This window comes from Chelmon rostratus, chromosome 1, assembly GCF_017976325.1.
Source record: "Chelmon rostratus isolate fCheRos1 chromosome 1, fCheRos1.pri, whole genome shotgun sequence".
In the NCBI taxonomy this organism is placed as follows: Eukaryota; Metazoa; Chordata; class Actinopteri; order Chaetodontiformes; family Chaetodontidae; genus Chelmon; species Chelmon rostratus.
Window position 1 is genome coordinate 29,239,930 of NC_055658.1, and position 282,264 is coordinate 29,522,193.

The 282,264-nt window shown below is 42.1% G+C and overlaps 18 protein-coding genes across 28 annotated transcripts; 10 read left to right on the top strand and 8 right to left on the bottom strand.

Moving 5' to 3' along the window:
- The first annotated feature begins 5,240 nt into the window (after nucleotides 1-5,240).
- rlbp1a (retinaldehyde binding protein 1a) lies at nucleotides 5,241-10,596 on the top strand. Its single transcript, XM_041942184.1, has 8 exons — nucleotides 5,241-5,261; nucleotides 6,779-6,822; nucleotides 7,273-7,401; nucleotides 7,484-7,688; nucleotides 8,852-9,030; nucleotides 9,754-9,912; nucleotides 9,996-10,106; nucleotides 10,215-10,596. The coding sequence occupies exons 2-8, from the start codon at nucleotides 6,814-6,816 to the stop codon at nucleotides 10,359-10,361; spliced, it is 939 nt and encodes a 312-aa protein (XP_041798118.1). The 5' UTR covers nucleotides 5,241-5,261; nucleotides 6,779-6,813; the 3' UTR covers nucleotides 10,362-10,596.
- Nucleotides 10,597-15,330: 4,734 nt separating this feature from the next.
- On the bottom strand, nucleotides 15,331-29,180 carry LOC121608437 (monoacylglycerol lipase ABHD2). Its single transcript, XM_041939709.1, has 12 exons — nucleotides 29,072-29,180; nucleotides 27,742-27,809; nucleotides 27,232-27,272; nucleotides 26,755-26,967; nucleotides 23,367-23,542; nucleotides 22,722-22,889; nucleotides 21,931-22,114; nucleotides 20,744-20,836; nucleotides 19,378-19,479; nucleotides 19,096-19,165; nucleotides 18,911-18,995; nucleotides 15,331-16,234 (listed from the first exon to the last, which is right to left on the bottom strand). Exons 4-12 carry the CDS (start codon nucleotides 26,958-26,960, stop codon nucleotides 16,026-16,028), a joined length of 1,293 nt encoding a protein of 430 aa, XP_041795643.1. The 5' UTR covers nucleotides 26,961-26,967; nucleotides 27,232-27,272; nucleotides 27,742-27,809; nucleotides 29,072-29,180; the 3' UTR covers nucleotides 15,331-16,025.
- Nucleotides 29,181-31,618: 2,438 nt separating this feature from the next.
- LOC121606203 (EGF-like repeat and discoidin I-like domain-containing protein 3) lies at nucleotides 31,619-41,617 on the top strand. 2 transcript variants are annotated; one of them, XM_041936407.1, is made up of 10 exons: nucleotides 31,619-31,805; nucleotides 34,492-34,617; nucleotides 34,703-34,834; nucleotides 38,007-38,120; nucleotides 38,504-38,685; nucleotides 38,776-38,931; nucleotides 39,072-39,216; nucleotides 39,892-40,076; nucleotides 40,169-40,324; nucleotides 40,812-41,617. In XM_041936407.1, exons 1-10 carry the CDS (start codon nucleotides 31,730-31,732, stop codon nucleotides 40,953-40,955), a joined length of 1,416 nt encoding a protein of 471 aa, XP_041792341.1. In that variant the 5' UTR covers nucleotides 31,619-31,729; the 3' UTR covers nucleotides 40,956-41,617. The 2 variants fall into 2 exon arrangements, with proteins under 2 accessions (XP_041792341.1, XP_041792335.1); XM_041936401.1 differs by having other exon boundaries at nucleotides 39,874-40,076; nucleotides 40,812-41,616.
- Nucleotides 41,618-44,596: 2,979 nt separating this feature from the next.
- LOC121608567 (hyaluronan and proteoglycan link protein 3-like) lies at nucleotides 44,597-46,701 on the top strand. The gene is made up of 5 exons (XM_041939900.1): nucleotides 44,597-44,711; nucleotides 44,849-45,071; nucleotides 45,162-45,307; nucleotides 45,853-46,158; nucleotides 46,412-46,701. The coding sequence occupies exons 1-5, from the start codon at nucleotides 44,597-44,599 to the stop codon at nucleotides 46,699-46,701; spliced, it is 1,080 nt and encodes a 359-aa protein (XP_041795834.1).
- A 6,825-nt stretch (nucleotides 46,702-53,526) lies between these two features.
- On the top strand, nucleotides 53,527-56,118 carry mibp2 (muscle-specific beta 1 integrin binding protein 2). Its single transcript, XM_041933383.1, has 8 exons — nucleotides 53,527-53,790; nucleotides 54,390-54,480; nucleotides 54,712-54,760; nucleotides 54,987-55,176; nucleotides 55,277-55,348; nucleotides 55,440-55,546; nucleotides 55,664-55,758; nucleotides 55,846-56,118. The coding sequence occupies exons 1-7, from the start codon at nucleotides 53,765-53,767 to the stop codon at nucleotides 55,747-55,749; spliced, it is 621 nt and encodes a 206-aa protein (XP_041789317.1). The 5' UTR covers nucleotides 53,527-53,764; the 3' UTR covers nucleotides 55,750-55,758; nucleotides 55,846-56,118.
- Nucleotides 56,119-63,874: 7,756 nt separating this feature from the next.
- Nucleotides 63,875-68,862, bottom strand: bloc1s6 (biogenesis of lysosomal organelles complex-1, subunit 6, pallidin). Its single transcript, XM_041961678.1, has 6 exons — nucleotides 68,726-68,862; nucleotides 68,387-68,487; nucleotides 66,335-66,494; nucleotides 65,724-65,811; nucleotides 65,531-65,617; nucleotides 63,875-65,378 (listed from the first exon to the last, which is right to left on the bottom strand). The coding sequence occupies exons 2-6, from the start codon at nucleotides 68,448-68,450 to the stop codon at nucleotides 65,259-65,261; spliced, it is 519 nt and encodes a 172-aa protein (XP_041817612.1). The 5' UTR covers nucleotides 68,451-68,487; nucleotides 68,726-68,862; the 3' UTR covers nucleotides 63,875-65,258.
- Nucleotides 68,863-68,865: 3 nt separating this feature from the next.
- slc30a4 (solute carrier family 30 member 4) lies at nucleotides 68,866-76,692 on the top strand. The gene is made up of 8 exons (XM_041961560.1): nucleotides 68,866-69,005; nucleotides 69,339-69,870; nucleotides 71,247-71,393; nucleotides 73,040-73,193; nucleotides 73,413-73,623; nucleotides 73,807-73,912; nucleotides 74,005-74,139; nucleotides 75,502-76,692. The coding sequence occupies exons 2-8, from the start codon at nucleotides 69,474-69,476 to the stop codon at nucleotides 75,654-75,656; spliced, it is 1,305 nt and encodes a 434-aa protein (XP_041817494.1). The 5' UTR covers nucleotides 68,866-69,005; nucleotides 69,339-69,473; the 3' UTR covers nucleotides 75,657-76,692.
- Nucleotides 76,693-80,310: 3,618 nt separating this feature from the next.
- Nucleotides 80,311-81,765, bottom strand: c1h15orf48 (chromosome 1 C15orf48 homolog). Its single transcript, XM_041941483.1, has 5 exons — nucleotides 81,656-81,765; nucleotides 81,494-81,552; nucleotides 81,283-81,371; nucleotides 81,105-81,165; nucleotides 80,311-80,807 (listed from the first exon to the last, which is right to left on the bottom strand). The coding sequence occupies exons 2-5, from the start codon at nucleotides 81,530-81,532 to the stop codon at nucleotides 80,739-80,741; spliced, it is 258 nt and encodes an 85-aa protein (XP_041797417.1). The 5' UTR covers nucleotides 81,533-81,552; nucleotides 81,656-81,765; the 3' UTR covers nucleotides 80,311-80,738.
- Nucleotides 81,766-81,996: 231 nt separating this feature from the next.
- Nucleotides 81,997-88,019, bottom strand: spata5l1 (spermatogenesis associated 5-like 1). Its single transcript, XM_041937844.1, has 11 exons — nucleotides 87,902-88,019; nucleotides 87,064-87,682; nucleotides 86,778-86,963; nucleotides 85,451-85,735; nucleotides 85,179-85,364; nucleotides 83,823-83,981; nucleotides 83,483-83,692; nucleotides 83,149-83,376; nucleotides 82,931-83,065; nucleotides 82,673-82,798; nucleotides 81,997-82,199 (listed from the first exon to the last, which is right to left on the bottom strand). Exons 2-11 carry the CDS (start codon nucleotides 87,652-87,654, stop codon nucleotides 82,062-82,064), a joined length of 2,244 nt encoding a protein of 747 aa, XP_041793778.1. The 5' UTR covers nucleotides 87,655-87,682; nucleotides 87,902-88,019; the 3' UTR covers nucleotides 81,997-82,061.
- Nucleotides 88,020-88,916: 897 nt separating this feature from the next.
- LOC121623230 (NAD(P) transhydrogenase, mitochondrial-like) lies at nucleotides 88,917-103,001 on the top strand. Of its 4 annotated transcripts, none has more exons than XM_041960639.1 (22): nucleotides 88,917-89,048; nucleotides 89,743-89,908; nucleotides 90,673-90,902; nucleotides 91,001-91,200; nucleotides 91,291-91,378; nucleotides 91,460-91,548; nucleotides 91,642-91,829; nucleotides 92,473-92,606; nucleotides 92,753-92,944; nucleotides 93,480-93,630; nucleotides 94,500-94,661; nucleotides 94,747-94,857; nucleotides 94,957-95,102; nucleotides 95,665-95,860; nucleotides 96,592-96,825; nucleotides 97,403-97,563; nucleotides 97,786-97,965; nucleotides 98,053-98,212; nucleotides 100,369-100,450; nucleotides 101,129-101,247; nucleotides 102,284-102,399; nucleotides 102,517-103,001. In XM_041960639.1, the coding sequence occupies exons 2-22, from the start codon at nucleotides 89,779-89,781 to the stop codon at nucleotides 102,661-102,663; spliced, it is 3,216 nt and encodes a 1,071-aa protein (XP_041816573.1). In that variant the 5' UTR covers nucleotides 88,917-89,048; nucleotides 89,743-89,778; the 3' UTR covers nucleotides 102,664-103,001. The 4 variants fall into 4 exon arrangements, with proteins under 4 accessions (XP_041816573.1, XP_041816418.1, XP_041816643.1 ...); XM_041960484.1 differs by lacking the exon at nucleotides 88,917-89,048 and adding an exon at nucleotides 89,393-89,650; XM_041960709.1 differs by lacking the exon at nucleotides 88,917-89,048 and adding an exon at nucleotides 89,393-89,611.
- An 872-nt stretch (nucleotides 103,002-103,873) lies between these two features.
- On the bottom strand, nucleotides 103,874-107,397 carry dtwd1 (DTW domain containing 1). 3 transcript variants are annotated; one of them, XM_041960978.1, is made up of 6 exons: nucleotides 107,142-107,397; nucleotides 106,758-106,830; nucleotides 105,847-106,162; nucleotides 105,515-105,652; nucleotides 104,444-104,732; nucleotides 103,874-104,291 (listed from the first exon to the last, which is right to left on the bottom strand). In XM_041960978.1, exons 3-6 carry the CDS (start codon nucleotides 106,102-106,104, stop codon nucleotides 104,068-104,070), a joined length of 909 nt encoding a protein of 302 aa, XP_041816912.1. In that variant the 5' UTR covers nucleotides 106,105-106,162; nucleotides 106,758-106,830; nucleotides 107,142-107,397; the 3' UTR covers nucleotides 103,874-104,067. The 3 variants fall into 3 exon arrangements, with proteins under 3 accessions (XP_041816912.1, XP_041816838.1, XP_041816756.1); XM_041960904.1 differs by lacking the exon at nucleotides 106,758-106,830; XM_041960822.1 differs by having other exon boundaries at nucleotides 106,758-107,397.
- A 9,757-nt stretch (nucleotides 107,398-117,154) lies between these two features.
- fgf7 (fibroblast growth factor 7) lies at nucleotides 117,155-124,071 on the bottom strand. Its single transcript, XM_041938862.1, has 4 exons — nucleotides 123,883-124,071; nucleotides 122,809-123,468; nucleotides 119,087-119,193; nucleotides 117,155-118,924 (listed from the first exon to the last, which is right to left on the bottom strand). Exons 2-4 carry the CDS (start codon nucleotides 123,092-123,094, stop codon nucleotides 118,709-118,711), a joined length of 609 nt encoding a protein of 202 aa, XP_041794796.1. The 5' UTR covers nucleotides 123,095-123,468; nucleotides 123,883-124,071; the 3' UTR covers nucleotides 117,155-118,708.
- Nucleotides 124,072-150,853: 26,782 nt separating this feature from the next.
- Nucleotides 150,854-157,640, top strand: cops2 (COP9 signalosome subunit 2). Its single transcript, XM_041934036.1, has 13 exons — nucleotides 150,854-150,990; nucleotides 151,478-151,591; nucleotides 151,697-151,774; nucleotides 151,869-151,994; nucleotides 152,096-152,185; nucleotides 152,284-152,361; nucleotides 152,540-152,714; nucleotides 152,842-153,020; nucleotides 153,288-153,340; nucleotides 154,063-154,160; nucleotides 154,260-154,342; nucleotides 155,236-155,294; nucleotides 157,092-157,640. The coding sequence occupies exons 1-13, from the start codon at nucleotides 150,937-150,939 to the stop codon at nucleotides 157,234-157,236; spliced, it is 1,332 nt and encodes a 443-aa protein (XP_041789970.1). The 5' UTR covers nucleotides 150,854-150,936; the 3' UTR covers nucleotides 157,237-157,640.
- A 208-nt stretch (nucleotides 157,641-157,848) lies between these two features.
- secisbp2l (SECIS binding protein 2-like) lies at nucleotides 157,849-174,957 on the top strand. The gene is made up of 18 exons (XM_041938696.1): nucleotides 157,849-158,077; nucleotides 162,348-162,550; nucleotides 163,644-163,971; nucleotides 164,097-164,235; nucleotides 164,892-165,115; nucleotides 165,918-165,942; nucleotides 166,123-166,238; nucleotides 166,698-166,808; nucleotides 166,940-167,050; nucleotides 167,499-167,666; nucleotides 167,860-168,001; nucleotides 168,394-168,569; nucleotides 168,737-168,869; nucleotides 168,982-169,144; nucleotides 170,189-170,409; nucleotides 170,985-171,139; nucleotides 171,251-171,470; nucleotides 172,166-174,957. The coding sequence occupies exons 1-18, from the start codon at nucleotides 158,057-158,059 to the stop codon at nucleotides 172,780-172,782; spliced, it is 3,273 nt and encodes a 1,090-aa protein (XP_041794630.1). The 5' UTR covers nucleotides 157,849-158,056; the 3' UTR covers nucleotides 172,783-174,957.
- A 1,659-nt stretch (nucleotides 174,958-176,616) lies between these two features.
- Nucleotides 176,617-186,407, top strand: LOC121610424 (SHC-transforming protein 1-like). The gene is made up of 13 exons (XM_041942525.1): nucleotides 176,617-176,668; nucleotides 176,764-177,320; nucleotides 178,868-178,938; nucleotides 181,202-181,262; nucleotides 181,358-181,477; nucleotides 181,597-181,650; nucleotides 183,463-183,514; nucleotides 183,617-183,743; nucleotides 183,896-184,088; nucleotides 184,799-184,871; nucleotides 185,511-185,616; nucleotides 185,707-185,854; nucleotides 185,951-186,407. The coding sequence occupies exons 1-13, from the start codon at nucleotides 176,617-176,619 to the stop codon at nucleotides 186,077-186,079; spliced, it is 1,743 nt and encodes a 580-aa protein (XP_041798459.1). The 3' UTR covers nucleotides 186,080-186,407.
- A 15,006-nt stretch (nucleotides 186,408-201,413) lies between these two features.
- fbn1 (fibrillin 1) lies at nucleotides 201,414-262,026 on the top strand. Its single transcript, XM_041943406.1, has 67 exons — nucleotides 201,414-201,437; nucleotides 201,612-201,711; nucleotides 201,936-202,224; nucleotides 203,972-204,054; nucleotides 205,697-205,795; nucleotides 206,700-206,795; nucleotides 207,460-207,555; nucleotides 214,575-214,772; nucleotides 215,724-215,849; nucleotides 217,275-217,400; nucleotides 218,633-218,785; nucleotides 218,896-219,165; nucleotides 219,932-220,084; nucleotides 220,166-220,285; nucleotides 220,378-220,503; nucleotides 221,420-221,542; nucleotides 222,525-222,647; nucleotides 223,456-223,608; nucleotides 224,119-224,172; nucleotides 224,300-224,425; nucleotides 224,522-224,647; nucleotides 224,745-224,864; nucleotides 225,371-225,508; nucleotides 225,610-225,660; nucleotides 225,758-225,883; nucleotides 226,054-226,281; nucleotides 226,372-226,497; nucleotides 227,710-227,838; nucleotides 228,927-229,052; nucleotides 230,551-230,676; nucleotides 230,787-230,909; nucleotides 231,437-231,562; nucleotides 232,166-232,291; nucleotides 237,274-237,396; nucleotides 238,048-238,170; nucleotides 238,275-238,400; nucleotides 240,075-240,197; nucleotides 240,483-240,605; nucleotides 240,733-240,900; nucleotides 242,367-242,435; nucleotides 242,524-242,649; nucleotides 243,855-243,977; nucleotides 244,090-244,248; nucleotides 244,335-244,406; nucleotides 244,497-244,622; nucleotides 244,788-244,910; nucleotides 246,299-246,424; nucleotides 246,535-246,651; nucleotides 246,746-246,871; nucleotides 246,965-247,084; nucleotides 247,820-247,945; nucleotides 251,670-251,822; nucleotides 251,932-251,994; nucleotides 252,081-252,200; nucleotides 252,353-252,472; nucleotides 252,558-252,680; nucleotides 253,227-253,358; nucleotides 254,892-255,017; nucleotides 255,969-256,175; nucleotides 256,874-256,999; nucleotides 257,235-257,357; nucleotides 258,001-258,117; nucleotides 259,473-259,601; nucleotides 259,701-259,820; nucleotides 260,485-260,716; nucleotides 260,795-260,978; nucleotides 261,487-262,026. Exons 3-67 carry the CDS (start codon nucleotides 202,034-202,036, stop codon nucleotides 261,868-261,870), a joined length of 8,745 nt encoding a protein of 2,914 aa, XP_041799340.1. The 5' UTR covers nucleotides 201,414-201,437; nucleotides 201,612-201,711; nucleotides 201,936-202,033; the 3' UTR covers nucleotides 261,871-262,026.
- A 1,415-nt stretch (nucleotides 262,027-263,441) lies between these two features.
- dut (deoxyuridine triphosphatase) lies at nucleotides 263,442-266,439 on the bottom strand. 3 transcript variants are annotated; one of them, XM_041943419.1, is made up of 7 exons: nucleotides 266,294-266,439; nucleotides 265,402-265,558; nucleotides 265,053-265,144; nucleotides 264,860-264,904; nucleotides 264,702-264,776; nucleotides 264,000-264,070; nucleotides 263,442-263,579 (listed from the first exon to the last, which is right to left on the bottom strand). In XM_041943419.1, the coding sequence occupies exons 1-7, from the start codon at nucleotides 266,409-266,411 to the stop codon at nucleotides 263,523-263,525; spliced, it is 615 nt and encodes a 204-aa protein (XP_041799353.1). In that variant the 5' UTR covers nucleotides 266,412-266,439; the 3' UTR covers nucleotides 263,442-263,522. The 3 variants fall into 3 exon arrangements, with proteins under 3 accessions (XP_041799353.1, XP_041799370.1, XP_041799362.1); XM_041943436.1 differs by having other exon boundaries at nucleotides 266,100-266,428; XM_041943428.1 differs by lacking the exon at nucleotides 266,294-266,439 and having other exon boundaries at nucleotides 265,402-266,093.
- Nucleotides 266,440-269,086: 2,647 nt separating this feature from the next.
- slc12a1 (solute carrier family 12 member 1) lies at nucleotides 269,087-279,365 on the bottom strand. Of its 3 annotated transcripts, none has more exons than XM_041938278.1 (26): nucleotides 279,108-279,365; nucleotides 277,816-277,956; nucleotides 277,385-277,460; nucleotides 276,554-276,649; nucleotides 276,082-276,221; nucleotides 275,870-275,980; nucleotides 275,673-275,784; nucleotides 275,438-275,565; nucleotides 275,216-275,300; nucleotides 274,937-275,094; nucleotides 274,742-274,849; nucleotides 274,515-274,638; nucleotides 274,261-274,362; nucleotides 273,785-273,940; nucleotides 273,599-273,698; nucleotides 273,322-273,433; nucleotides 272,833-272,973; nucleotides 272,103-272,209; nucleotides 271,902-271,984; nucleotides 271,189-271,314; nucleotides 270,399-270,527; nucleotides 270,066-270,177; nucleotides 269,793-269,879; nucleotides 269,509-269,641; nucleotides 269,319-269,386; nucleotides 269,087-269,222 (listed from the first exon to the last, which is right to left on the bottom strand). In XM_041938278.1, the coding sequence occupies exons 1-26, from the start codon at nucleotides 279,363-279,365 to the stop codon at nucleotides 269,087-269,089; spliced, it is 3,129 nt and encodes a 1,042-aa protein (XP_041794212.1). The 3 variants fall into 3 exon arrangements, with proteins under 3 accessions (XP_041794212.1, XP_041794221.1, XP_041794202.1); XM_041938287.1 differs by having other exon boundaries at nucleotides 270,399-270,503; nucleotides 271,168-271,314; XM_041938268.1 differs by having other exon boundaries at nucleotides 279,102-279,365.
- Nucleotides 279,366-282,264: the final 2,899 nt, after the last annotated feature.

Consider the following 282,264-nt stretch of genomic DNA (forward strand, 5'->3'; position numbering starts at 1 on the left):
AAATATCAGCACAGAGAGAAGTGCAAGCGGAAGAGTTTAATTCTGCAAGCAGGACACTACAGTACAGCTCACTAGGTGCATTAAAGCAGTTTTAAACTACCAGAATGTAGCGCACAGTTAAAAAGGTCCAGTGTATCTGCGCCTTGAGCCGGATGCAAAGTACAGTTTTAACTGTCTGTTTAGTCACAATTCCTGTTTATCATGTGACGGTCACATTGTTTCCTCATCAGGACGAGCAGCAGGAAGCTGGAAGCTGCGGGTTGACTCTCATGAAAAAAACTTGTATTCAGTGCAGATGTGCACATTATTGATATTTTTGCATGAAAGGTCGTCTAATCAATACTAATGAAAGCAGCGTAATGAAGGAATGCAGCTGCTTTCACTTCAGTGTTGTTGATGTGCTTTTTGTCTGAATAACCACTGGAAAAACTGTAACGTCTAAAAAGTCATTTGTTTGTAAAATTACAAAAAGTGTGTCATTTTTGCAAGTACACCCTCATGCATTATTTTGTGCCTCATGAATATTCATGTTATGAGAGAGGCGACGTTTCATCTGGTTACAGAGCCTGTATATGAACGTTAGGTTGATTTATAGAATATTAATAACACAACACACGTTTTAATGCATTATTGAAACAAGGCTTCAACTTACTCAAAATATTCTTTCAGGTACAATTTTCAGATATTTAAAGTATGTTAAAAAATGTCTTGTATAATAAACACACTGTATGTAACAGGCCTCTAAAACATATTAGCCTACATAATTATTTTGACTTTTAAATTATTTAGTTCAAGAATGATGTCGCAAACCTAAGTTTAGTCAAGTATCTGTTATATAGTTAATACATGAAGTATAGTATCAGCATGTCAGACAAAGCACACTTTAGATCAAGGATGTCAAAGTCAAATACACAGAGGGCCAAAGAAACAGATTTGCTACAAGCCGAGGGCCAGACTGGTCCAATGTTTATTCAAACATATTTTAATAATTGCACATAGCGTATTAAACTAAGATCTGACACAATGTATATTATTTAATGATTAAATGAACAATCCAATATTTTCCTATGGCTCTGTCAGTAATTAAAACACTTTCAACAGGCAAACAGCAAAACAATAAATGTCCTTCAAAAACAATAGTAAAATGAGAAAATAGAAATAAAAAATCAAATCAGTTGTATTCCTTCTCATGGCTCTTATCTGCATTTTTCCCTGAGTTCAACTGAAAAATAAATCTAAATAAATTAAATAAATTAAAATACAAAAATCTATAGGACACAGACAAAACAATACTTTCCTTTTTGGCGAGTGGGTAACTGAAAGCTAACATCTGTTCTGGCTGCTGATGAATAATGAAGCCGTTGCATTGTGGGGAATGTAGTATTGGTGCGTGCAAAACACCAGCGGGCGGCTGCGGCCAGTTCTAGTACTAATCAAATATCATCCGGGGGGCCACATATAAATCATTTGCGGGCCGCATCCGGCCCGCGGGCCTTGACTTTGACATATGTGCTTTAGATAAATTAATCATGAATGGAAATATACTATATAAACTAAATGTACGTTTTTCTGTACTTTTCTTTTGTGCAGTGTAAAATCATAGGGGAAAAATGTGGTGTGACCCCTTTGTTGTGTGTACAGGTGCTAGTAAGATAAAATAAAATGATCCTTTATTAATCCCACAGCGGGGAAATCTGCTGTTTTACACTCAAAGGGTTGTAATTACAGCAGCAGAGGGGATGGTGTAACAGTAAGAAGCATCAGTAAGAAAAGAAGCAAGATGTGATAAAGACGTAAAACAAACAATGGTTGAATTCACATTATTGCACACAGGAAATATTGATGTTGCACAGTTTGTAGTGTAGTAGTGTGCACTGATATTGCACATGTGTGCCTCTCCAGGGTCTTCATCAGGTGTGATGTCAGTGCCACCGGCCAATGGCTGCTGAGGTCCTTGGGCTGCACTACTGAGGACCAGATTTTAGTTCCTCTTCCTCTAATTCTAATCCACTCAAATTTTAAATTAAATTACCGTGTTGACTCGAACTGAATGTTTCCTTATTCTCCAGTTTGTCTGCTCTGATGTGGTTTTATGGAGGATTAGGCTCATGATTACGGGTACCACTAGGTGGCAGTGTTGATCCTCTGATTGACAGAGTAAAGTAAGGAACTGAGTCAGGAGAGATTTACAGAGGCAGGAGTAGAGGACTGCAATATTAGTTTTTGGAACATACTTCAGCAACGCGTGTTTAAGATCATTTATCAGACATAAAATAAGATCATTCTTTATCCCACAGCAGGGAAACTTGCAGTGTTGCATCAGTAAAGATGGTGTGAGAAAGAAGTAAGGTGTGATACATACGTAAACAATATAATGAGTCAAAATTTTAAAAAAGCAATGACATTTTTGAACTATTGGTTGCACAATTTCAGGAGGTATTTTAATTCAAAAAGCCCTGTGGCCACCTCGCTTCATTTGCCGTTTTCACAGAGGACATTTTGACACGTCAAAGTAGAAAAGTCACAGGTGTAATCAATGACGATGATGAGGGCCAAACTGCAGACTGGGACTTTTGTTGAAGAGAATGGACCTGTGATAACATTATTAGTAACACCTGTGCAGCGGTGCAATGTAACAAAGCACATAAGTACTTAAGTTCTGAATTTAGGTACAAATTCAAGGTATTTGTACTTCATGCAAGCATTTTCATTACATGCAGCTTTATATTACACATCTCAGAGGCAAATGTACTTTTCCCTTGCTGTCCAATGAAAACCATGTATCTCAAAATTTAGTGATGATCTGAATGATTAACTGTTCATTTACTTCCTAAGCTAAATGAACTACCTCATGCATGAAAACAGGGCTGTTTTTCTGAGCTCATGCATGGTCGACTTTTTAGAGATGCGTGGTTCTCACAGGACCACAACGCTACAAACATGTGACGGTCTTATAGAATTTGATGCATCGAACAGTATATAAAGTAGCCACCACTGCCTATTTGCTGGCCTGCAGGGTGACATAACTGGCATGAATTCCTTTACATCAAAGAACTCGACCGTATAGAATAAAACACTTGTATAGCCACGTCTGATGTGATACATGGCGGCATTGTTAACCCCTGTTTGTCTTTGCGAGGGAATAGGAGGTTATTCATGAGGATCCACTAATGAGAGGTGCTGATGGAGGAACAAAGGCAGAGTACAGTAAGTCTGCCAGCTCTGGATGACAGAGGCCTCAGTGTGTGGAGGAGGCAGACCCAGCGGCGCATCGAGCTTTAATGTGGGATGGAGGGACGCTTCCTCTGTTCACCCACAGCTCATTAACCTCCTCTACGAGCTCAGCGATGGCGCTCAACTGTACCCTCCAATCTCTGACATGATGCAGCCTTTTCATGATGGGATGGCATGCTTTATTCTTGGGGTGCACAATGTCGAGAGAGAAAAGCCACAGTTGATCATTTAAAACTTTTCAGTTCTTTGATCAATGCACAATTTAGTTCAGTTGTTTTTTTCATTATGGTATAAAGAAATCTCTTTAAAAAAGACCTGAAAAATGTTAAAGGAAATTTTGGAAATCCACTTGGATGAGAAGAATGCTATCACTCTTATACTGGTTCATTTAATATAAAGATAGACCTATGTGGTGGTCAGCTTAGCTCAGCACAGAGCATAGCATAAACCATTGTTATTTACACTTTTCTGTTTCTTGTTGTTGGTAATTACAGGTGAATTGCTTCAACTTTGAACAGAGCCAGGCTAGCTTTTCCCCCCGTTTCCAGTCTTTATGCTAAGCTACTCTATCTGTTGCTGTAGCTTCACATTTAACAGACAGATATGAGGGTGGTATTGATCTTCTCATCCAACTTTTGGCAGCAAAGTGAATATATGTATTTGCCAGGGTGTCCAACTATTCTTTAAATTTCCCCTCTTCACCAGTCAGTGGAGTGGAAGACACATGGATGAGTGGCAGCACCTTAACGAATAAAACAGCACGTCCTGTTGTCTTTGATTCAATACTTTTAGATAAACTTTGAAAGCAACAATAAGAACATTTTAAAAACAAGTTTCTTAATATAAGTAAGATGTAATAATAATCAACAAGAATTATCAAGTTAGAGAAGACTGTAAAATGTGCAAAAATGTCTCAATGAAAAAAAAACTACAGTACAAAGTGTAATAGAGAAATCTGGAGGTGAAGCCAGAGTTTGAAGAAATTAAATGCAGAAAGTAAAGCTACACAGTACAGAAAATGTGAATAAACCAGCCAGTTTAGCATATTTACCTTGTTCACCATCTTAGCTTAGCGTGCTAGCATGCTAACAATTGCTGATTTGCACTCAACACAAAGTACAGCTGAGGCTGATGGGAGCGTGATTAGATTTGGCTAATCTAGGCTAAATGGCTAACGATGACGCTAAATGAAAAATCAGGGGTTCACTAAAGTTGTCAAAAATATTAACTGCCAGGAGTTACAAAGATGGAGGCAATGAAAATGGAAAAAGATACCTGACAATCTATCAACTCCTAAAAAATAAAAGCAAATGCGATTTGATTTCAGTTAATGTAATTAGTGGCTCATGCTTGAGGAGAGGCACGGTGTCTGATGTTGTGCAATCATTCATAAGTAATCCATAATCTGGGTCCCAAAATAAGTGGTCCCCTCTGTTGTGGATTTCAAAGAATGTGTAATGTGAAGCTGGAAGTGGGAGTCCTTCACAGGTGGTCTCAAGCTCAAATCCCACCTTTCAGGTCACATGTGATGGGTTAACGTCCAGGTTTAATGGAGCACGCTGGAGACGAGAGGGATGTGTGAATGAAAGAAAAATCACATCAAAACTTCCATTACATGTCCTCTTATTCTTACGTTTTTCTTTGAGGTGTGGTTTTATTTGCTCATTTTTCAAAATAAGAACAGAACAACAATATCAGAACAACACTGGACTAGTTTCCTGAAATGTTGTGTTTTCTAAAAATGTCGTTGTCATTTTCTAAAATGTTAGATTTCCCATGAATGTGTTTCAGCCGGTGTTGTTGAGTTCTGCCCCTCTGGACCACCGTAGAAAACCGAGTGACCGACACACCTCTCCCCCGTCACCCTCACAGTTTGCATTGTGTAGATTAGACACCGGCTGTAATCCACTGTGTCATTTTAATCCTGCTTTGAGTGACGTTTTCGGTCGCTCCTCCCCTCCTGGTCCTCTCTCCTCCTGTCGTCTCCCCCGCCACTCCGTCCACTCCTCTCATCCTGTCTGCTCAAGGTAAGTCAGCTCGGCTCTTTGGCTGAAACAAACCCCGAACACATCAAGAAATAAAGACGAATGATGTAAGGATATTGGCATTTTTTTAGTATGTTGATTAAAAGTGATCAATAACTGAACTGATGCTGAATTACAGATAATAACTGTTTATCTAATGTGTCATTAAGTGTGTAATTTCAGTGTTGTGGATGCACTCAGTGTTTCATTCATTGCACTGTTTGATGCTCTGCTGCTGCCTACTGACAGTAGCTTTCATATGTAATCTCTCAACCTCAGTGGTGGATTAACACACTCACACATTTGTGCTGGAGAGGAGCTGAAGGGCATCTCTGTCATGACTCTTGGTTAAAGGACTTCAAATCAACATCTGAATTTGTCTTAATACCAAACTAAATTAACATTAATTGGCAAAATAGGTTTGAAATAATATGTTTTTTTTAATGTTTTGATTATTTTGAGGAATGATTTGAATGGAATTGCTTGAGTAGCGATGCTGTGTCCTTTCACTGTGTAACAAACGTCCATTTTTAGACGGCAGTCAGTTTGGGTTTGTGCCTCTCGTGTGTTACCTGAAGTCACAGAAGTAAGCGTCTGATTTTATAAAAAATAAATAAATAAAAAGCAAGTGAGCTTTGAAAAACACTTTCTGCTGCACTGAAGGCATGTCCAACATGCTCGAAGCCTTTTCTAACCACCTGGATGTAAAAATAATCTTTGTCTTTAAGTTAAAAAAGTTTTAACTCTGATTGTGCCTCTGTTTGTTAAACAGCTGGTAGAAGGAAATGACACACAGTGCATGTACGTTTATTTGATTTAGAATTGCATTAAATGATATGTTGGTATATATGGATGCTATGGATATTTTTTAGAGTATAAAAAATATTGTTTCATGCTTTAAAAAAAAGAGGAAGGAAATATGTCAAGTCTCATAACTTGAATTTACAAACAGAGTTGCAGCAAACAGTATATATATATTTTTTCATCCAGATCTTTAAAGAGTGTTTCAGGATTCTGGAAAGTCCTTCAGAATAGCCGGAAGTGTTGTTAAACCATCTGCTGGCTTTTTCAAATATCGCCAGGCTTTTATCTTATGAGAAATCAGATGCAGATTAGACGGTAATTGAGTTTGATGGGAGAGCAGATACCTGCTGTTTTCTTATATTGTGTCAGCCTCTTACGTAAGAGGATGTGTGCTCCACTGATGAGTGAAGAAACTCTTCATCTTCAACACTTCAGAAGAAACACGATGCTTTTTTAACAAGGCAACTTTATTTATAAAGCACATTTCATACACAGAGGCAATTCAAGGTGTTCTACATAACAAGTAACAGGAAACCAGCTGCTGCATTTATGTGGAAGCGTTCTGTAACATATCATCAACTGGTTCAATGCATTTCTGATCCCATCAGCGAACTGAATGTCTGGACGACCCTGAAAGAAAGCCGTCACGCTTTAACATCTCACACAACATCTGATGTGCTCATGCCCTGTTTGTGCCAATTCTTCTCTCTCCACAGTGCTTTAAGCGAGGCTGCTGTGAGACGCTGCGACCATGGCTGCTGTAAGTTTTAATCCTGTGTGTCACCTTGTCTCTGCTGAAGCCACCCCGCCGGCGTCCGGCCTCGCCTCACTGGTGGGAACCCGGGTTGAAAGCATCAGCCCGTGGAGGGTTGACCGTGCCAGTAGATGCTGGCTCTGGGATGGACCCTTAAGCTGTTTTTAAGACGTGGCTTTAGAAGTCCTTTCTGTAATCATGTGAGGCAGATTAACCGTTCACTCATGTTTGGGGTCTGCTTTGGCTCAGATGGGTTGTGGGTTCTCAACTAAAGGCGACCACAATGAAGTATTCAAGCAGTAAAGCATGTTTAATAGCAGCACTCTCTGTTTTGGTCATTGGTTTGTTGGTGTGTGGCTGAGAAAACAGAGGAAGGTCTGATGATGGATCATAACCTGCATGAGCTGACGTGATGCTTTCCTTCTGAAGAGCTTTAACACGTTCATCTTCGTGCAGACTGGATCTTACCGTATGGTGTCGGACGAGGAGCAGGCCATGAGGGCAAAGCTGGAGCATCTGACAGTGAAGGATCACGGGCCGGTGTTCGGGCCCTGCCACAAGCTCCCCGGTCACACTGTGCAGAAGGTAGAAGGACATAACTGTTGTGCGGCTCGTTGTCGTCCCTGATTCATTTCTTCCAGTGACGCCGTTTCTCTTTTCCCTCCAGGCGAAGGATGAGCTGAACGAGACGGACGAGAGGCGGGCGTCGTCGCTGAAGGACCTGCGGGCCGTGATGAAGGAGAGGGCGGGGGAGGGAGACGACCTGGCCAAACTGGTGCTGGAGCGCTTCGGGGACAAACCGGACTCTCTGATGCTGCGTTTCCTCAGGGCGCGCAAGTTTGACGTCGTCAGATCCCACGAGCTCATGAAGGGTTGGTAGCAAAGACACAATCTGTCGCTCCACACAACTTCTGGTTCAAGATGAGATCCCACAAGTGATTTTTTTTTTTTTTTTTTTTGGCCTCCATGCTTTGATTCAGCTTCTGCAGACATTTTCAAATAGTTGCAGTAATTGAGGGTGAGACCTCATTTGTGCTCCTGGTTTGCATGAATCCAGCTCATTGCTGGGACAGGGAGGCATGTGTTCATTAATTGGGGACTTTCAAATGCTTCTGAGTTCCTCCCCCCCTGACAAAGCCCTCCTTTGTGTCCAAATGGGACAGCGAGTTTGCTTTACTCGTGCAGCCACAGTGTTCTCCTGGGAACTGACTGTGTTGGTTTGGGACAGGGGGAGATTAAAGCGCAGAGTGGCTGATGACTTTTCTTATTGTGTTTGTGTGTGTGTGTGTGTGTGTGTGTGTGTTCAGGAGCTGCCATGCTATTCTAAAACATGTAATTGTGTTATTTAAAGGCTATTTACTTCATCACAAAGTGTTTAACAATTATCACAACTGGAAAACAGTTTCAACCAAATAACCCACATTTAGCAACCATCACCCCAAATCTGAATTTTAATACTTAATACTTTAATAACTTAATATTAGATGAAAATTATATCTCCAACCGTAACCACAGCCTCCAACCAAATCTCCACCTCAAACATAATCCAGAATTGCTCGATTTAACAACATGTGCTTAAGGTGCTTGGTCAGGGCCAGCAAACGGTCCTCACAAAGACAAAAGAAAACAATCACACACACACACACACACACAGACACTTTTATGAATATAGAGGCAGAACTTAGTGTGAGCGGGGAATGTGATGTGAACTTGAACTTGTTTTGTGGGGTTAATTGCTGCCTGCAAGTAAAATACAGACACATGCACATGCAAAAGGCCTCACACACACACACGCACACACACGCACACTCTGGGTTAATTGGTGCTTCAGTATAACGAGGTTTAGAGCACTGATGTAGATACACTGAGACAGTGGCATCATTGTGTTTTTCACATCAACAACCTGCCCTGAACTCTCACACTCTGCACAAAGAGTCTGTGAACCATCAGCGCCAGACCGGACAACGCAGCTGATCTTTCACTTTTGATGTGTGTGTGTGTGTGTGTGTGTGTGTGTGTTCTGGGGGTCCTCTAGGTTATGTGCGTTTCAGGAAGGAGTATCCTGAACTGTTTGAGAACCTGACCCCCGAGGCAGTCCGCAGCACCATCGAGGCGGGTTACCCTGTGGTTCTGCCCAGCAGGGACAAGTACGGCCGTGTAGTCCTGCTCTTCAACATCGAGAACTGGGACCTGGAGGAGATCACCTTCGATGAGGTAGCCGAAAAGCAGCCTCACAGAGCACAGCTGCACGCCTTTGATGTCAATGCAGTACATGTTAACGAGCAAAGTATTCCTTAAAGATGTTGGAAGAAGTACTAGGATGCTGAACTGAAGTAAAAGTAGCAGAACCGCAGTGTAAAAAAAACTGCTCTGTTACAAGTAAAAGTCCTTCATTTAAAATCCTATTTGAGTAAAACTGCTTACGTGTTCCCAAACTAAACATGTTTAGTGTATTAAAAGTACAAGTACACACGACGCAAACTCTTTGCAGTGTTAAGTTATGGAGCTGTCAAGGTCCCGAAAGTTGATATATTTTTTAGTCTTATATGCACACAAAATAATTTTAAGCTTTTATTATGTGCAACATGATAAAAACAGCCATTTCTTCATCTTCAGGGGCTCTTCTGCAACTTTAGCATTCTTATCAGTGCATGAGGAGCACATGTACACCCCAGCAGAGCTTCACACAGCTCCAACCTGAGCAGGTCTAATCAGAAGCATAACAGAAAACACCTGTGAGGGTGTGTGGGGCTTCATATCGAACAAGATGAGCCCATGTTTTGTATGTAAAATCACAGAAACGAGCTGTCAAATAGATGCAGTGGAGCAGAAGTAGAATAAATTGGATGTATATCAGTAAAGTATTTTTAGATTAAAAGAAAGTGCACTGCTTGAGTAAATGTACTGTAATCTCTGCTGGAAATGTGTTTGTGTCAGATCTTGAGAGCGTACTGTGTGATCCTGGAGAAGCTGCTGGAGAGTGAAGAAACACAGATTAATGGCTTTGTCCTGATCGAGAATTTCAAGGGCTTCACCATGCAGCACGCCTCGGGAATTAAGCCGGCCGAGCTCAAAAAGATGGTGGACATGCTGCAGGTGAGAACAGACTCAGGGGGGGGCGGGCTGGGAATTTCTGAGCTGTTTTTTTTTCTAATCTTTTGTGGTACTTTTTGGCGCAGGACTCTTTCCCCGCCCGCTTCAAGGCGGTGCACGTCACCCACCAGCCCTGGTACTTCACCACCACATACAACGTGGTCAAACCCTTCATGAAGAGCAAGCTGCTGGAGAGGGTCAGACGCTTGCTGCCCTTTAACCTGCATCCAACACTCAGCTTGTTTCTCCCTCTTTTATCCGCTTTGCACCTCCTCTGAACACCGTTCTAATGTTTTTTTCCTCAGGTCTTCGTCCACGGTGACGAGCTGGACAACTACATCAAAGAATTTGATGCGGACATCCTGCCCGCAGACTTTGACGGGAAAGCGCCCGTCGCCGACTGCCAGGCCATCGCCACCAAGCTTTTTGGCTCTGAAGACACCGCTCTCTGAGAGGACAAGCCTCCCATTTCAAGCCCAGGAGTCGTAGTGTCCTTCACCCTAGATGCTTCTTTTGTGATCAGATCAGATTTGTGGTCTATTTTGAAGCTAGGTCGACATTTGTATTATTATTATTATTATTCAGGCAGTTCCTATGAGCAAAAAAGAAGTATCTAGAGTTAGGAGCAGGGGATGGCTTACAAACACACGCTGACACGTGTGGGAAGGAAAAAGGATGTTTAGATATTACAGAGAGAAGAATCGATGGTTTATGTTTGTTCTTTTGCGTTCCTTGTTACTTTATGAGCAGGGGGGGTTGGGGGGTTGGTGATGTGATGATGTAGCTCACATCCAGAGGGAGTCAGACTGAGTTTGGAGTTTTGTCGCCTTCAAAATGAAATTACGCATCAGCCTTGTGCCTCAAATCCTGTCGGATGAGCGAGTACAGAAGTGTTTCACAGTACCGGTGGGTGATTTTTAGAAGGATATGAAGAGGGGAAACTGATCGTGGATGAGCCTGCGTTTGATTGTTGTTTTAGGAGTGTGAGCCTCCTGATGCGGTGCCGTGGAAACAGCTCTGTGTCTCAGCAGCCTTGTTTGAGTCGTGACACTCAGATGTCTGACGTACCGCAAAGATCCATTCTGCAATTTGCACTGGATTGAGACATTTTCAATTAAATAGATGTTTTTTTGTGCGTGTGTGTGAAGTTTTATATGAAATTGTCGTTTTTATCATTCGTCCTCTTGTTGTTTCACCTGATATAAAAGCAAGATTTGACAGTTAAACCAGGATCACTTCATGAAATCAGGTTTATTTTTTCGCTAATTCTGTTTCAAGAGGGAGGTTTAAATGGGGACACTGTGTTACATACAAACAAAAGATACCCTCCATACCAGAAATCAAAGTAAAAGTCCTGCATTAAATATCAACAAGCACAAAAGTGTTCAAAATACACTTAAAGTATCAAAAGTAAAAGTACTCATTATGAAGAATGGCCCATTTCAGGATAATGCATGCTATTCACACAGATTATAATCTGGGTAGATTAATTAATGTCTAATTTTAATGTTGCAGATGGTAAAGTGTCAATCCTGCTGTACATCTTTATCCATGATAATGTTAATCTGTAAAATAACATAACTAAATTTGTGAAATAAATAGTATCATAAAATTGAAATACTCATGTAAAGTACAAATCCCTCAAAATCCTACTTAAAATACGCTACTTGAGTAAATATACCTAGTTACTTTTGACCACTGGTCCAGGCTACCATGGTGTTGGTCAGGATAGTTTTCAGGCTTCGTGTCACCTCAGGTTTAACTGGTGTTACAGTCAATCAGACAGACTGAAACTTTGTTTTCTCCAGATTTCCTCTTTACCTCTGCACTGTGAATGTGAGCCAGTGTGCAGTTCATGTCAAATATTCCACATTAAGATAGAAAAACAGGTTAAACCCATGGGTGCGAGCTCAAAGTGAGTCATTTGTTCCTCTTTAAATGTCACAAATTAAATTCAAGAAACAGATCATTTCATTGAAATACAAGCAGGGCAGAATGGCAAAGTGAAGATATTTAAACTTTATTGCTACAATGTCGCCACATGGGGGCGCCACTGTGTCAAATTAAAAAAAGGTCCCAGTCCTGCAAATCTCATCCTTCAATTTTATTGTGAATTTTTTTAACCATGTTAGTTAAAAACCTTAATATTAAATTAGAGCCTTTTTTTCTACATTTCTTTTTTTTTTTAATGCCACTGATGAGTAAAGAGAAAAGGACAGTTTTTCATTTGAGAAAATAATTTATTTTGGAACACAATAACCAGATTTCCTCACATAATTAGATCACACACACCACTGGTTTTCTTCAACAAACACACCCAGTGTTCAGTATCAGAGTACATCATGTTGTGTGACTATGTGCGCCTCTTCTGCTCGTGGCCACATCCCTTCACCTTAACCGTCTTCCTGCATCACAACGTTTGTGAACACAAAATTAAAGCTGTATAATGATTCCTGTGGGTCAACGTGCTGCTCGCTCTCATCCGATCGTTTGGGCTGCTGAGACTTCAAATGAAAAACCCTTTTAGAAGAACATAACGCTGAGCCATGTTCATCCCAATCCAAGATGTATTTCTGGAATCACTGACATTTTAATTCACCGGAGAGGTTTCTATTTAAATTCTTCAGCGTCCGAGCAGTTAAAGAGGAGGCCACGATGTCGAAAAAACGAGTTGCTTGAAGCACTGGGGTTAGGATAAATACAGCGGAGCACATCCTCATATTAACACAGTAAAACAACATGTCAGATCCAACACTCCATGAGAAAATTATCTTCATGTATATGACACGTTTTGGTCTAATACACTTTGACACTACTTCCTGTCACGTTAGCATTAAGATGACAAGAGAATCCCTCCTGGTTGGTTATTGCCTTTATTTATTTTTCATAGCTGTTCCCTCATATATTTGAATATACACTATATTTATATATTTCTTTTTCAATGTTAAAGTGAAGAAGTTTTGGTTTGTCAATCAGAGATGGTGATGTGACACAGTATATACACATACTGTACTCATCCACACTCACGCTCTGATGCATTTGCACAAGCAAATAACACCAAAAGTCATATTAACAATACAAAATACAAAAAAAAAACAAAAAAAAACAAATCGACTAGAAATAAATACATCCAAAATAATACATCCAAACCTGCATTTTTGTGCAAAATTGGGGGGAGGCAAAAAATTTAAAACAACACAAATGGCTCTTGCTGCAGAACCTGGGTTTGTGCTGGTGTCGTTGATGTTCGTCTGATTTTTCTACGAGCCGGAATAAATGCAAACCACCCTGATGTTGTTGAAATGAGAGCTGTGGACAGAGTGAACCATGAACCGTGTCATAATCTCTCTGCGGGTGAATGACTGGCAGTAGTTTGGTCTCCCTGACAACAGATGGCAACAGTGATTTGTTGTTTGAACGATGATGGATAAAAAGTCTTCAGAGGCAAAGACGGAAGCTGGTGGCTCGAATAGACAAAAACGCTTTACGAGTAGGGATAAACCAACCCAAACGCTTTAGGAAGTGGATCATGAATGGGCCAGGATGCCTCTGATCCACATTAAATACAGTTTCACCTTACAGTACATAAAAACGCTTGCAATGACTTCCTCACAGATTTTAAAACGTGGGGAAAAAAGGGCACCGGTATCTGATCTGCACCTGGCATTGAGTGAGCTGAGAGGGATAAAGCTGGATCGGTGAATCCCTATTTTTAATTCTAGCCGAGCCAGCAAGGGTGAGACTAATACCTGGATTTCACAGTATTTGCACAGAATAATCTGCACTGAAGGAGGTTACATGTAAGCCAATTACATTAAAAAAAAAAGCCAAAGAAGAAAAACTGATTTGATTAGATCTGATCTGTGAGATCAGAATCAAAATTACAGCACTACGTAAAAATAAATAACAATCTTAAAACAAAACACTATTTCCAGGGTCAAGAATGAAGTTTTATGCAGATTCAGTGGCATCTTTGAGTGTAAACAAAAACTGAATCGTATTCAGTCTGAACATCAGAGTTTTTTGGTTCTTCTAATTTCATACTTCCAATACGTTGTGCAGTTTTATGATTGAAAAAAAGCAAATTATTACATGAATTGTCCTGATATGCCAAACGTCCTGCAACGTAAATAAACGCTTCTCCTTGCAAATGCATCAAATCCACGACTGACAGCACACACCTAACCTTAAAAGAAGTGCTGCTGTCAATCACTGCACCTCCCTTCATCATTTCAAACCACCCATCTCTCTCATCACAGTGTTCAGTAGCAGGTTTCAGACCACACATTACTTGGCTGGACTGGAAGAAGCTTTTCCAGAAGGTTCGTGACAAGTTTTCAATCAGATTCAGGTTCTGAAAAGTCCACAGGTCCCATTATTGCAGTGTGATTTCATCAGGACACGTTTGAGATGGATTCAGGAGGGAGTTCACCCTGCTGTGTTGCAACGGCCTTAACACTAAGCCCAGTGAAGAAAATAAGAAAAAGCTTTTCAATGCAGTCTATGAACAAAAAATATTCCCTTGCATTAAAATCTGTCTCTTCTTTCCTGCATGCAGTGTTCTCCATCTAATTACACAACAGATTAATCACCAGTATTTTACAAACAGTCCACTGAAATAAACATTTGGTTTAGAGTTGGTATCCTCTGCCCTCCTACTCATCACACCTCACAGCTCAGATTATAAAGAGGAAATCTGCTTCACACTTCTGAATTCTCCCTTTAAAACAGCACCGCGGTGGCCGATCAGTCCGCTGCGTTTTCAAAATGCGACACCGCAGAATCATCGTGAGATGTTTGCACCGAGTGAGGCGTTTATGGGGGGGTTGCGCGCTCAACCAATGAGAGGCTAGCTGGTGGCAGGTCTGTGCAGTAAGAGAAGGATATCAGAGTCTCGGCTGGACCTGCAGCTGATCAAAGGCAGACGGGAGAGTAAGAGGGCTCAAAGACACGACAGAAGACGACAAGGGGAACACTTGAGTCATCTAACTTTTCGTTATCATCCTTGCTCCCTCCAGTTTTTTCTCTAAGTCACAAGGAAAGCTAAACCATTAATAACCTCCATGCCTGCGCTTTGACTAATGAGGCAAAAAAAAAAGGGGGAAATAAAAAGATTGTGTCATACAAGGTGTAAAGTGCATTGAATCAAAGTGATAGAATGCAGCTGTGGGAATGTGCATGGATCCCCTCTGGGGTTGATCCCCGGCCATGTCTGGCAAGCACTGACCACTCTGATTTCAAGTGCAAAACATTTGTGCCAGGAGGATGTTATGAGCTGGAAATGTGTAGAATCCCACCGCAATACTCAATTTTTCTACTGTACATTTTCTACAAACGACAGAGCAACAGGTCACCCGAATAACAGACGCTGTGAGGGCCCAAAAAAAAAAAAAAAAAAAAAAAAAAACATGAACAGAGAATCTGGATCACGCCTAACCAAACACAAAGATCACATGCTCCGTCACGGGTCTTTAACTCTCGGTCGACACAAGTGCACACAGACACCCACACTACATCTGTGAGTTACATACATACATACTACAAAGACGCTGTGTTGGTTAAGACAGCAGACTAGGCTATATGGCCTTGGCGGTGATAAGCAGTGAGCTTCTTACAGGTGCCAGAAATCGACACCGACTGCAGCACAGTCCTTGTTTACAGTAATAGGAGGCTTTTTGTGTGCTCTTGTTTGTCACTGGACTACTCTAAAGTGGTGCTCGCACTTTCCTCTGAATGCCAGCGGGACATCGCTCCTCATATTTGGTCAACGCCACCATTGGCCAAGGATCGTTGTTGTGTGAGCGCAGAGAAACAAAAATGTTCCTGCTCTGAATTCAAAGTCCTCGCAACGGAAAAGAGCACAAAGGCAGTTAGTCCTTGTTGTCCCTTCACATCTGTAAGGTGATGGCGATTACGAAGGGGAGCTGTGGAGAAGGCGTGGAGACGTGTGTGAGTGGGGATTGTGGGTCGGGAGGGGTGAATAGCACCGGAGGAGAAGGCAGAGAAGAGAGAGAAGTTTAAGGTTTAGTTCAGGTGTCTCCTCAGTGCTGGGACAGAGGGGTTGGAGAGGGGGAGAAGGGGAGAGGAGGAGCGAGACGGGTACAGAGGTCACAGGTTTAGGCTTTTTCCTCTGTGCAGGAGCTCTCACTCAGGTGTGCACTTTGGCACGGCGGTTTCTGCTTCTCCCACTGGCACATGGCGTTGGCGTAACCCACAATCACTTTGTCCATCCAGGTGAGGGGTTGGGGGAAGAGCACCGCGCCCTCGAAGAAGCCCAGGTGGCCTCCGTGTAGCGTCAGGGAAAAGATCACATTCGTCATCTTTGCTGAAGGATGACACAACACACAGCAATTAGGCGTCTGCACGGTGTGTACACACTATCTGAGAGCCAACTGGACACAAGCACAAATATGGGCTTGCCAGGGACCATTTTATGCCTGGTATAGATAGCGAGGGTGCGTTTGCATGGTCAAACAGATAACAGTGTGACTCAACTTCCTGGAAGGATGTTTGACAGCTGAAAGTGTGAGCCAATCAATAAGCTGCTGAAGATCAGTTAATCTTTAAAGCACTACCTCTCTCTTGAATTACAAAATCAGTAAATGTTTTCCTAAAAGTAGACTCTGGATGGTTAATTAAGTTCTTCCAACGTGTATCCTGGGGGTGATTTTGGAAATAAGTGGATATAAATATATATGACAGGTTTTCCTTGACTGACAGGCCTCTCAGGGCGTTCACACTCAGCCTCTTGCTTGCTTGGCTAATACACTTTTGGCCAAAAGTATAGTAGTTTTTTTTCTAGGCTTGCTGCGGAAGAACTTGACTGGTCTGCATAGAGCCCTTACCCCATCAAACTATTTTAGGATGAACTGGAACTTATCGGCTAACATCTGCGTCGGAACTCACGAATTGAGGGTGAATGGGAGCAAATCCCTGTGGCAGATAAATACACCCACACACTTCTAGTGGGTCATCAGTATTGATTGAGGTGGATTACTTTTGTATGAGTGTATACATATTTTTAGGAACATCCTGCAAAGTAGACTTTTAAATGCTGATTTCAGAATGCAAAGTTCAATAATCACATATGGGTGTAATGCTCAGGCGTCCACATACATTTGGCCATGACGGGATTGAGTGCTACACCTACAGATCAGACTTGAAAAGGTTTCTTAAATGACCTGGGGACGGCTGTGGACTGATGCTACGTCTGTGTTTTTCCACAGTCTATAAATACGGCATTAGCTAGCGAATCTACTCATAATGAAATGAATGAACCCTGAACATCTTCTCCACACGGCAGACAAACCAATAATCTCTTTCTGATCAGCAGAGCGCTGCAGCTGCGGACAACCAGGAAGAGTGGTCTCTTGAAAAGGATTGGCCTGGATCTCTTGTTTCTCCTGCTTTTATCTGGGTTAGTGGGTGAGCCTGATGCGGTCGACTAGTGATTAAGATCCTGCAGGGCTTTCACCACTGTGCACTATTCATGACGGCTGCTGAGCTGCACTGGGACAACTGAGTGCTCGCCGAGAGCCGCCGTCTCAGCGGGTGCTGAGTGACAGCTGGGAACAGAGCGGTCTTGAAAACTTGTACTAAAAAAAGACGTTGCATCACATGGACACAACACATACTGCGGCATGACTGTAATAAATTATTTCCCTGAGGTGAATATAAACCAGATGTAACACTTTTACCATCATATAACTGACGTAATAATTAGCTGTAAACTCTTCTTATCAAACCAACACAGCGAGTATTTCTGTTCAGTCCTCTCATGGGGTTAGAGAGGCAGGCTGTACCAAATATCTTTTTTTTTTTTTTTTTTTTAAAGAAGCTTCTGTCATCATATTTCATGACATCATCGCCCTAAAATCAATAAAATTTGAATAAAGTGATTCATCAGATTAAATGAGGTACTCTCCTATTAAATCAAGTGACTATAACTTGCCAGTTCAGCTTCAATACTTATAAATAACTTGAATTTTTGGACTTTTTATTGGCAATTGGATCGATCACACAAGTCAGAAATAAAAATTCTACACAGCCACCACTGGAATTTAATTCTATAAATAATTAAATACTAAAATATTATAGCCAAATCTTTATCTGCAACTGTGTATAAAGGAACAGACATGAGGGGGGAGCTGATTTAGAATTCAAACAACGCTATGAATGAAGCTTTGCAGCTGTTCAGTACAGCCTTGGTTTTGTGTCTGAGTCAGTTTATCACATTTGAGGCCAAGGGGCAGCTGATCCTCTTTTCAGTTAGTGTTTCTCTCTGGAGACACATATAGGATAGAGTCACACATACTTCCAGTCCTGACTCATCCACCCCCACACTCATATGAGGGAGTTTTCTTTTCCAAAAAAAGTCAGTCTGTGTCAGTCAGTGTGTTTTAAAATAGCACAGGCCGAGGAGAAGGGAGGCCTGATAAGCACTATGTCATATGGTTCAAACACCCTGGATCCATTTCTGGATAAAATCTTTGATGATGGGAACCTGAGAAAGATTTAAACTCACTTTTAACCGATAGAGGGACACTGAGGTATGTGTGTGTGAGTGAATGTTACAGTTGCTGTAACACACCAAAGACATTACTCATAGACCAGACCTCTGTGCCACACCCGGTCCTGTTCAGGGTACAGAGCCAACTCATCAGAAGGCCTTTTGCGATTGCAGACATACTCCTGAGAGCAAATGCTGGGGTGTTAACTGCAGCCATTAGTCAGACAGACCAGGCCTGTTGTATTAAAAACCATTGACTCGTTAGAGGATCAACTTCAAACATGTCCCCATGATCTGTCTGCAGGTGCATCTACTAACTGACAAACCCGAGGACAGAGTCGCACAGCACAGACCAACGTATTTAGTTCGTATTTGGAATTTGTCTGCAGAATTAAATAATCAGTATTGAGAAGTGTGTGTAGAATCATATGAAATATACTAAATCTGGGCTTTGGTACTGTTGCTGCTGTCATAACACATGCTGTTAGTTACCTGCTAGTGTGCGAGGGATGGTGAGCAGCGAGTCATGAACCAGAGGATCATCTGCAGAGTTCACTAGCAGCAGGGGCACCTTTACCTAGAAAACAAAAATCCACATATCAAACAAATACACCAACAGACCAAAAAGAGCAACATAATATGAGATGACGTGAGGTGTATGTAAAAGCAGATCTTACATTGTGAATATAATGTACACAACTCTCCTTCTCATAGTACTCTTTGAGAGAGCTGTGGCCATGGAATTTTCTGTTGAAACCCCAAAAAACAGGAAGTGTTATTGAATAATTCCACTTGACAAATGCATCACAGACATTTCATACTCTCACCGCTGACAAATGGATGAATGCTATTGCAAGTGCAAGGGACAAATACAGATAAGGAAATTCAAAAACACAGATCTACAATCTACTACATCAAAACAGCACTGAAAGCTGTGACTTATTTGTTCCTCCACACACCTCATGATGTTGTCGTCGATCTGCATGAGGGACGTCGCTGTGTACAGCCGACTGAGATCTGCATCCAACATTTTAACTGAGCTTCCTCCGAACAGACTGTGCCTGTAACATGTTAAAAATGCACACAGCAGGCACAGACAAAAAGATTATTATTATTAAACATGTTGAAATCAATAACTGCTCATTGTGCGGTTAATTACGACCGTGATTCCAAAAAAGTTGGGAAGCTGTGTAAAATAAAAACAGATCACATCATTAGCAAACAAACTCCATTTGCCAACAACGGCTTTATGAAGTGTTCCTGAGACTATGTAGTAATAATCTTTAACCAATCATGTGTTCACAAAGTGTTGAACCTCGCTCCATCCTCGCTTGTGATCGACTGAGCCTTTCCAGGATGCTCCTTTCATACCCAATCATGATACTATCACCTGTTACCAAGCAGTCTGTTTACATGTGGAATGATCCAAACAGGTGTTTTTGGAGCGTTCCACATCTTTCCCAGTCTTTAGTTGCTCCTGTCCCGACTTGTTTGAAACGTGTTGCTGCATCAGATTCAGAAGCTTTTGAGGCAAAACAGTTAGTACTGTTTTCAATTGAGAACATGGCAAAAAGGAATAGCAAATGCTCACATTATATTTATTTAAAGATGCAACTTTTTTGGAAACGAGTTTGTAGTCAACCACTAGTGCAAAGCAGCAAGGGACTGTATATAAACCACTGGGGTGGGAAGTACTGTGCGTTTAACTTTTTTTGAAAAAAGCAAGATCCTCCACAGTGTTATCGATCTTTCATCTGAAGCCTCCCCTTGGCTTAGAAAAAAAACTGCAATATCCTCCAATCAATATCTCCAAATAACATAACAATATTGTATAATAATACACAAAAATATGCTATTCCATTCACCATTAATAACTAAAAGAGGAAAAGCAAAAATAATTGAAGATGGTGTACCCTGTGTAAATTTAACCCTGACATTTAACCTCAATATGTTAAAAAAAAGTAGTTTTATTACTTTTACTAATGATAATACTGCGAGCAGAATAAAAGCTATTGTCTAATCCGACTTGACCTGCACAAATCTTTGATGCAGCTTTGATCTGCATCTACAGTCCAACACCACACCAAAACGACTGTGATCAAGATGCACTGAAAACCTGCATGCTGGACCCACAGGATGAGCCACAGCTTTATGTGGAAGTTTCAGGAGCCTTTGGAGAATTGACAAACCTTGTTGTCTGTCATACTGATGTAAAGTTAGAGTACTGCACAGGCAAACACCAGAAAACATGTGAACAGACCTTTACAGTGATGAAAAATGACGGGGAAACAGTTTGTGCTGCATGTTCAGGACTAACAGTGATACCTGTGTGAGAGGATGATTTTCTTCATGTTGTCGGCCATGAGAAAGTTATAGAAGCGCCTGAACTGATCCCACTGCAGGAATGTTTCCTGGGCCCTGAGAGAAAGAGACAAATGCACAGGAAGTTAGCTTTGTGCAGCCTGTCTGCATTCCAAACAACACACCAAATGTCCTGTGTAATCCACTAGACAAAGAGTCACGCTGGTGCAGAGAGTAGCAATGGTGTCAGGCATTAGCATGCAGCTCACTGACGGAGACAGGCTCAACCAACACAACTAAAGATACACAACAAATAAACTAATTATTTCTTATTTTCTTCTTGGCCTTACAATACAATTTGAGGTCAAATACAACTATACAAATAACCAAAAGTAGGATTTGTTAATCACACATGATTTGTTGAAAAGAGGAATCCCCAGCTCTCAGAGGAGCGCTGACAGGCGGGTCAGCTTAGGCTTGGGCTGTGATTTGAAAGGAGAATCCATTAGAGGGGAAAAAAAAAACTCCAAATCCAATTTCAGTCTCTACAACACACCCTTCCCCACTGCCCACATCCAAACTTTAACAGACTCAGCCTGTCATGTCTGCCAAGAGACGCTGGCTGCATTTAAAACACAGAGGGAGTCTCTCAGTCCAACATGAACGCAGCTCCCACCCACATGGACTACTGGTTTAAAAACACCGTCCTAGTGTGCTTGTTTGTCCAGCGTGTTTCACAAAATGTGACTGTGCACACAAAGTGAGTTATTCTGGACATGCGGTCAAACAGCCAATTCAGTTCATTGCATTGTATCGGCAAAGGGATTTGGGCGACGATGCATAATATATGAATACACAGCCTGAACACACACAAACCATCCACGCTACAAAGTTGGCGCAAACTGTGGAAAAAAAAGACCGTATGAAACCAGACTCTGAGGCTGATGAAGCTTTCCTAATTCTTCAAATTTTAACTTTGGCAAAAAATTGATCAATTAAGATTTAAATAGTGAACAGAATAGCTGAACGATCAAACAACTGACAAGAGATGCTGAGACTAAACGTGCAATTATGCAAGCAGTAATCATTTTATGGCATTATGCTGAGCTTCACTGATATTTAGAGATGTGTGTGCATCGATTGTCGGTGCTGTAAAGGAGCTTTGATGAAACAATGCATTTCAATTAAGAGATGAGAGGACAGCAACACACCTGAGAGCGCTGTACCCCTGACAGACGCTGACACAACACAGCACTCGCTCCTGGTTCATCCTGTTCTCGCCCAGGAACTTGCATACAATGTTTCCGCCCAGACTGAAGCCCACCACGATCAGCTGGGTCTGGGGATACGCCCGCTTTATGTAGCCGACCATTGACGCAAACTCCCATGTGCAACCTGAAACAGTACAGTTGACAAGCAACACATGACGCTCCTGTAGGACAGGGCATTCTTCTCTGCTCAGCACTGCCAGCTGAAGGTGCTTTTAGCTCTGAGTATTAAGTTCATGTCTCTATCAGACCTTTTAAATAAGCTCAGGTTTGAAACAGTATCTCTAATTCTGGGAGTTTTAGTAGCTCTTAAAGCCCTTCAGCCTTTACCTTGAAATGATGTGCTGAGATTTGTCTAAATGGCGAAAATTTATGACTATATTCCAGTGCCTGTAACTCAACCAGATTACATCAAGATGAAGTCACGGTGTCAGCAAAGGATATCATTTTTTTAAAAATCACTCTGAACTAACATCTCAGCTGTGCTCGCTGCTATGAAAATCGCTTCTGGCCAGAGACTCTTAAGCCTCAGCTGCAGCAGACAATTGGATAAGAGCAGCAGAGCCAAAAAATTATGATGCAGTATTACTGATCATCACACCAAATCAAATCCTTTGTTCCCCTTTGTAAGAACTGGGTTATGATTCCTAGATATAATATAAAGAAGTGATTCTGAGGGGGCAGGTTCATCTCTCAGCGGTGAAGTAAAACTGAAGTCAGCTCCTTGGTCTCACCGTAGGTGAACATGCGTGGAGAGGTAAGCTCGATGTTGGGTAGAGCTCCGAGGTGGTTCAGCACTGCACAGCGGTAACCGTCCTTCTGGGCGTAATCCACAAAGGTTCGGATGTAATGCTTCTCGCTATGGTTACCGATACCAGGGCATATCACCATGGTGATGTCATCTGGTGAAACAGGCAGACAGATCAGAGAGACATTTGCCAGTCAGAAATATGTAAGCACAAATGAGTATGTCACTCACATTAGTATATTAAAAAGGAGTGAGGCAAAGCACTGCCAAGGATTAGGCTGTTTGTCTGTCAAATACAGTTTAAGGAAAACAGAATGGAAATAGTAACGCTACTTTTTAGGGAATCAAATGTCATGTGAGCCTTAAGCTTTCTGAGAGGATCACGAGATCAAAGCTGAGGTGGTAGGGTCAGGGTTCAGCTGAGGCATTCAAAGAAAGGAACCCATCTTTAACACGGTCCTCACACGACTGCATTACAAGCATCACTGAGTGAGTCGTTTGCATCATCACAGTTGAACTGGAGGACCTGACTCGGGAAGTCTCGGGAATAACAAAGTGCTACCAAATAGCACCAACCAACAAAAACAAAATGTTGGTAAAGAAAAAAGCAGATCTTGATCAAATGCATCACCTCCTGTTTGATGGTCCCCCATTGGCTCGAAGAGGTCAAAGGTCGAAGTGGCCCCGTCCTGCATGGGTAAGTACTTCCTCACTCCACTGGGGTGGGGTGAGCTCACCCGACCAAGTTTACCATACAGTGCTGTCTGGAGGTGACCGCTCTTACCCCACAGTAAGGGAGGAATGTACCTGGAAAACAGAAAATTGGACACTGCTATTAAATTTGATACCGAAATATGAGCTTATTCTGCTAATGCACTCAATAAGAGCACAAGGTTAGTGCCCAGACATAAAATTAACGCAATGTTATCCTGAGCGGACACTTTGCACTGGTGGCAGATGCAGACATGAACATTCGGGCACGTGGCACGCTTGCATACAAAGTCACATTTCCATTGTAGCTTTTGTGAGACTGCTCCACCCTCCTAACTGACATCAATGTTTAATGTCAGTCTGTTGCTTTGTTTTGATAAGTTATGCTGTGAATGTGCACTTGAATTCCAGTGACACCTCAGTAGGAGTTTGCTGTAGGAGTCAAATCTCTTACATAATATTCCTTTGAAATATTGTGCCTTGTGTTGTGCATTATTATGAATCACCGTCTTATTTCCATGCTGAGACAAAAGAACAACTTGACAGGAAAACCCTTTTAGGTGCTGTTTTTCCCCCCATCATTTAATCGAAACGAACACCACTTCAATACAATATCATAATCACGGCTCATAATAAGAGCTATAGGGACAACTATTTGTCTGCTTTTCACGTAATGCCGCAGGTAATGTTTAGTTCATGTGACATTTTGCAGCTATTTAAGGGGAATTTAGGAAAAATGTAGTTCATAGGTTCAGTTACAGACAAATCAAATTCCACTGAAAAACACAAGCTTTTCACAGTACAAGTCCAACCTAATCACAGTGTTTGGAAATGACACACACGCAAACATCTGATTGCCTTTTTCTCACTTTCCTTCAATTATGTAACATCCTATCTGAATTTTTTCTTGTTACACTCGCTGACAAAGAAGTGAAGAGTGGGACATCTTGGGAGGCGATGAGACGAAATAAACAAGATCAGCATCGCTCAACTGAACTCAAGCGCAGCTGCAACGTGGACACTCGTGCATACAGTACATGAAACGCAGAGAAAGCAAAGGGATCAATTACATCAACAGTTGCACAAGCCCTTCAACCTCGTGTTGCCTCACCTCTTACAGCGGCTCCAACTATTACTGCACCTACAAAGTACACTCTTACATAAGAGGACTGTCAATCAAAAAGCAGACTTCCTTCTGGTGATAATGTAATCACCTCCAGCATGCACTGTAAGTTGAAGCTTATCCACACTTTTCTCGAAGGTACTCTGCAGGCTTAATCTTTGTCTATGGGAAGAGGATAACCTCATTGTTGGAATGAGGATGGAGGAGAGGCACACTGCTAGGTTCATTAAGTTCATCAATGGGAGGAAACAGACAGCTAAGAACACAAACAGCTTTTATCTTGTTTGGCAGTTTTCCCTCTAATCAATACAGTTTGAAAAACACCTATTAATAGCCCCAATTAATATTCTTTTGACTATTAAATTACAGGTAACTGAGGACTTTTGCTGCTCGATCGAAGATAAGAATTTTGTGTACGTCAGCTGATAACTGAAAACAGGCTTTTTCACTGAAGTTTGTAAATGTTACTAACATAAACTATCCTCAAAATAAAAATGTTACTTGTTGTCCAGTCTTAGTTCTGATCTCTTGTTGAATCTGGGTGACTATGGGTTGAAGCCTTTTGGAGTGGTAAATGTCACCTTCTCATACTGTGCATGCGTGCGTGCTGTTGTCTTTCATAGCTGTTAGGTAATGGAAAGGGGAAACAGATGCTTCTGTGTAGTTTGACGAAGCAAAGATCAAAAGTCCAGATCAAAGTCCAGAAGTAAAGAATCAGGCTTTTGATACGAGCAAGCTGGGAAAACACCAAACACTACCATTTGAAAAAATGACTAAAGCCTAAAAGGCTTGTCCTGACCATTAGCTCAAAGAACTATTAAAAAAAATAAAACAGGGCAACCTGGCGGCTCCTACACCTAAAAGGTACAAGCATCATGTAAGACTTGATTCCATCAAGCGGTCTTTGCTCTCATGTAGGTTTCCTTTCTCGTTTATCTTTTAACTGTACTTGACTCTATTCAACTAAATTTCTGCCTATACTTTGTCTGGTATTGGTCTGTTTAGTGTTGCCGCGGGCTTGATATTTGTACTTGTAACAAATCAGCTGAAGCATATCTGTGACTATTTTTTGTCAAATCAAACTGATAAAGGCAAAATAAGTTCCGTTAGATAAAGAAAAAGCTAACACCGAGATAAGCTAACACCAAGATTCCCATCAAGAAAAAGTCATCCGTTCTGCACTGTCCTCTACGTGAGCCAAAAACCCTGGTGTGCATGTCCCCAAACACAGCCAAACAAAAAATGCTGTTGACTCCGTTAACCTCACAACATCCCTCCTATGCTTTCCGCTGTGTAATTGATCTCTGTTATGCAACACTGCAGGATGTCATTATGAGCTACAAATGTGACTTCTCCACAACACAGAGACACCACGCAGATGATGCCGACACCAGCGTCAACAACGCTGACGGGTTCCAGGACTTCAGTTATCTCAGCTCAGCTATACACTGGGACATACATGTTCTGTAAGCAAAGTATGGCAGCTCAGGAGGGAATGATAACAAACCAGACACAGATGTAAACATCAGTGCGGCCTTGAGATTCACTGACACTGCAGTTGAAAGGCAAAGGGCTCAGTAACAACCACTTATATAAGAAGACACCCATGATGAAGGCTTGAAGGGACCACCCTACAGAGCTGAAAGTTACTCTGGAGTATTACAACACCAGCAGAAAACAGGACATAGACAGCAGTGCTCATTCAGGAACAAACAACTAAGTTTACTTTGTGTAAAGGCAGGTCCAACAACCTACAGGATATTAGAGTCCAGCTGCTACCTTACACTGGCCTGTACGAACAACTGCTAGTTTGCATCAGTTATTATAAAACCAGGTGGAAGATTCAAATTATAGTAGACATCAGAGTTGCCCTGAGGGGGAGATGTGCATCATCATATATGCAAATGTTCATGCCCTGTGATGAATAAGTCTATATTTGTATAGTGAGAGTGATAAACCTAGGCTACCTTTGGGATAACTTCAAAAATACAGCCTGGTGTTTAATTCACGCCAGAGCTGACGTTAAAGCCAGACATCTCGGGTACAGACATGCGGCACACTCAGGAACATTGATGACAGATGGGACCACCGCCAGCCAAACTGCTACCTTCACTGCAGCCCCAGATGGCCGACTAGCATTTCCATGGTAATGCCTTGAGTGGCAGACACAGAGCCGAGAACTCACTCTTTGGTCAGCTGAGGACAGGACTTGAGGAGGAAGCGGTTCAGGGGCGTGTCCTGGTAGGTGAGGTCCGGGGGTGCAGTGGGGCTCTTGAGGTTCAGGCAGCGGACGATGATGTAGAGCACCGTGGCCACCGCCGCCAGCTTCATGCCGTCGAACATGGCTGGCAGCTCTGGAGAGATGGTGTTCACGTCTGACTCGTGGTTCATGGTTATTCTGGAAAACAAAACGGTGGATTTCTTTCAATATTTCACTTGTAAAACACAAACGAACCTAAATTTCAAATGTCAGTAACACATGTATTTACACGGCCAATTAAGAACTGCATTTTAAACAAACCTGTACTCCCTTTCATAATCTAAATATTTGATCATAAAAAGCACCCATAACTTTTACAAAATAATAGTTATTCCCTTGCTTTAATGCTTAAGATAAAGCACGAAAATGGAAAAGAGAAATATCTGACGATGTCTGACCAACCTAATTGTCCTCCGGGTGCCCAAGGCGCTGTAGCAACAGATCTGTGGGAATACAGAGTGAGAAGATAAAGCACAGTCAGTTATTTAATACACTTACCTTAATTACATTACAGCTTACAAAGTACCAATATAAAGCTTCGCTACATGGAAAATAGAGGTGCTGACATTACTTAAAATAAATCATTACATTCAGCAGATTCTGCACTGAATAACATCACTTCTTCTGCAATGAATCGATACTATTACACCATAACACATCTACCTTTAGGTTATATACAGTATGTTTAAAGCATTAAAGAGGTGATTTGAGCTGTGAAATTGCAGAATAAAAGAACAGGAACTGTGAAGAGTACAGAAAAGGCCACAGCATCGCATTACCACAAATAAGGGAAGCTGTGGTACAGGATTTCACAAAAACAGATGGATGTTTTACATCGTAGCCACATAACAGATGATGATACGTCAGGAATTAAATGCAAAGCTTAAAAAAAAAAACTTGGCTTTTACTTACATTTAATGTTCTGATAAGGACTTGCTTCAAAAGTCTGAAAATGTGAAGTCACAGTGATGTGGTCAAACCTGAAGACAAACACGGAAAACACACTGACCCACTGATCTGATAGTAATTGAGCAGCATTCTTCTCCATTTTTTTTCTTTACTTGTGTTCAAAGTCTCATCTAAATGCCTCAGCTCCACAGCGGCATCCTTATCATGCCTGTTCAGTGTCTTCTTATTATCAAACTGACTCTAGATTCAGATATACCACTAAGCATGGTGATTTAATTAAGTTATGAAACGATAAAACAATAAATGGGTGTTGATATTGGATTGTCATTTATCATGTAATAACATGATTCAACACATTCAGTACAGTGAACGTATTGCTACTTATCACCAGTGTTGCTGACCTCAAATCAGCTAAGATATATCAGGTGTGTTTCTGCTCCTCTAAAGCCATAAAGTGTATGCTGTTTTAATTCTGACAGTCCAGCTAATAATAGTAATAACATGCATCAGTAAAGCTTTTACTGACACTTGGTCATGTTTGCTCTACTCGTTTAGGAGTGGTGTGTTACCACCACTTTCTTTTAGAAGTAACGGACTCATACAAACATCACCTGTAAACCAACATCAGCCCCAAACAAACATGGTGCCAGAATTGAGCCCAGCTGCGTAGAATTAGCTCCATTAAATAACCCGCCCCCACATCCACAGTTTAATACCAGTCTCCCCCACCGCAAACACATCCAGTGAGTATATCTGACAGTTGTGTCGAGCTCATGCCGAGAGAAAGTGTGTTTCTTGTAAGTCAGACTGTGTCCGGCGACAAACGATCCAATTTGGCGTCGGAGCAGCTGCTAACATTAGCTCCTCTGTCTTGTTCCCGACTCACAAGCCACCAGGAGCACATTTACCGAGGTTTGCTAGCTGTCGTTGGCTAGCTTACCCTGCGTGAAACGGGTCCAAACAGGCACACTTCGGGACGAAAGCGAACGCTGGACGTCAGCCTGTGTTGACGAGTGTGTTAGCGTTATGTCTGCGGAAGAGCGGGCCAACAATCCCCGCCGCATCTTCTGTCGCCCCGGAGGTCCAGTGGATGAAAACCATGTCGCCTTTTTGGATGAGCTTGCTGCCCACCCTGAATATTTCTGCGCAGTAACTTCACATTGAGCATGTTTTCTTGCTAACGTTAGTTTAATAGAGGCTATCTCAGGAGGCAGAGCATCAGAAACTCTATAACGGTCGAATTTCTGCCGTTAATTATGGATCTAATGAGGTAGCATCATTTGAGTACCGACACAAACCACGGGCACAGCACCAGCATCTTTAGCTTACTTACCTCGGCTGGGGGGGGGGCGGTGAACCTCCTTGCTGCTTAAAAGCGACAGGCCTTATTTATGTTCGTGGCATTTCGTTCGTTTGTTGTGTTCCGCTAAATCATGCTGGCTGATGTGTGAGACGCCCTTTAATTCACGGAGCCGAAGCTAGCCACACTAGCTGCAGTACCAACAGCGGCAGCCTCTCCGACATCTCCAATTCCACTACCCAGAAGAATCTGGAATTTGCATCGCATAGCGGCTCTCTCATTGGTTAAAAATGCGATGACGTAACATCTGAACAGCAGGTCAGTCAGTTTCCACGCCCCTTATCTGTCAAACGTCATCTTATGTTTTTTTTTTAATAATGCATATCTTTTGTTATTATAATGTGCATTTTTTATCATTATATACATTTTATTAAATCATTTGCTTATGTTTAAAACTTGGTAGCAAGGGTAGTTTCGATCTACTTTTTGTATGATCGCGTTGTGGAGAAAAATGTTGCAGTACATTGTCAAAAGTCGCACTTTTTTGTTTTTGTTTTTTTTTGACAAAAACGTTGCAGCCAAATCCATTTTGAGATTTGTATAGCATTTTCTCTTTGAATGCATTAGTATTTGAATGTGACATGCAGCCAACGAGCTCCCTCCTGAACGTGACAGGAACGTGAGCTGACACCTGTTACATAACATTTCGCCTATATACTGGGAGCAGATGTTATCATCTACTGGCTGACAGATTATTTTCCACATTCTGTGTGTTCTTTATTTATTCAACAGAGAATAGAATGATGTCTGTGTTACTCTTCCTGATCAAACTTTAACACATAGCCTACATATACAAGGTATGCAAAGTGTAAACAAGGTTTGCAAGCGCTGGATACTTACTATATGTACACTATATTGCTGTTTGGTTTGGTTTGGTTTGGTATTTAATTAATCACAGTCACAGTCAGTGACAAAGGAGTCTTATAATAAACGTGGCCCGCAGTGGAGTGTTAGTGGGACAAAGGGATACGGTCCCTGTTGCAATTACAGGAAACATTACAGGAAACATCCACCTGATGGCGACAGAGTTCAGCTGATTCTTTTCTGAAGCTCTTAACCCCGGTGATGTAAAATGTGTGTAACAGTAAAATAAACTTTAATCATGCCTAAACTCCTTGTGAAAACGGAATAATATTGCAGTTTCTTCAATTAGCTAGCTATTCTTTTGACGATTTTATGATTACAAATTGGCTAGTAAGAGCCTGTGTTTTAATATGTTTCAAATAATTTTTGACCAATTGTAATATTCTTCACCCATAAGGATAAAATAACAAATTTAATTTATACAGCACTTTTCAAAGCAAAATTACAAAGTGCTGAACGTGGTTGCACTGGGATTAAAACATTTCAGGAAAGTAAAGGGGCAAATAAAATCAATTAAAACGATACTAAACAACAATAATAATAAAACAGACACGCCATGTTGGAAATAAAACCATGAGCTACAATTAATAACATCCTGGAGTTTTTTATTTTCGTTTTTAGATAAGTTTTGAGAAGTGATTTAAAAGATGTAGCTAGCTGATTCTGCAAGCCTTACAATCACTGGTGGGACAGTTATGGTCTTTCAAATTATTTCTTTTTTTTTTTGCCAAAAAATTCAAAGTTGGTGAATGAGTTCCTAAAATGTTTGGTGTTATTATTGCTCCTGCAGTCCACTCGATCAAAGGGAATACTGGCCTCAGAGCTGGAGCTGGTTGAGCTGCACTTTGCCTGCTGTGTCCCTAAATACTTGGCAGTGGCTAAATGCAGGGTTTTCCCACGGGGATTAATTCAAAGTACCAAATTGTGAAATCACTCCAATTTTCACGCTTCTCTTCCAAATTTGATGTTGGGTGAGGAACACTCTGTTCCTCCAGACCTCACCAATAGAGCTGACAAAATTTTCATTAATGTGTGTTAAAGTGTCATTCTGAGCAACAGATATTTTCATTTTCACCTGGGGCGGCTGCTGAGAATAGCCCGCCAATAATCCGTGGGGCTAATTCAAAGCCCCGCCTACCCTGTCAGCCTGGCGGTAGTGGTGCCTTAAAATACTCATCGTAAAACAGGTTGCAACAGGCGCAAAACGATCAGGATTGCCAACAAATTAGACAGATTTTAGATCATCAGGCATCAGAGATGTTGAAATGGCAGAAGTGAGTAAATTCGGCCTGTAGCTGGTGTTTGAATATGTTAGTGTTATAGGAAAATATGTACAAGTAAAAATAAATATCAAATAAAATAGTTAAGCGCAAAAAGATGTAGAAATGTATTGACTAGACTGAATTTGAGGCTGCTGTTTCAAGTTGTAAGAATGAGCAAAGACACCTCTAAATGAATAATAAAATAAAAATTGCAGAAATTTGAAACAATAGTCATGAATTAACGTGCTGCTAAACGTTCCTTCTGTCTGTGTTTACTGACATGGCTCCGAGCTCTCCGCCCCTCTCACGTCACATGTGGTTAACTCGGGTATTATCGAAAAATCCCGGCTCCCTCCTTTAACGCTCCGTCGTTGCTTTTCACGCTTCAGTTGGAATCCCCATATTTCCGACAGCACCTTAAGGCAGCATTAGTTAGACGTTTAGCGGTGTCGCGTCGCTGCGAACAAACAACCCGGCGGAACAAACAAAGCGAGAGAAAACAAACATGAAACGTCGCGGAGATGTCACGACAGCGACTGTGGCAACATTTCTTCTCCTGCTCTGCCTCTTTTCAGTCCGAGGTAAGTCATTTTAAACCTCCGACACGTATCAAACCTGATTGCCCGCATTCAAACACAACTCTGATAAACTCCAGCTGTTTGTGTTTGAGTAATATCTCATTGGGTCTACCTCTAACACCAGACCCCATTCACTTGTCCCCCATACGATCCACAAGGAGACTTTGGAACTGAACTTTGCCACCTAGTCTTATTTTCCCTTTCCTGACTCATGGAGAGCCAGTTTTGTTTTCCCTGCCGCTCGGTGATGCGGGTTTAATGAATGACAAAGGGGAAGATGCGCAACAGGTTGCTCATGTTGGTCTTTCCTCAGGAATCTGCTGCTGGACTTGCTATTTGTCATGTCTCAGGTTTTCATCTGTTTTAACATAATAATCGCAATAAGCTCATTTGGCCGACTTTATCACGACCCGTCACTAAATGTTGCATTAAATAGTGTAACTTGTCCTTAAAAGAGTGTGTCATTTGTAAGTACTTTATCCCAGTTTATTATTGTCTGGTAGAATGGGTGATTAAATGCGAGACTGCTCTGTTATTATATGTGAGACTTTGTTTTCACCATTAAGTGAGACTCAGTGGTTATATCATAAGAGGCGGGTTTGTAAAGGAGTTATTACCTGCACTAGTGAGCAGCTCTTGTTTGTCTTTTTCTTGCATGCACCACCCACAATGCGTAATAATTTGTGAAATGTAATGATAACACATCTCGGGGGGGTCACATTAAGAGGTGGTGCAGATGGAGAGGAAAATAACACCATATGTGCCCTTGTCTGGAGCCAACATGAACCAGCTGGCCACCTCTAGTCCAACCTGGGAGCGTGCTGCCCACCAGCTGCACGCAAAAGTCAAATTTGGAGACGCCAGAGGGCGTTGACTGTCTCTCGGTGTTTGTGTACATTCAGCGGCCTGCTGCTTCGCTCTTTGCCCACCTGTCGGTCAGGTGTGCTGCGTGTCCCGAGCCACTGGCGACTTGCTGCACTGTCATGTTGTGTAACTGCTCATTCCTGAAAGAGCTGCATGCATCTGGCTAATCCTGCAAGCTCTTAATCTTGTTGGCTGTGTTGGCTGCATAAAATTGTGGTGTTTGTTTAAAATTTGTTTACACCTGCAGAACAGGTAATACGCACATTTATTTCCATATTAAACTCCATTGCAGCCAGATTGATTTGGCCTCATCAAACATCTTAATTCCCATTCTTTGCTGTGGAAATTGTTCCCACTGGTCAATGACTTAGTCGAAATGCTGGTGCTTAGGTTTGCTCTCATGCTGAAACATGTCACTGCATTAGCAAAGCCAGTCTGCCCAGTTCTCAGAGGTCTGACAACAAATGTCAGATGTGTTCTGGCACAAAAAACTTTGAGTACGTTGACAAAAACTGCAAAATTATCATGTTTGCATACCCAGTGTCACATTTCTGCGCCTTATTACTGTGGTGGCCCCCTTTCCAAAAAGAGAAAGTTTGCATTATTCACAAAATTCCTGCAGCTTTTTACCTCACAGATGCCAAAGAAAGTCACAGCAAAGTCCAGCAGTTCCACCGGGGGATGTCTCAAGCTTGAATGTTGACTCTGACGTGGCGTCTGATGAGTCAACGGGCTGGTTTCAAAAAAAAAAAAAAACACCTCAAAGATTATGAGGTTGTGGTTTTGTCATTTTGACAGCTCTACTGTGGCTCATAAACCGGTGCCCTGCCGCTCCCACACGAGATCTCTGCCGTTATTTTCCCGATCCAGCCATGATCCATGACTCAGCACTCTGGGCCTCACGGCCGACGCTGCAGCACCGCTGTTGTTACAAACGCTCAGAGCAGACGCCACAGCAACGACGAGGAAACACTGCAGATCCGTCCACCCTTGGATGCTTTACGCCGTTATAACTGTCACACATCCCTCTTCTTGTGACTAAGAGTGCTACTCAGCCACAGAGAGCCCTGCTAATGTCATCAGGGTTATTAAAGCCTGTTTTTCAGACAGTTGGAAAAATATGACCACTTACTTATTAAATGCCAGTGAACTGAATTATGGGGGATGTAGGATCCTCTGTTTGGAGCGTTGACCCTCAGTATACTCAGTGGTGGAAAGTACATCTAATCAAACATTACACTTTTGCATTTTGGGGTACGTTTTACGTTACTTTATACTTCTATTACACTACAGTTCAAATGCAAATATTGCAATCTGCTCTCCACTACGTTTATTTGATAACTTTAGTTACCAGTTACTTTCCACATTCAGATTAATAGCGCAAAATATAGTGAACAATCTCTGGGAGACACCTTTTAAATGTTTCTCAGGAATGATTTTGCGATGAATTGTCATCACTCGCTCTTCGTTTTGCCCCAGTCTGCCCTGTTTTCTTCTAATTAACATACTGAATTCATTCGTTTCCCAGAATGAGTGGGAACTCGTCCTCTTCAGCTGAGCTTGATAGCTTAACGAGATCAGGATGCCAAGAGTTTCTCCCATTCAAGAACAAACGTTTAAAAACAACAACATGTGTTGAAGCTGCTATTACTGTAGCTACTGGCAATGGAGAAATCTATGTCTCTGGTATCCATGGTAACAGGTTACATACACCACCGTTGTACAAACCACCAACAAATTGTGTCAAGTGTGCATTGCATTGGCAGTAGGATGCACTTTTGTACCCAGCACTCCTTTTTTTTTTTTCTCAATCTCATTCACTCAGGCGACTACTGCGAGGTGAACCTTTGCCACAATGGAGGAACATGTGTGACCGGGGTCGGGGACGAGCCGTTCATCTGCATCTGCGCGGACGGCTTCGGTGGAGACACCTGCAACCTGACAGAGACAGGTACGGCCAAGAGGAAGCTTTTTGGAGGAGAAGCACAGTCAGATCACTCCTTCAACTTACCCACTTCCCTTCACCCGTCTCTCAGGGCCCTGCAGTCCGAACCCCTGCAGGAACGACGGGTCGTGCGAGATCATCACTCCGACCAGACGAGGAGACGTCTTTAACGAGTACATCTGCAAGTGCCAGCCGGGCTTCGAGGGGGCGCACTGCCAGATCAGTAGGTTACTTCTGGATGTGATTAATAAGTTTAAGCTGTTTTGCCCTGTAACATCCACCTGAAACAACTTCAAACTCTACTCTCAGTTGCACACCTTTATACCAAGTTGGTAAAAGTGTTGACACAAGGATTTACTGTTCAGGGAAGATTTTATAGCTTAGATAAAAAGTAGAGCATCTCGATAAAAAAGATTTTAGTCAGTAGGCAGCATCAGGCTACTCTTTCAGCAGATTTCCCTCTAAGTGTGAACACACGAGGATTTTCCATCCTGTCACAGCATCAGCGGCGAGAGAGAGCCGTGCAGTCAGCTCAGCACTTTCCTGAAAGGATCTCATTCAGTGGCCTCTGCGCTCGTTCCGTTTGGCTAATTAGCGAAAGGCCACTCCAAGTCTCTTAGCATGCAGACGCCTTCCACGCCGGTGCAACACTGCAGCTGTTTGTGCCCGAGCTCGACCAAATCAGATGAAGGATTTGATATGAGTGAATTCCGTCGTATCCTCTTAAAGTAATGCTCGATTTCTTGTTGAAGTTTTATGAGTGGAAAACCTGGAGTTTAAGAGTGTGTCTGAAATATGACTGACACCCATGATTTGGCACTAAAACAGCTTTAAGCTTTGAGTGTCCAACTGCTGATAGAAAAACTCATTCTGAAAAAGCTCTATTCCAGAATATGACTGGAGTTTGAAAATATAACTCTCAGGACTTATTACTGAAGAGACATTTTTTGTGAATGAACAGCTCAGCCCAAAGCCCACAGCCTGACCACCAATTGTAGTGTTTGCGCGGTCTGGTCGTCCACTCCCAAACATTTTCTAATTTTGACTCAGTCAGACGTCAGAGGCTGGACCGGTGTGGAGGTGCTGGAATGAGGTAACGGCACAGACATAAATTCATAGTTGAAGCCAATGATATGACTGTGGTTCTGTGAATAGTATGTCAGAGGTTAACAGGGCGCAGTTAGTTTGTAAGAAATGAACAATAGTTGCATTTAATCTGCAAGTAACACTAGAATGGAAAAAATGAGTAAGTTAGAATGACACTTCCACCATATTTCTTTAATCCACATGGAATGAATGTCAAAACAGCCTTTAAAGCTATTTCACCGTGCTTCTCTCAGTAGGATCGCCTGTTTCCCTGAGTTATTATATTAGCCGCTCTGTGCCAGCGCTGTCACAGACAAACAGGCATTCGTTTCTAAGATGTGAGCAATCCTCTTAGTGCTAACGGGAACAAGAATTAAACAGACCCATGTGGCATTACGTCAACCTGTCATCTGCTTTAGTTCTGAAGCCGTGGGAGAGTTATTTAGAGGCGACGGAGAAAATGAGGCTGGACAAACACGAAATGTCGTTTGTTTTTTGTTTTTTTCAGTGGAATCGCTTCAGTGCAGTCGACATCAGTTTTGTCGCAGGATGCATTACTTTGCATATAAAAGCCATATCATACGAATGCATCGTATGCACAGATAGTGTGTTCTGAAGGGATACGAACCTACGCTTTATCTAAAATTAATCATGTAATTCTGAATTGGACTTTTCCACTTGTTCTATTTCTACCTTTAATTTCCACCAGCACAATAAAGACTTATTTTCTTATTTTTCTGAAGGTGGGCTCCAAATATATTTAATGATTAAATTAACTCTGATACATATTTATATTAAAATATTGTATTATTTTGCTGGCAGCTAAACATAGAGCTATACGTAGGAGGAGTGTAAATGGTTGTAGAAAATAAATTAATGCAAATGAAGCACGTTAGAACTGTAGTTGGTACAATCCAAATACAGTTGAGGCATAAACAGATGCAGCTTGTAGCTTTGCATTAATGGATAGAATAAGGATGAAAACAAAGACAATTCATAACATAAGATGGAAAATGAAGCCACTGACTAATAATAAAAAGTTGAAAACAGAGTACATAGAATGCATGAAATCAAGTAAGTTTCAGGGCTTTATCAGGAAAGTCATTGCTAGTTAAAGGCTGAAGTGAAGAGGTAAGTTTTAAGCTTTCTTTTTAAAAGGTTCAGCGAGCTGGTGTCTATATGCAGAATGTTCCAGAGCTCTGGGCTGCATCTACATGCAGGGAGTGCAGCTGCACTCGGGCCTGATCTGGCTGCAGTGAGGACTGTCTCAGTGTTTATGTTAGGTCGGGGTGAAGGAAACATCATAAACGCACATTAAGATCCAGTCAAAACCAACAATTCCCTGACAGAACTAGTGTTTTTGAACACATGATAATGTATATATGCAAAGACTATCATTACCAAGAGATCTTAATGCAGGTTTTCCAGTAACAGCACTGCTGACTTTTTGTCTCATCAGCTCGTTACCTGCGCTGACAGTGAGGTCTGTTGTGCTGTCTGGTTGTTATATTGTCTGGTCTGATGTCTGAATAGTGTTTGAATCGTCATTACTCAAACTGTTTGGTTTAGTATCCCTCTGTGAAAACATTTAGGTCACTTTTAAGATGAATGAAGAGAGTAAAATGTGCATCTTATCCCATTGCTCTAAATAAGCCCCCCTCGACATGCTGTGTAAGCTCGCCACCTTGTGGACATTAGGAAGCATTACATGGGCAGCGTTCAAAGGGGATACAGGAAGTGGCCGCAGACTTTGTTGCCATGGTTACGGTTGAGGAAAGCAATGCTTCTCTCTGATCTTTGCCAGAAGGAGCAAAGGCTTGAAAAGCTCACATATGACACTGATTGACTTATCCTCATGTGCTCCATTCTGATTATCCAGTCGCCTCAATACACAGAGTTGGTTTATGGGCCATCTGATGGTGAGACAACATAAATATAACCTCCTAAAATCTTAACATTTGTCCAGTCATGGTGCAAAATCCAATTATCAATCGTGACCTTTCACCCCTAACCTGCTGTGCCCTTTAAACTGGTTGCCAAGAGTGTCCCGCCTCCTCAGTGTTGCCCTCAAGGTCATTTCTGTCATCGTGTTCGATTTAAGTGAACCTGCTTGTCACCAACTGTGTGTTGGAGACACAGTGAGGCTATTGTGTGGCCCTCCACCTGCCTTCGTCCTCCTCTGTTAGTTTGTGGGCAGGTGTGCACCACCTCTCCAGCAATCCTCCTTTTTCGCGATTGTTGTGCTTCACAGAATATTTCCTGACTGAAGTTCGCTAATAAATAATACAGTGAGTTGTTGTCTGTTTCAGATGTGAACGACTGCGCCAACCAGCCCTGCAACAATGGCGGGATATGCCGGGATCTCGATGGAGACTACACCTGCCAGTGTCCCTCGCCGTATGTGGGGAAGCAGTGCCAGCTACGTACGTTCACCGACCACCACGACATTTCATTTCACACGCGGTTCTCAGATATGAACGGCCTTGTGTCGCTTTCTTTCCTCAAAAACCTTTAAAATGTAAACGACACTAAAGACTGTTTCCTAAACTGACAGAATACAGTGTGTCGATGAAATGCAATGACTTTTCTAAAGAGTCATATAGTGGCCTGAACAAGTGTTTTACTGGTGCTTTAATCAAGTGTAAGTACTATATAGTGGAAATTAAATGGAATTAAACTCTTTTCAGTGGACACTCACCAAAAAAACTGCGATTTAAACGATGGCGAGATGAAAAAAAATACATTTAGCACAGAAGTAGATGTACTTGCTCCCACCCTCCATCATATTTTAATGGTTGTGTCCCAGGTTGCATTTCCCTGCTGGGGATGGAGGGAGGAGCGATCGTGGAGTCCCAGATCTCGGCTTCCTCTGTGCACTACGGCATCCTGGGGCTTCAGCGTTGGGGCCCCGAGTTGGCTCGACTCAACAACCAAGGCATCGTCAATGCCTGGACGTCCGCCGCCCACGACAGGAACCCCTGGATCGAGGTGAGACAAGTAAACGAATGAAAGAATAAAATCATGAGGCTGAGCCGCGAGAGCCGTGAGGTTGACCGACGTTTGACTTGTTAACAACAGATCAACATGCAGAAGAAGATGCGTCTGACGGGCATCATCACTCAGGGCGCCAGTCGCATGGGCACGGCGGAGTACATCAAGGCCTTCAAGGTGGCGAGCAGCTTTGATGGAAACTCTTACACCACTTACAGAGTGGATGGCCAACGGAGGGACAAGGTTAGAGGACTCCCCTTGTATTAAATGCAGGTTTCCTGCACACAGTCAGCAGCTTTTACGTAACCTTAAACATCAGATTCCACAGAAAGCGTCTCTGCCTTCAGCCCACTCGCCTCATTTCGCATGTGTGTGTGCTGCAGGTTTTCGTGGGCAACGCAGATAACGACAGCACAAAGACCAACATGTTCGACCCTCCCATCGTGGCCCAGTACATCCGCATCATCCCTGTGGTTTGCCGCAGGGCCTGCACGCTGCGCATGGAGCTGGTGGGCTGTGAGCTCAATGGTAAACATGCACGGCACATGGAAACCTGGCAGATAAGAATAGTGGCCAGAAAAACAAATCTTATAGCCTCTGTGAACTTTATAGCAGGAAGAAGTGCAGAAAGTCTCTTTTGTTTTTGTTTTTCACTCCGTCTCCTGTTTTACTGTGTTTGGTTTCTTCTTGCTGTGGTTACACTGACAAGCGTAATGACAGCCAGAGAGTTTCATGGCTTCCGTCTAGCTGTGGTTAGATAGAAAACTTATATTATAAACAGTGTTCTGTGGGTAAGCCTCACTATGCGACAATAAAGCAGCAGTTCCAGGCAGAGACAGAGACACACACACACAGTGTTTCTCTTCACCTCCATCCTTTTGTCCTTTGTCTTGTTTGACCTAACAGGTGAAACATGGTGAATGTACACACACTGCACTTGTAGCTCTATGCTCTTTGTTGCATGCATTCTTGCACTCTGTGCGCCTCTTTCTTCTCTTTCCTCTCGGTCGTTGGAGGGTGTAAAAACATTTTAATCTTCTGAATCTCACAAATTTTCTTCAAATGGATGATGGGTGAAGTTAATTGATCTTTTCTATGGGTGTGTTCCTTCATTCCCCCCACTCTTCCTCTCTCTGTCGCTTTGGCTTCCCTCCCTCCGTCCTCCCGTCTGCTTCTGGTTCACAGTTTATTCAAACGCGGCAGGTTGCTCAGAGCCTCTGGGAATGAAGTCTCGCCTCGTCTCGGACGGGCAGCTCTCGGCCTCCAGCTCTTTCCGCACGTGGGGCATCGACACCTTCACGTGGCACCCCCAGTTTGCCCGGCTGGATAAGCAGGGGAAGACGAATGCCTGGTCGCCTGCCCACAGCAACCGCTCGGAGTGGATCCAGGTGAGCGGAGCGGCAAAATGTCCTTACTGGTGAAATGACCTTTGAGGCCAGCCGGGTGTTCTGGAGCACAGTTTTCTTTGTTCCTCCACAAGGTCGATCTGGAGAAGACAAAGCGCCTCACAGGCATCATCACTCAGGGGGCCAAGGACTTCGGAGTGGTGCAGTTTGTGTCGGTGTTTAAAGTCGCGTACAGTAACGATGGGGAGTCATGGAGCACTGTGAAGGAGGAGAACACCAGCAATGATAAGGTCAGACGTGCGTGAATCCTGTAGAGTGTTGGTTATACTTTTTTAAGTCCGAAAAGTCACACATAATATCCACTTCCCTTCCTGTTTCTCTCTTTCCCTTCATGATGAGCAACAGTATATCTTTGGCTCTTGGTGGAGGAGTGGAAGGCCTGTTCTGCTCATCAGAGCCTCTTTCTCTGAGATGATCCAATAAAAGTGTAAAACGAGCTTTGATGTTTTTACTGGGAGAAAATGACACAGCCCGGGGCTGTTGTCTGAGTGCTCTGAACGTCTGGGTGGGGCTGAGCTGGGTTGTTAGAAGGCTCAGTTTGATTGACAGTCCCACGTGACAGTCGAGAGATTTGGTGGATGTATTCTCCAAGTGTTACTGTACATTACAGCATCATGAAATTGTTCATTATCACCTTTTTATTGAACAAACTTGAATATCTTCTGCTCAATAACTCGTGATTTTACTTTAACCGTTATCCTTAATGCTGGTTTGCAGCTTTTCCAAGGCAACATCGACAACAACACCCACAAGAAGAACCTGTTCGAGCCTCCGTTCTACGCCCGCTACGTCCGAGTCGTCCCCTGGGAGTGGCACGAGCGCATCACTCTACGCATGGAGCTGCTGGGCTGCGATGACTAGAAACCCACCGGCCCATTGCTCCATCTCCGCAGACCACAGCAGAGGAGTGGATCTCAGACGGGATCGTGTGTTCTGTGCTCCGTTGGTTTCTCTGGATAAAGACCCTGTTGGCTGCTGGGACTGTAACACTCGTAGCACTTTCTGACTAGAGACTTTTTTATGTTTGTGTTAATAGAATTGTTTGACATTGCTCACAAACTATGAAATATCCATGATTTGACTTTTAATAGCTTTGGATCTAAACAGAATTTGCATAGAGTTGCTGCATAATTTTCTCCTTCTCAGAACTCAAATTGATTTCCGGGTGAGGACTCTTGATGATAATTCACCTCTTGCAGCTATACTTGTTAGATTGGCAGTTTTCTGTCTTTCATTTGCAGTCAAGCACCAGTTAAAAACCCTGCAAATTTTTTACAGTCTGCAGAGGAAAGACAGCAAACATCCTCACAATCGCGCCCTCACTATGCACATCATCGTCCAGCTGTTCGCTCGATAGCATGATGGCGCAGGGCCTGTGCAATATAGACAATATTTCAATCCTGGAAGAGATAATATGTCCAAAAGTAGAATATGAACCTTAAAAACTGCTGCACACAGCTCCTGCAATCAGACGATGGAACGACAAACTGAAGGGCTTTTTGCAAGTTTTTCATGTTTTTTTTTTTAATTTTAGCAGGTTTATCCGCTTCAGTCTTACACATAATTTGTAATTTAATCCTTTTTACAACAAATGTGAAATATGTAGAAAGATGTGTAGAAAATAAACATTGTTTTACATTCTTTTTTTTATCCATCGTTGGTCTTGAACTGAGATCATTTATTAAATGTTAAGAGAAATCTTTGTGTGCGTTTCTTTTCGACCAAGAGACACAAAACACGTCTTTGTCGTGCTTTCGTTTGAGCTGCTATGAATGAATGTTGGCAGTTATGTGACAGTTTATTCCCCACTGATTCAGATCAGATTGGGTGATGGTGGCTGGTTCCTGCATGAACAGACGGGGCAGTGAGTCCACATGCAGGGCACACAAAGGGAGAGGAACAATACCTATAAATATATATACTCAATATAATCCAAAAAGCAAACTTCCTTTTGTAACATATCACTGTCAAAGGATTGCATGAAAGGAAGGTGCAGCACAAAGATGTTGTGAGTCTTCTCCATGTCGGACTACCGGACTTTGGCCTGCTGTTTACAAGAGTAATTACACCCTGTTAGCCACTCATCTCCCTGCTAAGCTCGCAGTCCTGGTATGTTTGGCCCCTGGCGACAGCTTTCATCTCTATGAAATGAGTGTGGTGGAGGACGGAGCATCTCTAACCCATCTGTCCTCACCGCGTATGTCTATGTCTACCGGACTGTATGTGGATGTGTATGTTTTCCACAACATAGCAGGGTTTCCTATAAAAGATCACAGTGCTTCCAGGAAAACACAGCTGGAGTCGACGTGGGGACCCGCTGCTGCAAACATCTGCTTTCAGAGAGCAGAGGAGGGATGCAGAGCAGTTTTCTCCCAAGATATTCACCCGTGAACAGCTGAGTCTGCTCGAGATGGTCCCAGTGAATCAAATAATACTAAAAAAATACAATAAAAATGTGATTCTGATACTGTTTAACTGTTTTTCAGTGTAAAATAATCACGTTTGCTGAAATCATAAAAATATTTCATTTCATGTTATCAGTCCGTAGTTTGGTGTCTGGTGAGAAAGAAACTCACCAGTTTAGTCAAATTTGCTTTTTAAATATTGAAATTGTTTGAAATTTGCAATTTTGGAGAATTGTGAAAATTAAAACTGAACGAAAATACACGTTTGCAAAACCAGACTGTTAAAGATAAAACAAGCAAATATTGTTCTAGCTTATTTTGTAACGACTAAAACTAGAGATATACAATGCTGATGACTGAAAGTGGGGACTTGTCCACATCTGGCTTCACTGTCCCCCCTCCACTCACTGCTGCCAGAGACACACACAGGTGAGTTTCCAGCTCAACAGTCTGAGCTGTTGTTGCAGTAGCAGAGCAGCATTTCAGCCCAGAGACGGTCGACAGAGACTGGAGGCGACTGAACTGTTGCTTTTTCTTCTTTGACCAGAAAATCACTGTTGTCAGGCAGAACTTCTGACTTTTTTCTAAAAGCCCGTTGGCTTCAGCGCATCTTTTTCTTCTGCTGCTCAGCATCAAAGCTTTCGGTTCGTGGAGATTTGAGCCAGGTAAGCGGAATAACAAGGTGTTTCTGGGTAAGTGAGGGAAATAAATATGAGCAAATGTCTGTTAACGCGAATCGTCTCATCAGACAAATGAACTTCTGAATTTCGTGTCATTTTTTTTTTCTCGTGCGTGTCGACTTTTTTTTAAAAGCTGTTTTACCTGTCCAGGTGTGTTATGTTTTTAATGATGGATACCAGGACGAATCATTATGTATTCAATTGGAATAGTTGTGGCGAACCTGCAATGTAAAAAAATAATAATAATGCTCAGAACTATGATGCGAATCGTCAACATTTACATCCTTTAAATCATTTGAAATGACAGTTTTGGTGCGACGCTGGAGAAACGATATTTTCACAGATTTGTAAAGCGCGTGTCTTTAAAGTTGCTGAAGTGGCACCTTTGCTTTTTTTAAAGAGAATAAATAATTTATGAACATGGTGTCGTGCTTCCCCCTAGTGGCGCTGTCCTGCCATTACATGAGGTTGCGCGTTAACTGAAAACTCGTGAAAATACTAATTAAACGCAGGACTATTTCTCAGAAATAGAGGGATTTGTCCAGTTGTGTGACCAAAATCAATTTGTGCTGAATGTGGGAAAGACAGAGGAGATGATATTTGACCCAAAGTCCGTCGGGGACCACAGGCCAGTCGTCATTAAGAACTAACACATCAGTCAGGTGGGTTCATACAGGTATCTGGGGGTCCACATTGACAACACACTCAGCTGGAAGGTACATGTTGGAAGCCTCTGCTCCAAACTCCAACAGTGTCTCTACTTTCTACGCAGACTAAGGGTCTATGGAGTGGAGCAGAGGATCATGTTGCTCTTCTACCGGGCTGCACTGGAAAGTATCATCAGATACGGCATTATAGGGGTCAGGAATCATCCTCCCCTCCAGTTGCTTTATGAGCAGTCCGTCACCAGACAGAAAATTGTGTCTGACCCGACTCACATTTTACACCATGAGTTCCAGCTCCAGGAAAACTCAGGGTCCCCAGAACCAGGCCGAACCGCTACAAAAACTCATTCCTGCCAACATCCATCAGACTGCTAAACAACCAACAGTACCTCTTAGTGCAATAAGATACATGGTGCAATAATTTCCTATCCGTGCAATATAATCTCTTTACATCTCTCTTGTATATAGGTGTGTATATGTATGTATGTATGTACATATGTGTGTATATATGTATATATACGTGTGTGTATTTATATATTTTTAATATACTTTTGTTTTTATATATGTATATATATATTTACTTCTGTGAAGTATGTCGCTGCTGTTTGGTTCTCTCTTTTCTGTTTACACCTGTAAACTGCAGTTGGACGGAGTCCAGGAAAAGTTTCCCCACGGGGAAAATAAAAGTTTACCTTATCTTATCTTATCACAGAGGCCATTCAGGATCAGGGTTTGTCATCGGAGACAGGATGATGATGATTTGCTGCCTCGCTCAGCTGGTTCTCTCAGGCTGGGCTCTGACTGCCCCCACAAGTCCAGACAGCTTCTTCTACCATAACTTCCTCAGTGGAAATGTCAGCAAAGAAAGTAAAATAAAATATTTGTTCCTTAGATCCAAACCAGGTGTATTTTATCAGGCTTTAGCAATTATTTTGAACACATTTAATAAAAATTTGTCCATATATTTTTAAGCTCTGTTCTCAGATGTTCTGTCTGTATGTCAGTTCATTTCAGAGGTGTGAAGCTCCACGTGGACTCTGCTCAGCCATCAGTGTCTGCAGTCAGAGGGGGTAACACCACAGTCCCCTGCAGGTTTTGGTACAAGCCTGAGCTGAGTTCACCAAGGGACGTCCGGGTCAAGTGGTCCTGGCTGCCTGCTGCTGGGGGACAAGAGACAGACGTGCTGGTGGCTATTGGCTCCGACAGCCGAAGTTTTGGGGAGTTCAGGTTGTCGAAAGGACAAATAATGAATTCATGATTCATCATTTTTGTCATTAGCGGCTGCATGACCTTGTGTGTCTGCTGCTGGTTGGTCAGGGGTCGTGTGCAGCTCAGACAGGACTTCCCAGGAGATGCTGCACTGGTGATGACCGAAGTCCAGCTGAATGATGCAGGCCACTACCGCTGCGAGGTGGTGGACGGACTGGAGGACAAGAGCTCTTCAGTTTATCTGGACCTACAAGGTACGATATGTCCACCTGTGCTGATACCGTGACTTCCATTCTCAGAGGCATTGTGAGCATTACACAGATGAATTTTAGAAATAACCAGATGTTTTAAAATGAATGGATTTAAGATGAAAACATACAAATTAAAAAGGATTGCATCTTTGAGTCTTCTTTAAAATTTATTTTTATGGTCGTTCCTGGAATTAATTAATTAATTAAATCTTATTAAAAGTATGCCTTTTGGTTGTACAAGTATTCATTGTGGTTGTAGTAGTAGTTGCAGGTCAATCTAATGAATTGTAATAGGCCTTGTATCAATATTTATTTATCTATTAGACCTGTCTTACTGCTGCCATTACTGCGAGTATCATCAGTATTGCTACTACTAGTGTTTTTATTCCTTGCAGTACTTCTTCATTCTGTTACTGTTGACAATGGTAGCAGTAAGAAAAGCTGTACTGAATGTACTGTATGAGAAATACTGCAGAGTTAAACTCTGAAGCTCACATACTTTGTGTAGAAGTACATCTTGAGGCTGTCTGATTGATTCCTCCACCCAGGTGTGGTATTTCCTTACCAGCACCCTCACGGTCAGTACCACCTGAACTTCCGGGGAGCCCAGCAGGCCTGCGAGGAGCAGGACGCCACGCTGGCCTCCTTCACACAGCTCTTCCAGTCCTGGAAGGAGGGTCTGAACTGGTGCAATGCAGGCTGGCTGGCTGACGGGACAGTCCAGTACCCCATCACCCGGCCCAGAGTGCCCTGCGGGGGGCACGGCCTCGCCCCGGGCATCCGGAGCTACGGAAGACGCCACCTGCGCCTCCATCGCTACGATGTCTTCTGCTTCTCCTCCCCTTCACTCGGAGGTGAGGTGGCCTTTTTGGAAGTGGAGGGTGGTGTGAGTCCAGCAGGAAGCAGGATGTTATAGCAGGAAAAGCACAGGTGTTACTAATGACATTAACGATGGCTCCATTCAAGTGTCCCAGTAAGGCCTCATTAATGTCATTATTTACACCTGTGCCTTTCCTAACTAGTAAAATGAGTGTCTGTTGTCTCATGTTGGCAGTCTGATTACATGAAAAAGCTTCAGAATCTGATCGAACTCTGTTTCCTTCAAAGGGAAGGTCTACTATCTTCAGCCGTCTCACAAAATGAACCTGACTGAGGCTCAGCAGGCCTGTCAGGAGGACGGGGCGGAGATCGCCAAAGTCGGGCAGCTCTACGCCGCCTGGAAATTCACGGGGCTGGACCGCTGCGACGCCGGCTGGCTGGCCGATGGAAGCGTTCGGTATCCCATCGCCAAGCCCCGGAGACACTGCGGTGCCTCTGAGCCGGGGGTGCGCAGCTTCGGCTTCCCACCTCCCCAGCACAAGCATGGAGTCTACTGCTACAAGTCAGATGAGGAATGAAAGTCAATGTGCCTCTTCAACGAAAAGCTCACAATGATTTCTTGAAAATGTGAAAATTTATCTCAGTATATACATTTTAGTGTATTTTCAGCTGTTGTTGGTATATTTTATTGTTTATTGTTTTAGTATATTTTTATTGTCTTACTATATTTTATTTCTGGTATATTTTCTTTTTTATTGCATTTACGCATATTTTTACTGCATGTTAGTTAATTTTATTCCCTTGTTTTTACTTTTATTATCTTTCTTATTATCTACACGGGGGTTGCAATGCAGATTTCATTGACATGGTCAATGATAAAAGGATTCTTGATTCTTCTTAAATTCTACTTTATACTAATAGATTTTTTTTCTTATGAGGTATAATTTTACACCTTCATGCCTCTAAATATTATTCAGAAAACATGGAGACAAAAATCACTGTTTGCATAACCTGTTTAGAGAAAATGCTCATGGGTCACAAGTAGAAATAGCTTTATTTTTTCAATTTTTTTTTTTTTCGGGGTCTTTTCCATATCCACTATGGGATAGAGTGATAGTGAAGCTACAGATTGGGGGAAAATGGGGTCTTTTGCACAAAACCAGGATAAGGGATTAAGCCGGGATATGTTGGCTATCCTGGATCAACTTATCCTTGATCTGGTTGCACAAAAGCGGGATAGGGGAAAGCGGGATATGTTTTGTTATAAGTTACCATGGAGATTTATTCTGTAGGGCTAGCCTGCTCCAGACCAGGCTAAATTCCAGGATCTATTTAATCTCATCCCTTATCTCAGTCAGCAGTTACCACAAATGAAAACCAATATTTATTCCACTTCCCACTACACATTCAACGAGACCCACTGTCATTATTTAAACATTTGTGATCATTAATTGCAATCATATATTTTATATATATATATAAATACACATCATACAGTAACAAGATGACATGACGTTCCTTTATTGAATAGGATAAATCAAAGCAAGTAATCCATCAGTTCCTTTCAAAAGTGAAGTCACACAGTGCTCTACAAGATAGAAAGCACAGAATAAAGGCATATTATTTGTCACAAGAATAAATACACATTCTCAAAGGTCTGTATATAAAACACCCTGCATGTCTGCACACTGGAATAAATGCAGGACAAATCCATACTTAACAAATGAACAGACAAATGTCAGGCCTGTACACACAGTACACAGCACAATAGGCCAAATGAACAGCTATCTGCTATTGCAGGCCATATTCAACTTAAATGTACAGAATGCACTTTAACTGGAATAATTTAAAACATATTGGTCTCTGATCAGCTGACCACTGTCAACATTCGAGAAGATGGCTGGATTGTCCCTGTCCACGTCTGATGGCACTCTGGGGGCCCTCTCCGTCCTCAGGCAGGCCACATTATGGAGGACAGCACAAGCCACAGTAATATCGCATGCTCTGTCTGGACCGACCCTCAGATGGTGCAGACATTGGAAGCGGGCCTTCAGGAGGCCAAAGGTCATCTCCATCCGAGCCCTTGTCCTGGCATGGGCATTGTTATATGCCTGCTGTGCTCCCTGAGGGTCTGCGTAAGGTGTGAGGCAAAAAGGCTCACAGGCATACCCTCAGTCCCCCAGCAGCACATCAGAGAATTCACCTGTGAATGCAAAATGTCATCAATAGAGGGACATTCTTGACACAACCTTGATGTCAAAAGTGGCCATTAAAAGAGGTAATGTGGCTCACCTTGTGACAGGCGCCGACAGACTGCAGAGGACTGAAAGTTTCGGGAATCATGGACTGAGCCAGGCCACTTTGCCACAACATTGCTGATCGGGTAGTCAGCGTTGCAGACCATCTAAAATTATACGATGTAGACTATTAAACCAATCAATGCACATCACAAGCAATGTACAGTGTTCATGAATGTCATAAAGTCATGTTCACCTGAACATTAATGCTGTGAAAGGATTTCCTGTTCACAAAATCTCCCTAATGGGCACCTGAGGGGGATTTTATTTTGATATGGGTGCAGTCAAGTGCACCAATGACATTGGGGAAACCTGCAACACAAAGCAATGAGTATCCTACTATGACTGTTAACACTTGTCCTGTAATTTGTAATTTTACTTACCTGCAATGCTATAGAAATCCTTTTTGATGTCACAGAGCCTTCTGTGACCAGGGAAGGAGATGAAGACACCTGAAAGTGATTCAATAGCCAGGTACACACTACGCACCGTACGGCAAATTGTGGCCTTGTTCAGGTTTTCAGCATCCCCTACCGAGTACAGGAAACCTCCACTTGCAAAAAAAAACGCAAGGCCACACACACCATTTGCTCAACACTCATGGCTCCGTGCTGTGTGGTGTTGGATCCTGGGACCCAGCAGTCTGCACAGATAGTGGATGCCATCTGCAAAAAAAACTATATCTTTCATAGAGGTGGTCATCAGGGAAGGCGGGCCCTATTTGAGGAGCTGTGTGCTGCAACTTATCCAGGATTGGTTTCACCTGGCTTGATGAATCCATGTCTACTCATCCTGGCTTGGCGTTAGTGCAACCAATTAAGCCTGAACTCTGTTGTTTTGGATTGGTCCAGCCAGGCTCAATAACTTACCTGGATGTCTGAATCCTACTTTTGTGCAACAGGCCCCTGGTAAGAATTTTTGTTTGGAACTTGTTTGTTGTTGTTCTCTTCTTCTTCTTCTTCTTCTTCTTCTTCTTGTACTTTGTCAATGACAAGACATCTTACAGAACAATTTCCGCCACCTATTGGACATGAAGGAAAACAAACGAAATTGTTTCTTTTGGGTCAGTAATTAGGTGACTTTTTAACAAATACTAAAACTTTAGTTTGTTCGAAAACTCTCAAACAAAAACTTACAATAGCCAGATGACATGATTATTTCTATTCAAGGTTAATTAACTTGACAGTTTAGACAAACAACAAGATCTTTGTTGTTTTGATCTACCCACTGTAAAGTCAGTAATATGTCCAATATATCAGCTGTTTATACTGATAGATGATCTCTTGCGGAGTGAAATAAAACAAAAAACATGCTGCATTTAAGGCTATGTTGTCAGATTTCAGTGTTTCACTACTCTTACCGTTATTGTAGGCTGTTTCCTTCACCCCAGGCAGTTCTGAGAAGTCCTTGTTGTCACACCCGGGACTTCGGGGTAATCTAATCACTTCCTGGGATGCATACATTTGAGCTGTTTCCTAGTATTGTCCGATATAATTCCAGACACATGATGTTTTTTTGTTAATGCGTGTAACAAAAAAAGATCCATTTGTTCATGCATCTATCCCTTCTGGAGTTACTCAATGAAGGAAACAGCTTCAGAAAGTCTGTAGTTTATCCTCAAATCTAAACACAGCTCTCTTTAAGTCTTTCTTGACATCATCCTCTTCTCCTTCACTATTGAAAATGATCTGCCTTTATCTGTTCAGAACCATTATATGTCATTGCAATCAGGCACACGTCTTTTCTGCAGAATGCAGTGCCTTTAAAAGGAGAATATTGCAAGTTCACAATGTATGGGAATATCCTTAAAGTTTTTTTTATGAGATTCAAAGCTCAAGACAGAAAGGAGCACAAAACAAAACAGTGTGAGTGTGCATGTGTTTGTCAGAGAGATCTGACTGAGAGAAAACTCCTGAAATGTAGGTTTGAACACAGCCAGCAGGTGGCAGTCAGATGTTTGGTTTCTTTCAAGCAGAAGAAAACGTGCAGAAGCTACCTATCAACTCTCTCAGTCTTCCACAGTCTTTATGGAAATCAGAAGCTATCCATGCCTGGATTTAACATGATCCACCAGCTCCGTCACATGGCCAGAGTTCACTGTAAACAAAATCCAGTCACGCAGAGAATGTGGCATTTATGGACATACAATGAGATCAAATGTGAAGAATGTAGGATGACACAAATGTGACTACTGAAAATCTGAGGTGAAATGTAACGGCCGCACACGATGGGAGGTGGGAGGGAAAAAAGCAGAGAAGAACACAGTGTACAGTCACTGAAGTATGTTCACTGACCCTGCAGTGCCTCTCAGGTTTATGAGGCATTCATATGTGGGACAGTGTAATATTTGCTGTGCAGCTGATTCAGCACTTCAGCTCTTGTCAGGAAAAGTCTTCACTTACAAAACCAATCTCAGCTCACAGGGTTTCAGTGTAGTGAATCTCAGTTCATAAGGGCTATTTAGACACGCAAATTACACAGCATGGCCATGTCGGCAGACTAAACAGCTGTAGTAAGAGTAAGCAATTGTCATGTGAAAGGTTAACGCAAGATTGAGTTGTTATGGAAGTACACAAGGATTTCAATGGAATCCACAATGACTGAAATTCGTCGAAAGGAAGCAGATTCATGCTCTGACCTCCACACCCATGACTGACAGTGCATGACACAATAATTTTGAGCGTGGATACACTAAGAAGGACATTGATTAAAACCCTTTTTTATATACTTTAATGCACTTTTCACTCAACTACACATGCTTGATAACTATAGTTACTCGTTACTTTTCAGATTTACATTTTACATTAAAACATGTGATCAGGTTACATAATAAAATAAACTGTTGTAGTTTAAAACACCCAACAGTCTATGAAGTTATCAAAATTTGCTCAACTTCATGCAGCTCCTTACTGTTTTACTGCTGTATCAGAAATGATAATACAATATTATGATTAAATAATAATACAACACTGACAGAAGCCATCCTCTATAAAGAGTCCTCTTATTTTTGATACTTCCAAGGACATACTTTCACTTAAGTACATTTTGAATACATAAATTGCATATGTACTCATGTTTTTTTTACATTGTGGTATTGCTACTTTCTCGTAAGTAAAGGCTCTGAGTATATATCTAATCAACAAAAATATATCACCCATTTTACTTGATAAGAAGTGATTAAACAGCTACTGAGCACCACAACATTAAAACTGTCCTGTGATATTCTAGAGATTTTATTAGCTGTTGGCACCATCACACATTATTAATCTACTAATCAAACTTAAAGGACACGGCTAATCAGATGCAAACTATTGGTTGCCAAGTAACTGAAATACTTTATTAAGATACAGGGTGTTATTAAGTGACACTGAATATCACGATCAAATGAAAAGAAATAAATCAACACACAATCACAACTTCACTAAACTCAGTAATGGCATGAAAATCATGTTTAGGCCTACATGTTACGCTTTCAGTACCAAGAATCTTACATCTCATTTTAAATGTGTTTATATCACATTGTAGTCAAATGAGAAGACAAGTAACTGGCTGGTATCAGACTATAATCACAGTATCACTGGAAGTGGAGAAGCTGCTTTTCTTAGCTTCATGCCCTCGAAACACTGCACCAGATTCACCATATGAGCATAAGAGCTTTTCTTCAATATATTGTTGTAGACTGAAAAATCAAGGAAATCTCAGTCTCAGGCTCCACATTGGCAGAAGGAAACTGAGTCAAACTATGAATAGAAATATTACAAGCCGAACTGAATTCCACACTTGGCGACTTCCTCTTCATATTTGAGGTTCTCGAGGGTGTGAGCCCCAACTTAAGCAATATTTTGGTGTAACCTCAGGAAACTGTGTCATGGAGTCGGTTGAGACGTTTTTAAACAAAACAGAGAGGTCAGCAGCAGGCTGGTGAAGTAAACACCGCAGCAATGTGGAAGGATATATTGTCCTTTGTTTATTGTGCGTCTCTGATTCAGAGTCTAATATGACCTGTGCTCTGTGGCAGCACTGGCAGCCTTAACTTCCATATTGTGTGTATTTTGGTGTGTATTGTGGTTCAATAAGTGACTCAGCGATGGCGTTGTTGAACTGGGCCAACGCAGGAAGTTGATAAGGGGAAAAAATCTGACAGGTCATCTGCACAATGCCCACAATGCAAAGATGTCCTATAGCTGTCTGTTAAGGTCCCGGCAGTAAAGGAGGCCTCGTCGTCTTATAGATTGCGTTAGTTAAATGCCATCAATAATGACCTGCAATTATCTAGTCTGTTTTTGTTTTCGAGTCTATTCTAGTCTTTTCTAATCTAGTCTGTGTCATCAGTTCATTTTTCAAAGATCCAGTGGTGTCACCAACACAATTAAAAAATACCAGAAGTACTAAATAAGGGACCCAAAGTAGAAGTAAAGATCTTTTGCAACAGAATGTTTTTAAGTATAAAACATTGAGAGTGGTCCCTTTCTCAGCCTTAAATGATTTACACGTTCATGTAAGCAGTGTTTTAATATGTTTGATCAAAGTTTAGGTGTACTATAACTACTAAATGCTATGACATTTAAATTATAGAAATATATCATTTCTTATAAACTTGTGGATGTTTTGCATTGCGAAATGGAAATACTTGATGACCAGTGCTTCAGAATGATAGCTTGTGATTAAAAGGTTATATTTTGGCAAGAAGGCCGATCTGTGAAATGTGAAAAATACATTATATTATTGGATTGTTAATACAGAGGCATTCACTCGTTCTTAATTTATATGGAGTTCATTTTATATACTGTTGGATAGTTGAAACTATAACAATGCATGTTTTTGCAAAGGATCTGTATCTGTAAGATAAATGTTGAGTAAAAACTACAACATTTGCCTCTAAAAGACAGTGGAACTACAAAATAACATCTGTGTTAGGTAAGAATGCTTTCTAAATTAAAATTAGTCTACATCATGGGTTAAGGTTAAAAGGCGGGGTGAGCGGAGGGAGGAAGTGGGATGGCAGCTGCGGTAACACTCGCTCGTGATTGGTTGTTGTGGGTTTTCCATGCGGCTCGAGGTGTTTAAATAGCCAATCACGTCGCTCTCTCCAGTATGTGTAGATGCTACAGTGAGCTAGCGGCCCTCTCTCGGTGGAAGACCGTGTCCGAGTGACAGCTCGTCTCTGCTGCTCTTACCTTACTCACTTAACTCAAGTGCCATGGAGGAATCAAGTAGTTGACGTTTCCTGCTGCAACCTTCTCTTTTTAAGCTTTCTTCTCGTCCGATCACTGATCCTGAACCGGTTTATTGACGTTTTGAACTCTCGGCGACTTTTTTTTACGAGCTTTGACCATCCGAAAACATGAAGTACATCATCGGCATCGGCGGGTGAGTTCCTACGGATGAATGGCTGGGAGCTAAGCTAAGCTAGCTTGCTAGCGGAGCCGCTAGGCCCTAAAAGCCCGGCACACGTGGGGAGGGCGGTCATGACATCCGCTAAATTGTTGCTTCCTTTTTTGTTGTGCTGCTGTCGAAGCTGCTCACTAACCAGATGTGTCGGTGTTCATGCGCATGTAAACGCTCCTCTCTGGTAATCGATAAACGGAGCGAAGCTAACGGTTCCAAACATGTTGTTATACAGATAAATAAGCCCGCCATATGCCCAGTCGACCCACCCTTTTTCATGTAGACATTAACACCTAAAATCAATTAAATGTCAAAGTTTTGTGTAAATATTTGATCTGACTTTGGTTGCTTATGGTTTAGAACTTTAAATCAGTGACAGTCAGATGTCATGGACAATGCCATATATTTAATTTACCAATATGGAAAACATGAAATGTTAAATGTGTGACCTCACGATCAAACGGATGGTCCAGACACAGTATTTGAAGTGAGGGTCCAGTCATTAATCATTCAGCCTTACAACTCTCTGCCTGTGTTGCATCATCCACCATTCATTGCATTTATTGCTTTGTTCCCCACAGCGTAACCAACGGAGGGAAAACCACCCTCACCAACAGACTGATCAAGAACCTGCCCAACTGTTGTGTGGTTCATCAGGATGACTTCTTCAAGGTGAGCCACATGCACACATATGTCCTCTTTTTTTTCTTTTTTTTTTTTTTGAATTTTGGATGTAGTTAACCAAAGGGCTTGCTCTGGGTGACACAAGTCAGTGGCGTGTTAACGCTTTTGCTGCCTGTGTTACTTGATGCAGTTTGAGCTAGTGTGTAAAAACGCTGTCAGAGCCTTCCATGTGGCACTAGTGGAATGTACCTGGGTACATCTTATCAATGTATGTTTCAGCCCCAAGATCAGATTGAAGTTGGTGAAGATGGCTTTAAGCAGTACGATGGTAAGCCTGGGTTTTTAATGAAAGGGTTTGTGTGTGTGTGAATGTGTGTTTGCGTGTTGTGTGTGTGTGTGCTCCTGCTGTAACCTTGTTAAATTTGTAATCTGCATGCAACATTGACAAACATGAGTACTGAAATTTTCTAACTTGCTCTTTGCAATTTTCTATACGCTTCTCTCTTTTTTTTTTTTTTCTTTTTTTTTTTCCCCTTCCATGCTTTGCCCTCCAGTCATCACTGCTCTGGACTTGGACGCCATGATGAGTACGATCTATGCATGGTTGGACAACCCGGTGAAGTTTGAGAAGTCTCATGGCGTTAATAACACCCTGGACACTGAGATCGTCCCAAAGTCTGACCACAAGGAGGAAGAGGAGACTCACATCCTCATTGTGGAGGGCTTCCTGCTCTATACCTACAGGTAAGAACATGTGCTCATTGCACTTCTGTTAGTGCCATTTCTCGCTGTCAGTGAAATGGGACCTCTGTGCCTCGAGGTTAATTTGCCTCTATCTCTGCAGACCTTTGATCGACGTGCTGAACCAACGTTACTTTATTTCCATCCCATACGAAGAATGCAAAAAGAGGAGGTGGTAAGTGTTCAGACACTGTTCTTAAGTGGCGATTACAGTCTAGTCTGCTGTCTTATCACCATAAGTAACTGTGTTGCGTGTCTCTCTGCAGCTCTAGGAACTACACGGTGCCAGACCCCCCCGGCCTGTTCGATGGCCACGTCTGGCCCATGTACCTGAAACACAAGAACATCATGGAGGTATCAGGTGTTGATGTCTGTAAGTCCATTTGCCTGTTTTTTGCTTTTTTTATTGCCACTTATGTAACTGCATTTTTTTTTCATATTTAAAGCTGGAAGTTTCTCCTATTGATTAAATGTATGTATGTGTTTACAGTGCAGCTAGATGGAACCAAGTCAAAAGAACAGCTGTTCAACTTTGTCTACGGCGACATCCTGAACAACATCCAGAAGTCTCTTTAATAGACAAAGGTACACACACACACGTCACGTCTGACTGTCCTCTTACAAATCGTGCATATTGAAATGTGAGTTTCTGATAATTTTCCTCTCTTGCAGGTCATACGATCGGCTAAACGGAGCATATACTCAGCCTGCAAGCAGAAGACCGCCTTGCCTTAAGTTTCTACCTGGCAGCTCATTTAGCTGACTGCTATGATTTTTATGAAAATGTAAATGATAAACTGACGGCATCAAATGCTGGCATTCATTTTTTTTTTTATCAACCATATTTATTGCTTTGTTACAGCCTACACTCCAAAGAGAGTTGATGGATATGTTCAGAGGATGGTTAGACTAAGTTGCATATGTCAATAAATGACCTCCTGCCAATTCTGTACTCTTGTGATTATTTTAAGGAGACACAGCTCCTCTCTCCAGCAGTTACACTGAAGGGAGTACAAAGTGGAAGCCTACAAATTGTTGCTTGTGTGAAGTCCATGTGGGCAAATGCCAGTTTTCAATATAGTGCCCTTTTCAACACTTACAGCCCTGGGCAGCTGCTAAGTCGGGCACAGTGTGCAGACGGCATTCACTATCTTGCTCCCAGGCAACAGTTGGTGTGAGTGATAAGTGGAATCACGAGTCAGAACCTCGTGACTTCAGGTCTAGAGCGCAACCCTTATCTAAATTCAGATGCACATGGGCAATTTCCCTGCAAGTGTTTCCTTCTGAATAAACTTAGAACTACACAACTACAAAGGTCACTTTACTTGGTTTTACAGAGCAATAGCTGTGTAATAATGGAGATCAGGTCAATAAGTGGAAGTAAATCCATGGTTTCCATACATAAGGTCCTTTTTTTTTATGTTGGAAAATGTATCATGATGTTGAATCAAGGTGTTCAAACACATACAGCACATAATGTATGTGAGCATTTTAAGTAATCCACAAATGCATTATATTCATAACCTTGCATGCAGAAGTTTGGGTACCTGGTTGCTGTAAATGACGCCAAGCTATCCAGACTTCCTGTGCAGGAAAGTAGCGTCACTGGATGCAAGCAGACCATCATTTCGAGCATGTGTGCAAAAAATGTAAACAGCGCAACATTACTCCCACAACGATCTTTCCTTTTGAATGAATGACTTCAGGGCAGTGGTTTAAGCCCATACACACAAAACATACAACGTTTAAAAGAGATGCTTCACCCCATTTGCAATGAATAAGCTCAACCGTTTGGTCAGACTCTCCATAAAGCTGCGGTCACTTTCAGGGTTGCAAACACTGCCTAACGTGTCACCACTGCAGGCACACATGTTTGTATTTATTTGTAAAGTCCTGTGTTTTATGTGTATACACAGACGGTATGTGGTTAGTGTAATTCATTGAGGCGGGCTGTGTCATCTGTGTGTAAGCTTAAGACACATTTTCATCTTTGCAGAAGTAGAGAAAGTTTCTAACTGAAATAAATCCACCAGTTAGTGCAGTTCTGTAACACTGTAGTAATGCGTCAGGCCCGTGCATTAATATTGTGCATGTGCGCCGGTACATTTCTTTTCCTGAAGTGGAAAAATACAGCTTATGAAATCTAAATTCAACGTCCACAGAAGTCTGGAACTGAGTCATGGGCGTGTCAGGCCCCTGTGAGGGAGTGAAATCGGTTTCACTCTGTCCTTTCTTCACTCTACTGTGAAAGCACACGTTATGTAATGTTGCTACAGTACAGACATGTATGGAAGTGGGTCAGAGCCATATGTAAGTATGAAAAAAACCTCTTGGCCCACATATGAGAAGTCATTTTTTTCCCCCTTCCCTTCCCTTTCCCCTGTACTTCTACGTGTGTATAGTCCAGCGCAGTTCCAGCTTAAAAGATCAGTTTCAATGTAACGTGTTCATGTCAGTACAAAAATCCAAGTGTACCGTTTCTTCAACTTTGAAAACAAACTACATCATGTTCTTAGATCTAATGCCTGAAATCTTTTTCCATCCAACAGTCACTGTTTCCTCCACTGCTGGATGTGCTGTCTTGGAATAAAACAACCCTCGAATGTTGATGTTACGCTGCATGCGGGTCAAATGGAGGTCTAACTGTAAAAGCATGTGTCGTATTGTTCGCGGGGCACAAAGCGGCTCTCATGGCTTTCTCCACACAGACTGTATGACTGACACACGAGCGACTCTGCAGCAGCAGCTCGGACTTGCAGGCAGACGGTGGACATCTGTCTTAAAAAGCATGTTTTTCAGTGCAGTTTGAGTCATTTAGTTTATATTTCAGGTTTTAGTATGCATGTTACTTCTCAGTATTTACTCCACTCATGTCCTGTAACATACATACAAACAACATACCTGCTGTACTGTATGTGTAAATGTTCACAGCTCTTCCAGTGTGGTCTGTGTTTATTGTGACAAGCTTCATGCAACATATATTCACTTATCAGCTCTAAAACTCAAGTTAAATAAAATGCATTTTGTGCCATAAGCTGCCGAATTTTCTTTGCTTGCTGTCGTTCAAGCTTCAGTTAGATGTAGCTCCAGTTCATGGGTTGAGTTTTAATAGTTCAGACCACCGGTACTTTCAAATGTATTGAGGGGGAGAGAGGAAGCGAGAGAGAGAGATAGCGAGTAGGAGATCCTATTACAATGCTATCCATCTTGGGAATTTCCTGCAGCCGACTTTAGTATTGAGCAGGACAAACACCGAAATGCTTCAGCCTCTGTTCATAATGCAATTCTTTAACTCGGACCGAACTTTTCAAGGCAGAAAAGTTTCACTTTGTGTTCATTTTCTGCAACGTCGAAGCAGAGACATCAGTTTTGGCTCTCAGAACCAGGAATCCCGTGTGCTGACGTCCTCGCACGGCTCAGCATTTTAACAGTGACTCATAATATGCTTAACTTTGATGCCAAATATCATTTTGAGATGGTGCGACTTTCCTCAAAGGGTATCTAACTCATTTTAAAATGGGTGTTACTTCACTGCATGCGCAAGCTGGTCAGTCTAGTTATGTAACCTTGACTGCTGCTGGCACGGCCGCCCTTTAAAGCAAAAAGCCAGACAGTCTCAGGTCTGCACTAAAGCATGGCTGCATACGCTTTACTGACCTCTACCTCCGCACTACTTAACCTCAGTGTGGCTTTCATTCTCATGCACGGCGATGTGATAGGCCAGTCATGCACAGCTTGACATCATTAAGATAAACACAAAAAGCTTAAACAGCATTCTTTCGGTAAAGTAGGTCCTAGCCTGCAGAAACTAGGCTACTATGAACTCACTGTCCTCAGATACAATATTTCATGGATGGATAGCATTGTGGTGATAGAGGACATGGTCTTCTGACACCCGGACTGCCTCTGGACCACAACAAACCCTGCAGTTTTCTAAACCGCACCAACCACCACACACGGGGCTATAAGGGTTGCAGCACTGGCTCTTACTGGATCCTGTTTGTGTATGTGAGCGAGTGTGTGTCTGCCTGCCTCGCTGTCTGTCAGTGTGTCTGAGCTGCGGCCGTCTACGGCTCTGTTTCCTAACACACCTCTCCGCAGCGCATCCAAAAAGCAGGGGAAGCAACAGTCTGCTGTGGTCGACTCAAATAGAGCATATAAACAACACCATAAATCCTCCCTTCAGACCTCTAACTCCATACAGTTAAGGTTTGGATTATCACATCTCCACCTCTCACAGGTCAGACAGGACTCAGCCACGCAACCGCTAACCGTCCTGGCAGTAGTGGCGACTGTGACTCTGTGGCTGCTTGTCTGAAAACAATTTCTTTGTCTCGCTCACAGCTCTGCAATGCGTCCTTTGACATACTCGCCCCTGTTTTCATGTGTTACCCAACCAAAGAAAACAACAAGGACAGGGCACATTCATTTAATCAAATCATCCTTTCCCTCCACCACAACTACGCTGCTCTTCAAAGCCTCTTTTCAGCCTCCGAGTTGTTTCTATATTTACTCCTTTTTACTACAGTCTAAGAGGAGCCCATGAAACCAGCCATTTGTGCCATAAAACCGTTTGTGACGACTGGGGCTGTTGTAAGGACTTGTTTTGATCCACTAAAGCCGACATGGCAGTGAGCTGAGCTGGGCTAATGCCACACCTGTGGGGCCGACGTGAAGACAGCTCTTCACCTTCTGCGGTTCACCCGCTCTGTCTGTGTTTACGCTGAGTGGAGCTGGCCTCGGGAGAAATTACACCGCAGGTTCAGACACAACAAGACACTCTGTAATCCATAGATGGCATTAGACATTTAAATTGTACGCATTTCACTGCTGTTGCTGCAACACGTAGGTGGTGGAGGAAGTATTTAGAGTTAAATCTTTCACTTCAGTAAAAGTAGCAAGACCACAAGTTAAAAATGTTGGGTTACAAGCTCGAGTGCAGCCAGAGTTTGCACTGAAATAAAGATGCACAAGCATTATAAGGTCGGAGCACTGAGGTGTTTTGAAGAATGGCCCCTTTCAAAGTGTTTACAAGGGCCATATGTCATGATTGGTTCATTACCACTGATGCATTAACATATAAAAAGCAATGTAGAACTCCAGAGGCCCCTGACAGCACAAAGTCAACTGGTCTGTACTGATTTCACTGAAAAATGTGTTTGGGAATATGACGCAATAAAGGATAGTCTTGTGATAAGGGTTTAAAGGTGGGTCCTGCTTTACCTGTTGCATTTGTCAAATAAATCACCAAAAGCACAGTGAACAAACTTGAGTCTTGAGGCCCTTCTTGATGGTGGCCCCTGCATCAAAATCTAATTTCAAAACCTTTATTATTTCAGTTTGTGCTGCTTTAAGGGAGAATTTTGAGTATTTCCATGTTCTGCTACTTCTTTCTTCTACACTTCTGCATTTCAGAGTGAAATACTGCACTTTTTACTCCACTACAATTGTTTGACAACTGGTGTATAGTAAGACACAAAACAACATGATAATCTCATAAAGTGCAATATATCATTAATGAGTCGACCGTTGGGGAACCTTACAGTAAAGCAGTGTCTAGCTGGGGCCCCTCAACATATTTCAGATGCCTCGAGATGTTTGTGGTTTCACTAAAGAGACGTTAAATAACAAATACCTGTTTGAGGCTCAAGGAAGCATATCACAGACAAACGTCCTAAAAAAAACTTGTCTAGCAGAGCTTTATCGTCTTTCCTCTCTGACTGATCATCTCATGAACCCTCTGATTTATCACCCATCAGAGGGGGGCTGACCCCTGGGAACCACTGCAGTAAAAATACCTAACAGTATATAAAGTACTTGCTCCACCATGACCGGCTACATCACTAAACCTGTACACTGATCAGCATGAATAACTGAATAATGCAATAGATGATAACCAATCAGTCAAAGGGGCCATTTCTCTGCAGAACAAGTACTTTTACTGACGGAAAATTCTGAATACGGCACTTTTACTTGCAATGGACTATGTTTACATTGTTACACTGATGTATTTACATTGGTGTATCTTTTACTTACAGTAAGTAAATGATCTGTAGAAATCGTTTTGGACAGAGGGCCGTGCTCATAGAATACACTGTGCACAATACACAGAGAGCTGGAGGAACAGGGAGTCAAATTAATGATGTGGAGTAATAATAAAAACACTGTGAACGCTCTAAAAATAACTCAAAACTGCCCTTGGGTTAATACATTTAGTTCCTTCCCATCAACGTACACGATTTAAACAAATCTAAAATTAAAAAATCTTGTTTTGGAAAGATGCGGTGGTTACATAGTAACCGCTGTTATGCTTAAATATCTACTCTTTACCATCTGTTGAGTCACAGAAACCTAATTGCTAATGTTCTCCGTGCCCACTTATCCAGACATGCGTATGTAGAGTTATATAAGACCTGGTTGAGAAGGGAAAGTAACCTCATTCACTGTCACTTTGGTCAAAAACACCACAAAGAGAGATGTTTTCCAGAACCTTCAGTCCAGCTCTTCACATGGTACGCAGTGTGCATGAATACTGCCACACCAACCAAACGGTAAAACCTAAGGGAAATAATAACATAATGCAGCCATCCTCAGTGTGGGCCCGAGGACCATATCCTGTTATGGTGGGTCTGGGAGAGGCCTGGTGTTGCCAGTCTGGAGCAGACCACAGCCTCCCACTCCTCACCCGTCTGAATCACTGTTTACTAAGACAGGAAGGCCGTCCGCTATACAGCATCATCATCTGCTGCTGCTGCTCCATGTCTGTGACTCGCTTGTGGCTTTGGCAAAGGGGGGTTTGTGTTTTCCCCGACGGCCAAGTTTCTAAAAGCAGACACAAGCTAAAACCAAAGTCTTGCAGGATAGGGCCCAGCCTCGGAAACCGCTGCTTCTCTGAGCTGTCTACCTCTGAGGCCTCTAACACCCCCTCCTCCTGGAAAAACACAGCCCTATTCAATCAACCAATTAGCTAATTAAGAGCAGATCCTGTGAGAGAGCCAGTTGGTAAAATACGATCATGCCTGAGGGAAAAGAAAATTTGTGATTTTAATGAAGAAAAAGAATAATAATAATAAACAGAGAACCTTGAGATGTGATTGAAAGTTCAGGAAAAAGCGAGAAAGTGAAGATTTTTTAGTCAAATATTAGAATGATTCATGATTATGTGAACACTGTTATTTAAAGAATATTATTTTGTATTTTCTCCTCTAATGGTTAGAGATCAACGGGCCTCTAAAAGTCTTTCTTTCTCTGAACTTTATTTGCTGCCACCCTTCATTCATACATTGAAATCACCAAAATACAGCAATAAAACAGGATGCTTGTTCCTGGTAAGTAAAATACATAAAAAGGACCATATTCATAACTGATTGAATAATAATATTAGCTACAGATCTCTTTTTGTTTTTAGGAGTATCTTTGCCTCCAATGAGCCCCTGCTGAAGTTGTGTATATGACAGGCTTGAGCAGAACTTCTTTCCTTTTTTACGCATCACACTGACCCAGTTTCAGAAAAATGAAAAAATAACAACACTTAGTGTTTAAAAAGGCATCATATATGGAGCCACCGTATATAGACCTACTCAGAAAAAATGTCAAACAAAACCCAAAGTCAAGGTACTGAAAACTATATTCAAAATGTGGCTTCCACTGCATTGCCTCACTTTCATCAGTGTGGGATCAGGTTGCCCCTCTCCATGAGTCTGGACCCCCTCCATGGCCACACTGTGGTGCAGTTTCCGCTCTAAGACGGACGAGGCGGGGGTGGGCCAAGCCATGTTGGTTTTGACTGAGTTTCCTGCTGTAGTAGTAAGTATAAAATTAGAGTTTTATGTGAATTGTCCGGGGCTGGAACAGACACATGCTTGTGTTGGGATGGAGAGGAATGTAACCTACTTTTCTGTCAACAAACTCCTGTTTGTATGGTGGGTACATGACAATGGTGTATAAAATGTGTGTGAAAAGAGACAATGTTTGGTGAAAACAACTGCCTAGTGTTTACCAAGACAGTGACAATTTAAGGTTTATGGGGGAAAGAGCTGAATCGGGAAACAAGGAGGGTAAGAATCAAGAATCAACCCAAGATCAGCCCTGATGCTTCATTCTACCTGCTGGTTAATTGCAATTAACTACATTCACCTGGCATCCGAGGTGATCAGGTAATCCGCCCACGATTAGGTGGATGTCATTAAAAACAAGCAGAGAACGGGCATTGTGAAGCACTAGTTTACATCTGAAGTGTTGAATTGTGTGCAATGCTTGGAAGACATAGAGTCTGCAGGTTTTTATTAAAACACAGATTACATGTGGTGAACTCACTAATGAGATATTCCTTTCTGATTGCAGGTGGTGCAAATCAGTTATGCCAGCTGGTGCAGAAATGCTGAAGCAAAAAAAACAAACACCTGCAGAAGTCTGGCCTTCCATGCAGCACAGAGCTCTGGTGAGATGACTTCTGGTCTCTGCTGACACCTGGTGGACTGGGACGCTTACTGCACCTCATACAGTTACTTATTGTGCATGTGGTCCTGAAAAGAGTGAGTTCAGCCCACATGCATCGACATGCATTAAAATTCATATGTGTGCACCCGTGACCAACAGCACCACAGCGAGTACCAAAACTCACACATACTGGGGTGCACAGCTTAGAAGATGCTTTGGTAGAGCCATAAAAATTAAATACATAAATCACATCACCCCAAACCAGTTTGTGCTGCTTTTATTATTAATTGTACAAACAGAGTTCCAGGCGTAAGTAGTGCATAGAAGCCTTCTGAAAGGTCTGTTTAAACACATTTACAGATGCTGTGTGTGATCTGGGCAAAGTTTGGTACATATTATTGTCCGTTCTCATATTATCCGAACCCCGGAAATGCAGTCAAAGTTAAATTTAGCGCAGACCTCTGTTTGATTTTAAACGACATTCCTTTTTCAGAACATTCAACACTAACAAGTCACAAAGCCCAGCAACAACGTATATTTACACCTTATCTTAAACACAAGACTGCACACACACTGATTCTCCTCCTGGTCATTGTCTCATGGCTGCAGAAGTGTCTCTGAGTAATTCGCTGCTCTCTGTGGGAAGTGCTCGAGTTTGTGTGTCATCAGAGCTTGATAGTGGGAAGTACCAGCATTTGATGATTTAGTCCTTGTCTTTGGTTTGTGGTCATCTTGGCAATGTCAGACATAAGGGATCATACCAGGGTTTTTGCAAGTTTTGGCCAAAGAATCACGAACACTATTTACTGATGTGAACCATTTTCCAAAGCATTTTTGAATGGATTTTTCTCACATTGCAGACAGACAGTTTTTCCATTTCCTCTCAATAACGACTGTCTCACACTTTCAAATGTTAAAATTCTTGCTCGCTTCCTACTGTAGTGCAGGTATAAAGATGGGTGCCGTCATTCAAGTTAAGAAAAAACATATAAGACATTTACAGTGTTTTCTAGAATACTGTTGGAAACAAAGACAAACTAAGAATTTATTTAAAGCCAGTTGCACATGTGAATGCAGAAGTGCCTCAAAACTGTTTCAATAGCTAGAAACCTGGACTCAAGCGCCACAGTTCTGTCCTTTAAAAACCTGCTGAGACATGAAACCTGCTTGATGCAGGCAATAAAGCTGTAAAGAAAAAATACTTTTATTGCCTGAACTGTGATATTGTGCAATAACTCAAAGCAAATCTGTCACATCAATGAGCACCGTCAACTGCATCACCATGCAACGATCATTTAAAATGGACAATAATAAAAGTAGATGTTAATATTCAGCCTGGTGGATTGATCATGATACCTGGACAGCAGGGAAAGGCATTTAAAGAGCTGATAATACTGGGGCGTTGGGGCCCTTGTGGTCTAGGATATGAAAAACCTAACTGCATCTCATCTTCCCAGTCTGCTCTCTCTTTGATTCTCTACAGTATTTTGTCATATAAAGGCAAAAACACCCCCAAAAAACTGAAATACTTTGGAAAATGTTCAGCGGTAATTTAACATATAGCTGATATGTTATAAATAGGCTAAAACATGCAAAACCACCTGTATTTTCCAGTAACACAGCAGACGTACTTGGGGATGGGGATCCTACGTTCTTTTAGCAGGTTTGGCAATAAGCTGCCTCTCTCGCTCGAGCTCCTTCTCACGTTGCTGCTCCTTCTCCAGCGCCTCCTTCTGCTTCTGCTGCTGCAGCTTCAAAGCTCTTTTCTGGGAGGAAACAACAGTCAACATTTACCCGATGTATGCAGCGTTTCATCTGCATCCATCCACCAATATTTGCTCCTTATCTTTGAGCGTGGCGCCAGCTACAATAATATTAGCAAAACACCCATGTTAAATCTGACTGAGATTAGAGATACCTTTAGTTTAGTTGTCTTTTCGTGGAGCAGAATCATCTCTTTCCTTATGTTCACCAGTTTATTGTGGTAAACCTTCGCCTCTGTAAACTAAAGACAACAAACTGGATGAGAAGTCTTTCCTGCCGGCCGGTGTAGAGAGAACAAACAAGAGCAACATGAGTACAAATGAGATGATACTTTAGACCAAACACACCAGTGAATTGAGGTCCAGTAAGGTATTACATTCTCTGAACTTGGTGACTTCTTGGTCCAGAGTGTCTAACAGTATCAGCTGATTTTGCCTGGTTGAGACAAAAGAGAAACAAATGTCATCAAGTGCACGTTCCCACCAAAACATGACTCGTGTTTAAAGGACATCTATGAAATATTCAAGTCAACAGAGAGAAAAAATGTATATGTATGTTACTCATTCAGACAATGGCAGGATGTTTAAAAGTGTCCCACAGAGGAAAGACAGCTGAGGTTGTTTTACATGGCTGAGTGCACTCAGCACTACCAGCATTAAAGCCACCGGTCAACCCATCCATCCGGTTCTGCTTGATGCATGCTTACCCCACACCACCACTTTGCTTCCTGCATACTGGTGTCTGTGTCTGTCAGCATGTCTGCGGGGGAATCACGTTACTGACTGCTGTGCAGGCAAAGACGGCTTGTTTCTAAAGATGCTTTGCATACCTTTTGATTTTCTTTTTAGCTTTTTAAGGACTGGTTCATCGCTGCTTCCTTTCCAATCATCCTCAACATTTAAAAGACAAATCAAAAGACAATTCACAATCATGAATCAATGAGCAGGGAAATACTCACGTGAGCTCTTGGAGGGCTCGTTTAGAGTTCTGTAGGTCTGGCAGGTAGTGAGAGAGTAAACCCTCCGTGAGTTTGTCCACTGCTTTCCTATCCACAAACACATTCTCTACAGGGGCTGAGCTCTCCACACGCACTGATTCCTGCTGTGCCAACTGGAGATCTGTCACATATTCAAGAAAACATGCATGAAGCATTTAGTGCTGTATCACCAAAGTACCTTCAATAAATTAACCAATGATTGGCCTTTTCTGTCGGGAATTTTACCTTCACAAACTTATCTCTCATACAGGCTCCCTTTCACCTCGTCTAGTCTGACACTGGAGACGTAAGACTGCATTGTTCTAACCATTCACATATCTTTGGCTCTGTACAAGGATACGACCTTTTTGGGACAAAGTTACGCAGACTGTTGATGAGATCTTTGGTTGTAAGATTCCTAAAGACCCACGGATAGTGTATTTAGGCTTGATCCCGGAAGGTATTATTCATACGAAGGATGTCTACTTGTTTAAAATTCTGATATTGGCGAGCAAGAAGACGATCACCAGGAACTGGCTGAAAAGCGACCCCCCTACACTAACAAACTGGTTGGAATTAGTAGAGGAGATTCTTTCTATGGAAAAGCTGACTCACTACTTAAGAAACAAAGCAAAGTCTTATCATCAGCGCTGGGAAAAATGGATTGACTTCCAAAAAAGGATGATGGATTATTCATCATAAGACACGTAATAATTTGGATTTATATCAAAATGAGAGTGCCCCCCATTCTTTTTGTCGTTTGACCATGTTTTGTTGTGTTTTGTTGTGCTTGTATTCTGAAAATACAAATAAAAAGTAGAAAAAAAGACTGCATTGTTCTGTTGCTGAAAGCTACCGAAGACATTGTGCAGTCCATCCCATATTTTATTTAATTTGTATTTTATTTTAATCGTGCAATAATAGAAATTGTGACCTGTAATGTGATTCTTGCAGAATGTTGAACTGCCTGATTCAGTGACTTGGAAAATCTTATATCTCATCTAAACTTACATCTCATTTTTTGCTGCTCTCTGGTCTGACCTGCTGCTGTCACTGCTTGATGCTTCAGGAATTCAGAACCAGAAATGATGGAGAAAAGACTCCTTCTACAGTGCAGCAACCTCATGAAATCATCTTTAATGTCTCCTAAAAATCTGAACATTTATATCTCTCTATTATTTCCTGGCTGTTCTCACTAAACCTCCGCTACCTGTCTATGACTGCTTTGACTGAGCCTGTGACTTGTTCATTGTCTGTTCTGTCTCAGTATAAATGTTAACAAGGCACTCTGCTCACTTGACTCATAAAAGGTGAGTTTACTCACCATGAGTACTACTCAGCCAGAGCAAACAGGTGTGTTTGTGACATATAAACATGTTTATATGTCAGGGGGGAGGGTCTAATGCCACTTTCACGTCATGTGGTAGAGATGGTGGGGATGAGACAGAGTCCCACGTTCATGTCATGAGACGACTCAAGCCGGCTGAATGGTTGCAGAGTTGGATGTGTTAGCGGTAAAGAAAAACTGTGCCATAACGATTGAAAACAACACTTGGGTCATGTGAGGGATCCATGTTTGAAAACACTCCTAAGTCATAATCATGGCTTGGATGAATGCTATTTACAAGTCAGGAACTGGTAATTACAATACCTCTGTGACATATGACATGAACACAGCATAAACAAAGATGTTTTTGACTTGTATCATGGGTAGGGACAGTAGGGACTGAAGGTCAGGATATCTAAGACTCTCTGCTGCTTTTATTTTAACTTTTCAGTCAACCTACTCAGCACAGACAGCTACATAGATCTGTAAAGCAAAGTGCATGATTAATCTTTATAACTCTAAACAGTGTTTTGATGTTCATGGTCCTTTCCTTGGACCCCCACAGGTTAGAAGGTCGCTCACAAGTGAATGAGGATGCATGAGCTGCACTGTGACAAGCACAAACTGGGGTTGGATTCATTAATCTACACTGAAAGTGGTCAGACAGGTGTGGACAACAGAGACAGGTGAAGCATCAGCACACATACCTTCACTGTGTGGAAGTTCGCTCTGAGATGAAGGTCCTTCATCTTCCATCCCCTCTACCTCCATATGCAGCGACTCTGTTCACCCAGGCCGCTATTATAACCTACAGAGACAGACAGCAAGCAATCAGACAGATGGATGTCGCATTTGATGGAAATAATCAGTTGAACATCTGAGTCATAACGTTAGCTTATCACAACGTCGAGCATTTAAACGCGAGGAAGTATCTAGCTAGCATACTGGGCTGCTTCTTCATGTGTAAGTTACATCGTGACACATTAGCAACAAGACAGTCAGCGACTCGCAGTCTGAACATTTCACCTCAGTCGACACCGTCTTACCTGTTTGACTGCGTATTTACCGGTAGTTGTAAATGTGGAGAGTTATGTTGTCCAACGAAGAAGTATGATAGCGGAACAACGGCAAGATTTTGGATTTGTTGCTGCGTCTGGAAAAAACGTCATGTGACTCTGCGTCATCACGTGACTGCGCAGGAAACCAAACTTGCTGGTGTTACCTCCGAGTGCGGAGGTAGCGCTCCGACTCTGATGTTTACGACACCATGACAGTCATTAATTTAAAAGGCAACTAAGTTTGTTCAACCGAAAACCACATGTAAAGGTAAGTCTGCCTCATTTTTCTTAAACAAGCTACCACACGACAAGAGTTGTTCGTCTGTCGTGAACTGACATGAAAAGATAGCTAACCTTTACTAGCTAGCTTGTTACTGTTTAGCCAAGGCTGTTATTTAGGGGGACTACTGAACTAAAGTTTATCTGCTCATCTGGGAATGTGTGTGACTTCAAGGACGCATATGTAACATATCAAGTCCCTAGCTTGATAATGAGACGAAAAGGTCTGTTGAGATCGCGTTGTTGAAACTGCTGAGCTGGACGGACGTGAAACGATGCTCTCAGTGTTCTGCTATCACTTTCCTTTGTCGCTCTCCCCCAGGCACTAAAATGGAGAAGAAATGCAAGTTTTCAACCCCGCCCGACACAAATATGTGAATGATTATCCCAGAAGACAGTAACGTTAACGTATAGACATAACATACCTGGATATACATTGCCCTCGTAAATATTGAAGATGTCAGGTGGGAACTTCTTGAACAAGGTACGGTCCGCATTCAGGAGGGAGCGGAGCGACTGGGACCTGAGCGACACGGCGCCCTTTGACTTCTCCGACGACCTGGTGGAGGATGAGGCCCCCAAATTTAACAAACTGAAGGTGGTGGTCTCCGGAGAGATGTCAGACTATTCTGCCGGCGCTCCTTCCAACGGAGTGGCCGTGAACACGCTGGTGGTGGCGGACGATGATGACTCCCTGCTCGAATCCTCTTCCAGCCTGGGCAGCCCGGGCTTAAACATGGACCCCTGTGACAACTGCACCAAGAAGAGGGAGAATATCAAACACAGGAGGGTGATGAAGAGGCTCATTATTGCTGCTTTGCTGTATTTCCTTTTCATGACGGGTGAAATTATAGGTAAGCATGTGCAGCATGGAACCTCACACTACATATTTTTATTCAATACAGTATTTTATCACTGCTGCTCAGTGAGTTTCCATCACAAAACCTGTCACGGAGAGGTGGAAGATGGCAGTATTTTACCACGATCAACAGGGGGGTGCATCGATTGTTCATTTCATTTAGTAATATAAGTTGAAAACATTAACTGTCGTGCTTCCTGTACAGGGTTGGTTTATCCAAATAACAATAGAATATTTTCTCACATGCTCCCAGTGGTCCGTACACAGTGGCTGCAGATCAGTGTGAAACAAAGACTACCTCCTCTAACACCATAAAACATTAACCTTCGGGAAAATGGAGCGGAGGTGCAATTACACACAGGAAATGCTGTATCTTTGTCGAGAGCGGCTGTTGTTTCACATGTGCTTTTTCAGTGCATTGAGCGCCACCAATCACAATCTGTTTCCCTACATAGTATTGTGGTGGAGGGAGATATCGTAATGCAGGCCCGTACAACACATTCACGCACTGTTGCCTCAGAAAAGATCATAACTGAATTATCACCGATGTGACTCAGACAAGATTAAAAATAAAGAATCGGCTGTTCTGTATAGGATTGAATTCTGTACAGTGCTGGTGTCCACATTATCAAAGCCACCATCTATATCCCCCAGCTCTACATCCAGATCAAAGTAGCTGCAGTTTCTGTCAGTCTGAATGGAAAGCAGCTGGAAGCCCCCTGATTGATTATACATGTCCAACCAGTATTTCAACCACTGGTGTAGGAAATCAGAAAGCCTGTCTGGCTGACTTCCTTGTGCTGAATTATTGCCTAGATTATTGATTTATTGTTGTAAAGTACCAAAGTGTTGTTGTTGTTTTACTGATCTTTAGATTATGCTGTACAAATTAATATGTGAAAAAGAAAACCACTGCACAAAAATAGAAATGTCAATGTTATTTACTGATCACATTTTCTGTTTCAGTTCCTTCACATAGGATAGTGGGCCTTTGTTTTCTGCATGAGTCTGTGTTTTCTAATGAAAAAGTGGTGACAGGAACATAGCTTCATTCATTACGTTTTAGCTTAGTCTGTGACGGTTGCAGGCTCTTAGGGGCCCATTAGATCATATACTATTTTATGCCACTGTGTTAAAAATGTAATTATTATTTGCTAAGTGAATTATACTGTATCTGTGGCTCCAAAGAACAACCACAGCTGACATCATATCTACACATCTAACCATGTACTTTGCTGTTGATGTGTATCTGCATGAAGCCCCACCCATCTAAACTGGTGTTTTGGATCTCAACATCTGTGCATGCACAAATAGCTTAGATAGTTCTCAGTAAATGTAATTTTAATAGTTTGAATTGTCTTTTACTTTCAGGTGGTTATGTGTCAAACAGCTTAGCCATCATGACTGATGCTATGCACATACTAGCAGACGTGCTGGGCATTTTGTTTTCACTGCTGGCCCTGTGGCTCTCCACCAAGCCACCCACCAAGAGATTCACCTTCGGACTGCATCGCCTCGGTAAGCCTCTGATTTCAGATGCCTTCGCACTTCTTTCCACTACCCCTTTCTCTCCACTCCGTCTGTCTTGTGTGAGGCAGCTGGGCAGAGTGCATGTGGTTTTTTGATGCAGATGAATCATTTTCAAAGAAGAAAGTGTGTGTTCAGCAGTTCAAGCCAGGTCAGATTCCAGTTAGGATGCTTTAGATTCAGTTACAAGTAGAGATGCAGATTATTGAAATTTCTGCCAATAACTGTTAGATTTACACCCCCACACTCATTCCAGTTGTACTGCAACAGCAATGTGTGTCTTGATCCCACCAGTGGAATTTACCCTTTGCTGTGTAACTGTGGTGTTTGTTGCAGATGTATTTGGTTAGTACCTGACTGTCCTGATACCTAACTGAACAACAGATGTTGCCAAATGACTGCAGTTACTCATGGAGATATCCACCAGTTACTTCAACTCAAATGTATTTTTTTTTTAAAGGAACATTTATTTTATTTAGCTTAGCCTTTTTCTACAGCAGTTGGATCCTTCAAAGCTTCCCTGTTAAAAGCTGGCTGTCACACAATTGCCTGAATCAAAACTAACCCAGTTTCATGTAATTAGCCCTTATTTACACAGAATAGAGCTGAGCAGTAAGAATGAAGAAAGAAAAGTTAAAGAACTGGAGCAGACAGAGTCATTAACAGAACAGAATAATAGACATTACACGAGGTATTGGCTCAGTTAAGAAGTCATATCCAGGTACTGAGGACGTGTATTGGGAAGAGTCCTGAGTTTACAGAGAGGTACACGTGTTTTTATTTTTAGATGACATCGCTGATTATTCCATGAGGCCGCAGCAGTTAACAGTTAAAGCAGTCTTTGCTGTGTCAGAACTGGCTGCGATTCATGAATCATCAACCCTTTACTGCAGGGGCTCGAGCATGTGTCAGGGTAAAGATAAGGTATAAGATGGCAACTGTCCAACAAGGGTTTGTAAACAAGTAAATGCCTGCAACCAGCTTTCTCATATAAAATGCATTGATGAGTGTAGTAATTATCACCGCTTGCCGCGTGAAAAGAATCAAAGGGCCTTGTGTGGAGGCAACATCCAGGAAAGGAAATGATAGCGAAACTTTATGATCCTGTCTCTACACGTCAGAGCAAAACTGGTTCTGTCTCTGTAGGAAAAAGCTTTGTTGAGTGTTGTAGTTTCCAAAACAGTTACAAAGGGCCTCTTTCAGTGTATGAAAGTGGAATAATTTCTCGCAGGATTATTTCTCACAGTGTGTTCACTTGATCCCTGCAGGAACTGTAATACAAAACATATTGGATCACAAACCGCACGTAGCATAGAGACTGAGGTGTACCTCCATGTTGCGTAAGGCTAAGCAAGTAATTGAGCAAATTTTGAAGTGTGACTCCTTAAAGCATGGATGTAATGATTAAATTTTAACAGACTTAGTAATTTTGTTATATTCATAGTACTGTGTAGTATTCACAGTTGGAATTTTTGGGCGGTTTTTACCCCATACTGTCTAGCTAAGCTCCCCAAGTATGTAGGCACATTCTTCCTGTCTTAACCTATTTGTTGAAATCAGAGTTTCCCTCCCAGCTTCCATTTTTGTTGTTATGAATATGCTTTGTATATACAACTGATTGTGATTTCCTGGCCTAGAGGTGGTATCTGCAGTCGTCAGTGTGGCGCTCATCTACATTCTGACCGCCGTTCTGCTCTACGAGGCGGTTCAGAGGACAATACACCAAGACTTTGACATAGATGGGGATGTCATGCTCATCACTGCAGCTGTGGGGGTGGCTGTCAACCTCATGTAAGCGAAAGCTCAAAGTTTCGTCTAAAATGCACTTCACAGCTTTGAGTTGCTGGTCCTCTCTGTGTGTAATGTTTGAACGCAGTTAGTTGCTGAATAAATGAATAAAAACTCACTGACTTCCGTCTACAAGTCAGTTAAACAATGATAGGAATTGGACGAAATATATCTAAATTGAACTGAAACAAATCCCCTGTCTTTGCTTTCCTGTGTCTTTAGAATGGGTTTCTTGTTAAACCAAGGTGGACACCTCCACTCTCACGGCCACGGTCACTCCCACGGCCCCGCAGCTGCCTCGAGCTCACAGTCTGCTGGATCCGGTCAGCGGCAGCACGGCAGCCTGGCTGTAAGAGCTGCCTTCATCCACGCTTTGGGAGACCTCCTCCAGAGTGTCGGAGTGCTCATTGCTGCCTACATTGTCCGCTTCAAGGTACCCTGCCTTTTTAAAGAATTGTTTACTTTTAATTGTCACATCCTAGAACCATTGTTTAGGAAATGTTAACTCTCTTAGAGTATTTGATTATTTGAGCGTGCAATAGGCGCTCGACAAATGCACTTAGTAACTAATTAAGCTTCAAGAAAGTTGACCTGATGTAACTTTCTGACTTCAAAGCCGGAGTTTAAGTTGGCAGACCCCATCTGCACCTACATCTTCTCCGTTCTGGTTCTCTTCACCACATTCCGCATCATACGTGACACAGTCGCCATTGTGCTGGAGGGTAAGTGTTTGGTCTTGGTCCCTGAGTCTTGTTGCAGAGTGTTACGAGTGGTGTAGCTGCATTATGGTGTTGTGTTCATCCTGCTGTGTCAGGTGTTCCCAGGCATCTGGACACTCTGCGAATCAAAGAGGACCTTCTGAAGCTGGAGGATGTCCAATCGGTCGACGAGCTGAATGTCTGGGCGCTGACGGCTGACAAGACTGCAGCACTAGTGCATCTCCAGCTCAGTGAGTAGCTAAATGCATACATACATGTGTCAGTACACCCAATAATACATATTTTAGATACAGAATTTGATGCAGAGCTGTAATTTGAAAAAATATTCAAATAAGTCAAGTCAACAGTTGTCATTTGGATGTGGTTACAGCTTGACGTGTTGTTGGATATGTTGGCTCGTTGTGTCTGGATTTTGGCGAGAGTGTCCAGGAACATCTATCTTCAAAATTTCCATAGATTCTCAGAAGAATACTTGTCAGTGTTCTGGCGTAGCTGCTTTTGGCTTGACCACTTTGATTTAGATATTTTCCAGTGTTGACTTGGCAGTGTGTTAAATGTCAGTGACATGTCAGGGCAGAAATGCTTGTCGAAGGTCTTAATTCCCCCCGTGGCGAGGTCTGCTCTGGAATTTGCTTGTATTTGGGTTTAATCTTTGTTTTAATGATGCTGCCACTTTCGGGCTTCACGGAAGGGATGATGTTGGATGGATCATATAATGAGACTTGTTTCTGCCAAATGAAGCACTTTGCAGTGTGGCTCAAGATGTCATTGTTAATATCATCAGAGCACAGAATATTTTTTTGCCTTTCATCTCTAAGACAGTTGAGAGCCAGTTCTTCCCTTGGCTCTCACCCTTCTTCTTTGCACCATCCACGTTCATTTAAAAACAAACACTGATATAGTCATGTGGGATTAGCCTTGTGAAGCAAAACACAAGACCATGACCTCTTACCTCATGTCTAAATCTGAGTCCTAATTCCTTTCTACATATTTAAATCTAAGCAGGCAGAATATGTTGTCTGCTCGCACCGAAAAGGTGTCACAAAACAGATACTCAAAGTAAAAAACATTTAAAATAAAAATATTAAAAGTGTATGATTTTGTTGAGATGTGTGTGACTGTGCTGCTGATGGACGCTATTCTCTGCAAGGTAATTCACAAAGTTTTTGAATTAAGGCAAACATCCCAGCATTTTGATGCCTTATGAGGTTTGATTGGCAGAGACTGCAGTTTGACTGACATGTATCTGTGCTGGGATCATGTCATGTCAAATGGTTATGTATGTTGATTACTTTGTTTTCTACCACCTGGAAAAATCAGTATATACTGTACAGAGTAGTATGTAGAAGGGAGTAGACCTTCATAACAGGAAAGCACACGGGTAACTAATGACATTAAATATAACTCAGTCCATTACATTTGTGAATTATTCCAGTCAGTAAGATGAAACCTGAATGGAATTCATTCTTTACTAATTTCATTATTTATACCTGTTTTTCCTTCGATGGCTTGTCAAAAAGTTTGGGGAAGGGTCTATTGGGATATTCTGTAAGTGGTTTCGTTTCCATTCACATGCATGTCTGTGTTCACAGCGCCCTCTAGTGCTAACAACTGGGAGGACGTCCAGGCGAAGGCCCGCCACCTGCTGCTTCACACCTACGGTCTCACCAGGTGCACAGTGCAGGTGCAGACTCACAGGCAGAGGCCTGTGCACAGTTGTGCACACTGCCAACAGCCCAGCGCCTAAAGAGAGACTCACGCTCAGTGCATTTCATGGAGCCAGACAGCAGAGGATACAGGGCCTGGATGTCCGCCTCAGTGCCAGAGCAGGAGCAGCCGTATATGTTTTGCATGGAAAGAGACTGGTGCCAAAGGCCAGTCAGTGGAACAACAGCAGATGCACATTTCTAATGAAAGGATCACTACAGCCTCCAGGGACCTTGTGCTCTTAAAAACTTGCTCCTAATTCACCATTCAAGCCTATTGCAACAGTTAACTTTTTTTTGTATTTTGGCTGTTTGATTTATCACGACTGATGTTTTGTCATCAGATGTAAAATTCACTTTTTGTTAACTAGATGTGAGGACTGTATACTAAGATTTTTTTTATTTTACTGAGGATGTCAGCAAATGAAAACGTACCTCATGTCATTTGATAAAAACTGTCGTCACAGTGCGTATAAGCTGTATTCCTTACCACTGGCATAAGTAAGGCAAAAAACCTTTATCATCATGTCCCTTTAGACATTACATCTCATCAAATGCACTTAATGATTAATATTCTTCAGCCAAAGTCTGTTGTGAGGCAGATTTTTAAAAAGACAGCAACCTTAGATATTGTTAAAGCAGTTTATATTGGCTGTAGTGACCAACACTTAAAGTACCTACACTTTTAACACTTGACGTTTTGTTCTAGCATTTCACGTAATTAATTGTGGCGAGCAGGCTACTGACAATCAAAGTGTGATTGACTTTGAGGATAAATGCCGACTTCAGTATGATTTCAGCCTTACACTCTATACTGAGCTAATTTCGTATGAACTGGCAGTATGATAATGCAGACGGGTTTGAGAAATCTACAGTATTTCACAGTTGCTGTGATTTTTCAGGTACAGAGGGATGAGTTGAAATTTGCCAATAATAGTGTTAATAGTGTTTTCTCTTCAAGTGTTGAGAGCTTGTGGGGGTGTTTATGGTAAACCTGTTCACATCTCTGATATTAATCATGAGGAAAAATCAGGAACTGGATCACTGTTTTTGTTTATAATAAAGTATTTAATCCTTTGTGTCTCTCAGTATCTCATTTTTCTGGACAGCTTCACGTGTCTCCACTGTTTCTCACTGTTGTAGATATTTGACAGATCTTAGTCCACATATGTGTTAATCATTTGTGAGTTTAAAAAAAACAATAAGTACAAACAACTTACTATGGTGTGCTGGTTGCCGTCACTTTTAAACACTAGGTGGCACACTTCTACAGTAGCTGAGAAATTATTTTCATGGCAGGATCCTTTTGGTAAGACAACATGCATATATAGAGTTTGTGTTACACTTCCTTATTTACCACCTTTAACCCCTTAAATGATGGTGCACACATTGGCTGAACAAGAATACATGTAAAACACATTTCTTTCCAAAAAAAAAAAGTTTTTGGGGTTGAATAAAGCATTTGGGAGACAAATGTTTTATGCAGTATGAATACTGAAGTACATAAATATAAGGCTATAAATATATCGCAATTGTCCTTTAACATGTCAGAGCTGATGAGTCTGATTAGTGTTAAATTGGTAAAAATACTAAAGACTAAGAATAATTCTGTAATGGAGCCTCCTGCATGTATTCACCTCATAATTGAAACATTAACTACTTGTGGTTACACACACAAAACAAGGCTAATATTCAGAATATAGACATATCAAGGGTTTATCATCGACAACATAAGTGAGTTGGGAGTGTCTCAGTTTCCAGGCAACAGCTGCGTGAACAAAAAGCCACTGAACCGAAGGCAGGCAACTCCTCTGTTTGTATTACAGCAGAGCCAGAACTTTACAGCACCTACATGACGCTGCTGTACTTTCAAGCCCCATAAACTACAGTAATGATCCATCTGAGTCGTCAGAGTCCGAAACACTACCTTAACTACGTTAAAGACTTATTTTCTGACAGTCACAGAAGTCACAGGTCAAGACTTCACTTTCTCAACGTGTTTTTGTAATTATAGTTATAGTAGTGAACTGTAGCACTGATAACACATGGGGAATTCCATCTATCACCTTACATGCTTTGTGTGAGCAATAACTTGCTGGTCACATGGTCTGTGGTGTCATGATGTCTGTGACCCAGTCACGTACACAATTCCAACTACACACACACACACACACTTCCTCTTCTGCCATTGTTTCCCTAAATAACCATTCAGCTACACACAGCTCGATTACGTGAAATCAAGTTCTGACTGTGTGCACCTCTCTGCACTTACAGAATATTTGATTACATGATACAAGAGCACTGAAAATGCCCTCCAGCCACCAACAGTCAGTGCTCATCAATAGTACCTCCTGGTTACATTTTCTAAAGCTATGAAATGTGACTGTGAAGCATTTACATGGCATCTAAAATAAGAGAAAAACATACTGGAGGGAATCCTAACAGTCAAGTAAGGTTATGTTGACGCATCTGTGCTGATATACAGAATGCGTCCATGTTCTGTACAACCCAGCATGCATGTAAGTGAAACCAAATAGGAAAATGTTTCCTGATAAAAGAGCAGCTCAGTGAGGAAATGATCTCTCTCTCCCTTCACAGCCCTCGGTTACTGTCTAATAATTCATGACAAGTCCTTTCAGCCAGCAGTCCAGTAGGCTGTGCATGCAGACAGTGCCATGTTCAGACGCTGTAGGGAGGGCTTTCTGATGTTTTCGCTCTCCTGAGATATGAGATGGATGTTAAAAGGATTGTCTCTGATTATAAAACACAATGGGAGCGCTGAATGCCCACGCAGCCATAAACTAAGCAGATGAGTGCATTTGCCCATTGCTCCGACTGCAGTAATTACTTTACTGCTGTCCTAGCTGGCAACATCTCACCGTCTTCTTGTCTGCAAACAACATTCAAACAAATACTGACTGTGTCTTTTAAATAAAATGTGGAGGTTAAAGAACGAAAGGGAAAACAAGAGCTGGCAAAACAATCTCACCTTGCCAGAGGACCACAATGGAAAGAGGCCTTTTACTACTGCTGTGCAGAGCTATTCTGCAGTGTTAATCATCAAATAATGTAAAACAGTCAAACAATCTAAAGGCCATGTAGACGGTCAAATTTGATAAAATGGCTAATGTACACAAATATACAAATTTTCACCACAACTTCCGCTGATGAAGATCATGTGGGATCTTAAGGTGAGATTTAATCAACTAATTCAAAACATTTTTCACAACAGACATTTTTTGTGACACGTCACGTCACAGCAGGAAAAGCACCACTAGACATAAGAACATTAATAATGGCTGCATTCCCTTGCGGTATGCCTTTTCCAGGGAACTTTGCACGTTGGCTTACTGGTAAGTCTATTTAGGAGGTCATCCTTACTGTTATTAGTTACACCTGTGCTCCTGGTAAAATAAAAAAAGTAACAAAAAAAAAAGAGTCCTTTTCGTGGTGTTTTTAGGAGACATAAACACGTAGTGAAAGAACAGGCTGGCATTTATCTTTCTTATTGTTAACAAATCACAGGAAAATACCAAAATCAATAATTAGTCAGTTTCTTAACACAATCCATGATTTCCCCAGACTTTCTATGGCACACAGCCAAAAACTCATTTGTTTTCTAGTTTAAACATAAATCTGTAATGGAATAGTTCAATACATTTGAAGGTTTACGGGCTTTCTTTGCCGAGTAAAATGAGAACATCAACTCCTCCGCCGTGTCTGTCAACTTGACTCAGCTGGAATCGAGAGATCACGCGAGATCACGCGAGCCGAATGGAACAAAATTATCTGGCGCATTAGTTTAACGTCTACATGCTAAGTAGCTATGACGCTAGAGCAGGCAATCGGTTAGCTTAGCTTATCATAGCATAAAAAATGGAAATTGGATCCGTCCAAAGGTAACAAGTTTATGTTGTGTTAGCATCATATTTATTTTCTATTTTCTTATATTCCAAAATTGCTCTAAGAACATATAAAGTTCCACTTTTAAAGCTCAATTTTCTGAAACAGCTGGGAGCTGTAGTTTTTTTGCAAATACTATTGTGATTATTATAATCATAGAGCACAATGATGTGGCTCATTTATCAATTTAATAGTTTTTTTTTAAATAGTTTTAATTAAGTTTAATACTTCTGGGACTATAGACCTTTTTCACAGAAGACATTTGACATGTCACAACAGGAAAAGCACAGGTGTAAATAATAAAATCAAAGATGGCCGAATTCCATGTAGCTGCTTCAGTTTCAAGGTCCTGGAGTTATGAGATTTGGCTTGCTGTCAGACTTGAACACAATAGACCCATCGTTAGTGTTTGGTAAATTAGTAACACCTGTGCTTATAAGTCAAAACGTCTGCTGTGAATAAGACCAATAGGGGTCTATGGTACAGAGCAATAAGCTATATCAGGCTTTGGCTGACGACACATGTTAGTAGGACCAATTCATTCTTCATTTGATCCTTTTTTATTATGTTTTATGATGTTTTTTCATTAAAAGAGGTCACATCGGCACATCTTCTAGCCAAGTTCAGCTTTTTAGCACTGCATGGTTAGGTCTGACAGTTTTTGGGAGACAGATGATGTTATGAGGAGATATTACTGTTAGCCCTGTAACACAGACCAGACCAAGAATACCAGTGTGAACACATGAAAACCCAGAATCGTACTTGAACTCAAGAGAACAAAAGAAACATGCATGTTCATAATAATTTATTGACTGTACAGTACATTACTTACACTTTTGGTCTTTCACATTTGCACACTGTCATACCTTCACATCTACTGTGGGAGCATCTGGGTGGCTGTTACTACCAACCTCTCTGTCACATGAAATACCACAACCTGTTTAATGCGAATACACCTCTCTAGCTGTAATCACAGAAACCCAGAATTAGTCTTTTTTCACTTTTTTCCTGGCAGCACGAGTATCTGTTACCATAGTTAGTATGATGGACGTCCTTGAGCCGGGCCAGTACAGAGCAGGGTGTAACCCCACCAGTGGAGCAGAAGCATTTCCGCACACTGAGTGTCAAAGCATCCTAGTTTGTGCAGAAAGGATTCTGTTAGACTGATGGGGGGGCCGGCAGGTGTGGATCTTTCTAGCAGATGCCCGCCTTTTTTTTTTTTACTTGGTGAGGCTCTTCACCAACTCCAGCTCCTCCACTGGTTTCCACTGCTGATTGATGGTGATGAACTGCAGAGAAATGCCAGAAATACAAATAAGGCTTCTCCTAACCTATTTCAAGTTTTACACCAACTTATAGCGACGGGTAACATGAATAGCTGCACGGTGGCGTGTACGGACATAAACATCATTACTCTGATGTCACAAGAACAGGCTGGTGCTAATTTGATAAGGTTTCTTCTCCAGTGACTCAGCAGATTGCAGCTGCAGCTGAAGATTCTGCTTGTATTTCAGTGCCAGTAGGAATAAAAATGCTTGTTAACTACCGTCCAAACATTATAGAATATGTAATGTTAGGAATATTACCTTTTGGGGTTTTGTCGGGTCCACTCTCTCCCATGGTTCTGGGTTTTTGGTCTTGTTCAAACTAAAAACAGCAGTAAACAGAATTAAAATAATAATATTAAACATTTCTTACATGCCAGCTGCTGATAGAGGTCAGATTAAAGTATGAAAACAGAAAAGTGCAATTTAAAGGACTCACATAACATCAGGTTTAGTAAATAGAAAGTAGAGAGCAGCAGAGGTGGCTCCCGTTGCAGCAAAAGCCATGAACCCTATCAGAGGGATCAGCTGGAACACACATTTAAAATGTTTTTAAGTGTGCATCGAAATATTTAAATGCATAGAACATCCTACAAATCAAATATCCACAATACATCACTTTTAACATAGTAAAAATGTGACCAGCTCACCTCCTTTCTCTTCCTCAACATCTGGAAAAATCCAACCATTTTTCAAAATTCTCAAATCCCTAAAGAGATAATGATCATATTTCCACTTAATAATTAGGCTGAGTCAATTCGGTGAATTAAAGTCAACAGGTCATACAGGTAGCTGCGTGCGACGGGTCTCACCTGTTATTGCTGTGAAGTCCTTGAAGTCTCTTAGCGAAGCATCCTGTGAGCGCGGCTGATGTAGGCTGGATGGGAGGTTGTACGAGGTGAGAGGCACGTAGACAGACAGAGCTTCCTGCGCTGAAATGCACCAGTGGTTTCCAATTCGTCAACACGTCCACATTGCTGCTGATCAATACATTTTCTGAGCGTGCAATGCCCTCTTGTGGTCACATTTGAACACTGAAAGTCAAAGACTGGTGGATGTTTTGAAGTACAAACCTCAAACACTAAGTAGCTGCAAGTCAGCAAGAGTAAATTAAGAAAGAATATCAGACACCAAGGGTCGGGTTTTACTCATTTTATTTAAAACCATTTTTTTCAGTAATACATTTCATCAATGCAGAGGACATGGCCATATGTGGCGTCATCTGGGAGGTGTTTGATATGTGTGGATCTGCTGGGCAGTGAGAGAGGGGCTCATTTTACTGAGGGACCGGAGAAAGTGTGTGTGTTTGATGACAGAAGCTTCCATGTTCTCCTCCTGTAGCACCAACAGAGCAGCCTGGAAGACAGAAATATTTTTCAGGTATTCCTACGGTATCTCTTTGTCTTTGTCAGCATTTAACACCAGGATTACCACAGCTCCAGACTAACGTTTCAGAACTCAGTGAACATTTTGGGTGCCCCAGCACAAAGTTTAGAAGCGCCACGTAAACTGACATGCAATGCAACTCATTCATTTATATTACTGACAAATGCTTTGGTAATAAATAGACAATCTGCAGAAGTAAGAAAGTCGTAATTTTTCTGGATTTTTTAAAGTGTGTTTGTGTGTGTGTGTGTGTGTATTTATAAATTTTTCTTAAATGGCAGCCATATTTTTAAGTTGCACTGGTGCTCGGAGTTAAAAAAATTCGGCACACTGTCTCCAAAAATGGTCACAAAGTGCAATTAAATGGTCACAGTCTGGAGCCCTAATTACATTTTGTATTGTATAGCCAGGGGAAAAAAATATTCATGTGTCCTTCACGTCACCTCTTTACACAGATTTTCCAAGTCAGCTCCGGAGTACAGCTCGGTCTTTGCAGCCAGCTCCTCCAGACACACGTCAGCATCCACGGGCATCGACTCTGTGCACACCTTCAGGATGCAAAGACGAGCCTGGAAACACATGAGGTTAGTTAATTGAAGATACACTGATGCAGAAAGGTCATCATATTTTAAAACATTACTAAAAACCTTCTTACACTACAACATTTTACTTTTTCCATGCCCTTGAGACAAATGACTCACCTGTTGGTCAGGTGGTGGGACGTAGATGATGTGGTCCAGCCTGCCAGGTCTGAGGAGGGCACTGTCTAAGCAGTCAGGTCTGTTTGTGGCGGCTATGACCATCACATCTTTGTTGCATACTTCCTGGCAGTCCAGCTGTCAAGGAGCAAAACCGTGTCGACTAAATCCCCTCATACTGATGAAATGTAGTATTAACAGAGATAAACATAATGTCTCACCTGTTCCTGTGAGGGAGTCTCCTCCACTCCCTCAGCCTGGAGGATCTTGTCCGTCCCTCTCCTCTCCAGCGTCTTCAGGCCGATCCCATCCATCTCATTCAGGAGCACAGACAGGAGGCGTGTCTGTGCGCTGTTAGCTGTCTCACCGCTTGACCGCGAGCCAATCAGAGAGTCAATCTCATCGAGGAACAGGATACAGGGAGCACAGGCCCGGGCCTGGCGAAACAGCTACGTGCAGACAGGTGGGTGCAGGTGTTTATGGAGGAAACAGAAAGGAGGAAACAAACATGGCAGCCATTCACAGGTGTTATTACAGACTGTGAAAAGAAAGTACCTGTGCTAGAGCCTTCTCCGAGTCTCCGACATAGGGAGAGTAGAGGTCAGCACCACTGACAGAAAGGAAGGCACAGTGAGATGAGGTGGCTGCAGCCTTGACAAGCGTCGTCTTTGCACATCCTGGAGGTCCGTAGAGCAGCACGCCGCGGGGCCGACACAAACCCAGACGAACAAACGCCTCGGGGTATCTCATCGGCCACTCGATACTCTTCCATGTTCGGACACAGGGGAGGGCAGATGGAGGAAGAATAAAATCCAATCACTTTTCTTTATCAGTAAGCAACCATAGATCACAACTCTTTGTATTTTATGTAGTTCAAGCACTGAAAGGCATTTACCTGTCTCAGTTTGAGCTTGACCTCCTCCAGGCCTCCTATCTGCTCCCAAGACGTTGGAGAGAGCTCCGTCCTGCCCAGGCTGCTCCGCAAGCAGGAGGGACGCACCAACTTCAGGGCCTCCTCGAAGTGCTTCATACCCACCGCCTGCTCTCCTGAACCCTGCAGGTGACAATAATGAGGCAACACAAGAAAAAAACATCTGCAAATATACATCTTCAGCACCCTGAAGGGATTAAAGCTTTTTTTTTTCACTTGGCTGCAATTTCAGTTCAGTTCAATTTAGTTTATCATTATAATCCTCTTAGTATCAATGCCTTCCAGGGAGTTTTGTGTACATATATTTAAAACAAACCATCAATAAAATGTATCTGAGGCAATTCAAGAGCCAATGTTCACAAGGGCACATTTTATTATGTCTGCACAATTAAATGCACCGATAACATGCTGGAATCTGACGTGCAAGTCAATTTTTTGCAAGTCCACTTATGCACTGTGGTGTGAATGCATGTGCATCTTTGTTTTTGCTTAAGTCAACTTTACATAACACATACAGCACACCCACTGACTGTATAATAAATAGTAGATGTAGCTTTTGTGATATCACACACTGGTTTATGGACTGCTGTTTTGAAGCCTCAAGTTTGGCATTAAGGTCGTCGTCAAGTGACCACATTTAGAAGGAGGGTGGAGCTGGGAGGATACGAACCTGAGAACACGCCGTGGTAGCAACTTGTCAATCACAAGACAGCCTCACCCTAAGGCACACAATGCTTTATCATCCCTTTTAACCTAAATAGGACTATAATTTCCAAAATGAACATCATGCTGTACTGGCCAGGACTTGAAGCGTGTTTGAGACTATGAACACATTAGGAAAATATCTAATGAGCTGATGACTCAAGTGAGAACAATGGTAATTTTCACTTAAGTTTTCATACAGTCGAACTTCTTTCTTTAACCAGTGCAGTCGCCCCCTGCTGGCCATGAAAAAGAACGCAGTCCCTTCTGCTTTAGCTTCACTTTTCAAACCCTGAAGCTCCATCCACTTATTATACTGTCTGTGAGCACAGCAGACTTCCCAAACAGTTGATTTAACTATGCCACAACTCAGACACTATTTTTAATACATGTTGTGTGCCAATGCCAATAACCATTATAACACTCATCTCTGGCTGTAACGCTGAGCAATAACAAGTCGTTCCAGACACATTTTAGACTGGCAACTGCAGTCCAGTCTGGATATATCTTGATAGAAGGTACTACATGTCAATCCGAGGGGAGCTAAAATGTTTCCCCAGAAGTATTAAAATATTAGTGTTGTTTTTACATGACATGTTGCTTGATTGCTGTATTTACCTTCGAGTTCTCCTGTATAGCATGCATGGCAGCCTCCCTGCACAGGGCACTGAGGTCTGCTCCTACATAACCTATAGTTGTCTGTGCAAGCTGCGCCATGTCCACACTGGGGCAAACAGGCATCCTCGCACACAGAACAGACAGGATGTCCTTTCTCTGCTGCAAAGTGGGCGCTCCAATGATAACCTGAAGGAAAGACAGAAACTTAAGAGTCTCAAACATTTCTATATTTCCTTTATTATTGTGTATTTAGTATATTTCATCATCCATACCTCTCGGTCAAATCTTCCAGGCCGGCGCAGTGCTGGGTCTAAGCTGTCCGGCCGGTTGGTGGCTCCGACGATGAGGAAGCGATCAGACTGATTCATCCCGTCCATCAGTGTGAGAAGCTGAGCAACCAGCCGGTTCTCCGGTGCTGACGAGCCAGCTCTCCTCGGACACAGAGAGTCCAGCTCATCCAAGAACAGCACACACGGACCCTCTTCAGCTGCAGATCGAGCCCCCTCAAACACAGCACGCAACTTCTCTTCACTCTCACCCGGCCGTGATCCCACCACCTGAAATAATCAGACAAAATTACCATATATCCGTCTCGATCTGTCACCCAACATGTACGTAAACTGGGTTCTGGCACATCTCCTTGTAACCTGTAATGCAAATAAATACACAAAGTCACATTATGATGTGAAAGAATGCTAGAATGGAGTATTTTCATTGGAGCGACACTCTTCATTTTAGAATATTTGAAAATGTGAGTAAAGAAAAATTTTGTTCCTGACAGCCAGAAATCATCAAACCTTTTTGTAGTTTGTTTTGGTAATTTGTTAAGATTTTCTGTATTGCCAGCATCTGATTAACTATTGTGCACTAGTGTTAAATCACACAAGGCTCAACTAAAAGCGTTTTAATATCTGCTTTTTAGTCAGGCAGTGCTGCAGATAACAAAGGAAGGCTTTACATCCAGGCTGTTGCATCAATGTCATGAAGTGCCTTCACTGGTTAAGTAATAATCAAATTAGCCCAAAGTATCAGTTTATTTTATCTTTCAACAGCTTCTAAACAGTTTTCAGCCAATTTCCAACATAATAAATATGAATTTTGCTAAATATAATTACACATGCTGTGAAAATGTTTAAGATTCAAGATTCAAGAGTCTTTATTGTCATTGCACATGTCAATGAAATTTTCATTGCAACCCCCATGTTAGATGGTAAGAAAGATAAGACTAGAAAGAGTGAATAAAATTAAGATAACTACAATAAAATAAAATAAACCAACATGCAATAAAAAAAATATTCGTGAAGCAATTAAAAATATAACAGAATGAAAATATACTTAGGCAATAAAATATACTAAACAATAAACAATAAAATATGGAAGTGAAATGTGCAAACAGAATAAAATATACAAGCAGAATAAAATATAAAATATACACAGTGAAATGTACCGACAGAATAAAATATGCCAATGAAACTGAAATGTGCTGATATACTAAAATGTATATAATTATAGTATATGTGTGTACTATAATTATATACATTTTAGTATAACATAATAGTGCAGAGTGAAGACAAAGATGCCATTAATACAAGTTTGTACCTCTGGCCCTCTGACCACCACCAGGCTGGCTCCCACCTCCCCCACCACTCTGCGGACCAGCAGGGTCTTGCCCACACCTGGAGGCCCCACCAGGAGCACACCTCTGGGACACGACACACCGAGAGAGCTCAGGGTGCCGGGATAGAGCAGGGGCAGCTGCAGCATCTCTCTCAGTGAGGCGCTCACCTAAAACACAGTTTCAAAAAAACAAATGTAGGGGTCACATAGTGGGAAAACACACTGCAGATGAGTACCAATAATGTCAGTAAGGTGAAGGCATGCTGACCTCCTCCAGACCCCCCAGTGGGACCATGTGCTGGTCCTGCAGCTGACTCCTGTAGTGCTTGACAGTCTGGATGCCAGCGATCTCCACAGCAGTTTTTGAGGTGATGAGTCCAGCACCAGCAGAATCCAGATTGATGCTTTCAATAACAACATATCTAATCTCTGTATCAAAATCCTCCAGGTTTATCACATACTTCTTGTGGACATATAAACCCTTCAGCATGTCTTTCACAAGCTCATGAACAAGGCGAGGGGGTGTGTGTTTCTTAAACTCAACACTCTGGACCACCACAGTTATCTTTACGCCTTTCAGTTTTGGGCAGGGTACCGGTGTGAGCCGGCCAGGGTCCAGGTTGAGATGTGTGGGTGGGTGGGAGATCAGACCGGGAGAGGAACATTTCAGGTCCACCTGCATAAAGCCCTCGGCCAGGTCAGGCCGGGGCCAGGCGGTGCACAGGCAGCTTCCCCCGGGAACAGACACCAGCAGAGGGGAGCCCAGACTCAGACCCAGCGCTGACATCAAGCCTGGACCCAGCCTGCATCTCTGAGACCCCCGGTCAGATATATCCACTGACAGCAGCTTCAGAGACATCGCGGTCCATCAGCAGCTAGCAGCCAAACTGGCGTAAGGTAAAGAAGAGCAAGCAGATAACGTTACTTCTTAATGTGCAGTAAAGTTTTGTCACACCAACAGACACACATGGAGTGAAGCTAGGGCCATTACTTTAGCTGCAGTGTAACCTTTAGCTAGGCTACATGCTACATGAAGCTGTGAGCTAGAACTTCATTCATAGCTGCGATTAATACTTTTTAACAAAAGCTGTCACGCAGTTACATACCAGGTGAAAAGGTGACACTCGTGAAAAGTGGCTGAAATACGACCAGGATAACCGGTGCTGATAGCGCGAACAGAGCGGCTAATGTTTACAAAAAGCATGTGGCGTCAGGACAAGATGGCCAACCAAAACATTTTCCTGCGTGAGACGAGGCGACAGAACCTGGCTTACGCTGCGCAAATGCAGCTTTTAAATAACTTTTGGTATCATCGTGAAAGACAAAGGATGTGGACCGTTACACATACTTTTTTGAACAACAGTCATGCTTTGGCAGTTTGCATAAATGCCCCTTAGTACTTTAATATACATTTATATAATTTGCTTGTTTTGTTTTTTTTATTTGATTTTATTTATATTTGTTTTTTTTTCTTAATTCCTAATTGCTCAGTTTCGGGTATCTTAGAATGTCCCTTTTGTTGAAAATATCTCCCCTTTGTAATTCATATATATGAATAAGAAAATATTATTCTATATATACTATTATTTACAATAAAATGAACAGATTGTACATATTTCATACAAAATATCACAACATATAATATGTATGATATATTTCATATAAATAATATTTTATATAAAGTATTACGAATTAAAATGATCACGTTTAAACTGACGTGTTTAAGGATGTACAGGAGAGAAAGCAAGGTCATGGTCGTCCAACAATTTGTCGTCCACCTTCCTCTGACGCTCTGGCGTCACCTTGTGTACAGAAAAGAAAACGGTACAATTTTAACATTTTAAACAAACACATGGCTGCTCAATATTTCCAAGTTATGTGTCTAGTGCTACTTTAACATAATGCATGTTTTAGAGCTGCATAGGAAGCGAGAGGGACTATCGCGAGACCGTCCATCTCTGTGTACTTTTTAACAAATTACGGACTATCTCTGCCCCGCAGCCTTTAATTCGCAGGTAGTCTGGGCGAGTTGTTTAAGCAGCGGCTGCATGCTGTTTATCTGCTTCATGGGTGGTCATGAGTGAGGTCACATGGCCTGCTATTTATACATAAATAGTGCAGCAGTGATATCGAAACTGCGGAAGGTCGCCTCCCTGTTCCTGCGTGCAGACGAGGGAGTTTTGGGTAGGACGTCTCACAGGTGACCCTGCTGCTGAGGGGAAGTTGAACCCGCTCTTTCTGGAAACCTGAAAGGCAAGTCTGAGAGTAATTAGCCAATCAGCAAATCCTTCAACTTCTGAATGAATTAGAACAAGGTGGAGGATGAAGGACACTGATTGACCCTGTGATTCAGTGAATGAATGAATGCGTGGAGAGAAAAAAAAAAGACCATGAAACAGCTGGTCTGACTCACCAAGGAGAGTCAGCCTTATTTATTTTTTGGTAATGAAATTGTGTTTTCTTAGAGACCAGTGCTTGTAAACACCACTTTTCTCTCTCTCTCTCTCTCTCTCTTTTTTTTTTTTTTACAGTTTGGTTGTGTTAGAATAAGGTGTGAGTCTGTGTCTCGAGTCCTGAGCTGTCCCCCTCTAGCACCAAACATTTTGTCTGAACACAGACTCCTCTGCCCGGCTGTCTCTGCTCCTGCTCACAACAACAACCAGGCCAGACTTGGCACAGTTTCCCCCTTGTGCCGTCATAATTCCAGATCTCGCGAACGGGAGTGTAATCAACCCTGGGCCCTGTGTGTGTGTCGTGTCCTGCAGAGCTGAAATGTCACTCTGCTGCGTGTAGGCCTTGCAGCACAGGCAACCTGAGTGTGTGACTAGGGGGGCTAAGGACCTACAGTATTTGGGGTGGGATTATAATGTGCTTTGTTATTTGACAGCGGATGTAGAAGAAGTGTTAACTTATCACCTACCTGTACTTGTTTGTTTTCATATTAAAGAGCTCGAGGTAGTCTCGGGGCGGACGCTCAGTGGCCATGTCGACCCTCCTGCGCTGCATCTCCAGCTCTTCTGTCACTTTGTTCCAGCGAGGGGTCCGTCAGAAGATACCTGGAAGGAGGCATTTCAGGACTTTCCCTGTGTTATGGGACCAAAAGGCCTCCGGAGGTAGGAACTGTGCACTTCTGCTCGATCTTGCAATGTGTTTTTCCCAGAGGACGGCCAGGGTCTGCTCGCTTTCTTCGGTTTGGATTTCCTCTGTGTCTTGACTTGAGGAATGAGAGCACAACAGTTCACTCAAGGACACAGTCCTCCTGGCCAGAAGAGTGGAAAACTCCACGGCCGATGAACTGTTTGCAGCAGGTTTCTAGAGATGTTCCCAAAATAGGGAAAGCTGCTGTGGCCCAGGCGGTGGCTACGCTCACTGAGCTGTAGGAGCTGCTAACATGTGAGCGCGTTCGAGAGGTCAGTTAAAGGTGACATATAAAAGTTTAACTGCTGTTTGGCAGATTCTGTTCGCGAACAGTTGTTTATGGGGTCAGTGCTTTTCAGAGGGCACTCTTCATCGAGTGTTTTGTGAAAGTTTTTCTAGTTGCAGAGTGCTTTTAAGTTTGAATTGTGAGCGAGTCTGTGTGGAAGTGCAGGCCTCTCTGTGTCTGCTGGCTCAGAGCCAATCACCTGCTAATAATGTCTCCATGGCGGCGAGGTCACCATGCCCTGTATGGAGAGAAATGTGTAACCTGACACTAGTCCCAGCCACACAATCCTGGCCGTACACGCATGCTCTCCTGTGTTATTTCACAAAAAAGTTTAAAAACATCAAGTCATGTTATTTTTTTGATGAAAAGTCCTAATGTTAATCTGAGAACTTATTTATTTTCCTGTTCATGCATGCCATGGCTCTTCAACTAACAGCTGGTTTGTGTGCTCAGGTGTGCTCTACAAGGACCTGGTGGTTGGCGTTCCGAAGGAGACTGTGCAGAATGAGCGTCGAGTGGCCATGTCTCCTGCGGGGGTGGAGGCGTTGGTCAAGCTGGGCTTCCAGGTGCAGGTGGAGAGTGGAGCTGGAGAGGAATCCAAGTTCTCTGACCAGCAGTACAAAGATGCTGGAGCCACCATCACTGACGTCAAGGGAGCCTTTGGCTCAGACTTGGTCCTCAAGGTTGGTTCACATCTGCTGTTCGGTCTGCCGATTAAACACTTGTGTACAGTTTACTTGAGTCTTGATATTCCTGAGTTTCTCCATCCTTTCTGCCGTAGGTCAGAGCCCCCAGTTTGAGCGAGGCAGACCTCCTGAAGTCCAAGTCCACCTTGGTGAGCTTCATCTATCCAGCACAGAACCCAGAGCTGATGAAGAAGCTGTCAGAGAGGCAGAGCACCGTGCTGGCCATGGATCAGGTGCCCAGGGTCACCATCGCACAGGGCTACGATGCACTCAGCTCCATGGCTAACATCGCCGGGTAAAGAAAAATAAGCATTTACACGCAGATGTTTGAACCTCTTCAGGAATGTCTCGTTACAGTAAATGTGACTTGAGGGTTTGGTTGTAGGTACAAGGCTGTGGTTCTGGCTGCCAACCACTTTGGCAGGTTCTTTACTGGTCAGATCACAGCAGCAGGAAAAGTACCCCCAGCTAAGGTAACTGTCAGCATGCAAGCTTTGTGTCTTGGCTGTCAGTCTCCCTCTTGTACAATAATGCATGTTTTCTGTCATGCACAGGTTCTGGTTATTGGAGGTGGAGTGGCTGGTTTGGCAGCAGCAGGGGCAGCCAAGTCGATGGGAGCCATAGTCAGAGGATTTGACACCAGGTACAAAATTTTTTTGGGAAAAAAAAGACATGAGTAACGATGGCTGTGATGATCGTGATTCTGACCATAAGCTGACTGTTTCTTGACTGTCAGGCCAGCAGCCCTGGAGCAGTTCAAGTCTTTTGGGGCAGAGCCTTTAGAAGTAGACCTGAAGGAGTCTGGCGAGGGGGTCGGAGGTTATGCCAAAGAGATGTCTAAGGAGTTCATTGAGGCTGAGATGGCCCTTTTCGCCAAGCAGTGTAAAGAGGTCGACATTGTCATCAGCACTGCCCTGATTCCAGGTCAGTCACACTGGTACTTTCTTCTACCCATCTTTCATCTTTTGGTGTTTAAAGCTGAATTAATTGATATTTTTTTTGCACATTAACAGTGTTTCCTAACTGGACGATATGAACGAGCATTAGATTTATTCAGTTTTTCCCAAAGGACATGTCCTAACCCTTGCTCGCTGCATGTTAGGAAGCAGTGTAACAATGAACCAAATGACAAACATGAAAGGTGATGAGACCACTGAGAATTGCCACCTACCAGAGCTTTTTAGCCTCTGTTAGCTTATTATTTTTGGCTGAGCGGCCTGGATATTTACTTTATAGTCGAGACTCAGCTACTCTCATCAATCCCAACTAGCAGCTGATTCCTGGTGAACGTACAAAGTTGATCATGGAGCAGCGAAATATCCAGATTTTGTTTCTCAGGAGTCGGTGGAGAGTAAAACAAAGCTGAAAGAAGAGAAAATGCTGGACTTTACAATATCAGGTGGCCAAACACATGACTTTAAGTACATGCTGATGTAGTTTTTATGGCTGATTTGATTTTTTTTCTCCCCCCTTGTGGCCATGAATTGATTAATGCAGCTTTAATGCTTGACTGCATGACATCACGAACATTTGATGTATCTCACCTGTCCCTCTGTTTCCCATTCAGGGAAGCGTGCTCCCATTCTGATCAAGAGGGAGTTTGTGGAGTCGATGAAGGACGGCTCAGTGGTGGTGGATCTGGCTGCAGAGGCAGGGGGCAACATCGAGACCACCAAGCCTGGAGATCTGCACGTTCACAAGGTGAGGTTTCTGCTTAGCCGTCAGTTTTTGATTAAAGAAGAAAGCAACATAAATCCTTTGAAATCCCGTCTTAATGTTTTGGGATTTTTTTTTTTTTTTTTTTTACAATGTAAAATCTCCTCCTGATGTACTTTTTCAATCACTAGGGAGTAACACACATTGGCTACACAGACCTGCCCAGCCGCATGGCCACCCAGGCCAGCACTCTGTATTCAAACAACGTACTGAAGCTGCTGAAGGCCATTAGCCCAGACAAGGAATACTTCCACTATCAGCCGACAAACGAATTTGACTATGGAACAATTGACCATGTCATCCGTGGGACTCTTGTTATGAAGGTGGGTTTTTATTTGTAACATCTACTGGCAGCCTCCATCACCGCTGGCATCCCTCTCTCCCTCTCGGCATGAGCTGTCAGATCCTGTCATGCTAGGATACTGCGCCAAATGAGTACTAAAAACCTGATCCCAGCTGGGAATAGCTCATGTTGTATTCCAGCAAGAATGTTATGAACGTTTCAAAATATACTTTTCCAGGAATTTTGGCTCTGACACATTGTTTATGGCAGAAAAAGCATGGAACCTCGACAGGACATATCAGTTTACCCCTTGTTAAACTAAGCATTATTCAGGCCCCTTAAAAGAGAATTTATCTTTCAAAACCACCGGTAACTGGTTCGTGATTGCTGCTCAGTATAATCTCCTATGTGGTCCGAGAGTTTGTGTGTTTTTTTTTTTTTGAGCGCTCCCACTATCCAGGCGAGGTCTCCCACAATGCAAGAGTCCGAAGTCTTGATGTGTGTTTCTCACGCAAAACTCTGTGGACGTCCTCTGTGTTCTCAAACCGGTCCTCTGTGTTTTCTGATGTGTCCAGGAAGGCGAGAACATGTTCCCGGCCCCCCTCCCCAAAACGGCGCCCCCAGCCCCGGCAAAACAGAAAACAGTCGCAGAGTTGGAGGCTGAGAAAGCGGCTGTAATCTCTCCCTTTAAACGCACCATGACCTCTGCTGGCATCTACACTTCAGGTCAGACACGAGTATGCAGAGCCAACTGTTCAGACTACTAGACGTTTTGGCACAATTTCATGTGCTATGAGGTTATTTTACCAGGAATTTGTAAGATGTTTCCTTCCCAATTCTTTGCGAAAGACCCTTCATCACTGAAGGGAAAACAAAACTTATGACACATTCAATTATACAATTAACCCAACGGAAATTCAGAACATAATTCTTTAATTTTGTTTGGGCTAAATTGCTCAGACATTAAAAAGCTGTCATCTTTTTCTATAATCGACAACCATCTTCAAACAATTTGATGGTTGAAACCTCAAGTGTGAAGATTTGCTGCTTTTCTTGGTCTCACATCATATAAACAGAGTATCTGTGGGTTTGAAAGCATCCCACTGAGCTGAAAATGTCACCTTGGGGAAATTATGATGGAGATTTTTCACTTTTTTCTGGTGTTTTATTGACCAAGCGATCACTAGATTAATCAAGAAAACCACTGGTAGGTTAATGAGGAATAAAAATAAGTGTTTGTTGCAGCAAGTAAAATCTTATTTGGAAAGATTTAGAAATTACTCTCACAAAGAGCACTGAGATCACTGAGTCTTAATGAGACTTTTGAATGTAGACACTTCATTATAATCCACAGCGGGGAAGATATTTTGCAGTACAGTATGAGTTCAGTTCTTTGAAGTTTCAGAGAAACTATGAATCATCACACCCGTGTGATGTGTGTGTTTTTCCTGTTCAGTTATTCCGTTGCTTCAATGATTAAAAAGGGACCGGGAAAGAAAAAAACAACTGGAACTGCACATTAGTTCCACTACGCTAATGTGGAAGGAACAGACATACAAACACAACAACAAGGCTGCTCTGCTGTCTCTCTGTAGGTGTGTCCACCTGTCTGGCTCTGGGCATCATCTCCCCCAACGCAGCCTTCACTCAGATGGTCACCACCTTCGGCTTGGCCGGGATCGTGGGATACCACACCGTGTGGGGCGTGACCCCCGCTCTGCACTCACCCCTCATGTCCGTCACCAACGCCATCTCAGGTCAGGAGTCAGTAAACTGTAATATGGTTTAGTAAGTTAAGTTTAGAAATCTTTCATCTGATGTTCTCTCTGTCCCCTCTGTCAGGTCTGACAGCGGTTGGAGGTCTGGTGCTGATGGGTGGAGGTCTCACACCCTCCACCCTGCCCGAGAGCCTGGCTCTTGCTGCTGCCTTTGTTTCCTCCATCAACATTGCCGGTCTGATGTTCCACGCTCAAAAACCAAGAGAGAACAAGATTCGTTGCTCGCCCAATCAAATCAAGAACCTCTGATTTAATTTTTTCTGTGTGGTTTCAGGCGGTTTCCTGATCACTCAGAGGATGTTGGACATGTTCAAGCGTCCCACTGACCCTCCTGAGTACAACTACCTGTATGCGCTGCCTGGGGCTGCCTTTGTTGGGGGGTATGGAGCCTCAGTGGCTGCAGGATACAACATTGAGCAGGTGACAGGATGCAGATCTCATTACATTTATTCTCCTAAAAACATATTTAAGAAGGTTGTATTAGGGATTTTATCAGTGAATTAAACTGTATGTGATTCTAATGATGACTGTGATTATATTCAGTCTTTGTTTTGTTTCGTTAGTTTTATTAGTGAGTAGTAGGCTGACATTGTCGTTCAGACTATAAAATGTCAGAATACTGAATGTTCCTCAATTTTCCCAATTTCTCTCCTGCTGTCCTTCCATTTAAAGTCCAAGGTGACGCCTTTAACTTGTTTTGTACAACTGATCGAACACCCAGACGTTCAATCTACTAACATGACTAACAGAAAATGCCTCAAATGATTGACTATCTCTCAGCTGCAGATTAATGTTCTCAATAAATCGATTAATCATCTCAGCTGTAATGAATGTTTTCATTCAGTGTTTATTCATAGCTTTTAATGAGTTTTCTTATTTTGTTTATTCCGTATCGATGATCTAAGCAGGACTCGTTGAGTGACTTGACTCGACCGTGATCGAGCGATACACAAACAAGCCTGATTTGTGTTTTTCGTCTCAGATGATGTACTTGGGCTCAGGCTTGTGTTGCGTCGGGGCGCTGGCAGGCCTCTCTGCTCAGGGCACCAGTCGCTTGGGGAACGCCCTGGGCATGATGGGAGTGGCAGGGGGCCTCGCCGCCACCCTCGGTGCCCTCAAACCCTCACCGGAGCTGCTGTCTCAGATGTCTCTGGCCATGGCCACTGGGGGAACCCTGGGTAGGTAACCACCTGCTTTTGATGATGATGTGATTGCAGATGAGACAGACTTTTCAAACAGTTGATAAACAGGACTCTTGTGCTGCAAAATGCCCACTCTGGCACCCATTAGCCTCCATCACAGCACTGCTTACTTTAGTTTCAGAGCAGATTCTGTTGTTTTCTACTTTGTGAAGCCTCTGGGAAGCATGTTGTGCTGTATCATGGCAAGGAGACTCACCACCAACGAGGCATCTCTGGTTTTTCCGTCTCCACTTAAAAAAAGAAACAAAATTAATAAAGGTCTGCCATGACTCATTTTGAAGTCCAACAGTTTGTTTAGAAAAGTACAAGACCACCATGAGCGAGTTACATGTTGTGAACTTTGCATGCGACTCCTCCGGCCTTTGAAGAGTGTGAAGTTTTCGCTAATTCATAACAGAACATCAATCATCCTGTCCAGATACAGAGATGAGTGGTTTCGTCATCATGTGCGAACGTCGGACATTTTAATAGCAATCTAAGAAAGCAGGATGATAAATTATGTTACAATCAACATTAACTTAGGCCTCATTATACTGGCTTTGAAGATCAGGCCTGTTTGTTAAGAGTAAAGCCAAATATAGCCAGTGTGCATGAGAAGTCTGGTGCTTTGCTCAGCCAGACAGAGTGTAGTAACTCACAGAGATTTACTGAAAACTGTCTTTTTTTCCCTCCTCTCTTTTGGGCTGATCTGCATTTCTCGGCTGCAGGTCTCACCATTGCCAAGCGTATTGAAATCTCAGACTTGCCGCAGCTCGTGGCGGCCTTCCACAGCCTTGTGGGGCTGGCAGCTGTTCTCACCTGCATTGCCGAGTTCATGATTGAGTACCCCCACCTGGACACTCACCCTGCCGCCGGTGTGCTCAAGACCGTGGCGTATCTTGGCACCTACATCGGAGGGGTCACTTTCAGTGGCTCACTGGTGGCCTACGGCAAGCTTCAAGGTAACGGATTTGACTTCCAAGAAATATTCGTAGCATCTACAGTATATGAGTACATATACTGTAGTATATGAGTACAGACACTGTAGATATTGTGCATGTGACAAGATTTAAAGTCTGTCCTGTGCATGTCTGATCTTCATTTGACACAGACACACTAATATCTTTATAAACACACTGAGCTCTGCGTCCTCTGGCACTGATCGTCTCTTTCATCTTGTTAAAGCCAAAAATCCTCTGGTAAATCCAGGCCTGGACTTGGGGGGTTTGTGTGCATGTGTCAGCAGTCACTGATACACATTGTAGTGCAACCGATCAAGAGGAACACATGAGAAGCTTTCTGGTAATTTGTAATAGGCCGGGCAGGGCAGTGGCTGCATGGCTGTGGTTGGTGGAGGGCTGCTGCCTGATTTGTGGATGGGAAAGGCTCTCAGACAGCTGATTAGAGGCCTGCACAGTCCACAGAAACTCGACACTGCATGTTTTATCTTGTCAAATTGTTTCCATTTAGCCTTGCAAGAGAGCAGAAATCATTTCTGGCATCCCTGAAAATGTTTGTTGACAATGTTTTTGGTTGTAGGCGTCCTTAACTCTGCCCCCCTGCTGTTGCCGGGACGACACGCATTGAACGCTGGTCTGATGGCAGCATCAGTGGGAGGCATGGTGCCCTTCATGCTCAGTTCCAGCTACAGTACCGGCATGGGGTGTCTAGTAGGAGTGTCTGGCCTCTCCACTATTATGGTGAGTATCAGCGATTTGGAAAGTAGAAGAAAGTGAAATTTGATGTTCTCATGAAAATACTTTGGAAACATCATTATTGGAGATGGTACACACTTTTAAACTCTTGCAGATTAGGCTGAACTCTGAATATTGTTGCATCTCAGTTTGGAAACAAGTTCGTTTTAATTGACTTAAGTGGTTCAAATGTTTTACTAACTCCCAACTTCTCCAACCTCCCCATAGGGTGTAACTCTGACAGCTGCCATCGGGGGCGCTGACATGCCCGTGGTCATCACCGTATTGAACAGCTACTCTGGATGGGCGCTCTGTGCTGAGGGCTTCCTGCTAGACAACAATCTCATGACGATTGTCGGAGCTCTGATCGGCTCTTCTGGTGCCATCCTCTCCTACATCATGTGTGTGGTGAGTAGACACACACACACACACACACTCATCCAGCCACGTGCGCTCACCACAAGTGCCCGAGTTATTGTCCTCTTCTCTTTCAAGGCCATGAACCGCTCCCTGCCCAATGTGATCCTGGGTGGGTACGGCACCACCTCCACCGCGGGCGGTAAGCCCATGGAGATTGTTGGCACTCACACTGAGGTCAACGTGGACCAGACCATTGACATAATCAAAGAAGCCAACAACATCATCATCACACCAGGTACACACTGTGCCACAGCTGCCTGTGAAGGCACAAAATTTAATACAGCTTTTTCCCAAATATGCAACTGTCCTCCCCAAGACCTGCAAACAGACTCTAACAGACCTGCCAACCTCCCGTTTTCCCAGAGATTCTCACATATTTTACCTTTCTCTCCTGCTGTCCTTCCATTTAAATATTTTCCAGTAAATGTCCTGCATTTTTAACCTTTCTTAACAGAAAATAAAAGGTTGGCTGTAACACTTTCAGGAGACATGACGCCCGAGTCCAAGGGTAATAATGCAGGTGGCAGTATGTAGAACATTAGCTGTAGCAAGTTTGTATAAGTATCTCACCAAATGGGAGGAGGCTTATCTGCACTTAATGAAGACAGGGAAAGTCATGATTTTTGTAAGATATGGCAGATAGATTTTAGTGCAAGATAAGATATACTTTATTAACCCAGCTGAGGAAATTTGGGTATTACAAGCAGCAGGTAATGGTAATTGGAAAAAATAGCAACAGAAATAGAGAAATACAAAATAAAAGCTGACTATATATTATACAAAGGACTATGTCAGAGAAAAAGAAAAATACATTTCACAGACTATACAAAAATTGCACATGGTGGATAAAGTGACTTACAGCATTAATGATATTGCACAGAAATATGTATATGTCACAATAGAATACTATTATGTATTGCTATGTACTCAATGAGAGTGGAAAAAGAGCAGCTGCAGTATATTGGTGTATCCAAGCTGTTTCCTAGTCTTTATTTTAAGGTTCATTGTGTGTACTCTGTAAATGTAAGGGGTATATAGACAGTGGCTAGTCACCAGATTTTGGTGGCAAACCACGCATGTGTATATGCAGTAACTAAAGCTTCTCTCCTTTTGGTGAGACAGGTGTAGAAAGACGTTTGGGTTGACATCAGAGACTAAGGTGGAGCAGAACTTTTAATCTCACTGGACAGCGTGGATCCTCCTCTGCACTCCAGCTGCAGCTTTTCATAAAGTCTGGATCAATAACATCAACTATCTCTCCCATCTGATTAACATCACCTAACAAAAAGGCTGAGCCTGACTACTCTGCCAAAATGTGGAACAGAAATGTTTTCGCAGCAGCTCTGGAACAACAAGCTGTTGCAAAGCGAAACGGTCAGGATCTTGGACTGATTGACATCGTAGTAATTAATTAAACTCAGAATATTGAAGCAGGGTTACCACAAGAGGGAGCAGTTTGTCCACAAATGATCCCACAGCCACCTGGCCTCATGTGACTCCCATGCAGTATATACAATGTGAGTGTGTCAGTACATGTTTGTTAGGAAAGAGTACATGACGACGGGTTTAATTTGAGTGTGAGATGGTGGCAACGTCTTGATTAATTAAATGGGAGAAGCCAAACTTCTCATCGAGTGGCCTGAGCAAGAGGAACCACTCTTGGATACTTGGATTGCAGTTGTTTTCCAGTGGCTCCAAACCAACGCAAGGACAGCTGTGTGGTCCAACATGCTGGTTTGATTAGAGAAACAGTGAAAAGTCATAAGAGCTATTGAGTCCAGACTCAAGACGTCTCCGTGCGCTGTCAACAACAAAGCATGGCAGTGAGGAAACAGAAGGCTCCAGTTGTCTGGGGAAGATGCGGGTTACGGGCGACTGGCTTCAAAAAACTCGATTAGGGGTAATGCTGAACTCTACAAGGTACCTGACCACCAGGGTTAAATAGGGGTTACGCAGACTGAGGGAAAGGAGTTCTTTGCACGCAGGGGTCCCAAATGCACACAACACACGCAAAAGTTTTCCTCAGAAAAATGTCTCAGAGACCAGCGAACCACTCTGATTTAGCGCAGAGAGACTTGTGGTAGACGAGGACACAGAGAGGACAAAAGAAAGAATGAAGGGTAGAGGGGGAACTGGTTTTATTGTTGTAGAATCCCTGCTGGACTGCTGTGCTTGCTTTGAAAAACGAACACTAACTGTCAAATACGGATTTATTCCAATTGGGCAATTAAAAAAAACAAACCTTAAATTCAAAATAGGAAATGCTATCAGATAATAGACCCGAGCAAAATTCCTAGTTACTAATAAAATAAAGCAGATTATATCCTAAAATGGCTTCTTTTTTTTTTGTTTAAGCTATTGCATGATTATTGTCTGTATGTGTTTGTTTAGGTTGGGGTCTATGTGCAGCGAAAGCCCAGTACCCAATTGCAGACATGGTGAAGATGCTGAGGGAACAAGGAAAGACTGTCAGGTGAACGTCTACACTCCTGCTCTTCATCTCCTTTTATAAACAAGATTACTGCTGCTTCTCTGTTTGCTCTGGCAATCATTTGCAAATGAGCTCTGTTTACCGACAACTGTTTAACGAAGTGTTTCTGAGCCCATGTAGCAGCATCCTTTATACAATCATGTGTTCACAAAGTGTTGAACCTCGCTCCATCCTCACTTGTGAAGCACTGAGCCTTTCCACCTGTTATCAGTGAACCTGTCTACCTGAGGGATGTTTCAAACAGGTGTTTTTGGAGCTTTCCACAACTTTCCCAGTCTGTTGCTCCTGTCACAACTGGTTTGAAACGTGTCGCTGCATCAAATTCAGAATAAGCAAATATGTCAAATTATCACATCCTGTTATATATAAGTTTTCCAGTGTCCCAACATTTTTAGAACTGGGGTTATACTCCCCTACATTTGTGACGACTATAGTTACGAGCTACTTTTCAGATTTAGATTTTACATACAAAACAATGTGATCAGTTTTATAAATATGATTGCATTTTACAACAAATCTCAACTTATTTAAAAAGATACAGGCGTATTTGGACCTGTGGCACCACAGGAGCAGGGCATCATTGATCAGGGAGCAGAGATTTCTCAGTGCAAATCAATCGAGTGTTGATGAGCAGCAAGGTTTTACATGCATCTCCAACAGGTTTGGCATCCACCCGGTGGCTGGTCGTATGCCTGGCCAGCTGAATGTCCTCTTGGCCGAGGCGGGTGTTCCCTATGATGTGGTCCTGGAGATGGATGAGATCAATGACGACTTCCCAGGTAAACTCTTTTTAAACACATCTGTGTGGGTAATACTGGATTAATTATGTGTAATAATCGCATCCCCCTTTCAGCTAGACCTGGAGCGGCCTTGTGCCATCTTGGTGTTTAGACCTGCCATGTTATCAGGTGGTGGTGAATTTACTCACCTACTGTTCTTAAGTACAAATTTGAGATACTTTTACTTGAGTATTTCCATTATACTTTATACTTCAATAATTATGCTTTTTACTCCACTACAATTGTCTGACAGCTTTTGTTACAAGTTACTTACTCGTATTTTTTCACGTCCAGTGAAAACCTTGTATCTCCATATGTGGTGATTTTGAATGGGAATGTTTGTGATAAACTGATGGATTCAGTGTTCCTTTATGGGTTGACAAAATTATCCTACTTAAGCTAAATAAACTATTTAAAAGGCCTGTTGGATAAAGCTGATAACAGCCTGCTTTTCTTAGCTCATGAAAAATTTACTTTTAAGAGATACTTGGTTCTCACAGGACAGCGACACTAGAAATGTGTGATGAGTTTATAGACTGTGATGCATTGCTTTCAATTAAACTACCCATCAGTATATAAAGTAGTTAGGATGAGTTTAACCTGAAACACCTACAGCATTAAAATACAACATTTAAATTAGTGTGTAATATTGTGTATATAGTAATCAAATCACATCAGACATACATGGTAAAACACTGACAGGGACCATTTTAAGGCACAGTGAGTACTTTTTTGATACTTGAAGTAAATTTTGCTGATAATACTAACATACTTTTACTTGTAGTGGAGTATTTTTATAGTGTGGAATTTGTACTTTTACTTCAGTAATAAGTGAATACTTCTATTACTGTTATCAGGGTTAACATTCCTGTTTTTGTAGCAACCAGGCATTCAGTTTCAGACACATGGTTGTGTTTATGACAGAGGGAGATAAGTGTGGTGCCGGGGAACCCAATAACATTGGCGGGGACAATTGCAGAGTACTTAGCAGTTTTTGTGATCATCTGTCTCGTGTATAAATGTCTGTGGTCCACAGAGACAGACTTGACACTGGTCATCGGAGCCAACGACACAGTGAATTCTGCAGCACAAGAAGATCCCAACTCGATAATTGCTGGCATGCCTGTCTTGGAGGTGTGGAAGTCCAAACAGGTTGGTCAACCTTTCCGAAATGATCTTTGATGTGTCGATGCACCAACAATATCACTGTATTTTAGCTACGTGACGCAAAAAAGGGCGTTCCATACATTCATTTAAACTTCACTCCAGGTGATCGTGATGAAGCGTACCTTGGGCGTGGGCTACGCTGCAGTAGATAACCCCATTTTCTACAAGCCCAACACGTCAATGCTGCTGGGAGATGCCAAGAAGACATGTGACAGCCTGCAAGGCAAGATCAGAGAGACCTACTACTAGTGACCCCTCATTAGCTTACCATCATGTACAGAGGCAGGTTGACAGATCATGTATTTCCAACTGGCTTTCAGTATATATATTTTGGAGAACTGATATATTGGGTCTGCAATAAATGTGTTCTATTACAAAGATGCCCAAGATTCATAAGATGATTAATTCAAACACAAACATGTACTGATTTGTAAATAAAAAGTATTTAAACATATTTGGAGTCCATTTCTTTGCAAATGATATTTTAAAGTAACAGTCTGAAACATTTTCATTTAAATAAAATGTTAAGTCACAACCACCAAACAAGGTAACACAATGGTGATTAAGCCTATTGCCCACTAATGAAACTACTGCAATAATTATATATATTATGTCTGAGGCAACATTCCTGGAAAAAAAATGCTGTATCAAGTTAGACTATTCCTACTGCTGCAGCTTCATATTAAAAGCATTTAACAGGTGATAAATGAGTTGACTGTTGTAATGAAGTTGTCACAGGAAATGCAATGTGCTTGTCAGCGAGCTTTGCACTTGTCGTTAATCAAAAACGCATCTACCCAACAGCTGTCATTTTTGGCATTTTTTGACAGTGGATCAGTTTGAAATATTGCAGGGAGTAATGGAGGAAGAAGGAGAAGCCACAGTGAGCTGTTAGATGAAGAGCTGCAGGCTGCACACCTCCAACTTCTCAGTGAGGTTAAACTCCTTTCACTGTGACCTGCTGTTCTCATGCAGTGTGCAGCATAAAATCAGATCATGGAACAATGGAAAAAGGCCAATTATTGCCTGACATCTTCATTAAAATGACAATGGTTTGTTTTGCTGCCCCTGGAATTCTGTGATTTGTATTAAACCGCATTTGCTGTTACAAACTAACCTCAGCGTAATGAAATCAACCAGGACTGAAATCTTAAGGATAACAACTTAAAGATTTAAATAACAGGCAGATCACTCTAACTTGACTGGATTCGAGTGGGAGGAGCAAGAACAAAATGTCCTAAAGGACTAATTTTAAGTCTGAGTCAGACCAAAATTAAATTCACAAAATACAAGCATGCTAGTTATTTTCTAATTAAATCAATCATTTTCCACATTTTGAATTTCCCATCCGATTTTTAAATACCACAAGCAACTGTTTTTGTGTGTTTGTCATTTTGTTTGTTGAATTTTTAGACTGCTGTTTCCCAGTCTTAGAGTTATATTTCTTGTATTTACTCATATCAAACACACCTCATTCATGTTTCGCAATTGTAAACCATTTGTGTTTTATTGCATATCCTTATACAAATAGATGTCATGGGATCCCTTACAAAATAAAATCACTCAGCCATCAAATAAAGCTGGACACAGCAAAGCTTGCATGAATCTACTCTTCAGCTACAGTTCTCTTGGTGCTGATTTCAGTTTTTCCTCTCAGCATTTTCTAGTCTTAGCTCTGTTGACAACCGAGTGCAGGTATGAGTAGAAGAAGAGAAGGTTATCATATTCTCCATTGTACTCTTGAGCAAGGCAATGCTCGTGGAAGTCCTTGAGGAAATAATAAATTGCCTCGATAGTAGCTAGGTAGGTGTCTGGTTTGCCCTTCTGATGTCGCCAGAAACATGTTTTCCTCAGCTTTAGCTCTACCCGGAGCAAATCTAGAGGAGAACACATATGTCAGAATGCACACGTGAACACAGAGTGAGATCATACTGAACAGCATTGTGTGTGTGAAGTAAATTTGTCCCTGATAATCACTAGCAGTCAGAGCTCTTTAAAAAGCTGCGCAAATGCAATCTTTCATGATTACCTTGCAGTCTCTCGTCTGTGCTGATCTTGTTGGTCTGGTTCCATGTGCTGTCAATGAAGACCACTCTCTCTAGGGGATGCTCCCTTGACTCCAAGTCCTTTGCTTCATCTGCGGTCCCTGACCCCGGGTTCTCTGCATTGTGTGCGGCGGCTTCAATTTCCTCACTTTTCAGCCTCTTTATGCAGGGTTCATCAAAGGTGTAATGTGACTTGCTGTCACTTTGGTCATGCAAACACTGCATCATGTCTTGAACTGAGACAGCACCTGGCCCAGGGAACACCAACACCACCTGGAGAGCATAGAGACATGACACGCATTCAGAGTGGAACACCATCGTACAAACCATGACTAGAGAGTAAAAAAATGTGTGTTTCTAAGATATGTTGGTCTGACAATGTGGTAATCTATGTGCTTTAAGTGCTGAAAGAAAGGAATGCTGTTTGATAGGAGAAAACTGAAGTTGAAAAACTGAAACATGTGCTCTTTCAATCGAGTAAATACATTAGAACGCAAGAAGAAAAACTTCGTTTGAAGCTGTCAAATACAATAAACATACATGGCTTGTGCACTAAAGCCACTCTGATTCTGTAAATCAAGTCAAATTACAGTATCTAATTGCATCTAATGTAAGTGGAGCTATGCAATAAAGTAAACTTATCAAGCATGGAATATGAAACTGCAGCAACTGACTTCATCTAAATCTATTACAGATTCTAATTTATTTTCATTATAAAGCTGTATACAGCATAGATCAAAATCCAAATTCAGGACTGAATAGTGCACAAACACAGGCATTTACTTCAATAACAGTGAATTTAGTGGATAGGAACAGTATCAAAATACAACTGAAAAGCAGCTACTTGTATTAAAAATATACCTTGTACTGTACTGACAATGGAGTTTTCCTAATAGGTAAAAGAAAAATAAGCAGCAGGCATATGAAAACAATAAAGAAAGCAGAAACAGATTAGTTGATTGATTGGTTGACAAAAACAAATAATCTGCAACTACTTTGATAAGCAATTAAACTTTAAAAGAGTTAAATAAACTCAAAATGAAAAAACAACTAACCTTTTCCTTTTTATAGTCAGGTATGCATGGGTAAGTGTATATGGTGACGTCACTGGGGGCAAGGATCTTGGCATGGATTGCAGTGCTCTTTCCATCTGTCTCATTGGGATGCTTGATGATGTCTATCTTCAAGGGGAGCTGAGTACAGCATGCAATGTGTAGAGCCAAGTCCAGTCACATTTCAACCACAGCATGTGCAAAATTTCATAGAGCTTACATGAAAGACATGACATAACATTTTCCACCACATTAGGATACCACCATTGCAGCAACTCCATAACTGAAGGCCTCTCTTAGAAGAACAATCAAGTGAGCCCTAGCATCTTACTGACCTTGATTAAGGGGATTTCTTGCGGAGTGACACCCACTAATGAGCAGCATGTGTAGCAGAAGAACATCCTTGATCCTCCACATTTAGTGCATTTCAACCTGCCCCTCTGCTGCGCTTCCTCCAGCGCTGCATGTGATGCCAATTTTAGACCTTGGAGAGGCTGCTTGGCGAGCTCATGAGTGTCTGATGAATCACGAGAGACTGTTGTTTTGTCACGGCAACTAGGATGGGGACGCTGGTCTTGATCCAGGCTACTCATGCTTGTTCTTTAAATGTTGACAGACCGGTGCTGGAGTACGTGGGCCTCACATTCATGGCTGAACAACAATGACAAAACAAATGGTGCACAGAGTATATTAGCAGACAGACATAATACAACATTTACATAAGCGAGTGCAATAATGTGGAAAAGCCATTAAACAAGCTAAAGGTTGTTATTACAAAAGGTCATACGGGAGCCTTTTTCACACAAATGAGTTGAACTGAGTTGGGAGAAACTGGGTATATTAATATACCATTAATATTGTGATGAAACTGGATAATTTCTCAGTATTTTCTTTTGTATGTATGCATACACACACACACACACACACACACATATATGACTATTCTTTTTTCAGCAGTTTTACTTTACTATTATGATTATGATTAACACTATTATAATTATATTAAGCCATACCTCTATAGCTGTACATCAAATGTGAAAATGGGCAACAATGATCATTCTGCTTAAATGCACAATAATTAATAATGAACATTTCTGACATTCAACCATTCTTAGTTTAAAAATGAAAACAGCATCATCCACGCTCGAGATACTGTCACATTAGGTCAAATTATCCTGATACTTGAATTTGATGCAATCGATCAGTTTAACAAAGAGCAGTGCTGAGAAAACAGGAAACGACTTACAGGAGGGAGGGACCAGTGTCATGACAGAGCATGAAGTGAGATTCAGTTCAGTCCGTCCGCTACAGTTTGGCCACTTGATTAAGTTGCACATCAGTTGCATACAGAGTATAAGCTAATGTTATCGCGCTTGGGTGAGAAAGCTAGCGAATGAATGTAAAGGGATGTAAACACAAGTAGCGTTAACTAGTGCACACAACTCCGTGAAAAGCATTTCAGAGTTCAAGAGCACATGTAGTTTACATCGGATCTGCATGTGTGTCTCCCGCTCCCCTTTAGCTCAATGAGATCTGACGGTACCTTCAGAATATATACTGTACATTTGCCCCGACTTTGATACTGTAACGTTGTTAACGTTAGCTAGCGCTACAATGTAGTCAACATTACCTGATTCATGCTACTGAAGCTGGCTTCTGTTAGCAAGCTTGGCATGCGTTAAACATCTGTAGCTTCAGCTGCTAACGTTAGCACACACATATCAGAGTAGCTCGTTAGGTTAGCAAAATCATAGGAGAACGGACGTCGGTTCAGTTCAGATGACTTGCAAGCAATACGCTGTCCTCTGGCGAGGCACAAAGCACAAAAACGTGTCTGCCGGTATGTAACTTAGCTAGTTAAATGACGTTACAACGGCGTGACCGTCTTCCTCTACGCCGGAAATGCCGCTCAGAATAAAGGAAATAGTTGTTTTGCCAGCTACCCGTTGCTAAGCAACATATTCCGAATGTGTGCTGTTGAGTACCGACCTTACCTGCCGGTGGTGGACAGTAACGCCGCACAGAAGGTACTAACACAAGAGAGCAAGCGAGGGGCACATCGAAGGCAGTCAGCGACCACTCGTTTGTAAAAAGTGCTAAACATCAGTTACTGTTAGTGTTAATGTGAACGGCGGACTTAGCTATTTTATTTAACCGCGACGTTCAGGCTAACTAATGTGCTAGTTACTTGTGGCTAATTACCGCTAACCGTCAGGGCAGTTTTTACTCAGTCAATCGCACTAGTTAATGGTGGTGCTGTTCAGCAGCTGGCTGGGTTAACGTTTGCTTGTTTCCATAAATACAAGTATGTGTTTCATGTTAATACGAAAAACATTCATATTTCATCAACGTTATCCTTTTTTGGAGAGAATCTCGGTGAGTAGAACCCCAGGTTTGGCCACATGAAAATGCTGTCATCTATAGCTACTTTATAACTACCTTATATATTAGAATAAATCAACATTGGCTGCTTTTTGTCCTGATACATTTTTATTGATTGGAATATTCATCATTTTAAAAATTAGATCAAACTAGAAATACACTTAGAATTGCTTTTATTTCTAATCAAATTAGAAATAATAAAATGTAATGCTGCATGAACTCAGCTTATACAATTTTCTAAGGACTGCAGCCTTCTGAGCTTGGTATTTTATTTCAAATATCTAAAATAGCCTATTAATACATCACAAAACCCTTGAAACATATACTTTTTTTGTGGACGATCCAAAGAGCTTTCACCCTGGATTTTTTCTATTTTTACAGCTCATTGAGTAATTACACTTCTTTTAAATCTACTCCCCTACCCACAGAAAATGTCTGCCTGTGAGCAATTTATATTATTGTTTAATCTAACCCTGCTTTTGATCAACCACAGTACATAAAAACTCATAAAAAAGTACATAAAACAGTCCCTAACCCTCTGACGCTCTCCCCCCAAGCTACAACTGTCCCAGTTTTATGTGAATTGAGAATAGCGGACATCCCAATCCTTTTGGCCAATCATTTTAATGTCTGTACTTGGTACCTTTTATAGTCTAATTTCTTGTTCTGTTGACACAACTCTGAATGAATGTTTTTCACTGAACCTGGATCCAGATGTTTGAATTGTCCTCCCCATCTCAGATTTTTTCAGATATTGAAATAATGTGAATGAAAATAAATATGACATCAAATAAAATTCGGTTCAGTTTAATTACTATGATTTTTGTTTACACTCTATTACAATGGAAATGTCATTCTGATCTATGAAGCTGGTGCACTTTAAAACCATTTTGCATTAGCAAAATTCAAATTTCACATGATATTTCCCCAATATGGGGAAGATATAGGGGAAACAAGTCTAAAATATTCATAAGCATTTGTCTTGTTCAAAGCCAGATGTGCTTGGTGTGATGTCAAACAGATTGTTTTATATCAGATCTCAAAGATACCTGAGATTTCACACTTCTTTGAAACACCTCATGCAGACTTGCATGGCAAACAGATGTGTACTGAATTGGACTTTCCGATGTCTGTGATATTAGATTCCAACAATCGATCTGCCAAATGTGTACTGTGTGTCATGTTGCTTCCAGAATCTCGGCAGCAGTGAAACATAGTTTATCAATATTAGCCATATTAATCACAGCAGCCTTACCTGTCATCCCTGTAGGCTGTCAGGATCTAGGAGCCTGTCTTTGTCTTCTCTCTACAATATGGGGCAGTGCTTAAAGACATCATCTGGAGATTCTTCCTCCACAGGAAGGTGATTCTGCTCTCTTTATCTCTCTCTCTATCTTTACTCAATGTTTAAATATGCAGCTTTAGTTTCCATAGACATGATTTCATGATTTTGTTTTGCACTGTTTTTTTGATCTTTGTGCTCTGTATTGCCTTTGGCATTAAATTGTCATCTAGACACAACAAAGTCATGGTTGAGCTGCATCCACCTGCATCAAATGGGATTGGACCGACTGTTCCTGACATGTTTTATCATTAAAATTCATTCATTGTCAGTCATTGTTTGGTCTAACACAGAAGAATGGAAAAACAAACTGTCTGACTGCATTTCAGGAATGTTTTTCTTACTGTTGCGAGCTGTCCAGATGAAATTAAAAGAAAATTGTAAATGATAAATTATGTTCCTCTGTATTCTATCTTGTTGTCAGTTCTAAATACAGTCTGACAAATGGAGATCAAATGTTTGAAATATGGACTTTCAGGTATATCCAGACTTGTTGGCTCTTCCTGAATCAAAATGACTGGATAACATCTTCAAGAGACACATTTCAGACCTGGTGAACTTCTGGCTGTCAGGTAACCACACACTGATAACACATACCTGCAATTATGCTCAGACTGACAGACTTTCCATATTTGGAAACATGCAAATGTCAAGGTCACTGTGACCTCACAAAACACATTTTTGGCCATAACTCAAGAATTCATATCCTACTTATGGCAACATTTCACACATCTGTCTAATATTCTATTCTATTCTAATTTTCTGCAAAAACACTTGTTATTATTCAACACCATAACTCAGGAACAGAAGGAGAGGTTGTTACCACATTTCACATTTGGTCGGATACTGAATTGGTCACACTAATTTTGGGTGTCAACCTTGAAACTGTGCTGATTGTATTGATCTTGATTGTATTGTTGGGTAGAAGATGTGTGTGATTTGTAGCTTCTTTGCAGCAGCATCCATGTTTTAAGATAATCCTTTATTAATCCCACAGCAGGGAAAGTGGCAGTTTTGTAGCAGCAAAGGGGATAGTACAATCCAATCCAATCCAATCCATCTTTATTTATAAAGCACAGTTTAAATAAACTCAAGGTTTCCAAAGTGCTGTACATAAAAAAAATAAATAATAATAAGTAAAAAAAAAAAAAAAGGAAGAAGCAACAATAGCAAGAAGCATCAGTAAAAAGCAAGCTATGATGGATAAGTAAACAATATAATAAGTGAAACAGACATTGGTTGAATTTACGTTACGTATGCACATAGTGCACATAGAAATTATTGATTTTACACAATTTAATTTGCACTGATATTGCACATGAGTGAACTGGTCAGTTTCAGTGAGTGTGGTCTACTAGAGGCAGTGCTGATTGTAAAGTTTTCTCCATCAGGGATGATAGCATTGTCCTTTCTTGCACTACCACTCAGCCAAGGGGGCATCCCAGGGCAGAGCTGCCCTTCTTAGCCAGTCTGTTAATCTCTTCCTGTCAGCAGAAGATGCTGCCCCCAAGCAGTTGACTCCATAGAAGATGACTGGTGCCACTATGTAGTCAAAAAGGTTTATCAGGACTGCCCTCTACTCTCCTAAAAACCTGCATCTTCTCAGCAGATACAGATTGGAAGCACTGTCTTCTGTCATGGCTACAAATTTGTGTTGTAACAGAATTAGCCTTATTGGCCAAGCATGTGAACGCATACAAGACTCTGTTTTTTTTTTCTCAATGAATTTATGCCCTAATTAACATACAGCAGTAGTTCACTACAAACTTGTTGGTTTTGCTGATACTGAGCTTAAGGTGATTGTTGTTGCACCATGTGATGAAGCTCTCTATCAGTCCTCTGTACTCCTCTGTAAAAATAGTCTTTGCGTGAAGACAGCATTTTTCTCATTGGAAATTATTCACTAGAATCATACAAGTCAATAAACTCATAACTTCCATTTCTTCAAAAATATACACAACGCATTTAATTGAATTCCTTTAAGCCTTTACTACATATATATTATGTGAGTCTGTACAGATGTGGAGCAGAAAGAACTTAAGTTGGCTTACTACAGCAGCTGGAGGTGAGTATGAGATGAGCAGCTCATGGCGAGAGATATACTCAAAATGTGTTTTTGCAGACTGTGTCAAAATAAGCCCCTAAAATCCTCGGGAGGAGAGTAAAGTGGCAATCTCAAGTACTTCAGTTGTTTGATTTGGTGACACCTGTAGTTACTGGTGGCAACAGGAAATGGCGTTTAATGTTACCGGTTAAAAAAATTCTGGCGGCAGCAAAACAATCCCTTGTCTTTTAATATAGAAGGCTAATAATTGGCCTCTTTCCGTCATTCTGTGAGCAACTGTGATCTGATTTTATGTTGCACGTGGCACGAGTCTGTGAACAGCAGGGCACAGCCAAAGGAGTTTGTTACCGTGCTGAGGTGTTGGAGGTGTGCACCTAAAGGTTCCCTTCGTCGTTTCATTAGTCCCTGCAACATGAAACTGATCCACTGTCATTAAATGCTGAAAGTGACTGTAATCTTGTTTTGTAGACGTTTGAGAAAAGCATTGCATTTCCTTCAACTACTTCATAATAAAAGTTAATTTGTGTTTTGCCAGTTAAATACTTATAATGTGAAGCTGCAGCAGTAGGAAATGTTCAGTTTGTATTTGTGTAATTTCCTAATAAAACCTTTTTTTTCAAGAATGCTGCAAATAAATAAATATTTCAGTACTTTCATCATTGGACAAAAGGCTTAATCACCATTGCGTTACCTCATTCGGCAATAAAGTGAATTAACAGACATAATTTTAAATAAAAATCTTTGAGATTATAACTTTAAGCCAAGTCAAAATCCTTTTAAGTATCCATAATATGATTGCAAAAGGAAATTGAAAATCCAGCATGCCCATGGCAAAGTCTAAGGAAATGATGCTGTGGCCCTCTGTTGCAAGCTATCCTTCATTTTTTTTTTTTTTGTTTAATTTGATACTTCTTTAAATGTTACAAAAGAGAAGGAAACCACATTGCGTTTAAACACTGAAAGGGTCAGTCGGCAGAAATCACACAAAAAAATTCTCACTTTTCGCTTGTGGTATCGAGCCATGGAAATACTTTTGGTTTTATTTGCAAAGATTTTGAGACATCCTATACAACGGGGGTAATGGATTATTCTTTGTGCTGATCAAAACACTGAAAAATTGAATTTGAAAAACTCAATACCAGCATGTCTTTCCAACAACAATGTCCCTGTTTTTCTGGATGATCCGCAGACCCTGCTCTCGGTATTTTCACTGGGACTATTTATTCGGTAGAATGGCGTTCCAATCCAGTAACCATAATGTATCAGCAGGGTTCAAATATTTTCTCAACCAATGCCAGCACTCCTCTTTTAATACAAAAGTTGCTGACATTTCAAGTTTTCAAAGCAGGCGGTGTATTTGCAAGGAATTATGTGCACTCCCAGGCCCCTTGAAATAACCCCCAAACAGTACGCATTTGTTTATTTTCTCCGCATCCAAAAGACAGAGGGAACTTTAACCTTTGAAATCACAAAAGCTCTGTTGTGGAGTTGGCAATACTGTATATTTGTTGGACAGATAAGCAACTCAAGTAGCCAACATTAGCCAAACAAACTGACATTGATGCAGTATATTGTATGAAACATAGTAAATGTTAGCATTTGCCAGCATTTTACACCCAAACAAAGTTACTCTCATTTTGCAGTCATTTTCAGAAACTAAAGCCTGTTTATCTCATGCATCTTCCCAAGTTGGTGGACTGTGTGTCATGTGACGTCTTGCATATTCCAATTCAGATAATCTATACTGTAATATGTCAAAGGTTGTCAGTTGACAGAATTCTGTTGCTGTAATTGCAGTCATATTGTGTATATTTGTCCCAACAACTGAATAAATTTAATCTGAGACAGAGCTTTGTGTTGACAAACAAAATTGGAAAATAGCAAATAGCAAAATTAGCATCATAACCCATATTCAAAACCAGCACAACACCTCTCTGATACAAGTGTGACCTTACAAGAAGTATTTTTGGATGGTCACATGATTTTTGGTGTGGTGAAGTGAGGCATCGAAACATCTTGCTGCAATAGGTCGATAGTGTGTCGAGCAGTCTTCCTCTAGCACGACATCTCTACCTCTAACGCACGCAGCCTGTCCTTTTCACACTGGAACAAATACGCTTTTGCAATCCCTCTAAAGGGCTATAAACATGGAGGACTGATTTAAAGGCAGACAGATTAATGACAGATCAGAGTTGTGGTACTTTATCAAGTGCAGGGACGTGTGTGACTCATTTGCTTTGGACCTGCGGAGTTTAAAGATGTGACCCTCGAGATACACTTGCTAAACTGAGTGAGAGTAATGCACCATTTCTGCAAGACGCTGAAGACACTGACAGCTTCAGACAGAAAGCTATTGTCAAATTCAAACGAAAAAAGGTTTCGCATCTTTGACTCAATGGAGCACTTCAATTCTGCGGATGTAAAGACATAAACAGAATAGGTGGATATGAACATAATTCAGTGTCTTTAAAACCAACTACCAAACCAACTATCCTTACTTTCCAAATTGTGTGTCAGAAAGTGGAATACACAAATTTTAAAAGCATGTTCACCCTCAATATCTGCCTGGCTCCTACCAGCCAGATCATTTAAAAACTGTGTTGTCAGGAGTGGAGTTTAGGTGGGGAGGCCAAACACTTGGTGGCAATGTAGTATACGATGCAGAGCTGGCTGGTATCGGTTCTCCTCATCTTAGGCGATGATAGAATAGTTAGCCATTATTCAATTTCCATGACCAAAAATATTCTAGCATTAGCTACGCTGATGACTGTCATTATTCTCTATTGAAAAGAGTGGGTCAGACAGAGTTTTTGTACTCTCAGTAACTACTACTAAACAAAATACAGAGTGTTGGCTATTTTGTCATGGCTGGGGAGGGGCCACAGGATTCATAATAGCTGACCTTACAATTTCAAGGAGACACATACGAGCTTGTTTGACTCATGTATGTCAGTATGGTCTTGACTACTTTGAGAGATGTCTATCCAGCATTTCATGTCTGTGTGAATCTGTTTCTTTGTAAGACCTAAGTCTTTGTTGACAATAAACCGATTGTCCCGTGAGCCACCACATGGGTCGACACTTTGTTTCAACTCCAAATATGGCCATACATGTGGAGTTTACTCTGATGTTTGGGGAACATTTATAGAAATGCTGTTGGCTAGAAATCAGTCGCTTGTGTCCATAGCGAATGGTGAAACACAAAGAAGTCATTACTAGTTTGAAAACTTTGAGAGCTGCAACACCACTTTATTGGGATTGTATTGCTATGACTTGGGTCCAATCTGTCAGCTACTGACTTTTACATCCTGCAGCAGGTAATAAACTAACCAAACCAAACCATGTTTAAAATTACGGTCCACATATCGACATTGGCTTACTAATCAGATAGAATTTCAACCGTTACACAATATTATTTACTGCTGTAGTGCTGTAGTTGGACATTTGAGGTTGTTTTGTTTTATTTGTTGGTGATCCACAATAGTTTCCATGTACCATAGTTAAAATGGCCTTTGAAAGCCAGAGGTGCCGGTTGTCTTTTTCACTTCAATTTTATGGTGGTGTTTGAATAACTAAGTGGTCTTTCAAGTCTTCTTTTAATCATAACTTATTACCACTGCGTGCATATAATTTAATGTCAGGGAAAGTGCATTATTGTGGTGAGCTGCTCGAGGTCCCGACTCTCTTTCACAATGCTCTGGTGTTCTGGGGGTTCCGTACTAAGGTCTGCAAACAAAGAATTCCCCATGTTGCATAACCACAGATTTCCTCTGGGGAAATGAAGGTTTATGGCCCTGAAATGTATCAGTTTAGCTGCATATTCCCCCTCCCCCTCAAGGCCTCCCCATTCTCCCGCTGCCCCAAGACCACCTCCTCACATCTCACGAGACTCCCCGGCCTCTCTCCCTGTCTATCTTCACTTGCCTTACTTTCTCATCCTCCCCCTTTGTGTTCGTCTCACTCCATCCTTCCCTGCAGTGCTCTTCACAGCCAGCGTCAGACTTCCTTCAGCCTCCCTGTAGACGTTGCCCTTGTCTGCACATGCTGTTCGTAATATGGGACACATGTGGTTTTCTGTTTTCATGCTTTCACACAAATGCAAATATGATACTGCTGTCCTAAAGCAGTAAATAGTAAATCATTGTCAGAGTCATTATCCATCCCAGGAGGTCCAACAAACTGCACAGTAGCACTTTAGCTAAGGAAAAGAAATGAAGAAGAACATATACCTAAACCTAAACACTACTATTAACTGATATTGTAATTTGTAAAATTGTACTTAAAAACCACAACACACCACTGTAACTATTGATGTGCTATCACCTAATAGAGCATTTTGAATTCCATTATTATTAACCTATACATTTGACCTTAAGTCATGACTACATCTGGTAAGCAGTGACAGATATGTAATTATTAATAATACAAAGTAAAAACTACTTTGACATTTGCCATTTAAGTTTACTTACATACATTTAGTGACGACATCACACGGCAATATCTTCATGATAAAGACACTCTGTCATTGCTGGGAAGAGGATAGCCGGCTTCATAATATTGCTATTTGATAACTCTAATGAACAGCAGATGAAGAAAAGTGCATGGGAATCCCACATTTTGTAAAAAGAAAAAAAGTATTAAAAAAGTATGGCAGTGATTTAAGATTTCAGGAGCATTTTATTAAACAAAATCTCTCTCTTGGAACACCTTGTAAGTATTATTTATGGGTCTGGCGTGCCTGTGTTGTGCCTTTTCTCTTGGAAGTCTGTAGCTTTACGTCTGTGACAGTTCTCTCTCATTCTCGCTGGCTTCAGCCTCCCCTCGTCCTGCTGGGAATACACAGCCTTGAGTCTGAAATGTGTTTACATTTTGAGCATGTTACAAATTATCTGCTAAGACTAACTTTGCGTGACTTGGCAGAAGCCTTCACCTTGCTCAGATGTTGTTTGGGTCAAACGTATTTCAGGGGTTGGCTCTCTCAATTTGACTGTCTTTATCTGACAGGGGTTCTCCAAGCCAGATGTGAACCCAGGCAAAAGGTAAAGCTGTGCTCTGTGTGTGTGTGTGTGTGTGTGTGTGTTTGAGTGGGTGGGTGTGTGCGTGTGTGCCTGCATGTGTGTGTTTATAAGTATATTTGTATGAACGAATGGTGAAGGCACCTTGCCAATATGTCTGCAGTATTTTTCTGCACTGACAAGATTCCACTTATACTCCATACAATATAAACTCATAGGGAATTAATGTGACATTTGACCATGTCGATGTATTTTTATCTTTCATCATAAATTAATAGATTTATCCTCGAGTTGTATTACCACAGCTCAACCTCCCTTATCAGACTAAGTGATCTTATTCATGTATATCATGTGTCAAGGGTTTTCCAAGGACTCTAAAGTTTTCCCAAATGTTTCTTTGCCATGTGTATTCAATCTTCTTAAAGACAACATCAACAGATTTGATTATCTTGTCATTAAATCAACTAAGTTGGGAAATGGACTGCTTAATATCTCGAGAGGACTGCAGTCATATCTGAATTTGAAACACTTACGTTGCTTAATGTGTTTCTCTGCAGGCTTTTGCAAATTATAGCGTTAGAGGCTCAATAGCCCTAATTTTATCAAATGATATTCAAAGATTAAGTTAGACTAATCCTTGACCAGTCATTTTCTAATTAGATCAAAATCACAGCCAATAATAGATCATACATTTTGTGCTTATTTATCATAATACAGTTTAATCATGTACAAAAAATGAGGCCAAATCACTTGAGATTGCAGATACTTTAAAAAATGTGATTGAATAACAAGGTCATCTGTCAGCATGCTTATTGTAAAACACTTGTTGATTGCTCAAACGGATTTATTGAGGGTGTGCTAAAGTGTGTCAGCAGAATACAATTCTCTGTTCATCCGACTCCAGAGCTGCTTGGCTTCATAGTTTCATATGCAGCAGAATAAGTTACATGAAGCAACATTTTCACATTAACATTGAATCAAAACACCACCTATAATGTTAAAGGCTTGCTAGTGTTGCCAAATCCACTACGGATCAACACTGCTCACAGACATGGGTTGTGCATTACCGGGTCTCTGGTGTGAAATAATGGCTCGCTGACGTGCAGAGTGGCATTTGATGAAAGGCAGAACATCTAGCAAGTCAACAAGAACCAGATATTTTTCTCAAAAACAAACCAAAGCAGCAAGAAGAAGTGAATACTGGAAAAATGACAGCAAAGATGTGTGTAAGCTAGTTTGTGTGAGTTTGTTTGTTTTTTTTTATACCCTCTACTGGTCAAAAAGCACACTAACGCCACTTTTAACACTGTACGTCAACAGTTGCACTGTAGAACAATGCACATTGTAAGAAGTGACACTTTAGCATACATCTATCGCCAGTATTCGGATATTGTAGTGATATCATGCAAAGAGAGTCATCCTTTGAGACTGAAATGTGTGTTTGATAAGTTGTGGTGAAAATAAATGGACCCCCTGTTACTTTTTTGGTTTATTCATACGTAGTAAAAATGTGGATGTCCTAACACAAACTACAAATAAATTTCCTTATAAATAAATATGCTATCTTTTTGTGTACAGACTGTTCAGGCCTATAGAGATTCCATAACATACGCATTCTTTATGTCGTTCACTTTGTATTTAATCTGGATATCTTTTCAGCAGCAGCAGAATACTTTAGCATTTCAAAATCACACCTCGATAGTGAAGAGGGAATCAGTGAGCAGTTACAGAGCATTTGACCAGAGTTTTTGATGGGGGAGGACAGATCAAAGCAGATCATTCACAAACAGATCGTCCTACATACTCTTATTTTGCTGAACACGCTATTGTAATTCATTGTGTCTCTGTTTTGTGTGCTCCGAGCACTTGTACCATTAAAAAAAAGACAAGTCCAGCTTGCTTCAGCGCTTCTTGGTCAAGCCAAATCTCTATTCTGGACCTCTGTGTTGATCATGCAGGTCTCCTCATCTGGCCGGGCGCACATCATCTTTGGAAAAGAATACAGTCCCGACTGTTCGTAATACATTTTACTGTTTTGTAAGAAAACACTGAACTGTTTTATAAGGAAATATAATATTTAACTCAAAATAACAATAACATTGAGTAGACTTTAGTGGTTTTACAGTTTGTGTACCAGTTGAAGTTATTTCAAATATTTCAGCATTTTCTTGTCTCAACATTTGAGTTTTGTTTGTGATAGTTCAATGTGCCCCTCTGATGTCTGTTGCTTTATCTTATGTAAATTACAACATACTATGGAACATAACATAACAAATCTACAAATGGAGGAGAGTGGAGCGTGACGTCGGTAATGAGTTTATATGTGTCTGTTAACATATATAATATGTGATAGAAATCATACAGGATTGGTGACTCGTTAGTCCTCTGCTTTTTCAGTCCACCCTCCTCTCGTCCTCCCTGCACTTCATAGGGATGAAGTGAGATGCTATATGCTCCCTCCTGGTCTTCTTCCCTCGCATTGGCTTTCCCTTCTGAGACAGGGCTATGAACATTTCTTTGCCATTTTTAGTCCACTTTGCAGAGGAGTAAGCGTTGAAGTAGTTTTCTAGGAAGACCTCCTTGAAGTTGCAGTTTTCATTGTAGATCCTCTGTAAATTATATGACACACATTACTGCATTAATACAATGCATTCTGCTGTTGCCAGCATTTGTTATCAATTCTTGGTCTTGATAATGGATGTTTTGCAGTAATTGTTCAAAATGTGCTCGATTGCGGATTAGCCGAAAATAGTACATGAGAAAAATATTACCTTGCCTTGCAGCTGTCCAGCCTTGTTCATAGAGATATAATACTGACTCTTCACACCTTTGATAGCCAATATGCCGCCCTCAGACACTGTCCTGATCTCCAGGATACCTGCCAGACATTCACACGGTTAGAACAATGAGACATATTACAGGACAGATAAGATGCTATTGACATTCAGTCTTCACTCCAGCTCCACACTGCTCTCAACATTCATCTTCATTAACAAACGGGATGGAAGTTCCTGTGGTTAATCAGTCTGTGGTCTCTCTGGCTTTATTCAAGCCTTGTTAACTGGCCTGGGTGGCCATTACACAAACCACAACCTATGCCATAGCACATATGGGAGACATATTAGGCCTCTCTCTCCTGGGATTGAGAAAACTACCTCCTCGCATGTGCTTTGCACGCTACATTTTAGGCCTGCCCTTCAGATATGTGGGAGGGTAAAAACACTTATGCGTAACTATTTTGGTTTGTGATCTTTTTATTATTTAATTGTGCATCTTAAGAACAAATAGTAGGTACTATATTTCTAGGAAATATACCTGCACCAATTTCCCAAAAAACAGATCTTATATTAACAGCTTTAGTAGTGATTGTGTTTCACCTCCCAGACTCAGATCACTGATTATTAGTCCAGCAGTCATACAGATACTGGGCTCAATAAAAAATGTTAAATGTTGTTGAATCACAGAGAACGCTATCATGTATGTACTGTTTTCTTTCTTCTTTGAGATTGAAGGTGTGATGTTGCTATGACAGATGTTATGTACAAATGTTAACTCAGAAGTCCACAACCTGTAACAGTAACACTAAGTCGCAAGGTCTGGATAGATTTTTAGGTAAAATAAAAACCTTGTTCATTTTAACATATTACAGAAATGCTCTCATTTGATAGGCAGAGAAAAACGGAAGAACTCTATTAAGGCTCTTCAGACAGACATTGAGCATGCTGCATTTTAGCGTTTGATCACAAACAGATGGCAGTCTCCCAATCTTGGAATGTTGTTTATGCTCTGCTCTTGAACTTGATATTTGACTTAATATTGTTGACCTTTGACTGTGTCCTCATATTTATACCCGCTAATCTATTCCCCTGTTTGATTATTTTTAATCACATGACTTACTAAAGGTCTCACAGTTCAAATTAACACTGGTAGAGCTACATGTTAAGTTGTATCACCCTAATACATTCAGAGTCAAGCTAACCAACCATTTCCTAATAAACCATGTTAGTGGCAACTGCAGATACAGCTGCATGTTCATATGTCTGGTTTTCAGCCTCATTGTATAACTTCGATAAGTGTGCTTTAATGGTTGTTAAGAAGTATAGCATCTTTTAGCATGCTCTTAGAGCATGGAAGTACTATTCTCATAATATTACATGTAACAGCTACAGTTGTTTGGTCTACTGCGGAAAGATGAAACACATTTTCGCACACACATGCACACGCACATATTGTTAACATCTTGACTCTGATGCGGACAGCCTCTTAGGCTTTCCTCAGCTTGAACCCATTTGTTATCACTTACTTGTCGAACCCAAGGCAAAGTAACATCACTTGTGGGTAATCCCTAATCCTGCCTTTTCTGAACCGAGTTTGAATCTAGTGTTGACATTCGGCGGATGTTGCGGACAGCACAGGAAGAGTGCATTATTGTACAGTGGAATTTGCGATTAAAATTGCCTGCTTCATTATAAATACCTTGATAACATGTAATGTCTTGCATTTAATTGTAATACCTGTTATCCACTTTGTCTTCAAATGCAAATTTTATCCTTATCTGCACTGAAACTACAAAATATACCATATATGTATCAGATGATCTGTATTTCAATTTAGCATTAACCAAGTGAATTAGTAGTGGGAATAGGATACAATCGGTCTCAAATTATTTCCATTTGGCTGCACCTGACACAAAGTCTACTATGCCACAACATGAGTGATTTAGTCGAGAACATACTACTACCCACTTACACAGTTTGCCTTTGAATTCCAGTTGTCATGCTGAGGTTTATAATTTGTGACTGCCGATGTGGAAGTTGTTTATCTGCTCCTCTCTGTGGTTTAACTTCACTTTTTATTGATATTATTATCACATTTTGGTTAAACTCAAATTAAGCTATGTCATGGTCTTTCACTTAGACACAAACATGCTAGTAATTACTATTTACTATTTTGTCAGAAGTAAATCCATCTGTTATCTTATATGTAACATGGATTTGTTTGCTTTTGCCGATTTGTTTACGCATTCAGAACAAAATGTTACTAGAAACTATTGCAGTATCCCTGACCAGAACGCACACATTATTTTTAGGAACATTTCTGCAGCACAGATGCTTTTGACTATGATGTCCCAATATCAGTTTTAGACATTTTTAGTTCTCCATATATTGCACATGCGAAAGGTTAAAAATATCAAATTGGCCTTTGAAGTATATTAAAGTTTGAAAAAACTTGTGTGGCACAACAGATGAGTTCACTGGAAGTCAGCCCATATTTTTGTTGCAGAGGCACATGGAATGTGGAAGCCAAAAATAATGCAGCTCCAAGTGCCTCATTTTGGTTTCTTCTTTTCTGCTTTCTCTTGCTGTAAAAAAAACCTTTATGCAATCGGCTTCTCGTACTTCTTGTTTTCTTGTTAACTGCAGCCAAAAAGTATGACTCACTGATTTATTACATATATATCTGCACCACGCTTGTCTCTTCAAAGGCTTATTGGTTAAATTTCTGTGTGCTTTTAGCGTGCGATTGTCAGCCACATATGGGTCTATCGCTTTTTCTATCTTTCATTGCCAATTGTTACACAAGCATCTTTTCCATCCACTTTGAGGCATTTCCCCGTCAAGCCAACATTCCAGACACGACCACACTGTCAGATAGAAGGAAATGATAACTACGTAAAACATCCTCACCATGACAGAGCTTTCCAGTGGTATCTAAAAACACGAACTTTGAAAAATGTGGGCTCTAAAGCAACATGTTAAACAATTTACAGTGTTAAATTGCAATAACCATGGCTGGCAGATAAAATTGGCCATTCAGTACTTAACTGGCATGCATTGTTTGATTTCAGTTGTTTGGAACAGTAAAATTTTGGCCTCATCTCATGGCTGTCTCTGTGTGAGATGTATGTTGCTAACCATAGTTACATCAGAAAGGGAATATCATTAATTTTACCATTTCTAATATTCATACAAGACATCATTCTGACACTGCAAGTTTGTGGGAGAGCAAATCAGGCTGAACAAATGTGAGTCTGTGCTGGTGTGAGTCCCAGGTGACAGGGGCCTGCCATACATCAGGCTCCAAGACCCTCCAGTTTACTTCATTATGGCCTAGATGGTGTTATGGTTTAACAAGCTAAAGCCCCCACCTGCTTCGTTTTACCTCTGTCTCTTTGGCTGCTCTAACAGAAACACATGACCCATTAACACTGTGAGTACACTGTGGAGCGCTCTGTACAATAACACCTCCCACGTGCTTCTGTCGCCTCAACAGGCCGACAGTTCTTCAGTGACTCAGTGGAAAGATTTCACAACTAAACTCTGCCTGGCAGAGTTATAATGTTTCAAATTGTAGGACTGTGTTCACACTTAAATTCAAGTTAATTCCCGCTTGGAAAATATATTCTGGCACATTAGTGTCTTTTTTAATTACTAATAAATGCAGAGGAACTCATAGTGAACCATTGGTATCGGACTAAAAGAGTCATCCTTACTGTGGCAGTTGGTGGGATCTTGAGTCCCGTTGATGTTGCCATTGTCATCAATTGTTAGGAACCATTGCGTGCGGCTGAACAGCTGTCGGATACGCACATCTCCTCCCTCCATGTAGTCGTAGTTCCTGGTGTGTCGCTCGTGTCTGGAGCAGTTCATGATGGCGGCAAGTTGCTCTGGAGTGCAGTCACTGTAGACCACACACACACTGCCGAACAAGAAGATTGCATGCAGGTACAGTCCCGAGAACAGATTTTGAAGGTTCCATGTCAGCATCCATTTGGGCATTATAATACGATGCAGTGGGGATCAATGAACAACATCCTGAAATGTCAGATAGAGATCTGTGCGCTATCCCTCAGCCCAGTGACCCCCTGACCCCTGATTTGTCACCCTTGTGTTGTGACCTCTGGGTCCCTGTTACTGCAGCAGGGATTCCTAGTGGGATGTCGATACAGGGCAGTTGTGGAGATTTTGAGAAGCTGGTTGGAGTTGGCTGAAGCTGAAGCGTGGTGTGAAGAAGAAGACAGGTGATAGTATTATGGGATGATGTCTCTCTTTAGTCCTCAGTAGCCGTGTGCGTTGACTGCTCCATCCTCTTATGACCATAGTCCGACAAAGGACGTCATAATCCAGTTCAGGAAATGCTATTTAGGATGTCACTATAAAAAAAAAAGTAGACCAGTTGAACTCCAGCATAGGCAGTTGCAAAAAAAAGTTATACACAAGAAAACTTAGAAGTTGAAAGATTTTTGTTGAAGCAACCTCCAAAAATAGTTAAATGATTACTGGGATTCACCCAGTTCGATAGTAGATTTCCCATACATTTTCAAACAACTTTGCAAATATCTATTCTACATTTCCTAGCAGTAAATCAAACTTTCTGTGGTGTACTTCGACAGGCATATGTCTACGTGTCATGGTCCAGAAACAGTGAAATATTACATGAGTGCTATTGGATTGCTTCACAAACCTATGGTCTGTATTTTCCTCTGTTCCAGCATACATACAATATGTACTTTCAAACACACTATGTTGCTTTTCTTAAAAAAAAAATCCATAGTTTAATGACTTACATGTGCTCTTAGTGATGACAGGAGTTGTCAGAGGTGTGTTCCCATTCAGCAACAGTTTTGATTTGAAGACTCTTTAGTTCTAAAGCTGTAGTCTCAGTTGTAAACCAAGCCCAGTAATGCACTAAAGCTAAGCACGAGCTGGGAGCTTCTGTCAATTCCCATGGATGTCTCCCTGATTCTGGCAAGCTGACTCTGTGCATCTTCCACTGTCGCGTTGCACTCTGCTTAGATAAATGCCTCCTGCTGACCTCACTTGAGAGCAATTAGATCCCAACCAGTCAGCTGTCCCTGGCCGAGATGCAGTGGAGAAACACCCTCTGCCTGCCTCTCACTGTCACTCACCCACCGGACATCAGAGGGAGCTATAAACTCTTAGAATAGCAGGCTTTCCTTGGTATGCGCTCCCAAATACTTTAAGAACATTTGCATGCGCATTCACCCTTGCAGAGCTTGCTACAACCTCTTTGCCTTTTCCAGGAAACATCTTGCACTTAAATAGATTGTATAGTAGTTGTGCTGTGCTTGTTACAAATCTCATAGTGACTCACATTCACTGAAGCAATGTTTAAGAAAATGATTTCTTCCCTATCATTTTGAATGTCACAATTAATTAGTGGTTTTACCTAGCTGCACTGAATCATTGCTATGGATTTGCGGTCTCAAGTAAAAAACAGAAAACTTCAAAGAAGCCCTTTAGTTCTCATTCTAATTGGGTGTAATAGTGGGAAGCAATAAGTTATGGCTGGCAGGTATCCATCCGAGGGGAGAAAAACAGAAGACATAACTGCTCAGAAGTAGTCATCTCCATGTCAGGGGTCATGCACTCTTTCACTTTTCGTGTTTGTATTTAAAGTCACAATTTATTGCCTTACATACCTGGCCTTTCCTTGGACTCACTACTTCAAAAGTTTATATGGGCCCTAATGACGCGCTCCCCTGGGGAGGTCAGGGCTGCAGGCCTGAGAGAGAGGGACTTCTGGCTGCCACAGGTCTCCTTCTCATGTCCAAACTGGGGGTCGTAAAGACCTGATCTATTAGGTGTCACTCTGGCCTGTTCATCTGTCCCTTCTATCACCTCAAAGATAGTTCACACTTTGGTCACTTGACACATAGGCCAAGCAAACTTAACATATCCGCATTTCAGCCAGCCGCCATATTAAAATATCAGAGAACTAGATATTAAAATGAAAGCAAACTCTTAGTTTTTCATAAATGAATGTTTCAATATGAGTATAAATATAATTCTATGACATACTATGTACGTACTTTATAGGCAAATAAGTTGTTTGAATCTTGAATAAAAATCCATGAATTGCCACCTTCTCACGGTGGAGGGGTTTGCCTGACCTTAGGGGTTGTGTTGTCAGGGGCAGGTAGCACCTGGTAGGGTCTCCTGAGGCAAATTGCTGCCAGGAGAGGGGCCAGACAAGGGGATTCCAAGACCTTGCCTGCAATCTGGAAACTGGGGTCCCCTCCTCTAGACAGGCAGAGTCTCCACGTAAGATCAGCATCTGTGTTTGGTTATAGTGCCATGCCATTTGTGCTACAGGCACAGGTGGGACCCTTGGTGGACTGAACCTCAGATTATCACCACCTTGGTGGAGGAGGAGCTGAGCAAGTGCAGGGCAATGAGCAATACCAACTAGATGTGGTTGATCTGACCTTAAGGCACATGGCCAACTGAGGAACCAAACTCCTAGACAGGGGCAATACTAGTCCTTTTCAGAGTTGCCTAAGGCCAGAGGTATGGGGGGATTTGGCAATACAAACAATCCCCTGGCTATGTGCTAAACAGCAGCTTGGAGTATCTGGCCTTCTTGGAATCACCTGGGTGGTGACCTGGAGAGGGCACAGAAAGACACATGTGCCCTGGAGAAGGCATAGCCCCAGGGGTTAGAGAAGCCCTCTGCATCTCTCTGCTGGAGGTCAGTGAGGTAGTTAACAGGCACCAAAGTAACAAAGTCCCATGTTGACTTCTGGCCCAAGCGAAGGAGTTAACATGTCTTCACATCTCCTTTACAACTAAGATTGAATGTAAGACTGGCAGGTGGATTTGAGCAGCGAAGCCATCAAATAGTCTGTATATAGTCTGACCCTCTCCCAACATGTGGCCATGAACGCAATCTGAAACAATAAGATCTCAGGTACAAGCGGTCACCATGTGTGATCTAGTGCCCAGAACTGAGATATCCAAAGGGACGTCAGACTAGCTGTATCACAACTTTCCTGCCCAAATTGAAAAGTAAATCATGTGAAAATGTAAAGGTATACATTTTAGGTAGCTGAAAGGTCCAACCGAATGCAGCTGGAACACTTCTTGGATAGTTGATTGCAGCAATTAAATGTACCTCTGTGCAGAGATTTTACAACAGGCCAAGCTGACAGGTTAAGGGCAGCATCTTTGACCTCACATCATTAGGAAAGGGGAGACGGGGAAGTTGTAGACTTGGCAGACCTCAAATTGTTTTGTGCTCTCACTTCATGTGACCTTTGCTTTGACTTACAGCATATCAGATCAGTTATTATCATCTGAATAGATCCATTAGCTTTGTTTCAGGCACTGGTTTTCCCAAGCATTCATTGCTAAAGTAGCCCCCTGTTTTTACTTGTCAAATTTCTTTTACTTTTGTGTTCTGTCCAACGCATTAGCGTTTTTAGCCTCAGAGCCGGGGGACTGTAGCATGATCTCCCTGAGGACTTATTTACTTACTCTCATCAATATCAGAACACAAACACATCTGGAGACACTGTTCTTTTAGTTTTCTTTTGTTTCTGACTTGTTTTATTATGTGTTACTGTTTCTTCTTTCCTTCCTGTATTATATGAATAATAATGGTTGTTATTATTATTAAAAGTACTTATATTCGTGTTGGTACACTTAGTGTAATAGAAGTGAAATTACTTGTACTTTAATCCTGTCTGTGTGTGCGTGCAGCTGCGTGCGTGCATACAGGTAGACTATGTGTGTGTGCAGGTAGTTTGGTTTTATAGCCTGAATGGCTGCCTGCTGCCGTTCAAGGATCAAAGGCCCAGACCTGTCTGGAGTTTACAGTAGCATAGGAAGTTCAGTGGCCGTGAGGCAGGCACACTAAACATGCGTGAGTGAGCCTCTTTAAATCTCAATGACTGTATGCTCTCACTTCCATCAGTCCGTCTTGCTACTTTGTTTATCCCCCTCTTTTTCTCTTTTTCTGTCTGAGTTATTTGCTGTTTTGACGAGTGAAGGTCAGCATTTAAAATCTTACAACTCCTTTTAATTGATTCCCATTGTTGACTGTTATGTTGAATGATGTCGAGGCCAGTAGAGAGTCTGTGATGGTTGTGATGATTGCAGCGTAACACGCAAACATGCAAGCTACTCATGAACTCAAATCCCGTTCCAACTTCAAATTCAGACTAACGCCGAGCTCCGGTCTGGGAGCCTTGCTATGTGTCTGTCTGCTTCATCCAGCATGAACTCACAGTGACATTATCAGCAGTCAGTCTCATTGCTGCTTTTTGTTAAGTTTGACTGTTTATTCGGCTTGTGTCTAACTTTTTCTACACCAATGTACCATTTTACTAGTTATCATAGGGATAAAGAAAAAGTTATTGCTTTAGCTGTTTTGTATTGTTAAGCTTTTATGAGTGTTTAAAGTTAAAGTTACACACACCAGAAATCTGGGGATTTATTTCTTTTTATCTTCTTTTTACCTTTTGTCCTGCAAAACACACGTCACTTCATTGTCTGAAGGCTCACTGATCAGCAGTTTTTCCAATCCCTCCTAAGCAGGACAGGAATATTGCTGCGTGATTTATTACCCTATTGTATCTGAAGAACCTCTTGGAGTGTTAGCACATGAGGCCAGAGCCACAATTTATGATAGTTTCCACTATTACCGTGGGGGCATCTGCCTACACACAGTGTTTGCTCTCAACACTCTAAAAGCATTCCTGGAGAGAGAATAGCATATGTCCGTGTGTATGCTCTTTACCCTGTCTTGTAGTGATATGACTGCATTTATGCTGGGAGAATGGATTATGCCTAAGGTCAGTCTATTCTTAGCACTGTTTTAGACTGTTTGGGTCTAGCTTTTGCTTTCTAAATTCCATGATAATTGGGGATCTCTAGGGATAGAGCCTCACAACATTAGCTCCAACTATAAATAACTAGGTTGCAGACACACACGTACACACACTGTACACTTGTACACATGCACACACCATGGCACAGTGGGTTTTTATGTAAAATGCAGTGAACTGCTTGTAAGCCAGTTAAGTTCAAAAAGTGAAATACTTTTGCTTAGCAGAACAGATCAAAACCAAAACACTTAATTCTTATGGATTATTGTTCTTTTTCAGCCAATATCATGTCTCTCCCAAGCCAGTACCACCTTACGTCAATCATATAGCCTAGCCATCAATTTGATTGATATGAATTAGATGGAAAGTAATATTGTCATGTTTAGAAAAAATTAATCTCACAAAATCAAAAGACATGATCTTAAAGCTTCCTGTGTTTTTAGTTAAGTTTCATTTTTTATCTCCAATTGTGTTATATAAGTCAAATGTGTCAAAAAATTGAATTTTTTATCAGTTAAATAGCAACAAAGTGTTGAGGCCATACTCACCATTTAAGGTAGTGGACAAGGAGGAATAATGAAGCTTTTGTCTGTGACAGCAGCCTTTGCAGTACTCTGTTAACAAAGCACGTGCATGCACAGTGTCTTACACATGCACACACTGTCACGCCGCTCGGCTCTTTGAAGCGTCTCTTCCTGGTTCCTGCTGACACACTGAGTGTTAGTGCAGTAAACGATCAGAGCTCAGCTTGTCACTGCTGCCTCTGCCTGGTCTGAGGTGTGAGATGGAGGTTCCTAATGTTCCTTGGAGTAGACTGAATGCAATATACTCAACGTTTAACATCAAACCTGATGTTAACACCATGCTGAAATCATTGTTCGGTTTAGAAATGTAAGGCCTCTATCTACAGCCCATGTAGGATGTATTAGAGCGACACAAGTATTAAGTATTGATGACGTGATAGAAGTGAGAATGAAAACTTGATTTCAGAAGTTTTACTGTGTAACATGCGCTGACTTTTTCTTCATGATGTTGCAGGCAGTTGCAGAGCATTAGGGTCGGTGTAATCGGCCTTGTTAGAGAATGTGAACCAGCGCTGTGCTTCGCTGTGGGGAATACTTTGATCCCATCTAATGCAGGAACAGCTGTTATGGATCACAGTCTTAACTGCTCAGCATATCTGTTCATGTATCAGAAAAAAACAGAGCCTTGATTATAAAGACAGACTGTGGCTTTAAAGGAGAAAGAGGTTCTAAAATAAGCACTTTGAGTTTCTGAGTCAAAACAGAGGACATTTTACATAGAAACCTCAAATTCAGTTCGTATTTATAAGTGGAAGCATAAATACATGAAAAAAGACACCATCTGTTTCTGGGGTACAAATGAGTCATTTTGTGCAGCCTTTAAATTGTCAGTAGCTGTTGACCAGTTTTTATTGTATTTTTCGAGAACAAGAACCTTGTTTTTTCCCCTCATGTAATATCATATTCTCTTGTTACATATGGGATTCCATTCCTGCTATTCATCTGCTTGTGAATTTCTCCATTGTGATATCAATAAAGTCTGATCTAATCTAATCCCTCGGTTTGTGTTTGGCTAGCACTTTGTTTCTTTGGGTCAGTTCTATGAATAAAATAGTATATATGTGTATATTTGAGTGCCGGTGCGCACGACACAGCTCATCAGTTCTATTGCCTTGACCAGTTCACACTGTGTGGACCTGAGAACAGAGTGTTTAAAATAAGATAATATAGTTATCTGGTTATCTGGAAAGTGGCATCAAAAACTACCATTTATCCACGTAGTGTCAGACAGACTGAAAAATGATCTCCGCAGTCTACGGTATATTCCCCATACATTTGCACACAGGCTATAGTTTCTGGTCAAAGTAAAATTTGGAAGCTATATTTATGGATCAAATGTTTTTTTGTATGAACACATGCTAATTAGTTTTGAGACCAGTAGTGTCTAAATCCTTTTTGGTGTTGCACATCCACAATATTACCATCGTAGTCAGCTGTTAGGAGATCATATGCACTGAGATAACCCAACTATCAGCACATCATTGGATGGAACAGGAAGAAAACACTTGTCATTTTGAAGTGCTTGTCAAAATCTGAGTGTGAAGTTTTTATAATATCAAAATGATGGTTTACACATGGACTGGAAGTTCTGGCATGTGTCAATGTGATTGAATCTATTAATCTTATCTCTGCAGCATTTTCCACTCTCTGTCTTACTCCCTTTATTTACGTTAGCTGTGTGTGTGTTGAGGACTGGAACAACCTCAGTCAGGATGAGCATTTTCGTGTCTTTCCAGATGTGACAGCAATGTGAGGCGGATCAAACTTTTGCTTCTTACAACCTCCCATGTAAAGAGTGCCTCACTTGTTTTGACCATTCAACGCCCACTCCCTTCTGGGGTGGTCTGCATCAAGTAAAACAAATGGACCATTTTTGAGCCAGTTGGGCAGTCGTTCCACCACTTTGTTCTTGACTGTAATCATACAGTTGAACAATGATTAGATGGATTGTCCTATCAGCCTCAGCTGTACTTCGTGTCTAGTGCTAATTAACATGCTAATATAAAACATTATCGGTCCACCTGCTAACACTAGCATGTTAGTGTTTTTATATTGAGCATGTTGACATAATAGGCAACAGTCTAATCCATAAATACATATAGTACATGGTACATCATGTTGATGTAACTTTTTAATGCACTAGTAAATGAAAGCAAAGTTCTACATAAAGGCAAAACAGTGGGTGGTAAAAGTTAAAAAAAAAAAAAAAGTATGATCCTTGTAAGTCATTTGTTATTTCTGTTTTGGTGCCTTTTTCTCTATTCAGCCAGATCTTGGTAGGTTAAATTACTGTGGTCACATACACATTAAGCACCACTCCGCCTTTGTTAACCTTCATGTCTGAATCTGAAGCCTGTAACGTTACGGTACAATTGTCGTTAAAATAAATTGTTTATTGGAAAACAAATCTCCTGGGGAAACCATGAAAAATGGTAAAATGCTAAATGGCAAATTCCCTGCCAAATTTAAAGTGAAAGTCAAGGCTTGCGAACATGGAGGTCTTGCTGTATTTTTCTTTGTGTGTCCCTCTCTCCTGCCTTATTTAATGCCTTGGTTTGGCCCCTTGCTTTTGACCCATCTGGTTATCTCAACTTTAATACCATGATGAAAAATATTTATGTTCATGACTAAACTAGTGGAGTGAATTTAAAAACTCTCTCAGCCACCTATGCAGTCACTCTGTTGCCTTCTTTCCTTCCGTCTCTGACTGATCAGACACTGTGCTAAATCTACTTTCTGTTGACTAGTCAGAGCATTCATTAATCATATTGAGTATCAGAAGTGAACTATCCAAATCATGATCATAATCACTCCCGGCAGCCACGTGTTATCTAAGGAGAGATGTATTTAAGGAATTATCTGAAATTAATACGTCAGATAACACTGTACTCTGGGAGATTGCTGTCATGACCATTTTTGAAACCACACTTGCTTTCGTCTTTGACGCAAAATACTTCCAGATGAGTCTCTACATTACTGGCTCTGTCCTGTTTCTCTCACGTCACCGGTTTTCTCCAGCCATTGCCTCTTGTCAAGTTAGCTGTGTCTGACTCTGCAGCCATACAGCTGGAGTGCAGGTTGTCCTACAATCATAATAACATGTTAAAACTCCTGCACAACATGCTTTTAAAATCAGACTAACAAATAGCGTGCTAATAAAATGCCATGGTTCATCAAGGTGCAGCACTTTACATTCTAGTCTAATCATAAAAAGTAGGGTGGGGATTTCAAACAGCAGGGTGCAGTGATAATAACATGTATGAGGTTCAAACACACCAACCGTATTAACTTCACGAAAAGCGCCATGTGTGGGGATTCACTGAGCTAAATGGGGCACTTAATGAGCCTGACATGAATTTGGTTTTAGACGGGGTATGTGAAAAAGAGGGCTGGGGGGCTTGGGGGACAAAAGATCAACAAAGTTATTACAGTTCATCCTTAGGGGAACATGAATGTTAAAATCGTAAATTTCAACCTCATGGAGACATTAAAGGAAAAGTTCGCCATCAGCAAAATCATTAGGATTCATATTCTGGGCTACCTGGAATATTTGCACCAAATTTAATGGCAGTCCAACCAATAGCTGCAGCAGTATGCGTTCTCTTGTTTGCACTGGCCCACACCACCAGGCTGGGTGTGATAATTATTATGAGTATGTGTTATGAATATTCCACCTGCACTGTTCAGGTAGGACTACAGCAACACCTGTCACAGACAACAGGCAGACAGTTCGCTTCCTTGTTATCTGAACAGACAGACACACTGTCCCTGTCATACTGATAGCATATGAGAATAAATAAACTCTGGAGTAACTATGTTATGATGATGATGATGATAAATTAAAACTAAGGTTGATTAAAATCATGATATACTGTACGGATTACAATAAAATATCAATTGTTTAAGTATATTTCAAAAATATGTTGACATTCAAGAATGAAAGTATATAAAGCTCAACAAACCTACCAGATAAGCTATGTTTTAAGTCTCTATAAAGATATTATTGTAATATTATACAGGGTTTGACGTGACAGTATAGGTTAACTAGTGGTGCAGTTTTTTTCAATACTTGGCCTTTCCCCAGCTCGTTGCCTGCATACTGCCTTAATTTTTTTTATGCGTTCCCGGTGATTTAATCACACTGCTGCTGCCGCCTTCATTAAATATGGGGCTCAGTTATTACCAAATTTCACATCTGCTTGTTATCTTACTGCAGATGAAAGTGGAATTAGTTTATTAAACCACCTAAGAAGAAAAAAGAACACAGTGTCGTGGACAGGCTTCCTTTTATTTCATGATGTGTGTTTTACCTCAGTATCAGTCATACAGTGTGATTCGTTTGTCTGGACACTGATCGATCTCATTGGTGAAATGAAATTTTACAGATTAATATGGTTGGCATTTATGATAACAGTGGCAGATTTTGCGACAACCCATGCACCTTTTTTAGCATAATTATTGCCAGATTTCAACGTGCATCTGCTGGTCTTTACACCAGCACACACTGCCAGCCTGTACCACTGTAAAACTTTAGTCTGTATCTATGCCAGAAGGTCTATATTCTGTATTCTGTCTGGATGAATAAAAAATTGGAGGACAACTTTATTGTTGTTCGATCTTTAGCACTAGTGGGGAAGTTTCTAGAGATGTACTGAGTTGATTCTGCATTTAAGGATTGGTATTGGAGGCCGATGCAGCCACATTTGAATGGATCGTAACAATAAAGCTGATTATCTGATTCTTTCTTCATTCTACTGTGTTTTGTCCACCTCAGCGCGCTAGTGTTGCAGCAGGGCTCTCCTTTGTGCCAGCCAGCCCTGCAGTGTGTACATTAATTCCAGGAGTCCTGTAACTTGATCACAGGCCAAAATGAAATGTGTTGTTTGGTAAAAGTACTCTCTGCAACCAGTCATGTCAATTTCTGGAGTCAGAACCTTCCAGTTAAACTTTGATTCATATCTATAACTTTGGATTATAAATTTAAGATTTTTGAACCAGGACTTACAGTGATGGGTCAGGTATCTTGTAAACAATAACATTTGTCAGATTAAGTAGTAACAGCTGTTATTTCAATGTGTCAGGTGATTAATCAATCATATATAATCTACATTTACTAAATATGAGTGTCGGATTGGTATTGGCAAGACCCAATATAAAAGGACCTTGATCAGGATTGATCTCTGAAACCCAACAAACATGTTGAATGCATTTCCTTCCTCATTAAACAGTTACAGAGCTGATTTTTTTTGCAACCAGCATCTTTCACATCTGTATTTACTTGTTAGCTGTCTTCTTCTTCTTTCCTGCATTTTGTTGGCTCTGTGCTGTGTTTCTTTCCTCATTTCAGCTATCGTAGATCAGTGGAATCTAAAACCATTGGCAGATATGTGTATTGCATCCCCAGAATGTAAGTGCATGCATCAGGCATAAATGTTGTCAAAAACTTGCCTGGGTACTTTTAACATTGGCCTGAGAGTGGTGTGAGAGGATGGTCCATTAGACACGGTTTGACTTGGTGTGTTAGCTCAGCACGGCAGGGATTTGCATGTCCTTTACATCAGTGCAACCCGCTTGCAGGAGTGTCTTTAACTGATGTGGCACTTGTCTTGTGGCATTGACATTTAAAAGCAGCCCACTCCTTAGCGCCGTTTTCTATTGCACTGTGTGACCAAGTGACAATCTGCAGGGCTGAAAAATGTAGCCAACATTGAAGTAGCAAAAAGTGCAGTTCCTCGAATGGTCACTCAACTTTGGAGCCAAAAGCCAGTTAATCCTCATAGACCCCACAATAAAATGGCCAACTTTACAGCAGAAATAAACATTTGTTTATTTATTTATTTATAATTATAATTTACAGCCTGGTGCAAAAAATAGTTTGGGTTTCTAAAGCTAATTTCCCTGTTCATGGCAACTGTATGGAGGTGAGTTTTTTTTTATATTACTCACTTGTTTAGATTATATGGCACTGCCGAAATGGCGATGGGCTTCACAATGGCTCATCAGGGTGGATGACATCTCAGCGACTATGTCCATTATTTTATACAGTCCTATCTATCTTTATCATCATGGATTTTAAGCTGTTGTTACGATTTTGCATGGAATCTACCACATGTTGCTTGAAAAACAGAGAAAGGATGATTGAACCTGATGAAGTGTCCAATATGTCTGGCAATAGCAACCGAGGATATTTAAACATGTCGCTGTATTGTCCCTGATTGATGATGAAGCCAATGTGCTGTCACTCGTAGGCTGTCGTGTGTGTTTTCACCTGACTCCAGAGTTGGTCCAGCTTGGACCGAGGCACATTTACCTGGTAATGGAAATGCAAATCAACGCGTTATGTTTTGACTCAGGGAAGCCATTGGAAGAGCCCTATTTGTTGTCACATAAATTGTATGTCACGGCCAGCTTTGCATTGTCAAGCACTGGTCTAAGATCTGGTTCAGTGATCTAAGCTCTACATTAGCAGGCCAGCCATCAGCTTCAGCTACACTTTGTCAGCATTAGCTGTGTTTAGGCTCTGCTGTGACCTTAGCATGATGCTAACATTTTCATGCTAACCGTCTTTTCAGTAGAAAACAGATGAAGTTATTGGCATTTGCCTTTCATGACATGGTACTTGTAACTGAGACCACATTGGCTGAACTGTGTTGACAGGAACTGCACACCCTAACATTTTAATTTCTTTCATCACCGTGGGAAAATAATGATATTGCAGGAGGAACTTTTTTGGTGATCCGCATTGTTGTCACTTCCCTTACACAGTGTATCATTACCTCTCTGGCACTTTTACTAAAAAAGTTGTTGTTTATAATCCAGAGTTCAGATAAGTATATACTGCACACACAATGATATATTAGAGCCCACTGCTTTATGACAAGGCAACACAGGCAGTGGGCAACACAAAGTGTGTGAAGTTTTAGAATCCAAAAATAAAATGCCCTGAAAGTAGATTTACTTAAAAAAAAAAAAAGCCAAAAATAAACACGGAAAGTGAATGCTCTGTGAATCACTTGTATGGAACACTTGTGGTGTGGTTTGGAGTTGTTACAGACATACAGTACAGACATCAGGAGAGGCTGGCGAAGGAGGCAGTGAGCGGAGACACCTCGAGCCGGTCATAAGGCATGCACGCATACACACATACACACTAATCAGCTGTCCTTCACTTTTGTTTCAGCAGTGGTAATTAGTGAAAATAATAAGCAGACAAAAAGGACTCGTGATCAGAATTAATCTCCCTTGAATAATCTCCCGCAAATAAGATTCCTTCTGGGACAGAGCTTGTTTTGGATCCATCCGAAGTCCTCCTTAATCTTCTCATAGCTACTGGCTTTAGTGGAGCCATAACCATAACACTGAGTCACTCAACTGTTCATTAGCTTCTGAGAGGAATGTCTGTGTCATGTGTTATGACAGAGTGTAACGAGAGCCAGCATTTTGTGTTTTATTTTCATAACCCTCATTACAAAAGGATGACAAGTTCATAGATTCATGCGTGGATGCGCACACACACGCACACACTACTAGGAGTTTATATGCAAGGTTTTCTCAAAACATGGAGCAAAACAAACATCTTTTTATCAAGTTTACATCTGTTGTTTTCAACAATGAGCATAATCTCAGTGGTATGTACATGTTTATTTGTATCCACAAGTTATTCATCATTCATGTTTGTTTGTCTAAGCAGATCATCTATGAAGATGTCATATGATAAGCGAGTCGGTGTGTGTTTGTTTGTGCGTGTGCACATGCAGAGCCTTGTCTGTGTCGATGTTAAGCATCCCATGTGGTTTTATTTTTGACAGGCAAAGCGCCGCTGTGTGTTGCTTTTAGATAACAGTGCCTCTCAATCTCTGTCGTGCCTCCCTCTCTGCCTCATTGTAAGGATGGATGCCTTTTTAATGGTGGGGGTGGGAGAAGCAGAGCAGAGCTGGAGAACAGGAGCTGATGTTGGAGGGAGAACAGACACATTACCCCTTTTGAATTCCTCATAACAGCTAACTCGCCAGGAAGTTTCTCTGTCTGCCTCGCGATCGGCCTTGAGCTTGCTAGATGATTATGCGATGATCTATATCATGGCATCAACCTGGGTTTTCCTTCATTGCTTTTGTCTGTAATTCCACCCCCCTTTTTATCTCTTGACCTTCATCGTTCCCTGTTTACGTCACTGGCTGAGCATTATTCCTCCAAGGTCACAGGTCAGAGTCTCTCAGTGTTTCATTAAAGTCCTCTATCACCTGGGAAGCCAAGACTTGCTTTCAGGCGAGGAGAGTTTTGTAGCGAGACAGAGATGGATGAAGAGGGCCTGTTCGTGTGGAGAGCAGGTGTTGTCTGGAGGAAAGAGCCTGGTGCGTGTTGTGTATATGTATATGTGTTTGGGTGTGTGTGTCCAACAGAAACCCATGTGAGGCCAGGCCACAGGCCAGAGGAAATAACTTTTGTGATCAGCTATGTCCTGAACTGGCCTGGTTTATAACCAAAGGTGTGCTGCTGTCGGATGCTTGAGCAAAACAAACTGCTAAACCTACAAAGGCGACATGTGTTTCTGTTTACCTGTGACATCTGTTGTGGAGAATTAGATATAAAGAAAACTTGAAACATTTACTTAACTTCCACTCTGCTTAGTAACAAAGCACGCATAGTGAAAACAGTTAACGTTTTTGAGTACAGTATTAAAACAATTACTAAATGAATGCAGATGAACTATGCAAACAATGGTTTTGAAATGTTTCCAGTTAGCTGTGCATAATATTCAGATGATGTAAAATTGAAAAGTAAAAGGTGAAAGCTAATTAGTTGCACATTTAATGGCTGTAATTTTCAAGATGTTGCCTTCTTTTGCAGCTGTAGTAACTGAAATTAGCTTTGAACTGCAGAAAAGATGCTAGATGTGCTTTTGCAGGTTGAGTGGAAATTTGCTTGTTGTTGTCAGCCGTTGCAAAAACTTGGAAATTGTGCCAGCTATACATACTGTGAAGTGTATCGATTCGAATGTGTTCGCTGTCTTTTGAGCAGTGTTTATTGGCACTGTCAACCAGTGCTGTGTCTCAGTGTGTAGCTAGTCTCATAGCCGCCACATAGTTGGTGCCAGGTTTTTGGTTTGATGCACACAGATTAATATAATGATGCATGAACTCAAGAAATGTATGGCTATCGACCTGAAGTTTAACCAGTCATGATCCGGGACATTATTCGTTGGAATTTTGATTATTATTTTTGACCTGGAGAGCAGGAGATGTAATAACCGTATATAGAGGTCAGCAAAAAAGCACTTACATTTTAATTTTTTTTCCAAATGTATGACTTTATTATCAGAGAAGATACTGTCTTTTGTCATGAAGTGGACAATACTGATTGGCCACTTGTTTTATTGACCGTCCACCCTTCAACCTTACCCCCCGAGAGAAATAGCCTGTATTGCCTGTCTTGCTGGCATACTTTTTCCATTAGCCAAAGAGGACATTGCTCCTCTATTTGAGAAGATGACATGCTGAAAGGATGAAAACATCGAATAAACAGTCCTGGCCAAATGGAGGGATAGCATGAGTTTACAGATTAGTCCTTCCCACAGGGTGGAGGGGCCTGTTTCACAATGTGCTTTCACTCAGCCCATATCTTGAGTTGCGTGAGAGATTTCCATATCTCACACACTCTTGTAAATCACAATTGAACAGTAGTAACTCAGAGAATGAACTCCAAACACGTCTGCTTTCAATTTGAGCCCAGGGGTCCTGCCAAGGCTGGGGCAGGCTCAGAGACCACCCCTCAGTGCAGATTTACTGGCCTCACCACCTCTCAGGACTGCAGGAACGCCTGCCCGGCTCCCGTCACACCAGGACACACACCTCACACCTATACAGCTGGGGGTGGGAGAGGTGTAGGAAGGCCTCTGTGAGTGGGAAGCTTCACATGGTGGAATTGTTTGAGCCCCACAAAAGCATGCATGTATGACATGCACAATGAAAGCAAACCACTCACATAGAAGTTGGAAAAAATACTGGATCAACATTTTCTTTATTTATATATATATATATATATTGTGCATATATATTGTGCATGCTCCAAATACCAAAATAATATGTACAAGCCAGAGAGTTATATTCACACTCTTCAGCCCACTGCCCACTTACTCAGCAATTGGACACACTAGTTCACATTAAATACTCCCCGGTTTACAGTGTGTGATCCTGTAACATGGAATGCGTGCATGAATCAGTTTCAGAGCTCATCAATAAACTGCTGTGTGACTTCTATGTGGTCACACCACTCATCTGTACCACAGACCAGTGTAACTCTGAGGCCAAAATGGAGAAGATTACCGTGATGCTGTAAAACCTACAGAGGTTGAGGAAAGTTGGCTGTTGAATGCAGCTCACTATGGTGCTTTGCATGTTCTTGAAACGGACAGTGTGGGTTGCCATAGTCCTGAAGGTGATCTTGCAGTTGTGGTCTACACAATCAGTTCTGTTCAGGCCTGGATGAAAGTTTGGTTGCAGAAGAACACACAGATACTGGAATGGCAAATGGGCAGGATGTAAAAACTCAGCAGTGGCATCTTTTTGTTTGAGCTGTTAAATCAATCACATGATGAGTTGAAGAGCATGAGAAGTTTCAATGGAACAGTAACACCTTACCTTCTGGAAGTAATATTCTTATTCAAAGGCCTCTCGCTTCAATTGGGAGTATGTCAACAATGAATCTGTATCTTCAAATCCTCAAGCTGAACCGAGATACTGAGTCACCAGTGTCACTGACTAAATCAGTAGCTTTTAGCATTGGAGCTCCCCTCACTGGTGACCGGAAGTGTCACTGTCAGCTGGGTCATGTACAGTGTGTTAATTCATGGGTAAGAGTTTACTGAAAGGCTGTTTATTCCACTCAAATAATCATGATGCAGGTGCACCCTGGAGGGAGCGGTAAAGGTCCGGACCATGAACCGCAACATGCCTGGTTCACATCTGACCTTTATTTTGTGCGGTTTCATATTGCTCTCTCCCTTCATTTCCTTTTCTGGCCTACTGTAAGATGTAAAATAGAGGCACAAAACCAAACCAAATAATAGTAATCAAAACAGAACAATCATGATATAATAACTCTTTTGCACATAGGTGTTTGCTTAGAAACTATGCTTATATAGGCCTAGTCTTGTACTGAACTGAGTAAAATAGTTTGAACCGTCAGTAGACAGATCTTCCTTAGAATCCAAGACTGAACTGAAGACTGTCAGAAGCAGTGCCACAACATCACAGTGTTTTGAACAGTGCAATTGTCATGTCCAGATTGGATCAGCGATAAGATTGCTTAGCAAAAGGGATTCAGAATTTTCAAACTGCAGGATGTTTATTTTTTTGTTTGTTTGTTCGTTTATTTATATTTATTTATTTTACCGACTTGTAGATATTTCCTGTGAACCCTGGTGGAGTCAACAAGAGAAGCCTGAGATCTCAGGCTTTGCCCAGACATCCACACAGGGGCCTGAATTACATTGAAAATAGCCCCAGCTGTCCAGTGACTGTACGCATGCCCACCAGGACCTCACAGGCAAAATGTGTCATTGATCTGATTGAGTCACTGGCTGTTTACACAGCAAATTCCAAAGCAATAAAAGATATCACCAAGGTATTACAATATTTAATTTCACTTTTGCAGTTGTCCAGTAGCAACACCACAGTGGAATCACGGATTGCTAGACAAGCCTTGGGCTGATCCAGAACCGCAACAATTGCAAGACTAGAAAAAAGGTAGAATAAACATAGCTCTGTGGTCAAGAGGAACCACACACCAAGGCCATGTGGGACGTGAGGAGAGCTTGTTAAAGCGATGTGAGATTGTGGACACTGTGTTTACTGATCCGCAGACAACCTGCAACAGCTAACCTCATCAAACAGACATGGCTCACACATGTAGGGGTTTCACAGAGGTAGAGGATGGATGTTAACACTTTTCTTGGAGCCTGCCCCTCGCTCTAAAACTAATGACCGGTTCCTCCGTATTTGACTGTGTTACATAAAGAGAGCCAGTAATAAAACAAACTCACGCTCTGTCTGCATGGCCATTAAGGGATGGGAGTCTCACATGAAAAGGCATGACAGAATTTTCTGAGAACCTGAATAATCAGCTTACATTGGAGTTAAGTGGGAACAGAGGGTGGTGGACTCGTGTTTGCTTTCCATTTTCAGCTCTGGCACAGATTCAGGCCACCTTGAAGAATCTGAAAACCATTATGCAGGGCCGTTGGTCAAAAGTGCAGACTGTATAGGATATCACAGCGCTGTGTCTCACAGAGTGATGAGGATGAAGATGGAGGGGGAGAGAGACGAGAATGGGGAAGGGAGGTATCATGGATGAGATATCGTGCGAGAGGGGGAGAAATTGAGACTAACAGAAGTTCAACACGCCTTCCTGCGTAGACATCTCAATTACAGCCAGCCCGCCATGCCATTCATGCGGATGTGTTTGGTTTCACAGAAACAAAGGCATCCTGACAAAGTGATGTAATTCAGAGCGGCCGTTTGTCCATCTGAAGTTACCTTCATGGTTGTCTGACACACCACCTTTCGCATGCAACAGCAGATTAGGTATCGACAAGCCTGCAGACAGGCCTTTCCCCCCTATTGTTTCCTCCACACGCACCCATTGAACACGCATAAAGAGGGGTCACGCACATGTAGACAGCATCAATCGCTCTCTCATATGGCTCTGAGCGAGCTGCTGACTGATGCCTCTTAAAAGGAGCGAGCAAGAAAGATAGGTGTGCGTAAATTTAGGTCTGTGAGTGTGACCTGACGTGTGCTCCTCTAATGTGTGTTGTGGTTGGTTTGGCTTCGTGAATGTGTTCATCTACATGTGTTTGATTGTATCTGGGAAACAGATCAGATGGTGTCGTTGTGACCTTGTCTGTCAGCAGATGCCTTTGCTGTATTAACAGTTTTTTGGATGTTAGGGCATTTTTTGTAATCTTCAATCGTATTAGTGGAACTGAAGAATACGAGAGCGCAAAGCTGATACTCCACACTGCGTTTTGACATTAATGAAATACGATCAAGATAGTTTTACAGCTCTACAAATGTTATACCTTGTGTGTGTTTGACAGCTTGTGTCTTATTGTACCTGTTTCTACAAGGCCCCAGCTGGAAAGAGAAGGCATAATGGTGACTAAAAAGAAAAGCAGAGTTGGCTGAGGGAATGACTCACATGGAAGTGTATACAAACTCGACCCTCATTAGTCTTTTTCTTTATTTGGATCCCCATTAGCTTCCACGGCGTGGTTGCTAGTCTTCTTGGGGCCCACATAAAATAGTGGTACAAATTTAAATAAACACCAATTTAAACAGCAAATTGAAACAAGACAAACAAACATGAGAAAATAAGTCTGATGTAAATGAAAGGCTAAACTTTAAAATTACGCATTGAAAACAAAACATGCCGTTGAGTACCCTCAAATATAACTAAAACAAAATTACGTCTAGATTAGATTCATCTATTTTTGTTCCAGCGTAGAGGAAAATCTGCCTTTGATCTTACTTATGTTGGTGGGTGGTATGTTTCTGCCAGAGGAAGCTCTATAGAGTTTTGATCATGTATTTGTTTGTGGACATGGCACAACCAATGACCTTTGCTCACTTTACGTGTATTATATATATATGACAAAACAGAAAAAAAACAAACCAAAACAATGCACTCAAGTGTGACCTATTAGACCAAGTGCAAAATTGGGTATATGACATAGCTGGGTATATATCAGGGTGTCATCAATAAAGGCATCATGCAAGATACAAGAGCTATAGAATATTAAGTCATTCCAGTTACACAGGAAATTTCAATTATTTTATTCAAGATGTCAAAGTGGAGTTGAAATGGAAGACATATCTTTAAAAATGTAAATACCTAAAAAAAAATGTACAGCAGAGTTATTAGAACAAAAATGGTGAATACTTACAGCATACGGCTGGTATGGTGTTTAAATCATACAGTTCAATACTGGTCAATTTATTCTTGTCACTTTGTGTTAGCTTTAAAAATGAATTATTTTCTGAATGTTTCCAATTTCAACTGATTATATTACATGGAAATCCTCTGATACGTCAGGATATTGTCCAAGTATTCTCCAAGGAGGAGGAAAGGGGCCTAGGTTGATTTTAAGAGGCAAATTATCCCCCTTTAATGATTGGAGAGTCGGGCGATATCTTTTAAAATATTAGATCATTAAATGAGATCATGTTAAAGTAATCATCCCTTGACAGCAATCATGACAGATCCACAGCAGTCTACCTCTGACTCTCACGCTAACACACTGATGTCATTTAAAGCCTCCTCTTCTAAATGGATTGTTGTTTATACACTTCAAGAATAATAGACTTTCATCACGTTATGCTGCGTTAGAGAACAAACAGGTATAAAAATAAAGGAACCAAGTAGATGATGTTACTCAATGAAGGGATTCAGCGCCATAAATAAGAAACCTCTCATTGCATTTGACAAGGTGATTCTCTCCCTCCCAAAAGAAGCAAGTGCAGAGCAGTCTCCAATATGTTTTTATTCGTTTTTTGTTTTTTTTTTTGGTCTGACCACCTGCAACTTGCATATGTCATGCTGGTGCCAGTTAAGACATAAAGTAAATGAAAGCCAGACCTGTGCTTTGGGGTCTAGTGAGTTGTAAGGGGGACGTGTAATGGGAAAGCAGCACACTCCCTCTGCACTGTACACAACAGTCATTAGGCAACCCATCTGCTCAATGCTTGCATGCTAAGCTGTAATTTTCAGGCTTTGGTGTGTGTGTCTGTGTTTCTGTGTGTGTGTGTGTGTGTGTGTGTGTGTGAGAAAGAGAGAGGCCGGTGGTGGCGGGCTCAGAGCAGAGGAGATGCTTGTGCATGTGTATGTATTGGGTGTGTGTGAGTGTGTGCGTGTGTCTGCTATTATCTGGATGTCATCACAACCACAGAAATCAGGGCCTGATAGGATCTTCCCCACCCCCTGCTTCTATCCCTAGCCAGAGTCACGAGAGCTGAGGGTCTCCGTTGACCACACATGCACACACACACACACGTTGATACTGACACATAGACATAGCATCACACTTCCACATTTTATAGGTAAACATCTCCAGATTGGTGTAGCAGAATGGAATTCCCGCCTTTTTGGGAAACGTGCCCGGGACCATTTGTAAACCCTCTTCTCCGCCGCCTCCTAACTCTTTACAGATTGTAAAACTCTGGATTTCTATAGTAGGTTACCCTTCTGAGGTCTGCCATTCTTTTTGTGAGTCATGATGGGCCAAAAAAAAGCAATCACGCAAATACAATATACAGCATTTATCTGAAACTTCACAGGTTTGATCGCATGTATTCATTTCTATGGTATTTTTTAGAACACACTACACTATAGCCTGTTGCTTCTGTGTAAATATGTGGTCAGCAGACTTCAACATAACATAGACAGTTTACATGTAGACAACACTGTGAATGATATAGATTTACTGTATTGTGTTGTATGTTACGCATTAAGCCCATGAGTTTACTCCAGGGGAAAAGTGTTTGCCTGTTTCCCCTTTATAAGCCTACAATCTCATGGAAGCGTTGGCAGTCGGCCAGCCTTTACTCTGGTCATGGCTAAACCTGAGCCATATGCCTCATCCAAATCAGTAATAGGCTGTGATGTGTGTAATCACATTTGTTTTATCATACTTAGCACGAATCCTGTGCTCATAAATATAAAATATTGTGGCAACTGAGTTTGAGTTGATAAAAATGTCTGCACGCAAAGTGTCATCCGATGCATCGCTGGGCCTAGTATCCTAAACACTAGCTCCACCCTATGGTCCCGACTTCAGCCCCGGTCTTGCTACAACTTGTGACATTCTCATGGCTTTTTTCCTCTCTTTAGCCGTACCTCAGGTTCAGTAGGACCTGACCCATATGAAACCACAGAAGAGAGAAACATGGACTGCTGAACTGCTGGTCCCTCTCATTCCCCTCCTTATGAGATTGCCTAAATGTTGTTAACCTAACCATCATCTGTGGTGGTTTATGCGTGCACTGCTGGCACAAAGAACACAAGTGTGGTTTTGATATGGGCTGGATCATTCGGTTTATTGTGATCGGTGACAATTGGAGTCTTTTCTTTGTATTAATATTTGCTTAACTCGCAGTGGTCAGAGTGTTAACAGCTATGTGTGTCACCTTCACAGAAGCTCCTTATCTTGTAGGAGCAGAGATTTCATCGAGTGTGGGAAATGGAAGGTCACAGTGGATCATCTGTCTCTGGGGAGGTAGTGCAACAGAGCCAGATACAACTTACATCCAAGCACTGATGCCCCAGCTAACACATGTGCACCAACAGGCAGTCAGGCAGACATATACATGGACACTTGATGTCTCAAACATAAACAAAGCTAGAGCCAATGAATGGCCATCAATCCACACCAAGACGTTTTCCTTCCACTTAAATGCCCTCTGCCTTTCCTAGAACTGTAATTTGTCGCCATTTAACATTGTGGGCACTCAGAGACAGATAAGGTACATCAAAGTAATCTCTCAGCAAGGACCCTGGTTCCATGGAATGGAAAGTTACTATTTGTGACTGTGGAAAATCTCACATACCTCCCTGGTAGTAGACCACCAGTCTCAGCTCACAATACTCACTGGAACAGGAATAAACAAAGTAGATCCTAATGGATGAATGCGAGGGCTGGGTGATGCACATAGACTTTAGCTCAGACATAAGAGACTGCTGGAGTCATAATAGGTCAGACACTCAAAGCTTCTCTTCTATATATACAGTGTACATTCAGTCACTATAATATCTGTGTTATTGCAATGTTATTGCATACAGCTGTGAGCTTTGGTCTGCTCCAAAAGAAAATTCTTGTCGGCAAAATTTTGGAGCTTTCTTTTTCGCTGACATTTTGAGACATTTCAGCTTGAAGACCAGTTTGCAATATGCAGGTTTGTGTACAATATTGTCCAAGAAACAAAAGGTTGCATCATCAGTTACAAAACTAACGCAGGTTGAATCCAGGATAAATATTATGTCTATGGGATTTCTGCAATAGCTAAACTGTGTTTTGCTAAGTGGTGGATCACATAGAGGCAATTACTCACTGACCTTAATCCAAATATGTATTGATAGTCAGTAGCACACTGGGAGACATTGATTATATTGATATTGCTGCAAGTATTAGTGTTGTTTAGTCTCATTTACAGCGTTTATGTGTGTATGTATGTATTTATTTATTTAGCTGTTTACAGTGTGAAATGATTGACTGAAATACAACACATGGCACATTACAGAGAGCCAAGCACAATCAGAACTGTACTCAAATTGACAAAACAAAAACACATATGGAAAACATACAATAAATAACCATCAGTGCCAATGCTCATGGGAAACCACACAGAAAGCATATGAATTACATCATTCCAAAGCTTTATTGGACCAAGAAGAAACAGCCCAAACAGACCCTTTCTATAGACAGTGTAGTATGCAGTGAATTTTGTAAGATCATTATTGTTTTTCTACAACAAAGACCTCCATGAAGTTGTTGCACCCATAGTATCAGCAATCTGCCTGAGCTTGTTGCCATCTTCCTTTCTTGTCACAGCTAGGGCAGATGGCACAATAAAGCCGTGACAGCTGCAAACCAGAAAGAAATGACAAATAACAACAGAAAATCAAACTACAAGGTGAAATTTGAAGGAGGCCCTGAGGAAGAGAAATATCCACCAATAGCGAGCATGCTATGAGCTTCAAAAAATAGGCACAGCATTTGATCTATATTTACAGTATGGGAAAGCTAAAAACACTTGCAAGCCTTTCAACAAGAGCAGAATTATTCGCAAGTGGAGGTTTTATTACTCCACGTCTGACAAGCACTTTCACAGCTGTGGCTCCTCTGAGCTTGGCTAACCGCTAAGGGCATAAATCACCCTGCTTACTCTGACAGGTCAGCACCGTGACAACAGAAGGTGAGTTCATAGCTATTGAACTGACTCTGTATTAACCAGCATCCTGTCTGCTGAAGGACTTAACACTGTCTCGTGTTAATGAAACATCTAAAGGGTCCCACATCTTCTGTCAGACCGGTACCGGATGTGGTCTGGATGTTTTGCATAAATGTGAAGCTGGTAACCACCACTCGCATAGCCTCTGCCTTGGCATTTGAAGTATGTAAGGGCATCTAAATATACCCTGTCTCCTGGTTTGATTCCCATCCTGCACTCTGCATCCTGTACCTGACCTTAAGGCTGGGCTCGCTTTTGTGCCGCATCTGTTTTTATTTTCATCTGCAAAAGAGAATAATAAAAGCAGGGCAGCTTAGAGCTGTTATCCTGCCATCCCATTGTCAGGGGGAAGTCACAAGTATGGGTGGGACATGCTCTGTGCTGCAGGGAAGGCTTTGGCTGGCTGGACTTCGTGACATGTTTGCAGTTATGAAACAACAAAAAACTCTTTTCAACTTCTCTTGTACTTGAACAAGTAATATCATTAAGCCCATGATTGTGTGAAGTGCTCTGCAATTGAAAAGGTTTAAGGAATTTCAGTTGGCAGCAACCGCAGATATGTGTGACTTCACATTTGTTATGTTCTCTGTTTTAAAGAATGTTGGATATGGAGTCATTCTTAAAGGAGCACTTTAATTTGCAGGAACCTCCTTCAGTCTTGTTGTCACAGTTACTGTGCCTGGCCAAGAAGTAGTCCTGCACACAACCCCCCACAAAACTATGTGTTTTTACACTTCGGTTATTGCACATATTGAAAATATAAGATATAACATGTCAGTGTTATCAGTGTTGACATGTCAAAGGTGCTGATAGAGGGATTTTGTTACCTTTGGATTGAGCTAGTCTTTATGCTAGGCTAATCTAACCGGCCACTGGCAGGAGCTTCACATTTATAGTACATATATGAGAGTGTTATCTATCTTCTCATCCAACTCTTGGCAAGAAAGTGAACTTGCATTTTATAATGTCTAAATACTGCTTTTAATTTGGGGTTGTTCGTGATGCAAACTCATCTGATACTGACTGATTGAGTCCTAGATCCAAATCACCATCCAGTGGCCCAGATGGACTCATTCCAGATCAGTCCTGTCTAGCTTGGTTCTGTCTAAAATCGCCCAAACCAGTTCCCCTCCTGTCTCTGCTGTGGGCACAGGATTGTCCTGAGCACCGTGTGTAGGTGTGTAGCCTGCCCAAATTAGAATGAAAGTGTTTGTAAGTATTATTTTTTTTAATCTTCACAGATTTATAATATACACAAACTCTCTGGATACCCCAGCACCTTCAACTCCGACCCACATACACCACTCAAGGCACATACCGCACACATACCACAGTATGCTAGCGTGTGATGCAGAGGGAGTGCGTGTGGACTTGGCTGCCGTGGCTGTTTCAGCTCTTGGAAGTTGGATTTCATCTGTAATAACAGCCCGGGTTGATGGAAGTTGTTGCATAAAATTGAGACACGCTTCGACATACCTTGTAAAAATGAAAACAGCAACAAAAAAATAAAAAGAGAAAAACAAACTGGCTTGTCACGCATCTTGCCAAGTTGAGAAGTGAGAGCAGCTATGATGACCTGAGGGTAGGCTGTACAAGGTTGGCAACTGTGCAGGTTCTTAAAACATATAAGAGTTTGTGCATGCAGAGGCACGCATGATTAAGCAGGTGTGTATATTAGACAATTTATAAGTATATATACAGACACGCACATACTGTATACACGATATGATTATGTGTGTGACTGTGCGTGCATTTGCCTGCATGTATGAGTAATGATCTACAAGGGAGTTGGCAGCAGTACAACCATGTTTAGCACCTTTGTGTGAGATCTTTGGTGGTGAAAGCCATTTGTGTAGAGTATACACACAAGCAGTCTGCCGACAGAGGTGCACAGGCTTTCGCTGCCAGATGCCACGCTGGAGATATATGAAAGGCTCTTGTGTCATGTTTAAGGAACTGTCAGAAATTAGATTATATTAACTCTATTAAGGTTAATAGGCTCAGCATAAAACAGTTTTTGGCAAACAAAAATTAAACGGCTTATAAATCCCAGTGTATACATTGACGCCAAGGGAATAATATTAATGTACTATTTTTATCAAATGTATCATCAAAGATTATCTGAAAGGACAAGGGCTTCTCAGAGGTGTTTATAAGGCTTAATACCACACTTTGGGATCTCTAAATAAGGTTAGTAGGTTTACATGGCAAGGTTAAACATGGTGAACTTGTGTTTATCACACCATCCCCCTGACTCAGTCAGATAAATAAAAGTCTTTGGCACTAAGGTGGTGCCTGAGATAGAGTTGTATTACGCTTCGGCTGGGAGAGTTCTGCTTTGCCCTTCAAGTACTTCAGCAGCATCGTCTGACCACAGCTGGGAAATGCGCTCTTTAAAGATTGTCATTGTGTTGAAAGATCAGTCAGTCTGTTGTGATAATGGTGTTTATCAGGTATGTGAAGAAGCCTCATGCCATATAATTTAAGGAGGCTGTGTGGGTGTTGTGATGACAAATCGGGGTGTATTAGTCTTTTGTCTCAGCCTCTAAGCCTTTCTGGTGTTGTTGATCCCAGCAGAGAAGCGTTGCTCATTCATTAAGTCTTGGTGTTGATGCAAACCCAGTGCAATTAATGTAATGCTGACAGACACTACACAGGCACCACTGCTGCTAGAGTGATGCATCTCACGCATGCAACAAATGGGTGTGCACATACTGTATCATGTCACTATACCGCGAGCACATACACACGGATCACCAGCCCAGTGCTGACGCACAACAATTTTAATATTTTGGTTTCTCTGTGAAACCAGTAGACAACCGCGGCATGGTTTTATGTAAGAGATGCAATAACACTGTCAGTGCACACATGAAAGATAATACAGCTGAGGAAAGTTCACTGTCTATGACACATTTGTAACCCCCCCCCCCCCCCCCCCCCCCGCCTACCCCACACACACACACACACACACACACACTAGCACAAGTAATATTACTCTGGATATTCTTAACGCTTTCAAGGTTCTAACTCAGTCTGTGAGTACATTCTTTCTTCTAGTATTGGTGTTAGTGATTCATGTCTGGATATTGTAAATATTATGGCCAAACTGACTGCGTAGGATGATGGACTCAAGTTTTTCACCCACACTCATCAATTTTTTTGAAATAAACTTATGACACATAACTTGATGACACACAAGCTGATTGCGTAAATTTTCGGGAACAGGACCGTAATTTCTTCAGTAATGAAATCTTTCACAGGGTTCAATGTGGAGTGACCGCCTGAGTGACGCAGAGAGGCCAGAGGGAGATGTGATGCTGCCAGTGGTCTCTCTGTGTGGCAGCCAAGACTGTTGAGTCACGAAATCCGTTTGACATGAACCTGATTCACAGGGCTGACTGAAATCCGACACGCACAGCTGGAGTTCATGGGGTATTTGCAGTGGTGGAAATTAACAAAGTACATTTATTCAAATACTGCATGCAGTATAAGTACAACTAGTAAGTGATCTGAGTACTTCCTTCACTACTGGATATTTGATGTGGGTGTATATATATATCTTTTTTGGTTATGTAGTTATCCTTAACGTAGCTTTATTAAAACCTTTCACATCAATGGTTCAGATGAACCTGGTAAACTTGGTGGTTGTTGTTAGTGTTAGTGAGGTTACTTCTGCTTGATCTCTGCTTGTGATGTTCTCACAGTTTTGTGGCAGCTGATATCGATAGGCTTAAGACTCTAAAGTCACATAGAAAAGTCAAGAAAGTCAACAAAAAATACAGAAATTACTTGTCCAGATAACTTTATCTTATTTCCACAGTAGAGCTGTATTGTGAGTAATGTATCTTATTACTCTTATCTTATTTCCACAGTAGAGCTGTATTGTGAGTAATGTAATAATAATAATAATAATAGTTATTATTATTATTATTATTATTATTATTGTTGTTGTTGTTATAACAATAGTAATTAGAAATATATGTTAAAATTAACTAATAAATCCCTAAATGTGTCAGATGAATGTACAGGAGTAAAAAGTACTGAGTTTCCTCTTGAAATGTAGTAGAGTAGAAGTATAAAGTAGCATCAAAGTGCACGTACCTCAAAAGCGTACTGAAGTACAGTACTTGAGTTAATGTACTTAGTTACTTTCGACCACCATACTTGAAATATTACGGTACATTGGTGAAAAAGAAATCAAACTACAACTATGACATGACCTCCAGAGGACTGCAGCTGGTAGAACCTGTTACTTGTGTGTCAGAGGCGATCCAACAGCTCCATCTATGGTCGGAATCGGGCTTTTGCTTCTTGCCACCCTGACACACCACTTCACCATCGCTGCAAAACACAGCACAGGCCAGGCTAGTGTCTGTCTCTGAATAAGAGCAAGGAAGACCATCAGGATGTCTGACATGGAAGACGATTTCATGTGCGATGATGAAGAGGATTACGACCTGGTATGTACAACTGAAATTACTTAGCTTGAGCATCAGTTTTAACCGTTTGTCCGCTGATCGCTAACAGTGAAGTGCCGGGCTAGCTAATGTTAGCTGTTTAGTTAGCTTGTTGGCTAATATCAAGCTGACAGCGGATGACTAACGTTAGCTTCGTTGCTGGCTAATGATAGTTGGTTTTGGCTACAATGCAGCTAGCTAATATCAATAAACGTTAACCATGTTGGAAAGCAAAGTTAGGCCACATGCATTCAGCTTTCTCTGGACTGTAACTGCAGGTATGAAATGCAAACCAGCTGGCTAGTTAGCAAGCCATGGCGTTGGCTAACGTAACGTTAGCTCAAGGCTCATATTTGCAGTATTATATCCAGAGGCTTTACCTGTGTGTTAGCTAGCCAAGGGTTTCTGTTGTGTTTTGTTAGCAGGCGTATCTGTGTTTGAGCTGGATTTTGTGATTTCAATTTTGACATGATTATATGCTTTACCTTAGGAATACTCAGAGGACAGTAATTCAGAGCCAAATGTGGACCTGGAAAACCAGTACTACAACTCCAAAGCCTTGAAGGAGGATGATCCCAAAGCAGCACTCAGCAGTTTCCAGAAGGTGGAGTGGTACTCCATAAAAATAATCAGTTTGTTGCATCTCTCTGTCTATGTCAGTTTTAAAAAAGCACAGTATTTACTGACATCTCTCTTATTGTGTGTGCAGGTATTGGAACTAGAAGGGGAGAAAGGAGAATGGGGATTCAAAGCACTGAAACAGATGATCAAAATCAACTTCAAACTGGTATGTACTGTAACATATGCCATCACTCATCTACATTTTTCCCAGCAGACATGAGTTTTTGATGAGTGGTTTTCTGTGTGTCTCAACCCTGTAGACCAACTTTCCAGAGATGATGAACAGGTACAAGCAGCTCCTCACATACATCAGAAGTGCTGTCACCAGGAACTACTCAGAGAAGTCCATCAACTCCATTCTGGACTACATCTCTACCTCCAAACAGGTATGGATAGACAGTGCTAGTTACGTATGTTGTGTCCTTGGAACTTACAGTATCAGGTGTTTTAACTCTGTCTCTTCAAAATGCCTTTCCTGTGTTACTAGATGGATTTGCTACAGGAGTTCTACGAAACCACATTGGAGGCTTTGAAAGACGCAAAAAATGACAGACTGTGGTTTAAAACTAACACAAAGGTATACAAAGGTTCTTCACATATCTCAGGTAGTTTTACATCATGATTTCTTTTTACAACAGATGCTCAGAAATGCTTTCTTTTGTTCCTCCCATGCAGTTAGGGAAACTGTACTTGGAGAGAGAAGAGTATGGAAAACTGCAAAAGATCCTAAGGCAACTTCACCAGTCATGTCAGGTATTTACGTCAAATAAAATTTTGTTTTATAGTATATGCAATAATACATTTCCTAATTACATTTTCCTTGGTTTGAGACATAAAAGTTAAGGTTTTACCTTGCTATGTCATAAGATATATTGTGACTGCTCAACTTGGTGATTGGTTATTTTTATCTCTATTTTTATAACAACTACAGACAGATGATGGGGAGGATGACCTGAAGAAAGGCACACAGCTGTTGGAGATATATGCTCTGGAGATCCAGATGTACACAGCACAGAAAAACAACAAAAAATTGAAAGCATTGTATGAGCAGTCTCTTCATATTAAATCTGCCATTCCTCATCCGCTCATAATGGGAGTTATCAGAGGTATGTTGGCGTAAATATCTCTTTGATTCATACAACAGTTGTTTAGCTTTGTGTTAAGTGTGACTGTTACACTATAAACTGTCATAGCTGTTTGCTGAATGACCTGTTCTTGTTTGCTCCTGACCAGAGTGTGGTGGGAAGATGCATTTAAGAGAGGGTGAGTTTGAGAAAGCTCACACAGATTTCTTTGAGGCCTTTAAAAACTACGATGAGTCTGGAAGCCCAAGGAGGACGACATGCCTGAAGTACCTGGTCCTAGCCAACATGCTGATGAAGTCAGGAATAAATCCTTTTGACTCTCAAGAGGTATGAAATTAATTGTTATGGTTTGAAATGTTTGCTTTCAATAACTATTTATATAACGAATGTATGAGTATGAAACCTAAGAGAACCCAGGCACGACTAGTGCTTGCCACATTGTGAAGTTTGTAGCTGAATTTTTGATAAAGCATAACTAGAATGTCTCTAATCAGAATGATTTGCTGAACGTATTTGGAGGTTTTTGTGCTTAATCAGCTGACATTTACTTAAGCTTTAGTGCAAGGCATAACTTTTCATATTTTTTTTCCAAAGGCCAAACCATACAAAAATGACCCGGAGATTCTAGCAATGACAAACTTAGTAAGGTAAGCATGCATTAATGTATTGTTTACAACGTAAGTCTGTTTATGCTGCTGACTCCCAAAAGGATATAGTCTTGGCTATTATTTCTATCTTTTGTAACATTTTACTCACCAATTTATTCTGAGATGTCTATCTTGATGGCCACAGCTTTACATAGGAGAACAAATGGACAAGCAGCGAAAATATTGAGACCACCTTGATATTGACGGTCGTTTAACACAACTGTCTAACCTTTGTGGGTAAAGACTTTGTGGTTCACTCTTTACTTTCAAATAATAGGCTTAGATAAATACGGTCGGTCTGATCATGTCATTCTATATTATATTATTGCAAACTCCTTATTTGTGAAGGTGCAAAGCCACCCACTCCATGACTAAACATCTGCATGTGACTGCGAGGAAGGACAACCTGTCTTTAACACATCACCTGTTTGCAGTAATAAATATTAACAATCCCAAGTGCACCCGAGGTCTGTGAAAGCATGCCCTCAGCACATTGGACTTTGTGCACGCCATCTTTGTGTTATAACAAAGTAAAATTGTAAAATTTTTATGACATAAACAAGAAACTAAGAACACACACCCAAACTGTAATAAGAATAGTGTTTATACAAAAAGTCTAATATTTTGAAATGTGTTTGACAGCTATCAGGATGAGAGTTTTTGTGTGGGTCACAGAGACACAATGTATATGGTATAACAGCACAGCCTGTTTTTCCTTCCAGCGCCTACCAGAACAATGACATCACTGAATTTGAGAAGATCTTGAAAACAAATCACAGTAACATAATGGACGACCCCTTCATTAGAGAGCACATAGAGGGTGAGTGGTGAACGTGACTTCAGTCCACATGCATAATGAATGTGTTGGAAAAACATTTTTTCCTTTGCGTGTATCTGCTAATGTAATATTGTGTTGCAGAGCTCTTGAGGAACATTAGAACTCAAGTACTTATCAAACTCATCAAACCGTACACGAGAATACACATCCCTTTCATTTCTAAGGTAAGTCCACGTGACCAAAAAATATTCTGTACAGTGTCTCTGTTATATTTCTTTTTTGATCACATTCTCTTGGAATATTATGAGACATACTGAGAGCCATGTCACTTTGTGTCAGTTGATTTAAATGGATTTGTTCCATTTTAATCGCTCTATATTAAAATGCCCATCAGTCATATAAATGAAGAAAACAATGTGTAGAAAAAAAGCACAAAGATAACTGAACATTTTCCAGGTGCTAGTGTCGAAGAAAGAAAGGCTTCTCAAAATTTGGTCTGTCTTTGCAGAACTAGCAATTTGGTAGTAAACAATGATACAAGTCAGTGAAATATAGTTTCAACATTTACATAAGTCATGCATAATAATGAAACCCACACATTAAAAGCAAAACTGACCCAAAAATATATATACATTTCAGAGTCATTCCTCTGGATTTTTTTACTCAAATTTTTTCTTGGAAAAAATATTTTTAATAATAGTTGTCCCCCTAAATTATTTCTATTCCACGCTAGTTATGTAAATTCTCTTATCACCATATCTTTTTGAGGGGGTGTCTTGTGTAAAATTACAGTCACATAAGAAGAGGAGCTAAAAAGGCAGCATTAGTGTGAGGAAGTAATAGTATTTTTTCACAACTTGTGAAACTTGTCGCTCACTGCATTTAACATTCATCACTTATGCTTTTACATTGAAGGTATCTGTTAATGCTTTTTCAACCTATTCTCTGTACATATTCATTAGTTTACATACACAGACTCTCTCCACAGGTCTTCTGCAGCACATCAAACACAATATTAAGTTTGAATTCTGTGGATCCTGTAATGTCAAGTCATGCCAGTTGAAATACTTCTTTGCAGATGTGAGGATGAGTCTTGTCTGTTGCCGTTGTGTTTCAGGAACTGAACATTGATGTGTGTGATGTGGAGAGTTTGCTGGTGCAGTGCATCCTGGATAAGTAAGTTTCCCCCTCACGTGTATGCTGAGAAGTAGATGAAAGAATCGCTCCCTTCCCGCAATAGTTCCTCATAGTTTGCATGCTTTGGCTCTAAAGAGAGTCAGGTGGTATGAATTGGTAGTTTCAGTTACATCTTGAGCTTAATTTGTCATACTGTAATAGTGAACTGGTGTGTACAGCTTCAAATCCCAGGGTCTGCTGGTCCTCTGACATAAATTACTTGGTAGGAAGTAAAAACACCAGATAACTCTGTTTTACTCAAAACTTGAAACTAAAAGTTCAAACTAAGTTTTTCAAAAATACATTCTACCATCAAAGTTTACTTTGGAGATTGTTGTCTCTGTGTATTCTCAAGAAATTATGCCATATTTTTTATAGTTGTCATTCGCTGTCATCATTAGCAGCCAGATGAGATGTACAGGTTAACTGCATGAAGACTCTAGGAGCTGTTGAATTGGCATTTCAGAGCTTTAAGAGTCCATCCCATTTTTAGGTTCATACTTTTATTTCAGGTGTCTACTAGTGTAGGTTTGCATGCTTTCATGTTAAAAAAACACATAATTTATGTCATACTGCCCATTTCTGCAATGGCCTCTTCCTTTCTGTCTGAAACACTCCATTTTAGCTCCAGTCCCCTCTTCTTAATAGCCCAGTCTGCTCTAACTGGTCAGTTCACACGCATAAGCAGGCACTGCTCACCATGTTTCCTGTCAGCTCTGCTGGTGTTTTTAACTTCTAGCTAGCTGCACTGCTACTGTGAATATCACCACGGCAACCACTTCTAAAATAAAAACTTCACCACTGCACATGTTCGAGCTTGGATCTGATCTGTATTATCCTTGGCCTCACTGCCCACTGCGCCACTAACGTTACAGCTTTGTAACGGTCATTGTATGGTCTGAGCAAGATAGCTGCTGGGTGCTAATCAGAGTTACATAATGGTGCCAAGCAGATGAATTCCTACAGTTTGACCATTTCTTTTTTGCACATAGCAATATTGTTACTTTCAGAGCTCATCTTTTGAGTAAATTTACATACAGCCACAACACATTCACCAGCGAGGATCCTGGAGTAGAACAGGCCTTATATAACAACAAAGCTAACGCTGGCTGAGCTAGCACTGCAGTATATACCCAAAATCAGCAACATAAAAAATAAGTTACCAGCATCAAACTTTTTACTCTCGTTAGTTAGTTGGCTTCAAATTATGCCTAATGTTTGCACAGTTTCCCTTCACTGTCACTCAGTTAGTTAACAGAATTAGTTCATCATCGCGACCAGTCTGAGGGAGTTGCCACATTAGTCATGCAACGTGCAAGTGCCAAGTTAAACTGGCTAACCAACAAAATAAATAACAAAACAACATAAAACATGGAAAAAGCTACAGCTTCCAAGTTTGAAATCGGGTCAAGGACAGCCTTTATGAGTCCATCCTTGCAGCCAACAGCAGAGAAATAGAGGTGCTTTGCTCATAAGGTTACCTTCCACATCTTCATGTAGCACCTGCAAACACTGAGGTGGGCAGGACGGTCACCTGGGCGGAGGATGGTCACTGAACTGGAGGTGTGCTGTGTTTCATAATGACTTAGACAAGTAACGGAAGAAAAGATGGCCTACTTACAAGACATTTCAGACAGTTCAGGAGCATTGTTTTCTGTGGGAGAGAATAATCCCCCTATGTAAATTTGCAGATGTTTTACATGCACAAAAAACTATTCTGCATTGACTTGTGATGTACCAGATTTTAGTTATTTTTATATTGCAACATGTGTAGCTTACTCTCTTTTTTTTTCTCAGCACAATCCATGGCCGAATCGACCAGGTGAACCAACTACTAGAACTGGATTACCAGAAGAGAGGAGGGGCTCGCTACACAGCTTTAGACAAATGGACAAATCAGTTGAACACACTGAACCAAGCCATTGTTAGCAAACTCACATGATGGCATGTAAAATCAAGAGACAAGGAAAATGGCATGTTTTAATACATCCATAAAGTATGCTACTGTGCTTCTTCAAGTATATCCTCTGAGACAAGATACACAGCACAGGTTTTGAGAATGCCACCAATTTCAAGAAGACTCCAGGAACCCCAAGAACGTGTTCAAAGTGTGTTGTTTTTGTGGTGATGAGAGGAAATCACCGACACGTATTTTTGTTTTTCATGATTGGCAGATCCTTCCATGTGCGACACACAATTGCTTCAGTTGTTTAAAAAAAGTCCAAATGTGTATGACAACTTGTACACAGTATTTTAATGTATACTGTTGCCTGTTGGTAATAAACAGATTTCTCTCAGCACTGAAAAGATTCTGAAACCTTTGACTAGCTACAAAGTTTTAACAGTGTGACGGGATAAACGTTGAATAAAATGTTTTTTAACTGTCATAAATGACACATAAAACAATCCTTTGATTTTGAAACTGTGTCTATGTACTCGTGACATCCTGCGGTTTCCAGTTAGTAAAAAAAGCTTTTTGGGCCTCGACGGTTTCCGTTCCAGGTGACTCCCATTTCTACACTGACAGCGCTTAGCTCAGTCGCACTAAGCCAAAGCTACAAGCTAGTCTGTGGAGAGCGCAGCTAGCTGACGCAGCAGCATCTAGCAACAGCGGTGGGGTCTAGTTAGCGGTTAGTAGGAACTGGGTGTGAGTGTCTGTAAGCCTTCGGTGATTATTATTTACAATGAAAAAATTAAAAAGGCCCAGATCCTGACGTCCGCATTGTGGTCAATGACGGTCTGTCGCGGCGTTGGTGACTGACATGGACGCTAGTGACAATAAGGTAACGTTACCGTTTAATTTTTAAAGTATCTGTTTTTATTGGGGGTCTTGCTAAAGTTCTAGCTGGAAGAGGGGATATATCATTAGTGTACTCTGCCGAGGCCCAAAATTGAGGTCTCGTTAACGTTATTCACCAAGCCGCTGTTCCGTTATTGTAATTACAGGTCGCAGCGATGAATAGTGGTGACTTAAATTAGATATTTAGGTCATTAGCCATACTAACAGCACAGTATGTTTTGGTGTTTTGTCATGTGAAGCGGCAGTGCAGTTATCCCATTTGGCTAGTAAGCTAACCTTAAACCAGCTAACGGTAACCGCTGTTCCTAACAAAAGATAATGGACATTTCTTGTCTTCTGTCACAGTACATGTGCTTTCGGTCATTTTACAAAATCACTTAGATTTATTTCCATGACAATATCTATCTGAGATAAGTCTTGAAAGACAGTCCGTGTTAACTGTTAGCTTGGCTAGCTAGCCAAAGCTAAATACCCCAGCTGTCATTTGACGGCGCTCGTCATTTTGTTACAGATGTAGCCAGAGCCAGCAGAATTTATGAAAATATTTCATTTGATCCCACCTGGAGACGTTAGAGTTAATTAAGAGGTGTCTGTCAGGTAGGAATGTGTGCATGAGAGTGTTGTTGTCGGTGGAGGGGGGAGGTTTCGTGGATAGCTGTGGCGTGTCTGGTTCTTCTGCATGTATGGCATTCCTCTGACGCTGTTTGCAATGCTGAAAGTTTAGTTTGGTTGAGGTTTGGGTTTGGTATCCCTAGGCGTATTGTCAATGCTTCAGATTAACCTGGAAGGTGGCCCACTGGCGTCTGGCTGACAGCACGACACTCGTCAGGTCAAATGTGTCATATCTTGTGACTAAATGCATCTGGAAGTGTGTAATCTAGTGTTGTGATACTCATCAGTTCTGTTCTTAATTCTGTCCCCCTCCTCCTTAATGTGAAACCTCTTAAAAGCTTTAATGCATATGCTTTGCTTTCTACAGAGCCCACCCTGCTTCTAGTACAGAAACAGATGCCATCTGCTAGTGTTTGGAAGCAACTGGTGTGAGAATAACTGCTTACACAAACAGAGGCTTGTGAGAGATCAGTGGCCTCCTGTCTAATCACTCCGAGATCTGTCATCCCCAACGAATGCACATCTGGGTCTGACCTCATTGCTTTTTTCACAATCACAGCTATTCTCACTCGCTCTCTCACTAACACACAAGTACACAAAGACACACATGGTCAAAACACAGTCAGATCAAGACATGGATCCTCTGCCCAGCTCTGTTTTCCTTCATAACTTTTTTTATGGTTGGATTTCACCACTACTGTTCAGAATTCAAGATTCACCACCAGTGCACATGAAGCCTCCATACTATGGCTTGCTGTATAATTAGCTTATCCTGTAGTACTGTCCCTACTTTATCCTCTCAAACTTAATCCTATAACAACACCCTATCTGCTATACTGTACCATCGCATTGGCTCAGACCAGCTACGGTAGTCCTAAATCTTTGCAGCCATATCAGTCTAAGCGTGGAGGCTGCTATAACTCCCTGGTGGTTTGTAAAAATCCTAATTCATAACTGTACAACTGTCCATTCACCAATACGCTGTTTAGATAGGATGGGGTTTATAGATTACCTAAGGAAAAGTGAAAGAGCCACCCACAGACAGTAGCAGTGGGAAACAATAGCTGTCTGTGTGACATCCACTGGCTGCACTGATGCTCTATTCATGCATCTCGACCACTGTTTCAGAGAAGTGAGGGGGCGTCTTTGTACTCTGAACCCTGTCACCTCTCCTCATCCTTTGCAAAATAGCAGATTATTTTAATGGGACCTCTTGGTCAGAGCTGCCACTTTTGGTTAGACCAGTGCCACCATGATGTCAAATGAAGAGGGCTCAGAGGTGTAAAAGATGCTCCTAGACAGCAATTTAAAAGAAAGTGAAGGACAGGACAAGAGGGTGGTTATGTTATTTTGTCAGTTAGGAAAAAAATATTTTGGGGTTTTGCTACAAGTTGGTTATTCCAGTTACTTCACTATTTAAAGTCTTCTGATATTAAAACAATAACTCTTTGACACGCAGAGCAAAATCGGTGGAAACTGAGAAAATGTTGTTTTGTCACAGTTTTTGCGTGTTGTTCATTTTTTTTTTGAGGATTTCTTGATAGTGTACTTTGTCAGACAAGCATGTAAATAAAAGTTAATGCATTTATACTGGCTCTAAGAAACATGATATTATGTTGCTATTAGACCTGTAGAAAGGGATTGTTACGTTTACGTTAGTGTGTTGTAAAATGTGTGAAGGCATTAGTCTGTGGGTTTTATCTTAAGCATACAGTGCTATACATTAAACGGTGGCATGTTGTTATATTCAGTTTTTCCTTTATTGAATTATTTTAAGGAGACACATAGACCTGCCTTAGTCGGTGTCATCATTAAACATATCTTTTCCATTCGAGGCTGCCTCTGTTTTCTGCAGAGCAGCTGTCTGAATTGGCTGATAGAGCTTGGAAGTACTTCAGTTTTTCAGTCCCATGCCAGCCTTCCAGTGCCCCAGGCCTCTAATCTTTGGCCTCTCTGTGGCCTGCTGTATCATTTCCTATAACCTGACTTCTGGCTATGTGTCCAGGCCATAAATCTGGAGAGTTATAAAACCAGACTGAAATGAAGAAGACCTGAAGTTAGTGCATTGTTATGCTTTTGCCTGCTGTAAATGTCAGATTTTTTTTTTGCTTTATAATTATATGGCTTTGAGTTGTGTGTCTATCTTGTGGTATGTTGTACACGGGAAATGGCCTTCGTGTCTGAGTGCAACAAAGCTCTATGTATTGAAATGTAATGCTACAGTCGTGCGTAAGGGTCAGTTTTCTGCCAGTTGCCTGTTATTCTTTTCCACCATAGTGCAGCTTCCAGTTTGCTGTTCCTCACTTTTCTCACGAGTTTAGAACTGGTTAGGAACTAATAACTGTTTAAGTAAGTTCTTAATTTGGAAAAATAACCCCCGGTATAGTCTGCAAAGGCAGAGTCTGTTGTTAGTTCCTTGGTACTCTCAAAATCCATCGTTTGTCAGAGGCTTTGAGAGATTGAATGACATAGCATTTTCAGACAGCATCTTTAAATAAGCACCTTCTACTACCTGTTTCCATTTTCTTTTATCTGTTTTAAATGTTGTTTTATCCATAGCTTAGTAGATGATAGCTATTATAAAAAGAATTAAAAAAATAATAATAAACCGCTGTTAGCGTTGAGATACTTAGACGCTCCTCATTGTAGACCATATTAGCAAGAAGTTAGATATTGTTTGTATTCTTGCTTGTGTTTATCCAACTGCAAATTTCTTCGTCACATAGCTTAATCTCTTCTTGTTTTGTGTACTTGCTGAGATCCTCTGGCAGTTGTGTGTTATGTCATCTTTGAACTCAAAGGTTTTATGTCCTTTTGTTAATCTCTGATAGCGTTTTTATTGACAGCTGTAGGCACTCATGACTGTAAACCAACTGGAACACTATGAGGAAATGTAGGGCTCAGCTGTGATTACAGCTAAATAAATGAGAGGTTGGTCAGGCGGCTGGTAGACTGTGTACAGCTCTCTCTCTCAGACACTCAGCATTCAAGATAGTAACTTAAATGCCTCAACATAGAACAACCCCAATTCCAAAAAAGTTGCGATGCCGTGTAAAATGTCAATAACAAGAATGCAATAATGTGCTAACAAACTGTTTACCAAGAACAGTTTTACGACGTGTTCCCTAGCCCAGGTAGTTATGTCTTCTATACAGTCATGTTTTTGCCCCATCCTTGCTCGTGAATGACTGAGCCTTTCAAGGATGCCCCTTTCATACATTCATTCATGATGCTATCACTTGTTACCAATGGACCTTTTTTGGTTGTTCGATCATTGTTTGGAGCATTCCATAACTTTCACAGTCTTTTGTTGCTTGCTTGTTTGAAACGTGTTGCTGCATCAAATTCAGAATTACATTCTGTTAATATTTATGTATTTGTACAGCATTCAGACCTTTTTCAATCAGGGTTGTACAAGTACATTTTTTACAATGTTTTAAGAGTTGTTGGCAAATTGTGTCATTAGTCTTACACATTTTAGTCCCTGGAGAGACAAACCTACCCAAACAATTAAGTCAAAACATGGAGGAATGTAGGTGGGTTTTTGTAGGTGGGCTGTTGTTTACACCCAACAGCTATCCCACTTTAGAGATGTGGGATGGCAATAACAACAATAAAATGACATGATTGTCTTTGTGCAGGATGTGAAGCTTTCGGCCGAAGTGGAACCGTTCATCCCACAGAAGAAAGGTCTTGAAGGATCCCTAGTCAGCATGAGTCTTTCTGGAGAGGCAGGAGGAGGAGGGGGAGGTATAGGGGCAGGCAATGGAGCGGTGGAAACCACTCCCATACCCAGCTACCTCATCACCTGCTACCCTTTCGTCCAGGAGAACCAACCCAACAGGTACTGTTACCCTGTCACAGTGGGGGGAGATTTGGGAACTCCCATTTATCTCTGAGCTAATAGCACCAGTGGTTCTGGTTCATGATATTTGCCAATGCTGTTAACTTTGGCAGTAATATTGCCTTCTCTGTGGCCTTGTGGAAAGTCTGGTGTCCTCATTTTGCACTGCCTAAAAACACTCTGCTCTTCTCTGGACCTTGTCTATTTTCAGAATAAGTCATTTACTGCAGTGTTTTACTATAAGAGGAAGAAAAGAACATCATGTCCCTAATGTTGTATTTCACAAAAGAGGTCATGATGAGATACTTTAAACACTGTATTGAGTTGGAGCCATTAGATGCTCTGCAGTTTAAGAATACTTAATTATGAATGGAAATCTCCCCAGAGTTACAGAGTTTACACGAGACCACAGTCTATGTTTCCAGTGGCTCTTTCTTTGTCCGAAGTGATCTGCTGTATCCTGCACACATCCGCTCCTTTGTTTCCTTCCCCCCTATTTGAATGCAAGGAAATACTCACTATAGTAGGCTGGCTGTGAAAATGTCATCTGGATCCTTATCAACATTTCTGCATACAATGTACACACCCCCTAACAAACACACCATCATGCATGTCACTGTGGCATTACAGATGTTAAGACTGGTATCACCCCTCTCTTGAGCCCCTCTTTTGCTGAAGGGGCTTTAATCTAGTTTTCTGGAACGCATTTTGATAAGGGAAGCAAAGTCCAAAAGAATTTGCACAATGCTGTGATTAATTCAGGACGTCACAATCGTGTTTCTCTAAAATGAGTATGTGAGCCTCTTAGTCTTGAGTATCCACCAATACAGAGTCTAATTATTATCTGATACTTATTTTTAATCTCCTCTTTTCCTATGTAACACAGGTGCACAGTTAACCCAAAGTTGACCTACATTAAGATAACACTTGGCAGCTTTAAAGTTTAGTATTATGACAAAATTACCTTCATCACAGCCTTTAAAATCCACACTTGTTCATTCGAAAGCATTGGCAAAGAAGAATTATTTGATTTTACGTGAAAGAGTAGAATCCCAGAAATAATTTAACATGTTACTTCTCTACTGCTTTACAGACAACATCCTATGTACAATGGAGGGGAGCTGCGCTGGCAGCAGCCTAACCCTAGCCCTGGTGGTTCATACCTGGCCTACCCCATCTTGTCTTCCCCCCAGCCTCCTGTCTCCAATGACTATGCTTACTACCAGATTATGCCTGCTCCATGCCCACCTGTGATGGGCTTCTATCAGCCCTTCCCTGGCACCTATGCAGGTCCTGTGCAAGCTGGAGTGGTCAACCCTGTCTCAGCAGATGTCAGTGATAGACCGCTACCTCTGGGGCCAGCATATGGGATGGCCAGTCAGAGGGGGAGAGGCATGGCCCGCCCTAATGTCCTCCCAAAGGTACAGAAGGTCAACAGCCTCATTGTGAGACTGTCACGTTGACGTCATATGTTATTTGTATCACTAAAAAGTGTCCGACGTCTATTTAGTCAGCATGCCCCTGCCTCATTTTCTTTCTCCTACAGCAACAGTTGGGTGTGTGCCAGCCTCCAAGGGGTCGCCGGCCTCCTACCAGGAGTGTAGCTGTCCAGAAGGAGGTGTGCACCTTGGGGCCTGATGGTAGGACCAAGACAGTCATGCTGGTGGATGCAGCACAGCAGACGGGTAAGGACAGTGCAGCAATAGTCGAAGATACACAGTCCCACCATTCAGGGTGTGTACAGAGGCTTTTTAACAATAAAGAAACAAGACAAAGAGCCTGGTAATTGTAGCAGTGGGACAATTCTGCGTCTGAATTTCCTGCTAAGTATATGGTTAACGTCATTGACCTTCTTCAGTCCTGTGTCTGACAGGAAGCTAAAGCCCAAAACATTCCAGACTTTGTTACAGTAAGCTGCTTTGCCTGCAAAGAAGAATCTTTCCTGTCAGTGAGGAAACAGGACACAATGCCAGTAAGAGCGTTGTCTCGTCCTACGGGTTGACGTTGATGATGCTTGTGTTTAACTTCTGAAAGAGCTGGAATGCTGAGTTTCTGGTTTCCATGATGTCACCAGTGATGTCTGTCATCTCGAGAAAGCTAATGATCCTGTGTAAATAGTTGTTACTCATTACTCAGTTGTTGTTTATGACGCATGAAAAAAACCAAGCATTTAGATCAAAGTGAAGTTGGTCCAAGTTTGTGTTCAGTGAGTCTCCATTGATTCATCCACAGTATTTATGTTGCCTTTTTATTGATGCTGGCTGGTATCAGTTTTATTCCACTTTGCATCATTGTCTAACAAGTTCATTTCAGGTTGAAATCTTTCTGACCTTGTCCTTAGATTTCCCTGGCGAGGTGTCTGGGCGGAGTGCTGCTGAGCAGGCTAGTCCCCTGCTATGGAAGAACCGAACAAAGAGAAGACGGGCGTCCCATCCGGGTGAAATCTACAATGAGCAGGGCGCCAGCGAGGCGGATATAGACAGTGACAGCGGCTACTGCAGCCCAAAACACAACCAGGTGGCAGGGGTAACACAGCGAACCGCAGAGAATACAGCAGCACCAACAGTAAGTCGGCTACTTAGCATCAGCTCCAGACGCAACAGGCTCATAGTAAACTGTAGAATTTGTTTTAACTCATAAACAGTATTGATAGAATCGGGCCCGTCAGAACAACACATCCTGGATTCTGGCTTGGTGCTGTTGAGGAAGAGGTTTGAAACTAATCGTTAACACGTGAAGCATAAATAAAGATAGCTTTGGTTTCGACATTTGATTTGGTGGAACTTGTTGGAGTCATACGCAGCCTCCGAGTAACAACTAACTAAGCCACAAGCAAATTTGTAAGAAAAAGTCCCAGAAACATTTAACATATTCTTCAGTTTTGCAATTCTGCTAAAGCTGCATATCAGGTCTATAAACTGCTTAAAGATGATTTTTTTTATTATTAATTGTGTAATTGCAAGTATGAAATGATGTTTGCAAATTGTGAAATTTTAGCCGAGCTTCTTTTAATTGTAGATTGAAAGCGGATATCACGCAGAGGCATTTAATTTCATTGAATAAGTAGAATATACTTTGTTTTACGGCCTGAGCGCTCCTCTCTATCATGCTTTTACAAGTGCTAATAATTATTATGGCCATGGCAGGTTTTTTTTTTGTTTGTTTGTTTGTTTTTTTGGTTTTTTTAGCAACTATGGTAGAGATCAAAAATATAACAGGATGAACAACTAAGAAATATACGCAACATGCAACGCTGAGGTGTAGTGTAGTCCTTAAATGACCTTTTCCCTCACAGTGTTACTGGCATATTTAACATGCACTGCTTATTCCTAACATATCTCCTTTCCATATTTTCTGTGCTCTATAGGGAGTAGAGGCTGGTGTAATGACCGGTAAGTTTAATGCATGTTTTTGAATCATCTTTTTGAACATCTTCACACTGCTCCTTCATAGCCGTATTTCTTGTGCATCCTGTATTAATATTATTATCTTGAAAATTAATGGTGATTTTTGTTTTAACTGACAGTTACTTTTGCTGTTTTTTTGTTTGTTTGTTTTTTTCAATCCTCCAGCAGGTACCTGGGTAAATGTAGCCTCTCAGGCTACCCCGAAGTCCTGGGGGGACAGAAACGGCCAGTTTCACAGAGCAGACCAGAGGAAGAATCCTGAACAGAGGAACTTTTCACAGGTACAGTAGATCCCACTGGAGGAGACACTGGGTCAAAGGCTGCTTTATGTCAGGCGAACAGCTCTGGTATTAAGTAATGAGAATAGATAAAATGCTTTTAATTTTTGCAAAAAGGCTCCGTCCTGTAGGTCGCACCAATGCTCACTGAACTGTAGGTGAGGAGGGCTCAGTGTACAGTAAATCTCTGTTCCAACTGTCGGGAGCAGAGCCCGGATACTGGTGATGTGGAGGGAACAGAAAATGCACTTAGACAGCAATAAGCAGTAGTTTAGCAACAACTGAACAAAAAAAATAGCACCAAAAGTAGTGATGCAGTGCCATATGTGCTGTCTGCAAGCTTTGGTATGGTTGCGTTTGCTTCCTCTCCGACCGTGTTTCCCTTACGTGACACAAACAGTAACACAGTTATGGTGGTACCCTGTCTGACTCCTGTGGTCTCTGTGTGTCTCTGCATTTCAGGATTTCCACAGTGGCTATACAGGGCGTGTGCCGCCCAACCAGTCAGAACAAAGGCTACAGCCAGCAGTGGTCAGTGGCACTGAGCTCACTCCAGAGCCCCTCTACTTTGAGGTGAGATACGGTTTCTTGTGAATTTCATTGTGATGAATTCTCAATGAGCACCGTTACCGTCACACTCCTTACAGATTTATTTTAGGCAGAATTTAATTGTTGTGCTGAATTGTTTTCTACGTGTTTGTCAGGATGAAGATGAGTTTCCAGATCTGGCTACTGGAGGGGCTGTCCAACGCAACACCAAACCAGAATCGACTCCAGCCCAGACGCACACGCAACCTAAACTGCCCAAAAACCTGGTAAGGGGAGGTGCTTTCTGACAATGACTGTCTTTGACGGCTCTCAGTGTCATGTGCTGACTGTTTCCAGGACTTACAACATACTTTCCAACAAACATACAAACATGCTCTTTCACTCTCAGATGATTTGATGCGTACTTAGACACACACTTGACCATCTCATACAAAAACAGTACACATGAATTTGTATCAAACTCTGCAATTCCAAGCAGATTCAATAAAATTTAATTCAACTGCACTTAGGATTTTATATTTTTCATTGTTTAATGGGTATGACTAATATCTTTTATTAATGTAATTTATTTACAATTATAATTTTCTGCTACATTTTTGCAGAATTTGGATCAGATCTGTGGTTGTGCATCTATGCGGCTGAATCTCTGACTCTTGTATCAGTCGATCTTGACACCCCTACTAAATACTTATTGTATCTCTACACACATCGCAGCTGGATAACCTACCAGAAAACTCCCCTATCAACATTGTGCAGACACCTATCCCCATTACCACCTCTGTTCCCAAGAGGGCCAAGAGCCAGAGGAAGAAGGCTCTGGCAGCTGCCTTGGCCACTGCACAGGAGTACTCTGAAATCAGCATGGAACAGAAGAAATTACAGGTACAATCCTGCACTATGTCTGCTGGTCATGTAGGTTTGACTCATTATGTCTTGCAGATGCTTTTCTCTACCTTGTTTTGTCAATCCTGGTCCTCACCACTGGCCTGGGCTATGATGACCATTCTGACCTTCAGTTGTATTTGACTGGTTCATAGGTGTGACCGTGCTCTGCCTTTTCTTTCCGCTCCCGCAGGAGGCATTCACCAAAGCAGCAGGGAAGAAGAGTAAAACCTCTGTCGAGCTGGACCTGGGAGACATGCTGGCAGCTCTGGAGAAACATCAGCAGGCTATGAAGGCCAGACAACTCAACAATACTAAGCCACTTTCTTTTACAGGTATTCATTAAATCTATCAGACGCTAGCAAGTGGTATAAAAAAAATAAAATTGTGTTCAGTGTTAGTGATGATCTACTGGTTACTGTGTTTTTCTTTGCAAATTTCCTTTTCTTGTTTGGAATTTAGGACTTTCTTCTTTCCACATTCTGTAGTTGTGCTGCGTTTTAGAGTGTCTGGCCTTTTGTGCCTTTTGTTAAGGTCCCAGTGAGCCCATGAAAACGTGTTAAAAATACAGTGATTGTCAGACTCACCGAAGCTAGCACAAACCCAACTTATTTCTTTTGAACTTAATATTACTCACAAGCCAAACTTTTAGTCACCTACTGAACACATACATGTACACGTATCCATGTTCTGCCTGTGTACTAACTTCGTTAACTTTTCTCTCCAGTTGGAACAACCACTCCGTTCCATGTTTCAGCCTCGACCAGTGTGCCGTCCATGTTGAAGGGTCATCAGCAGCCGTACTCTGCCCCACATAACTCCCTTGATTCCACTGCACCGCGCATCAAGCGAGGGAAGGAGAGAGAGATCCCCAAAGTAAAACGGCCAACAGCGCTGAAGAAGGTTAATGATTTAAGTTGAAATGAATCAGTTAGGAGACGTGGCGGGAAGATGTTATTGACCCTCCACAAAAATTGGTGGTTGGTTAAAGGATTGTTGGTCTTTGAACCTGCAGATCTTTTTTAAGCGGCTTGTTTTTGACAGTCTGTGTTTGTTTTGTTTTTGGATAGATTATCTTGAAGGAACGTGAGGGGAAGAAGGGGAAGGTGAGTGTAGAACAGGAGTCTTCAGGCCAGGAGGAGCATGGGGAGGAGTGTCTGCAATTTACTGATGATCTTGCACGAGAGCCTGCCTCCCAAGAAGGTGAGGGTAATTCATCTTAAAGAAGTGAAAACACTGCAGTTTTACCCTTTTTTTTTTTTTTTTTTTTATCCATAATGCATTTTTTAATTGTTGTTTCTGGTCTCTGCCACAGACAATGGTCTGAGTATGCCCAGTGATGCATCTCTCTCCCCGGCCAGTCAGAACTCTCCATACAGCATCACCCCAGTGTCCCAAGGTTCTCCTGCCAGCTCTGGCATTGGGAGTCCCATGGCTTCAAATGCCATCACCAAGATCCACAGCCGACGATTCCGAGAGTAAGTACGCTGTCTTACCCCGCGTGGAGCGAGAAATCGAATGTTGAGCGGGGCAGACCTTTTGCTGGAATCCCCGGCATTGAAGTGTCTCAAAAATGCACAACGTGGCGACAAAAAATGGTTTGCAAAGCGAATATTTGTCCCACTCAGAAATCACAGAGCCTCGGCTGTGAGATGCATATTCTGAAAGTTAATGGGTGTTTTTAAGGGCGGGACTGTACAATAATGAATTGTAGAGTATGGCACAGATGCCGAGCACATTGTCCCTTCTCAGCTAAAATGTATGCCAGTGGTCACAAACGCAGCTTTGTCCCTCAGTGTCCTCTGCTGTAGGCCTATTGTCCCAGCGTGCCCTCCTCTAACAGATTTTGCATTTAAAGCATCCAAAAGGCTTCTGTGGCCAAGCGCCTCCTCCCAGCTCTGACCTCCGGGACGCTGGTTCCTCAGGCCACACTACGTCGACCATCTGATGGATATTTCATGAAAACACAGAGCCGCTGGGATGTTATCCTGATTCAGGAAAGGACTCAAAGTGTAATATCATAACCAACAAACAGCAAAACAAAGTTTGCTTGAAGAGCTGTATAAACCTCTGAGTCATTTTAAGTGGAACAGTTATTTTCATCATAGACTGCACCGATGCTTTTTTTTTTTTCAATTCCTCGTTTGATCTGTGAAATGTCACCACAAAATTGTTGTTTTGTTGGACCGACACTCCAAAATCTAAAGCGAGCTTCAAATAATCACAATTTAGAGGCAGCAACCAGAGTATGTTTAGCATTTTGCTTCTAAAATTATTTTCACAATTAATCGATTATCAAAAATTATGGTGCAGATTTTCTTTTTCTTCAGTTCACTAATAGGTGAATAAACCAATTGTTCTAAAGTCTTACATTAACTGTCACAATATTAGTGATGTGTTAATATTAACACATAACCCATGGTTAGCTTGGTAGCCACCCAAAAGATGAAAACACTGTTGTTAACATCTCTAACCGCCACTGTTTTTTTTAATTTGCCCTCTCATGTGTTTTCCCTCTACAGGTACTGTAACCAGGTGCTGAGTAAGGAGATCGACGAGAGCGTGACTCTGCTGTTGCAGGAACTGGTTCGCTTCCAGGAGCGGGTCTACCAGAAGGATCCTACCAAGGCCAAATCCAAACGTCGCCTGGTCATGGGACTCAGAGAGGTCACCAAGCACATGAAGTTGCATAAGATTAAGTGTGTTATCATCTCTCCCAACTGTGAGAAGATCCAGGCCAAAGGTAAAGAATGTTGTAACACCGTCAACCATAAGTCCAGATTTGATCAGATAGTCTGAGGCCTGATCTGTGAACATGTTTAAAGCAGCTCTAATAGATGTTTTTATGACAATGTATCAAATGACTTTGCTCTATAAGGAATTTAGAGAGTTTTTTGGCAAAAAAAGCCTAAAAAATCCAGTGCACACTACCTGCACAGCACCAAGTGTCAGACAGACACAGTAAGCGACTAGCTGTTGAACATGAGCGATACTTCCCTCAAGGGGTTGGAGGTGAGACCAAAGTTTTTGTTTCAGACTTGTCTAACAAGTTTACCCTATCAACTTGAAAGGTGATGATCATTTTAGTGAATGCGGTGTTCACAGCAGCTGACCTCAAGTGAGAAAAAACATCCCTTATTGCAGGTTTAGATTTCTAAAGAAGAAAAACTCAGTCAGTCAGAGGGCATACACTGTGCACAAACCACCCAACTCGGATATTAAGAACAGCACGTTTTTGCTATGTTGTGCTCAAGTCGTTAGCAGATATTTTCTGTTCTTTTTATACATTTGAGTCACTGATTGTTCACTGCGTTGCAGGCGGTTTGGATGAAGCTTTATATAATGTAATTGCCATGGCCCGGGAGCAGGAGATCCCGTTCGTGTTTGCCTTGGGCAGAAAAGCTCTTGGACGCTGCGTCAACAAGCTAGTGCCTGTTAGCGTGGTTGGCATTTTCAACTATTCTGGAGCTGAGGTAAGGCACTGCCATCCATTAAAAACCCTTTTATTCTTTTTATTGTGACACATTTCTTTTAATACTTAATTCTTCGCTTACTGACTTGGTTGGATCCCTCGTCCTCCTCAGGGTCTCTTCAACCGACTGGTGTCTCTGACAGAAGAGGCTAGGAAGGCCTACAAGGATATGGTGTCAGCTCTGGAGCAGGAGCAGGCCGAGGAGGCTCTGAAAAACGACAAGAAAGTCCCACACCACATGGGGCATTCCCGCAACCACTCTGCTGCGTCTGCTATCTCCTTTTGCTCCATCTTCTCTGAGCCTATCTCAGAGGTCAATGAAAAGGAGTATGGTAAGCTCCCTCGTTTCTGGCTGCCCGCTTTTCATTATCGTCGTAGTTTATGTTCTCTGCATCAGTGGTGGAAAAAGTATTCAGATCCTTTACTTAAGTCAAAGTACCAGTTATTGTTAATACTGATGCATCAATGTGTGAAAAGTGTTTTTGCTGCAGTAGCTGATGGATGTTTTTAGCTACATTAGGGTTTTTTTTCCCAACCTGGGGGTCGGGCCAATTCTTAAAGGGTCACTAGATACATCTGAGAGGTTGTGAGATGATTAATTGGGTAGAAACAAGTCCTGCTACTCAAAATTCATTCATTATATTCACTTTTCTCTGAGTTTCCTCTTTTCAAAATTATAGATGATTCGACTTCTTTGTCCTCAAACAGTGATTTAGATGAAACCAGAAAGCATCTGATGGCGATTCTCTTTTCTTTGAACTGCTAACGAGTAATAGACATCTGAAACATGTGACGAGGGGCCCCAACTAGTCTTTGAAAAGAGTCATGAGGACCACTGATTTAATCTAAATCTTTTAGGCTTTTTTAATAGAAAATCTTTAAAAAATAACTATAGTTGTTGGATAAATGTTGCGGAAGTAAGTACAAGTATAGTACTTGAATAAATGTACTTAGTTACTTGCCACCACTGTCTGTAATGTTGCTGAGATAAGAAAATGAAGCATAACAAATCAATTAATTCCTTCAGAGACTAACTGGAGGAGTATGGTGGAGACTTCAGATGCCCTGGAGCCTGTAGAGGCTGAGCCGAGTCGCCCTGCACCTTCCACAGCCCCCCAGAGGGACAGTGAGGCTCTGCCAGCCGCCCCCAGCACCGCCCCTCCAGGCCCCGCAGCTCCCCAGCCCAGGGCAGGGCCTCTGACACAGGGTACCGGAGAGAGAGACGAGGTCCGGGCAGACGACCGGCTGGAGCTGGCCTCTCAGCAGAGCACAGAGACGGGCTCGCTGGACGGGAGCTGCAGGGGCCCGCTGAACTCCTCCATCACCTCCACCACTTCCACCCTGGTCCCCGGGATGTTGGAAGAGGCAGAGGAGGAAGAGGAGGAGGAGGAGGACTACACTCCTGAACCTATTTCTGTGGAGGTGCCCACCCTCAGCAGCCGCATCGAATCCTGGGTGTCAAAGACCCTGGAAAACCTGCAGCTGGGAAAGAGCCAGGAGAGCACGGAAGAGGAGGAGGAAGAGGAAGACGACGAAGAGGAGAGGGGGCAGAGTGAGGACGAGGAGGACCTCGATTCAGCAGACATCACAGAGACGGTGGCAGAGGTCAAAGAGCAAGTGGAGGCCAAGAAGGTCACGGGTTGATGTGGCCTCTGTTCTTACATACTTTCATACACTCATTCCCTCTGTCCTCACACATCCTTCTTCACAGCAGCCAGCAGCTTTTCTCCTTTGTCTCTAACCCCTGACACCAGACATAATCTCAGGTATCAACCAACTGACCAAGGCACACACACACACACACACTCACACACACAGCATTAACACAATACAGAGAAACTGACCAACTCACAAATACACAGGGTTGCAGACCAAACGACAACTAACAGTCTGAGTGAGGGATTACTAATTGACACCAACACTTCTTAAAAAAAAAGGAAAAAATACTCATCTTGTAGTTAAAAAGGATGCCCTCACTTCTTCTGCCCATAACCTGCTACACTTGAATTCAGAGGGAAGTCTTTGGTTTTCCTCCTCCGAAGCTGAACTCTTCTGGAGTCAGGAACGTTTCTGGGAGCAAGTGATGAGCGCTAAAAGAAAAAAATAAATGTTGAACTGCTGTCTGTAGCTCACAGAGGAGGAAGGTTGGAACCTTTCAGCTCCCATCTTACTTTACACAGAGCCCAGAAGGTTTACAGCTCTGCAAGTATTTGTATGCGTGTGTGTGTGTTTTGCAGGCACATAGGTTGCATTTATTTTGCTGTGTTCATTAGCTTTATCTTTGTAAATAATGCGTGTATGTGTGTGTGTGTGCGTGTATTTTTCACCTGACTGCTCCATGAGGAAAGGAGTGACATGCATTTCTTAATTACTGCTTAGTTGGTGTTTAGCTTCCCTCACAGATATTACAGTGTCAGGGGTTCTGTCTTTCTACCAAAACCACTCCCACTCGTCAGTCTTCAGAAAGTGTTTTTTAATGTTCAGATAATAAGTGACCCACTCTGTGTTCAGATGATTCAACCGACTTAACTTCTAAGAAGCAAAACAAGCTTTGTGTATATAACCTTGTGTATGTGGTTCTACTACAGTATATAATGGTTTGTCATATTGATCTTGCCTCGTGTGAAACTGTTTGGGGGTTATTCTCCTCTGACTGGAATTGTCTCAAGCTCCCGGATGCTGTCTGTGCTTCATAAAAAAAAAAAGTGCTCCTGTTTTGTTCTCTCTGCTGGTGTTTGCCGTTTGATGGGGGGGCTCTCGAACTGTCTCTCACTTGTAATGACCTTGCGCCATTTTTAGACGCCGTTGTATCATCAACACTTTTTAAATCCTTCCATCCAGACAGGTATTTCATGTTTTGGTAAAAAAAAAAAAAAAAAAGCAGTTGGACTCTGTTTCCTTTAAATATTTCTGCTTAAATTAACCAATAGGAAAAGCAGGTGCTTACTGGTATTAATGAGGTTTAACAATTCCCAGGTTTACAGTGCTTACAATTAATTCCTGTAGATCTCCTCTAGATTTTCTAGACAGATTGTGTGAGCTCCAGCTACAACCGCTAGCCTAAAGTCAGTCCCCCACGGCGGAGGAGCTCCATCACTGGGGCAGAGTCGCCAGTGGAAGTCAAACAAGTTGTCACAAAGTCATGCACATACTAACGATGAACCCTTGTAAATACAAGTGTACAAAAGAGATTTTGATTTTGCATTGTATTAAAAAATACAATCATCCTTTTCTTAAAGCCATTTGATAGTTTTAACATTTAAACAGTTGGAATCCAATTTGATAATGGTATTTGATAGTGAAACATGGTGAGATTTCAGCCAGTCGATGGTGGCGCGGTGTGTAAATGCAGTATGTCGGGCTGTATGCAATGTGAAGCCCTGGGATGGGAGATGACGCTGTACTAAATATCATACTTGGGATTCTGAAAGTATTTCTAGTTTGATGAAAGTTATGCTGTGTGCAGGTTTCTTATTGCTCCGACTTCCATCAAAGTGTCTGAAGTATGTTAATTGACCGCAAGTGTGTTTTTGCACTATGTAAATACGTACTGGTAAAGGTCTTGTAACTAATGTGAACAAAAAACAAAAACAAAACAAAAAAACGGTTCAATGAAGTACTTTTTTCAGCGTGTTCCTCGTCTTTATATGGATATTTAAGGCCGTCTCCTTCAGACTGTACATCACTAGCAACATTGTTAGAGGCTGTTTCTCATAATCATATTATCTCTTAACCTATATGGACTGATGATTAACATCATTAAAATGTTGTTTATGTAAATCGTTTGCCTGCTGCCTCATCTTATGTCCACTGGTGCCTTATCAACACAATCAGATTGCAGGAGAGCTTCAACAGAGCAAGAGGAAATGGATCTGCAGCTAGTTTGATCATTTCAGTCACTTTTTAAGCAGAAACCCGGAACACTCCTTCCAAGCCAATAAACATAAAGATCTGACGCTTCTCACTTGTTGTATATGATAGTAAATTAAATATCTTTAGGTTTTGGACTATTGAATAAGCCCTTTTGTCCTCTGAGAAAATCAGATTTTTTCACTCCTTTCCAATATTTTATCGGCAAAATGATGCATTGATTAATTTAGAAAGTAGAATTTAGGTTAATCGATCATTTAAATAATGGCAAGTCCCAAGCCTGTCACAGATTGCAGTTTTACGGAACGACCACTAGGAGGGGACAAAGCTGTGCTGTGCACTAATTTAATGCACTCAGAGCTGAAGACTTTATTGTCACATACAGTCTGCAGTTGTCACGTTATCTGTAATGCCTTTGTTTCAAAGAAAAATCCTGAAGTCAGAACTAGTTCCTCGCTGCTAAACGTCATGTAATCAGTATGGAAGTGCTGCTACACCCTGCCTGCCTTTTGCTGTTGTTACACAATAATCTTTCAATCAGGAATAACTACGGTATGTAAAACAGTCTTTAGTCGGTGCCTGGCGTGTTGTTCTGATAGGAATCAAACAGAAATGCAAATGTCTCAGTTAAATCCCCTTCCTCTTGTGTGCTCATGCAGGTCATTTGAATATTCAGTGCATCAGGAACACTATGGATTGTCTTTTATTCTGTAAATCGATTCAATCTGAGCTATTTCCACAGTTCGTACCCTAATTTTCTGAAATTAAGAGAAAATGGAAAAGACAAGCTAATAATGTATTAATAACACACTTTAACAGCATCTCTGAGGTGCAACTGATGTTAGAGGAGAGGAACAGAGCACTCATGTACTGTATTGGCTCTACTTCAGTGTGTAAGTGTGTGTGTGTGTGTGTGTATGTGTATGTGTGTGTGTACAGCATGAGTCACCCTGCCCGCCTGTGATTGGATGGTAGTTTATGGGTGAGGGAGGGGGAGAGAGCCTTAGGGGCCGTCTGTCAATCTCTCCTCTGCTCCATTCACACATTCATCTGCATGCACCGTCATAGAGAGACAGAGGAAGTGAGCGAGAGACTCTCATTCATAAAAAAAGAGACAGAGAGAGAAAGTTCATTCATAAAAGCTGCACAATTCTGCTGCGCCTCAGAAAGAGAGGGGAGGAAAGTTGATGTGGAGGTGAAGCACAAGTGGAAGCCTGGCAACTGAATGAGAAAGTGTATGTATGTGTCAGTAGGACGGGACTATGCTGAGCATGACTGGAGCGGCGCAGGCTGGACTTTAGTCTCCTCAGGACACCCCCAGTCCCACGCTGGTGAGTTGAATCTCCTGTAATGCAAAGACGGAATCCCATCCAATGATTTAAGGACGCTGGATGCTGGACAATAAGACCAGCCGATGATCAATTGAGCAAAAATGATCAACTTCATGCGTTTCATGCTTCCATTTTTTTCTGCTCCATCCGGTCAAATCTGCTTTACAAGTCAAACCTCTGTGTGTGATAACAGTGATTGTTAGTCTGATTCTTGGCAGGTTTTCCTTTTCTCTTTACTACTTTGTCCCGGTGCTCTCCTTTGCCCAGCTCCCTGATTATGAGAGAGCAAACCTCACCCAGGTTCAAATCACAGACAGGACTCTTACCAGGTAGCTCATCACTTCTACAGTCCTTCCAGACACAATCAGTGTAATGAAAATCACTGTGCTGCATTGTCTGATTCCAACACTTCCATCTTCCACAGGCATGCTGAGGCGCACCAAATACAGCCGTCTGCGCAACGATTCGTTGACGTCTCCGGAGGATCGGCCCCAAAGAACGCTGCCTCTGAAGAGGGACCTTTGCTTAGACTCTGACTTTGCCCAGCTGGATCCTGGGACGCCTACACGCCACGGGCCGTCCACCCTGAGGGACTTCATCCCCCGTGTGGCCAACATCCGTTTGCAAAGTCCCAGTTCCTTGCGGGGCCTGAGGGGACAGATGACTACAGCTGGAGACAGGACTGCTGATGGACACACTGACAGACCCCTGTCCAGAGCAGAGTGGGACTCGGGGTCTAATCAAAGATTTTGTAGCCAACCTTCCCTCAATATGCCCCTATCGGCTGGCCAAACTCACTCGGCTCTGAGCTGCACAAAGAGACCCATCACTCTGCATCGGATGGCCAGCCTCCCCTGGACCCCCAGCTGTCCTCCTTGCTCGCAACACAGAGACGGCCTGTGCTGTTTGAAGACTTCCTCTGCAGCAGATGACTGCACAGTGGTGCGGACAGCAAACAGAGCGGTTCACCATCACATCAAGGTACCACACGTTAACCAGTAACAGTGCATGAGCACACACTGCTGTGCACAAACACAGGAGTGTGTGTGAGGTTCCTTCGTCCAACTGATCTTCATGTTTTTTCACTTTGGACAATTTGCCTAAAACTGTTATGATGTGTTACTGCATTGCTTGTCAGTGTTAAGTGTCTTCACTTTACACTATGCAAGAAGCTGCAGCTGACCTCATGTCCAGGGTCCCAGCAGAGAGCTGAGTTTAAATCCTGCCTTTGCAAACACATGCACAGGTGAACAAAGGACACACACACACACACACACACATAGACTCACTCTGTGCTCTATCCACACAATCACACTCACTTTCGTACATTCACCCCCTCCCTCTCAGATAGAGCTTCCTGTGTAGGCAGTAGTGACTCATCCTGGCTCTCTGCTCCTCTCTAGATCTGCTCTGCTGTGTGTGTGCGTGTGCGTGCGCGTGTGCGTGCACGTGTGAATGAGTGCATGTGTGTGAACGTATCCGGTATCAGCAGAGCCCATGCTGTCCTAGAACCGGAGGTGTGTCCGCATGGGTGATTAGGAGCAGGGCCTGCGAGCTGACCACTGATGGAAATGAGAGCGGACCGTCTGATCGTCCTCTATAAACAAGCACGCACATACATTACACTCCCTCCCGCCCACTCACCCCACCCACACATATACACACACGCACGTATTGATTTAAGTCCGGTCTCCATCAATGGACTTACTCATCCCGCCTCCAGCCCATAGGGTCTGCTCTGCTGAGGCTCGTGGCCAATAGAAGTGGGGCTGGCTAACGTGTATCCGAGCACATGGCCTATATCTCAGACAGGATATCACACAGTTTTGGCCCATAAGCAAAAACTGTATGTACATGTATGAGTGTGAAGGAGCATTTTAAAATCAGTTCCTGAAACTAGTGATTCAGCCTCAGCCATAGTTCTATAGTTTGTGATTTGTTCGAGTTAGCGCAGTTTTTTGCAGCTGATTCAACCTCTTGCCAAATCCACTTAAAACAGGCTTTTATTTGAATCTGCAGCGGTTTTTCTAATGCTCCAAAAGCAGTCTGTTAATCAATCTAGACGTCATCGGGCACTACAGATATACAGTTGGCTGTCATCTGCAAATGAGATGCAGCACGCTATCATGCTATCTAGCGTGCTGCATCGTGTAAATAACCATTTTGAACTTGCCGACATTGTATCTGTCCTCTCTGGCTTTCCTCCATGCTTCAGATTATACAGAACTCTGGATTCAATAATTTAAACTCTTCAGCGGACTTTGACCGCGAAAATCTGCAGGACAAATCAGCACAGGACATGCTCCTATTAGTCAAACAGCTGCAGCCGCGCCACATTGGAAAAGATGGCGGCGTTCCATGAAATGTGTGATGGCAGGGGTCGTGACCCACTAAAAGTCAACTCTTCAGCTCTGCTATAGAGGGGTTTTCCTTCCTCACGTCTTCCCACATCATCTTCAGAGGCTTGGAGGGAGGACGTTGCACATTCACAATCAGTGAGAAACTGGTGTTTTCTTGTGTTTTTCTAGTACGTGGGCAGTGTGGAGGTGACCCAGTCCATGAGAACCCTCGACTTTGATACAAGAATGCAAGTCACACGGTAGGTCCTCCAACTACACCACACACACACACACACACACACACACACACACACGCACACACACACACAAACGTACATCTAACTGCTGACACAGTCTCAGAATAAAACTATGCATGAAAAAGCTGATGTTTTTCATGTACAGGGAAGAAGGGCTGCTTTCCCCTGAATTCATTCAACATATATTTGCCAAGCAGGACATGTGTGGCTCATTAAAAAAATGTTTCAAAGGGGGAAATCAAATTAAATGTATAATGTTTCATAAACCGGGGCTTTCTTCTCATCACTTGATATTGACATCCTAGTGCAGGATGCCGAAAGCGCCGATGGACACAGCGACCTCTGTTCACAACAACGCCGCTGAATGATGGGGCAGAAAATCCAATTAGATGAATTTCCTCCTAATGAGCTCTCATAGTCTTATTAAGAGAGAGAGAGAGGGGGGGGGGGGGGGGGGCTCAATCCAGTTTGGACAAGTTGTTTTCGAGGAGAAGAAAAGCATTTCCTTGTACGCTTTGACCTCTTTGGCCCAAGAGCCCGATCTTATTTTTATTTTTTTACACTAGTAGTGTTTAATTTTATTTCATTTGGTCTAATCTATCACTGTTTTATCTTATTTTTTTGTATATGTATGTATAGCTTCAGGAATTTTCAGTATCTCGTTTTCAGGAGTCTGCTGGTCAACAAAGCAACACGGAACATAAAATATCGATTTTACGAAGAATTTAAACAGACTTTTAATGAGTTAGTTAAAATATTATAATATATAAGAAGAAGAAGATCTGGGATCACAAAACACATATAATCAGAAGGATAATGTGGGATTTATAGAATAACAGCAACTATGAAAACAGATGAAGAGTAGATTAAGATAAAAACATTTGTACAAGTGACGTACGTTCAGATTCAGGATTTCCGTGTGCTGTAAGGCTCGTACATGTAGAGGCGTCACGTCTTTAATGGTGCACGCTGCAGATTTTCTGCTTTCTCCCACATTATTCTGCAGTCAGTTTGGCTTTGACTTTTCTACTTCTGTGGTTAATCTAGTATCATTCAGTTTATCAAGACTCATACGTGTACGTCATTTACTTAAAGGTAAAGGTAGCAAAGTAACAGTACCACAAAATATTAAAGTAGAAGTGAATGGCAAGTGTTCAGATTTTTGAAAGTATAAAAGTATCTTCATCCAAATTGTGCTAAAAGCATCAAAAGTAAAAGTATTCATTATTATATGATAATATGGTAATATTGGATTATTATTACAGGACCATTAATGTGTAAGCAGCATTGTAATGGTGTATCTGGATGAAGTGGAGCCAATAACTAAGTTCATTTACTGGAGTGCTCTTGTACACTTAAGTATAGTTTTGAGGTACTTGTACCTTACTTGAGTATTTCTATTGAATGCAACTCTGTGCTTATATTTCATTACGTTTCAGAGAGAAATTCTGCACTCTGCACTTCTCTACACTCCAACTACTGTTGCGAGTTACTTTTTAGATTTTACATAAAAACGTTCACATTAGCAAAGTATAAGCTTACAAAAGACTTGTGACTGCTCAGAAAGCGTGTTTTACTCTGTCCCACCACATGAATCAACCCAAGACCCTCCAGATTTATCTTGTGACCAACCGCCGGGGTTGAAAGGACTTAAGTACCTCACTGTGTATGGTAGTAGTAGCTAAAACTGCTGCACCTCAACCAGCTACAAAATGCTGCATACACATTGATAACTACAGTACAGCTGGGACCAGTACTTTTACTTTGATATGTAAAGTAAAGGATCTTTACTTTTAATTGAGTAATGTGGGGTACTTTTACTTAAACAAAGGGTCTGACTTCTTCCACCACTGACCTGCTTTATAGACTGCTGGGTAGCTCAGTCTATAACAATTTCTGTATGTTTTCTGTATGTAAAATGTTTATCTGCAGCAAAACTACAATATTTCCCAATAGTACACAGCAGCACAAAATAAAAATATACTCAAGAAAAGTACAAGTAAGTTCTGTACTTGAGTAACTTAGTTACATTCGACCCCTGCATATAGAGTTACTTCTTAATGTGATGTTACAGAATGTTTTATTTCACTGATGTGAGCTTCTTGTAATGTAGTTTCCTTCCTCACATATTCTCACATGCAAGTCACATGTTAGCAGGGAGCGCGCTGGATCACATATTTACAAAAGTATGTCTGTGTGTGTGTGTGTGTGTGTGTGTGTGTGTGTACATGCTTATAATCTTTTGTGTGTGTGTTTCTGTGTGCAGAGAGGCGATCAGCAGACTGTGTGAGAGGACATCAGCCAAAACGGCGGTGAAAGCTAAAAGGGTGAGTTCGTGCACACACACGTGGACACACACACACACACACACACCGATGCATTCAACACAGAAGTAACCGGGATAACTGTGACTCTTCATCAGCCTGTGTGCAAGGGACTGTCAGCTGTTCTGGGTCGAATCAACCTCCAGTTTTCTGGGAACAGGGTCATCCTCACCGTCTCCACAGACAGTGTGACTCTGATCGCTGCCTCCTCCTTACAGGTTACAGCCTCAACACGCTTAATCAAATCACATCTGTCACACATGTGAGCTGTTGCGGCACGGACTGAAAATAAACCTCCCCTTGCCTCTGTGTTCTTCTTCTCTCTTCTCTTCCCCAGAAGATCGCCCATCACCCCATGCAGGCCATTTCGTTCGCCTCAGGAGGAGACCCAGTACGTTCATATTCTCAAATATTTCACATGTTCATGGGCACATAGGGACACAAACACACACATACAGTGAGTGATTCCATTTATTTTGATTAAAGCTGCAGTTTGCTGCAAACTCCTGATCTCTATACTTTTGATTGGTTGTGCAAGGTTCAAGAAAGTAAAGCTAAAAGTAAGAAAATCCTTCACTTTTACTCCTGTTTGCAAAAGTAAGAATAAAAGCTATTGATCAGATTTTCTTGCTGCTTCAAAATACCCTTAAAGTTTATGGAAAGGGTTTCGTCTTTGGAGTAGATTCTTGATTACTGCAGCACAAAAGCGGAAGTGAGTGCGCACACCTTCTGACGCATGTGTTCAAATGATTGTGCAAAAATACTTCATCATGGTGAATAATAAGCAGTCCAAAGCGGTGTGTAAAATTCAGAATATCTTAAGACTGCTATTTAAATTTAGTTCAACATTTTCCAATGCTGTTGCACCACTTGTTCTTTTCTTGTCTGCATATTTGAGGATGCAAGAAAACAACATTAAAGGTTACACTGGTTTTGCTTGCAGTCACTTCCCATGCATCCTCATTGTCTGTACTTGTATCTATGCGATGCCAAATTCCCCTCATTATAAGATTTCTGTGATGCACCTCCTCTATCGGCAGAAACATTTCCGCCCTGTCTCTGTTTGGTTTTCTTGTTTCCATGACAGACATTTTAACGTTATTATTGTTTGCTATACTTGTAAAAAGATTCAATAATTGTCTTTTTCACATTAGTGGTATATGGAAAAGGATTTTAAGGATTCCACGCAAATAAAATTAACTTTTATACATAAAAGTAATAATAATAATTGCATATTTTGGCAGCATGTCAAATGGGTAAAATATAAGGCAACAAATCAAGAAATCCTCGTGACTTAACACAACCATCAAAGCCAGTATGTGCTTTCATCGTCATCTCGCCAAGCCTGTTTCAATCGAATTACTCTTATCTATTTCCCCCCTCGTTCTCTCTGTGACCACATTACTTCCATATGACAGAATTTGCATTTTTCATCCTGAGTGAAAATTTCCTGCAGCCTGAATATCAGAAAAAAATCAATGCAGTTCTATTAATGGCTGAACAGCCAGCAGGACATGTCAGTTATTAGCTGCTGTCTAGGTCAAATCCTGCTTTTCAGACTGCTTGACAAACAAAACCTCCTGTTTGTGTTTTGGTTAGCATCCATGAACTCCCCCTTTTTCAGCTCAAACAAACAGCGAATACAAATGTTGTAATGTTTTATTGTCATTTTGATGCTGCGAGGCTGCACTGGCCAAAGATTAGAGAGGACAGGAGGGGAGTTTCTCTCTGTGAAACATGGATGGGGTCATAGCTCGCTGTTTAATTAATTAGCTAAAATAATCTTGCAGTGCGCTCCGAGCCTCGGCTCAGTTGGCTCGGGCACATGGAAGATAGCGGACGGGGGGGATTAAAATCAATCTGCCACAGAGGCTTTGTGGTGACACATATTCAGCTGACTCTGCTCTTGTATTCGTTTCAGAGAGCCACTGATAGGGAGTGAATCAATTAAACGGTGAATACACATGGATGACCATTAACTGAAAATGTCTGCTTTGTTTTCAGTCATTGAATGTGCTGAGTCAGTTTTCTGACCTTATGATTTTTATGTATTTGTACTACTGTTAAACGATATATGCACAGTGTACATCTATTAACATTTAGCAGCTTGTAATTACCGTTAGTGGCCACAGTGGCCGCTGTTGAGCAACATTTACATAGCCTCGCTTTAAGACAAGATATTTTTCTCTCAATTTGTTTACAGGACATGGCAGATTACATTGCTTATGTTGCCAAGGACCTCTTCAATCAGAGAGGTAAGGCACACTTCATCATCGTGGTGACCCGGGCTTCCACTGCACTTCTGTTTTGATATAATTATCACAGACAAAGAAAATCTCCTTCTGTCTCTCTGTCAGCATGTCACATCCTGGAGTGTCCCCATGGTCGAGCCGGTGAGGTTATCAACAGCATCGGTCAGGCCTTCGAGACACGTTTTCGCCAGCTTCTCAGCCACGCGCCATCGCTCCTGTCCACCAGTCCCAGGTTGTCCTTCTGTCTGGTGTCTAATTGGGGTGACAAAACACAATGAATGGGCACACATTCAATTATGTGCATTATATTAGTAGAAGTTATGGCAAAGCTTCTCCACAGCAGATTCAGTGTGAGGTGAACATCAGGTAACTTTATGTCCGCAGGCCAGCGGTGAGACTCTGTCGTAAATGGAGCCCAGAGGAGACAACAACAGACCAAAAGGCCAAACAGGAGGTCGAGGTCGGCGAGCATCGTGACTACTACAACCTGATCCCAGGGAAGACGCCGCCCGCTGGTGGACTAGAGGACCTGCGGGTCACAAGGGAGGAGAGCAAACGGGATGCTGACACTCCGGGGGTAAGAGTTAAATGAAACACCAGAACACAAACAGTACATGTCAGCTGAGCTTGAAAACAGCAGTTTGGCTGCAAACAAAAGGTCCAGCTTGCAAACTTTTCAACCACATCTCATGGACTTCAATCCTCAGCAGATTAAGTTGCTCAATTGTCATGGAGGTGGCTCAGTAGTTATCATATGATCAAAAGATGGAATATAATAATGATATAATGTATAAATATGTTATTTTGTTATATATTGTATCACACACTTCATTGTATTATATAATGATGGCAGCTGCGCAGGAACAGTAAATAAGCTGGACCTTGTGTTGATGGTTTTGTGGCCTCTCTTCCATCGGTAGGTTCATTGAGCACAAATGTTTACACACCTTGGAGCTGCCCTGTACAACATATGTAGCTGTATCTGTCGGCCACTGAGCAGAAGCAGCTGAGCTTTAAGTGCATCACTCAAGGACACCTCAGTGGTTGGTAATAAGGACGGCACAAACACTCATTCAGTCCCCGGAATGATTGCGCTCGTCTGGGAATTGAGTCAGCAGCATCTCTGTCATGAGCAAACATCTCTAACCTTTAGGCCGTCACTGCCCCCCCCTGAATGCACACACACACACACACATGCATGCGTGCACACACACACGCACGTGCACACACACAAACACACGCAAAGATCTCTGTCTTGTGTGTATGACTCATCTGGTGCTGTTGCAGGTTTGTTCGTCTCAGCCTGTTTCACTGTATGAGAACTGCTCCATCACAGAAGAAACTGCAGCTCCACCTGCAGGTAAAAGTCATCAGTACACTCCCAGGCCGAGTTAAAGTGCGTCTCCGTGTCTGCACGAGTGTGTAACGGCAGTATTCAGCCACGTGCATGAGAAGGTCCAGTTTGAACTAGATTATTCTTTAAAATCATTAAACCAGATTTCAGCTCAATCCCATCAGTGCTGAGTAATAACACAACTTAAAACCTGGTTTAGTAAAACTTTAAATGGTTTAAACCAAAGTGTCATTTTAGTTTAAACCACAATTGAAAACTGTATAGAAACAAAAGCCTGTGATAGAGCCACCACAGCTACATCATGCAGCACGCTTGAATTAAAAAAAACAACAACATAATTTTTAATGCTATCTGCGCTCACATTATTAGAGCTGAAGAAGAAGAAAGGAAGCATCTGCAAGCTTTTCACTTAATCTCATGTTTGATCAGAACCAGCTTTTCAGTATTAGATTTAAATTGGAGCTTTTAAAATCTGGATCTGATTTAAAAGTAGCTTTTGGGTAAGATTAGATTAGATTTTAAGAAAAGTCTGGAATTCAACCTCTTCATTTAACACTCAGGGACATGAATCATGATATAATCCTGGTTTAGACTTCATCCTGGTTGGAGAAACCCACCCTTGTGTACTGTTATATTCTTCCTCAGTTATAACTCCATCTGTGGAATCTGAGCTCAGTGCTGAACAGCGCACTCCTCTCCCTGAGACACGGATCCAGGACCTGATCCAGGAGGAGGGCTGGTTCCATGGCAGGTGGGTAATCAGCGTCCCTGTGCCTGAATGACCCACTTTAATGCGTCAGTCTGCTCATGTCTGTCCCCCTCTCTGTGTCCTTCATCGCAGGTTGGGGAGAGAGCAGGCAGAGTCGCTCCTCACCTGCAGCGGGGATTTCCTGGTCAGGGAGAGCAGCTCCGCCTCTGGTCAGTATGTCCTCAGTGGTATGGAGGGAGCCACCGTGCGCCACCTGCTGCTGGTCGATCCACACGGACAGGTAGAGTTGTAGTGCCGGATTTAAAACACGCATGCAGGTGGAGCGGAGAACAGCAGCTGGCTTTAATTTGTAAATCCTAACTGTTTGTGTGACCAGGTGCGGACCCGCGATCAGGTGTTTCTGAGTGTCGGTCACCTGGTGCGTTTCCACATGGAGAACCAGATGCCCATCGTGTCTGGAAGCAGCGAGCTGTGTCTGAAACAGCCAGTCCTGCAAAGACATTAACACACACATATTCATGGACTGTCACATGTGTACTTTCGCCTTCAGCAGCGGCTCTCAGTGCTTTTTTGGAGGCTCAATGTGCACAATTCAACACTTTCAGCTCATTAAACATGTTGAATCAACCAGGTCCTGTCAACATGTGAGATATAACTTCCCTGAAAATCTTATTATTCAGTCATTAAAGAACATATATTGTTCAGCATATGTGTGGAGAACTGTTTGATTCGTCCTAACACTTGTGCACACTGTGCCTCACCCTGTATTGAGAACAGCTGCTGGCCTGCAGAACATCCTGTCTCTGTCTCTCAGGCTGAATTTGCTGGTGTTTACTCAAACTTTAAGCACAATCACTGGTGTCGGGAGGAAATTACCAGAGTGTTGGCCGACTTTCAGAATCCTTTTTTTTTTTAATAGGCTAAATTTGTCTTGTGTTCATTCATTTTGATTTGTTGTTGTTTTGTGTCCCCATTTCCCCTGCTTGACTTTTGAAAACAACTTTTCATCCCACTTACTTGTTCCATCCTGAATGTAGCATTCAAATGCTCTTTCTTAACAGAATCTGCAGAAACAGATTCGCAGTTCACGCTCAGATAAGCTGGCAAATATGCAAATAGTAATGTCTTTGTTCCCCATAAAGTGTAATCAAATACATCCTCAGTTCTTTTACAGAATGGATTACTGCACTTTGTCTGTTATTTCTTTTTTGTTCAAACCCCAAAACACAAAAACACCACAGCACAACTCGCTCCAAGACACCTCGTAATGATTCTTCATATCACACGACAACACACACATTGTTATTAAAGTGAGAAAACCGAAAACATTTAATCGCTGGTGGGCTCACAATACAATTTTAAATGCTGTTTGCAATCAGTGTCACAATGCACATCGAATCAACACAGTCACAAATACGACAAGTCACGAGGCGGAAGAGTTTACTGTGAGACTTCAGGTGGCTTTAAGACAGAAAACTGCAAATGTTTGCTGTTTTTTTTCTCTGTGGACTCCACAGAAAGTTTTCAAACATCTGGATTTCATTTCTACTGATGAAATGAGATGTTAAATGTTCCTCTGCCAGTCATGTGCTGCATGGCTATTTTATCTTGCAGTTTAAAAAGTAGAATACATAACTGCGATTTTTAATGTGCAACCCTAGAGAGGTTATCAATGCACATCTATTTGCATTGATTTGTCCTCAGCAAACTGCAGATGTGCATTAGTCAGAAACATTTTAAATGACAGACACATTTATGTGACAAAGCTTTATTTCTATGTGCAGCTCAGACATGAAAGTGTCATTTCTTTGTCTTATTGTGGCGGAGTCCAAGGTGGCATTATCCCGTTTCCTGTCGTGTTTAGTAGCCAATCAGAGTGTTCAATGCCATGAGCTGAACAAAGAAGAGGAAGGGATTATCTCCTGGTATCAAATGGGACCAAAGACACATGAAGAGCCTCTGGTAAGACTTTTGCAGACCAGCACACACTAATGCACACATCATCAGCTGCAAACAGGAGAGTAAACACTTCACTGTGACTCTTCCCCTTCTACTGCTTCACATGGTGCAACTTGAACGCAACTTCAGTTCTGCACAAAATGTGAAAGCCGTGAAATGAAATGCATTTGAGCTGCACGTTTCAGCTCAGTATGGTCAAAGCAACAGTAGAGGACCATGAAGTTTCAGGTTTTCTGATCAGATCATCACCACATCAAGTGTTTTACTGAATCAAACACAGTAAATGAGGTGGTGTCAACCTGAGAGACCACCAGCTGTGGCGGTTGGATGCAATTAAAAGGCTGCAGGTTGCGGCTGCTCCATGAAACGTAATGTCAGGACTTTACCATAGAGATTCAAGTTAAATTGAATTGTGACAACTCTGGAAAATGAAATCAGAAAACGCTGTCAAACTGTGCTTATCATTTTCAATTACTTTAAATACTGGTTGTTATTTAAAATACCCTAACCTAATTGGGATTTTAAAAGTAATATCTAATTGGCTAATTACTCCTATGTCTCCTATGTTTTTTTTTTTCTTTCATCAATATCTTACAGTGACTTCAGTCTGAGCTCAAACCTGGAAAAACAGTCACTACAGAAATCAGGTAATAAACATTTTAACATGCCAGATTCTTTTAGCCACAAGATGGCGCTATTAGTCTTTACAAAAGCTGATTCCCTGTCAGCATTTACCAAAATATGTTGCCTTGATTGGTCAAAACTCTCTGGCTAGATTTCTAAAATCCTCCATTTGTTTATTTTTATTGTCATCTGTAGCATCTTCATGATGAAGTATGGAAAACATACAGCGTGTGTGCTCACAGCACTGATTGAACCCACCCTGACATCCTGCATTTCTTTGCTAACGTCAGGCCTCTTGACACAGACGAGCGTCTGAAAGAGCAGTGAAAATGACTGGTAGTAAACAGCCTATAATAATTGCTGCAACACTTCTCCCTCAGTTTTCAGCAGCCTGTCACTTTCACATTTTGGTGAAGTAAAAGATGACTGCGCGCCGAAAGTATGCAGTCGACTGCTTTCGGGCTGTGGCCCCGATCGTCCTCTGAGAGGCTCGGAGGGTCTCGCCCACATTAATCACCCTCAGAACTGCTTGTTAGGCTGAGATCGGGGAAAGAAGCAGCTCTGCTAATGACTGACACACAAAAAAAGATAAACACTGATAGGATATCTGCAGAAAAACAACACTTAAAGCCCTTCTGTTCAGATAATTCTGTCAAATGCAATCACAGGACTCACATGCTCTTAAAACTTCCCACAATCCCTAGTGTCTGGGGTGTCAAAACGACGGCTAATCTGGTTTGTTACAAAGAACAGGAAATTAAACATGCTTGAAAAGCCACCTCTGCTTTTTCCTGAGCACTTAAGCACAAGCTAAACATGATAACGATATCTGCGTCTCATCTGACTCCATCAGTAAACACACGGAAACTGAAAGTGTCTCTCGCCAGGCTAAAAATCCGATATGACCCCCGTCTATTGACATGAAGGCTATCATAAGTGTGAAATCAAGTGACTGTTCAAGCGAGCGAGGTTATTTTCCTGCTTTTATTACGTCCCCGAGGAGTTTCTCTGAGTCACACGGACCTCGCCCAAAACAACTCCCCAGGAACAGCCGTGGTCTAGTTTCTGATGCCATTCGCTCAGACTTCTGAGGCCTGCTAACGGTCACATGTTGTCAACTCTGTGAGGTCACTGTTCGACCTCCGACCCCTCATTAACGTCAAAGCGGCGGCCGGCAGCCTGTGCGCTGTTGCTGTACAAGCAGCTATGGGAGGAACATGAGCCGAGTCAGGATTCCCCTTGAAAAGTAATTAAGTTGCTTGTTGCACGACTTTCACGAGGCAGTCAGTTAATGGTGTATCTGAAAAACAATTGTTTGCTGACAGAATGGGTTATTAAGATGATGCTTTAATTATCAGTTCACTGTGTGTTCAGGGCCAAAGGGTCTTTTAACTGCCTGCATTAAACGAGTCTTTTTAAGTCATTTTAACCCCCACATTTATTCAAACTTCTGTTTATTTAAAGGGTGATTGTCTAGTTGGCTTTGCTTTGTTCGAGTATGTGGGCTGAGCACCATACAATGAAACTGATCATTACAAACACTCACTTCTTTCAACACATAATGATCAGTGTGGATAGCCATTTTTTGTGTAGAATGTGTAGTAACTGCAGCAAGATAACAGTTAAAATACTGTTACTTTAACATATATATGAACACATATATAGTTAACAGAGTCTGCACATGTAACTGAATCCTCCCACAAATGGAACATATGGCAGTTTATATAATGACGATAAAAATATCCCTTGAAAATCAGTAAGTGGCTAAAAACCAAGCTATAAAAGAGAAAATAATTTAATAATAATTGCGGTGAAAAGAAAAATTGAATAATCAAAATGAATAAATCACAAGCACAGAGCACAGTGCGGCACCCATTCCTCACAATAGGTTTCTTTTTCTCACCGTAACGTCACACTTCCAGTAATCTTCAGTGTCGCCATTTTTAATTAACTCCAAAAGATGTCGTAAAACTCGGAAGCTTTCTTCCGATCTGTAGAGGAGTTTCTCAGAAGCCAAACTTAATGCGACTTTTTCATTCTGTGCCCAACAGAAGACTCCTCCAACACAGTCGAGCTCCTGGCTTGTAGAAGACACAGGTCAGCCTTTTTTTTTTTTTTCTATTAGGTAGAGAAAATTTTCCTGGATAAATGCTTAATTTATTGCTCAGCTTAGGATTTATATGTATTGGGAAAGGGAATTTGAGAGGGCCGAAGTGTTCATTGCCTCAAATTGGTGAAAAATATGCTGAGGAGTCAACCCGATATTTATGTACTTTGTGTCAGAAGATCATCTTTATTTCTTCATTTCTTCAAGGGAGCAGAGTATGAAAGCAGCGCCAAGCCCTTTGAGGACAATAATTCAATTTGTGACCGTGGCGGGAGAGCCTTGAGAATGAATATTTGCTGGTGTTTTCTTGATCTTCTGTTATAGTAGATTGAATAACAAATCAAGCAATTTGAAAATTGTGACACGCAATTTAAAATTAAAGACCAAAACATTCATTGATTTATTGAAAAAAAAAAAAATCCTCTGAATAATGGACAGTGAGAACAATCAATAGTTGAAGCTGAGCTCAACTCTTGAATCTCCCTCTAAATGACCACCGTGTTCAGCTGCATCTCATTTAAATTTGATTTAATTAAAAAACATCACAGATAAAGTCATCAGCTCCAGTTATAAACTATTGCTCATCAGCTCCCCGCCCGCTTCCACAATAAAACGCCGGGAGCTTTTACGCTTTCAGGACAAACATCACTCGCTCAGCAGGTTGATTATTAGAGACTCTGCAGTAGTATCTAAATCTATGCAACCACGTGCTGAGTGTGTGTGCGTGTGTTCGTGCATGTGTGTGTGTGTGTGTGTGTATTCCTTGAACCCAGCCAGTGACACGACACGACTCTGACACAGGAAATGATAAACATTCAGTGTAATCTCCAGGTTCTGTGGCTTTGGTTCACATCCAGAACATTAAAAAGCCTGAACTCTTTGAATTCCTTTATGGAATAAACTTGAGTGCTCATGAGCCGGAGGGCATTAACATTAAACACACACACACACACACACACACTCATAAACAGACACATTTGTGCATATGACAAAGCATTCCCAGACCCTGAAGTGCCTTAATGGAACAATTAAAGTCATAAAAAGCGCCCAGAGTACGAGAGCATGAAATTGTTCCTCGTTTCAATGTTATCAGAGTCACACAGAGTTCAAATCTGGGAGGAAACAAAACAAGACTTGGCCACCGACCGGGCCGTGTTGCAGCAGTTACAGGCATGCCAAAATCTACACGTATGTTCCTCCAGAGACAGCGCAGAGGAGGAGACGTGAGTCATGTGAGGTCCGCAAACAGAACGAGGACACGGGCTGGTTTCTGGGCCTGGTTCTGTTTCCTGTATCCGCAAGTCAGGAACCAGTGAGGGCACGCTGTGGAGCGGAGCGAGCCAGAGGTCTCTGTTTAAATGAGTATGCAGTGAGTTGCTGTTGGCCGGAGTGGGCGCAGAATAGATGAGTGTGTGTGTGTGTGTAACCCCCACAGTGATCGCCTCGCTCCTCAGCAGTGCTCTGCTTGAGCTCTACCTCCCTCTGCTCCCAGGCCTCAGCCCTCTAGCCCGGCTTAGCGTGACGGCTCGTCTCTGGAGCTCTGACGGGTGTGCTCTCTGGGCAGAAACACACACAATCACACGCGCAATGCACTGTCCTCGAGCACAACATGCCCCCGAGTCTCTTTACCTCGTCCGAATCGTCATCTTTCCACTCTCTCTTTATCGTTTGCCCCTTTGGAAACTGGGTCAGTTTCAGTTCATGTCATTGGCTTCTGCTCCCAGTGTACGACTTTGTGTTTGTGTGTGTGTGTGCATGTTCGTGTTCGGTTAGCAGCCATGCTTATCTGCCACTTGGCTTAAGAACTTCCTCAAAAATGTTTGTTTTCATGCCCCGTGCCGGTGGATTGGAATCAAGTCTGTGTGTGTGTGTGTGTGTGTGTGAGACACTGTGATGATGAGGGGGCGGGGGATTCCAGGATTCTTGCACGAGGCAGCAGACAGATGTGGGAGACTTGAATCAAAACTTTTCTGTTGGCCAACTTCAAAACGCGACTTTTCCTCCAGCGTTGGTCTCTCTGCGCTCTCCATTCCTCTGCTGTTTCCTCATGCTTTGGCCAGCAGCTCACACTTCTCCCCTGGATTTCAAGCAGAGCTAGGCTGCGATCAGAACTTGGGACTCCAGCAAACACCAGGAGGGGTGATTCAGTGAATCTCTGTCATGCTGGGCTTTCTGCTTGTGGTCTTGGAAAATCCATCACCTCTTCAGCATCTCAAAAAAAAAAAAAAAAAAAAACCTAAAACACTTTATATTGTTTTTTCTCCTTGATGCTTTGTGATTTTTCCTACTTTTATGACAATAGCTTACAAACACAATTCTAAACTAATGTTCCAGAAGCTACAGACATTGACACACGACCTCCGCAGCTGTAAAACATGGTTAATGCGTTTGATTTTTATATCCTCGTGGTCTGCGATAGCGATTACGCAGCACGACCCCTCCAAAATCCCAAAGAAGTGTGTTGGGATTTCTGTCGTTTCGAGTTTTATTGTTCATAAGAGGGAGTTTTGACCCCAAACATTACGCTATGCAGGATAACATAATGTGTATTTCTTTGTCTGTGAGTGACTTTTTTGGCATATACATGGAATACATATTTGTTTGTGCATTGGGTTTTAATTAGATCAGAAGAAGAAAAGTATTTGAAGAAAAAATTGGTTGATTTTGAAACTGTTATCAATAATAGCCATGCAGCTGTTTTATTGGTCATTGGGTCCACCACTGTGGTCCATACTGAAATGTATCAGCAACTATAGGAATAGACATTCATGGTTCCTGGAGGATGAATCCGTCTGACGTTCATGATGCCTTGACTTTTCATAGAGCGCTTAGTTGTCCAAAATTTCAGTGTGTCCAATCAAACACCTGCAAAACTAACGTTGGTCCTATAAGCTGTGCTTTGTGTTCAGGGCTAATTAGCAAATGTTAGCATGATAACATGCCAAACTATTATGGTGATAAACATCCACAATGTTTGCATTATCATTGTGACTATTATCCATTATCTATTACACCATATTATTGTCCTGATGTTAGCATTTAGCTCAAAGCACTCACAGAGCTGCTGGCATGGCTGCAGACTCTTACACACACACACACACACACACACACACATACAGTAGTGGGTTTTATGGGACCCCAAACAATGAGGAAGCAAAGCCTGTGTCAACATAACTCAAGGGTAAAGCTCTGCGCCCTCTTTTCCATCACCTCCATCTTTTTATCTGCAGTATCTTTGCTGACTTTCACTCTCATCTTCCTCACCTCCTCTTCGGTTCTCCCTTCTGTAAAGTATTTATATCTGCACTGATACCCTAGCCCACCAGAATCCCATTAATACTGGAGTAGTATGTATATAAGTGTATTCCTCAAAGTGTCTAATTGCATGGAGTGTGTTTACGGCGCTCTACATCTGTGCTGAGTGTCTCTTACAGATGGTGGTGGTGAACCCCGGGCGGGAAAACTCAACAGGGAATGTTTTCCATCCCAAAGATGGTCAGATTTGCGTGGGGGGACACTGACTGAGTAAATCACATGTGGAGGGGAGATAAGTGGGCGGATAGACCAGCCTGGATGGATGGCTTCAGGCAGAAATACTGTCCACGGTGGCCCATAGGGGACAGACCCTGAATAAATCTGTGTGAGGTGTGGACAAAATAACATGAACACCTTATAATGTGTTACAATTCAATATCAGAAACTGCAGCCAAGAAAATCAGGCTGCCATGAGGTTGATTCAACATCAGCGTGTATGGAAATACATTACAAACTACAAATGTGGCATTTATTGCGTGGTAGCTACTCATTGCTAGGCTTAAAGCAACAGGTCAACATTTTGGGAAATACACTTCCTCGCTTTTCATGCTGAGAGATAAATGACAAGACCACTCTTTTAAACATTAAGCTAGCCAAGAGACGGTTAGCTTAGCTTAGTGTTAAGACTGTGAGCAGTGGGAACAGCTAGCCTGGCCATTTCAGAAGGCTCAAAAACCTCTATAGCCACGTTTATAGCTATCTTAAAACTAGCTAATTAACACATACTGTATATGTTGCTTGCTTAATCCGTGGTCTTGTGTCACTGTGTGGTTGCTAGGCAATAAGTGGCGACTCCAGGAAGTCACTGCTCGTCTCAGTAAAACCACAAATGTGTTAAAAAGTGATGTTTAGGAATGCTGGAAGGCAGATTTTGTTAGCTTTGGACAGAGCCAGCTAGTTGTTTCCCCCTGTTTCCAGCCTTTAAGATAAGCTAAGCTAAACTAAGATAAGATAAGCTAAGCTAACTAGCTGTATCTTGTATTTGTTCTCGGAAAGGACAGAAACTGTGAACCTACTCCTCTGAAGTCCTTCTGTTTGGACATTGGGTGCATGTGCGTATGAAACTCTCCACACACCTAAACTTCACGTGCACACACTCCTGGATGTTTACGCTCGTAGATTCAGTGTTTATTGCTGCCAATAATACAAGCTAACAGGGATGACATTGAGGATCTATGATGCTAAGGGCTTTCTCACTACTTTTCTCCATCCATGGCGGCGGGGTGGCGTTCTGATGCAATGTCCTGTTTTCTCAATCAGGAGTGACGCCAGAGGCCGAGGTTTATTACCGACAAACATCCAGGGTGAGTACACCAGCTATTAAACCCAGCTCCCAGGACACTCAGAGATGACTCACAGTGTCAACCCCGTGTTCCTCCTCGTAGCTGTTGCTCAAAAGCGGCGTCCTCGCTATGAAAGGGACCAATTACAACTTTTTATGACCCGAAAAATTCTATCCTGTTCTTCTGGGGAAACAATTTTAAAGGGAAATGAGTTCATGCAGCGCCTCGATACACACAAGGAAAATTATCCATTTGGAGGCGAAAAGGGATTCCTCCGAGTTATTTTGTGGTTATGTTTGACTTTGTGCTGCAGCAGCGAGCTGTATATGTGCAGTGTGTTAGTGGAGGGGGCCATATGTGATAATACATGGCCAAGCCCAAACAGTTGATGGAAATCTGTCATTGCATTAGCCTCATGACAAAAAGCAACCAAACTCCAGAAAAGTAAGAGTGTGTGTGTGTGTGTGTGTGTGTGTGTGTGTGAGAGAGAGAGAGAGAGAGAGAGAGACAGAGCAGGGGGGGAGAGAGAGCTGGGGAGACTCATTTCTGCTGCAGCTCATTTTCTTGAAATATTTCACATGAATATTGGCAGCGGTCGCGCTGCAGAAGACAAAAGGAAATGAACCGTGGCTGCCGGAGCCAAAGACAACACACAGTGTGAGAAAGTCTCGCTGCAGTTACTGCTCGCAGCACAGTGAGAGACAATCTCAATCTAAGCTATTAAAAACTGCCTCGGGATATATGAAACACATAGGCTGGTGAGAGAATAGCCTATTTGTGATGTAGCTGGAGAAAAATGAGCTTCTGTCATGGTGAACATTAGAGCAAGAGGCAAGTAAATTATAGAACATGAGCTGTGTTATTACTAAATCACAATAACTTGGGGTATTTTGTTTGGTACTGAAATACTGCACAGAAACAATCAGACTACACTGTAAAAAATGTTTATCTAACCTTTTTTTCATGTCTTGCTATTTCAGGATTTTTAGTTCAGCCATTTCATGCCAGAGGAGTAAACATTCCCTAAAATGAAACCCACGCTCAGTTAGGAACAGTAGGGAGATTAACTGAGGAAAGGATGGGGTGAGACGCAGAGGTGGGCTGGGGGGAGAGGCAGGGTGGGGGTGGGGTTGAGTGTCTTACTGTAAATGACATCTCCTCCGTGTGGAGGAAGAGCAGAGGGCAAGCCTGCACTGCTGGGCATCAGCGTCTCCCACACGGCGTCTTGTTGATGGGAACCATGACTGTAAGCTTCGCGAGAAACAATCCTGCATCTGACATCACTGCTGTCGCTCTAGCAACGTGGCGTGCGTGTGTGTGATGCGTTCGAGTGCACTTACATCAGTATGCTTGTCTTTAATGGCTGTGTCTCTGCGTCATTTTCCAAACTGTTTGTTGCATTACATATTGTTACTGATGCATTAAAGAGAGCTCCACCAGTTTTCCACACGATGATTACTAGTCTCAGGGATTACAACTCAACCTGTGTAGCCTCTTCTGCAACTCAAATCTGAGAAAATTCCTCATGTGACATAATTTGAATAATCTCTAGTTGGATAATAGTTGGATTTATGGCACAAAATTGTATAAAAACTTTTACATTTGGGAATTTATGAGATTATCATGTTTGCAGGGTGGATGGGTTGCACTGCAGCTGTCATAAAGATGTAACAGAATATAAAGAAGTATATTTCCCCCTTTTATTGGCCAAGTATTTCTGCACATACGAGGAATTTGACTCCGGTTTGAACATTGCACTCAATGTACTTGCATAGGAAAAAAAAGAGAACAAGTTTAATGGTGCAAAAATATAAGATAATAAACAATATATACAATGAGCTTCACAATGTGGATGGGCTGTAAAGCAGCACGGAGTAGCATAAAATATAAACACTCCAGCCATATCTGCAAACTGTATTTAAAGGAATATTTCAACATTTTAGGAAACACACTTACTTGTTTTCTTGCCAAGACTTAGATGAAAATATTGATCCCACTCTCATGTCTTGTCTTTAAATATGAAGTTATAGCCAGCAGATGGTTCGCTTAGTTTAAAGAATTGAAATAGGGGAAAACAGCCAACCTGGATCAGTTCAAAGGTAAAATCCAAATAATCCACATATTATAACTTGTTTGTCTAATCTGTGCACAAACCTGCAAAAGCCCAGCATGATGTTTTTACATTTTGGGTTTTGTATGGATTAAACGAGCTAACCAGCTAACTAGCATATTTATATTTATTGCTGTCATGAAAGCTACTTACGAGATAATACCCTGCAGATACATTGTACAACTGCCATGCAATAAAAGCTATCTTTTATACATTAAAGTACTGGCATTGAACTTCATTGCAGTATTTTGTCTTACTGAATTGTGGTGATCACGTTATTTTGTCCACCCCGCGTATCTGCACACTCACAGAGCCACTGGCCGCTGGCTGTAGCTTCATATTTACTATGTCAGCACGAGAGTGTGGCATCTTTTCATCTAACTCACGGCAAGACAGCGAATAAGTGCAGCGTTTGGGCGAATGTACTCACTTACAGACTGAGAGAGAGAAAGGCTGCAATAGAAGCCTGTCGATGCCCCGTGTCAAGAATTTCTCCGTGTCAAAGCCGCTGAGATGTCTCTGCCTCCCACCAACACACCCCAAACCACTTTGCACTCGGCTACTCACCCTCATCTCAGCTCCTCACACCCAGGTCACTTATGTTTCAGAGGCTGATCTCAGCTCAGCTCGGAGAGAGAGAAAGAGAGCGGAGGATCCAGGGAGAGGCTGTCTTACTGTCAAAACAGTCCACTCCAATCAACAGTGGCCACTTCTGCCCTCTGCCTCTCCCCCAGACTCTCTCATTCCTCCACTAAAAACCTTTAATCCCTTTCTCTGGACCTTTGTCTCCTCCGCCAACATCCCTCACTACTCATACATACCATTTACTGTAACTGATGTGCTTATTTTACACCGAGCCCAACAGTAAGAAAAGATTCAGCTCTCATTTACGTTCTTCTATCGCCAAAATTACTTACCAGGCCTGCCATTATTATATTACTTACGTTATTATGGCGCCCAGAGATATGAGTCCAAGAGTCCCAAATAATATTTCAGACACAAGATAATAATAATGTCAGAGAGCAAAAAAGATGGATTCTCTGACTGAGTAGCAGAAAGGAGAAATGCTAAGTAATGACGAGAAGGTGATCTGAGTGTAGCTGTGATTATTAATTACTTATCAGTGTGAGTTAATAAAAACGTGCTTCTCCAGCGGCCCTGTGAATGAGCTCTGCCTTGCCTCGATAAGAGGCTCCAAAGTACATGATGGAAGAGACTGTTTTAAAGCTGAGAGTAAATCCTGACGGCCAGCTGCTTTGTATAATAATGGAAGGTCAAGCCAATTCCCTGCGACAGAGCAATACATTAAATCCACAGCAGAGCTTTGACATAAATCTTCAAGGAGTCTTGTGTGACATACTGTGTACATATGTGTCGTTTCCGTTTAAGCTTCTTGGTAACATGAATTTATATATTTGACTCCGACTTTAACCCTACTTGAGTGCTTTAGTTTTCTGACTTTACTTCTTCTCCACTGCTATTCAGAGGAAAGTATTTTTCTTTTTGCTTTACTGCACTTATTTGATAAGTTTAGTTTTTTTCGTAAACATTAAGATAAAGACGACTTCTCCAGGAGGAAGTTCACAATCTGCCCAGCAGTATGTCAAGTAATTAAAATGAGCTCTGATTTAACCAGCTGCAACATTAAAATAATGTACACAATTGTGCATCATTAATTATAATCCAACTGTAATTATATAATATGCATAATTCTGAAGTGGTCCACTCTGCATAATGAGTACTGTAAGTTTTGGTACTTTAAGTACTTTTGATGCTAATACATTTGTATTTTTATTAAAGTAAAAGATCTGAGTACTTCTGCCACCGCTGAAAGATGGTTTGTATTTGTGTTTTGCCACAAGGGTGAATGAGGTATGATTTATAGACAATGAAAACAAATTTTAATTATTTTTTTTTCACTAATAATAAGATGATTGATCTAGTGACAAAGGTTGGGAGATTTTCTTTTAATAACCTGAGCATGTGGTGCTTAATTAGTAAAGTACAGTGTCATCAGCATATAGGAAAAACCTATTTTAATTCAAAAGTGAGGCCATTAACGTGCAAAAAGAAAGCGCCTATTCAGATGTACAGTGTTTGTTTCCTCCGTCATGCAGCTGTAGCAGAGAGATGAGTTGGGACTTGAAGTGATGACAATGAGAGCTGCAGAACAAGAGCCAGCAAAAGAGAAGTCTGGAACCCGATGTGGAGGTATGGAAGCAGATCCCTTCAAAGCCTCATGCAGTATGAAAGCATCAGCATTTCAGATTACATACAAAAGGTCAGGGGCAGGCAAGAAAGGGAGTTTACAAAGGGAGTCAAATTGAGAAACTTATGAAATTGAAGATGGGGCAGCCTCCAATATTTTGGTGCAGTGGTCGGGGGCTTACAGGGCGTGTCTTGGAAGGCTGTCTAAGAAGAGCTGCACTAGCCAAAACAGGACATAACTATAGAAAAAATAAAGAAGCTTTGCAAGGCCGCGGATTGGAACAAGTTGAACTGGATGGTGCGACTGAGAGCAAACCTGCAGGATTGCACCGTGATTGCACTCTGGGTGCTGCCTGACAGTTGGTTGTCTAGAGGCAGACAAAGACTCTTGGCTCTTCAGGAGTAAACGTGGTCTTGTCAGCAGTGATGGAGAGGCCTTGCAGAGGGCAGGACTTTCCAGGGGGAAAAAAAAGCAGCGCAATATTGTTGAGACTAAGTTTGAGGCGGTGGGCAGACATCCAACTGGAGATGTCAGTAAGACTAGTGGAGATGCGTGCCTCAACCTGAGTGTCAGAGGATGGAAAAGAAAAGTTGTGGAAGTTTAGTTAATGATATATATATATATATACACTATCCTGTACACCAGATGCAATACTGCAAAAGGTGAGATGCCTGTTAGAGCAGCTCAGGCAGGTCACTACTATTTTCTTTGCAGAGGAGGTGAAAAAATGAGCTCGGTTTGCATGAAGCAAAGAGGTGTGGAAACAGAGAGTTTAATCTTTTGTTTCAAGCTTGCAAAGTTCTGCACTGAGGATGATCAGCACATAATATATGAATAAGTGCAGGTTGAGGCTGTGTTCAGACATGTACAAGAGGAGAATGTGGCTAATCACAAATAAAAGAAAGGAAGAAAAAAGCTGATAGTGGAACCGGGCGTAGTGGGATACATACAGTGTCAGGAGGTTTCTCCGGGTTTTAGAGTGATAGCATACTTGAGAGAGGAGCCGGGCTGACTCTATATTTGCTGGGTGTGGCTGCAGGCATGAATCAGTGCGTGTGAAAACTATCACTGCGCTGGACTAAATTCCCTAAAACATGCAGCATGCACAGTGTAAATATTTATGGGGCTTAATTCAATTCTAAATGAAGAGGGATAAAACAGCTTTCATGTTTCATTCGTTGGAACAAAGGTGGGATTTTGTCATCTAAAATGTGTCTATTTCGAAGTCACGAACATCCGACAACTGGGACACATGAAAATCAGGTCACGTTTTGATCAAGGTTAACTGCTTTAAGCTGTGTTTTTGTACCACTTTCTGCAGGAAGTCACCATTTTAAAAGCTGTAATGGTTTATAGATCGACGTGTTTTTAATGAGCAGATCATGAATAATCCCTTTTTCAGTTGTTTATTCTCCTCCAGCAAGATGCAAGATACTCGCTTTGTCTTTTTAGCTTGCAGGTCATTAGGAAGAACTAACTACTCCAACCCTCTAGAGAAGGACATCAAGGAATCTGGATGTAAATCAGTTTATTTAGAACTTGTTAATGTTTTGCAGCTGCAGATTTAATGGGTCACTTGGAAAAAACATTGTTAACATTTATCCCTGCAGGCTTGATGGGTTATTGGAGAATAAGAAACCCATGAGCATTTACTGACTGGCTACCAATATTTATACCAGAGGCAGAATATGTTTTATTGCCAAGTAGCTTTTCACACAAGAGGAAGATGCCTCTTGTGTGAAAAGCGTGTTGGTGCATAACAATTAACATATTATTAGAGAAATTAAGATGAAAGACTAAGTACTGCAAGTCAAGAAGTCATCATTATGAAATGCAAAGGTTAAATATCAGGCAAAACTTAAATTTGATGATAAAGTCGAAGAATAACATTATTTATTACCATTAATGAACTCATTAGCTACAACTTATGGAGACTTTACTGTATAAAGGAAGTGGTGCGTGCCACATTTTACAGTAAAGAGTGAACAGGTGCATTGTTTAAAAAAAGATCTCACACATTCTTTCTGATCAAAGTTTGACACAGATTTACATGCACATATGAAGCTCTGTTTTCAAGCTTTTCTGCGTTGGCTGTAATAATATCAGCCAAAAGTCCAGGCTGAAGGTCCAGAGCTCAACTTGTGCATTTTTGAACTCCGGCTTTTGTATCGCGAGAGCAGGGGAAGAAAGGAAAAAACAGCTTTGGGGAAAGTTGAGCAGAGCAGGGATGAGGAAAGAGCCGCGCTGTGAGGGAGGGTGAGTGAGTTTTGCCATTCTCATCCTCTGGAATGCATCAGCTCCTCTAACTTATCTGTGCACAGTCAACACGCGACTGGATGCGCACGAGCACGCTGCGAAAGTTACGATGCGCATCTATTTATAGCAGCGCAGCGAAAAAAGCTTTGAGTGACTTTTTCTCCTTCTCCGCAGTTTGCTACCAAACGTTTATTCAGCATTACCTGCAAGGAAGAGTGAAGTGAACGTGAGTCCTCTGTCGGGTCTGAGGCGAATCTCCTGCTCGGGAGACAAGGTAAAGTAACGACTCACTCGTGCGCAATTTTGCGCATTTTCACACTGCGAGCTTCTGCGACTCTGAGCTGAATGATTTTCTAACTTAATCACAGTGGAAGTCAAATCACCAACAACTTCCCAGAGCGCTGCAGAGTTGTTTTTCCCTGCATCTCCTGCACTCTCCTCTGCGTCTTTTCCAAATGTTTCATTATTAATATTATTATTGTTATTATTGTTTTGTAGCTTTGACTCCAGACTGCAGAGGCCGACGGGGGCCGGGGAAATTAGTTCAGGACACTTTTATTTTAGCGAGCACTGGACTTGTACACTTGAGAGTGGATATGCCGGACAGTAAGTGTGGAGGACGGCTGCTGCAGTTGGCCGTGGCTCTGGTGGCCTTGCTGACGCTCTGCGCAGAGCTTGGACACTCTGCAGAGGTGGTGGAAACCGGGGACAGCGAGCTGATGACCAAGCCGACCGACTCCAGAGCCAGCAGGGCCAAGAGGAGGGGAGGCACGGACGTCCTCAGAGGGTAATGATAATCCTCATTAGTCCACAATCTTGGGAGTTTTTCCCTTACATCTCGTTGTGACTTTAAATGAGCATCTTTCTGTGTGTTTCATTTTTTGGCTCTGAGCAGGTGTTCCTCTCACGTGTATGTGTGTGTGTGTGTGTGTGTGTGTGTGTGTTTCTTTTTTAATAATCCAGAATGAGACCCATGAGTGACATTGTCTGTGTTGGGAAGTTTGGAGCAAAGTTTAGTAATTAAATACTGGCAAGAATATCACATTCCTGCTGACTGCAATAATAAATTACATCCAAACAAAGGAGGCCATTGGTCGTGTGTGGCTGTGGCAGAGAGAGAGAGAGAGAGAGAGAGAGAGAGGGAGGGAGAGAGAGAGAGCGAGAGAGAGAGACTGACTCTAACAGCATAATCCTCCTCTGGCCAAAAACACCACACCCCAGTTGTGGATAAATCACATCTGCAGCTGTACACAGTGGGTCACTGCTGGAGAGGTTGTGTGTGTGTGTGTGTGTGTGTGTGTGTGTGTGTGTGTGTGAATAAGAGAAAGAGGGGGGAGAGAGAGAGAAAGGAAAGACAGACATAGGGAAAGCAAGACAGACAAGAAAAGAAGTCTGTGTCCAGTGATGACAGCAAACAGCTGATGAAGGTCACACAGTAGACAGCTCAATGAGCACTCTCCACAGGCATTTTTATTTGACATGCTTTAAGTTAATTTGTCAGAACATCTGGGTTCAGAGGCAGGAAGGGCATACAGGCCGAATGTTTCAGAGAGGCTTCGTTATTCACATTATGGATCAGTTTAAAGTTACACTGCGCAGTACAGACACTGACCCCGGGGTCAATGCATGCCCAGTTGGTGACTACAGATTCACACACAGTATGTAGGCCTGTCCCAGACCTGCAGGTGGCAGGATCGCCCAGGCCTTCACTTCCATGTCAGATGAAATATTTTTCACAGGTGCATCAGATTTCTCAAAAACACCTCCTGCAGCATAATATTTTCCTCACCAGCAGCATTTTAGGCTGGGAAGTGCCAAATGCTGCATGCCGGGCCGCACCCGACAGCGGGGAGATCGCCGCAAGCAGCGTAGGTCATAGCCTAGTCCAGTGGTCCGAGACCCCACGGTGGGTGACGAGGTGACTTTAAGGGTTCACTGGATAGTTGCAGGGGTGAGAAACGGTAACCTGTAATATGTCTTTAATGTTTTGCTAGATAGTTTGACCAATTCAGGAGTAAAAAAAGAAGGGGAAATCACTCAGACACCCATGATGAGGGACCATAAGGTGGCTTTGCTTCACTCCTGCATAGTCAGTGCTAAATGTATATTATACTTCTTTTTCTTCTCTGAAATAGGATTTTTTGTGTTTGGGGAGGGTCTGTGTTGGAAAATGTTACTGGAATTTGTGATGACTGAATTTTGATCCCATTGCCCCGGCAACTGGGTCAGGTTGTAAATCTCCAACTCTGCTGAAGTGCCCTTGAACAATGTGCGGTTATCCCTGCTGTGGCTGATGAAGTGCTCTGCAGAGGAGGTCAAGAAATGGGAGATTTGTTCCTGAACTGCAAGGATCAGTAATCAATGCGCTTCCATCAGTAGCAATCGAGGCAGTAAGGAGAGAGTGTGTTGTGCGTAAAGCACTAAGATAAAGCTGTTATCCATCATGGTCTATAGAAATATAATGCACTTGACTTAAGAGGCATCTGCACTGTGTGACATAGATTATTGACCTTCTGATGCTGCGTCTTTCACAGACCAAATGTGTGTGGCTCAAGAAACAACGCCTACTGCTGCCCAGGCTGGAAGACTCTGACTGGAGGAAACCAGTGCATTGTTCGTGAGTATCACCTCCATTCTTACACTACTGCTGTACATTCAGGTCAGGCAGAGCTTTGAGCTCTTCATCACCATCACCAGCAGTACTTTGCAGAGTCCAGCACCCTGCTGTTTTTACTGGAGCCTTCCAGCCACAGAGTATTTTACACCACATGGGATGCGAAGTGAGTGCATGTTACTGTACATTACCTGAAATTTTATACTTTGTTGGAAAGAAATACAACAGGAATGTGACTCCTGCAAACCAGACTTAAAGGTTCATTCACCTGCAGCACATAAGAAACTAATTCACCCTTTTTCTTGAGCTGCGTCTAATTAATAGCAAGAATAAAATGCACTATTATTCTGAGTGTGGAACTTAATTTATTGTTCTTCAGCAAGTCTGTCATCTGAAATCTACATCAGCAAGGCGCTGTAGTTTTCAGGTAATGAATGAACGTTAATAATACTGACAGCCAACACTTTTTTGTTGCATTTAGATGATTTGGACTTTAACAGGTGAAAAAGTAAGACACAACACTTATGGTCCACTTTCTCAAAGCTACATCACAGTTTCAATAACTTGTAGTTTACTGTTATATCAATAACTCATATATGCAAGAAATAATTCAAACATTATCAAATGCAAATTGTTTTTTATTTATCCATTTTATTTTTTGTGCTGATGCACCTACCTTATTACCCTTATTACCCTATTCTTCATATTCAAATATTATGGTACTTGTCCATTTTCCTATTTTAATGGGACTCAATTATGAGACTTTACTCAGGCACAAACCAAACTATTGCCATTTAATTGGTATAAAACTGTTTCATTGCCTGAATAATTTTACATTAGCAATGGTTTAGTGTGGCTAATGGTGGTAACGAGCCGACAACATGACCTAGAACAGGTGGTCATTCATTTTGGTCAATTTACTTTGGTATTGTGGCAGTGGTTTCTTTTTCTGGTTTTCTTCCCTTTCTTTGCATTTCCTCACCCCCACCCCCCCGCCCCCATCTCTCACTCTCCCCCTCAGTAGACAGGAAGGTCTGAGGGGCTGTAGAGTTGTGTGATTGCAGTCTGGCTGGTCGGCTGGCCGGATGCCTGTCGCGGCTCTAATGACATTGTTTAGCAGTGGGGTTCAGGGAGTAGGGGTCAGTGGCTGGACTCTACCTGATGGGAGCTGGGGGCAGGGGACCATGCCAACAACAGTCTGTGGGAAAGAGAGCAACTGAGCGAAAACAGTCAGCGCCAACTGGAAACACACACTGGTGCACATTTATGGCACCGAAATTCAAAGAAGAAAATAGCTCGAAGCTGTTGCCAAGTGGGCTTCTATAACTTAACCATGATGAAAGTTAAAAGGACGATTTGGCCATATTTGGACTGTGGTCTGTTTGAGTTTTGAAATATTATAGATGAGAGTTCAGTATGAGGTTTAGATCATGGCCTACGTTGCACCAAATGAAATTCTAACCTGAAACTCAAAACCTGGAGCGGACTTGCTGACAAGAAATAGATACATAACAGGAGTTTTCTCTCACGCACTATCAAGACAAATCCCAGCGCCATAAAGTGAGCGCTGGAATATTATTTCATCGTGCACCTGACAGAGGACGTTTTTATGTTGTTTGACCGAGTGTCATGTTCCTCTTTGCAGCGATCTGCCGGAGTTCATGTGGAGATGGTTTCTGCTCCAGGCCCAACATGTGCACCTGCCCCAACGGCCAGATCGCTCCATCCTGCGGATCCAAATCAGGTTGTTGAACAGCACCTCCCCTTTCCCAAGGAGTGAACTCCTTTGAAGCTCACAATCATCAGCTTGAACGATTTTATTATGTAGCAAACATAGATATAGATGGTGGAGGGAGGCCAAGATATAAACATGTTAATGTTATGATTTATGCAAATAGGAGTTTATGTCGAAACTAAGTGTTTTTTGGATAGCGTGTCCTGGACCGCACCCCTGCCCTTGCATTTTTATTAAAGGAGCTGTAATCTCAAGAAAAACATTTCACCATGCCGTGACGACGACGACAAGCACTGACAGATGATAGATGACAGAAAGTATGCAGTCTTGTAATATATTTTCCTTTGTAGGATAAAAATTAAAGAGCTTGTAATTGGCTCAGATATTTTGAGTGCAGACCACGCTGTGCCATTTGCATCTTTTCCCCTAAGTTTTCTTCTCCTCGTCATGAGTAATGAGCACTAACTAGCATGGTACAAAAATATGAGATACTAAGCCAAAGAACCTCCTGAAAACATCCACTGAAACTGCCCCAAGCAATTGATACAGCATATGTATGTTGCAATCACATTCTTGCAAATAGCGGTCGATCTCGTGGGTTGTTGTTGTGTGTGTGTGTGAGAGTGTGTGTGTGTGTGTGTGTGTGTGTGTGTGAACTGGGTGTGTGTGTGCTTTGGAAGACGTCCACAATCAACATCTCTTCCATGTTGTTCTTCTTTTGCAGCTTACAGTGCTTCAACCCAATGCGCTCATCTGTTTGCGCACCATAAATTTCTAGGAAATTATATCTGAATATGACTTTCAAGAAACATGCTTCAGGGTGCATGAATGTTGTAAATCTAATCTGGAGTGTGTGTTTGTGTGCTCTGAATTTAACCCCAACCTGTATGTCTGTGCGCTGTTCTGCCCACAGTCCAGAACTGCAATATTCGGTGTATGAACGGGGGATCGTGTGCAGAGGACCACTGCCTGTGTCAGAAAGGCTACGTGGGAAACCACTGCGGTCAACGTAAGGATGGTCCTGAAAATACCATCGACAGATTTCAACATTATCCACATATTTTACTGTCATTTTAGATTTATTGAAGGCGAAGACATTCTATATAACCTCCATTTTTCCTGTAAAGCTTGCACACGTGCCAAATAGCAAATGTTCACATGCTACCATGCTAACCAAAGAGTTTGATCATGGCAGATATTAGACGTCAGCATGTTAACGTCATGATTGCGTGCACATTGCCCATGCTAGCGTTAGCATTTAGCTCAAAACCCTGCTGTGCACAAGTACAACCACACAGAGCTGTAAGCTCTAGGTCTTGCAGTTTTGCAAAACTCCCATGCTAGTCGAACTTATTTGCTTGAGAAAACAAAGGCGAACTGGAACTTTATTAATCAAACTCTTTTGAACATCCATCACAGTGATAGGCCAACTTCCTGATTCGTTTCCTGCCCCATCAGGCTTCTTTTTAGCGATGTCCCCGCGTTCCCACATCCCTGCAATCAATTTAGTGCCTGCAATGTTATCATAACCAATACAAACAATGGTTGAAACTACAAACACAAGACCCAGGTTGTATAAACCAGAGATATCCTTTGAATTGTTTGTAAGTCGCCGTAGTGTCCTCGCATAAGTGTTGTGTCACTGTTTGTTTTCCCTCTCTTTTATTCTCTAGCGGTTTGTGAAAATGGCTGTCTCAACGGAGGACGGTGTGTGGCTCCCAACAGATGTGTGTGCACCTACGGCTTCACCGGGGCTCAGTGCGAGAGAGGTAATGAGCGTCACACTGCGGTACCCGGCGTTCCTCTCACTCGTCTTACGCCACACGGTCTCTGTCACTACTCACTACCTCTGAAGTAGTTCTCAAAGCCACATGTGCTGCTTTTGTGAAAACGTGACTCGGCGCTGAATGGCGGTTGTTTTTTGTGACTGAGGACAGCTCCTGCCTCGTCATGCCAGTGGATTCAGGAATGTGGTTTGTTGTGGAACATTTGCATGTCAAGCCGGAGCTCAGAAATGACCGTTATTTTCCACATCTGTTCTCGAACGACGCTCTGGGGAATGTAATACATTCTAAATGTGCGCTGTTTGTTAACCGAAGACCTCCCAACCTCCTGTGGTTGCTCTCTGGCACATGTGGCTCCAAAATATACAAGCACATGCAAACCGAGGGTGGCCTGCGCTGTGTTTGTGAGGGAAACATGCACATATACAGGCGTGTGTGTATGTTTTGGGTATGTGCTGGAGGTCTGTGGCAGGGATGACCTGCAGAGGACAAAGTGGTGACCTTGTAAAGCTAATATTTGGATTGGGAGCAGAGCTCCTAATTAGTAATGTCCCCTTTTAACGAGGCCATGCTTCAGATGGCAGTCGGGTCTGGCTGTGGATTTGTCCTTTGGTTTACTTGTTTTCTTCAACCCTGCAGCTAATAAGGCACTATCTGGTAGCCTGGTGGGCTAGTGCCAGGCCTTATCTGCTGAAGCACACTTCTACATGTTGTAACTTTGGCTTCCGTCCTTTCCCGTGAAAACTCGGCCAATGTGTTTGCGAGACTGTTAAGGAATTCAAATTAAGCACACGGTGCCTTTCAAGAAGTTCATACTTTCCTGAGAACAGAAGGGATCCCAGAAACTCTGCTGTCCTGTGTAATGGTTCCTGATGAAGAGATGACGTAGGGGCAAAGAATTTCACCACATCTGGTTTTAAAACTTTGATTTGCCATGTAAGGTGACAAGCATGCTGCACCATGAACGTTTCTTGTCTGGTATAACGAAACACACTTTTTATTGTGTGTGTGTGTGTGTGCTTGTGTGTGTCCGGGAACAGCTACTTGGAGACCAACGTCCATCCTCAGTCATTCATCTTAACACAGCATATTGTGCTAAACTTGTGCCATTGTGAGTTCACTATTTCGTTGAAATCCAAGATTTAGATATGCCAACAACTGGTTTTTATTATATTTTCATAGTGCTGAATATACCATATGTAGCATCATACATGTAATGCGTAGTTGACTGACACAGAATCTGATCTGTTCTGATTATTGATTAGTCATTTATGTCAGTTATTGAGCAAAAGTGGCAAATATCCTCTGGTTCCAGCTTCTCCAACATGACGGTCTACTGTTCCTGCTGTTTTGTATCATTGTTAATTGATTGTCTTTGTGTTTTAGACTGTTTGTTGAACAAAACTTGAGATGGGTTTTTATTAATGATTTTGTCAGATTGGGTTGACTAAATATTACTTCAAGATCTTATTGACTTATTCACCAAAAGAGTTAAGAACAGATTGATCAATAATGAAAATAATAGTTTTTTGCAGCCCTGTCAAAGTATCAGTTGCTTGGCCCTTCGTGTTGCATTTGCTTAAACTAAGAGCGGTAGAGAAAGTAGGCCAATGGATACAGTGGCGTTTCGGGTTAAGTTACTTTCACTGGAATTTCCTTGGCTTGCATCCATCACCTCCCAAGGGAAAGCCATTGTGCTCTCGCGCAAACACAAGCACATGCGTGAAGTACATGAGTACACACAAACATGCACACATGCACAACACCACACTGTTTTTAAAGCAATTTACAGAACCGTTCCCCATTATGGGTTGATCTTATCACATTAGCGAGAACACAGGGTTTTCCACAAACATGTGATCTGACCAGAGGAGAAGTAGCTGTACTCAGGATGTGGAAAGAGCATGAACACATCACTACTACAGCGCTTTGTGACTTTGAGCTGTATGCTGCCAAAGTGACTGGTGATCTGCTGACCAGTGGTCCCACCACCAGGCACAGCTGACTGCAGGGAAAAATGCAGCCTGGTACGTCAACGTACTCTTTGTTGGTTACAAATGTGATTTAGGTTGGAATGTGGGATTGGTGAGATCCAGCCGCGCTGCAGCTGATCGCTCGCAGGGCTCTCTGCTCCTGCTGTAGAGTCATTTAGCTTCGGAGCAATAAAGTCGTGCTTTCGGCGTGACGCCATTGAGTTCACTTGGGATGGTGGTGAAAGGCTGGCCTGAGACGTGGCAACACGTGAGTTACACAGTCAATAAGTCAGCAGCCAGAGCACAACGGGGAAGTCGGTCAGTCAGCTGAGGGGCTCACTTGTCTCTTAATGCCTCACTGACTTTCCCCTATCAGGCTCTGTTCTAGCCCAGTGCAAACCTCAGTAGATAGATAATCAAGTGTGTGTGTGTGCTTGTGTATGTCTGAGTGCGTGCTCAACTTGTTAGTCCTGGGAGGATGGAGAAATTTGCTGACGGGCCAATAGGGAAGGCCCCACCCAGATATAAGACCCCGTAACACATACGTGGAAACACATGCACAAACAGATGCATGCGCGCAGCCTACACATATGTTAAGGCCCTGCAAGGATGCTGCGTGCACCATCTGCAAGGGGCAGATTGAGGAAGGGTGGATGTGGAAAAGGTGGACAGATTTTTGTGCGTACAAACATTTTGGAGTTAATCCAGGAAACTCTTTTGACCCACTTCCTGGCGGGCTTCCCTCCTGTTCACACCGAGGCTCGTTGTTGTGCATAAACTCGCAGGTCATTGAGGAAGCCGACATTTCTATTGTGTTCCAGAAGTAACTGCACTTCAGCGCAGACGTGAAATCGTTGGCTAATGAGGGTCAAAGCAAGTTATCCGCTCCCATATTAAGATGCATATTTTCTGAAGCAGCTACAATAATATGCTAGCGTGTTTCCAAAAGTAGAGCAGTAAAAGCAAAAACAAGAGCCACATTTTTTGTAAGTTTTGGTCTGTTTTGAGATCATCTCTGGCTAGACTGTGGATGAGGGGTTGGGACCTTGGCTGAGATCCTGTGTGTGTGTGTGTGTGTGTGTTTGAGTGTGTTTGTGTGTGAACACGTGCGATTGCTCCCAGATGTACAGGACATGGGTGGATCCCCCAGCTGTATACAGTTCACAGAGAGACAGTGAGATGACAGATGAAATGACACCACTTTCACCCTACAGCTGTCTGCCTCTCCCTGTTTACCTCAGCTGACTGTTTAAGTGCTACACTTGTATTTGCTTTATTCCACGCACAGATCTTTGCAAGCACTCTTCTACTCACAGCTGTAATAAGTAGGTATTGTGTCAGGTGGATTATGTGTAGCAGCCAACAGAAATAACTCACAAACCTTAACCTGATGAGAGGAGAAACTTGAGTTCTTTACACAGTCTGTATGGGCACCATGTAAAAATCTTTCCACAATCTTTCCACCTTCTTTTCCTATATACAGTGTATACCTTTGTTGTTGTAGTTATAGTGTAGGCTTTAAGTAGATACAGAAGACACCTGGCACCTGGCTGGGTTTGTTGCCTCAAAGCTGAACTTTGCTGAAAGCAGCGGTGGAAGAATTATTCTGATGCCTTACTTAATTAAAAGTGAAAATAAAACTACTTACTACTATGTATTTAAACATTTACTTTGCTTGAGTAAAAAAAACCTCAAGTACCATAAGGGAAGTGCTGATTCTTTCTAAATAAACTCTCATATCTGTTAAATATGAAGCTGGAGTCAGAGGATGTTTAACATTACTTAGTTTAGCATAGACACCAGAAACAACTTGCCTTTCTCTGACTGATGTTATGAAAATCCACCTCCCTGTGCCCTTAAAGTTCACTATAGCACGTTGTATTTTGTTTGTTTAATCTTTAGAAAGTGTAGAAACAACAGGTTTGGTTTTACAAGGTGTTATATGCTGGACTATTCAGGGCAGATTGACCTTCAGACAAAGGTAGGCTAGCTGTTTCCAGTCTTTATGCTACTCTGTGCTAACCTAACCAGCTCCTGGGGTAGCTTCATTTACTGGAGCCAGAAGATGTTAAACGTTAGTTTAACATTCGTAGAAAAACTGAAGTGTAAAAACAACAGGTTGTGGTTTTTACGGGGTGTTACACGTAGGACTATTTAAGACAGTCTGACCTTTAGACAGAGCTAGGCTAGCTGTTTCCAGTCATTATGCCACTCTATGCTAACCTAGCCAGCTCCTGGCGGTTGCTTCATTTACTGGAGCCAGAAGATGTTAAACGTTAGTTTAACATTCGTAGAAAAACTGAAGTGTAAAAACAACAGGTTGTGGTTTTTACGGGGTGTTACACGTAGGACTATTTAAGACAGTCTGACCTTTAGACAGAGCTAGGCTAGCTGTTTCCAGTCTTTATGCCACTCTATGCTAACCTAGCCAGCTCCTGGCGGTAGCTTCATTTACTGGAGCCAAAAGGTGTTAAACGTTAGTTTAGTTTAGCATCCGTAGAAAGACTGAAGTGTAAAAACAACAGGTTGCAGTTTCATGAGATGTTATATGTAGGACGATTTAGGACGGACTGACCTTTAGACAAAGCTAGGCTAACTGTTTCCAGTCTTTACGCTACTGTATGCTAACCTAGCCAGCTCCTGGAGGGTAGCTTCATTTACTGCACAGACATCAGAGTGGTATCAATCGTCTCATCTACTCTCAGTAAGAAGGAATATAAGCACATTTCCCAAACAATCCCATAAACTATTCCTTAAATGTTGTAGCTGAGTTTAGCATGTGTCTCGCATGCAACTTATTCTTCAAAGTCAGTAGTAACTGTCTGGTGACTCTCAAATTGTCTCAACTTACGGCCCACAGGCCACATCGGGTGCCAGGTGGCCCACTGACCATTTTCTAGCAGTGTAAATACACTGAGTCACACTGATTTTTTTTTTTTTTTTTTTGCTTGTTTATACCAGTTAGTCATGGCTGTGGAGGGGACAGATATTTTGTCTGATGGGATGAATTAGGCTGTTAGTAACAGAGAGAAGGTTGATCTTTGCGTGATGGCCTTACAGGCTAAACAAAGTGCAGTAAGATCAGATGATGAGCCGTGCAAGGGACAACGTTTAGCTGAAGAGCTAAGTTACCCAGAAATGAGGATAAATCTGACTCCATAAATGTGTATTTCACACCAAAAGAAATATGCTATTCCTTCTGTCCCTGGTAGGAACAGTTTATGTTTGTGTTTTATGAATCATTCCAACATTGAGTGATTGCATGATGGAAGAGTTTCAGGATATATTTCATATTGCATGCACTCTTTCAAATGTTACCAGAACATTTACAACTCAAATACAGATGCAGTTATTAAATGCAGGAAAATACAATTTATCAGTCATATAGGCCTAGTGTCAAACTTGTTAATTAAGTCAGTAAATTATGTCAGTTACTTTGTTGATTCATAACATTACTTATGTTTGTTTATTAACTTTAGTAACTCATTCATCAAAAGTGGCCCCTGGGCAAAGCAAGTTGATGTAGTGGATTAAGAAGCACACTATTTCCCTCTGAAATGTTGTCATGTGGAACTTGCTGAAAGGGAAATACTCAAGTACAAGTACCTGAAAACTGTACTTAAGTAAAGGTACTTAGTTCAACCCAGAGTTGAAGGAGGAGTAGACTGAGAATCAAAAGCATTCGGTCTCCAGTAGAGCCCGAGCAGGAGGGAGCGAGAAAGAGAGATGACCCAGTTCTGTTTCACACAGTGCTGGTGCCAGAGGCACAGAGACCGTGGAGGCTGTGGTGCACGTGACGGGTCTGGGCTGGGCCCCGGTCCACACGGGAAACGCACAATGTCTCGTTTGTTTTAAACGACTGCGCTGTTGGAACTGGTCTCCCTCTTTCCTCTCGCTGTCTGTTGTCTGCCGTGAAATGTGGAAATGATTTTTGCCGTTGGATCCTGGCCAGATTCTTTTGGGAGGGATGAGTTTTCTCCTCTCTCTTTCTCTCTGTCCCTATCTCAGTTCCACCATCTTCCAGTCCTTCACCTGATAAGATTCTGTGATTTTGTTGAATCTGTGGGGAGTTTGTAACTGAGGAGTGGTGTTTGGAGAGAGGATGAAATGAGGCGATGGATGCATGCAAGGAGTGGGATCAAGGGAATACGGTTTAAACCAGTTTGAAGGGGAGGAGAGATGAAGAATCTCGACAGAGGGACTTTCTTCACACTCTTGAGCTCATATTTATCATAAGCTATTTGATTTTAATTCTAGGTTGCTGTAGTTAGTGTGGAAATCACCTACTGTGTTCCATAGACACGCCCTGTCAGTCAGCCACTGCCGACCTTAGGGGTGGTGACCTATTCCCTAGATTGTTTATCACTAGAAAAATAATAAAAAGCAGCACGCTACACGTTAAATGTGCCATTTTGCCTTAAAAACACAGTACAGGTAGCTAAAGAACTGATGATCATATAATATATGCACCAGACTGATTTTTCATTGTCCGGGTGTCCTTGCTTATTCTAGCTTCCACAGCCGCCCACACAACTTTAAAAGGTTTTCCAGACTCCTTCTCTATCTCTGCTTTTCTCTAACACACACACACACACACACACATGTACAATGCACCTGAGAGCCAGACCGATTAAAATGCCAGGAACAGACAATGCATTCTTTATGGAGTGTGTTACTGTCCGCTCTGCAGCACTTTCATCACATATATTGTGAGTGAGTTGTAGATGTCATGCAACGTTTCTTTCAGTTTTAGTGTTTCTGTGTGTTCTGTCGGTTATTCACTCGCAGAATCAAGTCAGGTTTCAAGTCAGCATTTAGCTTTCGCTTTCTTTATCACAGTTTTGACTGAAATGTTTCACAAAGTGCTGTTTCACACTTTTTAAATCTAACATGCAACAACCAATGGACGTTTTTTCAATTCTCTCGGTCTGTTTACATGTTGGACTGGCTACCAAAGCAAGCTGTTTCGCATTGTGTTGTACAGACAAAGTGAAGTTTCCACAATCGTGAACTCTTGCTTTGCCTCTGCAGACTACCGCACTGGGCCGTGCTTTGCCTCGGTGAATAACCAGATGTGTCAAGGCCAGCTCACAGGCATTGTGTGCACAAAGACTTTGTGCTGCGCCACAGTGGGACGGGCGTGGGGTCACCCTTGTGAGATGTGCCCAGCCCAGCCTCACCCCTGCCGAAGAGGGTTCATACCAAACCACCGCACCGGGGCGTGCCAAGGTAAAGTCTGTTCCTCAGTGTCTCTGTTTCTGTTTTTGTCTCAGCTTTTTCTTTCTGTCACTCTCCATGCCCTTTCCTTCTTTGAGTAAAGTGCTGCTTCTGTCCTCTCTGCCCGTTTTAACTCCTTCTCCCTCCTTGTCTGCCTTCACCCCTCTCCCTCTGTCATCCCCTCATCTCTACCCATCATCCCCTCTCCAGGGGATTAGTTCTAATTGGGTTAAATTGGGGTGGGTGGCAGTGCCTCCCACATGTGTATGGAATGCCCGCAGACACCCGCTGTGGTGGGACTGTCAGAGTCAGTAACACGGGTCAGTGGCGGTGCCACGTGGGAGAGCTCATTTCTGGTAAGACGGCCCTCTGCCTGCCTGCTCCAGACCCAACAACATCAGAACCTCTGCAGGGGAGGCGGACCTGAGCCAGGACCCAGAGGAACATGGAGTACTCTGGGACTGCATCAGGTCACAGCCTCCTGGAGGTTTTCAGCCTGAGACCAACGTTTTAATCGTGTCAAATCCCTGAAATGAATTGAATTTAATCACCAATGTACCTCACAAAGTCACCGTTTTTATCTGTAACCTTCTCTTTTCAATGTAGACTTGTCCTCTCTGAATTTCCCTCCCTCTGTCTATCTCTTCCTTGGTCGACTTGGCTTCGATTTCTGTTCCTCCTGCAGGAGACATTCCTCTCTCCCTTTCTCTTTTCCCTTGTCACTCTGTTGATCGCAGGAAAAGTCAGAGCCAGACTGTAAAAACAGACTTCAATCCATGCAGATTCAGGCATGTGCAGATTTGTGTGTAAATGTTTGTCTGTGTGTGTGTGCGTGTGCACGCTGCCCTCTTTCCCCCATTTCTGTGTCATTTCTCTTGTTTTGTTCTTGAAGGAAATCCGTGTGTGTGCATTCATGTGTGTGTGTGTTAGGGTGTGTATTAATTGTACGCTGTGTATGTACAGATGTGGATGAGTGCCAGGCCATCCCTGGCATCTGTCAGGGAGGAAACTGTATCAACACAGTGGGATCCTTTGAATGTAAATGCCCCGCTGGGCACAAGTTCAACGAGGTCTCGCAGAAATGTGAAGGTAAGAATCAAGCTAGCAGCCATCATATTAAAACAGCGAAATGTCTGACGTTCAGTGTCAGCGTGAATGACAGAGTAGGCTAAAAAGATTATTTTCAAAGTTCCTAATTAACAATGTGAAAGTAGAGTTAACAGCCACATCCGTCTAGTTGTGGTTAGCTTCACCTCAGTCGCGGTATTCTGATTATTACTTTGTGAGGAAAGACCACACATAAGCCACTTCCCTTGAAATATGTTTAATTAAACCAAAGCAGCACTGCTTTTTCTCAGTAATCCCCTTTAACACTTAATTGTTGGCTTGAAAAAACTGCTGATTTCATTATTTTTTTCCCCCATCGCGTTAAAGTGTTACTACGTAATTTTTGAAAGAGGAAATTATATTTTTCCTCTTCCAAATGAAAAGCTAAATTCATGAGCAATAAAATGCACCGTAGCGTCATTCAGTCCAGTGAGGGGCTTTGCTGCTACGGCCTTACTCGGTCTGGTATGACCAGTCGCTCATGGTGGCTAATGTTAGCGAAACATTTTATGTAAGTATTCCTGTATAATGCATATCACTGAGTCATTTTGTTGACTTTCTTCACTTGTGATGCTATTACAAAAATTAAGCCCTTAGCTAAATGCTAACTAGTGGTTTAGCATCACTTATAGCAATTGTGGCTGCTGTTCAGCAAGAGTTAAATAGTCTCACTTTAAAGCAGCTTCTCAGCCAGATGAGTCAATGCACAGTATGAATGAAGAGACAGTCAGTGAAGACTATGTCCCCTTGTAGTATTGAAAAGACATTTTTTTTCAACTTCTAACTGGCTTAAAGAATTGTTAGATCACAGTCTTTTCTCTCTCGCAATATTTTTTCAACGTTTCTGGCTGAAAAATCTTAAATAAAATCTCTGCATCACTTCTGTTCTGCACAAATAAAGAGCTACAGTTAGCCTGTGAAGAATATTGGCTCATTAAGACATGAATGTGACAATTTCCAGACCAAATTTAACTCTGGTGAAACCGACTGAGCTGGGCTTTTGTGGCACTCCTTTGCAGAGTAAAATATGTGCTATTTTATGCCCAGAAATAATTGCCGGAAAACTTTTGGACTGTGTAAAAGGCGTTTTGAACGTGTCGAAGTTACAGTGTATTTCTTTGTGCATGATGATGTGCACTTGGTGGTTTACAGTGCTAACAGAAGAGCAGCTCTGGAGGCCCCTGGATTTAATATCCTTGGACAATGCCCTGTTTCCATTGTCATTGCCAACATGTGCTCGAGTCACTCTTGATCACATTTTAAGTTAGATTTCAGTTTAATCACTTTCATCGACAGTTATGATTATTATGCAGTTTTTAGCAACACAGAAGAAACAAACAGGAAGCAATCTAAAATGTTAATACTGGATAGTTTTTTTGAGATTTCCTCCTCTCCTCTCTTCTCTAGATCTGGACGAGTGTTCAAACATACCAGGTCTCTGTGGTGTCGGTGAATGCTCGAACACTGTTGGCAGCTACTTCTGCAAGTGTCCCCAGGGATATTACACCTCTGTGGACGGATCCAGGTGTATAGGTGAGTCCTCTGCCGTAATGGCTGTCACACCTCTCCAAAAAGACAATGAACTGCATTGCATTTGGACTGGTAGATTGTCACTAGGACAGATACAATATGAGACAAACCAGCTGAGCAAAAAAGGTGCCGCCTCATTCTCTTTTCCTTTTTCCACCCCATTTTGTTTCTTCTCCCTTTATGCCTGGCGCTGAGAGCAGAAAGAACTGAAATCTGTCCAATGTTCCAGCTGGTAGAATTTAGGTCAGTAGTCACTTGCTTGTTTCTAGTTCCACAACAATGAGCTATATTCTGAGGAAGGAAGGAAGGAATGAGAGAAGTGAAGTGAACTCCTCTTGTGCTCAGGTGACTTTGTTTCTTGACATCATGGCTGGAAGAAGTGAAGCGTGTGCATGTGTGGCATTGAACAGCCCACACAGCAGTGTGTCGATGTAAATTTTCTGTTGACCAAATACACGCACACACACGCACACCCCCACACACACACACACACACACACAAACACACACACACACACACATGCACACGCATACACAAAATCACCAGAAAAGCTTGTAAAGCTTGCAAGTTCAGCTCAGTTTGACCCAAAACAGACCAGGGAGGAATTTGGGTCAGAATAGTCCATTAGATGTACATGCACATATGCACACGTGCATGCATGCACACATGTATTCAAACACAAACATATGCAATCACACACTCACATTACCCCCCCAGGAGAGGATGTTTGTGAGGAAGGAATGTCTTTTGCTCCAGAAAACGATTGCGCCAAACATTTTAGTCAGTTTCCCATGCAACAGAACTCGAGTATTAACATTTACTCCGGCCCCTTAAGGGCTCGACTGTTTTTTCTCCGACCGACTCTACACTTGCCTGACATCTTGTTGAGTTTAACCAAGCAATCAATAGTGTAGCCTGTCAGTTTCTTCATGTGAATATGCTGGATGGACTGGGTGTGAAACAAGACATGATATATTTATGTTAATAGGGAACCTGAGAGTTGGTCATGCTGGTGCACAGTGCCAGAAACTGCAGGATGTAGGAAGGGTTCAAATAAATAGGAAGTGATGACTATTGGAAGTGGCTTCCATCATCCAAATGATGGAAAATCTGAAACAACGACAGCTAGTTTTTGATTGTACTCCTGCCAATTTGCTCAACATGCAGACAGCACATGCCATATTCCATACAGTACGGCTAGTTCAACAGACTTCATGCTGTGTTGTTTCCCACAGATGCTCGTGGTGGATACTGCTACGCTAGCCTGCTGAACGGGCGCTGTGCCAACCAAAACTCGCAGCTGTTAACCAAAATTCAGTGCTGCTGTGATAGTGGACGCTGCTGGTCTGATGGGTCCACTCCTGAAATGTGCCCCATTCGTGGAACAGGTGGGGCCGCTCCCCATCACATGGCTTTAAATTTCTTGTTTTCATCTGTGTGTCTCCGTGTCTCAGCGCAGAGTCAACCTCCTGTTGTTTTTCACATGTGCTCATTTTAGAAGAGTACCAGAAACTGTGCATCCAGTTACCTGATGGGAACGGTGGAGTGCTGGTACCTGGTCGTGTCCCAGGGACCCCTGACTTACCTGGCATTTATCCAGCTCCATATCCTGGTCAAACTCCAGGCCAAGTACCTGGACTGATTCCTGGTCAAATTCCCATTCATATTCCAGGCCAAATCCCAGGACCGGGTCAGGTTCCAGGCCCTATTCCAGGACCTGTCCCCGGACAAATTCCAGGACAACTACCTATGCAGCCTCCTCCGCCAGGTATGCTGTTGCTTTCTGCTTTATTCCAGGTTCACACTCATAAAATGAAAAATGTCTTCAGTGTTGACTTCAGCCTCAATAGCTTATAACTCACATTTTCTGCTCTGACTCAGTGGATGTGCAGTGCCCGACCTCCCACTGGTCTTGTGTTGCCGTTTAAAATCCCAGTTTTGAGCAATCACAACCCACACCCTCCAGCTAATGAACTACATGCTAATGATGGAAAACTCTGACTAAGGCTTGAATTGTGCACTGACGCAGGGCTGCCTTTTTAGTTTGGGTTTTGCTGTAAAGATATTCCAAATATATGTGCAGAAAATGTCCTATCTGGAAAAAAAACATTCCTGCATGTTTGCAGCCCAGATGATGTCAAGAGTTTAATTAGCCATGTGAAAAATCTTCCACAATAACATCCTCCGGAACTATTTTTCAAGGGAACTTGGCAGAGTTTAGGCATCTCTTAAGAAAATTCAAACAACTCAGAGCATTTTTTTCCTTAATGAATGATACTGCATCCTGTCAGACCTTATTACAGTGCAAATGTAGTGCATACACTGTCTGGCAATTCAAAACTGCATGCTTATAAAATGCCTTTTTTTTGAAGGCACTTGAGATGTCACATTTCCTTTACTACTTTGTTCGATCACACTGTTTGTAAACTTTCAATTGACCGAATACAAATTATGATGCCAAGAAACCAAAAACAGCAGCAACAACAATTGGATCCATGGATGATGCTATATGTTTGTGCAAATGTTTCTGTCAGGTCCCTTTGTTATCCAAACCCGGAATATCACCAACATGTGCCAGGCCTACCGCAACCTCTGCCTGAACGGCAGGTGTATCCCCATGCCGGTTATTGGATATCGCTGTGAGTGCAACATGGGCTTCAAGTTGGACGGAAGAGGAGAGTGCATCGGTAAGCGTCTGGTTTCTTAAGCACTAGGATGGAGGTACGTGAAGGTGAGGAAAGTTTGTGAGCTTTATGTTTGTTCTTCAGATGATGATGAATGTGAGAGAAACCCATGCGCGCATGGAGAATGTGTGAACACCCCAGGGTCGTACATCTGTCAGTGTCCCGCTGGATTCCAGACTACTGCCACCAGGACAGAATGCCGAGGTTGCGCATACACACGCACACATGTGTAAATGCCAATACGCACTTTAAGAGAAATGTATGTGTTTATTGTACTATCTGCTTGTGTCTGCCAGATCTGGATGAGTGTGTGGCCAACGGTCGCATCTGCAACAACGGCCGCTGCGTGAACACCGAGGGCAGCTTCCACTGTGTCTGCAACGCTGGGTTTGAGATTTCAGCAGATGGCAAAAACTGTCAAGGTCTGTAAAGTTCTGACATCTGCATTAATGGAGCAGAGACACATTTAAAGGGTACTTTCCTGCAACAACCTCAGTATGTGTAATGTTATTGTTTAATGGACCATGGATCTGTTGAAGGTGGTGATTTAATACCAAGCATGTGCTGTAATAGATGGCATTTTAAATGATCTTGCTGGTGGTTTTGTGTGTTTCAGCACATTAACTACAAAATATGTACATTTCACATTGCAGCCAACTTTTTTTCCAAAAGACTCCATGTTAATTATATTTATTTCATACCTTGCAGAAATCTGTTTGTTGCCATTGGTTTTAGTTTGCTGTGAAGTCTATAAAACTTGGTAGTTTTGCTATAGATAGGTAGTCTATCTGTTGCCATTAAGGGGCCAGTATATTCCATCAGAACTGCTGTCAAACATTCAAATAGCTTTGGAAACCCCCTACCCTCTTCCTTTTGAGATGTAGGATTGGGTCGGGTGTGGCTTTTTCGGAGCAACTATAAATGCTGTCAAGCAAAATAATTGAAGATTCAGGCTTGTGTTTCTGTTCAAGTGTGCTCCAAGATCCAAAATGAAAGAGTTGGCTGCTCAAAAGCAACATTTTAAGTCCAGAATTTCTCGATTCCTGTGTTTGCTCAGTGTTTGTCTTGTGGACTCTGACAACGTATGTAGCTCGCCAGTGTAATGAGTTGTCTGCAGACTGTCAGTTCTCCAATGTGTGAGTGTCCTTGAACGCACCAAGGAGGGTTTTTTTTTAAATAGTCAAGATAGAATGAAGTAAACTAAAATGTAGTTTATCTACAAATTTGTTGTTAATGGACTAAACTGTGTAAAATCACCGCTTTGTGCCTTTAACCTCTATGTCTTCACACCTAAATGCACTGCTGTCAGTCCATAAATGTATTTCTGTTCACCCACAGACCAGGACGAGTGTCTGATCAGGAACATGTGCCTCAATGGACTGTGTATCAATGAAGATGGCAGCTTCAAGTGCATCTGTAAACCTGGATTCCTGCTGGACACCAGTGGACGCATGTGTGTAGGTGTGTTTGTCAGAAAGCCCACAGATTTTCGAGATCGCACCTTCACATCACAACAATTTGTTCTTTTGAACTGCATTTTCGGCGAGGTTGGAAGATGTCTACCTCTCTGTCATGTTCGTAGTTCTATTATGCGAGTCTTAGCACACAAGCCAAAAAATCCCCCTAAAAGCCTTGGAAAAATCCCTCAGCATCCTGGCAGGCCAGCTGGACATGTGGATATTTGGGGCCCGCCTGTTTTGAGATTCTAGCAGACAGCCTTCCCCAAACTTGTCCAGTGCAAAGAGAAAAGAGATTTGGCCGTCTCCTGAAATTGAAAAAACATGCCACGATAGGCACCGGTTTGATTAGGAGACACAAACTTGAGTCACACTATTTTGCGGTATGTGACTCTATGAGACGCTGCATGAGACTTAGATGCAACATCAAACAGGATTTAAATGAATATAATGCTTCAAACATAAACCAACGAGTGGAGAACAGTCTGTCCAGTGTTTAACCTGCAGCCGTCTTTGCTCTGCATGACTTTGGATACAGACATTTGATCTCAGAGACACTGACCTGTTTAAGTCATAGCAGAATAAATAAATAGGAGAGCAGGGTGTGGGCGAAGAGTGCTGATATATGCAGTCATTAATGGAATGTGTAGTCTAAAGGGGCCCCGGGGCCTCGTCATCTCTCTGTCTGTCCCCCAACACGCCCAGACAGAACACACACACACACACACACACACACACACACACACACACATAAACACACGCTTATGCCTGGATGTCATATCATTGTTTACGCTCATTATGATAATTATTGTAATAAGCTGACGGGATCAAGTGAAAGGAAAATAATGAACAGCAGTTCTGAATGAATCAAGTACCTGAGGACTTAAATAACCACACTGCTTTATTTTAATGGATCCTAACCTCTTCTCATTTATTGTGTGAAGCTGAAGTGCATGAAGAAATGATGTTGCTGTGTCTGGTTCTAGACATCGATGAGTGCGAGACTCCAGGCATGTGCATGAACGGCCACTGCGTCAACACGGAGGGCTCCTTCCGCTGTGAGTGTATGGCTGGGATGGCAGTGGGCCTGGATGGACGGGTCTGTGTTGGTGAGTAAATGTCATGCTTTGCTTCAGGAGTTACTGAAGCCGACACCCTCATTCTGTGTCCCCTCGCTTCAGTCTAGCTTTCTCTGAAGGTTCTCTGAGGCTGCACAGAGTTTTATTTTTTATGCTCAGGTTTCCACTGAATACTTGCACAGGTGTCCATGTGCCTCTATTACCCAACTGTGATTGGACAAAAAGCTTTTTCCAAGTAACTGAAAGCTCAGAGTGAGCATACTGTTAAGGATTAATCTCACAACTGTCTACACAGCTTAACCCGAATAACCACAACACAAATATTTTCCAGTTCAGTGATGAAATAAGCAAAACTAAATGTGACAAAGCGGAGAATAATCACATCGTAATAAACTTCAGCACCAGCTTATCCTGTTAACCTGCTGCAACCACATGCTCACTACCATTAATGAGCGCGCATTGATCAGTGCTGGTAGATGTTGTCCTGCCTCCATCCTGCTGAACTGGCACTCGGAGAGCAGATCTGTTTATGCCTTTATTTTCACCATTCCTACATTCCCCCGAATGACATTTCTTTGTGTATTGTGTGGGAAGTGTTGAAATGCTGTTGTTCGCCCTGGGTGAGTTTTCGTCAGGATGATATCAGCGCAGCAGAATGCCTCAAGTCCCTGGATATTACGGGGAGAGAACGAGCGTTTGTTTTGCTGGTGTTGTTGTTTATTGGAGCTCCGGACTCTCGCCTCCCTTTCTCTCTCTGTCGCTCTGCCTCTAGCCTCCATCCAGGTCTCTCATCTCTGTTTCTCACACGCTCTGTCTTGTCTTGTTTTGTCTGAAACAGACACACACATGCGCAGTTCGTGCTATGGTGGCTACAAGCGAGGGCAGTGTGTTAGGCCTTTATTTGGAGCTGTGACCAAGTCGGAGTGCTGCTGTGCCAGCACAGAGTACGCCTATGGAGAGCCCTGCCAACCCTGCCCACCACAAAGCTCTGGTACGGTTATTCAAATCACTCCACCCTTTACACATATGGAGAAACCTCCTGCTGCCTGACAAACACACACAGACACACACACACACAGCTTGTGTTTACTTCAAAACACACCTGCCTCCTCTCTGACATAACAGCTTGGATTTCATAAATGACAGAATAACAGTGAAGAAGTCATGGCTAAGTTGTTTGACAGAGATGCCAACAGTTGACAGCCTCCACACACACACACACACACACACACATGCACAAACACACACGCCGTAAAGTCACTTCTCATTAGTCCTGCCAATTAAAGTTTCTATATCAAAAGATGCCAGAGCTGCACCACATTAAGGACACGGTTTTATATACATCAGGGCTAAATGAGAAAGCTGGGAAATGGATAATGACATGGTATTAAACGTTTTCCTTTGCGATATCCTGGATTTTGGCAAATGTGATATTTTCCCAAACACTGTTATTTCGTCTTCTTTATCAACCAAACTGTGCTGTTTGTGTGTTTTCCCACAGCTGAGTTCCTGGCTCTGTGCCCCAATGGCGTCGGCACAACCGGCGATGGAAGAGGTAATGAGCGCAAGCTTGTCTTGTGTTTCATTGATATTAAAAAACATTCACAGCCATGGGAATTAAATGTTTTTATTATTTGGTGTTCCTGCTGCGACGTTCAACAGGTTGTTCTTTGCCTTCTCAGATATTAACGAATGTGCCCTCGACCCTGACAACTGCCAGAATGGGGTGTGTGAGAATATGTTGCGGACATATAAATGCACCTGTAATGAAGGCTTCGAGGTCGACCTGACGGGCAAAAACTGTGTTGGTAGGTGAACGGGTTGTAACGTCCTCTTATGGTGCCCTCATATCAAAGGCAGTGTGAGGAAAGCTGTCATGTCTCTCTTCCTGTGTTCTCCCTCAGATATTGACGAGTGTCTGCTAAACAGGCTGCTGTGTGAAAACGGTCTGTGCAGGAACACGCCAGGCAGTTTCACCTGTCAGTGTCCCAAAGGATACCTCTTCAATCCTGAGACAGACGTCTGCGAGGGTCAGAGACTCATTCGTTCGGCTGTACAGTGCAACGTCATGCATGTGGCGTGTCTGCTAGATCAGATGAGAGACGGCCTTGTTTTTGTCTCCCACAGATGTGGACGAGTGTAAGTCCAGCCCCTGTATTAACGGAGATTGTAGGAACAGCCAAGGGTCCTTTGTGTGTTTGTGCTCAAAGGGCAGTTCGCTGGACAGCTCTGGGCTGGAGTGCATAGGTAAGTGTGATTAATAAAAAGATATCAACCTCAACCTCTTCAAATCTATCTGTATTTAATAGTATCAAGTATTAAAAGTAGTTATGGTTTAAAAATTAGCAGCTTTTTTTCCACTCTTTATTAACAAAAAGAAAAGCTGTCCAGCCTCAGGTTTAACGTTGCAGCAGCTCAGTGATGAACTGCAACAACGTGAGACGAACTGGGTCAAACACTGTACCAGTGCTGTGCCCTGTTACATTTTGGCAAAAAAAATAAGCAGAAATTGGAACACTTGAATGAAATGAGCGCTTCCTTTGAAATGAAGAATTAAGTTTTCCTGTCTGGTGCAAGTTGACCACTAGAAAGCCGATCAGCATTCTTTCTTATTTTATGGAGATTTGATGGAAGATTCTCTAATTAAATGCAGAAATCTGGCAATCAGATGACACTTTCTTTCCCGCGTTGACCTGCATGTTATTTGATTCTGCACAACTGAATATTTAGTAACTGTAAGGTTCATAAAACAGAGACTACGAAGAGCACCTGCTGGCTGAAGATAGTCAACGGTCGCTGTGAGGTCAACATCAATGGTGCTACACTGAAGTCCCACTGCTGCGCCACACTGGGAGAAGCCTGGAACAGCCCGTGTGCCAAATGTGAAAAAGGTGACATGATCAAGATGCTCCACTCTGCACATTTTAGTGAATTCTAACTGTACCATCTAACTGCATTGACTGACATAGCCTTGTGTGCCCTCCTTTTCCAGATCCAATCTGTAGTAAAGGCTTTGCGAGAGTCAAAGGAAATGTCTGTGAAGGTAAGCTCATGCCACGTGCTCTGTGCAGACGCGGAAATTCAGACTTGCTGTATGTGAACCTGTTGCTGATGTCGTTTTTTCCTCTGCCGACTGTCAGATGTGGATGAGTGTCAGGTGTTCCCCGGAGTGTGTATCAATGGCAAGTGCATCAACACACCGGGATCCTTTTTCTGCCAGTGCCCTCCAGGAATGACGGTTGATGTCAGTGGCAGGACGTGCATTGGTGGGTGCCGTACATGTGAAGTGGTATTGATGTCATCTTAATGTCTAAATGTCGTGTGTGCTGGTGTTTCTCTTGTTCTATCTGCCTGACTGAACTTGTGCAATAAATGTATGATTTATACCACTGTGTGTGTGTGTGTGTGTGTGTGTGTGTGTGTGTGTGACTTCCAGACCTGCGTACAGAGCAGTGTTACCTCACCCATGAGGATGAGCGCTGTGGGGCTCCTGTCTCAGGGAAGCACCGCGTGGATGCCTGCTGCTGCTCAGTGGGTGTCGCCTGGGGCCCTGAGTGTGACGAATGTCCGGAGAAGGGCACTCCCGAGTACGCCCAGCTCTGTCCACGTGGCCCAGGCTTCTCACATAGGGGTGACTTCATCAACGGCAGACCCTTCCTCAAAGGTATTGTACCATCCACAAACTGCATTCACTGCCTGAGCTGTTCCATCAGCGGTCTCTCATCTGTCTTCATCCCTCTGCTCTGTACCGTAGATATAAATGAATGCAGGATGATAAACACCCTGTGCTCGAACGGAAGGTGTAGAAACACCATCGGCAGCTTCCGTTGTCGCTGTGACAACGGCTATGCTCTGGACTCTGACGAGAGGAATTGCACCGGTGAGTAGTATTGAACACAGTTATCTGATTAATTGAAATTAACCAACAGTGATCTGATAATTGATTAATCTTTTAAGTCATTTATGAAGCAAAAATGTGAAGCATCTCAAATGTGCTTTTCTCTGGTTTCTATCATTGTAAATTTGATATCTTTGGGTTTTGGGTAGTTTCTTGGCATTCGATGACGCCACCAATCATGATGGGCGTATTTCACTATTTTCTGACATTTTATCAACCGAAGATATAAGTGATTCACTGAAAAACAAGATTAATTTATAATGAAAACAATCATTAGATGCAACCGTAGTGGTGAGTACTGCACACAACATCTCATTAACTGTTACCTAAGAGTGATGTTGAATTTGAGCTGTACATGAATCAGCGGGTCACATATTTGCAGCACTGTGAAAGCTGACATGTACATAGCTGCTATTTTTGGCTGGAATGTTTGCTCAACATCAGCTATGACAATATCTCCATTTTATCTTTACAAGTCTCACCATTCTTCATCCGTCCCCCTCTCTGAATCCCTCTGCCAACACTAATTACAGTAAAGTGGTGTAAAGCCACTGCCTACATTCAGCTCATTCAGTCTAATGGGAGTCTGGCTGCTTCGGACTTGTTGGAACTGGTCCCTGTAGTCTGGTTAGCTACATTACTGCTCCGCTGAAATGTGCACACATCATTTTAGGTTCAAATGCCAGTACCGTAGCTTTATTCTGAAATAATTTATAGGCCCTTAGTTAGTAAATGATATCTGGGACCTTTTAACCCCATATGAGCGAAATCCCAGCCCAAAGTCTTAACGTTAAGTGTTTCAAAACGGGATTAAATTCAAAAGGGATCAGGCCTTTAGCTTTAGACTTTGGAAGAATCTACTTGAAGAGCTAAGGCTGCCCAAATTATCTTGGAATTCACCTCTTAATCTCATTTCATAGTTTTTCTTTCATGTAGTAACCTTTTGTTGGTCATTTTGTGCTGTTATGCTCTGTTTGCCTTACATTTAAATTGCATACCTTAGCTTCATTGCTTTTACAACTGATCTTATCTGTTTCTGACTTCTGTGTTGAATCACTTTGTTACTGACTTGAAAATCTCTACAAAAACAAATGTTTTTATCATGTTTATCATTTTCTCTGCATGCATGAATGTTAATGCAGTTTTAAATGGAAGGTCTACCTCGCTGAGTTTTGCTGCATTGCTCTCCTGTAGATATCGACGAGTGCCGCATCTCTCCCGACCTGTGTGGACAGGGCAGGTGTATCAACACAGCGGGCGATTTTGAATGCGAGTGCTTCGAAGGCTACGAGAGCGGCTTCATGATGATGAAAAACTGCATGGGTGAGTGACGAACCCTCACACACCAACACCTGCTTGTAATCACGCTGGCCTCATCAGCTTGAGACGGTTTGGCGCAGTTACATGCAGAGACAACACTCCTTCATATTAAATCACTCAGTCTCTGAGGACATGAGAAAGTTGATCCCCTTCACAACTCTCTCGCACAGAGAGCGGAGAGCTTTGCCAACCTGTGACGGTCTCCAAGTAAAGGGAAGGCCTGCCACACAGCTCCAGTCCCAATCACAACCCAGCCATCTCCTCCAGGCTCCCTCTTGGGCCATAAGCTCTGGATGAGGTGCTTCGCCTAACATGCCAGACCTGAAACTCACTGTTTAGACGGCTGATGTAATCTGAAGTTTCCAGGCTGTGTGCAATTCCATATATGTGTGTATGTGTGTGTGCGCGAGAGAGGAGGAGAATTAAACTGACTTTATTTAAACCCCTGTGGGGTGTTGAAAGGGTCTAGTCTGTGCAGCCCAAGTGTCGTCACAATCGCTTCGCAAAACTGCTCCATAAGGTCTTAAAGATAATTGTCCTTTATTACATACTTGACCTGCATGTGAGAGACACCCAATCAGCTGCACAGCAAAATGATTTTTATATGCAGCTACAAGTCCTAATGTTCTGCCGTCTGTGAAAATACTTAATGCTCTATTTCTGCTCTGGTCTGCCTTTGACGCCGTTTGATTAAATTCTTGGAAGAAATCGCACACACAAAATGGAGACTCTCAATACTTTTGTTGGCGTATAGCCAGCCGCCATTAGACCAAAATTGGCAAGACAAAATTTACTTGCACGCCGTGGCAAAAAAATTCAGCTTGGACTGGGAATAATGTGGGCAGAGTTGCAATCATAAGCTGTTGGTACTGACTTGGCTTGCAGGCGAACAAAAATAAATAACAAGTAAAAGCACTTTTTTGAAAAGTTTTTCATCATTAATCTTGTTTCTTGTTATCACTACCAGCCGTGGAGCTGCTGCTTGTATTCTTTTACCGTGCAGCTATAAGTTATAAAGAGTGAGTGTCTGAACCCTAACATTAAATATTGCTTCTTGTGTCTGTGTGTGTACTTTACATGTGCGCTGTCAGACATCGACGAGTGCGAGAGGAACCCTCTGCTGTGCCGTGGAGGTGAATGCGTCAACACGGAGGGCAGCTTCCAGTGCGTTTGCCCCGAAGGACACGAGATCGCGCTCGACGGGTCGGCCTGTCTCGGTGAGTCCGGCAAAGTCTTCCTCTTTCTCGCCTTTCTCCGTTCTTTGAGGAATCTGCGTGGCAGGCTGCAGTTTCTACTCTGTCGGAGGGAAGAAAAGTAAGTGGAGATGCTGTCACACAGCAGTCTGAAGGACAGGGGAGCTTTGGATGATCCCCCTCCATCTGCCTCTGTTTCTGCCTCTGTGTGTGGGCTCACTGGAGCTCTGTGGGAGTGTTTTGAGTCAGGTCTGTGTGCAGAATGTGCGGGATGTATGTCTTTTGATACATGGCCTGATATGAACTTGAGACTAGCGTGCTTGAGTCCACTTGAGTCTCGTAAAGGTAAAGAGAAAATCTTTGTGAAATGAAAGAGGATATTAGATTTGGAGAGTTTTTGTAGTTTTTGTAGAGAACTTTAAAAATTGTTGTACTTTTAAATATTTATTTTCGCTTTAAATACGATCCTTACTTCTTTGATTGTATTTGTGACCGTTTGTGCAGCTCTGTAGCTATTACTCTTTATGCTGCATTTTCTTTTATTCTGAAATGTCTGTTTTTTGGATGCAGCATCCTTTAGAGGCCAGCCTTTCATCCTCTCATTGATAACAGACGCAGATTCAGCCATCTTGTTGTATACATACAGTTTAAGCATCACCCTTTCTGTGAAATGCCCTACTGAAGGCTTAGTGCTGAAACATGTTGGCTGAATAACCAGCAGACTCCTCCAGAAAGTCAGTTAGTGCTGCATGTAATTATTTTTTCACATTGTGGTTGCTTGAGCACGTAATTGGCTGGAGAGGTGGCGGAGTAGTAACTTTTCCAGAGCTTTCTATAGTTTCACATCTCTCATGTTTAGTTTATTGCAGTGAGCTGACCGTGCATTATTCACTGGGTGTCATTCTGATGACCTCATGCCGTCTGTGAAACTTTCAGTCCATGATCTAATGCTCAATCACTGCCCTTAAAGCTCATTTGTTTTCTTTTTTACCACCCAAAGTAATAAAAACAATGAAAGCATTACTCTAAACTGCCCACCTTGTCCCTTCTGAGACAATGGTCTTAATTATCTTGGGCGAAGTAACATATTGAAGTGCTAAAATGATAATAAACTTTATTTATGTAGCAAATTTCATGCAGATGGGTGTAATACAGTGTGTTTAGTGATATCAGATCCCTTGTTTAAAATGCCATTTTTATCACTCTGAGGCCTTGAATCCATCATGATAACTTTATAATTGAACGCTGATTAGAGGTCTCTACTGTAATCCAGTGGTCTCAGGCGGTCGCTCAGTTAAATAGTTTATGCACGCATGTACACTTAAGAGCTTTAAGGGTGCATTAATCAATTCATTTTTTAGGTCACTTTTAACCAAAATTGCCAAAAATGACTGGTACCAATTTGTCAGATGTGAATAATTGCTGTTTTAGTATTAAACTCCATATCGCTGGGTTTCAGACTGCTGGACTGCTTTTTTTTAATTGTCTGTAAGAGCTTGATCATTGCTCTGTTCGTTCCCAGATATCAATGAATGTGAGTTGAGTGACAGGCTGTGCAGGAATGGCCAGTGCGTCAACATGATCGGCCGCTACCAGTGTTCCTGTGACACGGGATACAAATCTACTGAGAACAGACTGGACTGCGTTGGTGCGTATTGAACATTACATTACACATTACTATTTCCTTTCAAAGATATCTGTTTGTTTGCACTGAGGCAATGCCAGCAGTGTGTGACAGTGTGTTTTTCTGCCTGTCAGACATCGACGAGTGTACCATCGAGAATGGTGGCTGCGAGACTTTCTGCACCAACTCAGAGGGTAGCTATGAGTGCAGCTGCCACAGTGGATACGCCCTGATGCCCGATCTGAGAAGCTGCACTGGTAAGCAGCTTTGCATCTTGCCCATCTGTCTCTCATTGTGTCGCATTCAATCGAGGCAGTTTTTAAATCATCTTAATAATTAAATGAAAGAATAAATTAAGTAAGAATTATTAAATGTGCCTTTGCAGAACTTGTCATGTTGACTGAAGAAAACTGCCTTTCAGTAATTTAAAACAGGTTTTATAGATTGTACAAGAACTGGTAGCACTGATGTAATTCAGTGTAATTTCAGTGTTGTTTGTGCAAAAGAAGAGCTGCATATTGCAGTACCAGTGCTCATCAAAATGTTCACATCATTGCACATCATCACAGCCCTGACAGTCCTTTCTGATTTATGAGTGAAGAAGTAAATGTACACCAGTATTATCTTGTATATGTCCCTGGAAGCATTGTTTAATGCATTCTTCACGTGTCTTTTTAAAAACTGTATGGTACCCCAACACATGATCCTGGATTACTAGGTTTCTTCCTGTCCTTTACACGTTCTCTCTGATTTGCCTTTCTGCCTCTTTGCCTTCAATCCTCAGATATTGACGAGTGCGAGGAGAGCCCCGACATCTGTGATGGTGGCCAGTGCACCAACACCCCAGGGACGTACCAGTGTCTCTGCTTTGACGGATTCATGTCGTCAGAAGATATGAAGACCTGCCTCGGTAATGGATGCACATGATACATGTCCAAAACTCTTCATCCGCACCCTCTGCAGCTCTGTGCTTATTAGATCCAGTTCTCCTAGATTTACTGAAACGGGGTAATGATCAACTTAAAGGTTATCCAAGATGTGAGTCATGAGAATAAGACTTAATGACTCAGATCTATGATTCTGTGTGTGAGGGAACAGAGAGCAATGTTGTTGTTGTTCACTTAAAAGACAGTGAATATTGTGTTAGTTGGGTTGAGCAAGGAGGAATGCGTGACATTTAGACGCCTGGTTCCACTGAGCTGAGAAAACAAAAACCTGACATCAGTGATGTAAGGACTTCTAAATGGGTCTGCACAAACACATGCTTTATTATTGCTGTATTTATTAAAAGTGAACACATTTTAAAGCCTTAATATAGTTCATGATGTAATTCCTTTGTGACTCACTTGCATATATCACAGCTTATCAAAACCTGTTTGGCAGGCCGAATCAGCCAGCAGCTAATTCAGTTTTATTCATTGTTATAAACTTTTCCTTTATGGTAGTTGTGTTTAGCAAATTAACATTCTTGCTCTTTCGCTGTTTCGCTGTTTTTTTCCCCCACCCTGTGTAGATGTGGATGAGTGTGAGCTGAACCCAAACATCTGTCTGAGTGGGAAGTGCGAGAACACTAAAGGATCCTTCATCTGCCACTGCGACCTGGGATACTCTGTACGCAAGGGAACCACAGGCTGCACAGGTGAGCGAAACAAACGCACACGTGAGCAGTTCTGACTCACAACATAACATCCTGTCAGTGGAAGAACGTGGATGGGAGTGAAAGGATGGTGAGTCAGTAGAGGGCTGCTCCTGATTAAGTGGCAGAGAAGTGTGTGTGTGTGTATGTGTGTGTGTGTTTGTGTGTGTGTGTGTGGTTTTGTTGAGCGAAAGGGGTGAAAGCAAGTCTAAGAGAGAGGTGAGAAATGAGAGGATGCACGGAGAATGTCTGGCTAACCAGAAGCAGCCCTAACATTACTCACCCTCATTCAAGAGCTCCTGTCTGACTTGATGAGAAACACGCTTACAAACACACATAACACACACTCACATGCACCAGGAGGCAACAGCAGCAGGAGCAGTGAGATCACTATTTTCTGTCTGATGTATGCATCACACTGCACCTTTGTTTATTCCTTTGTTGCTCTTTCATTAAGGCCAGTTAAACATTACGTGATGGTTGGAATAGTTCTGCCGCACGTAATCACCTGTAACGGCTCCAGAACACATAAATACAAAGTCCATCCGGCCGGTAGAGTCTTTTGCTAGTTTGGACTCACTCCTCGTCTAGCCAGAGTTAAGTCTGATTTATATGGCCACTTAAAAGCTTGGGATGGAGGGCTAGTTGAGAGTTTGGCCAATGATCTTATCTTGCCTCGTAGCGGTGATCAAAATGAGTCAGACACACAGTCAGCAGCAGCACGTCTTCCTTCAGACGCAAATAAGCAGGTCTGTCTGAAGTATGAGTCAAACTCACTAACTCACACAAATCGTTGCTCATTCTAATCCCATTAAAATGTCCATGCGGTGTTTTCCTTGTTTTGAGAAAGCTGGAGTTGCAGTAAAGCGGCCGGTTCTGATTCACAGGTTTGGAATTTCAGCCCCAGAATACCAGGGAATCAAGACGCTAATTCCTCTCAGGCAGGCAGGATGTCTTGTTATAGACAAGTGAACAAAACCTGCTACTCTTTTTGGATCTGATCCCTTTCCAATATATTCAGATGAAAAATGCATGAGATGAGATGGTCGTCGCCGTCGAATTGCCTCATGTGACCGCATTGGTATGGGTGGACAAAATATTCTTGCGTGTGCGTGTGTTAATGAGCGAGTGGTGCTCTTAAACCCAGATTTGATCCAGCTGTTGATGAAGCTCCCACAAGAGTAATTTCCCTTTTTTATTCCACAACACTGAGAACTCGGGGGCAGGGTGTGAGTATTTGTCCACTTAAGCATTTTTGTGTCTTTGCATGTGTATTGGAAAGTTAGGACTGGGTGGAGATGTACTGGTGGCCTTTACAAGGCTGGGAATGTCAGCTTTCAACAGAGGATCAAGGCGATGGGTTAAGCATGTAGACTTTATCATCCTTGAGCTAAATAACAAAATAGGTCATTTTAGTTATATACTATGTAACTCTAAAAACAAGAAATAACACAGATGAAAAGTTTAACTCAAAAGCAATAAAACACGCCCTTGTTCAATTCAATAAACTCCGGAGTTTTGCTTCTACAGTCTTGCTTGGTGTAGTATGACCAGTAGCTTATCTTGGCTAATGTTAGTCAACGCTGATAAACTGTATTATTATTATTATATTGTTGTGTAACTGACATATGAGTCAGTTTGCTACTGTAATGACTCTTATCCACTTGTGCTACTGTTATACTACATTTTGCTATTCACCGTTATCCTGTCATTTCGTGGCTACTTGTGGCCACATAATCTCACTTAAACTGGTACTGCCATCATCAGTACCTTATGGTGACTAATGTTAGCTAATGTTAGCAAAACTGACGTTACTGAGTCATTTTGCTACTGCTACTGTCACACTTTATTTAAAATTTACTTATATCTTACATTATTGTTATGAAGTCTATGGCCACGTAGTCTCATTTGTACTGGTTCTGCTTGGTCTGACATGACAAGTAACGTTAGCTTACGTCGGCTAATGTTAGCTAATGCTAGCTAACTTCAGATTGATATTGTTCTTTAAATGACATTACCAAGTCAGTTTATGACTCTGCTCTTCCCTGTGGCACTATTACCCTACATTTTAATGTTCACCATTATCTTATTGACACATGAGTCCACAAGTCTCAGTTTAACAGATTTTTCTTGGTCTGGTATGAAAAGTAGCTATGGTGGCTAACAGTAATGTTGGCTAATGTTAGCAAAGTTTACATAGATATTGGTGTATAACTGACATTACTGAGCATCCGGGTGGGTTCACTACTCTCTGTACTTCTGCTACTGCTACATTACATTTATATCTTGATGACTATGTGGCTGTTAGTTAATGTTAGCAAACTTTAGCTCGATATTGTTGTGTAGCTGATATTACTGAGTCACTTCCTTCAAATGCAGAGAAGTGAGAACATTTAATATGCTTAATATGGCTAGGATCGGCCAGGTTGCTGGGAAGGCAGCCAAGCTAGCAGACATTTAGTAATACAGTGAGACAGGCAGATAGACAGACAGACAGAAAAGGCTAACAGATAAACAGACAGGCAATCAGGCAGGTATTATATATAACAGGGAGACGGCTACGCTGCCAGGTAGGCAGATGTGTAATTCTCTGTTATCCCTTTTTATCCTTTTTTGCCTTTCATCTGTCAAACATTAGCTGTAGTTAAATCAAGCCTCTTCTTTGACACCAGCTGTGACCGCTGACACGCTTCTCGCATGCAACAACCCCTGTTTGCATTCTTCATTTCCACATGAGTGTGTTGATGAATGCGTCTGTGTGTGTGTGTTTGTTGAGCTCTCTCTGTCATCAAAGGCTTGGGGGAAATGATCTCTAATTCTGTCTGTAATCCAGGGAGATTCGTTTGCTCCCAGCCCTCACATTAACCCCGTCATCAAATGTAGTGTAAATATACCGTACCCTCTCCTCAGGAAGACTGTAAACCAGCAGCACTAATCTCTAATTGACAGTGTTTTGAATTACTACCCTCACAAACACAGACTCACAAAGAGGAGTGTGTCTCATTGGCTGATAAGTCCTAACATCTTGATTGAGTTCATAGCATGGCTTCCCTTGATGTATAGGGACACACACACACACACACACATGCACACACACTTGCACAATCCGTCTAGCAAAGCTGAAACTAGGAATGCACGATAACTGTTTTTTAAAACCGATACAGATAACTTTCAGCTCCTAAAGGCCGATACCGATAACAGACACATATACCTTACATCATGACATCAATACTACGAACAAAACCAAAAACAGTTTTGACTCTTTAAATGAAGAGATATTTATTTTTTCCAATGAAAAACTACTGGTAAGCCTCTCAAACATGTTCTCAAAGCTATCAAACAAACCTTTTTGATATCTCACATCAATTTAAATAAGGTGCATTACTTACTGATATAAAAACTAAAAGCCCCTCGAACTGATGCAAATACATGCATCAGGATTACAAACTAAAAAAGTGCATTACAGATGCCAGAAGTTTACAAAAATAAATATACATAGAAAACTAATGCACTGACATGAAGCGATGGTTATATTTCAGGTGGCTGATCAGGTTTGAAGTATTAAAGCTCGTGCTATTTCTCCCTCCTCGTGGAACTCGCTTGGAACATTTTTTACGAATAACCAGCGAACTGTCTTTTTCAGAAACTTTGAAGAAGTCTGAACTCTGAGCTCTTTTCTTGCATGAGGGGATATTCTTGATTTTTCCCAGTGAGAAAGAGTTTTTCTGATTATGCCAACGTCACTTGAACACAGCATTCTCTGCAGGCCATTCCGGTCTCATACTGGGAGTGAGGCCCTGCCGTGCTGACAAAAATAGATATGTTATCGTGGTTATTTGTCGTTATTTGATTAAAAAGGAATGAAAGACTAAGAGTAAGAATGATATCCTAATGCTAAGACTATCATGCACCCCCCTATCGTGAAACATCCAGTTCTCGGGCTCAAGGCAAGGTATCATGTCGGTCGGTGTTTCACAGGGTTGCCTTGACTCAAATTAGCAGTCATCATTGTTGTAGCCCCATACAGGCTTTTTTGTACCATGTAGTTGGTCATGTAAGAACTGCCTGAGGAACAAGAGCTGCAGAGCCACAGCCACAGTATCTTATCACCAGCAGCTGCTTCATGGAGATCCTCATTGGTTACACCCTACAGCATGTAAACAGCTTTATGGGCAGGGTAGATTTTAATAATAGCCAATTTAATTGTTCCCATTAATTGTTGTTGTTTATTAGAATCTAGGGCCACATACAATAGGTTAGCAAATACAGAGAGGTATTTTTATAACCACATTACTGTATCTACTAAGTACTTCAATATTTCATCCATTGGCAGAGTTCAAATATAATTATAATGGTTTTGCCGTGAAGGAATGTTTATTTGTAGAGTTGGCACATTACCACATCACATTTTTATAGAAATTATATTTGGGAAAGATTAAATTTCCGAACCTGACATCTGGGGTGGTGAGAAAACCAACCATGAGCATTAAAGGAGAGCTGTTATAAAAGCCTCATATGAGAGGTGCAGCGTCTGTGGGTCTGTGGGTGAAGAGGGAAATCTTTGCCTAAAATAACCTCAGAAATACTAGTACAGACAGAGCAGACAGAACAAGGCCTTAGCATTAGGATATCATTCTCCCTCTTAGTCTTTTTTATAGCTTTCTGGACAGACCTGCACAATGAAAATCCAGAGACTGGGTCTGCTCATTAAACCTCTGCAGGAAGGCTATTAGTATCAGAGATCATGAGAATGTCTCTGTGCCTTCTGCTCTGAAATACAGCTCTCCGTGGATGAAGACAGTGACCCAGAAAGACTTAATTCTGTTGTCTCCTGCTGTCTTTATACAATTCAAACCAAGCATCAACTCACTCCACAATGCCAAGAACCCCACTGGAACGAGAATGCAGACCCAAATCATTAGACCATCAGCGCAGTGTCTACTTTTCTTTACGCGGCTACTCATTTGTTTTCCCTCTCTTTTCAGATATCAATGAGTGTGAGATTGGAGCCCATAACTGTGACAGACATGCTACCTGCACCAACACAGCTGGCAGCTTCAAATGCAACTGTGCACCAGGGTGGATTGGCAACGGCCTCAAATGCACAGGTAAGGCTGATGACCTCAAATAGTATATATGTAATCTGTGGTGTATATAATCTGCATATTATGATGCATCAAAATAGAAGAAATATAGACTTCAGTGGCATTTTATCAACTGGTAAAGAAATACTTCCTATTTTTTTCTCCGGCATGACAAGAAAATAACTTTTTCTTCGAGCTGGTCTGAAAATAATAAAACGCACAATGAAGTGATCCCATGAAGAAGAAGCCAAAGTCTAAAATACAGTATCTTACAGTATTCCTGTTTGCCATAGTCCTCCATTTTTGTCCTAAAGCTACAGTGATAAAAACACATAAATGATCCACGCTGTTGCACTGACTGACCCACAGTAATCTATGACTGAAAAAAGCCCCCAACAAATGCAGTTTTCACCCCAGTCTGAGTAACATTTGTCAAAAAGTTATTTTTTAGCATTTATGTAATTTGCACAAATGAGCTTGTGGTTAAGTGCCACAGACATAGAGAATTCACAAAGAGAAAGCTGCACTAATGCGCTTGTTTTTGGTCTTTTCATAGGTTTTGTTAACAATGAGAAAAATCTAGAATATCACCAGTCTCGTCCTTTCTTCAGCATTTGGATGAAGTAGGTTCCACCTGCATACATGTAATTGCTTTTGGACTTTGTTGTGTTTCAGACCTGGATGAGTGCTCCAATGGGACACACATGTGCAGCAACAACGCTGACTGTCACAACACCATGGGCTCATATCGCTGCACCTGCAAGGAGGGTTTCTCTGGAGATGGATTCTACTGCTCAGGTCACACACGCTAAACCAATATCCTCAACAACATTTTTGCTTTTTCAAAGATACATGAATGCATTGTGTATTCACGGACTGTATGTGTGTGATCACCACTACAGACAGCGATGAGTGTGCAGAGAACGGCAACCTGTGTGAGAGTGGCCACTGTCTGAACCTGCCAGGAGGCTTCCGCTGTGAATGTGACATGGGCTTCATCCCCACTCCTGACGGCAAGGCGTGCGAGGGTAAGGCAATACCGAACTGCTGTCCTGGTTACGGACCTCTGAATTGGTGCCCACATCCTAAATTACGCTGAGTGATTCAAAAAGGTCTGATGTTACTCTATTGAATGGTCGTTTGTTTTCCTGTTTGGAACAACAACAGATGCTGCCTTAAGACGGAACTCGTGAGATAGTATTTTGGAAATTGGAAGTACGCAATTTGCTTAGCATCTAAGTGGTTTTAGTTGTGAGAGGATTGCGAAGGGACTCACAACAATTTGATTGTGCCTCTATCAAATTTGGTTCATGATTTGACATTTTTTACATTTCAACATCACATTTTGTGGTGACGTAGCTAGTTTTAAAGCAGACAAAGCAAGATAACAACCTTCCCATCATAACATTTGCTAGTTAGCTGATATGATTGATTTGATTTAGCATTTTAATCAGCGGGTGTTTGTTGGGCAGGAAAACAAAAGCGAGTGTCTGCTCCATGAAATCCCAGTTTCACTCATTCATGTCACACAGTGTATGATTGAGTATGTAACATTAGAAAATAGCAGACTTTAGGTAGAAGCAGGACAGGACTAACATTAGTTAACAGGTTAGCTAATGATAGGTTTCACGTTAGCCAACTAACTAAGCCTATTGTCTTAACACTCACAAGGATGACTGGGCATAGACTGAAATGTTGTCTTGAGTTGATTAAACGTAACCTTCTTTGGCTAGTTCCAAAGTGATAAAAGTCTTTGGCCTTTCCTGATGCAGAAAAACAATGCACTGGGTGGATGGACCTCTTTATTTTGCACCACAGAAATCCACACCCACACATTATTGCTTGCTGAAAGTACAAATTGTCACTGCATAAACATTTATTGTCAATAAAGTCTGCATAAACTCTGTACAGACTTCCAAAATTGATTTTGGTAATAAATGGCCATACAGTCATACAGACCTATGCTAATTTCTGACATCCCACTGACTGAAATGATATGTATATGCTGGCCCTGTAATTGTCTTTTATTCTATTCAAGTTCATGTTTGAAACAAAGCTGCATGCACCTGCCAGACATAACCTTGACGATATGCTAATGCTATCCAGATTTGCCTTATCTAGGTATCACACAGACAGTAAATCTTTTTAGAGTTATTTTATTAGGGATGTAGAATTTCCACAGATAGAATAAATTTTAAGATGATGTAAGATTGCATGTAGACTTGTAACCCATGAGGGACCTTGTGTGAAATCCTGAGCTGAGCTACTGTAGAGTCGACATATGAACACATTTTGACTGGTAGCAGTGTGACTTATGCTTCCAGTGATAAGGCAGTGCTGGATTCAACTGAATGAGCAGACTGACCTCATTTTGCTGATGTGTCAAACATCCTGAAATAACCTGTCCAGTCCTCCCTGTCTCAACTGGACAGTAATGACTTGCGCAGAGTTTAATGATGTGGAAGAGCACAATTTCATAACCTTGGCTGCTGCTCTCGTAGTGTATGTGTGTGTCTGTCTGGATATGTCTGGGCATTTTTTGCCCCAGAACTGTCATTCTTTAGCAGAGGTGAGCGGCCTTCACTTCCTATTGCTGGCTGCCAATTTTCCACCATGATCCCATGATCCACTAATCCCTCACAGCTGGGCCTCTCTCTCTCTCTCTCTCTCTCTCTCTCTATCTCTCTCTCTCTTCTTTACAGACATCGATGAATGTACCTTTGCAGACATCTGTGTCAACGGACGCTGCCAGAATATCCCAGGACTTTTTAGATGTGAATGTAACATTGGTTATGAACTGGACAGGAGCGGAGGCAACTGCACAGGTAATGCCAGTCAACACACCAGTCCAGCTGCCTGACTCGATGATGCTCCGTTTATGCCCCAGTGAGCTTAGAAAATTTGAAAGGGTGTAAAAAGAACGGAGCAGCAGCAGTAAAGAGATGAACAGCTCTCATCTCCTCTGAGAGGGAGAGGAAAAGTCACTGCTTGTCTCTTTGCTGTTGTAGCAAATAATGATTTATTGACAAAAAAATGGAAAACTCTTATATATTTTTGTAGAGATGAGGATTTTTTTCTATAAACTTTTGCTTTTTTACTTTCTCTCTCAGATGTAAATGAATGTGCAGATCCGACCATCTGTATTAATGGCATGTGTGTCAACATTCCTGGAAGCTACCACTGTAACTGCCCAGCAGACTTTGAACTCAACCCCACTCGGGTGGGCTGCGTAGGTGAGACTCGACAAGTCCTCAGTGCACAGTGTTGGTGTTCGATCTTAGCTTATCATAGAACTAATTCTGAAGCAAAGGCAAGACACGCCCGTCCACCTGAACACCTGTGTGTGCCGTGCGTGTACAGACACTCGCTCCGGAAGCTGCTACCTGGACGTCCGTTCCCGAGGAGATGCATCAGAGAGCCTGGACTGCTCCAATGAGATCGGAGTCGGTGTTTCCAAGGCATCCTGCTGCTGCTCCCAGGGCAAGGGATGGGGAAATCCATGTGAATCCTGCCCATCTGTCAACTCAAGTGAGTCAGCCCGTCGCTATGCAGACTCTGTGTCATTATGCACGTTTATTTGTATGTTTCAGGTCATTAGCTAGGTTTATGACCTGTAGTCCGAGATGCACAGCCAAACAGAGGGCTCAGAGGTGACACGACGCATCTCCTGACAGCCTCAGTGAAATTCTACAGCTGAAGGATATTTTAAACGTACGGCCCATCTAAGTCAACACACAGTAAATTTAGTGCTATGTTTACTGGGTATTGTTATTTTAGTTAGTTTTGTTTATTATCCTTTTGGAAATTCCCTTTGTGTCTGGGGCAGCTGTCAGACAAATACAACCACAACAAAAAGACACTGCAATTTAAAACAGACATTTAACAACCCAGCGCTGGGTTGTCACAACAACATCGCCAACAATCATGAATTGCATACAGCAAAATGCAAGTGACACACACCTTATCTCACGAGGGTTCGTTTATTCGATCTATACTTGTCATCACTGCACCGAATGTCATAACATATGTAGAGTTCGCTCGTCAGTTTGAGTGACTCGCCACGTTTATATAGAAGCAAACCACCGTTTCTGAGCCTTTCGGCTGTCACCCACAACATGAAAAGAGATGCGACAATATTTGTGAAATTGCTTCAACCAGTCCAACTCGCCCACAGAGCTCCTGATATGTGAGCCTGTAACTGAAATTTGTTGGATTTTCACCATGTAGAGTCAGTTGCAGATAAAAGGACCAAGAGAACCAAGTAAAGATGTCTGAATGAGTGAAGATAAGATTTCTACTTGAAAAGTGGTTGAATGCCACTATGTGGGAAAGTAATTTGATCATTGGCTTTGATCAACAACCCTGTCAAGTCCTATTGGTTGTTTTGTACCATGGTGCAGATCAAGTCAATTAATCAGTCATTTGACTCCTGTTTTCCTTATGTCCCTTGAAGTGCTTTTCTATACCGTGAAATTCAGGTCCGATAAGGTGTGCGTTAGCTGCTCTGCAAACATTCAGGCTACATGCTGCCTGCTCTTGTCATGCAATGAGTGTGTTTGGTTTGCCTTAATTGTTGTTGCTGGTAAAGATGAGACAGCTTTGTGCAACTTGCTTGAAATTGCCAACAGATGGTTCAAAACATTACAGGGAATGACTCACCCTTTTTCAGCTCAAGGAAATGCTTGTCCCTATGACAAGAACAAAAACTTTTTCTCTTCGCTTTGTAATTCTGAGTAGCTGCAGTCATGTCCGGTCCACTGGGCTCTGTGGATAACTGAGATCTGAGATGGCTGATCAGAAAAAAAGCACAACACGGAGTGAGAGGAAGCATATTTCTCAGGCACATGACCAACTGGGACTGTGACTTAACTCAGCGTCTCCCCCTCAGCCAACCATTACTGTCAAATCCTGCAGTAAAACAACCTTGATTATGGTTTATGTGTTGTGTTATTGTTGCTGGTTTATGTGATTTGGTGCTGTGTTATGTGTTACAGCTGAGTACAAGACGCTGTGCCCTGGAGGAGAGGGCTTCAGACCGAACCCCATCACTGTCATCTTGGAAGGTCAGACAGCAACATGCTATGGGACTTGTGCACAGCTAGCACACACCCACCCACAATGCCACTGATGTTTCCTTCCTCTCTCTGGCAGATATCAACGAGTGCCAGGAGCTGCCGGGCTTGTGTCAGGGAGGACAGTGCATCAACACCTTTGGCAGCTTCCAGTGTGAATGTCCAAGAGGCTTCGCCCTCAACACAGATACCAGAGTCTGTGAAGGTATTAGACGCACACAGACACGTGAACACACAGGTGACCTATTCCTCTCTGCTGTCGCTTTTGCCCTGGGACGTTTCAGCGGGAAGGAAATTGACTCCAGCCGTTGAGGCCTTCGTTCAGCGAGGACACATGGAGAGAGAGCGGAAAAAGCACCGAGTGCAAAAAGACAGAGAAATATTGGACCTTTTTGTCCCTTAGAAAACACTGCAGCTCATTGTAGCTCAATATGTCTCTGCTCTAGTTCCCGTTTGCTGCTAACCCAGCAAAGCTCAGTCAGGATGATGAGACAGCTGAGCGCCTAACTGTGTCCAGAGGAGTGAGGCTCTGATGTGGTCAGCCCTCTCCTCTGGGAAGTACAGCGAGTCCCCTGTAGACAGGCCAGAGATGACGGAGGGAGGGAGAGACACAGGAATGAAAGATAGGGGGGAAAAAAGGAGATACATGAGAAGTGTGTTTAGAAAAGAGAAACGGGAACAGAGCGGAGAGGAGAGGGCTCAGGGTTAGACAATGACATGTGGCTGGCGGCATTTTAATTAGCGTGTGTTTGTTGGCCGGGAGAACAAAAGCGGGTGTCTGTTCTATGAAGTCCTGGACTACACATTCACTATGTCTCTAGTCAATCAGCAGTTCAGCTGTTAGCTGGGCCAAAAGGAACAAGCGCTGTATTTGGCACTAATGTCGGTACAGGAGTGAAAGAGATTTAGTATAGAAAGTATAGAAGCAAGAAGAACAAAAATTACAATTAATATAAGAGGTATTGAAAGCAAATTCCCCCCATGTCTTTATTTTGTTGTGGCAGTGGTTTTTGAACCCGGGATGTACAGTATGTTCACTTAAGAGGATACTGGTTGTTATTGTACACTTACCCAGAGACACAATGTGTAGAAATACGCCCAGAGTGCATCAAACAGATGTTAAATTTGTTGCTTGTGTTGTTCCTTTTGAATTTAGTGGTTGAATCTGCTGGATTCGTGAAACAGCAAAAGCAATAAAGTTGCAGTGAAGGGCTGAAGAGGGATTTAGGACGAACTTCAGTTCTTCCACATAAAAATTCTGTATCATCGTATGTTCCTATTGAACTCACTCTGCTTTCCTTTCCTTTCCTTTAGTCGTTTACGTTGTACATTTTAAATAAAAGCATGTAAATCAGAAGCTATATTCATCAACACAGTGGGCTCATTACCGTCTGTCCTCTCTGCATGCAGATATCAATGAGTGTGAACGACCAGGCATCTGTGGCCCAGGCCAATGCTACAACACCATTGGGAACTACACCTGTATCTGCCCTGTGGACTACATGCAGGTCAATGGAGGGAACAACTGCATGGGTAGGTCTGCATGCTGCACTCTTAGGCCTGTAACAATCAGCGAAATGGCAGTGACTGTCATGCGCTGACATTTCTGCAATCAACTTTCTCTTTTTCATGTAAACGCACACAGACATGAGGAAGAGCTACTGCTACAGGAACTTTTACTCGGACAACGGGACATGCGATGGAGAGCTGACCTTCAACATGACCAAAAAGATGTGCTGCTGCTCCTACAATATCGGCCGTGCGTGGAATAAACCTTGTGAACAGTGTCCTGTGCCCAGCACCGGTGAGGTTTCACCACACACACATATGCCTAGAGAGAAAAAGGAACTGAAATGAGCTTTTAAAAACTCATGTTTCGCCTCCGCTCAGATGAGTTTGCGGTCCTGTGTGGCAGCGAGAGACCAGGATACTACATCGACATCACCACTGGACGGGTCATCGGTAAGATTTTCCCATTCGAAGGTTTATGTGATGAAATGGAAAGTTTGCTTCGTTCTCATCTTGTCCCCTTGTTTCTTCCTCGTGTGCTAGACATTGATGAGTGCAGGGAAATCCCAGGAGTGTGTGAGAATGGAGTGTGCATCAACATGATTGGCAGCTTCAGGTGTGAGTGCCCCATTGGCTTCATCTACAACGACAAGCTGCTGATTTGCGAAGGTAAGGCCTGCACACCATCGAGGTGCTACTGAGGATCATGCAAAAACATAAAGTTGCTGTGAAGGCTTTTAAACTAAGTCAGTTCATTAATGTTGATCAGGTAACTTTTATTTGTGCCGTCTCCGGTGGACGACTGTCATTGAATGCCTCTGTCCCTGTTGTTAGATATCGATGAGTGTCAGAATGGACCGGTGTGCCAGCAGAATGCAGCCTGTCTGAACATGCCCGGAAGCTACCGCTGCGAGTGTAAACATGGATATCGTTTCACCCCCACTGGACAGTGTTTAGGTAAGGCTGTGGTGGTAATTAGCCTTTAAAGAGTCAAGTTATACACAACATTACTGGTGTGATGCATGGTTGCCACTGTTCACTTAACCAACAGGGGTTTAGTCAACTCCAAATGACCTCAATAGAGATTATACGGAATTGGAAACATGCAGCAGGATGAGAGAAATGATTAGAGGAGGCAGCCAAAAAACAGCTGTCTTTCGTGAGGATGAAGCCGACTTCTCTTGTGGCCTGACGCTGTCATGCCTCTTCCAGCTATTGTACGAGAGTCTTTGAACTACACCGTTATATGCCAAATAAAAAGAGGTTGCTAGTTATTAAGCCAGCTTTTCATGTGACTCCGGGCAGCAAAACACGGTCAGACTGCAGTGAGAGAAAACTGAAACTGCGGCTTGAGACAATGATGAATTTACATGTTAGAATTAAATAGGATGTTCAATAATGCATGATAACAATAATACAGTGATTTACAGTGATTTGAAAATTAAGCATTGCTGCAAGGCAGAATGTGAAATGCAGTATTTAAAAATGGACATATTTTTGACTGTAATTCAATTATAATCATGTTACTGTGGTATCGTACAACAGGGTTATTGTGTCATCATCCAGCAGAGTTATTGGCCAGTGTCCTTCATAGCTATGAAGCAATAAATACATGCTCATATTAGTGATTGTTTGTGGCGAGCGACAAATATCCAAATAGTCATTAAAGTCATATTAAACTCAATGAAATCAAAATGTTTTGATTGTGTATGTTATTTATTATGGATAATAACATCAGTTATCATTAAGTTCAAAAAACGATCTTCCGATTTTATACAGTATGATGCGAGGTGTTGTTTAGGTCTCCCCAAAGTTTAATCTTTTGCAAGATCGTATGGTGCACAACACTTGACAAGGTTGACTAATTAATGTTAAGAAATAGATTTAGACAATTACTGTGTAAAATTTGAGATTTCAGGAGAATCTTATGATGTTTTTCCCATTTTAACATTGGGCCAAAGATGAATGGCTAATGACCTAGACACTGGGTGAAAAAAGTGTGATTTTTACATGAAAATAAATAAAAATGCAATTCTGGCATAGTTAATATGTCATATACTTGTGTTTGTATATATATACTGGTTTAATTTTTGTGTCTTATGTCCACTGTATTTATGTGTATATACCAGTGGAAGACATAAAAAAATGTGCCAAATTAAGCCGCCTCACACCCTCTAATTATCACATCAGGTAAAACTGCCGCCTTGTTCAGTTATAACCTTAATTTAGTCAGGTAGTCAACTGACTAAACTGCTGCTGTATCAGTGGGACTGTATATTTCACAGCTTTGTCTGTTTTGACTCTAAACTTAACGCAGTGTGACAGTTGTTTTCTTCCTTTTTTAGACCGTAATGAATGCATTGAGAGCCCTGGTGTGTGCAGTCCTGGTCAGTGCATTGACACGCTGGGGAGCTTCCGCTGCATCTGCCCCAATGGCTTCAAAACGACGCGGGATCAGGCGATGTGTGTTGGTAAGCTGCACTGGCATCAGCGCTCACTTGTTTTTGATGTGTGGTCTCAGCAGTGAATCTCAGCTGAGTGGGTAATATTAGGTAAAACTGATGATGCTCTCTGGTTTCAGACGTGGACGAGTGCGAGAGACAGCCCTGTGGCAACGGGACCTGTAAGAACACCGTGGGCTCCTACAACTGTCTCTGCTACCCCGGCTTTCAGAACTCACACAACAGTGACTGCATAGGTGCGTACGTCTGCGCAAGTGAGTTAGTAAAAGAGAAAAAGCAACAGAGCTGTATCGCTTCTGTGACAGACTGTGCTGTTTGTGCATTGATCAGATGTTGACGAGTGTTCGACGCAGAGGGGCTTGTGTCGAAACGGGCAGTGTGTGAACACCGTGGGCACCTTCCTCTGTGTGTGCCATGATGGCTATGAGCTCACTTTAGACGGCAGACTGTGTGCAGGTAAGGAACTGTCATTTTTAATTTTTTATAATTATCTGATTCTAATATGTATGTTTTTACACTATATCCCTTGTGTATTCCCTTTTTTCTCAGATATTAATGAATGTGCCGTCAGTCCGGGCACATGTGGTGCAGGAACTTGCCTGAATCTGGATGGCTCTTATAGGTGTATCTGCCCGCCTGGCTACTATCTCCATGAGGAAACCTGTGAAGGTACAGCGGCCTAAAGCCAGTAATATCTGCGTCATGGTCCATAAATATAAGTGAAAACATGACAAGTGAAAACAGGCATTTCTGAAGTAATATATCTGCATGAATGAGTCTCACCTCATGCAGTGCAGAGAACCCCTACTAATGCGACACATTCACACATGGATATATACATCCATGCACAAATCACAGCTTAGAGCAGCTCTGAGGAGGTGTAAAAGAATAGAATAAGCCATTTCTTGGCCTCCTGCTTCCCTTCAATTGCCTTGCTGCTACACATCGCCCCTCTTCTCCCTTTCACACGTGGGAGCGGGCCCTAGCCAGAACACTTGGATTGTTTATACAGTGGGGCTGATGAAGAGATATTCGGCAGACTTCAACACATTCCTGCTTTCGGCTCTGTTCCTGGAAGCAGGGAGGAATGGCGCTGAATTCTCAGCATCAGTAACAGCAGCAGCTGGTCGTTATGATGAACGAACACGTGACACGGAGGCTGTTCCAGATAATACACCAGCATCCAACTATCCGTTAGTGAGATTACACTCTGTTTGGTCACATTTGGATCGATGACGTATGGGTGTGACTTCAACTGCAGATATGACAGTAGTTCAAGGAAAGATGAGATGCCAGTGCAGCACTCCAGGGTGGATTCTGATGGTGCAAATCAGGAGTGAATTCTGATGGGTTAGATTTGTGAATCTGATGAGATGGTTGATGCCGTTCCTCTTTGTCTGTCAGACATTGACGAGTGCTCCCAGTCGCCTGAGCTCTGCACATTTGGAACCTGCTCCAACACCGAAGGAAGCTTCACCTGCTTGTGTCCGGAAGGCTTCCAGATCTCCGCCTCTGGACGCAGATGTTTAGGTAACTGTGTGTGTCTGATGCTATGAAAACTATCTCCTGCGTCACATTTCAGAGGGCAAAGTGTAAATGCCAGTGTGTCTGTATAGTCTGTCTCTGAGTGCTAGTGGAGACAAAGCAGCAGTCGGTGGTGTCAGACTTTTCCTGCTCTTTCATGATAGCACACTGTGTTCCAGCTGGTTCTGCTGCTGCTGCCTCTACAAGGCCAAGGGTGGCTCTGAACAGATCACTTTTCCATTTCCTCACTTGTGTGTGTGTGTGTATGTGTGTGTGTGTTTATGTACATATGTGTGTCTTTGGGTTGGGCGGGGGCGCGCTGAGTCCTCTGTTAGGGAGTTCCCCCTCCAAACACTGAAGTGATGACATCATCAGTTCAGTGAGTCAGTTTATAGTTTGTATTTCACTTTTCTCTCCAGTGTCAGGAGTGAGGGTTGGAGGGTAAACGGGAGGAGCTGGGTGGAGAGTGAGCAACACGGGCAGTGAAAGGGATTTCTCGACAAACCCCGTCCCACTGAGAAAACAATTGTTTTTGTTTAAAATGATGACAGACATGAAGACAATGAAGAAAACCGTGATGACAGCAGTGATGAACACCATTTCTGGGTCTTTGGGTGCATTCATGCTATTAATATTTCATATTTTCTGATTTCTTCTGTTTATATGTCATCTCTGTCCCCCCAAAAATTATAATAACTCTTCTCTGTAAAGAGAAAGAAGCTATTCTAAGCTGTTATTTTAGGTGTTAAATGACAGAGAGACATGAGCATAGGCTATAAATACAGTAGGTTGAAATTTATACATAATATTCTCCATAGTTCTGCGCACTGTCATAGTTTTTTCACTCAATTAACATATTATATTTTCCCAAATGATAATGCTACATTAAAGCAAGATTATGTAGCTTTTGCTAAATAGTGGCCACCATGGCAACATGACAATTATGGCTGCATACTCGACATATTGTGACAGTAGCACAAGTAGGAAACGGTCTTAAACAGCAAACTTCTCCAGTCAATTACAGAGCAATGACTGTCTAAGGTTTGTTCACATTAGCTAACATGATCCATCATAAACTACTCAGACCAAGTCAGGCTGTAGCTGCAGAACCCCTGACTGTATTGAATTGTGCCATGTTGTCTTTCATTTCTTATGAACTTAAGTTTTAATTTTTAAGAGTAAGAACATAACATCATTTGTGCTACGTACCAGCACTGCTGTATTTTACCAGGTATCAGAAAATAAATTGACCTACATGTAAAAACAGTGACAGAGGGGAAACTAAATGCAGTCTCATATGCGTATCATGCGCATCCACAGTTTCTCCTGAAAGACAACAAAAGACATGTTAACAAGTCACATTTTGTCATGATATCAACATTTAAAAACAGAAAATCACTGAAGAAAACACAAAAGACAAGTATATGCTGAGGACATGGAGGAGTTGTTGCTATGTCATTAGCTGTTAAAGGTTTAAGACCTCAGAAGCTGCAGTTTAAGCTGCATCTGTAGTTTAGTCTGAACCTGGTTGTCCTGTAAAAATCACCTTAACTCATGTAAAGGTCACTGTATCTGAGGTTTAAGGTCATAAAGTTCAATACAATGAAACTTGACATGATAATTTCATGACTATTGTTTAACATATATGTTATTTCTGAGGCATTTCTGTGATCAAGTGCCAAATTTATATAATTCTGGTATTATGATTCAAGGTGATTTTTTGGAGCCAGAAACAGGGTTACTGATTATTTAAGGAACATAAGAACCAGCAACATTATTATTCAGTTGGAGTCTTGTTTCTGGCCACCTGGCGAAGTCCAATATTCACCCTCAGCTCTATTTTTGGTAATCATCCAACTTCTGAGTGGAGATTATTCCATTGGCCCAGTGCAGGATGGGAAGGCGTCAGAGATGCCCACTCCCAGTGTGCTATATAATATTGATGCTCTCTGACAGGCCTGCATTAGGCATGTCAGACACCTGGTTTAGCTGCAGTTTAGCTGTTGTTTGGCTGCTTTGACAGCGATCAGGCCCAGTTCAGCACACAGCTGAGTTTAAACCACTGTAAGTTCTGGTTTAGCTGGACCTGTTCTAAATCGCTAACCAAGTCAGATGCTAAGTGACAGAGCAACAGACAATCCGATTAGTGATGTGGGGTTTTTTTCTCAGCCTTTATTGACAATAAATACTAGATGTGAAGGCCAGGCCACATTTTAGGTGACTTTATCAAAAATGTTCAGTGTCACAAACCGCAAAATAAGAATGACGTGCACGTGCAGATGCACGTGTGCGTGCGCTCACACACACTTGCACAACAGCTGTGTGCAGAGCACCATAAATCTCTTTTGCGGAAAGGCTGACAAATCAGTTTCATGGAGCAAAGTAACATGACACTCTTTGACATTCTCCTCAAAGCACCAGGTGTTCATGTATGTGGTCCTTGCCTCTGAGCCAGGTGTGTGTGTGTGTGTGCGCGTGTGTGTGTGATCTATGGTGGTCAGAAAGCTTATTTGTGTTGAGTTCAGTGAAGGCCAATGCTTGCAGGAGAGCGCAACCATATGCTTCTCATTACAAGTAAGTGGCTGCCTGGTCGAGGAGGAACAAGAGCCCTCAGAATCAGGGTGAGAAAGAGAGACTGGCAAACACAGATCACTGACTAGAGATAAGTATCCAGCCTCTGTCCTCACAGCAAGCACTTCACCAAACATTTTAGCATTCAATTTATAGATTTAGGTAACATTTCTGCATTAAGATGTCTAAAAATGATTAGACCTTTGTTATATATTTTGTTGAGTTGTGTACTTACATTACGCAGAGAAATCTGGTAAATTCAAAGTAATGGTGCGCTTCATTGGGTCACCTGTCAGTGTTTGCATATCCCCTTTACCCTCTGTAAGTTGCTTTAACTTCTGGGGAAACGCAGTAAAGACCAGATGATTTGTCAGAGAGTGAGGAAGTAAATCAGCAAACATGACTGAACATAACATTACATAACATAACAATACATTACCTTGCCATGAACATTTCTTCCTGAGCCACCGTCATCAGATAGATTTTCAGCATCAGTGGTGTTTGTTTAACGATGAAGGCAACAACTCCCATGATCCCACGCTGCTTCACGATGTCATCAAACTGGAAATTTTGATTGAGAGACCCAAGTGGCAGAAATTACACACTGTGCATTTAAAAGAAAAATGCTTCAAAATATGTTGTATTTTTGGTCAATTTACAGTGCCTACAGGTAAATATAACACTGAACAAATTAGTTTAAGCATCACTTCACAGAGACTTTAATGAAGTGATAACAATATCTTAAAAAAAAGAGAAATAGGCACATTATTTAATTATATTGAATTGTTCATAAAAACTTTTCTAATAATAATATACATGCTCAGTATTGCGGACTTGTATTAAGTTTCTTAACCTGAAAAATGATCGTACCTCGTTTCAAAGGAAGGGTTCAACAAGTTGTGGTTATATGGAGGAATTTATGTCAACGAAGTGTGAATATTTGATGTAATTGAACAGATTAAACAAACAAGATATTAGTGTTAATTGTAGTAATACGTGAGCTTTAGAGGTGCTGCTAATCAGAGGTTTTTAATGTTTTGACAGAGCCTAGCTAGCTGTTTGTACCTGTTTTCAGTATTTATGTTTAGCTAAGCTAACGGTAAAGTTTTACGCTCTTATTTATTCACTGCTTTTGTCCTCTCTGTGTGTTAACCCGTAGACATCCGCGTGAACTACTGCTATACCAAGTTTGAAAATGGGCGCTGCCTGGCTCCAAAGCCTCAGAACACCTCCAAGGAAGCGTGCTGCTGCACTGGAATGCCAGGTCAAGGCTGGGGAGACCCCTGCGAAATCTGCCCCAGCAAGGGAGAGGGTGCGTACACTTCCTGTGTGGGGAAACAATCATGTGCACGCAAGCTCATGCACCCAATTATGTGTATTATTTAATGGTATTCATGTCTTTTCACGTCTCATGCTTTCAGAGGCGTATCCTCTTCTCTGTCCCAATGAGGGATATCAAAGAGGGCCAGATGACCACCCGAAAGGTATGTGTGTCATTAGCGCTGAATCGTCTGTCTTGCCTCTCTGTTGGCATGTAATTCTCCTAATGTTGATCATTTTTTAATTGCAGATATTGATGAATGCCTCAATGACCCTTGCATCAATGGCCAGTGCATAAACACAGATGGCTCCTTCCGCTGTGAATGTCCTATGGGATACCGTCTGGACATTAGTGGAGTCAGATGTGAAGGCCAGTCCACCCCCTGTTTCTCTCATTATCTCTGTATTCTCATCTTCCTCCTGTCTTTGTCTCTGTCATACTTTCTCATTGATTTATTCACCTCGTGTGTTAATCTAATGCTAACATGCTCAACAAGATTTATGTTACTTTCCTCAATATAGACACTAATGAGTGTGACATCGGTAATCCATGCGGCAACGGCACGTGCACTAACGTCATCGGTGGTTTTGAGTGTGCATGTGATGACGGCTTTGAGCCTGGGCCAATGATGACCTGTGAAGGTATGTGAAATGATGTCTGCACTCTCACTTCCGTCATGCAGCCTTTGCTATTACTGTAACTTGCTGCCCTCTGTTCCTTGCCCAGACATCAATGAGTGCGCCCAGAATCCTCTACTGTGTGCCTTCCGCTGTGTAAACGTGGTGGGCTCGTACGAGTGTAAATGTCCAACAGGCTACGTTCTACGTGAGGACAGGAGGATGTGCAAAGGTACTGCAGCTCAATGACTCATCAGCCACTCAGCTCTCTCAGTCATTGTCCATTTTCTGGAAAGCGTTGGTTGAAAATAAACTTAGTACCTCATAGAGACATGCCGGCTCTATCCATAAAGTTACATAACACACTATCTCTGTGAGATCCTCGAGGGTTCTCTGTCTCGGACGAACTTAAAACACTCTCTGGAAACTGTAACTGGCAGAGTCAGTGTTTACACCTCCGCTCTCTCAGATAGCTCGGACACCATAGCAACGGTTGTATTTGGAGGGAAGTGCAGAGACAGGAGGAATCTCTCAGCGTCTATCGCGTCACCATTTACATTACAGCTCCAAACAGACCACCAACCCTCCCACTACACGCCTGCTAGCACTACAGAGCTCAGCGTTGGATTGGGCAGTTGCGTTAAACTCTGGAGTGCTGCAGTGTGTGTGAGTGCCGGTGTTACATCACTGGTGTAATTTCTGCACATGCATGCCTACACATTAAGTTCTTCATACTTGTGCATCCTCTTACGCTGTTTGTACACTGTTTGTGTTCCAGATCAGAATGAGTGTGAAGATGGTATAGACGACTGTGCCAGCAGAGGCATGACCTGCAAGAACCTGATCGGTACATACATGTGCATCTGTTCCCCTGGATATACACGGCAGCCCGGTGGAGAGGGTTGTATGGGTAAGATTATCATATTGTCCCACTGTTGGAAAAAATGAACCATCGTTCTTATTCATGGCCTCCAATCTTGGCTTTAGTTTGCATAAAATGAATCTGTTTTGGTGTAGCAGCCCTTGGCATCAATAATCACAGCGTTGAGTTTGACTGGTACGACTTTTTTCTTCCGTTAGGATACCGTGAAACTAAAACCACATAGCAAAAAAAACCCAAAACAAAATCAATTCCTTAATACATCAACATTCAATTCATATGTACATGTACGTATAAATTACAACAACAAAAAATAATATTCTGTGTTTCCTTAAAAACCACACACACACTGCGAAATGGTACAAAACATCAACCTCTAATAATAATACGAAACACCCCAGCAGCCCATTAATACAAAGATAACACATACCTCTCTTCGCCTACCAAGGGTGCAAACTAGATACAGATAGCCTTGTTGAAATGGTCAAATACTGGCATCCGACCAACTGCACTCAATGATAAACAAAGAAATACATTCGCATAAATGTTGGGCTTATTGTCAAACATCACGAAATTCTAATTTGACTTCTATTTGTTTTAATTTTCAACTTACTTTGTACTATCCGCTCTCCCGACCAGCTGCTCAGAAAACATGCAAAACTGGCGTGTGATGTCACTATTTGATTTTTTCCTTCTAAACTTTATGGGGAGCGCCAACCCGGGAACATGAATAATACACAAAAAACTCCGGCTCCGCTGGCCACTTACATTTGGTATTCATGCACCTTTGTGTACTAGTCGTCTAATCTGGCTCTAATTGTTAACCATACCATGTTCTCTTCTGTAATTAGTGGACATTTGTTTCCACCACTGTAAGGTTTGCACATTCACAAGAATAAACTTCTTGGGGAGACCCAAACCTTCCCACTTTTGTCATGAAAATCAAATGTTAACCTTGAATATTTGCACAAAATAAGAGCAATCGGTCAAAAATAGAGAGGTTGTATGTTGGTAGTTAAACCAGAAGAAACCTATATGATTAAAAGGATGAATTTATATTCGCAATTATTTTTTATTACACAGAATAAACCCTGTCACTGGTTTAAACTTGTGTTTGTAGGTAAGATGATGGCCTTTTATTACAGACTGTGTCCTCAATGCAGAGCTGTTCCATGTCTTAGATGTTGGTGGTGGGTGTAGTGAATGGCAGGAGGAGCATTGGGGTGCAGTGAAAGACAATGGTACCATGCTGAGCAAATGGGGAAATGTTAATGTATGCGTCTGCTTGACAGGAGCGATGATGAAGAACACATTTATTAAATGATTTGTATGTAACTATTAAAAGAGAGGAACATGTATTGACATGTTTGCAAACATCTACCACAAGAACGTGTAGTTTGATGAAGGGCGGTAAGAGATATTGGGGTGCGTGTGATGTGTGTACTTTGTGGTTGAACTTCCGCTTTAGCTTAATTTAACTGAGATTAACATATAAACAGAAGTCTTGTCAAACAAATCCCATCATGTCCTTACTCTGCTCATGTGCACGTGTGCCTCTGTTAGATCTGAACGAGTGCACAGCCAAACCAGGTATCTGCAGGAACGGCCGCTGTGAGAACACAGTAGGAAGCTACCGCTGCAGATGTGACCAAGGATTCGTCGCCAACCCCACACAGACCGAATGTATCGGTACGTATGTTGTTATCAATATCTATATCTAAGTGTGTGTTTTTTGTTCACTGTTGTCTTACTTAACTTGATTGAGTTCAGTCAGTTTTTATCAGGATCTGTTGCATCCTCACGGCCTCTTCTAATTTGTTTTACTACAGATTGTGTCTGCCGAAAATTCGCCCGTAAAGGCTAATTGACAAGAAAACATGTTTATTTAGTGGCATCTTGTTTCTGTATTTCCTACATTTCTGACTAACATAGGACGTTTGAATGGGACATAATTCTGGGCAGTTCAGAGTCCAAAAGTAAATAAAAGTTGCCAGAAATTGTTAAAAAGTTTGAACAAGATGGCAACAAGACATTGGGTTTAATGAACATCAAAAAGATATACAGTGCAGTCCCTCCTCCTCTCATTCGATCACCCGTATACTGAGCAGTTTGAAAATCTTTGACAATATTAATAATAAGGAGTTTGATTGTCAGGAAAACAAACAATTACATTTTTATGTTTTTTATATATTTTTATATTTAAATATAAATGATTTCTGTTCTTAAATCATGGTTAACAAGGTGGGAAAGTGAATTTTCATCTCAATGGGCACTTCAGTCTCCACTGTCTCTTTTAAAACCATGTGTCTGTTACTGTCAAGATAGGAGCAAGGAAATCCTTTCAAAGCCTTCCTCCCTAATCTAAATATACTGTATACTTCTGGTCAGATGTGATGTGCTGAAGTCTGTGAGAAAAACTCCAGGGAGATTTTGTAAACTCTGTGGTTTTATGGCTATCTTACTCCTTACAGACAGTAGTGATAGAGCCGTGTGGGTTATCTATTTATGTCTGGTTCTCTGAGGCCCGGTCCTGTCTGGGTGGTTTGGTCTGCTCTCTTCAGGAATCTTTTTTTTTTTTGTGTTGTCCTCCTGTCTGTTTGTCTCGCTCTCACGTTTCTCTCCGTCGGTCCCACCCTCCAGATAACCGCGAAGGCTTCTGCTTCACTGAAGTTCTGACCACTTTGTGTCAGATGACCTCCAGTAACAGGAACATGGTGACCAAGTCAGAGTGTTGCTGTGATGGAGGCAGAGGCTGGGGCACCAACTGTGAGCTCTGCCCCCTGCCCGGGACCACTCAGTACAAGAGGATGTGTCCTCTGGGACCTGGGTACACCACCGATGGCAGAGGTATCCGTTTGCTGAAGAGGCTTGAGTTTAAACTAAATCACTTTGATGATTTGCTAATAGTTTTACATGATTTACATGATAAATTCCAGCTCACAAGTGCTTTATATAGACAACAAGCAAACTTCAGTGTTTCAAATGGCTCAAAATGTTTGCATTGAAATGCCAGTCTGTGCCAGCTGGCAGTGTTTTATAAGGCGCCTGATGAAAACATAAAGCAGTGAATTGTTCAAGGTGACAGATTAGCTCAGCAAGTTTCGTGCCTCTGCTAGTTAATATTGTGTTTGTCCTGGAATGATTGGAAAACACCCAGATGAAAAGTAGGACATCAGTTGTGCTTCGTAACACTGTCAGCAGTTATTTGTACAGATGAAACCACTGATATGACTCTGAAGTGGTGGGTTTTAAATTAAGAGATGATTGTTGCTGGCTGATCTAATCACTTGCAAACCATTGATTTTTCTTTGCCAGTAAAAATCAATACTTTTATACTTGACACAACACTGATGTATAACTAAATGCTTTGAACAATATTTCCCTAAGGTATTGCAGAATTGGGGCACGCAGATGTTATTCACTATTAAAATCCAGTTCACAGCGGATTATTCTCTGAAAGAAATCCAGTCTCCCACTCAGGCAACTGCCTGGAAATTCGTTTGTGTTACATTTATCTGGAGCTCACTTTTCTTGTTTCTGTCCAGATATTGATGAGTGTCGTGTGATGGGGAACTTGTGCAAGAATGGTCAATGCATCAACACTCTGGGCTCCTATAGCTGCACCTGCAAACCTGGTTACACTACTGACATCAGCGGCACACTGTGTGTGGGTAAGGCTTAATTTCACCTGCAGCACTGACACTTTATGGACTCTTTTCCTACCATGCCTACCTCCTGTTCTCATTCCTGCTGTCTAGTAAAGAGCTGAAACTACGTGGGTGGACTGCCCACACACTCCTCTGAAAAATGCAGCCTGAGTCTGTCTGTCTCATCATCTCCCCTTATGGAATTTCTGGCCACAGGATCAAACCCTCTCTGTGTCTCGCCCTCTCCCTCTCCCTCTAGATGTGGATGAGTGCATACAGGCACCAAAGCCTTGTAACTTCATCTGTAAGAACACAGAAGGAGGCTACCTCTGTTCCTGCCCCCGGGGATACATCCTGCAGGAAGATGGAAAGAGCTGCAGAGGTGACACACACAGCAAAACAGAACCTCTTAATATTCAAGAGTAGCCCACATGAAGCGCTGTGCCACTCAGATCAGCTGAGTTCAGTTGCATGCTCTTGGTGGGTGGGGGGCGTTGCTCTTGTAGCGACCAGCAGCAGGTATTCTGTGGGACGAATGAAGTTAATGTTGAAATTTTGCTTGACTTAGTGTTCAGGTTAGAGCCAGTGAAGCGCTGTAGGGCTGATGTGTCCACGTTCACATGTTTGCTCATGTATGTGTACCCTACATCAAGGGTCTGTAACACAGTGCATCTGGCAGTCTCCGAGTGTTTATCAAGCTTGTTTGCGAGTCCAAACAAGTGTGCGCATGGTTGTCAGTTTTTCAGGGCCTTTTTTATCTTTATTTACCATAGCTTTAGTTTCCCCCTCTGCAGTCCCCCTCCGTGTTTCCGGTGTCTGGTTCATTTGCAGTTCATTTGTAGGTCAGTGACTGTAGAAGGACTGGAATTTGACTCACAGAAAAGAGCGGCCCCCCCCATACAATAGTACATGCAGTGATCTGACACAGCTCCAACCACGGCATCTTAAAAGCGCTATATGAACGTCCGGGCAGCTTTCTCTGAAGTTCATAACCGATTTAATGTTGTACGACTTCTCTTTTTCAGATCTGGACGAGTGCTCGACCAAACAGCATAACTGTCAGTTCTTATGTGTTAACACCATCGGTGGGTTCACCTGCAAATGTCCTCCTGGCTTCACCCAGCATCATACTGCCTGCATCGGTAAATAAACACATGCAGAATATTTCAAATACTGCACATCCAAATATTTTCCAATTCAAAATGCTCCTCATACAACTGTGTATTTCCAAGAGGGACACACTACGTGGCATACATAGACCACACTCCCATATTGTCAAATATGGATGCACGAGTTGGTCTTTCACAGTTTAATTTGTACGGTATCTTCCAGCCCAGCTCATGAAAGACCCCTGAAGCACCCTCTTGTTTAACCTTTACTAACTCTCATTCAGAGCTAATGGACTCTGGCTGATATCACACTGATCTTATTAGGCTGGACTGGTTTGGAGTCATGGCAGCTTAGCAATGCTTTGTTGTGGAACTTTGCAGTGGATCGCCATGACTACCACAAGCCTCTTTTTTTCCAGACCATAAAGCAACTCCCATGACCTCACATGAAGTCAGAGACAGGGAACCCTCTGTTTTGACTATAGGAATAACCCCTGGGCAGCTGACCTGCAGCAGGTGTAGCTGTGTTATTCATTAAGAAGTAAGGAGGTTGGAGAAATATGGATGTGACGTAAAACACTTGTTCAAATCAAACCTCAGTAACTGCTGCTGATGTGCTCAAGTGGAGGGCACTGAACTCAGGACAGGTGCTCATTGTCACTGAGCTGAGCACTTTTTCAGACATATTGGAAATACTGTTTGTAAGACCTTGTCATTCCTCCCAATATACGTGTCTGTAGCCAGTATAATAATGATTGACTGACTGACAGTGATCCTTCCTTTAAAGCATTTACCAGGTAGTGCTTGGGGAAAGTAGACTGTTCCTCTCTGGTATGGAGCACTATGTCCCACATGTAGACTGTTCAGATATACAGCTGGGAACTCATTCGAAGACTTGTAAAATCTCAACCGACTGTGAAAAGACTCAAGATCAAACATTAAACAACTGACATTTGAGAGATTACAGCCTTTGATCTAAGTTGCTGAATGGCTTAAAACACATGATTGTGTTCAGATTTGCATGGGGTCCAGTCACATCAGTCAAACCTGTTTGACTCGAGGCTCATTTTACTACTTTTATTTAGGGAAAAGCTTCTAAATGGACGGGGACTTAAGATTATTTTGTCATGACTGTTTGAGACACTCAAATGTTTGTGATAAACTCCTCTGGTCTGAGATTAAATCAGTAGGTGAGAGATTGTATTCCTAACCTCCTGTAGACCGTGAGATTATCTCTACCAACAGCCCGTGGCGGCCTGCTCTATTTTTCGAGAGCGATGTCCACAGATTTTGCAATGACTCAGCACATCTAAATCGGGGCTTTAATCAGCCTTTATATCACGTTTCCTGTTTTACCCTTGTCTGAACCTTCCCTCCTCTCTGTGTAGACAACAATGAATGTGCATCGGACCCCAATCTGTGCGGCTCCAACGGTGTCTGCCAGAACACTCCGGGGAGCTTCAATTGCGATTGCCAGCGGGGATTCTCATTAGATCCCAATGCACAAACCTGCGAAGGTCCGAGAACAATTGATACCAACATCATTATCAGCTGATTCACCACAGAAAACAGGCTGTTACAGTAGTTTTTTAAATGTTTTTGTTTGTCCCCGGCAGATATGGATGAGTGTGACGGTAACCACAGGTGTCAGCATGGCTGTCAGAACTTAGTGGGTGGATACAGGTGCAGCTGTCCACAAGGCTACCTGCAGCACTACCAGTGGAACCAGTGTGTGGGTGAGGAATGCCAACATTCCTTTTATCAGCAAATATAAAAATTCTTTCCTTTTGGGATCCTGATGACTTGGTTGCCAAAGTATGTACCATGCAGTCTTGATGTTCTGGGACAGAGTTTGCTCTGGAGCCTTTTTAAAAGAAGTCCTCCATCCTTCACCTATTTCCTGCCACTCTTACAGCACAAATATGTCCAAAATGTTTTTCCTTTCCTCTGGAAGTTCAGCCCTTCCTTTACTGCAGCAAGGTCATGAGAAAAGGAAACGTGAAAACTAAATGCCCAGCATCCTACCTAGAACCCTGAAAAAGATCTATTTAATATGTACGCGTGCTTAATTAGTAAACTATGAGAAGAGCGACACAGAGAAGCGTATGAACATATCTCTAATTCAAAAAGGAAAGATGAGGATGGTGGTGCAACACCAGAATCTGTAGATACATGAAAGAACTAGAAATAGCTCAGGCGTAGACAAAATCATCGTGTGGTACAGTGTGTATGCTCTGCTCTGTGTATACCCCAAAATAACAAGCTTTTGTTTGTCAAACCTTCATTTGAATCCCTCCATATATTTACAACATTCATGGCCGACTTTCCCAGTATTGTTTGTGCCCTTTAACTGGAAAGACCTCTTGTTTGTTTACTTCCTGTCAACTTCCTGCAACCCAGATGAGAACGAATGCCTGAACAGCCAGATCTGCGGGGGCGCGTCGTGCCACAACACCCTGGGGAGCTTCCGCTGCCTCTGCCCCACCGGCTTCAACTACGAACAGACGGGCGGAGGCTGCACAGACGTCAACGAGTGCTCCACCAGCCAGAACCCCTGCAAGTTCGGCTGCTCTAACACGGACGGGGGCTACCTCTGCGGATGCCCACCTGGATACTTCCGCGCGGGACAGGGGTACGTGAGCGAATCACTGTGCGTGAAAGGTGTCTGTAGGTGCTGTCGAGTTGACTGATGGCTTTGTCTTTGTTCCAGGCACTGTGTCACAGGTCTGGGCTTTACGAGTGGCGGCTCCAGTGCTGGACAGGGGGGTGAGGTGGATGATAATTCTCTGTCTCCTGAGGCCTGCTATGAGTGTAAGATCAACGGCTATCCCAAGAAGGGACGCAAACGTCGCAGCACCAACTCAACACAAGAGGATCCTGCGGAAGACGTGCAGGTAATCTGTCTGTATGCAGGGCTGTAGCTACCACTGAGGACGCCAAGGTCACGTCCTCCATAACGTTTAGGAGAACTTGAGGGCTCGAGCGGCCATTCAACAATTTCCAATCATTTTTGACTCAATAGTTTTACCACTTTTAGGCCAACAAAGTAATAGTTTGATAAAGGCTTCAGCATTTACCCCACAGAATGTTTTTCCTGGCAGTGTAGGCAAGGCCTTGTAACCATATTAGACGTTTAAACTGAAAGTATAAGTCCAGGTAATTAAAAAATGTTAGAAACCTTCTCTTTGCTTTCCAGTCAAAATTTTCTGACGGTGGTAGGGGGCACATTGACAGAACTCAGGATCTCATTATTGCTAAAATCCTGCCAATAACCCTCTTTGTATGTACTTTAATTACACCTAGTCCTCTCGCCACTCTTGATTGATGAAAGAAAAACTGCACTGTAAATCACATGTACTTAATATCCTCTAAATTCAGTTGGACCACGTTTTCTTTCTGCAGCTGACTGAGGAGGTGGTCAGCCTGGCCAGCGTGGACATCGAGGACACTCTGCAGTTCCACCTGAACATCAGCGACCTGAGCAACCGCGACCACATCCTTGAGTTCACCCCGGCCTTATCCACCCTCAGCGACCACGTGCGCTACAGCATCGACTACGGAAACGAAGAAGGCTACTTCAAGATCAACCAGAGAGAGGGCGTCAGCTACCTGCATCTGACCAAGAAGAAGGCCCTCCCCCCAGGGGCGTACGACCTTCAGATCAGCAGCATGCCCCTCTACAGGAAGAAGGAGCTGGCTGAGCTGGAGGACCGACACGATAAAGACTACCTCACAGGACAGCTGGGAGACATACTGAAGATGAGGGTGCAGATCATCCTCCATTAACCATCACAAGACTGAGACAGGCAGATGTTGCCGGCAGCTGCTAATCCAGTGTTGGGCTCATTTCCCTAAAAGCCAAACATCTCTGACTCTGGATCAGCGGTTAGGGGCAACTTCTACTTGCTCCAACATGGAGAAGGGCTCGCCACCAAAGAGACAAGAAGGGGGTGGGGGGGAGGGACTGAGTCATTTGATTGCCAAAGATGATTCTACATATCATAGATACAATTTCTGTGGAAAATACCAGCTGAATGAGGCAGTATGGAAGATTTCAGTCAAATGAAGACCACATTGCCCAGACACCCTTCAGCTGTGTGTATAGCACTATTGAGAGTGTGAATGGTTTTTAATTGTCGGGTTTAATGTTGTATGATGATATGTGGAATCAGGTGCCACTTTGAAGGGCATATGGACTGCAGAAAGCTCTAAAGGCTGAGTTTTTTAGAACTCGGCTTAGGTGGAAGAAAAGGGTGAGTCCCAATAGTCTGAAATAAATTCATTTCCTCCCCTCAGGCGCACGACTGAACAAACCTGGATACATGAAAGTAAACACATTTGTCCTTCCCCAGATATTAATTTAATGGCGTGAAGATGAAAACAGATTCTGAGAATGGTTAGGAGAGGAAAGGAACCCACTATGGACTATTGAGATGTAGCCATGTCTGAGCTTGAATGACTCCTACTGCATATTTAAACTATGCTTTTCCATCTTTCCTACTGACTAGAATAATTCATATTTACTGGTGCTAGCAACACAACCACATAGACTTCTGAATGCACTGTACTACTATACAAAACTCTGTAGTCAACAAGATACAATCCCATCGGCCATTCTGAAGATTTCATGTCTTTGCAACAGTAACAGCTAGCTTCATAGCCTGTCTGCTCTCCTCTATACTACATGTAAATTGTGTTTATACTGTAATAATCGATGCCACTTTTAATCTATGAAGCATTTGTAAACTAGAGGAAGCCCCCTGGAATAGAGGGGTTTGTAATGGTGCTTATAATGACCAACTACTTCCTTTGTAAACTGTGTATACATACACACACCTGCACACACAACACACATTGATGATGCCAAACCTGGGCCTTCATGATTATGCACTGAGGTCTTCGTGGCCACACATTCTCTCACAAGTACAATCAGTGCTGCATTGCCACGGACCAGCCTGACACCAGTCTGTGTTCTCTGTTCACATCAGTGAGGGTTTAGATGTAAATTCACAATAAAAACATATTTTTGGTGTATATGTATTCACTGCTGTGCTTTCCCCTTCATCCAGATTGAATTACTAATGTAAGAAAGCCTCAAATTAGAGATTGTGTAGTTGTGTGTAACCTGAAGTACAGTGCAACATGATCTCTGCATGTTTTAGCAAGTTATGAGCTAAACTTCATTTGTTTGAGTTTATTCACTAGGCTGACATGCAATTCTTGTCCTGCACTGCCCCCATGTGGAGATTTGGAAGACTAACTTTGAGGGTCAATAGGGTCAGTTTAACAGACATAACTCAGCTGTTACCAACAACATGCAAGTGACAGTCCCAGTAAAGACATTTGACTATCCAAAGTACTATAACAAACAAGAACTTTATTAACACTTATTTTCAACATACACACTCCACCACCATTTTAAATTACATTTGCAACTCTCAGTTGCGTCCAGTTGATCCAAAACCTCCAGCACCACGTTCCGTCTCATCAAGTGTCTGAAAGAACACAACTGAGCATTATGATTTAATTATTACAATCTAATCTGATGACATTAACATTAAATATTATGCAGTAAAATCACACATCCAATAGAAAATCTGACAATGTCTACACAAGTAAAGTACACTCAGTTGCTTCTTTATTGGGGACGCCCAACCATTTAGCCTCACTGATGGGTTGAACAAAATAATAAACACCTGTCAGTATAACACTATACATCCTCCAAAATGATTGTACAGTTGAATAAATGCTTCTTTAAGACAGTTTGTTGCGACATTATGACTGTCGAAAAGGTATGATTTATTGCAGGACTGTTATATTAGCCTGCATTAGTTTTATCCAGGGGTACCTGATAAACTGGCAACTGAGTGGAGATGTGTGTATCCTGCCTTTGAGTTTCTCAGCTTGCAATTTACCTTTTGCTCCTCCAGATCTGGGTAGCAGATCTTCTCACACACCAGCTGTGCAACCCTGTCGCCCTTTTTCACTGGAACAGAAGGAGATGAAACAATCATTTTCACTTGCCCATCTTCACCATAGACTGCGCATAAAGATCTTTGCATGTTTATAGTCCTTCCTCTTTATGTAGTCTATGATCTGTGCAAATTACTTTCATGACGTCTGCACAGGATGCAATATGCAAATGTGGACAGTAAAATATTTGAACTGCTATTTATTCCAACTCATTAATTCAGGAGGTAAAAAGAAACATTCAAACAAAAATAATTTTATTTTCAGATGACTTTTTAACCATTTTTGTGTTCTCCTAAATAAAAAAAACATCATTTTCACAGCAGGCAGTTTGAGTATATATGTAGTTTTACCTCATTAATTCTGCCATATGTACATATCTGACTTTTTTGTGCTATTTGCCAGCAAACAGTTGAATCTAAAAACAACCAACAGGGGCACAGGGGCAGATTTAATCTCAACATGTTGTGCTTACTGTGAGTGACAATTTGACCGCTGGTAAGGTGAATACTACTAAAAACAGGGTCAGATTTTTACATTATGGCTCTACAGTCATGTCTCATGCTACAAATAACATCTGTTGGTTAAGGATTGCTCGTTACCTTGCTGAAAAGGTGATGATATATTTCTCTAATGCCACGACTCACCTTCAAATGTTTCCTTGCTGAAGTTGAAGAGCACAACTCCCACATTTCCTCTATAGTCTTCATCTACAACTCCAGCTGAGAAGAACATACAGACGAGGGTTAAAACATTACCTGCACACATGGATTCTCATAAGCAGGTCAAGTAGGTTAAGACTCACCACCGACATCAATGAAGTTTTTTGCTGCCAGCCCAGATCTCGGTGCTGTGACGGAGAAAAAGACAGTTATGGCCTATTTTGCAACTGGAGTAACACAATCCACCATCAGGCAGCCCTGACTTGAATCCACATGCACTGAGCAAAACTTTTAGCCTTCTGGCTGCAGGGCTGCATCAGCATGTCAAACACTCACCCACTCTCCCATAGCAGCCATGTGGAACAGCTATCTGGATGTCTGTCTTCACAATGGCCTTATCCAGAGGGCCGATGCAGTAGTCATATGCACTGTTTCAATTCAGAGAATTAAGGTTACATGGCATCGTATTCATGGCAGTTGCTTCTATACAGAGCAACATTTAATAAGTAGATTCAGCCTCTGTAGCGACAAAAGCTAAATGTTAAACATCAGAATGACATTTACAACTACTTTTTTCTTCTTTTTTACAAACACACATTTAGCAGTCCTTACGCCTTCTGTTAAAAGAGTACATGGTCACATTAGGAAAGACCCACACATGATTTTAATGTAAAGCATAACCAACCTGTACAGGTCATATCCAGCTGCTTTAGCTGAGCCTCTGGTAGGTGTCGTGGCATTCTCAGAAAGTTTAGCAAACCTGAGGACAGGCCTCTCTTCTGCAGGCTTTGTTTCTGTCCTTGGCCTCTTTGATGGAGAAATTTCTGAAGCATCTGTAACTTCTAGGACGGGCATGTTGGCAGAGTTTGCACAGTTAAAATCCGATTGTACACTAAGCAATTTATACGGACTAAAGACTAAATAATTACTAAGCAGGAAACGGAGCTACAGACGACTCCTGCAAGCTTAAAACTACCAACGCTTCTGCTGCAGTCTCTTGGCGGTCCTTCTATTTAAACAAATCTCCCGCGCTGGATATTCCGCCAAATTAGCCCCGCCTCAACAAGACGCGTTCTTAAAGACATACCTACTGAACAGCGCAAAGCGTGGAGTGAAACGAACCCCAAAGCTTACACAAGGTGCCACAGAAATGTCGCAACATAAATGCACAGGGAGAAAAACAGTTTAATAAATGCATCTGCAAGAAAGTTAGTATGCTGTGTAACTATGGCAACCCTTTCGTCACCACGTTGCTTTTTGAAAACAGGTTCTCGCGAGAGTTACTGATATAAACATCCGTAACTTCCGATAGAAAATATATAATACAAGCACAAGCATATAAAAGGGAGAAAATAGGGCAACATTAAACCACATATTACTTACGCATTGCACCAAAATAAGGCAGACGTAGTGTCGGTGTTGTTTAGGCGGTCAGTAGAGGACAGACAAATTACAACGCCACATACTAAAGCCAAAGCGGTCAGTTACAAAATGCTAGGCATGCTAGCAAAGCTAACGTCAATAAGCACTTGATCTGTGTCTAATGGTAACGTTATCCATTCTAATGTCTTGCTTGCCTTTGTTTTGAGCGAGCGTCTGAATGTGAAATTCCCTTCCTAAGAAACGCGGAGCAGCATGAAAAAGCGAGGAGATTTGTAGCCGAAGGTACCTTGGCCTTATCAACGTTCGTGTCATATTGTTAGGTAACGTCGTCTGCAAGCTAACAGCTAACGAAGCGCTAACGTCCGCTCAGCTGATCGCACTGCACTTCCTCCTCACGCGTCAACAGACGAAGTCAGCCTCCACTGTAAAAAAAAAAAAAAATATATATTTACTTGGATAGAAATGTAGATAGAAGTCAAAGAAATGAATTGTCGTCATTGACTTGCGACCCATTTCATTTTGTATAGTCTGAGTTTTTTTTCTTTCTTTTTTTAACATTAGTTTCTCCTCATTATCATTGCAGAGTACAAATACTGACACAAAGCATGCAGTGAGGCTGCAAAGCAAAGGTGTAATATGCAAAGTAAGGCTTCATGTGTGCAGAATTACACCGAGGGTAAGTATGAATATGCTAAGACTTACACAGTATGAAGATATATAGTAAGTGCAAGTTATGGCAATAGTGGGACATTATTATATCATTATATATACACATATTACATACAGAATAAACAGCTGGAGGTATGATGTGAATATGGTGTATACACTATAGGTAAATACAGCATCGGCAATAGTATAAATATGCATGGGTACATATGGGTATAAAAGCATGTATAGTACAGGTAAGTGTATGTACAGTGTGACACCTGTAATATTTACTTTTATAAGGCATACAAGATAAGAAAAACCTTTATTGATTTCCAGTGAGGAAATGTGGTACCTTCTACTTGTAATATTTCATTATAAATGTGGAGTACGGCATAGATCTGATAGAACAGAATCAATAACCAAAAGTCACTCAAAAACAATTCAAGTTACTCATTATGAAGTTGTATAATCTACTTGTATCAATGGTAGCAAATTGAAAATTATGTTCTCCTCAAACTGTTACCATCACTTGAGATTATACGCTCAGATCCCAAGTCTTAGGTGTCAAGTCCATTACAGCCCTCCATTGGGAAAAAGCCAGTATTGTCATACAGGGTGTTCACTGTTAGGATTCACATTCAGTGCTCATATTCAGGACATGCATCTTTGACCTCTAACTCTAAAAACTTTTTATAAATCCCTTTGCATTAAATAAATGTATAATTGTTTCATGAAGTGTCCAGATGATTTTATTTGGTCATACCAGAATTCCTCACATCATGTGCCTTTAGAACAGAGCCGAATCAGTTGTAGGAGGTCTGGTCTAAATATCTCATGTACCACTTTCTCAAACTTTCTGATGTATTAACTTTATACGTGTTTTTTGTAACGACAGCCATCATATAACAAGTATATAATTAAAAGAATTGTTTCACAAAATTAAAATACTCAAGCAATATTAAAGTACTTAAGAAAAAAAAAAACACCTCAGCTTGTGTACCTCAGCAAACACAAGCATGTTCCCCTTCCACTGACTCAGTTCTGTGGACACGCACTATCTGATGTTCCAGTGTCTGATCACCGAATAAATGACAGAAACAACAGTATGAAATGCTCCAATTTTTTATTCTTTCTTTATTGCAGAAAATCACAATTATACATTTAAATAGAAAGACAGACAATAGGCTAAAATATACAGAAGAATTGGCATTACAGTCTGTTCTTTTACTTAATTTTCCTTGAACAAAAAGCGTGCTATGATAGTAACATTAACAATATTTGAACCGTATAATGTGGAACAGATAAACAGCTTTATAATAGCAGTGTATTTTACACTTAGTGAATATCAAAGAATGTTTAAAAAAAATCAATCCATCACTAACCACGTTTAAAAAGAACACATGCTGTTAATCATTTATGAAGGGGTTTGTTGCTCAGAAATATCTACTAGTGAATTCAGACATCTACTATGTACATTTATCTTACAGCAGCAGTGTAACCATGGAAGCAGCTTTGTGTCTCTGCCTGAGTTTCTCCCTTTGTTTCGTTGGACTGATCTGCCTGAGTTAGGGAGACATGCGATTTGACTTTGTTCTGACCCAAAATTATGTCCCTTTGCCTTAGCTTACATACATATAACAATATCTGAGAATAACCGTACTTGTGTAATCGGAGAATTTCTGTACGTGTCCAGCGTTGCAAAGGGCTTAAACTTTACTTTGCTGCTAAATTCACAGTCAGACTGTCTGACGATTCCAAATTCAATGTCAGAAAAGGATTTTTCAATATTTAGACTAGACGTGGTCCTCACTGACAGCATTCGCAGAGCTCTGAGTGCAGCGCAGCAGTTAAATCTTTACTCTTGGTGCCATACAGCGTCATACAATGTGAGGTTCCCTTGCTGGCAAGCTGGCTGCAATTTCACACAGTACAAGTAATTGTTTGCCAGATCATCATTTCATGTGCCACAAGCTACCATGAACAACTATGTACCAAAGTTGTAAGTTACACATTCATGGTAAAGTATCAACAAGATTTAGCTGTGACTGAACTTAGTTTTTATTATACCTTCAAAAAAAATTCACCATCTGACCACTTCTCTCAGTTTTTTTCTAGGTATTTCTTATATTCTTATGCAGTATTTCTTGTCTTAGCCCTTGGAGTACGAATGTCCTCTTAAGGACTTAAAAATCCTTGTGTTATATTGTGGTGTCGGTCTGGAAGACTGAATAACATCATCCAAGGTTCTGGTACGCTTTATGAACACGGTCCATCACTATGCTACTACCATTTATTTCCCCTATAGCTACCTGCACCCTAATGTTTAGCTTACAAGGTGCTCATGAGTAGTAAGTAAGCACACTCTTTTGGTTGCCTCTGATGAGCAGGGTGGGTGGAAGGTCCTTAGTCAGAGTTTCCAGCCAGGCCATGTAGAGGAAGTCAGAGACGGATTCCTTACGAGCAATGGGCATGCTCCTGCAGGGGGTGAAGGGTATGCAGAGTATGTTAGACACTGCTCTGGATTAAGCTTTGCCGCTCAGTGTTACTAAGGCAACAGTTAGTTGTACTTACACAATGATCAGATTGGCGGATTTGGAGTTTGCCTGAAGCAACTCATTCAGTCGCACCTGGAGGTTTGTCTGCAAAACAGCATCATGTTCATTCATTAAACAATGAATTGCAACCTGATTTTGTTGTTGAATGCAAACACATACACAGTTGTGTCTATGCTGCGTATGAAGTCTTAACTTAGTGGTTTTACCTTGTCCTCGAAGGTGCTCAGCTCTTCGTCAGTGATTTTCCAGGGCTGCTCTTTCCGCTTGGCTTCGGCCTGACCTCTGTCTTTAGACTCATGCAGACGGAAGGGCTCAATCATTTCCTCTAAATCCCTCAAGCTGGAGGAAAAAAGATAAGAACATGAGCTGAATGTAGAAAATTTTCAATTTTTTATCGTATAATATGCAGATACAATGATTAAACTATACTATTACTGTTGCACCATCTGGTCCGCTGTCACTATTATAACTGAAGATAAAAAGCAGTTACCTGTCAGAGGACGGCTGGACATGGATGTCATCAATGACATTGATGTCACTGCACTTAATTCTGAATTTATGCAACAGAGACTTCATCCTGCAAGACACGTTATCACACTGATTAACTTTCATGTAAATGTTGATAATTATTTTCAGTTAATGCTAAATAACATCTCCTGTGAATTGATGTTGTTGCCTCATGAATTTTCATTAATTTGCCCAATCTAACTTCCAGCCATTACGCTATAATTGATATTGAAACTGTTTTTCTTTTTTCACTCACTCCTCTTTATCCAGCTCACTGCGCCCAGGCTGCCCTGCGATGAAGATCCTTAATTTACAGTCCTTCCACTTCTTCCTGGTAGTGAGGATGTAGGGGAGCAGCAGGGTAAGACCTGAGTGAGGGGAGAGGAAAAACAAAGAATCCAGTTGGTTTTATTATGCAGACTGTACATCTTTGTATTGCACATTTGTTTTTGTGCCTGTCAGTTTATTGGAGTCAGATTTCTTCAATCTGCATTTGTCTGCATTAGCGTCAGGGAGAACGTGATGTGTCTCTGTGCACGGGTCTGTTAAAATCTATAGGAGGCGGCTGCCCGGGGCAACCAACACCTACCTCCATCGTCAAACAGCCACCACACATCAATGGTGCCTTTAGGCTGTTTCTTCTTGAATTGAGCACTGGCCTCCACCAGCCTCTCATTCATCTTGGCAACCTGCGGGGGAGGAGGGCTGCACACCGACACTGAGAAAGAGAGAAACAGATAGGAGAAATGAGAAGTGGATGAGCGAGAGGAACAGTAGGAGGGAATGTAATTCATTGAGCGAGCGCCGAGAGTTCGGCTGGATGGGAAAACTAGCACAAATCAACATTAAGAGCTGACTCTACATCAGCAGCAACAGCCATCTCTCAGGTTTAATGTTCCAATGAGTGGGATCCAGATTGCATACTAACAACCATCGCAGTCTTGCCAAGATACAGCTCAGTGGTTTGTGTGTGTGTGTGTGTGTGTGTGTGTGTGGAGACAGAGACAGATCGAGAAAGAGGCTGCAAGCACCCTCTGCTGTCTGGGCTAAAGGGCTGCTCTTAAGCGATGCTCTTCAAACTGGAACGAAAGGGACCATATTATTGGATTACACCCTCGGAGACATCTTTAGTGGGAGCGCTTGATTCAATTATATCTCTGTGGGAGTGTGGAGAAGTTTCCAAAACCGATGTGTGTCATTGGCTTCATTTGTTAAATGTACGTTATCTCAGCGGAAATATGAGCGTGTGGAGGAGAGTGAGATAGTTACCGACTTTCCCCACATACTTAAAGATCATACTCATCTTTTGATGCAGCCTTTAGGTCTGAGCCCCTCTGAACTGTCAGGTAAGAGTTTGACTGAGGGAGTAATAATAATACCTCTGGTGGTGAGCACTGTCTGAGATTGCTTCCTGGACTTCTTGAACAGTCCTCTTGATTTCCCTCCGTTCGGCATCATCTCGTTTTCCAGCTCCTCTTGCTCCTTCATTGCCTTTAGCATCTCCTCTGAAAGAAGAATCAGAATTCGGGCTTGTGACGATCATGCAGTCACTGTGGCTCCGTGTGACGTCAGTCAGGATTATCCTTGTTATTGTAAGGTTTTCCACAGAGGCACGGTTGTAAACTGGTAGTTGTTTTAGTATCTTATCTGTTAACTACCCGACCTTTATGAATACATTGTAATCTACAGAACAAAGTGCCATGACTTATCAGCGCTTATCAGTTACAGTGGGTTGCTATGAGAATACAACTTAGCACGCTACAGCTGCAATGCAGTTTGTGACAATTTCTTCTGTATTTCAGCTCAGGTCGACCGCTGCCCTCTCTGCATTTTAATATCTTGAAAATGCATTTACAAACGGCGGTGTGGCTTTATTTTACACTGCTAATCTGTCCTATTAGCATGTTTTGTTCTTTTATTACAAGTATACATCCTTCATTTATGTATTTTTCTATGTCGTATCAGTGTTTGCTGCTTTAGTTATTTCATGCTGCTGTTTCACCCCTCTATCGAACCTACCTTTAAGCACCTTGCTTAAAAAAGTACTTCATAAATATAACTGTTATGCTGATGCAGGACTTTTCAAACTGACCTTCTGCCTCGACAATGTGCGACACATCAAGTCCCTCGTTTATCCTCAGCAACACCGTCCCGTACTCGAAGTCAAAGGCATCACTGTCAAAAAGGAAAAGAGAATGAGGACACCAGTTCAACACAAGCTCCCCTATCTGTGTTTAATTATGGGGTATATTATCACATGTGCTTGCCATAGGTGTGTTAATTTGTGACTTACTGGAGTATTCCCACATAGCTCTGCACTGCCTCTGAGCCCGCAGTCCTCCAGTTTGTCTTGAAGCCCATCATTAATGTGTTGGGCTTCATACGGCCGAGACCAGAGACCTGTAAAGAAAAGCACGACACTCCTATGAGGATAAAACTCAAAAATCAGTTAATTGAAGCAACACGGGCGCCGCGTTGTAAAACCTGGAGTCATTGTTAACTGGAGGAGAAAATAAAAAATCCAAAAAGTTTCAAAGTGTCCTCGACCAGAAGGCTGTGAAGCTGTTTTACTGCCTGAAATTATGACCAGATCACTCAGCAGATCTCACTTTGTCTGCAGGGACTCATCCAGTGCAGTGTTAATCAATTATAGCTTTTAATCTGCCGTGCTGTTTGAAGTAAGCGATCCTGACAATGAACCGGGGCCTTATCTTGAAAGCGCGATAGCTAGAGCCATAAGACTGTTTTCCTGCTCCTCATTAACTCTCTCCTCTTCTTCCTCCTGCACTAATGTCCACGCCAGACCCTTAAGACAGGCCCAGCCCAGAGTCATAACACAGCAATAGATACTCGGCGTTGTGAGGAAGAAATGGGACAATAAAAACCTGTTTGTCAAATGTTTAAATTTTCCGTCTCCTTCTGATCAAAACTCACAGGTTACACATTAACGGAATGGATTTTTCTGGGTTAGTTGGTTTGTTGTTTTTTTGAAGAAATGTTTCGTAAGTCATGACCACACTGACCTGCAGCAGGCTCTCCGCTCCGTCCCTGAAGCTCTCACTGACCACGGCACTGTAAAAGGACTTGCGGTTGGTCTTCCTAAGCCACAGCTGGTTCTTCTCCATGTTGGCGTTCATCTCTTCCAGGGCCTCTGATCTCGGGCCCTGAGGAGATCACCACGTAAAGCTGTATATGAGTGTTTGTGTGACTGCGTTTGAGAGGGAAAGAGATCCCACATGCATATCTCGTATTCAGAGGGTAGAGCTGAACCTAAACTTTAGTTTCAGGTATCCAGACAGTTGGCATTTCCCTCATCCCTGCTTGATATTCGCTTGAATATCCGCTGCATGCAAAGTCTGCAGACTGCACAATTAATGCTCACTTGATGTGCAAATCTTGATTTGAATAGAAGTTTGATATTTAAATGAAGATTTGGGAAAGATGCTATGTGCTGCTTTGGTGACATCCATTATGTTGCATTTGCAGATAATGAGATTACAACATAATCTTACCACAAAGACTTCAGAGTTGAGACAGAGTCCATAGTTCTTAGTGAAGGAGTGAGCCAGGTCCAGGAGAGCTGGTCTGGTCCGTGTTGGACCTGTCAGTACCAAGATCTGTGGCCTGAGATAGAAACAATAACGCGTTACAAGGACACTCTGTATGCCAGGATTCTGAAAATGATTGATTTTGAATTTCAGTTTTTCATATTTAACACTGATAAGGACAGCGTCTAAGATGTGCTGTTTTGAATGTCTGCACCCACAGCCATGCAATGCAGACCCTCACCTGAAGTTCTTGACGTGATCCTCGACACCAGACAGAGACAGAGCGTTGCCGACTGCACTCACAAATGTCACCGCCTGCGTGGACGAACCCCAGTTCACATCTGGAGAGAAAAAAAGAGTCCCGACAGGTCAGTTCTGCCATGCCGGCATCGTGAATGTACTTCCAAACGCACAGCACGCAGCTCACCTGGCTTCTTGACTGTGACATATATGTAGAGGAGGATTTCAATGCCGTATGTGAGCAGAGCAGCCCACCAGTTGATGACAAACATGACAACGCAGCAGAGCAATGCGCCCAGCAGGGACAGCCACATGTTGTAGTATTTATATGCTGGTCTCCAACCTGGGAAGGCATGAAAGAGGAGAGATCACATTTACAAACTGCAGACTGCTGGACAAGTGGTGGGAAACACAAAGTACAGAAAGAAAACCCATTAACAGTGATGTGGAGTGCTGAGTCTTGAAATCTTACTTTGAAATTAAAGCACATCAAAATCTAATTATCTAATGCGACTGAGTTTGTCCGAGGAAACGTCTTAAATCAGGTGCTTTTTGTGATAGTGCCTGGTTTTAATATATTTACAGTCACTTATACAGGTCGAATAACCTCAGCCCAGTGCCAATAGTTTTCATTTAGGAGCTACTTTGTCTGTAGAGACCCACCTGGAGACTTGGCGTAGGAGGCATGGAAGCAGGAGAAATTGATGAGAGCATATGATGCCAGGAAGAAGTTGGAGATGATAGGAGCAATGGTGTTGAGATTACCTGCAGAGACAAAACAACAACCTCAATACGTACACCCCATGACAGCAGTAAACTAACCATTAGCATATTTGTCCATTTGAAGCTAAAAATATTTTGGTTTTAATTTATTGTAAAGATGTTATCGCGATGCCATGATGGACAACTGAACTGACCAATGAGAATGAAGGCCACAGAAATGAGAAATGTGAGGACATAGCCGCGGATTGGCTCGTTGTTCTTGCCGTATCCTTTGGCAAAGAAGTGCAGGATCTTGTAGATGTTGTCTTTGCACAGGGCCTGAGGAGATGCAGAGCTTCAGTTAGAAAAGCTTGTTTTGTTTTTGCAGTAATTAGGAACAGTAATCTGGGATTATTTTAGCGTGCTGCAGTGAGCTGCTGACCTGGAAGACTTTGGGTGCGCTGACGAGGGAAGCCAGGGCTGAAGAAAGGGTGGCTGAGAAGGTTCCGGCAATAATGAGGGGACCGAATCCGGATACCATGGTCATGACCTGACGACGTGAGGAGAGGAGCGCGTTAGACGCATAAAAAAAACGAGCTCTTCTTCTGTGCAGATTCCAGTTCGAATGGCAGCGTACCTGATTGTTGTTCAGCAAGCCAAACTGGCATGTTTCCACTGAGCAGGAAGAGAAATTATAGCCGAGCTCACACGCAGCCACGGCTGGACCGTCGCATGGTCTTCCAGGAGTAACGAGGTCAGTTATGTTTCCAGTGGCCTCACGGACAACAGTGGCAGCTGATCAGTTAGAGGGAAGAACAAATGTTGAACGCGAGGTAGCGTCTTTATATGAAAAGCACAGATGTGAAGTTAGTGAAGTTTCTCACTTGAGATGCATTTCATGGATTAGTGTACTTACAGACGCAGAGGGCCACAGCCAGGTAGGTGACACCCGTTATCAAGATGGCCAGCAAGGTACCTTTAGGAATGGCTGCCTGTGGATCCTGTAAAACAACATCTGTGTTTGAAAATGTTGCATTCCAGGTGTGATAGTTACTATAAAGAAATGAAATGTAGTAATGATATATTCGCACATGTAAATAATAATAATAAAAAAAACCCCTCTGTATGAGAAAGTTACCCGCAAGTCGCCAGAGATGTTTGCTCCAGCCAGGATCCCGGTGGCAGCGGGGAAAAAGATGGCGAACACTGAAAAGAAAGTCTCTGTGCCTCTAAAATCCGGAGCGAAATTCTCCATGAAGATTCTCGCTGTGGAAGAAGAGGGTGAGAGGAGGAAAATCAGGCGCTGCGGATGAGTCAAGTCATCACCTTTTTTGATTTACGTGTTTTCGTCATGGAGGTTTGCTCGGTCTTACAGTCATAGTTGAAGATGCCTTTGGATTTCTGGTCATCGGTTGCAGGAATGAATGTTCCTACAAATACGTTCACTATGGCCACCAGCAGGATGATGAGCAGGAGTATCTGTGCCTGTGGGGACAAAATGATCGAATTTACAAAAGTCATGGCTGGATGTTCAGAGATTGCCGAACAACGCATGGTGATCATCTCTCACCTTGGCTTCCCATTCCATTCCAGCCACTGATATGGCCAACAGCAACACCACCGTAATACATCCAATGATCCTGATGTCATTCAGTTCATCCACCATGATGAGAGCGTTATCCTGAGCACGACAGAACAGGCACGAGTGAGTGTACGGTCGAACATCTTGCGATATTCCCACAGTTCCCCATAGAGTCACCTGATCATCATAGCATCACACACCTTGAGCAGCTCAACCACCGTCTCAGCAAATCCCACCACGTACATGGCCACAGCCACCGCGTTGGCGAAGGCGAAAATTAAACCGATCGACCCGCCAAATTCCGGTCCCAAACTGCGAGATATCATGTAGTACGCTCCTCCTGAAGTGACAAGAAGAGGCGCACACGCAGGAGTGGATGATTAATCATCACATCACCGATTCATTGATTTAATGTCAGGACGCCTTAAGTTGGCTGCGAAACCGAGAAAAGGCTTCAAGAGATGACCCTCAGGTGCAGTTTTGAGCCTTGTGTCTTTATCTACGCAGAGTGTCCTCCTGGTCATTCCATTCTCTCAATAAAGATTTTATGTCAGGGTGAGTGCGCCTTATCTCAGGCTGCATGCATTCATAAATAATGTTTAAACTGCTGGTGGCGGCTGCAGCGTTATGAAAGGTCGAGTTCACGGCGCCTCTGTTTCTGAAATGTCTTACCTCCTCTGACCACACCGTTAGTACAGATGGCAGACATGGAGAGGCCAGTGATGGTGGTGACCACACAGCTCAGAACGATAACCACGATCCCCAGACCTGCGGTGCACACAAGTAACAGTTTAGATTTTATTTAAGTGGTAAGCCATGAAGCATTCTGGTTGTGAAATGAAGCCCCCCGTCCCCCTCCCCACAGTCACCTTTAAACAAACAGAGAGAGGGGGCTGGAAGCGGCTGCTGTACCTGCTCTCCCTACTGCCTGCAGCTTCTTCTGCATCTCAAAACCATTTAGTTACACCGCCTGAACCAAAGCTGCCGCCGATCGATAGGTTCTTAAGCAATGAACACACTCATGAAGCCATTCACACAGTTTCCCCTTTTCTCTCTCACTCTCTCTCTCTCACACACACATAGCTCATAGAATAAACCTTCAGCAAGTTTAGATCATTATTGGGACCTCAGGAAGGAATCTGCCCCAGTTCAGTCCCTCCCTGCTAATGAGTGGACGACTACATAATCCTTCGCTTGTCTCTATAGTTCCTGGAATCGGTGGTAACAGCGCCCTCGTTTCTAAAAAAACACAGGGTGTAGGATGTGGCTGCGGGGGGAATCGTGTTTGGATTCACTGATGGGGAGAGTCTGAGCTGACAGGGCGCCTCAGTCAAGTTAAGTTTATTGATCACATATGATAAGTAACCCACCCTGAGCTGTGCAAGAAGAACCTCGAAAACCCTTGAAAAATAGTTAAATAAGTAATAAACACATGCAAATACAAAGACGTTAGCTATAGGTAGAAAATGCATTGCACACAACACAACATGTTGTCGCACTCACCCCAGCCTGCCTGACCAAAAATCCAGGACAGACGGATGAACAACATGACACCCCAGATGTTCAGCATGCATCTCACCTGTGGCAGAGAAGATCAGTTTAAGTTCAAAGCATTCAGCGCGAGTCACGGGGTCGAAATACAGTAATGTTGATGAGATGCTTACTTGTACATGTAAATGACAAGCTGAAACATATGTAACTTGATTAGAAAAACCTTTTAAAACAGCACTAAACATTTTTTTTTTTTAAAAATGTCCGTGCCAGCAACACTTGAGGGAATGTAAATCACTCCCAGACTCCGGCCTTGAAAGCCCCACTTGGCCCCGCTGTGCAAATCGAGACACATAGAGTCTCCTCTTGCCAGGTCACAGTTAAGAAGAGTGACCCTGCTTCTATAAAGCAGAGGGAGCCCGTCATTACCCAGCATAACTCACCAGGACGCCCCTTATCCAGCCAAACTTTACTGCTCCTTTGTCGCTTTCGAATGGGACGGCAGACTCCAGGTCATCAGAGGGGGTCCCGTCACTCCCCTCGTCATCGTCCTCCACAGTGTCCGGCACATCGATAGCTCCTTTCTGGTGGGAAAATGTGGAGGGAAGAACATAAGGGACAGAACTCTTAAATATGTTCTTGATGCCTGCGCTTTTAGTGTTTTCGCTGCGAAAGAGCATCATTGTGAAGTGTTTTCTGTCCTCTCATTAGGAGACACAGACTTGTGTGAAGATTGATTGAAAGCGTTTGCAGAGACATTACGCTGTCCCTGTCAACTGATGAGGAAAATGGAGAGAACAAGACCAACCTAATCTTAACTTCCCATGAAGATGAATTCTGACCATCCTGCCTGACACTGATGTCTGGTTCAGAGAGGCCTCGCAGGTGTGTTTCATTTCCAGTTTCTTATTTTAAAAGATTTCTTTTAATTAAAGCAAACCATCCCATTGAGTATTATTAGACCACTGGAAACGTGTAACTTTGTGTTCAGGTTGTTCATTCAGAGTGTGGACAGCAGCAGCATTCAGTGCACCGTGGACTCAAACTGTGAGTCAGCTGCTTTTAGTCTTCCTTGATGAGGAAGCCTTTTAAAATCTCTCCGTCAAGATGCCGATGATTGCATGATAGATGGCCTCACACACTCACACTACGCTCTGCGCACTGTCTTAAACTGGAGTGACACTTAATTTCTTTCATTTTCCGTCGGGGACGTCTTCCTGTTTTTGTCGGTTCAGAATTGCTAATCTAGTTGAACCCATAAAACTCAATTGACCTATAACCTCATCTCTTTTGCAACACAAAGCAGTATAACTGCCCAGTAAAAAGCACTAAAATCTCTTAAGTGTGTCAAGTGTGTTGTTCCAGAAATAACTTTCGGTGTCTTGTTTAGGTGCACAAAGCAAAGGTTTAACGACTGAACTGTGGACACTGAAAGTGATGCTCGAATGATTAAACATTTCATTTCACCCTGTTTGGAGTCTTTGACCTGTGTGAATGGACCGTGTCGCTCAGGAGCAGAACAAAGACTGCAGTTACAGAGTCAGTGACTTGAATTTTTGGACACGGGGAGGAAAACAGGTGCAAAATACTTTCTGCAGAAGGTGAGGTGAAGGGCAAACATGAGTAATGGAAGAGAAAAGGGTGTGCGGAGCGTGTGTTGCAGGGAAGAAAGAGACTCAAGAATAAAACATAGGTGAATAAGTTTTACATCATTCACAGACATGCATGCGCTCACCTTCTGGAACACATCGTGGAGCTCCTGCAGGGACGGGCGCACAGCCCGGTGACCACTCACGCTGCCCGCATTGCGATAGAAGTCAACGTGGGGCAGTCGGTCCAAAGTGTCATGACCAAAGGCGCTGATCACCGAGGGCCGGACCATGCGGTGGTCCCCATTAGAGCGGTTCGACTCCTCGTAGAGAGGAGGTTCGTCCAGGGTGGAATCATAAGCGGTGTTAACATGCTCCCCTCCGTTGGACCTGTACCTCTCCATCAGGAATGCTGGAGGAGATTCTCAGATTTGAAACGGTCGAGGATAAAACAGCAGTGTGCAATAGGTGTTTAGTCTTCAGTCATCCAGCAGTGTTTGAAAAGAGGCATCAACCGGTGGGGTTATCCTTGTTTGCTGGTGCATAGACTCAACTCGGATTAGATTTATGGAGATCTCTTCTGCTGCTCTGAGCTTCTTGCGTTTAAGCTCGGTTTGTCTCAGAGGTCCTACCTTTATACTCTGCAACCCAGGGTCATATACTGGCTTCCAGCTATTGGCCAACCCTTTGGATCAACCCTCAGAAAACTGACAGAGGGGTGTCAGATATGTCCTTGCTCCATCCTAGGGGACACAAAGGCACTGCTTAACGATTAACCAAGTCATAAACGCCGAATGAGAGATAAAGCCGCTCATTGCCTGAGTTATGGAGAATTGATCACTAATATTGTTGTCTGAAGTGCAAAGCAACGGCACATGTTGTCCTGTTGCTGAAGTTTATGGGGTTATGGATAGTGTTTCCTCAGACGTGTGAGCGCTTTGGATGAATCATCGGGAAGCATCCACACGAGAGTCCTTACAAGAAGGAGGCTAATACAACAAAGCAGGAAAAGTTTCAAGGTCACAGACACTTTGAGGTGTGCATGACTGTGGCAGAAAAAAATAAAGGTAATATGGGAAGATGGAAAAATATTAATTTCATAATATATATATAAACAAAATAGGATATCATCAATAAAACCGGTGGGGTACCTCAATCTGAGAGTGATACTGGTCAGGTGAATAAGATTTATGTAACTGTTTTAATAAATGTTATCTGTAATGACTCTCTTTGCCACAGAGTTAGTGGAAGCACAGAAGACGTGAGTGTATTTAAGAGTGAAATGGGAGTTAATATGAGACCACGAATTGCAGGAACATGCCGGAGGCCCTTCTATACAGCCACATGACTTCCAAAGTGCCTTTAAAGGACCTCTTAACAGGTACACTTCCTTATTACTGATACACCACAGTGATTTATGCGCGCACTGAAAGGCAGGCTAATGACTCTAAATCTGACCTTGGCTGCATTGCAGGCGGAGAAAAATACTCCTGCACGTGTTTTTATGTGGAGATTGAAAACAAGCGATCAATTGCACAATATCCGTCAGGTTCGGAACACAGCGGCTCAAAGCTGTTACCATTTTCCACAAGAGCTATACTGACTGAGTCATGCTGAAGAAAGAAAAATTTCCACATGGACGGTCGTAACAGCAGCAATGAAACCCTCTTTCCTTCTGCCTCTGCCTCACTTCTCTGTCTTAATAAGACAGCAACAGGTACTTCGGGCTGGTAATGGTGATATTAATCCTCAGCTTTGTGTCACATGTTTGTTGTGTTTATTTTGAACTCGCCGTGGTCTCGTCTCATGCTTCGCTGCAGTTGTCACAGTGCAGTTAGAGATCCACAGGCCCTGCTGCCTCTCCCACCGTCTGGACTTGAGATTAAGGCGATTCCTTTTTATTATCAGGGCTGCTAGACTTTTGTCTGCTCTGCTTGAGTAAATTCAGAGTATACAGGGCTCCTCGGAGAACTGTTGAGCCTATATGGCGGGTCCGCAGCAGCAGGTGCATATGCTCCAATTTGTATAGAGTGAATCTGCACTCTAGTTAATGTCCCAAGGGTTCATAAGAGAAAAGAAAATATCCATGTGTAGCATTTATCAAACCTTGCCCCGCTCACTGCAATGTGGGAAAAGTGCAGCTACCAGCAGACAGGATTCCTGATGCAACATCTTTAAAGACTGCAATAAATGAAGGAGTGGGTAAACCTTGTAGCTCATTTCAGCTTTATATATACTCCAGTCAGGCCTGATAATTAAATGAAATATCTCCATAAAACATCATCTATTATGTTTGCTTTATAGAGGAATTTATTGAACAAAATGGATGTTAAACTGAAATTTTCATGGAATTTTTTTTCTATCAACTGATCTCATCCTGCAGAGACCAAATCAAATGATCCCAAAATAGAAAGACATGTGTGACACTAACTCGCTACCTCATATAGTAAATCATGTAGGTGTATTATACAGAATACACTGAACTGTCCGGCAGCCTGGACTCAAGACTATAATGATCTGACATGACTGTCAGAGTCGTTGGACTGTGGCCTCCTCTGAAAACCCGACTCCAGGATTTAAAACAGCTCTTAAAATCCATGTTTGTTTTCCTGTAATATTTAACTGAGGCTAATTTGCTACATTTTTTCCCGATAATCATGAATATTCCAATTCAAAAAATCTCTCTCCTTTGTGTAATTCTCTGGCATGCTTACTAAATAAAAATATTAGCCTGTGGTTGATCCTATTTTGTGCTGAATTGTTCATTTTAAATGTTAAGATCAATTTAAAAATCGAAATATTTTATTATGTCTTCTTATTTTAAAGAAACTTAACAATTAACCAACAAAAGCAGATCCAAGAACTGAGCGGATCGAGCGCAATTTTGGATAAATGAGTAGTACGACACTGTGTAAAATGTACATAAAACAGAATGAAGTAATCTGTGAATGAACTGTGTTTACCGACAACTGTTTAGTGAAGTATTTCTGAGTCCATGTAGTAACATCCTTTATCCAATCATGTGTTCACAAAGTGGTGAACCTCGCTCCATCCTTGCTTGTGAACCACTGAGCCTTTCCAGGATGCTCCTTTCATACCCAATCATGACACGATCACCTGTTACCAAGCAACCTGTTTACCTGTGGAATGTTCCAAACAGGTGTTTTTGGAGCGTTCCACATCTTTCCCAGTCTTTTGTTGCTCCTGTCCCAACTGGTTTGAAACATGTTAGGGGATTCAGGCTCAGAATAAACTTATATTTACAAAAATCAATGAAACTGATGAGGCAAAACGTTAAATATA

What these genes read in the sequence shown, in the direction of transcription:
- cops2 (XM_041934036.1), top strand. Translation starts at nt 150,937, where the DNA reads ATGTCTGACATGGAAGACGATTTCATGTGCGATGATGAAGAGGATTAC. An exon ending in TCAAAATCAACTTCAAACTG is followed by an intron (nt 151,775 to 151,868) that starts GTATGTACTGTA and finishes TCAACCCTGTAG; the next exon opens with ACCAACTTTCCAGAGATGAT. An exon ending in AACTTCACCAGTCATGTCAG is followed by an intron (nt 152,362 to 152,539) that starts GTATTTACGTCA and finishes TAACAACTACAG; the next exon opens with ACAGATGATGGGGAGGATGA.
- fgf7 (XM_041938862.1), bottom strand. Translation starts at nt 123,094, where the DNA reads ATGCCCAAATGGATGCTGACATGGAACCTTCAAAATCTGTTCTCGGGA. An exon ending in AGATCCCACCAACTGCCACA is followed by an intron (nt 119,194 to 122,808) that starts GTAAGGATGACT and finishes AATGTCTGGCAG; the next exon opens with GTATCCTGGAGATCAGGACA. An exon ending in CTGGACAGCTGCAAGGCAAG is followed by an intron (nt 118,925 to 119,086) that starts GTAATATTTTTC and finishes TATAATTTACAG; the next exon opens with AGGATCTACAATGAAAACTG.
- slc12a1 (XM_041938268.1), bottom strand. Translation starts at nt 279,365, where the DNA reads ATGGAGAGGTACAGGTCCAACGGAGGGGAGCATGTTAACACCGCTTAT. An exon ending in GGCTGTGGCCCTCTGCGTCT is followed by an intron (nt 275,095 to 275,215) that starts GTAAGTACACTA and finishes CTAACTGATCAG; the next exon opens with CTGCCACTGTTGTCCGTGAG. An exon ending in TGTGGCCTTCATTCTCATTG is followed by an intron (nt 274,363 to 274,514) that starts GTCAGTTCAGTT and finishes TTGTCTCTGCAG; the next exon opens with GTAATCTCAACACCATTGCT.
- secisbp2l (XM_041938696.1), top strand. Translation starts at nt 158,057, where the DNA reads ATGGACGCTAGTGACAATAAG. An exon ending in GCCCTAATGTCCTCCCAAAG is followed by an intron (nt 163,972 to 164,096) that starts GTACAGAAGGTC and finishes TTTCTCCTACAG; the next exon opens with CAACAGTTGGGTGTGTGCCA. An exon ending in CAGAGCCCCTCTACTTTGAG is followed by an intron (nt 166,809 to 166,939) that starts GTGAGATACGGT and finishes CGTGTTTGTCAG; the next exon opens with GATGAAGATGAGTTTCCAGA.
- dut (XM_041943419.1), bottom strand. Translation starts at nt 266,411, where the DNA reads ATGACACGAACGTTGATAAGGCCAAGGTACCTTCGGCTACAAATCTCC. An exon ending in GCTGGATATGACCTGTACAG is followed by an intron (nt 265,145 to 265,401) that starts GTTGGTTATGCT and finishes GAATTGAAACAG; the next exon opens with TGCATATGACTACTGCATCG. An exon ending in CAGCAAGGAAACATTTGAAG is followed by an intron (nt 264,071 to 264,701) that starts GTGAGTCGTGGC and finishes CTTCTGTTCCAG; the next exon opens with TGAAAAAGGGCGACAGGGTT.
- rlbp1a (XM_041942184.1), top strand. An exon ending in CCGGTCACACTGTGCAGAAG is followed by an intron (nt 7,402 to 7,483) that starts GTAGAAGGACAT and finishes TTTTCCCTCCAG; the next exon opens with GCGAAGGATGAGCTGAACGA. An exon ending in AGATGGTGGACATGCTGCAG is followed by an intron (nt 9,913 to 9,995) that starts GTGAGAACAGAC and finishes TTTTTGGCGCAG; the next exon opens with GACTCTTTCCCCGCCCGCTT.
- fbn1 (XM_041943406.1), top strand. Translation starts at nt 202,034, where the DNA reads ATGCCGGACAGTAAGTGTGGAGGACGGCTGCTGCAGTTGGCCGTGGCT. An exon ending in CTGCCCCAGCAAGGGAGAGG is followed by an intron (nt 251,823 to 251,931) that starts GTGCGTACACTT and finishes TCATGCTTTCAG; the next exon opens with AGGCGTATCCTCTTCTCTGT. An exon ending in CACACAGACCGAATGTATCG is followed by an intron (nt 255,018 to 255,968) that starts GTACGTATGTTG and finishes CCCACCCTCCAG; the next exon opens with ATAACCGCGAAGGCTTCTGC.
- c1h15orf48 (XM_041941483.1), bottom strand. Translation starts at nt 81,532, where the DNA reads ATGGTTGGATTTTTCCAGATGTTGAGGAAGAGAAAGGAG. An exon ending in TTTACTAAACCTGATGTTAT is followed by an intron (nt 81,166 to 81,282) that starts GTGAGTCCTTTA and finishes TGCTGTTTTTAG; the next exon opens with TTTGAACAAGACCAAAAACC. An exon ending in ACCCGACAAAACCCCAAAAG is followed by an intron (nt 80,808 to 81,104) that starts GTAATATTCCTA and finishes ATTTCTCTGCAG; the next exon opens with TTCATCACCATCAATCAGCA.
- LOC121606203 (XM_041936401.1), top strand. Translation starts at nt 31,730, where the DNA reads ATGAAACGTCGCGGAGATGTCACGACAGCGACTGTGGCAACATTTCTT. An exon ending in CTGCAACCTGACAGAGACAG is followed by an intron (nt 34,618 to 34,702) that starts GTACGGCCAAGA and finishes CCCGTCTCTCAG; the next exon opens with GGCCCTGCAGTCCGAACCCC. An exon ending in ACAGGAACCCCTGGATCGAG is followed by an intron (nt 38,686 to 38,775) that starts GTGAGACAAGTA and finishes TGTTAACAACAG; the next exon opens with ATCAACATGCAGAAGAAGAT.
- bloc1s6 (XM_041961678.1), bottom strand. Translation starts at nt 68,450, where the DNA reads ATGGAGGTAGAGGGGATGGAAGATGAAGGACCTTCATCTCAGAGCGAA. An exon ending in CGAACTTCCACACAGTGAAG is followed by an intron (nt 66,495 to 68,386) that starts GTATGTGTGCTG and finishes AATATGTGACAG; the next exon opens with ATCTCCAGTTGGCACAGCAG. An exon ending in CGAGCCCTCCAAGAGCTCAC is followed by an intron (nt 65,812 to 66,334) that starts GTGAGTATTTCC and finishes TGTCTCAACCAG; the next exon opens with GCAAAATCAGCTGATACTGT.
- LOC121608437 (XM_041939709.1), bottom strand. Translation starts at nt 26,960, where the DNA reads ATGAACCACGAGTCAGACGTGAACACCATCTCTCCAGAGCTGCCAGCC. An exon ending in TCCACGCATGTTCACCTACG is followed by an intron (nt 22,115 to 22,721) that starts GTGAGACCAAGG and finishes GTACTGTTTCAG; the next exon opens with GTTGCACATGGGAGTTTGCG. An exon ending in GTGTACATTATATTCACAAT is followed by an intron (nt 18,996 to 19,095) that starts GTAAGATCTGCT and finishes TTTGTTTTCTAG; the next exon opens with GTAAAGGTGCCCCTGCTGCT.
- dtwd1 (XM_041960904.1), bottom strand. Translation starts at nt 106,104, where the DNA reads ATGAGTAGCCTGGATCAAGACCAGCGTCCCCATCCTAGTTGCCGTGAC. An exon ending in AAGAAATCCCCTTAATCAAG is followed by an intron (nt 105,653 to 105,846) that starts GTCAGTAAGATG and finishes TGCTGTACTCAG; the next exon opens with CTCCCCTTGAAGATAGACAT. An exon ending in CTGACTATAAAAAGGAAAAG is followed by an intron (nt 104,733 to 105,514) that starts GTTAGTTGTTTT and finishes TATGCTCTCCAG; the next exon opens with GTGGTGTTGGTGTTCCCTGG.
- LOC121610424 (XM_041942525.1), top strand. Translation starts at nt 176,617, where the DNA reads ATGAGAGAGCAAACCTCACCCAGGTTCAAATCACAGACAGGACTCTTA. An exon ending in TCGCTGCCTCCTCCTTACAG is followed by an intron (nt 181,478 to 181,596) that starts GTTACAGCCTCA and finishes TCTCTTCCCCAG; the next exon opens with AAGATCGCCCATCACCCCAT. An exon ending in GAGGGCTGGTTCCATGGCAG is followed by an intron (nt 185,617 to 185,706) that starts GTGGGTAATCAG and finishes CCTTCATCGCAG; the next exon opens with GTTGGGGAGAGAGCAGGCAG.
- LOC121608567 (XM_041939900.1), top strand. Translation starts at nt 44,597, where the DNA reads ATGATGATTTGCTGCCTCGCTCAGCTGGTTCTCTCAGGCTGGGCTCTG. An exon ending in TGGAAATGTCAGCAAAGAAA is followed by an intron (nt 44,712 to 44,848) that starts GTAAAATAAAAT and finishes TCTGTATGTCAG; the next exon opens with TTCATTTCAGAGGTGTGAAG. An exon ending in AGTTTATCTGGACCTACAAG is followed by an intron (nt 45,308 to 45,852) that starts GTACGATATGTC and finishes TCCTCCACCCAG; the next exon opens with GTGTGGTATTTCCTTACCAG.
- slc30a4 (XM_041961560.1), top strand. Translation starts at nt 69,474, where the DNA reads ATGTCAGGTGGGAACTTCTTGAACAAGGTACGGTCCGCATTCAGGAGG. An exon ending in GGGGTGGCTGTCAACCTCAT is followed by an intron (nt 73,194 to 73,412) that starts GTAAGCGAAAGC and finishes CTGTGTCTTTAG; the next exon opens with AATGGGTTTCTTGTTAAACC. An exon ending in AGTCGCCATTGTGCTGGAGG is followed by an intron (nt 73,913 to 74,004) that starts GTAAGTGTTTGG and finishes CTGCTGTGTCAG; the next exon opens with GTGTTCCCAGGCATCTGGAC.
- mibp2 (XM_041933383.1), top strand. Translation starts at nt 53,765, where the DNA reads ATGAAGTACATCATCGGCATCGGCGG. An exon ending in TACATCATCGGCATCGGCGG is followed by an intron (nt 53,791 to 54,389) that starts GTGAGTTCCTAC and finishes TGTTCCCCACAG; the next exon opens with CGTAACCAACGGAGGGAAAA. An exon ending in GAATGCAAAAAGAGGAGGTG is followed by an intron (nt 55,349 to 55,439) that starts GTAAGTGTTCAG and finishes GTCTCTCTGCAG; the next exon opens with CTCTAGGAACTACACGGTGC.
- spata5l1 (XM_041937844.1), bottom strand. Translation starts at nt 87,654, where the DNA reads ATGTCTCTGAAGCTGCTGTCAGTGGATATATCTGACCGGGGGTCTCAG. An exon ending in CACTGGGGGGTCTGGAGGAG is followed by an intron (nt 86,964 to 87,063) that starts GTCAGCATGCCT and finishes ACTGTGTTTTAG; the next exon opens with GTGAGCGCCTCACTGAGAGA. An exon ending in TGGTGGTCAGAGGGCCAGAG is followed by an intron (nt 85,736 to 86,777) that starts GTACAAACTTGT and finishes TGATTATTTCAG; the next exon opens with GTGGTGGGATCACGGCCGGG.
- LOC121623230 (XM_041960639.1), top strand. Translation starts at nt 89,779, where the DNA reads ATGTCGACCCTCCTGCGCTGCATCTCCAGCTCTTCTGTCACTTTGTTC. An exon ending in CAGCACTGCCCTGATTCCAG is followed by an intron (nt 91,830 to 92,472) that starts GTCAGTCACACT and finishes TTTCCCATTCAG; the next exon opens with GGAAGCGTGCTCCCATTCTG. An exon ending in CAACATCATCATCACACCAG is followed by an intron (nt 98,213 to 100,368) that starts GTACACACTGTG and finishes GTGTTTGTTTAG; the next exon opens with GTTGGGGTCTATGTGCAGCG.